The sequence below is a fragment of the Amblyraja radiata genome, chromosome 1 (genome assembly GCF_010909765.2).
Source record: "Amblyraja radiata isolate CabotCenter1 chromosome 1, sAmbRad1.1.pri, whole genome shotgun sequence".
Lineage (NCBI taxonomy): Eukaryota > Metazoa > Chordata > Chondrichthyes > Rajiformes > Rajidae > Amblyraja > Amblyraja radiata.
This window is the reverse complement of record NC_045956.1, coordinates 52,005,491-52,293,848: the sequence shown is the minus strand read 5'-3', so window position 1 is coordinate 52,293,848 and position 288,358 is coordinate 52,005,491. Positions and strand designations below refer to the sequence as shown.

The following is a 288,358-nucleotide window of genomic DNA, read 5'->3' as shown; positions in this document are numbered from 1 at the left end:
GCTGATCATCCAACTCAGTATCCTGTACCTGCCTTCTCTCCATACCCCCTGATCCCTTTAGCCACAAGGGCCACATCTAACTCCCTCTTAATTATAGCCAATGAACTGGCCTCAACTACCTTCTGTGGCAGAGAATTCCAGAGATTCACCACTCTCTGTGTGAAAAATTTTTTTCTCATCTCGCTCCTAAAGGATTTCCCCTCGATCCTCAAACTGTGACCCCTTGTCCTGGACTTCCCCAACATCGGGAACAATCTTCCTGTATCTAGCCTGTCCAACCCCTTAAGAATTTTGTAAGTTTCTATAAGATCCCCCCTCAATCTCCTAAATTCTAGCGAGTACAAGCCGAGTCTATCCAGTCTTTCTTCATATGAAAGTCCTAACATCCCAGGAATCAGTCTGGTGAACCTTAAGGACCAGGTGGGTTTCCTCCGGGTGCTCTGGTTTCCTCCCACATCCCGAAGAGGTGCGGGTTTGTAGGTTAATTGGTCTCTCTAAATTGCCCCTAATGTGTAGGGAGTGGATGAGAAAGTGGGATAACATATAATTAGTGTAGTTGGTGTGGGCTTGGTGGGCCAAAGGGCACGTTTCCATACTCTATCTCTAAACTAAACTAAACCATGGGACTCCAAGAGTCAACTGTATCACCCTCATAGGCCATTACCAAATAATGTAACCCCCCATTGTTTCTTCCAGTTTGTGGTATGTTTTAGTATATTTCACATTCAGGCTATTGTTAACCTGACATTGTATATTATCAGTCACCTTTTATCACCAACTTTTGGGCAACTTTTCACACGGTGGGTATATGGAATGAGTTGTCAGGGGAAGTAGTTGAGAGAAAGGTACAATAACACCATTTAAAAGACAATTGGACAGGCACATGGAAAAGAAAGGTTTAGGAGGATATGGGCCAAATGTGGGCAGGTGGGACTAGTATAGATGGGGCATCTTGGTCAGCATGGACGAGTTGGGCCAAATGTCTTGATTCCGTGTTGTATGACTCTGACGCTATGAAACTTATCTAAAATAAAAACAGAAAGTGCTGAAAATATTCAGCGTCTGTGGGAAGAGAAACAGAGTTAAAGGTTAAGGTCAAAGACGTTTAGTCAGAAAAGCAAAATAGAGCAAAATTATGTTTCATAGTTTATTTTTAAATATTGACTTTAATGATGCCATTCATTGGCCACGATCAAATTTGGTTGAAATCTCCAATAGTTATGTTAAAAACTGAGATCTGAGCATCCACATGTCCTATGTTTAAGAAAGAACTGCAGATGCTGGAAAATCGAAGGTAGATAAAAATGCTGGAGAAACTCAGCGGGTGAGGCAGCATCAATAGAGCGAAGGAATGGGTGACGTTTCGGGTCGAGACCCTTCTTAAGACTGATATGGGGGTGGGGTGGGGCGGGAAGAAGAAAGGAAGAGGTGGAGACAGTGGGCTGTGGGGGAGCTGGAAAGGGGATGGGAAGGAGGGAGAAAGCAAGGACTACCTGGAATTGGAGAAGTCAATGTTCATACCACTGGGGTGTAAACTATCCAAGCAAAATATGAGGTGCTGCTCCTCCAATTTGCGGTGGGCCTCACACTGGCCATGGAGGAGGCCCAGGACAGAAAGGTCGGATGCAGAATGGGAGGGGGAGTTGAAGTGCTGAGCCACCGGGAGATCAGGTCAGTTAATGCGAACTGAGCGGAGGTGTTGGGCAAAGCGATCGCCAAGCCTGCACTTGGTCTCACGGATGAAGAGCAGTTGACACCTAGAACAGTGGATGCAATAGATGAGGTTGGAGGAGGTGCAGGTGAACCTCTGCCTCACTCGGAAAGACTGCTTGGGTCCTTTGATGGAGTCGAGGGGGAAGGTAAAGCGACAAGTGTAGCATTTCCTGCGGTTGCAAGGGAAAGTACCAGGGGAGGGGGTGGTTTGGGTGGGAAGGGACAAATTGACCAGGGAATTACGGAGGGAGCGGTCTCTGCAGAAAGCCGAAAGGGGAGGAGATGGGAAGATGTGGCCAGTGGTGGGATCCCGTTGGAGGTGACGAAAATGTCGGAGGATTATCTGTTATATGTGATGGCTGGTAGGGTGGAAGGTGATGACACGGGGGTATCTGTCCTTGTTATGAGTGGGGGGATGGGGAGTGAGAGCAGAGCTACGGGATATAGAGGAGACCCTAGTGAGAGCCTCATCTATAGTCGAAGAGGTGAATCCCCGTTCCCTAAACATTGAGGACATCTCCGATGCCCTGGTTTGGAACACCTCATCCTGGGTGCAGATGTGGCGTAGACGGAGGAATTGGGAGTAGAGGATAGAGTCCTTACAGGAAGCAGGGTGGGAAGAAGTGTAGTCCAGGGTAGATCAGTCGGAAGAAGGGTCTCGACCCGAAACGTCACCCTTTCCTTCGCTCCATAGATGCTGCCTCACCCGCTGAGTTTCTCCAGCATTTTTATCTACCATCCACATGGCCTAAAGATCTTTGAAACATGAATTGCTTTAAGGAGCATGAATAATACAAAGGATAATCAGTGCCTTAATTTGGCTCCTCTGTCCTTGCTGTACTTTAGACTTTGCTTTAGACTTCAGAGATACAGCGTGGAAACAGGCTCTTCAGCCCACCGAGTTCACACTAACCATCGATCACCCCATACATTAGCAGTATCCTACCCACTGGGGGAAATTTACAGAAGCCAATTAACCTACAAACCTGTACATCTTTGGGATGTGGGAGGAAATCGGAGCGCCGGGAAAAACCCACACGGCCACAGGGAAAACGTGCTAACTCCGTACAGACAACACTAATACTCAGGATCTCTGGTCTCTGGTGCTGTAAGGCAGCAACTTTGCCATTGTGACTACGTGACGCCCTCAAGCCAAACTTTAAGCCAATAAACACTACTCTTAATGTGCAAACCTAGCACTATGTGTAACCAGGCCATTAAGTAATGAGCCACATAGTCACTCAGTGGAGTGAGGAGAACTGGGAAAATGCAAAGAAAATCTGAACTTGGGTTGTCAGGAGTTACAGGATGCTGGAATCCTGAGCAGAAAACAAACTACTGAAAGCAACATCTTGACCAAGGAAGTGGACAAAGTTACGGATCGAAACCCTGCATCAGAAAAGCTGTAAAATTGAAGAAAGTTGCAGAGATAATATTGAGGATTTCAAAATGATGGCAATTATAATTTATGCCGTTCAATCATTAGTAATCATAATTCGCAGTGGACTACTAAAAAATACTGTTACTGTATGGGTCATACATGGATAGGATAGGTTTAGATGGATATGGACCAAACACATGCAGGTGGGATGAGTGTAGATGGGACACCTTGGTCAACAAGATAATGCCTGACCCATTGAGTTAATTTGCAGAATTTGAATTCCTCCAATAAAATCAGCATCTATTGTCCATCTTTTGGGAAGATGGCAGTGAATTTGCTTCTTGAATGGTTGGATTTTATATTGAGGATACTCCCATAATGTTGTTAGACAACGTGGTCTAGGATTTAGACTCAGTTGATGAAGGTCTCATGAAACTTAAGACAAGCTTGTTGAAGAGCTTCTTGGAGGGTGGAAACATGTAGCAATTTAAATGAAATTCTGGAGCTTAGGAATTTGACAGCTGAAGGCACGGTCACCAAGTTTCAAGTGGTTCAGAGAAATTACAGGAATATGAATGGCGAAGTTGTGAAAGATATGGAAATAGAGATGAGAATATGAAAATCCTGTGACGCTTTAGTGAAGGATTGGCAAGATTCAGGGGAAATAATGAGAACAGATGTTAATGATTATTGATGCCTTTTCTCCAGAGATTCTGCCCAAACGCCTCATGACAACGTCATGGGAAGATACTTATTAGTGACTTTTTCTTTGGCGATTAATCATCTGCCACACTTTTTCTCTGGCAGCCACGAGAAAAAGAAGAGTAGGAGAGATATTAACAAATCATTCACTGATGAAACCTTCCCTCGCCGGTAAGCTGCTGTGAGAATTAACAAGTAAAGGGCATGTCTTCTAAAGTGTTAACTCACAGCTCTGTAGCAGAATGATGCACAGATCCTAAGTCCCCACAAGAACTCCCTTCTCACTGGATCAAAGGAAATAAAATTAAGGGTCGGGCATTGCGGAGCCCGATACTAGTCTAGTAAAGATGAAGAAAGCCAATAATATAAAGGAAGACTATTACATGTTTGATGGTGGTAACTTTGTCATAAGGTCTTACAGCATGGAACCAGGTCCTTCAGATCAACTTGCCCACATGGACCAACATGTCCCGTCTGCACTAGTCTGGTCCCTCCAAACCTATCCAATCCATGTACCTGTCTAAATGTTTTTTAAACATTGTGATAGTACCTGCCTCAACTACCTCCTCCAGCAACTCATTCCATACACCCACTACGCTTTGTTTAAAAACGTTACCCCTCAGGTTCCTATTAAATCTATCCTCCCTCACCTTAAACCTATGTCCTCTGGCTCTTGATGCCCTTACTCTAGGCAAGAGACTCTGTGTTTACCCGATCTATTCCTCTTGTGATTTTGTACATTGTGCCGCATTTCAAAACATGAGGACTTCCCCGCAGCTTGTTTATAACAAAGTATTAGAGTAGCACTCAGGCCTTTACTCCCTTGTTACCATTAAACAAAAATAAAAAGGTGTATGGTCAGAACCTCCATGAAACCTTGTAGTCATAGGAAGTACGTGCAAACTCCAAAAATAAACAATAATTGCATCTAAGCTTCATGTGTTTAAAGATTGGACATAATATCTTCACATAATATCAGATTGGGAATTAGTCACAGGAAGGAGTGGGAGAGAAGGATGGAGGAGAGAAGGAGCACTCCCTACTTTGACAGCTGCAGATTGTGGGCCTGCATCAGTCACAATGATAAGATGCTGAATATATGTGCAAGGACTGAAGAGACAAGGAACGAGATGGCACTCATGCAATGGTGCACCAAAATATGTGCTTTAAACTATTGAAGATGCAGCCTTTCCCAATAGATTAATGCCCACTGCCTCAGCCAATTTGACTGCTCATTCTATTAATCCTTCCATTAATGAAATGAGTTAAACAAACATCACCAATGGTACAATCTGTTTTCAATAAAGCTAAAATCAATGTTGTTATTTGCTGAACTGGCCTATAAGTTACCTCTGAGAGATGGTAAATCCTTTTCTCAAAGGAGTCTCTGACTATACCTTTAAAAATATTCCTTTTGGAATGAATCGTCGGATGTTGAGGGGAGACCCATTAGAAATATATAGTCAAGAATAGAACCCAAAATGGAATGGATTATATTTGGAATAATAGGAGAAGATACCAATTTAAATAAAGACCAAAATGTTTTTTTTAATTATGGGTTAATAATTGGAAAGAAATTGATACTTAAATTTTGGAAAAATACAACCATACCAACTGTTAAAATGTGGATTAGGAATATGATGGACATAGCACGCCTTGAAGAAATGAGACTCCGACTAATAGATAAATATGACCAATTCTTAAGGAGTTGGTCTCCTTTCATCGACTTTTTGGAATCATGTGATGCAGCGGTACCATAAGGATTGCTGATTTCAGTTCATGACGTGGATAGATCTACATCTCCGAATACAGATTTGAAAAATTCTCTTTTAAGGGGCCTTCTCTTCTATTTCTACTTTCCACTTTTTCTTTTTTTTTCTTTTTTTTTTTTATATACACACTTCACGTTTTTCTACTCTCTACCATCTATTTTTCCACTTTTTCCCCTTTCTATTGTTTTCTTTTTCTTGTCTTGCTTACTTCCTTCTCATAATATAAAACTAGAGGTTGTACATAGAATGGATTACGGTATGACATAGTTGGCACCTAAAATTAGGTTCCACTGTACTGTACTGTATTAACTTCTAATAAAATAAACAAATTTTTTAAAAAAAAGAAAAAAAAAAAGAAATATATAAAATTATGAGAGGCATAGTTAGTGTAAACAGTCAGAACCTTTTTCCCAGGGTGAAAATATTAGGGACAAGAGGACATAACCTTAAGGTGGGAGGGGCAACGTTTAAAGGAGTTGTGGGAGGCAAGTTTTATACACAGAGGATGGTGAGTACCTGGAATGCACAGTTGGGGGTAAGGACTGTGGCAAATACAATAGAGTACAATAGAGAGGATTTTGTATAAACACATGGATGTGCAGGGGATGGAGGGATATGGAATATGAGCAGGCAGATGTGATCGGCCTGCCAAGGGCGACTGGAACTCCCGGTTGCTGACCATTGAGTGAGACTATGTGCAAACTAGAGGAACAGCACCTCATATTAGATTTGAACAGCTTACAGCCTAATGGTAATGGGCGGTGACGCCGGGAGACCACTTTTCGGAGCTTCCGCAACGGCGACCTCTCCTGCCCGAGTTGCGGGGTTAACGATGAACTGGAGCGGGGCCTTACATCGCCCGGCGAGGCTTCAAATTGCCACGGGACTTGCTAGCATCCCCCGGGGGCTCCAACATCAAGACCCGGAGCGCGGCCTTGCATCGCCCGGCGCGGCTTTAATGGCCGCGGGACTTATTTACCATCGCCCAGCCGGGGGCTTTGACTTTGACATCGGGAGGAGAATGGGGAGTGCAGGGGAGAGATAAGACTTTGCCTTCCATCACAGTGAGGAGGAGATTCGCTGTGATGGATGTTTGTGTAAATTGTGTTGTGTCTTGGTACTTCTTCTTGTTTGTATGACTGCAGAAACTAAATTTCATTTGAACTTCTGGGTTCAAAAGACAACAAATAAAATCCAATCCAATCCAATCCAATTAAATTCACCAATTTTAGGTAACCAACCTCCAATCCCACGACCTTGACCCCATTGTTCCTCCCTCCCCCCACATCCTGCAGTGCAGGCTCGAAGGGCCAAATGGCCTCCTCCTGCACCTATTTTCTATGTTTCCCTGTGCCCCACCTAGATATTCACCCACCTCCTCTCCACCTCCAATTCCAGCTAGATTGCTTCCTCTGGCTTCACAATTTGTACTGCTTCCATTCTTATCTTGTGGCAACTGTAGTTGTTTAAAGTGCTTTATAAATAAAGTTATTATTATTATTATTATTATTATTATCTCACACCTTTGGTCTTTTCATTTCGGGCCTTTGTCCAACCATCTGCCCATTAAAATAACTTCCCACTTTTATCTCCTTATTCACTCACTAAGCTTTGTCCTGCCTCTCCTTTCTTCTAGCTCTCTCTCACCACCACCCCCCTTCCCCACCACACTCAGTCATGTCCTCTCCTGAAATGTCACCTATCCATATTCCCCAGCGATGCTGCCTGACCCGTTGAGTTACTCCAGGCTTGTGTGTCGTTTTTTAATGTAAACCAGCATGTTGAGTATAGGAGCAAAGAGGTCCTTCTGCAGTTGTACAGGGCCCTAGTGAGGCCACAGTAATATTGTGTGCAGTCTTGGTCCCCTAATTTGAAGAAGGGCATTCTTGCTATTGAGGTAGTACAGCGTAGGTTCACAAGGTTAATTCCCCGGATAGCGGGACTGTCATATGCTGAGAGAATGGAGCGGCTGGGCTTGTATATTCTGGAATTTAGAAGGATAAGAGGGGATCTTATTGAAACATATAAGATTATTAAGGGTTTGGACTCGCTAGAGGCAGGAAACATGTTACCGATGTTGGGGGAGTCCAGAACCAGGGACCACAGTTTAAGAATAAGGGGTAAAGCATTTAGAACGGAGACGAGGAATCACTTTTTCTCACAGAGAGTTGTGAGTATGGAATTCTCTGCCTCAGAGGGTGGTGGAGACCAGTTCTCTGGATACTTTCAAGAGAGAGCTTGATAGGGCTTTTAAAGATAGCGGAGTCAGGGGATATGGGGAGAAGGTAGGAACAGGGTACCGATTGTGGATGATCAGCCATGATCACATTGAATGGCAGTGCTGACTCGAAGGGCCGAATGTCCTACTCCTGCGGCTATTGTCTATTGTCTATCTGTAGTTCCTTGTTTCTCTACTGTTCTATGATCTTTGTTCTGAATGGAAAATTTGTGATCAGCAGTTCCTGCAAATAACCTGGCAATCTTTCATAAAATGCAGGCAATTAATCTTAAAATTGTAATAGCAAATGATCCACACTCAAGGAAAATACGTGAACTCATTCTGATGCGAGGATTTGAGGAAGATGATCAAGCTGAGGGTGGGAACAAATCAGGGTTAATGATATTGACAGTAGATATTTATCTATATATATATAATGAATATTTTGGGGGACATTTACCTGAAAGGTCTATTATTTAAAAGGAAGACTCGATTTGTTTATTGTTATGTACATCAGTGTACAATGAAATTCCCTATTCACATGAAGTTCATAGAGTAAGCGACACTTTCTGGTGCAACGCACCGTGAAGATGGACTGGATGGAAGGAAGAGACGAGCTTATGATTGAATTGTCTCTGTTCAACACACCATGCAGGTTCAAGCGGTCAAGAGCAGAGCAGTTGTCATGCCGGGCTGAGATACATCCCATCAGGAGAGCTACTGTAGAAGTTCAAGAAGATTCTGGCAGTCACGCCAAATCCGCATGTTCATAAGTTGTAGGAACAGAATTAGGCCATTCAGCCCATCAAGTCTACTCTGCCATTCAATCATGGGTGATCTATCTTTCCCTCTCAACTTCATTCTCCTGCCTTCTCTCCATAGCCCCTGGCATCCTTACTAATCAAGAATCTGTCACTCTTTGCCTTAAAAATTTACATTGACTTGGCCTCCACAGCTGTCTGTGCCAATGAATTCCACAGATTCACCACCCTCTGACTAAAGAAACCCTTCCTCATCTCCTTTCTAAAAGTACATCCTTTTATTCTGTGGCTATGCTTTCTGGTCCTAAACTCTCCCACTAGTGGAAACATCCTCTCCACATTCACTCTAACCAGGCCTTTCACTATTCAGTAAGTTTCAATGAGTTCCCCCTCATCCTGCTGAACTCTAGTGGGCACAGGCCCAGTGCCTGTATCTTCTCAGATATCTAAAAGGAAGTAAATGTACCGAAGCACTTTCTTGACAACCATATCAGTTTGAAAGATTAGGAAAGGCTGTTAGCTCACGGAACTTGAAGCTGTCGACTATCTCTAAAGTAGCACCATTAATGAGGATTGATTGTTTACATCACTACCCACCGCCCAGTTCTTACTCCCCCCTCTCCCTTCCTCCCCCCTTTCTTAGGCCAACAATCAACTCTTTCATCTTGCTAATGTTAAGGTCTAGTTTGCTGTCTTTGACATAATGATTCAAGTTTCCCAATCTCTTTCTTCCACCGTCTCATAAGGAGGTCAGAGGCCAGTTGCAGAATGAGGCTCTAAGACCAAGATCTAGGAGTTTAGTTTAGTTTGTAGACACAGGCCATTTGGCCCACCAAGTCCACACTGACCATCGATCACCCATACACACTAGTTCTTTGTTATTCCACTTTTGCATTATCTCCCTACACACTGGAGGCAATTTTACAGAGGCCAATTAACCTACAAACCCACATGTCTTTGTGATGTGGGAGGAAACTGGAGCACCCGTAGGAAACCCACGCAGTCGCACGGAGAACATGCACACTCCACACACACAGCACCCGAGGCCAGGATCGAGACAAGCTTATTTGGTATTGTGGTGTTGTAGTCAATGAATAACAGTGTGACAGAAGTGTTCTTACTGTCAAAGTGAACTTAGACTGTATGTAGTGCAAAAGACATGGTATACCTTTGTAAACCCATTCTTCCTGTACACAAATATTAAGGGGCCTGGTCTAAATGAAGATAAATAATACACTGGAGGATCCTTCTTCCTGTAACTGATAGGATCTTTATTGTACCCTACCATCTCATGTTCAAAAATAACTAATCGTACCCAAGTGAGTATTCAAATAATGACATTTAAAAAAAAGATCCCGAGTAGTTTGGCCATTAGTCCCCAAGAATGATAGATTGACTTTGCAGAAGGTAAATTACAATTGTTTTGGAATCAGAGCAGGCCCCAAAAAAGGGTTAATGGGGACAGATTTCATGATCATAAATTTCCTGGAATTTTTAATGCTGACCTATGAGCGACTCAAGGATATTTGGAAGAACAAGGGATTCACCAGAACAGAAACAGAAAGTTATATTCTCTAGTGAGATCCAGAATGAGTATGTATTATCTTAAAAATAGGAGCTAGGCTGTTAGGAACGTTTTATCTTTTTTACCTGTCCAGTCAGATCAGTAACATTGCCGATTTAACCCCTTACGTTGGCCACTATCTTTCTGTATCAGCTTACTTTCACCTTTGGCTTCACTGTTCTCAGAGTGCAAACCCACAACAGTAAACAACATTCCTGCACCATAGCAACTGACTATAACAGCCTAGCTCTTTACCTGAATGTCGCTCCGGGACTCTGAAAGACGATATTACTTTATGAATGATCTCTTCAGTTGGTTGTCGAGGATAACTACACAGCAGGGGCTGCGGAGCGTTTTTGAAAATGTGGGGGTGGGCGAGCGATCACTGATCACCGGCCTCGTGTATGTGCGTGACAATAGACAATAGATAATAGACAATAGGCGCAGGAGTAGGCCGTTCGGCCCTTCGAGCCAGCACCGCCATTCAATGTGATCATGGCTGATCCCCAATCAGTGCCCCGTTCCTGCCTTCTCCCCATATCATCTGACTCCGCTATTGTTAAGAGCCCTATCTAGCTCTCTCTTGAAAGCATTCAGAGAACCTGCCTCTGAGGCAGAGAATTCCACAGACTCACCACTCTCTGTGAGAAAAAGTCTTTCCTCGTCTCCGTTCTAAATGGCTTACTCCTTATTCTTAAACTGTGGCCTGTGTGTGTGTGTGTGGGGGGAGGGGGGGGGGGGGGGGAGGGGGGGAGGGGGGGGGGGGGAGCGGGGGATGCCCCGTTCTCACCCAGCGTCCCGTGTGCATATTCACAGCCAACAAGTGTGTATCCAGCCTTCGCTGCCCCAGCCAAACGTCTCACCTGGCTGACAAGAGGGTCTGGTGCTGGTGTCTGGAGCTGTGGGCAGGTGTCTGGCGTCGAGAGTGTGGCATGCATCGTGGATCCCAGTCTTGGATAGAGGGGAGAGGTGGTCGGGAGCGCTCGGGGAAGGTTGAGGATCACTCCCAATCTGTAGGATAGAGTGTGTTTGCGACCGGGGCTTCGGCTCTGGGACACGGGTGGGCAGGATGCTCCATATCTGAAGGACAGCGGTCTGGGACAATGTCTGGGTCAGCGATAATGGCAAAACTGTGAGTGACTGTGAACGGGTCTCCCAATCCTCAACATGAAGCAATCACGTACAATAAACATTTAAACACCAAACAGTGGCCTCGCCAGCCCGCGGGCAATCAGTTGATCATTAATGATTGCATCATTAATGATTGCATCAATATCTTGCTTGTTGCCAATTCATAAGGCAACTCCTCAAGCGGGAATATGTCGCACCTCCCAAACCATGAGTTATCCTTGGTTTTCTCAACCGTTCTTAGATTGTCGGCGATGCAAAAGAAAAACAAACGTTTGAGTGAATGAATTGCTGACAGGGGCGGAAATCGCTTTCAAAACATGGGGGGGTCACAATGAGGCCTGACATCTATGACGTGGGTCGGCAACCTGCGGCCCACGAGCCGGATCCGGCCCGTAACCCAAAATCATCTGGCCCGCAGGCGTATATTTTTTCACTTACGGCAGGCGAGCCAACCTGGGCGCTACAGCCAGTCACGGGGCAGGCGAGTCGACATGGAAACTGCAGCTTGTCCCGGGCTGGTAGATTCTAGGAGCTGGCGGCCTCCAACTGGAATCAACCTTGAGGGCACCGGTCGCAAGGCCTGTGGACTTACCATCACGGAGCTGCCTGACTTCGGCTGCGACTCGACTTCGGAGGCTTCGGATTTGCTGCAACATGTTTCACAAAACATGGGGGGGATTGTCCCCCACCTCTCAAAACATGGGGGGACAGGTCCCCCCGTCCCTCCCAGGATTTCCACCCATGCGCTTTGTGCGAGCGGTGGCGGCTGCAGTCCGGAATGTCAGTGGATGACCACTGTAAACTAGAAGCTGCTGTTCGTTCAGCGATTAGACGGCTGCAGAGGTCAGCATCCAGCGGAACCTTTGTCTGATCAAACCCTCCCTATAATATCACCTAGATACGCATCACTCCGGCAGACACAAAATGCTGGAGCAACTCAGAGGGACAGGCAGCATCTCTGGAGAGAAGCCACCTGGTGATGTTTCAGGTCGAGGCCCTTCCTGTAAATTGAGTTATTCCAGCATTTTGTGTCTACCTTCGATTTAAACCAGCATTTGCAGTTCTTTCCTGCATATATCAGTCTGGCCCACTGCTTTAGACTACAGCCTTTTAGACTTTAGAGATGCAGCGCGGCGACAGGCCCTTCAGCCCATCGAGTCTGCGCCGACCAGCGACCAGCCCGTACAGTAGCCAAGAAAGTGGGGGGGGGGTGTCCCCCCCAGCCCCCGCAGTTCCGCGGCCCATGCATAGATAAAACTGGGGTTTTAGAGGCAGGGTGTTTGATAGCAACCATTTCATATTAAGCTCAGAGTTATTGAATCAAGGACCAGAGGACATAGGTTTAAGGTGAAGGGTCACTGAAAGTTGGCTTACAGGTACAGCAGGCAGTGAAGAAAGATAATGGAATGTTGGCCTTCATAACAAGAGGATTTCAATATAGGAGTAAAGAGGTTCTTCTGCAGTTGTATAGGGCTCTGGTGAGACCACATCTGGAGTATTGTGCACAGTTTTTGTCTCCTAATTTGAGGAAGGACATCCTTGTGTTTGAGGCAGTGCAGCGTAGGTTCACGAGATTGATCCCTGGGATGGCGAGACTGTCATATGAGGAACGATTGAAAAGATTAGGCTTGTAATTCACTGGAGTTTAGAAGGATGAGGGGGTTCTTATAGAAACATATACAATTACTAGACTAAGTGGGACCCGTTGGGTCCCAGCATCACACAGGAGGGCTGGTCATCCAACGCAATATTCCACCTCTCCACCAATTCTAATATTGGTGGCCTGTTTGGAGGGGGGGGGGGGGCGGGGGGCTTTCTGGAGCGCTAGTATGGGTGTTGTGGGCTGAAGGGACTGGTTTCCAGAGGGATAGTATGCAAATTGTGCGCCAAATGGCTTCTTAGGCTGGCGTCTCAGTCAATCAAGCCTGTTGTGCTGGCAATTCACTCACTCACGGCTGGTGGGCTGGTAGTTGACTCACGGCTAATCCTTGAAATTCTATTTCAAGCAGGGTATAAGGCCACCAAATTCAAGTGCAGTTTCTTACCACTTCTAGCAGGGTGCAAGGCCACCAAATTCAAGTGCAGTTTCATACCATTTGAAGTAGGGTGCAAAGCCACTAAAGACAGCGAGTCGTGACCTCTCCCTCCTCCATCTTGCAGAGACTGAGCCACACCCATATTTCCGGATTTTATAACCCCTCCCCCCTCCCCACCGGAAAAGGTGTGGCTTTCATGGAGTGATTGACAGGAGAGAGATTCTCGACATTTAAAACAAAAACTAATAACACTTTTATTTTTAATTGATGGGAAGAATTCTCTGCATCTGCTCAGCGAAGGGGGACTGAGTAAGATGGCCAAAAGTCACAGCCGTAAGTGGTAGCGTTTTATCTAAAATCAATATACAGTGCAAACAGGAAGTGAATTTACAGTAGAGCCTTTTAACTTCAAGCCAAAGCACCCAAGCCACCATTTGCAGTAAGTAATGCATTTTAACTTCAAGCCATTGCACCCAAGCCACCATCTGCAGTAAGTAGTGCCTTTCAAGTTCAAGCCACACCCAAGCCACCATTTGCAGTAAGTAGTGCCTTTCAACTTCAAGCCAAAGCAACCAAGCCACCATTCGCAGTAATAGTGCCTTTCAACTTCAAGCCAAAGCTCCCAAACCTCCATTTGCAGTAAGTAGTGCCTTTCAACTTCAAGTCAAAGCTCCCAAGCCACCATTTGCAGTAAGTAGTGCCTTTCAACTTCAAGCCAAAGCTCCCAAGCCTCCATTTGCAGTAAGTAGTGCCTTTCAACTTCATGCCACCATTTGCAGTAAGTGGTGTCTTTCAACTTCAAGCCACACCCAAGCCACACCCAAGCCATAATTTGCAGTAAGTGGTGTCTTTCAACTTCAAACCACACCCAAGCCACCATTAGCAGTAAGAGGTGCCTTTCAACTTCAAGCCAATGCACCCAAGCCACCATTTGCAGTAAGTAGTGCCTTTTCTACTTCAAGCCAAAGCAACCAAGCCACCATTTGCAGTAAGTAGTGCCTTTCAACTTCAAGCCAAAGCAACCAAGCCACCATTTGCAGTAAGTAGTGCCTTTCAACTTCAAGCCAATGCTCCCAAGCCACCGTTTGCAGTAAGTAGTGGCTTTCAACTTCAAACCAAAGCTCCCAAGTACCACTTGCAGTAAGTAGTGCCTTTCAACTTCATGCCACCATTTGCAATGCCTTTCAACTTAATGCCAAATCACCCAAGCTACAATTTGCAGTAAGTAGTGCCTTTCAAATTCAAGCCAAAGCACCCGAGCCACCATTTGCAGTAAGTAGTGCCTTTCAACTTCAAGCCAAAGCACCCAGGCCACACCCAAGGCACCATTTGCAGTAAGTAGTGCCTTTAAACTTCAAGCCAAAGCAACCAAGCCACCATTTGCAGTAATAGTGCCTTTTAACTTCAAGACAAAGCAACCAAGCCACCATTCGCAGTAATAGTGCCTTTCAACTTCAAGCCAAAGCTCCCAAGCCTCCATTTGCAGTAAGTAGTGCCTTTCAACTTCAAGCCAAAGCTCCCAAGCCTCCATTTGCAGTAAGTAGTGCCTTTCAACTTCATGCCACCATTTGCAGTAAATGGTGTCTTTCAACTTCAAGCCATTGCACCCAAGCCACACCCAAGCCATCATTTGCAGTAAGTAGTGCCTTTCAACTTCAAGCCACACCCAAGCCACCATTTGCAGTAAGTAGTGCCTTTCAACTTCAAGACACAGCAACCAAGCCACCATTTGCAGTAATAGTGCCTTTCAACTTCAAACCAAAGCTCCCAAGCCACCATTTGCAGTATGTAGTGCCTTTCAACGTCATGCCACCATTTGCAGTAAGTAATGCCTTTCAACTTCAAGCCATTGCATTCATGCCACCATTTGCAGTAAGTGGTGTCTTTCAACTTCAAGCCACACCCAAGCCACATCCAAGCCACCATTGTGGGCTTTCTGGAGCGCTAGTATGAACCATTTTAGAACCAATAGACTTTTTTTTTGCAAGCTTTAGAACCAATAGAGACACTTTTTTTGCAAGCTTTAGAACCAATAGACATTTTTTTGCAAGCTTTAGAACCAATAGACACTTTTTTTGCAAGCTTTAGAACCAATAGACACATTCTGCAAGCATTTTAGAACCACTAAGGGCACTTACATTTGAGTAGACATGTGTTCAGTGTTATTCACAGCTCAGAGAAACGTGACCCTCTGCCTTCCTCCATCTTGAAGAGAATGTGTGGCACATCACTTCCTGGTTTTATAGTCCCTCCCCCCTGCCGCCAGTGGGGGCAGCAGAGAGAATGGGGAATTTTGTAAAATCATTAATATCTCTGTCATTTTTAATCAACGGGAAAAATCCTCGGCACACATGTGGTGGAGGGGGGCTCTGAGTGAGGTGGCCAAAAATGACGGCCGTAGGTGGCGGAGTTTTCTCGAAAATCGCAGCACAAATGGCCAAAACCGGTCAAGAACAGACTTTTAGTAATATAGAAGATAAAAGGACTAGACAAGCTAGATGCAGGAAAAATTTTCGCAATGTTGGGCGAGTCCAGAACCAGGGGCCACAGTCTTAGAGTAAAGGGGAGGTCATTTAAGACTGAGGTGAGAAAAACCTTTTTCACCCAGAGAGTTGTGAATTTATGGAATTCCCTGCCACAGAGGGCAGTGGAGGCCAAGTCACTGGATGGATTTAAGAGAGCGTTAGATAGAGCTCTAGGGGCTAGTGGAGTCAAGGGATATGGGGAGAAGACATGCACGGGTTATTGATAGGGGACGATCAGCCATGATCACAATGAATGGCGGTGCTGGCTCGAAGGGCCAAATGGCCTCCTCCTGCACCAATTTTCTATGTTTCTATGAAAATATTTAATAAGAATCTGAGAGGTAATTTTTTTACACAAAGGGTGGTGGGTGTATGGAACAAGCTGCCAGAGGAGGTAGTTGAGGAATATTTAAGAAACAATTAGACAGATACATGGATAGTACAGGTTTGGAGGGATATGGACCAAACGCGGGCAGGTGGGACTAGAGTAGCTGGGACATGTTGGCCGCTGTGGGAAAGTTGGGCATAATGGCCTGTGTCCACACGGTATCACTCTATGGCTCTATGACTCTATTAAGAACCAGAACATCGTGAGACTGTGCAATAGCTTTTACGAACAATAGATCTGCAAAATCTAACCCCATGGATAACCATCGAACAAGTGGTGAAACCTAGTCGTGGAAATCCTTGAAACAAGGAAATGCAAATGCTGGTATAGAAGCAAACAAAGTGCTAGAGTACCTCAATGGGTCAAGCAGCATCTCTGGAGAACATGGATAGGTGACGTTTTGGATCAGGACCCTTCCGCTTGGAAGAAGGGTCCTGGCCAGAAACGTCACCTATCAGTGTTCCCAGAGATGCTGTCTAACCCGCTGAGGTACTCCAGCACTTTGTGTCTTTCTTTGGTGTAAAATCCTTTCCTCAAAACGGCAGCCAACATCATCAAAGACCCACACCATCCTGGCCACACACTCATCTCACCACTGCCACTGGGAAGAAGGTACAGGAGCCTGAGAACTGTAACATCCAGGTTCAGGAACAGCTTATTCCCTACAGCCATCAGGCTATTAAACACTACAACCTCATAAGCTCTGAACTACAATAGACTTTTATTATTATTATTATTGCACTGTTATTGTTTGTTCTTTTTTTTCTGAGTTTTTGTTATATTATCTATTATGATTACATATTCTATTGTGCTGCAGCAAGTTGGAATTTCATTGTTCTAACCGGGACATATGACAATAAAACACCCTTGACTCTTGACTTGCTTGAGCTGTTCGGTAAATATCCCTTCTCATCCAATCACACTTTATTAAGGTGGCACAGCTGGTAGAGCTGCTGCCTCACAGCACCAGAGACCCAGGTTTGATCCTGACCTTGGGTGCTGTCGATGTGGAGGTTGCACATTCTTCCTGCGACCACGTGGATCTTCTCTGCGTGCTCCGGTTTACTCCCACATCCCAAAGACGTGCGGGTTAATTGGTCTCTGTAAAATTGCCCCTTGTGTGCAGGGAGTGCAAGAGAAAGTGGGATAATATATAACTAGTGTGATCCGGTGATCGATGGTCGGTGTGGACTCAGTGTGCCAAAGGTCCTGTTTCCATGGTGTGTCTCAAAACTTAACTAAACTACAATGCTGAATGTTGATACTGGCTGTTAAGGACTTCCAATGCACCCATGAAGCTTCCAGTACACAAAAGGAAATAAACATGACAAAGACTCATCTAAATCTGCTAATCGCTGTGTGAGGGTAGTCCCCTTTCCTAGCGCAGCTATCAGCCGTCATTTCAAGGAAATCCTTGTTGTCTAACATCAAAGATGCTATTGAGTTGGCTAAGCACCCAATCCCGTATACGCATTCTCATGGACACAGCCCAGAAATCCAAATATGCACTGGTAATTAGCACTGAAAGCCATATTCCTTGAACAAAATATATTTATGTTGAGATATCATAAATAAACTTGTAAAAACAAACATTATTTTAATATCCATTTTAATTTGAAGTATTTATCCGAGGGAATAACAAGCCATGTACATTGAATTGGGTTTTAATGGTGAGAGAGGTTGTTGAACTGTAATTGTGACTTGGGATTTCATTAATAGCTCACTAATACCTTTTGTAGCTAATTTAAATATGTAGAACAGATAAAATCAGATTCGTTTATTGTCATATATTCCAGGATGCAATCAAATTCCTTGTTGGTATGAAGCTCATAGAGTACACAATGTACACGATAATTACAGATACAATAATAAGTACAGAGACAAAAGCTAAACAGCAGAATGGCGGAAAGATTATAGTGTAAGCTGAAGTAGTGCAAAAAAACATCCTAAAGTGCAATAACAGAACAACTGAATGAGGTGGAGCTGAGAGCCAGACTATGTGGTAGTAACTCAGGGAAGGGAGTGTGAAAGAGATGGCATATTATGAGGGGGTTAATGAGAATAGGGAGAATAAAATGGATTGTTTAGTGCAGTTGGGTTGATAGTCAGTGTGGACTTGTTGGGCCGAAGGGACTGTTTCTGTGATTTATGACTCGGAATCTGAACTAATCCGATTTTTTCCCTCTTGTATCACCATCAACTCTTCTGCCACCCACCTACATTTAGGCTAATTAACAGTAACTGATTAACCACACGTCTTTGGGACGTGGTAGGAAAACAGAGCATGTGGGGAGAGTCACAGGGAGAAAGTAAAAACTCCATGCTGGTCAGGATAAGACCTGGGTCGTTGGAACAGTGAGGCATTTGTTGTGCCACTGTGAATATAAGCCAAGCTTCCACCTGGTTGATCGCCATTTTAACACCTCTTCCCATTCCCATGCTGACCTTTCTGTCCTGGGCCTCTTCCTTTGCCAGAGTGAGGCTGCACGCAAAATGCAGAAACAGCATCTCATATTGCACTTGGGTAGCTTACAACCCAACAGCGTGAACATTGAATTCACCTAATTTAGGTGACAACAACCCCCCTCCCCTCTCCCTGCTGTCCCACACCCCACCTTTCTTTACGTCCTGGCTCACTCCCCTGTGCTTCACCTGGACCCACACCTATTTTTCCCCTCCGCCTTGCCTTCCACCTCCATTCCTTCCCCTAGCTCCACAATTTGCAATTCCTCAAAGACCTTCTGTCTTTTCATTTCTGGCCTTTGTCCAACCATCAGCTAATCAAAAACCTACCTTCCCTGTATCAACCTCTTACCTGCCAGGCTTTGTCCTGCCCCTCCTTCTCTCCAGCTGTACCCCCAACGCCACCCCCACCCCCCCCCCATCAATCAGTCTGTAAATAGGTCCCAATTCAAAATGGCACATATCCATGTTCTCCAGACATGTTGCCTGACCTGCTGAGTTACTCCAGCACTTTGTGTGCTTTTTTTTAAACCAGCTTTTCCAGTTCTTTGTTTCGACAAGCTTCCACATGATATTTTCCTTGGAAATTTGGCACTCTTTTTCTTGTCTTAAAAAAACATCATCTTATGCAAAAGAGTCAGATAATTGAATGATCCTGAATATATTCTCAGTGATATTTGAGTAATTTCTTGCCTGAGGTGCTGTATTATGATACATACTTGGGCAATACTCTTCTGCAGACTAAAGCAAATCTCAGCTTTCCCATTTTGTTTTTATTGATCAGAAGGTGGGGAGAATGTTGGATGCTCTTTAAGAACTTGGAAGCAGAGTTTTTGGATACGGAGTAATATTCATATTTAAAGTTGGGCTACATTATGCTTAAAGCAACAAAATAGCTTCCCGTCACTGACAGCCACACCTGGCTTCCATTGGAAGTGATCAGAAGCCTGGGGTGGATCTATCCCAACCATCTATGTACATTTCAGGGAAATCCTGCATTTTGCCAGTTGAAGTCATGTGGATTCCAAGCAGTCAAACATGACATAACTTGAGCAGTGGGATCGGTCACTGCTCCAAATTCAAAAGGCCATCTGGACTACATTTACACTTTACACCGACCAGTCTCACTCCCTCTTATCCCATCTCCCATTAGTCACAAGGTACAGAAGTTTGAAAGTGGACACCTCCAGAGTCAGCGCCAGTTTCTTCCCAGCAGTTATCAGGCAATGAATGATCCTCTCATCAGCGTGAGTGCTGTCCTGACCTACTTTCTATTTCATTGTAGACCCTCAAACTATCTTTTAATTGGACTTTATTGGACTTTATCTTGCATTGAATGATATACCCTTTGTAAATAAGCAAACTGTACAATCTGGAGTTCAAGATCATCTTTAATCAGTACCCATAGTATGGCGGTACAGCAGGTTGTTAGTTCATCGTTACCGCTTCCAAGAGTGGCCAGTGTAGGAAGTGGGTGTTAGCATGAATCATACAGTGAGGTGGGGTTAGTGATGCTATTTCTACTATGATTGGTTCACATGCAATAACCAATCTACATCCTTCCCCGTAAAGAGCGAATATAGTTAAACACACATGCAGTTAGAATTCAAACATACTCGCCATATCTGTCAGGCGGTCTACTAATACGGCCTGAACGTGTACGGACAAACCCCTCTCACTCTTCGCCAAAAAAGTAAGAGGGAGGCGGTGAACCTGGAAGTGAGAAAGCAGCAGGGGACACTCGTGGTGACCGACAGGGGGAGCATGCGGGTGAGGTAGTGTTGTTGTTAGTCATAGCCACCGGTCGTGGTGGAGTAAGGGACATGCTGGAACTAGTGGTGCACGGCATCAGACGGCTGGGACAGTAGAGGTGGAGCGAAAGGATCGGCAGGTGGGGGACGTGGTTCCTTCACAGCCAGCGGATACCAACATAGTAACGGGCTCGTACACCCTTCATCTTGTATCTCTACTTGTAATCAAGTGTAGTCTTCTCATTGTAGGCTATGGCCCTCACCCCCTCATCTTCACCATGGATGTCCGGTCACTCTACACCTCCATCCCCCACCAGGATGGCCTCGGAGCCCTCCGGTTCTTCCTCGACCAGAGGAGCAACCTATACCCAGCCACTGACACTCTCCTCCGCTTAGCGGAGTTGGTCCTCACCCTCAACAACTTTACATTTGACTCCTCCCATTTCCTCCAAACACAAGGCGTAGCTATGGGCACACGCATGGGCCCCAGCTACGCCTGCCTCTTCGTCGGGTACGTTGAACAATCCTTGTTCGAGACGTACCAGGGCCCCATCCCCGACCTCTACCTCCGTTACATTGACGACTGCTTTGGGGCCACCTCCTGCACCTACACACAACTGACTGACTTCATCCACTTCACCACCAACTTCAATCCGGCACTGCAATACACCTGGACGATTTCCGACACTTCCCTACCATTCTTTGACCTCACCATCTCCATCGCAGGGGACAGACTCCTGACCGACATACATTACAAACCCACTGGCTCACATGGCTATCTGGACTACACATCTTCCCACCCTGCCCCCTGTAAAGACTCCATCCCCTACTCCCAATTCCTCCACCTATGCCGTATCTGTTCCCAGGATGAGACATTCCATACCAGGGCATCGGAAATGTCCTCGTTCTTCAGGGAACGGGGATTCCCCTCCGCCACCATAGATGAGGCTCACACCAGGGTCTCATCCATACCCCGTAACACTGCTCTCTCTCCCCATCCCCGCACTCGCAACAAGGGCAGAGTCCCTCTGGTCCTCACCTTTCACCCCACCAGCCGGCAAATACAACACATAATCCTCCGCCATTTCCGCCACCTCCAACGTGACCCCACCACTCGCCACATCTTCCCATCTCCACCCATGTCTGCCTTCCGCAAAGACCGCTCCCTCCGCAACTCCCTCGTCAATTCTTCCCTTCCCTCCCGCACCACCCCCTCCCCGGGCACTTTCCGTTGCAACCGCAAGAAATGCAACACCTGTCCCTTCACCTCCCCCCTCGACTCCATTCAAGGACCCAAGCAGTCGTTCCAGGTGCGACAAAGGTTCACCTGTATCTCCTCCAACCTCATCTACTGCATCCGCTGCTCTAGATGTCAGCTGATTTACATCGGCGAGACTAAGCGGAGGTTGGGTGATCGTTTCGCCGAACACCTCCGCTCAGTCCGCAATAACCTACCTGAACTCCCGGTGGCTCAGCACTTCAACTCCCCCTCACATTCCCAATCCGACCTCTCTGTCCTGGGTCTCCTCCATTGCCAGAGTGAGCAACAGCGGAAATTAGAGGAACAGCACCTCATATTCCGTCTGGGGACCTTGCGTCCGGATGGCATTAACATTGAATTCTCCCAATTTTGCTAGCCCTTGCTGTCTCCTCCCCTTCCTTAACACTCTAGCTTTACCTCGGTACTGTACCTCGGTACTTATGACAATAATAAACTAAACTAAACCTTTATAAGGCCAATTTAGAGGGTGTGGAATCACAGAACGCGGACCCTAAATTATAAGATTTGAGTGGAACTATTGTTTTATTTAATGCTTAACTAAATGCTGTGTATGAAGTACCAAATTTTGAAAGAATGGTAGAAAATAAGAGTAGCAAAGGTTAGTTTTCTTCAGTTCAGTTGAGAGATACAGCATGGAAACAGACACTTTGGCACATCGAGTCCACACCGACCATTGATCACCCTCTCACACGAGTTCTATATAATCCCGCTTTCTCGTCCAGTCCCTACATACTAGGGGCAATTTACAGAGGCTAATTAACCTACAACCCCGCACCCGTCTTTGGGATAGGGGAGGAAACTGGAGCACTCGGAGGAAGCCCACAAAGTCACAGCGAGAGCGTGCAGACTCCACACAATCAGCAGTCGGAGTCAGGATCAAACGCGAGTCTCTGGCGCTGTGAGGGAGCAGTTTTACCAGCCGTGCCACAGTGTATCCATGCAGGAGATGAACCACGGTTGGTCATTTGGCTCCATTCAGTATAATAGATGATCTGATCTTGGCGTCAGCTCTAATTTCGTGCCTGGCCCTTGAATCATCCATAGTCCAAAGATGTCTCAACGTCTATCCATGTCATGGAATACATCACAGGAACAATTAAACATGTTATTTTCCTTGGAAATTAATGATAACAACTGATGCTCACATAACACCACAGCATCCTAAACTGTTACTATTGTGAAACATAACTTGACCTAGGGCTGCATGTCTACAACGTTAGGTTTTCAAGGAGCATAAGAAAATAGGTAGAGAGGCTCAGGGAGACAAATCAAAAGCTCAGAGTCCTACAGTTGAAGGAACCTTTGCTACTGCTGGAATGATTAAAATTGGAGATAATCCAGAGTCACAGTCTTACAGTTAGTGATATTGCTGCCCTATAGCCCCAGCTGCTCAAGTTCAATACTGACCCCCTGGTGCTGTCTGTGTGGAGTTTGCAAGATCGCCTTGTAACTGTGTGGATTTCTTCCCAAATTCTAAGGTCAGGCAGCTACTGCCTTGTTGTACATGAATTTTGAACCTAGCTAAAGATAGACACACAATGCTAGTGTAACTCAGTGGGTCAGGCAGCATCTCTGGTGAAAATAGATCGGTAACATTTCGGGTTGGGACCCTTCTGCAGATGTTGCCTTGTTGTACATGAAATTTGAACCTAGATAAAGATAGACGCACAATGCTGGTGTAGCTCTGAGGGTCAGGCAGCTTCCCTGGAGAAAATGGAAAGGTAACATTTCAATCAGTCTGAAGAAGCATCCTGACCCAAAACGTCACCTCTCCGTTTTCTCCAGAGATGCTGCCTGACCTGTTGAGTTACTCCAGCATTGTGTGTCTATCTTTGGTAAAAACCAGCATCTGCAGTTCCTTTTTATTACATTGAACCTAGCTAAGTTTGGCACCACAGTAGCATTGCTGGAAGAGCTCCTGTATCACAACACCAGATTCCCAGGGGCCAGTCCTGGCCGCTGTTTGTGTGGAGTTCACCTGTAATCACATGGCTTTTAACAGGGCACATTATATTCTTCCCTCAACACAAAGATCTGTTGGTTGATAAGTTAATTGGTGAACGGTATACTTTTAGTTTTAGAGATATAAGCATGGAAAAAGGCTCTATGGTCGACTGAGTCCATACTGATAATCGATCACCCATTCACACTCGTTCTAACTTATCCCACTTCCGTATCCACCTCCTACACACTACAGGCAATTTACAAAGACCAATTAACCTACAAACCCGCATGTCTTTGGGATGCGGGAGGAAACTGGAGTTCCCAGAGGAAACCCGTATGGTCACAGGGAGAACGTGCAAACTCCACACAGACAGCACCTGATGTCAGGATCGAACCCAGGTCTCCATTGCTGTAGGCTGTGGCTCTACCAACTTCATCACTGTACTCCCCTCTATAATCTGGAAGGAGTAAATGAAAACGTGGGAGATTAAAATCTAATAGAGTAACATCAGTGTATGTGCGTGGTTGATGTTTGATATGGACTAAGGGATCAGGGAACCTGCTTGGGAGCTGTATCTCTCCTTGTACCCAGAACCAATGGGTTTGCAGGTTGATTGGCCACAGCAAACTGTCCTTCATGTGTAGGTGAGTGGTGGAATCTGACAAAAGTTGATGGGAATATGTGAAAAGTAGAAAATGAGATGAGTGTAGGATTGATGTAAATGAATGCAGCATGCATGACTCCATTTCTCTGTGACTCTGACTCAAGTGATCAGACCTGGACCATAAATCTTGGTGGTCCTGCGGTTGGAGGAGATCACAGCGAAAGGAATTGGCGAGCTCTTAAAGGGGTGGGGTTGAAGTTACATTCCAATCTGGATTGAATGAGTTTGTTAATTTTCTTAGAAACAAATGGAAGACTGCTTAAATGAATAAACCTGCAGAACAAGCAAAAATGATGCTTTAATTAGGGAATTAGGTTTAGCAGAAACTGCCTGGATTACAGGGTGTGAGCTATAAGGGCGGCACAGTAGCGCAGCTGTAGGGTTGGTGCCTTTCAGTGCCAGAGACCAGCGTTCGTTCCTGACCTCAGGTACTGTCTGTATGGAGGGTGCACATTCTTCCTGTGACCGTGTGGGTTTTTTTTTAGTGTTCCAGTTTCTGCCCACATTCCAAAGACGTGCAGGTTGGTAGGTTAATTTGCTTCTGCAAAAAGAAATGTCACTAATGTGTAGGATAGAACTAGTGTACAGGTGATCTCTGGTCAGCACATCCTTGATGGGCCAAACAGCCTGTTTCCACACTGTATCTCTAAGCTAAACTAAATCAAACTAAATAGAGTTTGGCCAAACTTGGATTGCTTTCTCTGGAATTTTGAAGGTTGAGGGGAAATCTTCTTCCTAGGATAGAAATAATAATAATATATGGGGGGCACAGCTTTAAAGTGGGGGAACAAAGTCTAAAGGAGATATCTGGGTATATTTTTTATACAGAGAGTGATGGATGCCTGGAAAATGGTGTCAGGAGTAGTGATGGAGGCAGATGCAAGAGTGGCTTTTAAGTGGCTTTTAGATAGTTACAAGGATATACAAGGAATGGCGGGATATGGATGACGTACAGGCAGGGCCGGATTTACCTATAAACTGGACAAGCTTAAGCTTGGGGCCTCGAGATCTAGGGGGGCCTCGCAGAGCCGGATTCACCACTAGGCTTCATAGGTTGAAGTCTAGGGCCTCGAAATCTAGGGGGCCTCCGGCCAAGGCAGGACACCTACCGTTCAACTCTGGGCGGGCCCTCTCTCTATCTCTCTCTCTCCATCTCCCCCCGCTATCCGTGTACGGGCCGCCGGGCTCCGCTCGCTCCTCATCCGCCGGCACGGCAGGCCGCCCTGCACATGCGCACAACCACGGCCAGCACATCATCGGCCGCCCTGCGCATGCGCACTGCAACGGCAACTGGTGGGCGCTGGGCACTTTCTCCCTCGCTTTGAATTGTGGGAGATTTGGCCGCCATGGCTGTCCGGTCGCTGCTTGAAAACCAACGCGGAGGGGGCCTCACAAGTGGAACAGCTTAGGGCCTCTCTTCTTCTAAATCCGGCCCTGTGTACAGGCAGAGGACATTAGTTTCATTTGGCATCATGTTTGGCACGGACATTGTGGGCCGAAGGGCCGTTTCCTATGCTGTACTGTTCGATGTTTTATGTTCTAATCCTTTGATGTCTGTGTGGTAAAAAGCAATACCAAATATTTCTGGTTTTAGGCACCTTTCTGCCTTGATCCTATTGTTGATATTTAAAGTTTGAAATGTACTCATATCTGGTGAGATCTGATCTTAAGGGCACATTTTTCTCCTGAATAGGGGTTTATTGAAAACACGCTTTAAAGAAAACAAGCATGACTAATATCACAGATGGGAGATGTAATGTTGCCTCACAGCATCTCTTGTGCTTTTGTCCATAACATCAGAAGGGAGAATCATTGTGGGAGGCATTTTGCGACCTGCCAGTACGATAAGGCAAAGTGTATACTGTATCTCTGTATTGGAATCACCACTGGGTAACTTATGAAGTATAATCTTAGCAGATTTACAAATGTAAAATCAATTGAATTGTGTGAGAAATCAGTGTGGAATGTTTGTCCGAAAGGGCTGGAGTTGAGCATGGTAGAATACCTGTTCTATAACTGGACTAGAAAACAAGACTAATGGTACATGATCAAATCCACTGTGACACTTGTAGAATTTAAGTCCAGTTAATTAAATAAAGATGGAAGAAAAAGCTAGAATCAGTGCTGAAGACTATTAAACTACGAAGTTGTCCTAAAAATCAATTTATTTCAATAAAAAAGGACACAAAGTTCTGGAGGAACCCAGCGGATCAGGCAGCATCTCTAGAGAACATGGATAGGTGAAGTTTTGGATTGGGACCCTTCTTCAGATTGAAGAAGGATCCTGACCCAAAATATCACCTATCCATGTTCCTCATATATGCTGCCTGATCCGCTGGGTTCTTCCAGAACTTTTTGTCCTTTTGGGCAAACCAGCATCTGCAGTTCTCTGTAGCTACATTTATTTCAAAAATCTCCTTCAGGGAAAGACATTGGTTGCCTTTATCTGGTGTGGTTTGCATGTGACCCACCCCCAAAGCCCACTATAACACATGTCGGAAGGAATTGTAGATGCTGGTTTATACCAAAGATAGACACAAAATGCTGGAGTAACTCAGCGTGCCAAGCAGCATCTCTGGAGAAAAGGAATATGTGACATTTCAAATCTGGAAAAGGATTCCGACCTGAAATGTCACCTATTCCTTTTCTCAACAGATGCAGCATGACCCGTTGAGTTATTCCAATAGTTTGTGTTTACCCACTGTAACACAGTTGGCTTTTAACTGATCTCAGTACAATAGCTAGATCAGAAGAGTGAATGATTATCGGAAACAGTTGGAAAAAAAAAGAAACAAGAAATAAAGGTGCAGTGTGATCTGGCGAACATCCTTGCATGGTGTTCTGCTTGCTGCATAGTGGTGCAGCAGTAGAGTTGCTGCCTTACAACCAGAGATCCGACTTCAATCCTGACTACGGGTGCTGTCTGTACGGTGTTTGTACCTTCTCCCCGTGACCGTGTGGGTTTTATCCAGGTACTCTAATTCCTCCCACACTCCAAAGACGTACAGGTTTGTAGGTTAATTGGCTTTGGTAAAAATTGTAAATTGTCCCTAGTGTGTAGGATAGTGCTAGTGTATTGCTGGTTGGTGCGGACTTAGTGGGCCGAAGGGTCTGTTTCTGCACTGTAAACTAAACTAAAAAAGCTATGAAACCTTTCATATTGCCTTGTCCCGCTCCTCCTCCTGCCCCCATTCTCTTCACAACCCCCCCCTCTCCCTCCACACACTCACCCCCTCCCCCACTATGGTGACACCAGTTCCTTTTCAATACCTTACACAAAATGTTTTAGTTCCTGATTCTTTTCTTTTCTGCAGAGTTTTGTTTTATGAGTGACCTGAGCCTTCTTTGATAAGCAGCAGAATGAGTGGCAGGGAGTTGCTACACCTGGCGAAATGCTGCTGGTTTCATGGGACGTGAGGACAATAGCAATAGTCTCCCCCTCCCCACACCCAAGGAGTCGATCTTTATCAAGGTGGGGAAAGATAGCCTCGAGTTACATTCATGGTGTCGTGAATATTAAAACCACCCACACATGCTTGGAGAATGCCTCCAACTCATCAACATGAGTTTCGAAGAAAGGGAATAGTTACCTGTGAGGTGCTTGTCCTAACATGCTTGCTGCATCCTGTACAAACGGCTCAATGTTATAATCCACGTTGGTACCATCTCTTCTCTTAAAGAGACAGTCCAATCAACGAATTAACCCTCAATACTTTGTAATAATTGATTGACTGATTTAAAAATATACAGCATGGAAACAGGCCCTTTGACACACTGAGCCAATGCCAACCATCGATCACCCGTTCACACTAGGTCCCTGTTATCCCACTTTAGCATCCACACTAGGGGAAATTCACAGAGGCCAATTGCCTTGCAAACTTGCACATAATTTGGGGATGCGGGAGGTAACCGGAGCACACGGAGGAACTCATGCGGTCACAGGGAGAACGTTCAAACTCCACACAGACAGCACCCGAGGTCAGGGTCAAACCCAGGTCTCTGGCGCATTGAGGCAGCAACTCTACCACCTGCACCAATGTGCCATCCTAATCTTTCCAGGAATAATTTGAAATAAAATCTTGCCAAAACAATCGTAAATGTAACTGCCTTCATGTTTGGCACGGACAATGTGGGCTGAAGGGCGTGCACCTTAGCTGCACTGTTCTGTGTTCTACATTCCATTTCACATTTTCACACGGCAGTGTCATTTAAGTGAAGCCACTGTTAGGCAGTATGTTGAACCTCAAGTCCATGCTACTGTGCCATTGCCATCAGTGCTTTCAACCACACTAAGATAAATCCACATGTGCCCAAAACATACAGTAAGCGACAAGAAAGCGACAAGGAAACATATTTGGCTGTTGAAAATAACCTTTGCCCTATTAGACCTTTCAAGATTTATTTTATTGCCTAAAATTAATTTTCAAGGCAGCCATGATGAAATTTTAATTCATATCTTTAGATCAATGGTGCAGGTATCTTTATGCTGGTCTAGTAATATGACTGCTATGCTACTGTACCCTTGTAAACCCATTACGAGCCAGAGAATACCTTGGGAGAGGCAGAAAATCATTAAAGCTCCTCTTACCTAAGACAAAGGTTATTCTTTTAGTCATTATCACAGGATTATTTATCTATTGAACAGCAACGTACCTCTTTTTGCTTTGCGTATTTTCTCCCGATGCCCATAGATTTGGCCAAGAATCAATAATTTTATCAGAGATAGTACCTTTCTCTCCTTTAAGAGGAATGATGATACCGAACAAGGGCAGCACGGTGGCGCAGCGGTAGAGTTGCTGCCTTACTGCGCTTGCAGCGCCAGAGACCTGGGATCGATCCTGACAGCGGGTGCTGCCTGTACGGAGTTTGTACGTTCTCCCTGTGACCCCGTGGGTTTTCTCCGAGATCTTCGGTTTCCTCCCACACACCAAAAACTTACTGGTACGTAGGTTAATTGGCTTGGTGTACTTGTGAAAATTGTCCCGAGCGTTTATGTGCGGGGATCGCTGGTCGGTGCTGACTCGGTGGGCTGAAAGGTCTGTATCCGCACTGTATCTCTAAACTAAACTAAACTTCAGTCTGAAGAAGAGTTTCGACCCGAAACGTTACCTATTTCCTTCGCTCCGTAGATGCTGCCTCACCCGCTGAGTTTCTCCAGCGTTTTTATCTACCTTAAACGAAATTATGTGTAGGAATGAACTGCAGATGTTGGTTTATTCCAAAGATTGACATAAAGTGCTGGAGTATCTCAGCAGATCAGAGAGCATCTCTGGAGAGAAAGGATGGACATTTGGACAGGCACAGGATAGAATAGGTTTAGAAGGATATGGGCTAAACGCAGGCAGGTGGGACTAGCCTGGGGTGGGCATGTTGGTCAGTGTGGGCAAATTGGGCCGAAAAGCTTGTTTCCACACTGTATGAGTCTAGTACATACAATGAGCAGAGTATAGCTTGTAATAATGGTCTACAGGCAACTGTTATTCCAAATTGCCTTTTGATTTTGCCTTCCTGTATTTGTTAACCCAATTCTGTTCCCCTTCCAAGGGAGCAGAAAGAACAACAACCCAAATCTCATGCTCTCCAACCTCATAATATCATTAAAATTCCTTTCATGAGGACAGGACCTATTTTTATGGTCATCACATTACAATTTCCAACCACTCAATTCCTTCTATTCTTCATTGACATGGCAAAGTCTACCTTAAGAGCAAGTTGTAGAACAATATATTGGATAAATGGAAAATGTTAATTTTTGTTTTCTGACAAGATGCCTACAATGCAGGAGAAATACTTTTAGTGTGGCTGATGTTATCTGGGTGGGAAAATGCTTCATCTCAGTATCTCAAGGCTTGAAAGCCCATATCACTTCTCTCAATGCAGACAGATAGTTATCAGCGAAGGGTAAATACAGATATTTCATCAAAACATTGGAAGCCTGCTTAGAAACCGGTCAATACAGCACATGAAACAAGAGCTACCCAACAAGTGAAACAGCACTTCATAAAACATAGCAGTCCCAATGACTATTCTGATTGAGAAGTCACGTTTATAGGCTTGAGTGTTTATGATAAACAGTTTTACAGTCAGTTTTACACACATATTGTAGCGGCGCCTGCTAGTGCACGCAGATATCGAACCCGGCGTTCAGAAGCCGCGGTCACGTGACTCGGGAGGGGCTGTTGTTTTCGCGCTGTTTTTCCCCTGCGCGTGTCAGTTCAGTGCTGACCACCGATGTGGCCAGACGTGTCTGTTAAACCTGTATGCTGCAACTTGAACTTTCGAATAAAGTTACGTTGAAAAACCCAGGAGTCGTTTATCAGACCGCCAAAATATCATATTTCCCGATTATTTAATTTAGTGCTAATTATTAAATGATCATGAATTTCTGAATATAGTGATTATTAGTATACCACTTTTGGTTAGAATTCTCAAACGAGCCATCAAATTAGGTAGAGGTTCTTCAAGCCAGCCCCACCATTTAACAAGATGACGCCTAATCATGGCTGACCTGGTTATAACCTCAGCTTGTATATTGAGCCTCCATATGCCTCTATCATAAATATACTCAAAATATACTGCTTCTGCTGTCCTTTAAGGAAAATGTTCCAAAAAACTTACAACCTTCTGAGAGAAAACTTTAAGCCATCTCCATCCCCTCATTTTGAAACAGTTATTCCTAGTCTACATTCTTCCACAACAGGAAACATTCCCTCCACATCCACCTAGTTCAGTCCCCTCAGGATCATACGTTCCAATTAAGTCCCCCTCATTCTAAACATCAATGGATACAAGCCGAGCCTGTCCAATCGTTCCTCATCAGACAATCTATCCATCCTGGTAAGACATGAATTACTTCTTTGTTGTTCACCACCTGTCATGTTCCACAACTGGGAAGGTAAAGATATGTTCCTTTTAAAACTTTATTGATGCGGTGATTAATTTTCCTCTTTATCTTTCTCTCCTTGCCCTCAAAAGACCAGAGAGGGAGTACAGCAAATGCTTACCAGATTGATGCCTAGGTAGAGGGATGGCCCACCTTTAGATGAATGAAGTGCAACCTCTTTGCTCAGAGGAATATAATTCATTTAAAGGCCTGACTCCTAGAGTATATCGAAGGCTGGGATGATAAATCTTTGGACAGTAAGGGAATTAAGGTTGTGGGAATTGGCCCAGAGAGTGGAGTTGAGTCAAATGAACAGATCAACTGTGATCATATTTAGTGGTGGAGCAGGACTGTGTGAACTTCTGACCCTCTTTTAGTTGTGCCGCACACAGATTCTTATCACTTTTTTCCGCTCTCACCTTAATATACAGACTGTCCTCAATAAACATCTTCATTGACTACCTGGTCTTCATTTCTTTCTCCATGAGGGAAAGTGGATACACCATGGATCATTTACAGTCTCCAATTAATCCACTAAAACAGAAGATTTTTGGATATGCGAGGAAACCAATGGTGCCACAGGTAGAATGTGAAAACTCCACACTCCGAGGTCAGGATTAAACCTGGCTCTCGGAAAACTCCAAGATCAGGATTAAATTTAGGTGCTGGTGCTGTGTGCACTGAAATAATGGACCAAAGTTGTAGTTAGATTTTACTATTGATGGACAATTCTGGGACAATGTACAGGGTTAGGTATCACATTATGCAAAAAAACCCCAATATGGAAATAACAATATGAGTGGCACAGCGGTGGAGATCCTGACCTGGGTGCTGTCTGGGTGGAGTTTATATGTTCTCTGTGTGACTGCGTGGGTTTTCTTCGGGTGCTCCGGTTTCCTCCCACATTACAAATGTCTGCAGGTTTGCAGGTTAATTGGCTTTTGTAAATTAACCCTAGTGTGCAAGGATGCAAAAGTAGGATAACATATAACCAGTGTAGAGGTGATCACTGGTCAACGTGGACACAGAGCTGAAGCGCCTGTTTCTGCACTGTATCTCCAGACCAAACTAAACTAAATATGTAATATGCCAATTTTATACCAGAGATAAGATTTTAACTATAAGCAATAACTTGAAGAATGAGTATTGTTTACATTGGAACAGAAAAGGCTGAATTGTAGGGGATGTGAAGAGTTTTGGCAGAATGTGTAGGTTAAGATTATTTCCTGATTAATGTCAAATGATCGTTGTAAAAAACAACCTATAAAATGTTTTCCTCGATGAAATTCATATGCTGGTTTTCTCACGAAGTTAGGCTTAACCTTTTGCTCTGGCAGAGTGAAAGATGGCCAAGATGTTGTTGAGAGATTCCAGGGCAGAAGTTTGGATTGCTTCCTTCAATTTTTAAATTGGTCCTGTCTGATTTTTGGGAACAGAATACATGTTATTGATTTAAAGGAAGATGAGAGTTCTGTTGCACTGTCTCCCAATGCATTGAAGACACAATACACATTTCTGATGGTTAAAATAAAATTGAACTCATCATTGTTGCAATAGTGCATGGCATTAAGTCAGGTCAAGTCATATGCACACGTATAGTGAGTTGCAAATATAATGAAAAACTTGCAGCAGTATCACATGCACACAGACTCAGACAACACACAAAACACAAATTGTGCATTATCCTGATTCTCTACACAGTGGGTGACTTGATTGTAATCATGACTGGATAGCATGCCACTGAATGCTTTTCACTGTACCTCGGTACACGTGACAATAAACTAAACTAAACTTAACAAAATTAAACATAAGTCATACATAAATAATACATAAATTATATGTACATTTTACAAGAGAGTGAGAATAAGTAGGCTGTGCAAAAACAAGACATTAGTGCAAATTTAATTCTAAACAAGTTCATGATAATGTTCTTTTGCTGAAATAAGATTAGGGTTGTGCAGGTCGGTTCAAGAACCTGTTGATTGTAGGAAAGTAACTGTTCCTGAACCTGTTGGTGTGGGACTTCAGGCTTCTGTATGTCCTATCAGATGGTGGAAATGGGAAAAGAGCTCATAGACACTGCCTCTTGAGGCAGCGCCTCAAGTAGATTCTGCTAATGGTGGGAATGGTTGAGTCCACCACTCTCTGTAGTCTCTTGCGTTAATGTACGTTGGGTCACAGTAAAAAAAAAACGTTGCTGCGCTTTGGGATAAGATGTTTAGAGGGGAATTATCTGGACAACACGTTAAAAATGTATCCAAGCAAATGATAACAGATTACAGAATGCTAAGGAGTTGGAGACATTGATTAGCTTCCCTTTTTATGTGACAGGCACCTTGCATGATCTCATCTTGCACTATTGAAAATGTTCAACCAGAATGGAAAGCACAATGGAAAAAATAGTTCAGGATGAGGATCAATAGACATAACAATCTGAAGGTATAAGATGCAGGTTAGTAACTGACATGGTAGGTTGAGGAATATTATAATTGTATAGGTGCAAGTATCATTTTCATGGGTTGTTCACGTGTTCTCTAGATGTCACCCAGATAAATGTGGATTTCCCAGTAATCCACATGATTCACGAATGTAACGTTAATTGCATGATTTGCAAGTTGTTTCTCAACAATTGATCTTTTGGACTTTGTGAGCAGTTTGATCTAATGCTGCCATACTCCACCCCACCACTGTGCCCTCTACCACAACACCTCTCCAGTATTAATGTGCTTTTGGAAGTAAAGGTACATTACTGGCAGAGAAATCATTCCATTCAACCTTTTCTCCACTATTATAGAATCTACTGGTATCGCCCACCAAGGCGGCGCAATAGCACAGCTGGGGGAACAGCAGCCCCACAGCGCCAGAGACCCAGGTTCAATCCTGACCTCGGGTGCTGTCTATGTGGAGTTAGCATGTTCTTCCCAAGATGCAGTGAGTTTCCTCCGGGTGCTCTGGTTTCCTCCCACATCCCAAAGATGTGGGTTTTTAGGTTAATTGACCTCTGTAAATTGCCCCTAGTGTGTAGGAAGAGAAAGTGGGATAATATAGACCTAAAGTAAATGGATGATCGATCACCAGCATGGACATGGTGGGCCGAAGGGCCTGTTTCATGCTTTATCTTGAATCTAAACTAAACTGAAATTTCCATAATTGGAGGAACAATGTGCCTGATGTCAACAGCACTCCCCAGCCAGACTCAGTCCTTTATTGCCAATGGTTGATTCTAGGCTGCCACATTATCCAGAAGCCAAACTGATGTTGAAAGCAAATGCTGGTGCTATGAATCATTGAGTAGATAGTCATCCCCCTTCCCATGGATGCCCTCCAGTGGAAAGGGGCGCTAGATGTAGGACAGGTGGGTTAGTAGAGGTAAACACCGAACCCCTTTGTGTTCCCTTGCGCCATGATTCATAGTTTGGGGGTTTCACTGTATGAATCGAGATTGATTTTGGCCAATGTCATCAGTTTATATCATTCAGTATCTGCTTCCTACACATTTGTCAACATAATTCACCATCAAAAAAACATCTGCAAAGACGGTACAACTAAGGTTCAACAAGGGGTAACCATTATGTTAAGCTTTTGAGGACATTTTATGTTGGATGATCTAACTGAGGTTTTTTAAATGTTGAAGGGATTAATATTCATCAGAGTTAACTCAGTGAGGAGGCTTAGGAAATCCTTGCTTATTACAGCTTACTTATTCACCTTTTGAGAATGAAACATTAAAGGGGGAATTCTTCACAGAAACTAGTTTTGAAAGTAGAAATAGTTTGCATCATGACTCACTGGGAACAGAAAAATAAATTAAAGTAATTGATGACTGTTTTAAACAAAAAGGCCCACGATTGTGATCTTTTTGTCAGTACGCAGGTTCAGAGAAATTATCCTGACTGTCCCAATGAAAGAATGTATATTTGTTTAAAAATAGAGATTGGCAAAGGAAGCTAAGTTTTAATGTAGCTGTGACATACTCAGTCACCACTGACATACTTGAAATGTAACCCTTTGATAAGAAACGTTTCTCTGGAAATGAATTCATTACTTGGAAGCGGTTCCCTAACCAGAGGAGGTAGTTGATGCAGGTACTATCGCAACGTTTAAGAAACATTTGGGCAGGTACATAAATAGGACGGGTTTAGAGGGATATGTGCCAAACGCAGATAGATGGGACTTGGGGTCGATGGGACATGTTGGGCAAGTTGGGCCGAGGGGCCTGTTTCCACACTGTAAGATTTTATGACTCTATGATGTTAAATTAACATTGAGTGGCATCATAAGAACATTTTGCAATAAATTGAAGCAAAACGTTTTGGCCCTGTGTAACTTATTTATATAGTTAGAGGGTTCTGAACTCTGGCACACTGCCTGTAAGACAATCTGTTGGAAGGAATTCACCGATGCAGTACAGAAACAGTCTGGGACTTGAGTTTGAAGTTATAAGGACCCAAACTTAACTTTTCACCAAAGGTTAAAAGCAGATCTTAAAAAGTCAAAGAAGACTGTACAATCGCTGTTTGATCTACTTATGAATGGGTTCAAAAAGGAGGGAAACCGCCCCCAACGTATTTGGCCTAGCTCTCTACAAGTTGCCACTTGAAGCAGTATCTACCAGGGTAATGGAATGTAATCTCAGGGAGGCCTCATTTTCAACCCATTATGCTTTTACTCTCCCCATCCATCACAATATCCTTTGCATTTGCTCAAAGATACCGATGTTTGAAGTCACAATTTTCGCAACACCTGCTGGCAAACTGTATCTCCAATAACCAAGTGTGTGTCACTGTCTAATGTTTAGACCTTTAGAGATACGGTGTGAAAACAGGCCCTTTGGCCCATCGAGTCCGTGCGAATCAGTAATCATCCCGTACACTAGCACTACCCTACACACGAGGGACAATTTACAATTTCCAGAAGCCAATTAACCTACAAACGTACACACCTTTGGAGCGTGGGAGGAAACTGTAGCACCCAGAGAAAACCCACACGGTCAATGGGAGGATGTATTAACTCTGTACAGACGGCACCTGTAGTCAGGATCAAACCCAGGTTTTTGGCGCTGTAAACAGCAACTCTCTGCTGCGCTACCGTGTTCTTTGGCATTGAAGGTCGATACATCATTTGATTCTGGGGAAGATGAGAGTTAATGTTCATAGTTCATGGAGGCACCTGACTGAAGTCAGAAACTGAATTCCTTGAGTATTAACTTAAATCCAAACCCATGGTCATCATGAATTACAAGAGTCATAGCCTCTAACACTTAATCAAACATGGGGGAGTCCCTACACTGCGTGTCTCCAAGTTAGTGCACACCTCATTGATATCAAAGGATTTAAGCTGGCTTGCTCCCTGCTTGCTACATGGTGGACAATAGGTCAGAAAATTGTCATGGAAGCTTGGCATGGCTGCAGTGAAAATCAAATACTTGAAGAGATTTCTGTGGTGCTGAGGGCACGATTTTCATTCTTTGTACAGGGATTATAAAACCGCCAAGTCTAAGTACAATGCACACTAACTGTGGTTGTAAATGAGCAGCATTGGCAACAATTGGAAGAGTTGAATGTGACCACAACATTTGTATGGGTTCCTGAAGTCTCGCTGATCCAGCAACACCAATTTTTTCAAAACCACCCATCACTGGCTCGGAGGTTATTTTGACAAGTATCTCCCCAGAGTTTCTTCCCCGCTTTAAATAAAGAGCGGACAGTCTCAACAAAGGGCTGGGTTATCTCTTTTAATGACTGAAATCTGTTCCCCATTGAATCCCGTTTGTATCATGTCTGTATTGCAGTCTTGTCCTTTATGCATCTATACCCACAAGCAGACTAACGTCAGCACATCCAAATAAAATTCCATCATCAAAGTTATTTTACATCATGGTTACCTTAGTAAAGGTCTTTAAAATGCAACGTTCCAACAATCTCGTTGAATTTTCTATATAATCAGCTTCCACGAACATGGATTATCCTTCAAATAGTCAACATCTTGACATTAGAAGTCAGCTTAAAGCACATTTTCATTTTGTGTAAACCATTGAGGGCAATACTTCTTCAGTGTAGGGCTGCCAGTTTTCAATGGAACTTTATTGTCACATTCTTTATTTGCCTACAGTTCAGTGACAATCCTTACATTGACTCCATTTAAACCTCACGCTGCCTCAGCAAGGCCAGCAGCATAATCAAGGACGAGTCAAACCCTGGCCGCTCTCTCTTCTCCCCTCTCCCATCGGGCAAAAGGTATAGAAGTGTGAAAACGCACACTTCCAGATTCAGGGACAGTTTCTTCCCAGCTGTTATCAGAAAAATAAACCATCCTACCGTAACCAGAGAGCAGTGCTGAAGTACTATCTATCTCATCGGGGACCCTCAGACTATCTTTGATGGGACTTTACTGGCTTTACCTTGCACTAAACGTTATTCCCTTATCATGTATCTGTACACTGTGAATGGCTCGATTGTATTCATTAATGTCTTCCCGCTGGCTGGTTAGCACACAACAAAAGCATTTCACTGGACCTTGGTAGACGTGACAATAAACTAATCTGACTGAACTGAATTCTACTATACATTTGGCACATTCAATAGTCTTTTATTGTCATATGTTCTAAAACGGAACAATGAAATAGTAAGATTAAACGAGAACTTACCAGTTTGAAGTTTGATCTGTATTTTATGAGGAGTTACGATGAGGGATTACGTGAAGAACCCCGCCAGGACGCATGCGTGTCATTCTTCAAAGCAGCGGTGTGAAATCACAGATAACTGTAATGACTAAACATAGTAAGATTAGAGAAGAGATACCAGTTAAGTATATGATCAGGGTGGGAGCGGAGGGCACGTTATCCCTCATCATAACTCCTCATAAAATACGGATCAAACTTCAAACTGGTAAGTTCTCGTTTAATCTTACTATTTTACTTCGGAGTCACGTGAGTGACTACGTGAAGATTTTAAAGCTCTGTGATTTCATGCCGTGGAAATGAGTCCATGCATCACGTTTGCCTTGACTGTGGGAGGAATTGTGTTAACATAATTTGGACATGAATTCGACATTGAAATCATAAAATTTGTTAACACAAATTTATAACCCCTTTTTATGGGTTTAAATTAATTTACAGAACTTAAAATTGTTTCTGCAAACGTTCCAGGTTTCATTACTGGTTTATTATAAAATAATTGGAATGTTTTTTCCCCCAGACCATCCTGCTGCCTTGAGGATTTGGTCCATTGGTACATCCAACTGTATTGCTGCCGATGTAGCTGCAGCCCTGGTGGAAAGAGATTTTAAAATATTAGTATCCACCCCAGCCTGTGTTAGCACCTGTTTCAGCCATCTTGAGATGGTCTGGACCGTCACTCTTGGTGTGGTTGCTAGTGGCTGACCAAAATGTGCCTTTTCATTGCCTCTTAGGATATTTGTTTTCTCCATGTATAACGACAGATGTCTTACTATACACAGATGGTCATCTGTTGGGTATGACCTAATTGTATATTGAGGCCTGCTGATCCTTTTCTGTTCTGCTTACTAACTCATAAATATGAAACGTAATATTTTCTGTTGAGGAAGTCATGTTATCCAGTCTAGTTTTTGCAGTGACTGTATCCTCTGTGCCGTGACCAATACCATTAGCATGACTGTTTTAATGTCAGTCTGTGTAGGGACAGAACTGTCGCTGGAGACCAATTCCTGAGCATCTTCAGGATTATTCTTACATCCTATATTTGGGAATATCTGGTTCTTGGGGATAGTATTAAAAATTCCCCTCATACGTTTTGTACCAGTGGGTGAGTCCCAACAGTGTAATGCTCTGTCCCCTGCCATAGGTAAGTCGATAGGGCACTTCTGGCGCAGTTGATGGCACTGTAACTGAGCCCCTCATCATAGTGGAGGCCTGCCAGATATTCCAGAACAGACGGGATGTTCATGTCTCTGATACCATGTTTGATACCACTGGGAACCATGGTTGTGTAGGCCAATCGGGTACTACCAATACCAGATGCAGAGTCTTGTTGTATTTCCTTAATACCCGACTGATGAGGCAGGAAAAGGAGGGAATGCGTAAATAAACAATTCCCCTCCCCCCCCCCCCCCCCCCCCCCAATGCAGCAAAAATGCATCTGTCGCCGCTGCCCCAGGGTCTGGTTCCCATGAAACATAATTTGATAACTGGTGGTTAAGTCTGGATGCGAATAAATCGATATCTGGTGTTCCATATTTGCTGTGATATCAGCAAATACTATTTTATTCAACATCCATTTGGTGTTTTCATTAAAATTGCGTGACCTGGTGTCTGCCACTGAATTTAGTCTTCCTGGTAGGTAAGTAGCTGATATCCAAATATGTCTCTGGATACACCATTGCCAAATTGTATAGCCAAATAGTCACAGGATGTCGATTTGTTTCCACCCTGTGCTACCATGGTGGTATTGGTATTGGTGGCTCCCCACCCAAGTGCACTGGCATCAGTTTGTAGTACCATGGAAGGGTTACTGACCATGATTGGATTGGAACAAAGCCAGATGTTATCTATCCACCATTTTAGTTCCATTTTAGCTTGATTGGTAGTTTCACAGATCTGTCAAAGTGACCTGCATAATTTAGAGTGCTTGTATTTTGCTCTCTGTAAGTTTTGGTAATGTAGAGGTCCAAATTGTGTGGCTGGAAAGGTAGTCATCATTATGCCAATTACTTTTGCTACCAATCTGATGGATGGTTTGCTGATGTCAGTGAGGTTATTGCAAGCCTCTATTAAATCTCTAGCCTTTGCCTTAGGCAGAGTCACCGACATGTGAACTGAGTCAATGGTGAAACCCCAGATAGTCCATATTAGTGGACGGCGTTAGTTTAGATTTAACTGGATGAAAAATGAATCCCAGTTTCCCAAATAACTTTTTTTGTGGCTGTTACAGTTTGTTTAGCCAATTCCAAAGTTTTGCCCACAATGAGTATGTCATCTAAATATGCCATGACCATGTGTGTACGTTTCCGTATAAACGCTAGGGCTGGTTTCAAAGTTTTTGTGAAACTGCCTGGGGCTGATGATAACCCATTTGGCAGTGCTTTATACTGTCAGAGTTGTCCCATCCAGTTGAATTTTAAGTAACATCTGTGGTCACCTCGTACAGGCACTGAATAGTAAGGATCTTTTAAATCGATGCTGGCCATTGAAGTAACCTTTGGAAATTAATTGTTAAGCAGTAACAAAGGTATCTATTTTGTCAGATCTATGATGATGCGATAACCATCATCTTTTTTGTTTTTGATAAATATATTGGACACGAATTCTAATGGTTCGTGTTGAGTTTTCTCAATTACACCTTTTATGTAAAGCCGCTTCAGTTCAGCTTGCGCTTTTGATTTTCCTTTATCAGAAGGCACGAACATTCGGTTCAGTATATGTTGAACTGGAGGGCTGTACTTGTGTATAAACTCTATTGTATATCCCTGGGTACTGCTTTAGATGTAAGTATCGGTTGTTATCATGCTCCATGCATTCAGAAAAGAGTGTAATCTCCACCCAATCTCCGTGCTTTTTGTATATTGTAGGGAACCAGACCCACCTACCTCCATAGTTACCAGTGGCAGGTTTACTTTTTGTAGGTTCTTCGCTGCTGTTGTCGCGCTGGGTCTGGATTTTCGGTTTGGTTGGCATTGGAGGTCCCCGCATCTTCCAAGAAGGCCGGCCTGGGCCATGGCCTAAAAAGACTAATGTTTTGGGTACCGGACCTTCGAGCTTTCACCAGTTCTGCTGGTGGGTGCGTGGGGGTGCTGTCATTGGCCGTAGTGGGTTCCAGTAGGTTCTCTTGTTCCTGCACCCCTTGCACACTTGTCTTTCCTTCTGCGGACCCCTCTTCCAGGTCAGCCCAGAACTGACCCGCAGTGCTCCCCTCTGATGAGGTAGAATCACTGTGCAGCCCTTCAAGAGGTACTGCTGTGGGTTTATCATACGGCCCACAGTGACCCGACTCCATCTCCCGGAGTCTGTCACGTTGGAGCAAAGCTCCATACACCGCTCCATCCGGCTCCAGCGCTCTCGGGCGCTGGCCGCCCGCGGTTGTTCAAAGTCGGACTCCTCTGAGTCCACGACCTTGTTTGTTTTGTGTCTAGCCTTTCCGCCCGGCCGCTTGGATCTGGCCGGTGCGGAGGCGACATCGGGCACAGCTGATCCCACTATCGGTGATCCGAGTGCCGCTGGCTGCTGCTGGCTGCCCGCTGCACCACGGTCATCCTTCTCCAGCTTTGTCCTTACTACCCTTCCGTGGAGTGGATATGGCCGGTGTGGAGGCGACATCGAGCACAGCTGATCCCATCTAGCCCACCAGCTTTGTCGCAGCCCGTTGGTTTCTCCACCTGCAATCAGCATGGTAAAAACACAAAAAAGACCGCAGCGCTTACCTGCAGGTCCAGGTTAAAATTGTCGCTACGGGTGAACGTCGTTCCACCCCGTCTACTGCCGTTATTGACTTGTCCAAAAGTCAACGGCCCCATTTAAATAGTCTCCCGCCTGGCCGTGGTGTTCTGGCCGGCGCGGGACCAAAAGTCGGCACAGCTGATCCCTTACGGGGCTTGTGCCTTCAGCTCTCCATACTGGCTGCAATTTTGGGCTCCAGGTCTTCCCCGGTTAGGTCTGGCTGGAAGAATTGGTTCACCATATCCAGCATGCCTTCTTTCACCCCAAGGCTACTGGGGGTATGTGGTTCTGTGACCCATTCAGAGTCTACCCAGAACAGATCCTCCGTGTTCTCCTCTGACGAGGAGGAGACACTATGCAGCCCTGCAAGGGGTACCGCTGTGGGGCTTATTGGGTTCCCACTGTGGCTAGCCTCCCTCTCCCGGAGTCTGCCACTTTGGAGGATCTCCTGGAGCAACCGCTCTAACCGGCCCCCGTGCTCACGGGCACTGGCCGCTCGCGGCTGCTCCTCGTCATGCAGTCGGTCAAACCGGCTCCAGTGCTCTCGGGCACTAGCCGCTCCCGGCTGCTCGTACTGCCCCGTCCGCTCGAACCGGCCCCGGTGCTCACGGGCACTGGCCGCTCGCGGCTCCTCAAAGTCCGACTCATCTGAGTCCGGCATTCGTGAGGTCTTTCTCTTCGCTTTCCCGCCCGGCCGAAAAGTGGATTTTGCCGTAGCGGGAGCGAAGTCGGGCACAGCTGACTCCAATTCAGAAGATTCCCGTGCCGTCGGCTGCTGCTGTTTCTGCTGGCTGTCCGCAACTCCGCGGTTCTCCCCCTCCAGCTTCTTCGCAGCCTTTCTCCTCGTTACTCTGTACATCTTGGGGAGGAGCCATCTTGGTGAACGGCTGCTAGCCAGCAGCCGTCTGTTTTAAATTCGTTTTTTTTATAGTTTTTAGTGAGTCCTGTTTTTTTTGTTTGTAGGGGATATGGTCTTTTTAATGTGGGGGGGTAGGTGTAACTATATTTTTCGGTCCCTACCTGGTTGGTGTGGCAGCCTTTTCTCCGGGCTGCCCGTCGACCCGTCCTCGTGGCCTACCAGCGGGCTTGGAGCGCCGTTTCCTGGCGGGGACCACCCAGCACCTCGGCCTCGGCGGTCCCCTGCCGCTGCTCTCTCTTCACACTGTGTTTTTGATTTTCTGTTTTTGGATTGAATTCTGTTTTTAATTTGTGTCTCTGTGATGTCTTTATTACTTGTTATATTCCGATTATATGTTATTCCGATTACTATGTAAGGTGTCCTTGAGACGTCTGAAAGGTGCCCATTAAATAAAATTTATTATTATTATTATTATTATCTTTCACCTAAAAATAAGTCGAAAAACGCAGAGTCCCTTACCTGCTGTTGTCGGCTTTTGAAATACTGCCGCTTGAGGGAGACATCCTCTCCCGTGCTGACTCGTTGCATAGCGTGAGGCGATAATGACACGCATGCATCCTGGCGGGGTTCTTCACGTAGTCACTCACGTGACTCCGAAGTAAAATTCTTATTTGCAGCAGTACCACAAAAATGTTTTTTTTTTAATCTGTAAAACCAAAATAAACTACATATAAAAGTTCAGTATATACATATATTAAAAAATACAAACAAATAAACAAACACCATTGATGCAAAATCAAAAAGATTGCCCCCAAGTCTATATAATTTGGAGCTTATTTTGAGGTTGTAGCCAGATGGTTGCAGGGAAGAAGCTGGATGTTACAGTTTTCAGGCTCCTATACCTTCTACCCAATGGAATACTAAGTATAAGAGTGCAAGATAGTAGACCACACTGTCAGTACACAAGAGTCGCCACGTGTTCAGCACCATTCTGTACCGTTCAAGTCTGAAATGTAATAAAATGTTAAAGAGTTTTAACTTGGCCATAAAGGCCCGTTGTCTAGGTGACCGCACTGGGTTGGAGTTACAGAGGTTAGTTAGCCAAGAGCATCGCGCCATAGGTGACTCAACTTCAGTGGAGAGGTGCAAAACAAGAGGAAGAGAATAATAATGATGGGGATTTTCCAAAGTTAGAGGGGACAGATTAATGTTGAGGTTTATTATTGTCATGCGTACCGTGATATAGTGAAAGGTTTTTGTTTGTCAAATCAAATTTGATAGGCCTGTACATGAATAATCAAATCACACATGTGTACAACAGGTAGAGCAAAGAGAAAACTATGATAGTGCGGAATATACTGGAATTTCTCAGCATTGTAGTTCCAGAGAAAGAGTCCAATGTCTGCAATGTGGTCAATTGGAAAATTGGAACTGTACCCTAACTCATGGAAGGACTGTTCAGAAGTCTGATAACAGAAGGAGAGAAGCTGTTCCTGAGTCTGGTGATACCCATTTTCAAGTCTCAATATCAATAGACAATAGACAATAGATGCAGGAGTAGGCCATTCGGCCCTTCAAGTCAGCAACGCCATGCAATGTGATCATGGCTGATCATCCCCAATCAGTACCCCGTTCATGCCTTCTCCCCATATCCCCTGACTCTGCTATCTAGCTCTCTCTTGAAAGTATCCGGAGAACCGGACTCCACCGCCCTCTGAGGCAGAGAATTCCACAGACTCAGAACTCTCTGTGATAAAAAGTGTTTCCGCGTGTCCGTTCTAAATGGCTTACCCCTTATTCTTAAACAGTGGCCCCTGCTTCTGGACTCCACCAACATCGGGAACATGTTTCCTGCCTCTAGCGTGTCCAAACCCTTAATAACCCTTAATGATTTGAGTTTAGATTAATGTCACGTGTTCTGAGGTACAGTCAAAAGCTTTTGTTGCATGCTAACCAGTTAGTGGAAAGACAATACATGATTACAATCAAGCCAACCACAGTGTACAGATATAGGGAATAACTTGAATAACATTTAGTGCAAGATAAAGTCCAGTAAAGTCCGATCAAGAAAGGAAGAGAGATGGAAGAATGGCTGGATGGGTCCAAGGGCCTGTTTCTGTGCTAAATGACTCTATGACTCTGTAACCATTACAGGCACATGGTTGTAAGCTCATCAAGACTGTGAACTGTATCTTTGATGGCTATTAAACATTTCAGAAGGGAAGGCAAATAGGAAAAGGAGGTGGGCTAGTTCTATTGAAACAGGATGAGTTCACTGCAGTGGTGAGAAACAATGTTGGCTCAGAGCTCAGAATGTACTATCAGTCTGGACAGACATAAAGAGAATGGCTGAATGTAATGTAAATATAAGGCAGAGGAATTAATGGGAAATAGAGAAATGTAAGGCTTTCCAATAATTATTTTGGATCAGTTGGACATTCCTATAATAATAGAAGATAATCAAGGGCTATGAGAAGGAATATCAAATGATCTCTATCACAATAGAAAAAAAACTAGGCAAACCAACGGTAAAGACTGGGAGATCTTCTGGACCTGATGAGTTTAAAGGATGTGGCTGTAGAGAAACATAGAAAACATAGAAAATAGGTGCAGGAGTAGGCCATTCGGCCCTTCGAGCCTGCACCGCCATTCGATATGATCATGGCTGATCATCCAACTCAGTATCCCATCCCTGCCTTCTCTCCATACCCCCTGATCCCTTTAGCCACAAGGGCCACATCTAACTCCCTCTTAAATATAACCAATGAACTGGCCTCAACTACCTTCTGTGGCAGAGAATTCCACAGATTCACCACTCTCTGTGTAAAAAATGATTTTCTCATCTCGGTCCTAAAAGACTTCCCTCTTATCCTTAAACTGTGACCCCTAGTTCTAGGGGTCACAGATAGTAGATATATTGGCTACAATCGTGCCAAATTCATCAGGTTCTGAGGAGTCTAGTGAATTTTTGGAATTTTGGATAAGTTTAATAGTTTTTGGAAAACTGGAAATGTTACATCCAATATTCAAGGAAGAATGGAGAGAGAGGACAAGAAACTATCGGGCTGTTAGCCTGAATCTGTCATTGGAAATGGTGGCATCCATTGTTAAATAGGTAAATGGAGGGCAGTTTCAAAATATCATAAAATGTTATTTTATAAAAACAAGCAGTCAAAATAGTTTATGTAAAGGAAATTATGCTGATAAATTTTCTGGAGTTATTATTGTCACATGTACTGAGCTACAGTGAAAAGCTTATGTGTGTATGCTATTCAACAACATCAAATCATACTATACATGAGTACAATCAAGCCATACACAAGTACAACAGGTAGTGCAAAGAGAAACATACCAGAGTACAGAATATAGGTTTACTCCATAGCTATCTCCGTGAAATAGCTTAGATGGGGGGGGGGGGGGGGCATTCAGTAGTCTAATAACAATGGGGAAAAGCTGCTCCTGAATCTGGTTGAAGGTGCCTTCAAGCATTTGTATCTTCTGCCAGACAGGAGAAGGGCAAAAGGGGTCCTTACACAGCCTTGCTTTTCCGACGCAATGTAAAGTGTTGATGATGAATGTAACAAACTTGGTTAAAGAAGAACTAATGAATGTCATGAAATTGAATTTCTAGAAGTGGTTCAATCAGATACCACATAAAATGTTACAGGAGCACATGGTGTAGTTGTAATATATTGGATGAGGATTGGATGAGGATGGTGATTGCTAAAAATGGAGAAACAGAATTGAATGAACTGAGCCATTTTTGGATTAGCAAATAGTAACAGGTTGTGTGCCATAGGGATCTGTATCAGGGTCCTAGTTTGTTACCAATCCATGAAGGGACCAAATGATGATCAGGAATGGGTAGGAATGAGCAGGATTGGGAACACAAAATGCAGCAAAAGTGTGAAGTTAGCAAAGTTGACAGGAAGAATTAGAAGCAAATTCTTTTTTTAAAGTGGAGTGAGACTACAACATTTTAGCACAAAGAGATCTGGAAGTCCTAGTTACTGAAGCTCAAAAACATTAGCTCGTTGGTGCAGCAAATAATTCAAAAGGCTAATTGGAATGCTGCCTTTTATTGCAAGGGCTTTGCAATATAAAGCTTTTTTAAAATTTATTTTATTTTATTATTTATTTCGAACAGAATAAAAGAATAAAAAGCAAGTGTGAAACAGCATACAAATTTTGATGCAACTTTTAGGAGTGCCAGACAACTACAGCACTGTACATAGTTTTAATCTCTAGAGTTAAGAAGGACATGCTTGCATTGGAAGCAATGGAGAGATTAGGTCCAAGGATAAAGAGGTTAATCCTCAAAGAAGCATTAAGTAGCTTGGTTAAAAGAATGAGAAGTGACATTATTGAACCATGTCAGATTCTGAAGGAGAAATCAAAAGCACACTCCCTTTCTTAGAAATGGGAAGAAGAGAAAAGAAGTGAAATGTTGCAGAGATGGTTGTGGGATGGGAAGGTGGAGGGGTGGGCAGGGATGTGCAGAACAAAGATAATATTTCCAAGAGGGTAGGTAAGGTCTATTGGATTATTGCCGGCCATCAGATGGTGATTACACTTCTTTGCCTGGCTTAACTTAAAAAAGGTATCCTTCCCTAAAAATGATATAGGAATGTTGGAGTCAGAACAATTCACCAGGCTATCCTGGGATGAGAGGTTTTGCCCACCAAGAATAACTAATAGTTTGAACTAGCATTGAGTAGAATTTAAAAGAACAAAGGGTGTTCTTATTCAACCTTTTTCCCAGGATGAAAAAATCAAATACTAGAGGGCGTAGCTTTAAGGTAAAAGGGGCAAAGTTCAAAGGAGCTGTGCAGGGCAAGTTTTTTTCACAGAGGGTGATGAGTGCCTGGTACACGCTGCCAGGGGTGATGGTTGAGTCAGATTCAATAGTGACATTTAAGAGACTTTTGGATAGGCACATGAATGTGCAGGGAATGGAGGGATATGGATTATGTGCAGGCACAAAAGAGTTGATCTCGGCATCATGTTCAGCACAGGCATTGTAGGCCGAGGGACATGTTCTTGTGCTGTACTCTATGTTCTATGTTCTATGGAGATGGATAAATATTTGATAGATTGAAGAATGGGGATATACCAAAGAAGCGGAGTTGTGGCCAGCCTAGATCAGCCATGATCATATTAAATAGTGCGGCTGACTTGAATAGCTTAATGGCCAACTCCTGATCCTATGTTGTCTTGTGTTCTTGTATACTAATGGCGAGAGAAAAACGGAGCCAATATCATAGATTGATGACTTACAGCCGCAATGACCATGACCAGGAGATGAGGAGGTGTTTCTTTAGTGAGAGGGTGGTGAATCTATGGAATTAATTGCCACAGTTGGCTGTGGAGGTATTTTTAAGGTGGAGATTCACAGATTATTCATTAGTAAGGGTGTCAAGGATTATGGTGAGAAGACAGGAGAATAGAGTAGAGAGGGATAGATCAGCCATAATTGAATGACGGGGTAGACTCGATTGGGCCGAATGGCCTTATGCTGTTCCTGTGAACTTATGAACTTATGACCAGTTCTGACACATAAAGAGAAGGTGAGTTATCATAAGTTGTAGAATTCAGTTCCCAAGGCAGAAGATGAAGTTTCCTTCCTCAAGCTTGCTCCAAGCCTTATTGTGGCAATGAGGGAGGCCACAGACTGAGAGGTCGAAGTGGGAGTGGATGGGGAATTAAAGTAGTGAGCAACAGGAAACCCAAGATTGCTCCTGCACATCTGAGGGGTCTTACAGAGTGGATGTTGAGAGGATGAGTTCTCCAGCAGAGGCACCCAGAAAATAGTGGGCATAATTTCAGAATAAGGCGGTCCCCATTTTCAAAATGGAGATGCAGAGAAATTGCTTCAGTCAGAGAATCATGAATCGTTGGACTTCTCCATCCCAGAATATATTTGTAGAGGAGGAATCATAGAGACATAGGGTTACATATTACATCGGTCTACATTTCATCGGTAATTAGAATCCAATAGGAAAATCATTGAGTATAGATAAGGTAGAGATTGACAGACGTTTAATTCACAAGAGAATCAAGGGGAATAGGGAGAGTGGGACTGGGGTTTTGAGACCAAGGTTGAATCAGTCATGAGATTACAATATGGTGGAGGGACCCCCTGACCTCATTTTGTTCCTGTTCCTCATACCCTTGTGTTCCTGTACACCATAGTCATACAGCATGGAAACAGGCCATTCGGCCCAACTTGCCCACACCAACCAACATGCCCCATCTACACTAATCCCACCTGCCTGCATTTGGCCCATATCCCCCAAAATCTATCCTATCCATGTGCCTGTCCAAATGCTTTTTCAATTGCTATGATAGTAATTTTTGATATAATTACCCATTTCTTAAAGAGACAATATAACTTTAATAACTGAACCTGGAGTTCTACTAATATAAAAATGGCCCCTTTAATCATAAGTACTGGAGTAACTCAGCGGGTCAGGCAGCATCCCTGGAGAACATGGATAGGTGACATTTTGGGTCAGTACTCTTCTTCAGACAAATAATCAATTTACAGATAGTCATTGATAGAGAGATACAGCATGAAAACCAGCATTTTGCCCTTTGAGTCCACACAGACTATCAGCCACCCATTTTACCCTTCTACATTAATCCACTATTGTTCTCCCCACATTCTCTTCAACTCCCATACACACTGGAGTTAATTCACAGTGGCCACTTTTAACTTTGACGTGGACTCGCTGGGCCGAAGGGCCGGTTTCTATGCTGTACCTCTAAACTAAACTAAACTAAACTAAACTAAACCAGCTATTTAATAGCAGAAACAATGAACTACAAATGCTGATTTGCAAAACAAAGACACAAAGTGCTGTAGTGATTTAGAGGGTCAGGCAGCATCTATAGATAACACACAGATGTTGTTTCTGTTTGGTTCTGACCCTTCGATGTAAGGAGATCGTTTGCCACCTATCCATGTTCTGCGGAGATGCTGCCTGGCCCGCTGAGTTACTCCAGCACTTTTTTATCTTATTTTCAACTATTGATTAGGCCATATTTCACCAAATATTTATTCTTATAGATGAAATAATGCCGAGGCCTTAATAATGGCGCATGTTTAACGTCACTTATTTATGGTTAAAGGGGGCATATTTCCAGTTTATAATATACCAAGAATCTTATGCACTTTCAATTACACTTTCAATGGAGGTCCTATAGCGCCAAACAGTGGCATGAAGCTGAAATTACAGCATGAAATAGGGATGGACAAAAAGCATAAAGTACAAGCCCTGAATTTTAACTCAAACTAGACAACTATTCGTGCAAATATTTCAGGATAAATTCATTCCCTGTAATAAAATGAAGAAATAAAAAGTACAGCTACTTTTGCATCTTTGCCTAAAGTTTTATTTTACTGTCCAATCATATAAACGTATGATGATATTATGATTTTCGATCTGTTAGTTTTATTTCATTCAGTAAGCTACTTTCTCGTATTATTATTATTATCCATTATTGAGATACAATTAAACTGCAGGAAGTTTTTTATAATCTTAAATTTAAGTTTCTCATAGCAATGAAGCAAAAGGAAACTCAAGAGGAGCATAAAATCTGGCATGAACTGACTGCATATCCAATATAATCTGTAATAATGATTTCTTATGCTGTATATCCAATATAACCCATAGAAATTCTTTATTGCCTGCCTTACCTTTAGATTTTGTGGTGCTAAACATCTAATTTAATAAAATGTGAAACGGTGAATGGCTTGCTACCAGGGATATTCCCATCAGCCGCAAGTGTGGTCTGCAAAATCCTCCATTCACTACTGGAAGCCAACTAGTTGATGGATTAGCCCACCCAATAGCACCACCAAGTTTAAGGAACTGCCATGTTGGAAACATTATGGGCCCATCTTCACCCTCTGTTATTATTGATCTTTCTATCAGTGCCTGAAAGATAATTGTCATCCATCTCATAAAATATTATTGGATATTCAATGCCATGTTGGTATTATTTTATACTGGTATTATTTTATAATGCCAACTTGTTGAGTGTTCAGAGCAGACCTTGGTAATGTTCAACCAACCAATGCTGTTTGAAAAGCACCAAGAGTGCTCGGTCTGTGCTACATTAACATGTGAGACCTAGTCTGATGGGCTGAATGTACTTTCTATTCTATTTCTTAAAAACTGAGGTTAGTATGGAGAGCAGCATAATAACTTCATTCAATTCCATTCAAGAAAGTTCATACGGATAACTTTGTTTTGAATTGAATTGAATCCTTTATTTGTCATTCAGACCTGACATTCGGTCTGAACGAAATGTTGTTGGGGATAGTAAAGAGAAAGATTCAATAAGAACTTCAGGGACAACTTTTTCACACAGAGGGTGTGGGCATATAGAATGAGCTGCCAGAGGAGATTGTTGATGCAGGTATTATGACAACATGTAAAATACATTTGGACAGGTACATGGGCAGGAACGGTTTAGAGGCATATGGGCGAAAAATGGGTGTGGGACTAGTTCCAACATCTTGGTTGGCATGGGCAAGTAGGATGAATGGCTCGTTTCCATGCTTTATGACTCTATATTGTTCGTAGAGTCATAGAGTCACAGGGTGATACAGTGTGGAAACAGGCCCTTCGGCCCAACTTGCCCACACCGGCCAACATGTCCCAGCGACACTAGTCCCACCTGTCTGTGTTTGGCCCATATCCTTCCAAACCTGTCTAACTTTTTCTTAAATGTCAGGATAGTCCCTGTCTCAATTACCTCCTCTGACAGCTTGTTCCATACACCCACCACCATTTGTGTGAAAAAAGATGCCCCTCGGATTCCTCTTAAATCTTTCTGCCTTCACCTTAAATCTTTGTCCTCTGGTCCTCAGTTCACATACTCTGGGCAAGAGACTCTGTGCATCTACCTGATCTATTCCTCTCATGATTTTATGCACCTCTATAAGATCACCCCTTGTTGTTGTTTGTGTTGAGCAACAAAATGGGATGGGTTGATGCTGATATCAAGCAGTAAATCTGGTAAAGTATACTATTGTTCCAGCACTGCCAGGTATGGTAGTGGAGGCAGAAAGGGTAGGGGCATTTGAGAGGCTTTTAGATAGGCATGTAGATATGTGCCTGTATGGATAAGCACAGAGGTATGTATTACGTGCCGAAAGAGGAGATTAATTTAATTTGGCATCATGTTTGGCACAAACATTGTGGTCTGAAGGGCCTATTCTGTGCCGTAGTGTTCTATAGTGTATGTTTTATTCTTCACCGGTAACAGCCTTTCCTTTGATGAGAGACACTAAGTGCTGGAGTGACTAGCAGGTTAGGCAGTATAGCCGGAAAAAAAATGGGTGATGTTTCGGGTCTGGACCCCTCTTCAGACTCAGTTCTTCCTTCGATGAGCACAGAATTTCCCTCTTAAAAACAAAGAGTAATACTGCAGCTCACAAATGCATTCAAACCATGCTAAAATGCTGACAAATGCAGAGAGTAAGCAGTCTATTAGAACATCTGGATCTGGAGTTATATTCAATCCGTTCTGATTATTTTAATCCCATTGTTGCCATGCTGATGCTCACTGGTTTGCATGTTAGCCCGCTCTGTTGAATGCTACAAACCATCATTGTCAGCTTCCACTCCATGTAAAAGGGTGGTATGTAACTTGCTAAATTCTGAACAAAATGCACATAGCCTTTATTTAGCACTAACCTTAGTGTATATACGTGTAACTGCATCTGAATGTACAAATGAGGAGCAGCTAATCTATCTCCAGTTACTTCTTAACTATTTTTTGAGTACCTTCCTCCAACCAGCCCCTCAAACCTGCTCTGCCATTCTGTAGAATCACAGCCCATCTGATTGTAACCTCAATTCAGAATTCCTGCCATCCTGGTATCCTTTCACCCCCTAGCTTGTCACAAAACGTTTGACTTTAGCCTTAAAAATATTCAAATACTTTGTTTCCACTGCCATCCTTTGAAGAAGGAAGTACCAAAGGCTCCTAACTGTCAGAGTGAAAAAAAATACTATGTCTCTGAAGAAGCAGTCTGAAGAAGGGTCTCGATCCAAAATGTCACCTATCCTTGTCCTCCAGAGATGCTGCCTGACCCGCTGAGGTACTTCGGCACTGTGTTCTTTTGTGTAATAACCAGCATCTGCAGCTTTTAATCTCGACATATTTGCATCACTATCTGTTATGCTGCTGTTTAAGTTGGAATTTCATTGTTCTATTTCGGTTCATATGACAATAAAATATTCTTGACTCAAATGAAATAGGCAAGCTTAATTTTTAAACAGTGACCTCTTAGATTTAGATTCTCCCTCAAGAAGAAATAACCTCTCAGGCTTTTATATTTCAATCAATCCTCCTCGGGTCCATCTAAATGCCAAAGCATGATGTATCTAAACTCTCCTCACAAAACAATCCGCCCATGCTATGTTTCTGAAGAGTAAACCTCCTTTGAACTGCTTCCAGTGCATTTACATCCTTCCTCAAATTAAGAGACCAGTTCTGTACACATTATTCCAGATGTGGTCTCACCAATGCCCTACATACCTGATGCAGAACCTTCCTTATTTTGTTTTCCATTCACCTTTGCAATAAACAATGTAACATTAAGTTAGCTTTCCTAATTAGTTGCTGAATCTGCCAGCTACCGTTTTTGAATCATATACCAGGACACCCAGATTCCTCTTCATCTTAGAGCTCTCCAATTCCTCACGATGTAGAGAATATCTTTCTTTCTGACTTTTACCACCAAAATGCATGATTGGCATTTTGCCACATTTTGAAGATTATCACTCATTTAGTCCATCATTGGGCAATGGGCGGGTGCTATAGACCTGCACGGGAAGGTAGACGCTCCCGCCCCCACGAGTCTCGTGCAGATGGGGCTCATCAGCCTGGGAAGGCAGTCCATCTAGGAGAGGGAAAACTCTGATTTAAAACCTCCACTGCATTGTGGCCATATCCAGTCATGGAAAAGGCTCCAGGAGTAAACCTCAAGAAAATCCAGTCGGAGCCCCTAAGGCAGTAAGTTCTTCGTTGTCTACAACCTCGCTCTGGCAGCTCCTGCGACGGCGCTGGTGCCAAACTGTAATGGCCCTGCTGTTCCTTTGGATCAATCAGCGACGTGGAGAGGGGGGACGTGCTGCATGGGCAACAGCCTGTCCTCCATATGACATCGCCCAGGCTTGCATCCGACCAGGATACATCACCCATGGTCGGTCATGACAGAAAGGGGCCTACTACTAGTCCATCTATGTCCCTTTGAGCCTCATATCCTCTTCATAACATACTTTCCCAGCGGTCTTCGATAAATTTAGCAACCATATATTGGGTGTCTTCACTCAAATCCTTTACGTAAATGGTAAAATGTGGAGGTCCCTCACCATTCCCAAACACGCTACATATTGCCAACATAAAGAAGAACCATTCCTGTCCACTATTCTTCTAGCCAAGTCAACATTACCTCCTACTTAGGGAATTTGTACTTTGCTGAATAGCCTTTGATGTGGCACCTTATCAAACGCCTTCTGGAAAATGAGGTAAAGTATGCTCATCATGTTCAATTATGTTACAGGAAGAAGGGAAATAAGAAAACTGCTAGACATAGCAATAATTTCAGTACAATGAGTTAAATTATGACATTGGAAGGAAAAGGGCCCTAGTGAATTGTCCAAAACATTCCCCACCATCCAAATGTGGTTAATTGAGAATCCAGATGTGGCTTAATTGCATTTCTAACTCAGAATAATATACAGCATTTTGGGCACATGATCTCAGTTGAATCAGAATAATATACAGCATTGTTGGGCACATGATCTCAGTTGAATCCATGGAAAATATTTTAAACTGCCGTGAAGGAACATACATTCTCAATCTGCATATCAGTTGTGCAACCAAACAAACTACACTCCAAGGATGACTCCAGATTGGGAGTTTGGAAGGGTATACTGGCTTCTGTATTAATGAGATCTGCCTGGTTCCTCCCTTAATTCCCGTGTTAGTGTTTTGCTAAGACGCAACAACTTCCTATTCACTTGCTTACATCGCCTGCCCTTAGGAGATACTTGTAACAGATTCCTTACGGATCTTGCTCATCCTTTAGGTCAATGGGGGATGGTGAAAGAATGGACAATGGGGAATGGAAATTTTATTTGCATGTATATCTTTAAAATGGAAAAGGTAGGTGACTAAAGCATATCAAACTAAGGAATTCTGAAAAGGTCTCGACCCGAAACATCGGCCATTCCTTCTCTCCAGAGATGCTGCCTGTCCTGCTGAGTTACTCCAGCTTTTTTGTGTCTACCTTCAGTTTAAACCAGCATCTGCAGTTACTTCTTACACATAAGGAGTATGTTAATAGTGCTCCCCTAGCTTTAGCATTGGGATGTGGGAGGAAACTGGAGCACCTAGAGGAAACTCACACGGTAATTCATACCTAACACAGTAGGGGCAATTTCACAGAGGCCAATTTTACTTGCAAACCTGCATGTCTTTGAGATATGGGAGGAAATTACTCGGAGGAAGCCCATGCAGTAACAGGGTGAATAAGCAAGCGCTACACAGGCAGCACCGAAGGTCAGGATTAAACCGTGGTCTCCGACGCTGATAGGTAGCTGCAGTACCAAATGAAACAGGGATTGTGGTGATATAGAGAATTAGAAAGGCAGGTGGGGCTAATTGGCTGGAATTTAATTCAGAGAAAGGTGAGGTGTTGCATTTTGGGAACTAACAGAGGCAGGAACTGCGGGGACTGTTGTAGAGCAGAGGGATTTAGGAGTGCAGGTACATAGTTTATCAAGAGTGGTACCACAGGTAGATAGAGTGGTCAAAATGGCTTTTGGCACTTTGGCCTTCATCAATCAGAGTATAGAGTATAGAAGTTGGGAGGTTGGGTCACGTTGCAGTTATAGGTCGGTGAGTCTGCATTTAGAGTATTGTGTTCAGTTCTGTGCACCATGTTACAGGAAAGATGTTATCCATCTGTAAAGGGTGCAGAGAAGATTTATGAGGATGCTGTCAGGACTCGAGGGCCTGAGCTACAGGGTGAGGTTGAACAGGTTAGGACTCTTTGGAGCGCAGGAGAATGAGGAGGTGTACAAAATCATGAGAAGAATAGATCAGGTCAACGCGCAGAGTCTCTTTCCCAGAGTAGGGGTAGGTTTAAGGTGAGGGGAAAAGATTTAATAGGAACCTGAGGGGTAAATTTTTCACACAGAGGGTGGTCTTCTTCTTCTTATCGAGTCCACACACAAGATTAGAAGTTATTCAGCCAGAGCTGAACACACTTCTCGGCATCTGCACAATGGTGTCTGTCTTGCACTTCTTGTGCGTCTTGTGCATGGTGGTGGAAAGATTGGTTGAAACAGGGCCGCGACGTGAACGCTCTTTCCTTGACCCCACAGAGGGTGGTGGGAGTATGGGACAAGCTGCCATAGGAGGTAGATGAGGCAGGTGCTAACACAATGTTTAAGAAACAATTTGACAGGTACATGGATAGCACAGGTTCAGAGGGATATGGGCCAAACGTAGGCAGGTGGGACTAATGTAGATGAGACATGTTGGTCGGTGGAGGCAAATTGGTCCGAAGGACCTGTTTCCACGCTGTGTGATTCTATGACTAAGGAGCAGCCACTGGAAGGACCAAGCATGCTGGAAATAATTACCCGGTGTTGCTTATTGGGGAGGATGTGGGGGAGAAATGCAGATTTGCTTCCTAAATGGACCTAAGAGGAGCGTGGAAAAGATATTTGATAGCGTGATCTGCCTGGACTCGGAAAGGAGTGGGAAGGAGAGTTTATCAAAAGTCGCTCATTTTCCTGTTTTACTACGTGTATCTCATGCTATCTTTACAAGCAAAACAAAACAAAACAAAATAAGCAACAGCTGGAATATGGGCCCCATGTAAGATAAATTGAAGGCACAACACCCCCTCCCTGGAATAGAAATAAGAACCCCCCCCCCTCTCTCAAACCAACCAAATATGTGTAGTTGAACACAAACACTGGCGCAAGTGTCAGTCCTACCGAGGCTTTACTCTAAGGGAGGGGCAATACGTGTGGGCCGTTTAAACAGCAAGACTTGGGAGGGGAAAAAAAACTTCAGTCATTCTGCTGCCGGCTGCAGAGCAAGTTACAGAGGCGGTCCGGCATCGGGACCAAGGAGCAGGAGACTGCGGGAAGAGGACTGGGAGATTCGGGACCTGGTTATAGTCGAACAGCCCAGGACAACACAGCACGATCTCCAAAGCCGCGTCCCTCACCCACCCTCACCTTCGCGAGGATTTTATTCCGACTCCGATATCACTTTTAAAGAAACGCAGAACTCGCGCAAGTAACAACAGCAAAAAGAAAAACAACAAAATAACCAGAAGAGATATGTCCGATGTGAAACCGAAGCAGAGAGGTAAAGGAAAAGGCAGAGGGGGAAAGAACAGAAACGGACCGAGACGCAAGAAAGATGATTTGCCAGGTAAAAAGTTTAATTCAGTTTTAAATTTTTTAAAAAACTTTGGGGAAAGTTTTCCCGTGGAGCTAAATTCCGAGCTGTCATTGAGAAAACGCCAGCGCTAGCGATTTCTGTAAGTGTGGGACCCTCTCCCACCGATCCTTCATCCTAAGTGTTTCTCCAGGAGAATGATTATTTCATGTTTTGCCCGGGACTATTCCACCACAGCATGCCTGCTCCTCACCCTGGAGTCCGGACTGCAATCGACTTTTTTCCTCTTTCGATTTATTTATTTTTTTCTCTTTTAAATCTGATCGTTTCATTCTGCCGGGAGAGAGGGGAAGAGAGGTGGCCGGGCTTGAACTCTTGCCGGTAGGTGACGAGATGCACCTGGGTCCAATGTCGGTGCAGCCCCCCCTGTGGAGTGGAGATTGAGTCGCTTATACCTGGAAATGTGCCTCTTCTCTGTGCGCTGACAGCGCCGCTGGACGCCCCGTGGGCTCCCTCTGCTGGTCACCTCGTCCTGTCCTGTCCTGTACTGTACTGTACTGTACTGTACTAACCTGGCACTGGCAGCTCTCCCACCTCCGCCACCTTACACCTGGCTCCGGCCCTCTGCTAGGTGCGGGCATTCGCTTTTGCTTGCCTTCCGTGCACTTCCCAAGGAGAAGCAGCAACTAAATCACTTTAACCTGGGGGTTTCTTTTGTCAGACACCGAGACCAGCGCTGTACCAGGTAAACGATGTCTTAACCAAAGCGTTAAGGGAGTTTGGGGAACGAGCGAGCGCAGGCAGAGAGGTTGTAATAGTGGAGCCATAGAGTTATGCAGCGTGGAATCAGGCCCTTCGGCCCAAATTGCCCACACCGACCAATATGTCCCATCTGCACTAGTCCCACCTGCCTGCGTTTGGCCCACATCCCTCTAAACCTGTCCTATCCATGTACCTGTCCAATTGTTTCATAAACGTTGTGATTGTACCTGCCTCAACTACCTCCTCTGGCAGCTCGTTCCATACACCCACCACCCTTTTTGTGAAAAAGTTGCTCCTCAGATTCCTGTTAAATTTCCCCCCCCCCCCTCACCTTAAACCTATGTCCTCTGGTTCTCGATTCCTCTACTCTCGGCAAAAGACTCTGGATTTACACAATCTATTCCTCTCATGATATTGTACACCTCTGTAAGATTACACCAGATCCTTCTACGCTCCAAGAAATAGAGTCCCAGCCTCTTCAAACTCTCCCTAGAGCTCAGACCCTCGAGTCTGGCCATTGTCAATCTGTGCTCTCCAAATTCTGCTGCGAGTGTACAGATTTCAACAATAAAAAGATGCGGACATCAAGGTACAGAGAGCTGGAGGGGAGAACAAAGAGGTAAATGGGACTCAGAAGATTAGTGTGCCAGACAGGCGGTCAGCTAGATAGGACTATTGGTGTCCCCTTTTTTACTTTCCAGTTCACTGACCTATTTAAAGAAGAGTTTAAGAAGTGTTGGAACCCTGTTCTGAACAGACTGGACTTCCTGACTAGAGCTTTCAAAGAGGGAAAGAGCTCAATAGCTACTTGATGCAGAACTACTGATGGGAGAAAGACAAGGATGGGGAAAGTATGGTAGAGTGGCACATTTCAAGAGCCAGCATGCGCCCAACAGATTCAGATTCAGATTCAGATTCAATTTTAATTGTCATTGTCAGTGTACAATACAGAGACAACGAAATGCATTTAGCATCTCCCTGGAAGAGCGACATAGCAAATGATTTGAATAAATAATAATAAGTGTCCGGGGGGGGGGGGGGGGGGGGGGTGATTGGCAGTCACCGAGGTACGTTGTTGAGTAGACCAACAATCTGAATGGTCTCGTTTCATGATTCCTATTAGTTATGAATAGATTGATAGTCGTACAGCGCACAGCAACATCCTTCAGCCCAACTTGTTCATGCCGACCATGATGCCTATCTGTTAATGTCATTTAGTTTAGTTTACGTCACGTGTACCGAGGTGTGATGAAAAGCTTTTAGTGTTGCGTTGCAAAGAGACTATACATGATTACAATCAAGTCACCCACAGTGTACATATACAGTATAAAGGGAATAACGTTTAGTGCAAGGTAAAGTCCAACTAAAGATAGTATGTGGGTCTCCAATAAGGTAGAAGATTTATGGAGTGAAGGTCTGAAGAAGGGTTTCAACCCGAAATAGTTGCCTATTTCCTTCGCTCCATCGATGCTGCTTCACCCGTTGAGTTTCTCCAGCATTTTAGTCTACCTTTGATTTTCCTGCATCTGCAGTTCCTTCTTAAACAAGGTAGAAGATTTCACAAAATTGCTGGGGAAACTCAGCGGGTGCAGCAGCATCTATGGAGCGAAGGAAATAGGCGACGTTTCGGGCCGAAACCCTTCTTCAGACCTTTTTGAACACAAGGTAGAAGATTTGCCTGCTTTAGAACATTATCCCGCTACTTTCCTTTCCAAGTATCTGTCCAGTTGAGTTACAAAGTAATGGTAGCTTTTGAAGTGGACTTAGAAAGAATATTAGTGTGTGTGAGTTGAAGAATTCAGTGGATGGCTTTGTTTCAACTTTTACTCATCCTGCCACACTTAAGATGTGAATCTGTAAGGCTCACAGGATGGGTTTAATATCTTATCATGGCTGACTTTTCCTTGTTAGAGGGAGGGGCTGAAATTATTACCAATGTTTAAAAAAACTGCTGAAAAGTATCCCAATTCCTGGCAACTGGTTTAGCAGTCACATTATGGGCTAATGTGGAGTTGCTCTTCCCCAGTTTCATGATAATAATCCACGAGCTGTGTTTAATACTGCCCGGGGTACAGACTGTAATGACATTATGGTCAAGTTAATCTTTTCAGTCTCTCCTACTGCAAATTACCCCTGGCAGGACACTGGTATCAGTTTAAGGCTTTTGCTTGTGGCCATTGTTCAAATTAACAAATTAGCAGTTCAGAATTTATACATTGCTTTCTAAAACCCTTTGGCATAATGTCGACTACTGATTTGGACACAGCAGGGATGTAACAATGGCTACATGAAACTAATCGGATAGCTGTTGGTTGCGGGATACATATTGCCCAGGTTCACTAAGAAGAGGTCCCCTGTCTCTCTTTAAATAGTGTGACAAGATATTTTTGATTCAACCAAAAGTTTCAAAATTAAATCTGTTATTTTAATACAAAAGCATGACAGAACATAGATATATCAGAATAGAAACGTGTGATAGATAACAGGCAAGCAATAAGGAGGCCAACCCATTATTGGAAGAACTTCATCATTCCACACCATGTAACGAGCTATTTCTAATTAATAGCACAAATGATATACAGTGGAAGGAATCTCAGACTGTTAAATTCACATACAACTGCTCCATGCAGTTAATTTAGATCTGCAGATTATGTTTACTTTAAATACTTGACATCTGCATAAAAGTTTTAGCCTTATGAATGTGGAACTCATGTGTAAAAGCTGTTAATTCACAAAATCACAGATGAGAATATCAACCCTTGAAATTGAGCATAATTTCAAACAAATTTTCTTTTGTGCAAGAGCAGCATTATAGATAAAAGCTGTCATTAAATTTGAAGAGGTTATTTGGTATAATGTCTCAATGAGGAAACAAAATAATTTTCTGACGGTGGTTTCCATATTTTAAATGATAAAATAACTTGGAGATGGTTCAAAGTGATTTGCTGTGTCGGTGTCCGTGGTCTGTTGTTTAAAGGTGTTCTTTCAATTAAAATGACTTGCCTGTTTTTATTGGTTGAGATTGTTCTGCAGAGTCAATCATTCCGCGCCAAAATCATTCTGAATGAACAGGGTTCACAAACTCGTCAAATACAGTTAATTAAGTTGAAAGAGTTTGTAACCATTCAACGTACTGTAAAAGAAAACTGTCCAATGTAAATGCATTCTGTTAAACTGATACAAACTGTAGTAAAACACAAGCTTCTGGAGTAACTCAGCTGTGGAGTAACTCAACATCTAAGGTGGGAATGGTAGACAATGTTTCTTGTCGGGACAAGAATTATTCATTATTAATCAAACTAGATGACCATAGTGATATCTGTTGCATTTTTTTTATTGATATTAAATGGTTTCATTTTTCAGCCATTATCTTTTCAATCATTTGCCTTTCCAAACAGTAGCTTTATTTTAATTCTGTGATTGGGAATGAGTCAGAATGAGAGTTTGGGGGTTATTGTGCTTTGAAGAGTGCAAAAGACTGGAAACAAAACATTGGACGGTAAAAACTTGACTACGTTGCTTCATAAAGAGTTGCCACGGACAAGATGAGCCAAAACGCCATCTCTCTGTTGAACAATTCTGTTACTCAATGAGCTACAAGGAACTTCCTGCTGTCTTAGAATTCTAAACCCTTATTGTCACTGGGTCAGGATAAAGAAAATGTTTAATTTCTTTTGCCATTTCTGTCGTTAAATAGTTATAACTAATAATAAAACCATTAACCTCCCTAAGTAACTTGTTGTTCTACAAAAATTGGTTGTTTGGGGGTTTGCTTCCATCATGATGTTAAAGTGGCACAAAAATAATAAGGCTATGCTGAACACGTGTGAGATTTGGGGCAACTACAGGAATCCAACAAATATGTGCGATTCTGTACAGAACACTTGGAACAAGCTGGTAGAGCTGTTCCTTCACAGCTCCAGAGGCCTGGGTTCAATCCTGACCACCAGTGCTGTCAGTGTGGGGTATGCACAGTTCCCCAAGGATGTTTTAGTTTCTTCATGATCCCAAAGACGTGATGGTTGCAGAGTTAATTGGCCACCACAGGGTTCCCCTAGAGTATAGTTAAGTAGAAAGGGGCTATTTTGATGGGGATGAAGGGAAGATAGATTGAAGGCGAAACTAGTGAGGATGATCAATGAGTCAGCATAGACTGAATGGGCCAAATGGCCTCATGTTTGGAAAAAAATATGGAAATATGAAATGTGGGAGGAAAAATAGAATCTATCACTCTACTCCTCCACTTTGAAGCCCTCTTTGGTTGGTTCTCAGACTTAGTTAATTAAAAACAATTCATTTTCAGATATGATCCTGCAAGCTTTGATCTAGTCTACAGATGGATTTTTAGTTTAGTTTAGTTTATTGTCACGTGTGCTGTGGTACAGTCAAAAGCTTTAGTTGCATGTTAACCAGTCAGCCGAAAGATAATACATGACTCCAATCGAACCATCCACAATGTGCAGAAACATGATAAAGGGAATAACATTTAGTGCAAGATAAGGACTGATTAAAGTAAATCCAAGGGTCTCTATTGAGGTAGATAATAGCTCAGGACCACTCCCTAGTTGTTGATATCATGGTTCAGTTACCTGATAACAGCTGGGAAGAAACTGTCCCTGATTCTGCGGGGGTGTGATTTCACACTTCTGTACACCTTGCCTGATGCGAAAGGGGAGACGAGGGAGTGACTGGGGCAAGACTCGTCCTGATACTGGTGGCCTTGCCGAGGCAGCATGAAGTGTAAACTGAGTCAATGGAAGGGAGGTTGGTTTGTGCGATGGTTTGGGCTGCGTCCACAATTCTCTGCAATTTGTTGCGGTCTTGTGGCCTGAGCACTGGTCTTGGGGAGGGTGCAGAGTGTGTTGCTGGGGTATGATTTGAACCAGGGAAATCTCTCCCCATTTGTGCATGCGTTTGTCACTTTATGTAATTTGTAATGATTGGGGTAGGCGAGTCTGGAAGTTGGCAATAAGGCCATGGGTGAATGTGAATATTAGGTGAAAGCAAATCTTCCCTAAGGCAGGGAGCAACATGAAATCTGTCAGTGTGAAAGAACCTTGTGGTTTCTAATGGTATTAATTCTAATAGCTGCTGAAGTGCCTGTAACTGGAATCCACACCAGGTTTTGATGCCTCTAACCTGAAACGATGCCGCCCAGCCATTATATTCCACAGTTATGCAACAGCAGAGTCGACAATGGCAATGATGATGTGTTAATCGTTTATCCACTATGCAATTACATCTGGATTAATTGCTGCAAATTCCTTCCGCACAGAACACTAAGAGATTTCCTGCCACACTGTAGTTTGGCCCGATTGCTCAATAGGCTGTTGCTAGCAACAGCACTCTGCCTGTGCACTGGTAAAGGTGTTCTCATCGGCCTGTCTGAAGCCTAATATGATCTGATCCTTTGCTGGTTAAGTAAGTTGCAGACTTGACCACTGTGGTATTATTGCAGGGACTTGTGTCTCATTGTATAATAAGGCCATTAATAGTCAGGATAAATGATTCCTTGAACAAAACAGCGTCTAATGGGAGTGGCACAGTGGCGCAGCAGTAGAGTTGCTGCCTATTACAGTACCAGCGACCCGGGTTCGATCCTGACCACGGCTGCTGTCTGTACGGAGTTTGCACGTTCTCCCTGTGACTATGTGAATTTCCTCCAGATGCTCCGGTCTCCTCCCACATTCCAAAGACGTACACGTTTGTAGGTTAATTGGCTTCGGTAAAAAAAATGGGGAAATTGTCCCTAGTGCGTAGGATAGTGCTAGTGTACGCGTGACCGCTGGTTGGCGCGCACTTGGTGGGCTGAAGGGCCTGTTTCCATGCTGTATGTCTAAAGTAAAGTTTAAAAGAGCCTTCCATCCAGAACATGAAAATCTCTTGTCTAATTGAGGCTTCCCTATTTCTCAGAGCTTCTAATACTGGGATTCTGTCTTTGAACCTTTCTGCTCTGTTCCTAGATGTCACAGTGATGCAGCACTTCGCATTAATAGAGAGAGTGCCCCATTGCATGGTCTGTTAGCACCAATGCAGCACCAGTAAGGTGCAAAACTAACCACAGCCACAGAAAAATTAGAAGAATATATGACATGTGTTTGGTCCCAATTTCCTGACTTAAAAAAAAAAATCACTTTACGCACCTTGTTACTCTTGGTTCTGTTGTGCTGAAGCAAAGTAAGAATTTCATTGTCCTATCAGGGACACATGACAATAAACTCACTTGAACTTGGTTTTTGTATTCTCCTCCAGCTCTATAATCCTCTGAGATCTCTACATTCCTGGCCCCTTTCCGAATCTTGACCTCATCTCTCTCTGTCACGTGAACCTGGGGCTACAAAGCTATGAAGGTCTTGCTTGAATTCCCTTCTTAGACCACCAACTATCAGTATCCCACTTTAATGCACAAATGAAACTGCCTGTCCAGATAAATATTGTCAAGATGCTTGGAACATTTATTGCATTGAAATGCTTCATTGTGGCATCAGCTGATAGACAAACCACTTATGGTCGAACCCTCGTCAGTGGTTACGAGGGCTGTCACGTGACGTCATGGGTTAAGGGGAGTGTCCTGCTACATAAGCATATCTCACCTTGAGATCACCCGAGTCAACAGGTAGCTGAGCTCGAGACAATACCCTCGCTCAGCTGCAGCAGCAATGACAATTATGTTAGTGGAACAAACTTGCATGTAACACCTGAATAAAGCAACTGTTTATTCACCACATTTGGTGCCGCTACAACATACTGTTTGAATGTTGTTTATTTTTGGTATTGGTTTATTATTGTCACCTGTACTGAGATATATTGAAGAACCATGTGCTATCAGCTAAATCATGGGTACATCAGGTAGTGCAAAAGGGAAAAGAAACGGAGTGCAAAAAATAGTAATACAGCTAGAGAGGAAGGCCAGTTTTTTTTTTAAAGTGCAAGGGCTGCAATAAGGTAGATTGGAAGATCAGGAATTTATTTTAAGCATGTGAAAGATCTGTTCAAAAGCCTAACAGCTGTTCTTGTATCTGGTGTTACATGCTTTCTTGGCCGCTGTGTCAGTGTGGTTGGATCAGGACAAATTCTTGGTGATATTTTCGGCTCAGAACCTGAAGCTCTAACTCTGAGTTGACCACGAGGTGTTGCTTTCCTACAGTATATTTTATTTATAAGTTGTTTTATTTATAAAGGATAAAGAGCAGCACAGTGGCATAGTGGTAAAGCTGCTGCCTTACAGCGCCAGGGACCCGGGTTCAATCCTGACTATGGGTGCTGTCCGTGCAGAGTTTGTACGTTTTCCCCGTGACTGCGTGGGCTTTCTCTGGGTGTTCCGGTTTCCTTCCACACTCCAAGGACAGACAGATTTGTATCTTAATTGGCTTGGGTAAAATTGTAAACTGTTCCTAGTGTGTAGGATAGTGTTAGTGTACAAGGTGATCGCTGGTTAGCACGGACTCAGTGGGCCGAAGGGCCTGTATCCCCGCTGCAATTTTATATGTAAAGTAAAGAATGGCACACCATCATTCACTCTAACCATTCCTATTCTCTGCTGCTGGTGCAAAGTGCTTGCAGTTTATATCATCTACAAAATGTCTGTTTCTGCACTGCATCTCGAAAGTTTAAAGTCTAAAAGGCTATTATTTTAAAAATCACCAATGTTTTCTGTTGATCCATTTCATTCACTTCTTGAGTTGCAGTCTGAAACAGAACTGACATGCTCCCCCTTGGTCTATGACATAGACCATCCAATAATCCCTCTTCAATGTGTTGGTTGGAATATCACCACAACATCACAGGACACGCTATGATCATTTTGGAATCAAACGTTTCTTTGATCGGCCAGCGAATTAAGAAAATATTTAATGGCTCGAGAATTTGCTAGTTGTTCTCCTCTGGAAAGACACCAAATGCTGGAATAACACAGCTGGGTTAGAGGGAACATGGATCCATGTTCTCCAGAGATGCTGCCTGACACTTTGAGTCACTCCAGCATTTTGTCTTTCATTGGTACATCTTGTTTCTACATAGTTCTCCTCTGGATCTGAACGAGCTCAGAGGTGAAACCATTTTCATCTAGGAGTACTGCTGTAATTGAAATATCTACAAGCGGTCCTTGTTGTCTGAATTTATACAATTTCTGACTGTTCCTAGTGGATTTAGATCCAGCATGCATCTCTAATTTGGAGTTTATTGATATTAAATCAACAGTTTAATGGGAAGAAAGACAGACAGGTGGGCAGAGGGGATCTCATTGAAACATATAAGATTGTTAAGGGCTTGGACACACTAGAGGCAGGAAACATGTTCCCGATGTTGGGGGAGTCCAGAACCAGGGGCCACAGTTTAAGAATAAGGAGTAAGCCATTTAGAATGGAGACGAGGAAACACTTTTTCTCACAGAGAGTGGTGAGTCTGTGGAATTATCTGCCTCAGAGGGCGGTGGAGACCGGTTCTCTGGATGCTTTCAAGAGAGAGCTAGATAGGGCTCTTAAAAATAGCGGAGTCAGGGGATATGGGGAGAAGACAGGAACGGGGTACTGATTGGGGATGATCAGCTATGATCACATTGAATGGCAGTGCTGGCTCGAAGGGCTGAATGGCCTGCTCCTGCACCTATTGTCTATTGAAGCCTTAAGGATTATTGTGGTATACATTTGAATTATATACTTGCAAGGGTATTTATTTAATGTCTGTGCTGGAGTTTATAGATTGTGTAGTAGACTTGAAAGCCAACTGTGATAGAGAAATATGTGCTGCAGATTTGCCATTATTGACTAAAATTCAAAAAAAAATTGTTTCACAGAACTAAATTATTTCACAGTGTGCTCTTTGCAATTCAAACCCACGGTGCTTTGTAATTTGCCGAGCAAGGCTTTTGTAAAGAAATGCATGGGGGTCAGCGTGGATTGAACATATTGTTGATACATTTGCTATCCGGCATGTTTTTCAACAAGATTAACAACAATTTGTCAATGCTTAAACTCCAGCAGCTACGGCAACCACTTTAGTTTAGTTTGGAGATACAGTGTAGAAATTGGGCCTTATACCCACCGAGTCTGCGCTGACTAATGATCACTTTCACACTAGTTCTATCCTACACACAAGGGGAAATTTACTGAAGCCAATTAACCTACAAACTGGCACCTCTTTGGAATATGGTAGGAAACCAGAGCACCCAGAGAAAACCCACGTGGTCAAGGAGAATGTACAAACTCCATACAGACAGCACCTATAGTAAGAATTGAACCCAGGTCCCTGGTGCTGTAAGACAGCAACTCTACTGCTGGGCCACCCGTGCTGAAGTGCAAAGTTAAAGCCCTGTCCCACTGTACGAGTTAATTCAAGTGCTCTCCCGAGTTTAAAAAAAATAATCAAACTCGTGGTAAGCACGCAGAATGAATGTAGCTGGTACGTCGGAGCTCGGGACGTCTCTTAGCAGCTAGTAACGCTAACGGCAGGTACTCGGGAAACGTGGTAAGCTCAGGAAGACTGGTGAAGATTTTTCAACATGTTGAAAAATGTCCACGAGAGCCCCGAGTACCGACGAGCGTCCGTTACCATAAATCTCCGAGTTCGAATTAGGGCAAACTTGGGAGAACTCTTTGAATGAACTCGTACAGTGGGACAGGTCTCTGCGTCCTGCAGCCAAAATTAAGATTCAGCATTAAAAAAAACAAACAATTTGAGCTTTTTGTCGGTAATTTTATACCTAAAGTTATTCATTGGCTTCTTTCACTCTGAAGTTTGTGTAGAGCTACATTGAAGTACTGCACAGAACCAGGTTTTTCAATTCAGCTAAGCTAATGTTTACATTCCTCACGAGAATCCTCCCATTACCTTTGACTCGTCTTGATCCTTTGGTATCATTTTCTATTCTGAGCTCTCTCAAGCACTTGTTTCATTTTCAAAATCACTTTCCTATTTCCCCGAAACACTTCCTGTAATAATGGGTTTACATTCCACCCAGTTTCTCCTCCTGATGACACTCACAAGATACAATTCCAGATATCGGAAAGATAGACGCAAAGTGCTTGAGTAACTCAGCGGGTCAGGCAACATCTCTGGACAAAAGGAAGAGGTGACGTTTTGGGTTGAGACCCTTCTTCAAAGTGAGAGTTGGGGAATGGGAAACTGATTGGGCATGAATAGGTACAGGATACGACCCTCCCCACCCAGATATTGGGAACATATTGCAGTACTTTAATTAAGAGACTATGCCCATCAACTGTCTAGATGTTAAACGAGAAGTACTTCATAACCAAAATTGATGTTGACCGAATGTATAATCCATTTAATGGAAATCAGTGCCTGGGGTTGAAGTTATCTTGGCTACACAAGCACAAACATTTGCCTAGATCAGATCGGGAACTGGAAGCAATTTGTGTGTAAAGGTTTACTCTGCAAGATAGATGAAAGAGTCGGGAATTGCATCTCTGGAAGGATGCAGAATTCCTGGGTTGCAAGGCTGGGATATGGGGTGGCTGTGGAGTCGTACAGCATGGAAACAGGCCCTCTGGTGCAGATAGGAGCTGCAGATCTTTAGATGAACGCAGGTTTGCAGAGGGTAGAATAATGGAGCTCAGGGTGGAATGCATTGGAATGGTTAAGGTGAGTCTGAAGAAGGTCCAAAATGTCACCTATTCCTTTTTTCCAGAGATGCTGCCTGACTCGCTGAGTTAGTTCAGCATTTTGTGTCTATCAAAGGTGTGGAGGAGGCTTTCTGCAGATGATAAGGTGAGGCGGTGCAGTCAGTTGACATTACAGAGGAGATAAGGGATCAAAGTCAAGGATGCAGTTTATGCCAGTACTGAGATAAGGGTGCAGACTAAATGTGTTCAACATATCCGATATATGAGGGTCTTAATGATGGACAAGGTATGAATGTCGGAAGATTAGCTCGGGGTCAAATGGTCAGCAAAGTAACAGTGTCTGGTTAGTGAGGAAAGTGTCTGGCAGCAGTGTGTGGAACGTAGTGATTCTGTTCAATGAAATACCGTAAGACTATCCAGAATAGATTGGCTTCCTGTCTTTTTAATCCATGTCACCAGTTCAGTTCTATCCTCCTCTTATTGCAAGGGCTTAATTACTCTGACCAGAATATTCCAGCTTCTCTGTAAAAAGAATGATGGTGAAACAAATACCATTTATTGACTTCCACTGCATGACAGAAACAGAGTAAGCTCTACAAATAAACTAAAGCTTGTAACCTTCCTGCTGAACAATTGTGTGACCTGCTCCATTAGTGCCGTTAGTTATTCAATGAATTGCCTCCAGCCTGATGAGAAGAAATTGAAGAGCTGGGTTTGTTTCCTTTCAGGTGAAGGAGGATGGGGGCGGGTGGGAGGGGGGGGAGGTGAGGTTCTAATTGATGTAGACAAAATTATGAGGGCTCAAACTACTTAGATAGCAGGAAACGCATGGTAGAAGGGTTCAACAGGTAGGAGACATAAGTTTAGGGCAAGGGATGCAAGAGGTATCTGAGGAAGAATTTTCTTTACCAGGGTGTGATTTTATTCTGGAACACTGCCTCAGTGGGCAATGAAGGCAGGTACGCTATGGGTCGAAGGGCCTGTTCCTGTGCTGTTTTAGGTTCTATAATACTCCCTCAACATTTCAAAGTATATAGACAGGGAATTTAACTTAAAGGCATAATGGGCAAATGCATGTAAATTGGATTAGAATAAATGGCTGGCTGTTTGTGGGCACAGATGTGGTGATCCTGTTTAAGTGCTCAATGACTCTTGTGACCCGTGCATCCAGCCGTTGAGCCATTGCGTTTGGTCTTGGCAGACCACGTGTAGCGGGGAATGGGTGGGTGGTGAGGCTGGAGAGTAGTTCGAGAGCTCCCTCTTCTGAGGAACTGCCCGTGTGTGTGGACTTTTACCCTCAGCTGCCCAATGAAAGAAACTGAAGCGGCTCAGTCGCTGGGTTATACAGACAGTCCCCGGAGACGATGCGACTCAGTCCTGCTGGGCTACTCTACTGGAGAGGTAGTGCTTTCAGGTGCTGCATTTGAAGAAAATTCAGCTCTTCAAACAAACAGAAATGAAAAACCACAGGTTACAGAATCAACTCTTCCATTTATGTTTGTGTCCAAATGTTCTGTTCTTTGCAGAGCCAATTGCACAGCTCAACGGGCCTTCTAAAATAGCGACACATGAGGGAAGGGGAACTTTATCTTGCTAACCTAGTTATTTGACAACTCCTTTTGTAATTGTGCCATTACTGAATCTGTACACTCGCATCGCCCAGGAGGATTTAAATGGTAATTACACAGGGGAGCACAGAGATTCAATAGATATTTATCAGTCTGAAGACATGAGGGGAATTGATAGGGTAAAGGCACAGTCTTTTACAAAGGGTAGGTTAACCAAGAATCAGAGGACATGGGTGTAAGGTGAGAGGGGAGAGATTTAATAGGAATCTGAGGGACAACTTTTTCAGTCAGATGATGGTGGGAATATGGAATGAGCTGCCTATGTAGGTAGTTGAGGCACGTACTATAGCAACAGTTAAAACGTACATGGATAGGAAAGATTTAGAAGGATTTGGACCAAATGTGGGAAAATGGGGTTATCTTCGATGGGGTATCCCATTCAGCATGGAAGAGTTAGGCCGATGAGCCTGTTGCCTTGCTCTGTCTCTATGACTATCCTGATAGTCAACAAGCAATAACTGTGATGATTGAGAATGAGACCTGAAATCGCACAGTGTCCGGGTATTTTATTTGTCGTGGGTAGTGATTGGAGGCAGCAGTAATGAATTATGTTTCTGGCTGTGCCTTTTCGAGCAGATGGGCAGCATAGTGGCGCAGTGGTGGAGTTACTACCTTAGAGCACCAGGGACCCGGGTTCAATCCTGACTACGGGTGCCGTCAGTACAGAGTTAGTACATTCTCCCCCATGCCCACATGGGTTTTCCCCGGGTGTTCTGGTTTCCACCTACACTACAAAGACGTGCAGGTCTGTAGGTTAATTGGCTTTGGTAAAGATTGTAAATTCTCCCTGGTGTGTAGAATAGCACTAGTGTATGGTGATCGCTGGTCGGTGCAATAACATAAAAGTAGTGTGACTCGGTGAGCCGAAATCTCTGTTTCCACACTGTATCTTTAAACTAAACTAAAGGTGAAGTGCACATGAAAGAGGATGCTTCTTTGCAACAAACCGTGAACCAGCAAAGTGTGTGAATGAAACGCGTCATGGAGTGATATGCACCCAAGCTGAACGCATGCAGTCAGAACCAACCAGAGTTGTTTTTTGTACCTTGTTATATTTTACTTATCATGCTTTCCAATTTTTTTTAAAAATCTGCCTTGAATATAAAACCACATTCCTCTCCAGAAAACACATAGTTTTGCCTGTGAGGCTTTATAGGTCAAATTTGTGCTATTGCTTGAAACACTGGTTAATGCAATTTTATGAAATACCATCCTTCGCACATGTTCTGGCATGGTCATCTGCAACACGTTGTAAATATTTCCTCTGTTATTTGTCCCCATGAAAAACCATCGTGTCAATTTTTATTACAAGCTACCAGGGCAAGCTTCTCAAACTGCATTATATCCTCCCAACTGTGGCAGCGCTGTTGTGCCTTAGATCTGCATTTCTGGGCATGTGGGCCGAGGGTGTAGATAATTTCCTAATTCCAAATCTGCATCCAAATTTCTTCTCTCTAACAGTAAACCTCGAAGGTATAACAACACACAAGTGGTTCTTTACCTAAGGCACAATATTGGCTGGTAGATGGGGTTGTAATCTGAGTTTTCAATGTTTAGTTGTAGCTTAGTTTATTATTGACACGTGCCTCCCTTTTCACGTATAGTGAAAAGATTTTTTTGTTGTGAGCTATCGAGTCAGCGAAAAGACTATACATGATTACAATCAAGCCAGCCACAGTGTGCAGATAAAGAGTATTACATTTAGCGCAAGATAAAGACCAAGATAAGATAAAGTCCAAGATGAAGATAGTCCAAGGGTCTCCAATAAGGTAGATGGGAGGACAGGACTGCTCTCTAGTTGGTGAGAGGATGATTCAGTTGCTTGATAACAGCTGGGAAGAAACTGTCCGTGAATCTGGAGGTATGCGTTTTCACACTTCTGTACTTCTTGCCTGATAGGAGAGGAAGGAGTGATTGGGGTGAGACCCGCCCTTGATTATGCTGCTGGCCTTGCCGGGGTAGCGTGAAGTCAAGATGGTCAATGGAAGGGAGGCTGGTTTGTGTGATGGTCTGGGCTGTGTCCACAACCCTCAGCAATGTAGCGTGGTGGCGTAAACCCAACACTTCAGCTCGCCTTGTTCTCCATCTTCAGGTTTGCTGCGTACCTGAGGCATATGACTTTTCAACAATAAAAGACTGGGTCTTGATATTGGCATCCTCATGATGTTTCTGGCCTAATTTATGGTTATTTTTTTTAATTTAGGACATGGAGGCTAAGAAGAAAACAACATTTAAGCAATTATAAGCTATTTGGCCTCTAACTTGAACCATTCAACAATGCCTCAAAGTCACTTGATAGAATAAAGCCCTGATTCCTTGATTCCTTCATTGGCTTATGTTTATTTTCAAACTCTTATTAATCTCTGATTTAAACATACAAATGGTGGAGCTGCTGCCTCATAGCGGCAGAAACCCAGGTTTGGTCCTGAGTGCTGATGCTATCTGTGACTTTACACGTTGTCGCTGTGGCTGTGTGAGTTTCCTCGCACATCCCAATGACATTCAATGTAGTAGGTTAATTGGCCTTGATATATTGCCCCTAGGAAGTCGATGAGAAACTGGGATAACAAAACTAATGTGAACGGGGTGATCTTTCAATCAACCAAGACCCAGTTCACAGTGGCAATTTCCAATGATTTCTATGTGAAGAAATATCTTCTCGCCTCAGTCTGAATGGCTGACCTTTAATTACGAGACTTGCCAGTCACAGAAATGATCATCACCGCATCAATCTTATCAACCTCAAGAATTTTCACCACTAAAAACTGCAATTGCGGTAAACGTGAAATAGCAACAAAAATTGCAAGAAATTCATTGCAGTTCAGGCATGATTTTGGAGAGGGAAATAGAGAACTGTAAGAATGCAATGAAACACTCTCTCATATTTCTAAATTCATTGAGTCACACATCACAGAAACGGGCCCATCGGTCCACCATGGTGCCCTTTTAGCTCATTTAATCTAATTTGACTTGCCCGCTGAAGTTTTTGCCCAATCTGCTGGATATCCCATACCTTTCCACATAACCTCTTCCATTCAATATCATAATTGTGTCATGTAGAGAAAAATATGCGTAGAGAATGCTCTGACATCAGTCACATTTATACATTTTTTTAACATTGTATTATGGTGGACCAGGAAAGTGGTCCATACTTTCAGCAGTTGTATGACCTAAAGCTATTCTCTGTGCCTGGAATGTGTTGCCTGGGGAAGTGGTAGAAACGGATAACGATAGTGTTGTTAAGAGGCATTTAAATCAACAAATGAAAAGGAAGGAAATAGAGCAATACGGACCACAAATAGGGACTGGCTGTCTTTAATAAGTTGCTATATTAATGCTTTTTTAAATGAAGTCAGACTTATTGATGCAGGACCCTTTTCATTTTGGAATATGATCATATTAATTATCTAAAATCTGGTAGATACAAGTTTACATAGAAACATAGACAATAGGTGCAGGAGTAGGCCATTCGGCCCTTCGAGCCTGCACCGCCATTCAATATGATCATGGCTGATCATCCAACTCAGTATCCTGTATTCCTTCTCTCCATACCCCCTGATCCCTTTAGCCACAAGGGCCACATCTAACTCCCTCTTAAGTATAGTTAATGAACAGGCCTCAACTACCTTCTGTGGCAGAGAGTTCCAGAGATTCACCACTCTCTGTGTGAAAAGTTTAGTTTGGAGATACAGCACGAAACAAGCCCTTCAGCCCAGCGATCCCCGTACACTGTCGTACACACTAGGGACGATTTACAATCCTTTTCACAGCTAATTAACCTGCAAACCTGTACGTCTTTGGAGTGTGGGAGGAAACCGGAGCACCCGGGGAAAACCCACGGGCTCATGGGGAGAACGCACAAACTCCGTACAGGATCCGACTACCACCATGTCACCCAACTTAAAATAATATAAATCTGCTCCCATCCCCAGTACTTTAGTGAGGAATTTCTATCCATTAAGGTGTAGGATTCCTGCCTCGAATTAATGCTGTACCAGCACTGACTGAGGGGCAGCAGGGATAACTTCAGACTTAGAATAGAATAGTGTAGTAAGCATAATCCATGGAGCAAGACTAAAGAAGGGTCCGAAGAAGGGTTCCGACCCAAAATTTCACCTATCCTTTTTCTCCAGAGATACTGCCTGGCCCGTTGAGTTACTCAAGCACTTTGTGTCTACCTTCATTATAAACCAGCATCTGAAGTTCCTTCCTACACTTAAATTAACTGCCCCTCCCGACTTCAGTGTTAGGCACTGATGAAAGTTAAGAGGAGATCCTCCCTCATTGTTTAGTGCAGCATAAACAGGTTCTTTTACAATCTAAACTCGACAAAAGTTAAGTTAAAATTAAGTCCCGAAAGTGACAGGGAGTTACATGCAAACATCCTTTCCTGAAAGTGTACATCTATCTCCTTGTATCTCCTATTGAATTGCATGTTCTGGTGTAGGAGTAACAGTATGCTTATCATTACAGTGAATGACCAACAGAGGAGGGAATTGCCTTTACACTGAACATCAATCTATTTGTAACTTCACCCTTCTCTTAAGTCCATTTCAAAGTTTTGTGGATGAATCGATAACCGCAGATTCAGAATGCAATATTTTATTAAATTGCAGCACTCCAAATTCCTGCGCTGGCTTTTGGAAGCACCTTTACAGAGGCAATGTTGCTCCAGCATTTGTGTGTAAAATGTGGAAAAAATCGATGAGATTCACTGTTGAGGAAAAAGCTGTCCAATTGTGGATTCACAAGGCCCATTGTGAATTGTACCCCCTGGGTGCTCGGGAAGGGTGCATTACAAATTTTGCAATGTAATAACTTAAAAATAGATCACTTTCAATTTCCACCTCCTGGAAGCATTCATACTTTGGGTGTGCCTAGTGCAATATTTGTACACTGGTGATCCCTTGGTCTGATTCTATTGCCTTATGTTTAATTCATGGGAGATGCCCTGCTTCTGCACAGGAAGAAGGGAGAGGGAAAGGCGGGGGTATGACATAAGATTGGAGAATTCACTGTTCATATTGTTGAGTTGTAAGCAACCCAAGTGGAATGAAGCTATCCTAGCTTCTGCTGTTCTTTTGTGTGAGATGACTAATTTCAAGCACTTCCCTACAGTAGCCTCTACATTTACTCTGTCAGACAATCTCAATACAAACCGCTCGCCAACACAAATTGGTGTTGGTATTGGTTTATTATTGTCACGTGTACTAGGATACAGTGAAAAACGTTGTTTTTGCTTGCTGCCCTGGCAGGTTATACTGTCCATGAGTACATTCAAACCACACACACAAGTACCACATGCCTCTTTGCACCAAATTGCGAGCCAGCAAAGTGTGTGAAATAAGCACGTCCGCGCGGTATCCCGAAAGTAAAGAACTAAATATCCTTTCAGGCAGCTTCAGGAAGAGGCTGTTCCTGAAGCTGCCGGTACCTATTTGGAAGCATTTGAATCTTATTGCCCGACGGAAAAGGGGAGAAGATGTGACACTCTTGAATTTAGCCTCCGCCTTGACAGAGATGACTCAATTTTTTGACCCTCTTGTGTTACGACTTGAGTTTTCCTGATGTAGCACAGAGTGATCTAATATATCAGCCACATCTGGCTAATGAGGAATCCAGATGTGATGCTTTGTATTTGTGATGTGTCAGTGAAGTAAGGAGTGAAAGGCAACTGGGGAGAGATTTGTCTTGGGGTTGTTGCTGTGGGACACCTGGCTGCTGGTTTCCCAAAGCCTTCATTTCAGTTTGCAAGTCCAATCAAATCATCAATTCTTTGTGCTCTGCTTGACTAGTTCCATTTGCCCTTTTCTCTCTCCAGACCCTAATGTAGGTGAACATTGTGAGGTTGTGCCCAGGGTAAATTATTTGATAACTTCATATATTTAAAAAAAAACATGCTACAGGACCTGTGGCTGCGGTCTCGACACATGCAGAAAATGTAATCTCATAGAGTCATACAGTATGGAAACAGGCCCTTTGGCCCAACATGCCCACAACGACCAACATGTCCCATCTACACTAGTCCCACCTGCCTGCGGTGGCCCATATCACTCTAAAACTATCCTATCCATGTACCTCTGTCATTGCTTCTTAAACATTGTGATAGTCCCTGCCTCAATTACCTCCTCCGACAGCTTGTTCGGACAGCACACACCACCCTTTATATGAAAAAGCTACCCCTCAGATTCCTATAAAATCATTCCCCCCTCACCTTAAACCTATTCCCTCTGGTTCTTGATTCCCCTACTCTGGGCAAGAAACTCTGTGCGTCTGCATAGTTAGTTTGTCATGTATCAAGGTACAGTGAAAAGCTTTTTTAAAGTGGGCGATCCAGTCAGCGGAAAGACTATACATTGTTACAATCAGGCTGAAGGTGGCAGGATAAAGGAAATAATGTTTAGTGCAAGGCAATGTCCGATTAAAGATAGCCCGAGGGGCCCTGAGGAGGTAGATGGGAAATCAGTACTGCTCTCTAGTTAGTTAGTTAGATCCTGATAACAGCTGGGAAGAAACTATCGCTGAATCTGCACCATTTTCATAATTATGTCTTTGAACACATCTTCCAGGGTCTGTGGACTTAACTAACTTCATCCCCACCCACAGAATATCTTGTAGCTCTATGAGAACCATGGAAAATTGGATGCCTAGCGCTGGATATCATCACCTCCATCACCAATATAAAATGAGCACCTTCGTAGATTGACCACTTCCTACCTAAAATGTCAATTAGGGTCTTAGTTAAAGCTAGCAACCACAGTTTCCACATTTAACTAGATAATTGCCATAATCAGATAGGCTTCTTGGACACTGGGCAGTCAACACCTTCAACAATGGGACCAAACCACATTTGTTTTAAATGGGCTTGTGGTCCTACCAACCCCACTTGGAGAACATTGCTCTTTTAATCGCAAAGGCAGCACGTTTCGATCCAGAGACTCACAATGACATCGGGCTCTCTCTGTTGACTCCACAATTGCAGCACTTGCCCCAAATGGATTCTCACAGAGGCTCCGATGATCGATCAGGCTGGTGACTTCAATTTTGCCATCAAAGCAGTCAGGCATTTTTTTCCAACAAAAGAACTGCAATTGAGAAGAGACGAGGTGTAATTGTCTTTCAAAACCGCAAAGGGTCCAAAGACTCCAGTGCTTCGATTCCCTAGGTTGATGTGGGCTGCTCACTGAGTTGGAACAAGTTGACAAGCTCTCCTGTCTTGAGGTGTGACAAACCTGAATGAAAAGTGTCCCTGGGGACATACTGTAACATCAAATATTGTGCTTATCACAGTAGTCATAATGAAGGATGGAATAACTAATGCACGTTCGCTTTTGATTACAGATGTATTTTGCCTCCTTGACACTGCTCAGCTATCAGCTCGACTTTGCTAAGTGTCAGTCGATTCCAGAGCTTGCTGCTGTCAGGTCTTCCTACATCTCAGCAACCTGTGATCCAGAGAGAAACCATTACACCACTTCGACACGTATTAATGATTTGATCTGCATGTCTTCAATGAAACAAAACAATAAAATATATACACTCGCACACAAGGAACTGCGGATGAGTCCTTAAAGGACCATTTTTTAGGATATAGGATGTTCTTTTAGGAAGGAGATGAGGAGAAATTTCTTTAGTCAGAGGGTGATGAATCTGGAATTCTTTGCCACAGAAAGCTGTGGAGGCTGTCAGTGGATATATTTAAGGCAACGATAGATAGATTTTTGATTAGTACGGGTGTCAGAGGTTATGGGAAGAATGCAGGAGAATGGGGTTAGGAGGGAGGGGTTGATCAGCCATGATTGAATGGTGGAGTAGACATGATGGGCCGAAAAGCCTAATTCTACTCCTATCACTTATGACCTTATGATAAGTCCTAAGAGCAGAATTAGGCCATTCAGCCCATTGAGTCGACAGATGCTCCCCGATTTATGATGCTTTGACTTATTCAATCGGCAAACGCTCTGCAACGTCAGCGAGCCGTACATCACTGCCGGTCAAGTGATCGCATTGTATTGTATGCATTTTCGACTTGCGATATTTTAGATTTACGATGGGTTTATCGGAACGTAACTCCATCGTAGGTCGAGGAGCAGCTGTACTCTGCAATTCAATCATGGCTGATCTATCTTTCCCTCCCAGTCCCATTCTCCTGCCTTCTCCCCATAACCCATGACACCCTTGATAATCAAGAATCTGTCAAATTCCACCTTAAAAATACCTTAAAGATCTGGGGAGAGGGAGGGGCAAATGGAACGAGTCATGCAGATAGCGCAGATTTGATGAGCTGGTTGGACTTGCAAACTGAAATGAGTGCTTGGGTAAAACAGTGGCCAGTGACCTTAAACAATTTGTCAATCTCCACCTTAAAGATTCTGGAATCTTGCGTTGAACACAATATGCAGGAGTAACTCTGTGGTTCAGGCAATATCTCTGGAGGACCTGGACAGGCGATGTTTTGGGTAAGTCTAAAGAAGAGTCCCGTCCCGAAATATTGCCTGTTCATGTACTCCAGAGGTGCTGTCTGACTTGCTGAGTTACTCCTGTGATATATTTCTCTATCCCTTCCAGGTCTGAACTCCTTCAGACAGGGGAGAGCTCCACAATACACTCAACCTTTTGAGTGGCATTTGGCAGTGTGAGACATATGCCTTGTTTAAGTGAGATGACCTTGTGAGAGGTCTAGAGTGGTATCTCACATGGGTGCAAAATTGAAGTTATCAAAATCGCCGACCTTCATCCCATTAGCTTGGACATAACTCTGAGTTTTCCTGCCTAAGATAGAAGATAGTGCATCTCCCGGCCGGTTCCTAACTTGGTGCGTTTTGTTCTCAAGCCTAGCGCCATCTGGATTCAATCAGCATTTGTCATTATCAACAAAAACTAGCTCATCATTTATTTAAGGTTTAGAGACATTCTGACAATGTCAGGAGGACTGTTTATTGATCTCCACTGAGATGCATCAACTCATTGGCACTTATTTCTTTTTCCACATTATCTTTCTGTGACTCCCCCCTCCAGTTTCTTCCTGATGGACAGCTTTTGTCTCCCTACTGGAGCACAGTTATCAGGATGCACTTCTTCTGAGTTCCAGCATTGGTTGTCAACCTGCCGTTCAAAAGTGCATGTTTTGGAAAAGTGGAACCAATGCAAAGGCCTGTTCTCAGTTATTAGTCTTCAGCCTTTTATACCCATCAGGCAAACAATTCCCTTTCCCGTTCTTCTTCGTAAGTCCACTCCACTCCTTAAAATGCCAAAAGGGAAAATGAGGTGCTTCGTTGTAATAAGTTGTTTGATGTGAGGTGCTCCGTGGATCTGATGACTTCAGTCACATTTTGGATCATCAAGAGCCTTAAAGTAGCCGGTCACATTCTCCCTTACTGAGGGATTTTTTTTCAGTTTGTTTCCACCACCAGGGAAGAGAAGAAGAAACTAAAGTATCATTGACCATTTGAAAAGTGTCATCAAACTGTGTAATTTCGACAAATAGCTGCGACTGCAACACGGTGACGCAGCGGTAGAGTTGCTGCCTTACAGCGCCAGAGACCAGGGTTCGATCCTGACTATGGGTGCTGTATGTACGGTATTTGTATGTTCTCTTCATGACCACACGAGTTTTCCCCGGGTGATCCGGTTTCCTCCCATACTCAAAGACGTACAGGTTTGTAGGTTAATTGGCTTCTGTAAAAATTGTAAATTGTCCTTAGTGTGTAGGATAGTGCTAGTATACAGGGAATGCTGGTCTGCACAGACTCGGTGGGCAACAGGGCCTGTTTCTGCGCTGTATCTCAAAACTAAAAATAAACCAAAAAATTACTATGGCTGGTTTAAAAGAAGTTTCAATAAATGAATGGTTTTCATTTTAAGTGATATATTAGATTGGTGGCCTTGGGGTATCTCAAGTCATTGAGCCTGCACCCTGCAGTCCAAGTCTATTCAGCAGGTCAAGTGGCCCTTGAGAAATGCATCTAAATTAAGTCTTCCAATTGGGGAAACAAAACAGGAACACGCAGCATCTCTTGGACAGGTTGGTATCTGGCACAGGTCATAGGGCACAAAGCACAGCTGTTAAAATTAACAAAAACTTTGTTCATCATCACCAGAGAAAGGACAAGTGAAAAGAGTTAAGCAATCTAGTATCAACATGCACACAGTAGGACATTATTTAAAAAAATCATTTTGCAGGATGCAGATAGTGCTGGCAAACGTCAGCTTGTATTATCCTTTCTTAATGCAATTTCAGAGTCAAATACCTGCTGCCAGTCAGTAGTCACATGTAGGAATAAAAAGGAACTGCAGATGCTGGTTTATACCAAAGTTAGACACAAAATGCTGAAGTAACTCAGTGGCTCAGGCAGCATCTCTGGAGAAGTGGGATGGGTGACGATTCAGTTTGGGACTCTTCTTCATTCGCACTTAGGCCTAACTGGGTGACAATGTGAGAATGTTTTCCTCTGAAGAACATTGATAAATCAGATAGATTTTTACCGAAGCCCAGTAGTGTCATGGTGGTCATTGCTCAGACAAGCTGTTAGCAATTCCAGATAATTGACTGACTTTAAGCTCCAAAACTGGCATGGAGTGATTTCTGCAGTCAGGATCTCTGGCATCTAGGCTACTGGTCAAGGACCTTGTCTGCTAGAGTCATACAACATGGAAACAGGCTCTTTGCCCAATTTTACCCTGGAGCAGTGTTCTCCTTATGAATAGCCTGAAGCTATTGCCCCCTTCCACGTGCCTAAATATTATGCTGAGGGACCATTATTTCGATCAGCTCTCCCTACCTCTGTGTGATCCCAGCTTTTCTACAGACCCCTGTTTTCTGTCTTTAATATTTCTTCCCCGCAGTGCAATATTTTCCATTAACGGAGTGCGTGCAACCAGTGATGGAATGGGACCGGGACTGGTCCAGCAATAAATAGGCTGCTGCTCACATTTAGTTTAGTTTATTGTTACATGTACCGAGGTACAGAGAAGAGCTTTTGTTGCGTGCTAACCAGACACCAGAAAGACAATATATGCATTACGATCTAGCTAACCACAGGTACGGTGCGTGGTAAACAGAATAACGTATAGTGCAAGATAAAGTCAGATTGAAGATACTCCGAGGGTCTTCAATGAGGTAGATAGTAGCTCAGGACCATTCTCGAGTTGTTGATAGAATGATTCAGTGGTCTGATAACAGCTGGGAAGAAACTGTCCCTGAATCTGGAGGTGTGCATTTTCACATTTCTATATCTCCTGCCTGATTGGAGAGGGGGGGGGATGAGGGAGTGACCGTGTTGAAACTCATCCTTGATTATGCTGATGCCTTTGTCGAGGTAGCGTGAGGTGTAGATGGAGTTAATGGAAGGGAGCGACATACTGACCGACATACACTACAAACCAACTGACTCACATGGCTATCTGGACTACACGTCTTCCCACCCTGCCCCCTGTAAAGACTCCATCCCCTACTCCCAATTCCTCCGCCTACGCCGCATCTGTTCCCAGGATGAGATGTTCCACACCAGGGCATCGGAAATGTCCTCGTTCTTCAGGGAACGGGGATTCCCCTCCGCCACCATAGATGAGGCTCACACCAGGGTCTCATCCATACCCCGCAACACTGCTCTCTCTCCTCATCCCCGCACTCGCAACAAGGGCAGAGTCCCCCTAGTCCTCTCCTTTCACCCCACCAGCCGGCAAATACAACACATAATCCTCCGCCATTTCCGCCACCTCCAACGTGACCCCACCACTCGCCACATCTCCCCATCTCCCCCCATGTCTGCCTTCTGCAAAGACCGCTCCCTCCGCAACTCCCTTGTCAATTCTTCCCTTCCCTCCCGTACCACCCCCGCCCCGGGCACTTTCCGTTGCAACCGCAAGAAATGCAACACCTGTCCCTTCACCTCCCCCCTCGACTCCATTCAAGGACCCAAGCAGTCGTTCCAGGTGCGACAAAGGTTCACCTGTATCTCCTCCAACCTCATCTACTGCATCCGCTGCTCTAGATGTCAGCTGATTTACATCGGCGAGACTAAGCGGAGGTTGGGCGATCGTTTCGCCGAACACCTCCGCTCAGTCCGCAATAACCTACCTGAACTCCCGGTGGCTCAGCACTTCAACTCCCCCTCCCATTCCCAATCCGACCTCTCTGTCCTGGGTCTCCTCCATTGCCAGAGTGAGCAACACCGGAAATTGGAGGAACAGCACCTCATATTCCGCCTGGGTTGCTTGCGTCCGGATGGCATGAACGTTGAATTCTCCCAATTTTGCTAGCCTTTGCTGTCTCCTCCCCTTCCTTAACCCTCGAGCTGTCTCCTCCCATCCCCCCGCCCTCAGGCTCCTCATCCTCCCTTTTTCCTTCCTTCTCCCCCCCCCACCCCCCATTAGTCTGAAGAAGGTTTCGGCCTGAAACGTCGCCTATTTCCTTCGCTCCATAGATGCTGCTGCACCCGCTGAGTTTCTCCAGCATTTTTGTGTACCTTTAATGGAAGGGAGGTTGGTTTGTGTGATGGTCTGGGCTGTTTCCATGTTGCATCTCTGAACTAATTCAAACTAAACTAAATACATGCACAGCATTGTACTGCAGCTTTTTTTTTAACGTCTGGCTTTCACAATCGACTACCAATAAATGAAAGAGATGACGTGTCTCTTGAAGTATAAGGTAGCATATCTGCACGTTTGCTTGCAGCCACTTTGCACCAACTGACAGCCGTGGCTGCACACAAATCATTCCCAGTTTACCTTGTCTTGGAAACGATGTACTGAAGGGGTCAAAACACAGTTTGATTATAAGCAGAAGTGCCTCACTGAGTGTTAATCTCTGTCGACTTTCCTTTATATTTTTGTTTGGTGACAGTTTGCAGCTATAATCAATGACCCCGGTCCATAGCCGAGAGCCAAGCACTTGTCTGAGTCTCGTAGACAAGGTCAGCAGACTTCCTCATGGAGAATGAATGGGCGGAAAACGTGGCCCGCTGCACACAATTGCAAATAGTTCCCCAAATTATTTACCTTGGCAAAACCGGTCATTCATCCCTGTTACACTGAGAGGCTTATCTGTGGTTCAAAATGGTATCCGGCCACGTGTCTGAATGTCCACTGTTTCTCTTGGCCCTGAGAGGAAGGTCTGGAGATGACCGGCAGTTGGTTTATTGAGAGGCAAAATGAAGACAATTTCAATTGTCTTCAGTTTGCAAATACCCTGCTCTCATGCCATCCAGCATCAGCAAGCACTGCACTAATAATATTGACAACTGGGCAATTGCTCTTTTATGACCAAAGTGGATTATTCATCCACTCACAGAATGTGGATGTCACCGGCAGAACCAGTGTAAATTGTCCATCCTAAATTGCCCATGAACTGACAATTGTGTCAATCAGATTAAGAATGAGTCAAGAGTGTTTTATTGTCATATGTCCCAAACAGAACAATGAAATGCTTACTTGCAGCAACACACCAGTATATGTAAACATAGTACTCTGTAAATAATATATTAAATGAAAAACTATATACATATATAATATACACTCACACACACATGACATACATACACATATATGTATGTACATATACACATATAGATATAGATATATATGTATGTGTGTGTATATATTTTATAAACATGTACACATAAAACAAACAAACAATAATAGTGTAAAGAGACAACACGTCTATGTAGTTCTAGCTTATTTGGAGGTTGTAGTGTTTAAATTTTTTTTTTAATTTCAAAATAGACTTTATTCAAATAATAAATATATACAATACATGAACCGTGCGAAAGAATTCATCCGACATTTTCTGAGGCTATACAAATTGTTCAATACAGTCTATACATTTCTCAAATCTGTTCCCCACCCGTACCACTCCTGTGGCCCCCTGGCGTGGGATACCTTCCCTTATTTTGAGAGGTGTCTCCACCATACTGTGCCCCCCATGTCCCGCAGCGGAAGGACCCTAGACTGTGGTCCTCCCCCACAGAGCCTTGGTGTTGGCTGCACCGAGCTTCAGTGCGTCCCTCAGCACGTACTCCTGCAGTCTGCAGCGGGCCAGTCGGCAACATTCCCTGACGGACATCTCGCTCCGCTGAGTGGTGAACAACGCTCAGGGAAGACCAAAGAACATCTTTCACCACGTTGATGACCTTCCAGCAGCACTCGATGTCAGTCTCTGAATGTGTCCCTGGGAACAGTCCCTAAATCACAGAGTCCTCTGTGACGGAGCTGTTCGGGATAAAGCGTTCCAGGGACCCTTGCATACTTTTTGCAAATCCACACTCTGCAAAGAGGTGGGCAACCGGCTCCTCTCCATAGCAGCCGTCCCGAGGGCAGCGGGCGCTGGCAGTGAGGTTCCGACGGTGCAGGAAGGATCTGACTGGGAGGGCTCCCCTCACCGCCAGCCAAGCCAGGTCTTGGTGCTTGTTGGTGAGTTCTGGCGATGAGGCATTTTGCCAGACAAGCTGGGCAGCCTGCTCTGGGAAACACGCCACCGGATCCATCGAGTCCTTTCCCTGCAGTGCCTGCAGGACATTCCGTGCTGACCACTGCCCAATGGACATGTGGTCAAAGGTGTTGGTCCGCCTTTTGGCTGTAGGGAAGAAGCTGTTCTTGAACTTGGATGTTACAGTTTTCAAACCCCATTGTTATGACCCTGGAGCCACAAGTGCGGCACACTAAGTGATGTTGGCACAATTTCTTTCTCTGGGGCACTTCTGAACAGAATACTTTTACAACCTGATGGCTAGTTTCACTATCACATTCATTGATACCAGCTTTTCATTCTAAATGCATTTAATCACGTAGATAAATTCCCCAGCTGTCGAGGAGGGTGTGGTGTGAGGCAACATGTAATTGCGTTCATGGTGTAATAGTGCAGGGTTTTAGACACAAATCCTGAGTCTTTATCACCGTGTTACAAAAGCCTGAGTAACTCACTATCTGGCTGTTGAAAGATCAATTATATATTTTTTAGTGTTTGTTTTCTTGACCTTATCAAAGAGATGTCCTTGTTGAGGAGCAGAAACCCTTTCAAGGGTGTTTTACTCAGTTGTGTAAATGCACTTTACCCCTTAACAATGCTTATTAACAATGGACAAAATACCTGATGGGTTTCTGATCAAACTCTCAGCATCTTTGCCATCATGGCCTCCCATTTTCCTATCCTGGGAAATACATATTGTTGACAGAGAGAGATACAAGACATTGCAGATTTTGCAATCTTGAGCAAAAAACAAAGTGATGGAGGAACTCGGCGGGTCAGGTAACGTCTGTGGAAGGGAATGGACAGGCAACATTTTTGGTCGGGATCCTTCCTCACACTGAAACAGGTGTGATTATTATTGTACTATTTAGTTTAATGGCTTGGTGGTTATGCGTCCACTTTGATATTGTGTATGTACTTGACAGTATTGGGACTTAAGCGCCAATGAGTTGCAAGGTACACTAATGCCACTGAGTATGGCATTTCTCTGGGATGCTTGCTAAGTTTTCCATCTTTTTGCCCACTATTTTCAGTGAAATTCCCTTAATGTAAGGAGCTGTGTGTATGCATTGACTTTACAGTGAAATAATTTGCACTTCTTGTACCCTCGGGTCACTCCACAACCCGTTAATTACTTCCGTGGTGCAGTGGTTGCTGTAGGGAGAGCTGGCAGCCAATGAATGCACCATACGATCCCACCAAAGCAAGATGGTTAGGTGGCAAGACTTTTACTGGTCTCAAAAGATGATGTTGACCAGAGTTTTTTAAGCTGCTCCATATGGAACTTTGAGCTCAAGGCACAGAGCCGGCCACAATTGTATTCGATGCTACAGCAGATTAAAGGGCTTGCAGAAGTTACTTCAACTAAATAGTGGACCACTTAACCTCCACCAGAGCAGATGGATGGGATCACCTAACATTGCATTAACATTACATTGCTTCCACCTATGCATCATTCCTCTAGTGCTCCTTTGAAATCCTGTCCTGGATTTTCAAGTCTTGGCACAATCTTTAAGCTCATGATCTAACTCTGAGCTGAGAGTGTTGCCTTGAATCTGTAATACATGGTACTTTAATGCAGGCAGTTCTGCAATAGCGCAAAAACGTTGTGCTCCAAAGGAACCTCACATAATAAATCACGATATAAAACCAATTGTGGCAATGGGAAAAGGGAGTTTTAGGGCCAGATATTACTTTTCCTACAGGATTTTCAAAAATAAAAGTGTTTTAATAGCGATGAGTTACTGGAAGCTAATACTACCAGGCTGTATGGTCCATTATTTAATGGAGCATCATTGCACAAGTGTCAATAGAAGCGATCACCTGTCAATTTCAATGGCCGCATGCAGTGAAACTGACAGACTGTGTTCTTAAGAAACAATGGTGTCTGATTACTCTGAGGAGGTTACAAGGAAAGAGGTTTTTCTTCCAACACTGATTTTTTTTTCTCTTTCTCTGCCTGTCAATTTCCAAAATAACTTTTAAGTGGTTCTCTAGTTCCCTATAGAAATCGCATTATAACCAATTCAGCCCATGCAATACAGTGTTCCTTAATTTAGTGACAATGTCCCATCCAATTCGCACGTGGAAACACATTATAGCAGAACTATTCGTACAATAGTTTACTTTTTTTTCATCTTCAATCGCTAATGAAAGAGGCTTCATTTACTGCAAAGATTGATTATCTCACACTAAACGTTATTCCCTTAATCCTGTATCTGTACACTGTGGGTGGATTGATGTTAATCCTGTATAGTCTTTCTGCTGACTGGATAGTGCACAACAAAAAGCTTTTCACTGTACCTCTGTACACATGACAGTAAACAAAACTAAACTAAACCCCCTAGAGCTGGAACTTAAATCTCTGCAGACTGGATGTCAGAGTTGATGTACTTCCACTGCCCACTGCCCTACATTACCTTGATGGCAACCTCACGTTTACACCAAGGATTCTGAACTCCACAATGAGTGAAAATGTGCTTCATTATGCATGGTGCAATTATTTCAATCATCTTTTAATTTCCATTTATAATTCTAACGCGTAGAAAGTGAATGTTAATGTGGCACTTGGCAACTAACAAATGACTGTAATTTCTTATATGACCCTTTGTCCAAGCACGGCTGTCTGAATAATCTTTGTTAATTTTGTGGTACAGTTTGCATGCTGATGTAACCCCTGATTTCAAAAGGGTTCCTGCTCTCATGTTAACTTTGCACATCTGATGCATCTTCAGCAGCTGAGAAGGTGGGGTGAGATAGATAGGTCAGGGATAATATTGTTGATAGCATTGGACCAAATGGATTGATCGGTGCTGTGAAGATAGGAGATATATATACGTCCAGAATCATGCATATTGCCTTCATCCCAACTCGCAACCAAGATTATCCATCATAGTCTATCATCTACTGGTTCCATAATGCAATATGTTTGAAGGTATAGAAGATAGTGGACAATATGTGTGTGTGTATGCATACACGCACAGGCACATCTTCACCTGAAAGCTATGTCCATCAAGTCCTTGACAATTCCACCCTGGGGAAAAAAAGTTCTGACTGTCTATCCCAAAGTCAGACTATTCCTGCTCCAGGGGAAAAAAATACAAACACTGTCATAATAGATGCAAGGAACTGCTGATGCTGGTTTACAAACTAAGATACAAAGTACTGGAGTAATTTAGCAGATAAGGCAGCACCTCTGGAAAACGGAATGGTGACATTTCGGTTTGGGACCCTTCTTTAGATTGAGTGTGGTGCGGGGTGGGGTTAGAAAGCTGGAAGAGAGGAGGGTTGAAGCAAAACATGGTGAGTGATAGGTGTATACAGGTGACGTTTGTTTTTGATAGGCAGACGGTTGGACAAAGGCCAATGATGAAAAGCCGAAAGGTGCGAGATAAGGATATTAGAGGTATGAATTGTGCAGCCAGAGAAAGGAATATAGGTAGGATTAGTCACATTTCAATATTTCATTCAAAGGATTGCATGTCTGAGAATACAACAGTCTCTACTGTACTGGAGTGTTTTCCAGAAATATGTGTTTAATTTGGGTTGTGGAATATTTCTTGAAGACTGCCTCAGCAAAAAATGGAAAAAGAAGGGAATTGGTTCAATGTTCTGGACAAAATAATGCACAAGTACAAGAAAGATGGAAAAGCCGAGGGAGAGAGTCAATAAGAGGACTGGTATCAGAACATTTTAAGAAGTAGAAACTAGGTAGATATCCCTATTTGGAATGATTAGGCAGAGGAGCAAAGCAAAATCTTTTGCTTTCCCAAAAATACGTATGGACACGTATATTTATAAAGTTTAAGAACTTAAAAGTACCCAAGGCACTTCAAAGGAATATTATCTTAGAATTTGATACCATTTAATTTATCAGTGGTGGTGGACAAAGTTGGGTCAAGGAAGTAGATTTTAAAATGTGTCAAAATAGGGAATAGGTGGAATGTTTTTTTTTGAGAGAATTCCAGAGTTTGGTGGCTTGGCTTGGCAATAAATACATGGCTGCCAATACTAATGCAATTAAAAGTGGGTATTATTAGGAAGCAAGGACTGAAGGAATGCCAAGATTGCAGATGGTTATTGGGCTAGATGATGCTTTGGAGATGGAACCATCAGAGGGAAGGGAGATATAACTAAAATGGACACTCAAATTGAAATAGACTCTAATGCCTTGGAGAGAAAACCAGAAAGAGCATTTGGGATTATGTCTTGATGTTCACAAAGCACTTTCTGTATCCTCTGATTTAATTCACCCTGATGGTACTGCTGGACTCGAGCCATTTTGAACACATTCCAAGATGTCTAATCTTTTTAAAGAAAAAATCTGAAAATGTGTTATTTGAACATTTTTGGAAGAATTGCATTTAAATGAGCTGTATCCTTCAGTGCCGTTTGTTTGACCCACTCATTAATGAAGTAATGAGGAGTGTTCAGGATATTATTGCACAGATGTTCCAGGAGCTCGTGGCAGCTGTGACAATTATGAGGATGATGCATATAATTGGCTTCCAGGTGTCTTTATAACCAAAATAATTAATGGAAGTTGTGCTTTGCCTCTTGGAAGCTTCTAAACATTGACTTCATAGAATCTCAGACAAATGTGATTTGCTGCAATCTTCTTCCAAAATGCTTTTATTTTGGTCTTTTCATGGCGGTGCTCCAAAAACATTGTGTCTATTCACATTGTCTTTTATTCATTATTAATGTTCAAATTTAAAAAGATCTATGTCAAAAATGCATAGGATGCAAAGGGCAAATAGAACACAAACTGACCAGCCACCACCCTGTACACCAATACCATCCTACTACATGCTAGGGCCAATTTACAATTTACCGAAGCCAATTAACCTACAAAACTGTATGTCTATGGAATGTGGGAGGAAACGGGATCACCCGGGGAAAACCCCACAGCTCACAGGGAGAAGGTACAGACAGCACTCGCAGTCAGGATCGAACCGGGTCAATGAATCCAGGTTAATTGCAGTTGCAATGCTGCAACTCTACCGCTGCACCATTGTGCATTACTGTCTGCCTGTAAATCTAGCACCGTATTTTCTGAACTCCGTATATTTCCCTTTTTCTCCATCCATTGTACTTGCATTTGATCTGGTTGTATTTATGTATAGTATTATCTCATTAGATTGGATAGCATGCAAAAATAAATCTTATCACTGTACTTCAGTACATGTGACAGTTATAAACCTAAAGCTAATAAATGAAAGCTTGTCTAAATAGGGGTGGTCACCCCATTAAGAGGAGCAGAGCCAGCTAGCTGTGCTATTTATGGTTGGCATAAAACTAAGGAGCTAGATAGAAAGTGCCTTTGTTTTGCAACCACTGATTGTCTCCAGACTTGATGGTGAGTCCAGGGCTGGATCCCAGCATATTATGGAGCAATGTAGTTTTTCCAATTGTGTCGTCATTAATGAGAATCCAGGTGTTTGACAGTTCCTGCCTTGCATAATGTCACATGAAGTGCCGATAAAAGGAACCGCCACCAATGTGTCTCTATAAATGTGTTATCTTGAAGCATCTTAAAAGCAATGCAAACCCTCGTCTCTCCGTTCCTTTGATCTTTTCATATTCTATACATGCATTCCACGCCTGTCTTGACATTTGGACTTTAGTGAGAGTGAAGTTGTTTTGAACAGGAGCGAAAATGCGTGTCGACAAATTAGACCTCTGATGAAATCGGTGTAAAGGAAGATAAGATGGGGTATAAAACATGCAGGCAATTCACTGGGTGCATTCAAACCCTGGGTTCCAGGGCAAATTGAAACCCGCATGGTTGATGCTGAGATTCCCTAATCAATGGATATGAATAAACTTTCTTCAAACAACAGGAAATTCAGATACTGGAATTTAGTTTAGAGATACAGCATGGAAACAGGCCCTTTGGCCCACTGAGTCGGTGCAGACCAGCGGTCCATGCAAACTAACATTGTCCTACACACACTAGGGATAATTTACAATCTTACTGAAGCCAATTAACCTACAAACCTGTGCCCGGAGAAAACCCACGCAGGTCACGGGGAAAACATACAAACTCTGTACAGATAGCACCCGTAGCCAGGACCAAACCGGGGCCTCGGTTGCTGTAAGGCAGCAGCTCTACCGCTGTGCCACCGTGCTGCCCCAAATCTGGGTAATCTGGAGCAAAATTCTAACTGCTGGAGGAAGTGATGCTGAGTCTCAACCCAGAAATCAACATCCCTCTACCTCCACAGATACTGCCTGGCCCACAGAGTTCCTCCAGCAGTTTGGTTTTTTGCTTCCTATAATCTGGTTTGTCTATTGATGTCAAGTGAAAAGACACAGCTAGAGGGAATATCCATGAGGTAGGCAGCCTTAACCATTGGTTGTGTAAGTCTTCAATCAGTCGAATATCATGTCTGTGAAAATTGAGACCCTTGTTTCATGTTAGCTGTGATTTAATTGTTTTAATCTTTTTGAGACTGCTGGCTAAGTGGTAATCTTCTTTTCTTCTGCAGCTTCAGCTCCAAAGATAAAGCCACTGAAGAGTGATGTGGTGGTGAACGAGGGGAAGAAGCTCCAATTGAGATGTGAAGCAATTTCAGGATATTCTCAGCTCACCTTCAAATGGTACAAGGATGGGAAAGAGCTGATTGTCAATAAAAAGTCCAAAGAAATCAGGATTAAAAAAAAGAAAAGGTATGAATTTGTAATGTTCCAGGGATTCCTGTCAGTATACAAGGCATTTCGACAGACTTGGCTTTTTTTGACTGGTTACTTTGAACACTCTTCTCAGAATCTAAATTCTCCGTGCTACTCTTTATCTCCCGTTGATGCAGAGGTGTGGAGATTATGATCCAAAGTAATAACCTGCAAGATAACAGTATACATGTCACAGTGACAAACTGAACTCCGTGAACATGCTTGCTAGAAATGCCACACGGTATAATAGTTACTGGAGTAGTATCATGTGACATTAACCACTCACTGATCTAGGGATATGAGTTTTAGCCCCATTGTAATAGCTGAGCAACTTAAATTAAATTTTTTTAAAAAGCATTAAAGCCAAAGCTAGAAAGGTAGTTCTGGAAACAGTAACAATGAAACTAGTGGATTGTTGGAAAACCAATCTGCCTCAGTAACCCTAACCGAAATAGAGACACAAAGTGCTGGAGTAACTCATCAGGTCAGGCAGCATCTCTGAAGAACATGGATAGGTGACGTTTCGGGTTGGGACCCTTCTTCAGACTGATTGTAATGGGGAAGTTGAGAGAGAAGAGGGGTAGGACAAAGCGTTCAGGAAGCAGTGAGCAATAGTCTCACAGAACTCCTGCCAGAGGAGAACTTCTTTAAAGTAGTCATACCTTGAAGATATTTTGCAGTGGAGCAGACAAAATTTAGAAACGAGGAACTGCAGTTTATTTTTACAAATTTGGGATTGATTAAGGCTCTTAAAGCTTTGAATGGTTACTTTGAATAATAGCATGCTCTTCTGAATTAATAATAATTTTACAAAAAAAACCCGCTCTAGTTGCAAATATCCACTGTATAACACCATGACCAAGAACCCAACAATGAGAACAATAACTACCTATATTTTTCTAGCACCCAGATGACAGTGACAAATACAAAGGTATTTCACAGGAATGCAATCGGCCAAAGTTTCGCGTATAGGCTACTCGGGCAGTCAACAAGATGCTTGGATAGACTTTAGAGCAATTTTAAATAGAGTGATCCATGCTCATCCATCATCTTAGTCCTTTCTATTAATTTTATTTCAACAGTGGCGATTTAAAATCCAGCCTTATTGTACTCCCAGGTTCACATGCTGCTGCTGGGGCTAGATGCATAAATGCAACGTTTATCAACCTTCCCCAGAGCATTGCTTTTCCTCTGAACCAAAGAATAACTTGCTCCATGTACTTTCTTCATGATCATTAAAACAACCCATTTAAGTGGAAAATAAAACTCTGGATGTGTTTTGCAGGCTTTATTGTTGACTAAGTGAGGGACTGCCTGTCCCACATTCTTTGGCCCACCAAGTACGCGCCGACCAGAGGCCCCGACACACTAACACTATCCCACACACACTAGGGACAATTAACAATTTTACCAAAGCCAATGAGCCTACAAACCTGTACGTCTTTGGAGTGTGGGGGCAAACTGGAGCACCCGGAGAAAGGTCACAGGGGGAACATACAAACTCTGTACAGACAGCGCCCGTTGTCAGGATCAAACTCTGCTCTCTGGCGCTGTAAGGCCAGACCAAATAAGAATGGTACAAGAACATTAAGTGCTTTTTTTCCCCCCCAGTAGTTTTGTGGGTTGTAATTACTTTAGATTAGTTTATTTTTAATTTGAGATCACTAAATGACATTAAATTCCACATGCGGATTTGAACTTGAGCCTTTGTGTTACAAATCTGGTAATGTGAACTTTGTACCACCACTCTGCATATCAGTAGAAAGAAGGCAGTTAGTTTCATCTTGACTGAGTCCAGTTTAGGTTAGAGATACAGCTCAGAAACACTCCCTTCGGCCCACCGTGTCTGCACCGACCAGTGAACCCGCACACTAATGTTATCCTGCACACAGTAGGGACAATTTACAATTTTACCAAGCCAATTAGCCTACAAACCAGTATGCCTCTGGAACGTGGGTGCAAAAATGGAGCTCCCGAAGAAAACCCACACTGGTCACGGGGAGAGTGTACATACTGCGTACACCCCCCCCCCCCTGTGGGTATGAAGAGACTGGGATTCAACTACAAGGGACATTGGAGTTGCTTGGCTTCCAGTTGGCAATGGAAGGATTAATACTGGGTTAATACTGATGAGTGGCCAACAGTTCTTAACCTCAATTATATCTTTATCACCTGGCAAACCGATTCTATTGCAAATCACTCCTTTTAGCAATCCTATGGAAATGATTGGTCAGGGGGACATTTTAAGGGATATCATATATGAAGCCAGGGAGGCAGAGAGATTTGAAGAAGGAATTCCTGGACTTGGGTTGTAGGTTGGCTGTCAATGATGAGATGGGGTTGCATAATCTGTCAGTTCGTGTAGTGTTGAGGTGGTGAAAAGGTTTAAAGAATGGGTGGCATAGTGGCGCAGCGTTGGAGTTGCCGCCGTACACGCCAGAGATCCAGGTTGGATCCTGACTACGGGTGCTGTCTGTATGCAGTTTGTATGTCCTCCCTGTGACCATGTGGATGCTCTTTGGCTGTTCCGCTTTCCTCCTACACTCTAAAGACCTACAGGTTTGTAGGTTAATTGGCTTTGGTAAAATTGTAAATTGTCCATAGTATGTCAGATAGTGTTAATGTACGGGGTGATCTCTAGTCAACGCGGACTCGTTCGGCCAAAAGGCCTGTTTCCGTGCCGCATCTCTAAAGTCTAAAATCAGGAAAATAACCAAGGGTGTAGAGGGATGGGTCGTGTTTTTACGAACATGACGGACGAGTATGTGTAGATGAACAAAAGTACAGATCATTCAGAGGTTCATTTAACGTTGCGAACCCCAAGGTTATGCCAATGTCTTTGGCTGAATGAGGGCTAATTCATGGGTGGTCATCAGAGCAAACTTTCTTGGATAATGTATTGTTGTAGTGCTATTATCCTTGCAGCTTTTAAGTGGTTTATGACGAAGCTGAAAGGATATTAATTTGCAAAGAAGACTAGCAACACTGATTGGCTATTTTGTTTCCTTAAGTTGAATTACAGGAATATTGACTATCTTTATAAAAAGTCATTAATATTAGTGTGCATTCTTTAAAGAAGAATTTTTCTGGCTATTGATTTTGGAATTGCTTGTTTGAGCAGTGAATGCTGACATCATCACTGCAGGGGGCATCTGGGGGCAGTAGCTACAGTATTAGGCATTGCTAAACTTGATGAGATGCGAAGCTGAATTATTCTACACGATGCTGTCAATGAACAAATCGAAGGTCAATGATCTTTTTATATTGTTCCAATTTTCCTTTATATAATTTGGTGTTTTAACTCAACTTAAGGCACCATCTGACAAATCACCTACCCACCCACCTCTTGCCCTTCCTATGGAAGTGTCAGCAGTTTCCGCATTGGCTGCATTGGCCACATCAGAATCCACAAAACCAGAGGATAAGCAAGTCATGCTCAGTCCTGAGGGAATGACTCTGAACAAAGTGTTAAGAATGATAATCTCGAATTAGCCACACACTCTGTCACGGCTCAACACTGACCAAGGATTAAACTTTGTCTAATCATGCGGTTGATTCTTAATATGTGAACCATGATTCAATCAAACAGTGAGGTAAATAGAATTGGCATCCATAGATGATTTCAAAAGGGTAATATTTCTGCATGCTAAAAATAAGAGCTTTAATCAAAGTTTTTCAAAGTGTTTCCCAAAGAGATTTATGCACAGTAGGTTTGAGGTATTCTCACTTCTATTGTGCAGAAAGTGAACACTCAACCTGCAAACAAATCCTAACACACATTAATGTGATAACGGCCAAAATATAATTTATGTTGAGGGATAGATTTTTGTCTGGGCAGCAAGAAGGTTCTGCGCTCTGGGCTGTTCAAGATTTTTTTTTAAATAAAAACATTACGTTAATTTCAACAAAAACATTAACCTCTTTGCCAGTTTTGGAAAGAGAAAAGGAATGAAGAATGTCAGGACTGTGGAACAGAGCATTCCCTGCCCTTGGCACATTGTGTCATCATTAAGCAACTACTGTTTGCTTAGATATGGAACTCGCTCCATGCCAACAAGATTCTTCAACCTCAGTGCTGAAGAAAATCCTTATTATACATATGTAGCAACTTTTCACTTCATGACAACGGCTGTTAAAGAACAGGGCCTGGAGTAATTAAACTTTTCCTTACTGGTGGATTTCTTCACTCTGGAGCACATGAGCTTAACTTCAGCATTGTTCAAAGTGCAGTGTGATTTTTTTTTTTTCCATAAGCTAGGGTAATGTCCAAATCACCTCTACCCCATTGGAAACATTGGACTTTGTCAATGGAATTGATGTGCTACAATTCTAAGAACTAGGTTCTGCCACTTTGTATCTGCCCATTTGCTTCACCAATGTACTTGAGTTTGACTTGATTGTGTTGAGGAATTATATTATTATATAGTCCATTGTAGATATATAGTATTACTGGATGAGAATGCTCAAGTCATGATTAGTAAGTTTGCAGATGACACTAAAGTGAATGATCTCATAGAGAGAGAATATGGTTATCAAAAATTACAGCAGGATGGTGTCAACTGGGCAAGTGGGCTGAGGAATGGCAAATAGAGTTTAATGCAGATAAGTGTGAGGTGTGTAACAAGGAACTGCAGATGTTGGTTTACTCTGAAGACAGACACAAAATGCTGGAGTAACTCATCGGGACATGCAGCAGCTCTGGAGAGAAGGAATGGGTGATGTTTTGGGTCGAGGCCCTTTTTCAGACTGAAAGTCACAGGAAAGGGAAACGAGAGATATTGACGATGATGTAGAGCGATAGAGAACAATGATTGAAAGATTCACAAAGTGACGATGATAAAAGAAACGGGCCATTGTCAGCAGTTTGCTGGGTGAGAACCAGAAGCTGGTGTGACTTGGGTGGGGGATGGATGGAGAGAGAGGGAATGCAGGAATTACTTGAAGTAGAGAAATCAATATTCATACCACTGTGTCAGGTGTTGCATTTTATGAAATCAAGGACCTTCGCAGTCAATGGCAGTGCCCTGGAGAGCAGTGAAGAGCAGAGGGATCTAGGAGTACAGGTCCCTGAAAGTGATGTCACGGGTTGATGGGGTGGTCAAGAAGGCCTTTGGTAAATTGCCCTTCATTAGTCAGGGTATGGAGTATAGAAGGTTGAATGCAATGTTACAGTTGTATATGGCACTGGTGACTGCATTTTGGTCACCTTGCTATAGGAAAGATATTGTTAAGCTGGAAAGACTCCAAATAAGATAAATGAGGATGCTGACAGGATTTGAGGGGCAGAGTTATAGGGGGAGGTTTGACAAGCTAGGACTTTATTGATTTAAGCACAGGAGACCGAGGGGTGATTTTATAGAGGTGTATAAAATCATGTTCTTTTATCTGTGTGGCAGAATCAAGAACCAAGGGACCTAGGTTTAAGGTGAGAGGAGAAAGATTTAATAGGAACCCGAGGGGCAACTGCTTCACACAGAGGGTGGTGAGTATATGGAATGAGATGCCAGAGGAGGTAGTTAAGGCAGGTTCTACAACAACTTTTAGAACAACCTGGACAAGTTCATAGATAGGAAAAGTTTGGAAGGATATGGGGATATACAGACAAATGGGACTATCTTAGATGCGGATCTTGGTCGGCATAGGCTTGTAATTCCTATGACTCCAACAGATCTGATTAGATAGCATGCAAAGCACTGTACCCTGGTGCACGTGCCAATCTTAAACCTAAACCTAAAATATCAGTTCCCTCTGTCGGAGTTCACCTCTGCTGCAGGTGCCCCTCTGCTGCATTGGACTTGCCTTCACCTCTGCTGCATTGGACTTGCCTTCACCTCTGCTGCATTGGCATTACTTTCACCTCTGCTGCAAGAGCCTGGTGTCAGTCTCTGCTGCAGAGGACCACGTTCACCTCCCTGTGGCCTGGACATCGACTGCCATTTATTGCAAGGGCCTCCGTTCCTCTTTAGTTCAGGGGCAGCATTAAGCTGTATATTCAGAATCCTCATTCATGTCTTCACTCTAGTATCATTCGTTCAATTCCCTACCACTGGGAGTTCCAGGCACCTCTCCTCCCGGGCATCTTGGTGCGAGGACATCTATTTAAACCCGACAGCTGCACATTAGCTTTTTTATTTTCTTCGCATTTGCTCTGCAGCAAAGTGAAAGTGTGTTTTACTGTGTTTACAGGAAGGTGTCTGAACTTGTGATAAGGAAAGCGAAGCCATCCCACGCCGGAAGCTACACCTGCACAGCTATCAATAAGCAAGGTGAAGACTCCTCAATCAGCAACGTCGCTGTTACTCCTGGTAAGTGTGATTTCATTGATCCCTCATTGATGGATGTGGGGCTGTCCCCGTTCAAAGTCACCAAGCTAACGAGGTACTAAACGGTGATACCTTAGGCAGGTGAATGTATGCTGTTTGTTAACTCTGTATTGGCCCCGCACACTGCTGTTTCCTGTGATAGCGGGAGCTTTTTGCCATTTTAAAGAGTAGATGTGCAATAAGTGAAAGAATTTAAAGGATAGTTCAAGGAATTCAGCTGGCACAGTGCCTAAGTGTGATGAAAGGGCTTGTTCAGTAGTAACCAATTTCTGCTGAAATTGTATATTTGAATTTCTGTAAAGAACAATGAAAGATTATCAAATAAATTAGATTTTTATGCCTAACTACATAATATATGAGACATAGAAGCCAAGTTACTTTACATTTTGCCTAATGGTAAAAAAAAATTATTTGCAACTCAAGGCAAATTGAAATGATGGATTTTTTTAAACTCTCCAATCCTTGTGACATCATGAGAAAGAATGTGACCAAGGCCTCTTAAAGTGATACTTCGAAGTTAACTATCATTGAGTATCCAGGCAAAAAGAGTTAGAGAGTAGTCTTTAAGCCCAACCATCATGTGCGTCTAAATAAGGTTCTGGAGAGGAAATGATGTTGCTGGGTAGTTAATCAACAGCCCATTAACTCTGTGTCTGGTTTTATATTGGTGAAAGACAATCAGACGGGATATTGTACTTGCTGCAAGTTTGCTGTCATCTGCTCTGTGTTTCCACCAAAGTCCAGCTTTGCCAGAAACCGGTCATTGGAAGTGTCTCTGTCCACATTTGTAATGGTAGCTGGTTATGTAAACCTGTGTTAATGATCCTTTTCCCCTAACCTTATCATGCCTCTAGTGAGTTGAGAGTGAAGTTACATGATGACATACATACGCAGGAAGCTTTCATTATAAGGGGCGGCACAGTGGCTCAACGGTAGAGTTGCTGCCTTGCAGTGCCAGAGACCCGGGTTCCATCCTGACTACGGGTGCTGTCTGTGCGTAGTTTTGTACGTTCTCCCTGTAACCACGTGGGTTTTCTCCAGGTGCTCTGGTTATTCCCACACTGCAAAGACGTACTGGTTTGTAGGTTAATTGGTTTTGGTAAGTTGTAAAATTGCCCCTAGTGTGTGTAAGGATAGTGTAAGGGATGCTCACTGGTCGGTGCGGACTGAGTAGGCCAAAAGGCCTGTCTCTAAAAAAGACTGTATTACTAAAGTATAAATAGAAGGTCAAGAGCAAATGTATAAATAAGATGTCCAATGTTAAAACAGGGAGTATATCAAGGGTCTCGACCTGAAACGTCACCTTCCTTCTCTCCAGAGATGCTGCCTGTCCCACTGAATTACAATAGACAGTTGACAATAGGTACAGGAGTAGGCCATTCGGCCCTTCGAGCCAGCACCGCAATTCAACGTGATAATGCTGATCATCCCCAATCAGTACCCTGTTCCTGCCTTCTCCCCATATCCCCTGACTCCGCTATCCCCATACTCCAGCTTTTTGTGTCTATCTTCGGTTTAAACCAGCATCTGCAGTTACTTTTTATACAGTATATCATCACTCTCCTGGATCAATTGTCCTGTTCCCTTTTTACCCTTTGTAATAAAAAAATAAAAACTATACTTGATGAAAGAATGGAAAACAATTGAAGATCAATTAGTGCAGACCAAAAGGGAGAAATGTGTTCTTGGTCACTATGGCATGATACATTAGCCAACACATCTTTATGGAAGCAAACATGCAGAAACAATTTGCTGACAAGCAAATTACTTTATCTCTCTAAATGCCTTTGTACAGTATGGTGCGTTTTTGCCAACAAGTGGACTCTGTGCCTACTTTATTTATTTAAAGTTGTGTTGCTAACTTTACTGTGGAAGATAGTCTTAGTACTAATGCTGTTTTGTGCAGGATAATAATTTTCTTCTTGATGCCCCCTTCTTGTTTTCCCCTCTCAGCAATGATAATGAAAATATGCTGTACAATTGTGAAAATCTTGTGAAAGTCAATGACCAGAAGATCTACACAATAAAGCAATGCGAAAGCAAATTTCATCCTTTGCTTTTTAAAATACCCATGTTAAAGGTGTCATGATTGGGTTTTGAGACTGCCTCAGCTTCCATCAAAGGCAGAGTAATCTGTACAGAACCGACTCTGATTTGTTCCCAATAGTGATCAATGAGCATTCATTTGAAGCCTGTCATTGGTGAAGTACATCTGGGACCAGCTCTTGTACTTCAGGGCATCAACCAAACCTGTCAGTGGAAATCCTATCTGTGGCTGGATTCTGGGATTACTTCAGTCTTTATGCTCTTTAGGCATTGAATTATTACAGTGCACAAGCTTTAAATGCAAACCCACAGAGTGATTTAGAATCATCTTCAATCCTGAATCTTCAATTGAATTTATGGAAAAGAGTGCTTTAAGAAAATTGGTAGGACTTTGAACATCATGTCAGGAATTTGCCTGATGCTGTATTTAAGTTCACAGACATAAGATATAGGAGCAGAATTAGGCCATTCGGCCCATTGACTGCTCCGCCATTCGATCATGGTGGGTCTATTTATACCCCTCAACCCCATTATCCTACCTTATCTACTTTAACGTCCTTACTAATCAAGAGCCTATCAATCTCCACTTTAAAAGCACCCAATGACTTGGCCACTGCCGTCTGTGGCAATGAATTCCACAGATTCACTACCCTCTTGCTAAAGAAATTCCTCCTTATCTCCGTTTTAAAGGTACGTTCTTTTATTCTGAGGCTGTGCCATCTGGTCCTAGACTCTCCCACTACTGGGGACATTCTCTCCACATCTCCTCTATCCAGGCCTTTCATTATTTGTTAGTTCAATGAGATCGCCCCTCATCCTAACTTCTGCGAATATAGGCCCAGAGCCACCAAACACTCATTTGTTAGGACTTCCAGTGATCAGGAGTAAATACTATATTTACTACTCATACATGAAAATCATTTATTCAACATAAAGATTCAATAACATTTACTAAGGCTGGCAACAGGTGCTTGGCTTGTGTTAGCAGTCTGAAAATGGATCTGAAAGTGTTTTGAATTTCGCAGCATTAAGTTAATTTTGGACAAGGTTATTGTATCAGTTTTGTTTGCGTGTTAAAAGCCTTCTATAAATCTGATGTTTTCTACGAATGAAGCATCACTTACATTCCAGGGCAGCTCAAACACAGACAGTGTGCAGGAAGGAACTGCAGATGCTGGTTTACACCAAAGATAGACGCATAATGCTAGAGTAACTCAGCGGCTCAGACAACATCTCCAGAGAAAAGGAATAGGTGACGTTTCGGTTTGAAACCCTTCTTCAGACTGAGTCATGGGAAAGGGAAACGAGAGATATAGACGGTGATATAGAGAGATATAAAATGAATGAATGAAAGAAATGCAAGAAAGTTATGATGGTAAAGGAAACAGGCCATTGTGAGCTATGAGCTAGGTGAAAAAGAGTATTGACAATGAGACCCAACAAGACGAATTTGAAGCTAGTATGACTTGGGTAGGTGATGGATGGAGAGAGGGGGGTGGGGGGGTTGCAAGGGTTACTTGAAGTTAGATAAATCAAGATTGATACTTCTGGGTTATAAGCTGACCAAGCAAAATGTGAGGTGCTGTTCCTCCAATTTGCATTTGGCCTCACTATGACAATGGAGGAGGCCCAGTACAGAAAGGTCAGCATGGGAATGGCACTTGGGTTGGGCTGAACCTTTCCTCATACCTTGCATTGTTTACGTGGATTTTTCAGTCCCATTCCTTTCACGATTGAAATAGTAGATGTGGAATTAATATTGCTGAAGCGAGCATGAAGGTCACTAATACCACAGAAAACTTGTTGGAGCCCATTCTGAGGCGCTATGCTTGATAATGCATCTTGTGTAGTTCAATGGCTTGCGTCCAACCGTTAGACACGGGCGAAGTCATGCATGCACAAACTCCAAAGCTTTGTGCAGTTTATCTCACCAACTAAGATGTTTAATTGGGAGAGATATGTTCTCCATTTAAGGTAAATAATTTGTCTGTTTTTTAAAAGGAAAGGTGCACTTATCGGCACATTTGCTGTACTTTAATGCAGGATATTGTTCCTATAAATTTGGTTTTGATGACATTTTTGTTGGCAAGAGAAGTTCCCTGCCTGAAATGTGAAGCACAGTAACATCTCTGCAGTAACTGGACACCCCTACCTGTTATTTGCCCAGGCACAGAAGTTGTGTTGAAGCAAGTCTGAGTTATTGAGAAAGAAGAAGCCAATTTGTTTCATCATTACAGAAATCTGTGACCTGCTCTTAATTTGGCCGACAACCACCCGATCATTTATTAACACCAAATTTTGTATTCACAAGTTGCATAGCGAAATGGCTCTTTTTAATTTTTCTTCTCCCATCTGGTTTATTTGAATTTATAAAGCAACCAGTTGCATCCTAAATCGTTCAAGAGAAATGGATCGGGTAAACGCAGAGTCTCTTGCCAAGTGTAGGCAAATCGAGAAGCAGAGGACATAGGTTTAAGATGAGGGGGAAAGATTCAATAGGAACCTGAGGGTTAACTTTTTTTTACACAAAGGGTGGTGAATGAATGGAATGAGCAGCTGGAGGATGTAGTTGGGGCAGGTACTATTGCAACATTTAAGAAACATTTGGACAGGTACATGGATAGTATAGGTTTCGAGAGATATGGGCCAAGGCAGTGCAGGCGGGGCTAATGTAAATGGGACATGTTGGTCGATGTGGGCAAGTTGGGCTGATGGGCCTGTTTCCATGCTGTATGACCTATGAGAATGGGTTTGTGGAATTATTTTGGATTAGTGATTGACCTTCAGTTGCTGAAAAACCTACTCTCAGCAGTCTGTGTTCTTGGTCGGGCCAAAGGTAGCAATGCTCCCATTAAATGGGATATTCAGCTGGGATTCCAAACTGCTGTGCAAGAAATTGCATTGGAAGTGAATGTGTCTGATGTGTTTGTTGCTGTGAGCAGAGAGATTGCCCTGTATCCTCTGTCCATTTCAACAATAGACATTGCCCAGTCACGGAAGAACTTGGTACCTACGTCTACCTACACTCGATGACAACCCCTTTCAGTAAGAGAGGTAGCATTGTTGGTACAAGTTTGGGGGATTTTCATATAAGAAACCTACAAGATAATCAATAGATGAACCTTTCTCATGATGAAACCGAATCCATGCTTCTGAGCATTAGACCATTGAAGCTTTAGAGGCTTAGGGTCCCCCTATTTGAATGCTGGAGTCCCAATCATCTCCCTTTCACACTTCTCCTAATATCCAACACTCTCGGCATTCATTTTGAGTCCGTTGCTCAGCAGCTATAGAAGGAAGGTGGCAATGCAAACTGGTGCGGAGGTGGCGACTTCCCAGAGAAGGATCTACTATCATCTGGTACAATCACTCTACTCTTTTAAATATTTTTTTACTTGAGTTTGACTGACTTGTATTTGTGTATAGTATTATCTGATCTACTTGGATGCCATGCAAAACTAAGCTTTTCACTGTACCTCGATACGTGTGACAACAATAAACCCAAAGATTTCCTCATTGTAAAGCAACTCAAATATTTCCATGAGAACGGAACCAGCCATTTAAAAAATAGCTTAAATTAAGGAGGTACATTACTCTCCTACTGTGAAACATTTATTGGTCTTCTTTACTTTGCTGCACTTCTCTAATAAATTCATTTACTCGGTTATTTTCATTTTCATGCTCAGTTGCTTTGCTGACTATCATATATAATGCTCTGTGGCATGGTGGCCCAGCAGTAGAGTTGCTGCCTTGCAGCGCCGGAGACCCGGGTTCGATTATGTGTGATGCCTGTACAGAGTTTGTGCGTTCTCCCCGTGACCTGCATGGGTTTTCTCCAAGATCTTCGGTTTCCTCCCACACTCCAAAGACGTACAAGTATGTAGGTAATTTGGCTTGGTAAATGTAAATATTGTCCCTAGTGTGTGTAGGATTGTGTTAATATGCGGGAATTGCTGGTCGGCATGGACCTGGTGGGCCGAAGGGCCTGTTTCCGCACTGTATCTCTAAACTAAACTAAACTAATAGTGTGGAGTGGACCTCTTTGGAAGGCTATGCCCTAAAGGATCTTCTGGTGTCTGTGCAATTGCTGACACTAATTTTAACTCTGATAGATAAATGCCACAGGTATTGCAAGAAAAACAATCCATCAGTTCCTTCTAATATTGCTCAAGTTTAAGAGTTTCTAAATATTCTCCGAAGCTCTATAAGATTTTAGATTGGGTCTTATTAATCAATCAACATGAAGATAATTCTTTCTTGCCTGCCTGAAAAACATGTGGTCGCTCCCCGCCTTATGCAATATGCAACTTGCGTAAACTCACACATACGTAAACAATTCAAGTTCACACCTGTCTTTCCTTATCACTAAATGATTGTATGACGTGGGGTGGGATATATTACTATATATCTGGTCATCTGATTTCTCCTGATTGTTTTTTTTTGGGGGGTTTTTAATTGAATGTAGTAAAAAAGCCTAATCAGAAGTCAACAAAATAAATCTCTTAAGAAATCACTATCATATTTTACTCAATTTATGAGCACTGAAACCCAACCCTGGTGCTTCACACTCACTGCTGCCTCCTGGACAGGCTATGCCCGTGACACTTGCCCACTGATCCGGGTTACCATGGACATGAGTTCAAAGGAGGCAGGGAGATGGGAATTGTAGAGAACACAGGTGAAAGGGTGAGGAAGGGGGTGGATATAGAGAGGAGGAAGGCTTTTATATAGGTCTACTACCGACTTACCGGCACCCTTGGTTTCAGAGGCTTGCGGCTTGGTTTTGCTGGGCCTCGGGGATGGAGGGAGGGAGGGAGGGAGGTCTGAGATACCGGCCCATAAAGTCGGCTATGGGTTAATTGGCAAATTGGTGGAGTAAGTGACAAAGGAAACAAAGGGTATTAGATTAGGAGAAAAGAGAAAATAAATGAAAAGCCAGATGAAGGGCTATGGGTGGAAAGGGGGGTGGGGGAAAGGTGTTTGGAAGTGGGGGGGGGGGGGTAAATGGGAAGTGAGTGACTTGGGGATTAGAGGTGTATACAAAAGAAGGTAAAGGAGCATACAGCACAGAAACAGGCCCTTCGGCCCAACTTGTCCATGTCGAACAATATTGGCACATATCCATCTAAGCCTTTCCAACCCCTGTCTTTTAAATGCTGTTAAAGTATCTGCCTCAATTACCTCTTCTAGCAGCTCATTCCATATACCCACCCTCTGAGTGAAAAAGTTGCCCAATCCGGTTCCTATTAAATCTTGTCTCTCACCTTAAACCTATGACCTTATTTTTTTTAATTCCCCCACCGTGGGTAAAAGACTGCATTCACCCTAATTGTTCATAGAAACATAGAGAATTGGTGCACGAGGAGGCCATTCGGCCCTTCGAGCCAGCAGCGCCATTCATTGTGATCATGGCTGATCATCCACAATCAGTAACCCGTGCCTGCCTTCTCCCCATACCGCTTGATTCGGCTACCCCCAAGAGCTCTAACTCTCTTTTAAATGCATCCAGTGAATTGGCCTCCACTGCCTTCTGTGGCAGAGAATTCCACAAATTCACAACTCTCTGGGTGAAAACATTTTTTTTGTCCTCATCTCAGTTTTAAATGGCCTCCCCTTTATTCTTAGACTGTGGCCCCTGGTTCTGGATTCCCCCAACATTGGGAACAATTTTCCTGCATCTAACTTGTCCAGTCCTTTTATAATTTTATATGATTCTATAAGATATCCTCTCATCCTAAATTCCAGTGAATACAAGCCCAGTCTTTCCAATCTTTCCTCATATGACAGTCCCCCCCATCCTGGGGATTAACCTTGTGAACCTATGCTGCACTCCCTCAATAGCAAGGATGTCCTTCCTCAAATTAGGAGACCAAAACTGCACACAATACTCCAGATGTGGTCTCATCAGGGCCCGATACAACTGCAGAAGGACCTCTTTACTCCGATATTGAAATCCTCTTGTTATGAAGGCCAACATGCCATTAGCTTTCTTCACTGCCTGCTGTACCTGCATATTTACTTTCAGTGACTGGTGAACAAGGACAGCCAAGTCTTGGTGCACTTCCCTTTTTACAAATCTGACACCATTGAGATAATAATCTGCCTCCTTGTTCTTGCCATCAAAGTGGATAACCTCACATTTATCTACATTATACTGCATCTGCACCCACTCACTCAACCTGTCCAAGTCACCCTGCAACCTCCTAGCATCCTTTTTGCAGTTCACACTGCCACCCAGCTTTGTGTCATCTGCAAATTTGCTAGTGTTACTTTTAATGCCATCATCTAAATCATTAATATATACTGTAAATAGTTGCGGCCCCAGCACCGAGCCTTGCGGCACTCCACTCGCCACTGCCTGCCATTCTGACAGGGACCCATTTATTCCTACTCTTTGTTTCCTGTCTGCCAACCAATTCTCTATCCATGTCAATACCCAATCCCCATACCATGTGCTTTAATTTTGCCCACTAATCTCCTGTGGGATCTCATCAAAGGCTTTTTGAAAGTCCACTGGCTCTCCTTCATCCATTTTACTTGTCACATCCTCAAAAAATTCCACAATATTAGTCAAGCAGGATTTCCCCTTCATATATCTATGCTGACTTGAACCAATCCTTTTACTGCTATCCGAATGCACCATTGTTACTTCTTTAATAATTGACTCCAGCCCTTCCCCAAAACCGATGTCAGGCTAACTGGTCTATAATTTCCCGTTTTCTCTCTCGCTCCTTTTTTGGAAAGTGGGATAACATTAGCTACCCTCCAATCCACAGGAACTGATCCTGAATCTATAGAACATTGGAAAATTGTCACCATGCGTCCACGATTTCTAGAGCCACCCCCTTGAGTACCGTGGGATTCCCCCTATGAGTTTGCACACCTTAATAAGATCAGCCCTTGACTTCCGGCGCTCTAAGGAATAACGTCCAGGGATGATTAGGGGGTGGGAGTTCTGTGTCACTTCTCCTTAATAGAGTGAGTATGCCTACTGTGTGCGACATTGCATGTTGGCACATTATTACACTGCTCTGTGCCTCCTATGTTGAGAAATGTCACAAATAAATTTCCTATTTCGACTGGGAAATGCCAGTGAACAGAAGCATTGAACCACTGCATCAAATAACGGGTTGTGAGTGAAACTCATTTACTGTGTTTGAGACCATTACTCGATTTAGCCACATGAAATGGATGGCATTAAGATCTCTATTTTGTTGTGCTTTAGCGGTGGGGTAGAAATGTGGAGTAATGGAAATCTGGCCGTCGGGTACAAGGTAGGAATTACCCTGGAGCCAAAATATTTGTTAAGAACCCGATGAACTTTCTCCTTCATTTCTCATTGATATCCCTTGAATATGTGTTGCTTTGTATGACGCATGGCACTCTGTCACTAAATGGCTCCTGTCACATCAAGTCAAGTAAATTGAACGAAGCATGCATTCAGATGGATTGAGAGCATGTGTTCAGAGCCACACCAAATACTGTTGAGCTAAATCTGCAATAGAAGTCCACTTTAGTTTTGTTTAGAAATACAGCCTTTCAGTCCGTACCAACCAGCGATCACCCCGTACACTAACACTATCCTACACTAGGGACAATTTACAATTTTTTACTGAAGCCAATTAACCTACACACGTGTATGACATTAGTATGTGGGAAGAAACCGGAGCACCTAGGGAAAACCCATGCAGTCACGGAGAGAACATACAAACTCCATACAGACAGCACCCGTAGTCAGGATCAAATCTGGGTCTCTGGCACTGTAAGGCATCAACTCTATTGTTGCATCATCACGCCGCCCCCTTAGGATAGTTTGAGAGAATGTCCTTGTGTTTAAAGTACATAGCGGCTCCGAGAACCATCCCAAGCAGATTCAAAGCCTTTAAAGTCCATTGACTGACATTGTGCAGTTTGTGTGTATTCTACATATGCCCCAACTATCTACATGGTAATAAACCCCCGAACTATAGAAATCCTTCAAAAAGCAAATCCTGCTTTCTTGGGCCATTCCCACCTCTGCCGCCTGCTCCATCCTTGCATCAATACAATCAAGTCAAACTCAAGTCCAATAGATGGAGCAACAGGGAAGATACAGAGTGCAGAATATAATTCTCAGGATTGTAGTGCTCCAGTTCCATAGACAAAGCCCAATTTCCGCAAAGTGGTAGAGGTGAAATTGGGCAATACTCTAGCTTATGAAAGGACCGCCCAGAAACCTAATGTGTTTTGCCCAAGGACAGATTTTCTCTCCATCTGTTTGCCCTTTGCGAGCATTAAAAAATGTGTTTGATCTTGGACTTTCCCTGTTCTCATGAAAGGGCGTTGATGTAAATTGCTAGCCCTGTTTCTCCCTCTACAAATGCTGCCTAACCTGTTGAACTTCTCCAGCATTTTCTCTGGTATTTCCCGTTTTCCTTTCAGAGTGCCTGTAGGTTTTCTTTATAATATGTTAAATGTAATGTGTGTGTGTGTGTGTGTGTGGAGCCAATGGAGGAGTTTCCCCAACTGTCTTGATAAGGTTACAGCATAAGAAGATCCTAGTTACAGTATATGCTCTACAGGGAAACAATCAACATAATTTGAGCTTTTTTTATCAAGACACAAAAATATTTGCAAAAGCCTATGTTTATACATATTACATTGTTATAAATATGTATTAAATAATTACTAGCACTTATACATTGTCTTCTATGGCCGTAGAACATCCCTTAGAGCTTTAAACAAATTATTTACTTTTAAATAATTTCCTGTCACAATGTAGAAAATGAAGCAGTCTGTTCACACATGTCAAAACTCTTGCAAAGAGCAATCTTCTAATGAGCAGATAATATTTTTTAGTGGTGTTGCTTGAATGATAAATACTGACCAAAACTCCAGGCAGAATTCCCTTGCCATTCCTGTTACAAAATATTTGCTTTCACTTTGAGAGGGCAGACAATTGTCTCGCTTCTCCTCCAAGCAACTGCATCTCTGACAGTGGAGCGCTCGCCCGATATGAATCTCGGTCTAGGTTATGCAGTCAAGTACCTGCAGTGGTTACTTGAACTCGCAACCCTTTGCCTCAGTAGTTGAGTGGGCTCCCTCTAAACGCTCATTGTTATTGCTGCCATGAGGCTCATTCAAAACCAAGAAATAAGTGGAAGCAAGTACACTGATGCTGGAAATGCATATTTCTGTGTCCCTTTATGATTGTTTTCAGGAACACACACAGTTTGGGTCGCAAGGCTCGCTATTCGATGCGCATGGCCAATAGCCAAATCAAACAAGTAAAATACTCTGATTACATAAAATATTTCCATCAATATATGGAATAGTTTCCCTTGTCGATGACTAGAACATATTTCCAATGCATACATGGATAGATATTGCTGATGAAGATGACAGAATAATATTCCAAGTGTGGAGCAGAAGGATCTAGCAATGCAGATACATAGTTCCTTGGAAGTGGCACTGCAGGTAGGGTGGTCAAGAAGGCTTTCGGTACATTGGCCTTCATCAGGCAGGGTATTGAGTATATAAGTTAGGATGTTATAGTTGTACAAGACATTGGTGAGGTCAATTTTGGAGTATTGTGTTCAGTTCTGGTCACCCTGCTATAGGAAGGATGCTGTTAAGCTGGAAGGAGTGCAGTGAAGATCATTAATTCATTTTCTTTCCTCATTTCAAGGTCTTGCGGATGATGTTTCACCTGAGATATTTACAAGCTTGGAACTAACCTATAACTATTCTCTCTTACTAAGCCCTGTAAACAGGATTAACTAATGCCCTACTCGAAATAGCGACTGCTTCAATGTTGATGGAGGATTGATTTTTCTAACATGCACTTGTAGCTCTAATTAGGGTGAGGGGAAGGATAAAAATGACAGACTTGTATTTGTACAATGCCTTTCATGATCTTTATATCCCCAAAGAGCCAGTGAAGTATTTTGAAGTCTAGTCATTGAAGTAATGTCGGAAACACAGCAGACAAAGTTTAAGTCTCAGAAGGCAATTTGTACACAGTGCGATTCCACAAAAATCAAATGGTTAAAAAAAAAATGGATTTAGAAAATTTGTTTCGGGTGTTGGTACATTGACCGGGACACTGGGGGCTACTTCAAAATACATCATGGATCCTTGCATTTCAACCTTAAGAGAGCAGATGGGTCTTTGGTTTGATGTCCCATCAGAAAGAGGGATATCTCTGAGAGTGCAGCAGCCATGCAGCATGCATTGGAGTGTCAGATTCAATGATAGAGCCTGGCCTGAATCATCTCCCCGAGGCCCTAACGCCTCACTCAGTCCTGCCTGCAACCAATTACAGAGCAGCAGATGGTCAGACGCAGGTGTTTAGACTGTGGACTTCCAGATACAGGGATGAAGGATGAAAATGGCAGGAAGTCTGAGAAGCGCAGAGGGAGGGAAGGCCAAGGTTGTGTTATTTCAGAGGTTCGCCGTTCCCTTTCAATTTACAATTTCTTCTTGAACTTCCTTTTGAAACCGATCCAAAAAAAACATCATTTGGAGTGAATACTCTCAGTTATTCTTTGCCTGGGCGCATCTGACAACTTGTGACCTGAAGTCGATTAATGAGGCTCCCACTGTATGTATTAGCATCACAATTAATTATCCATTTAAAGTATTTTTCGTTGCTAGCATCTTCCAGTCTAAACAATGAAGAGAAAGAGCCTGTTATTTTAGAAGCAGAAACTTCGGATCCTGTAACCATTAACTAGGAAGGAGAGACACTGAGGGATGTGTTCACTTAAGGGGAATTCCAAAACGATGCCCTATAGATTTTAAAATATCTCCTAAAATAGCTCTATTTAATATGAAGTTCAGGGGAAATATCTTTCGACGGAGGTCGGTGAAAACATTGTTCTAATGTGTAGGAAGGTATGTGGATATGCGTGGTGAAGTCCGGCAACATATTTAGAACATAGAATCGTACAGCACAGAACCGGGCCCTACAATATATGTGCCGAACATGATAGTGAAACATGATTTCTACGTACTTTAGCACATTCTTTTCAAAATTATTATATATTTATACTTACAATGGGGTATTAGTTAGTTGAAAACGATCAAAACCTATTGTGTAGGATGGGATGGCAGGTGCTGGTTTATCGCAAAGATAGGCACGAAACGCTGGAGTAACTCAGCAGGTCAGGTACCTATTCTGGAGAAAAAGAATAGATAACATTTCGGGTAGGGACCCATCTTCAGACTGAAAGTAGAGGTGGGGAGAAGGGGAACAGTACCTTGCATTATGCTTGGACAGCTTACAACCCAGTATGAACATTGATTTCTCTAATTTCAAGTACATAACTCCTGCATTCCTTCCCCTCCCCTCTCACTCCTCCCCCCTGCCCCACCCTAGTCAAACTACCAGTTCCACTGGCTGCATCCTTGTATCCCACTTGTTATCACACCTTCCCAAGCCAACAATGGGCCGTGAAGGGTTCCATACTAAACCAAGTTATTTTGACCCTTTCGACCTTGCAATTCCAGTGGGTTACATGACATTGTTAGAATGAGAAGGCCGCAACCCTGTTTTTTTGTTTTTTTTCCTGTGTTTCAAGAACAGTAGTTGCACAGTGGTGCAGCTGGTAGAGTTACTGCTTCACAGCACCAGAGACCTGGGTTCAATCCTGGATACTGTCTATGTGGAGGTTGTACGTTCCCCCTATGACCACGTGGGTTTCCTTCGGGTGCTCTGGTTTCCTCTCCCATCCAAAAGACATGTGGGTTTGTAGGTTAATTGTCATCTGTAAATTGCCACGAGTGTGTGGGGGATGAGAAAGTGGAATAACATAGAACGAATATGAACAGGTGATTGATGGTTGGCATGCACTTGATGGGCCAAAGGGCCTGTTTCCATGCTGTATCTTGTAATCAATCAATCAATCAATCAATCAATCAAAATATGAAGAGATTTTTTTATTGTGTATTGAAGGCATTATCTTGACTTTAGACTTTAGAGATACAGCGTGGAAACAGGCCCTTCGGCCCACCGAGTCGTCACTGACCAGCCATCACCCCATATACTAGCACTCTCCTGGAATGGACAATTTATAATAATAATAATAATACATTTGATTTATGGGCGCCTTTCAAGAGTCTCAAGGACACCTTACAAAAATTTAGCAGGTAGAGGAAAAACATGTAAGGGGAATGAAATAAATAGTAGAGACATGACTAGTACACAAAGTAAAGACAGAATTCAATTCAAAACACAATACGAGGCAATTAATGCACAGACGAAAAGGGAGGGGGACGTGGGGCTAAGGATAGGCAGAGGTGAAGAGATGGGTCTTGAGGCGGGACTGGAAGATGGTGAGGGACACGGAATTGCGGATCAGTTGGGGAGGGAGTTCCAGAGCCTGGGAGCTGCCCTGGAGAAGGCTCTGTCCCCAAAACTGCGGAGGTTGGACTTGTCCGTCTTATAGACGTCAATTAATCTACAAATCTGTATGTCTTCGGAGTGTGGGAGGAAAAAGGAACACCCGGAGAAAACCCATGTGGTCACAGGGAGTGCATGCAAACTCCGTACAGACAGCACTCATAGTCAGAATCGAACCTGGATCTCGGTCACTGTAAGGTAGCAACTGTACTGCTGCACCACTGTGTCCCACTAAATCTTGGATTGATAGAATTTTAGTTCCATTTGTCCCCTCAGCCTTTCTTGCCCTATCCCTACATTTTCTTAAGAGAAACAAAATCCATATTATCACCACAAAATAGAGAGAAGTGAGAACATATGAGACTGTTTGATGTTAGTCAGTGTGGCGTGGAGATGACTATCTGAGAGAATTCTGAAGCCTCTGATCAAATGAAGCAAAGATGGTTTCTCAGGAAACATTTGGAGTATTGTGAGCCATTTTGGGTTCCACATGTGAGAAAGTATGTGCTGGCGCTGGAAAGGATCCAGAGGAGGTTTACGAGAATGATCCTAGGAATGATTGGGTTAGCATATGATGAGCGTTTGCTGGCAATGGGCCTGTACTCGCTGGAGTTTGGAAGGATGAGGGAAGAATGGATGCGGAGAGGATGTATTTTTGCAGTAGCGGGAGAGTCTAGGATCGGAGGTCATTACCTCAGAGTAAAAGGATGTACCTTTAGGAGGGAGATAAGGAAGAATTTCTTTAGGCAGAGGGTGGTGAATCTGTGGAATTCATTGCCACAGAAGTCAGCCACAGGATAGTTTTAAGGCAGAGAATGATGGATTCTTGATTAGTACAGGTGTCGGGGGTTATGGGGAGAAGGCAGGAGAATGGGGCTGAGAGGGAAAGATAGATCACCCATGATTGAATGACGGACTAGACATGGTGGGCCGAATGGCCTAATTTCACCCCTATTACCTGTGAACTACAGTATGATTTTCGTACTCTAGTTTTTAAAAGAGTTTAATGTCACTCTGTCTCAAATTGAGAAATCTTGATGGAATTATCACGAGACAAGAGTGTTTAGTTTTCATATTACCGACAACATCGCAATGACATTCTAATGCCCCGTCCCACTTAGGAAACCTGAACGGAAACCTCTGGAGACTTTGCGCCCCACCCAAGGTTTCCGTGCGGTTCCTGGAGGTTGCAGGTGGTTGCCGGAGGTTGCAGGTAGTGGAAGCAGGTAGGGAGACTGACAAAAACCTCCGGGAACCGCACGGAAACCTTGGGTGGGGCGCAAAGTCTCCAGAGGTTTCTGTTCAGGTTTCCTAAGTGGGACAGGGGCATAACTTGCAGCAGCATATCAGGCCTGTAAACACAATATTCATAGAATTATCAGATAATTGGCCGTGCCCTTAAATCCTTTCGGAGAAAAACTATCCTTGAATTATGAGCTGTGCAGTCAGGGTGTCATTTATTGCCCATAACGTGAAGATGGTTTCTTATTTTTCCACTTCATTCAGATGGGTAACGATAGCAGATGTTCTTCCCTGAAGGTTATTATTGCACCAGATATGTTTTCATGACAATCTCGTTGTTTTGTGGTTGCCGTTAGTTCTCTTCGCAACATATCAGATTTAATTTATTAGGATATACATCATTTGGCCCATCACATTCATGCTGACCAGTGGGCACCCATCCTTCTTAATTCCATCTTCCAGCACTTGGCCTGTAGTCTTCTAAGCCTAGATGATTTAAGTGCTCACCTAAAGACTTCTTAAATGCTGTCAGCGACTTTGTATTCTCCACCCTCTTCAACAGTGCATTGCAGATATTCAGCTCTCTAGGTGGAAAAGTTCCTCCTCAGATGCCTTCTAAAGGCCTTACAGTGCCAGAGACCCGAGCCATATTGTGAGGGTGAGGCCACCTCGACCATTAGCGGTCAACTGTTCTTGCACATGAGAGGTAACATTTTTACACAAAGGGTGATAGGTGTCTGGAACAAGTTGCCAGAGGAGATAGTTGAGGCATGTGCTATCACAACGTTTAAGAAACATTTAGACAGGTATATGGAAAGGACAGGTTTAGAGGGGTATGGGTCAAACGCAGGCAGCTGAGACTATGGTAGATGGGACATGTCGGTCGGAGTGTGCAAGTTGGGCTGAAGGGCCTGTTTCCACACTGTATTTCTCAATATCTCAATGACATGGTCCTGTAGCTTGTGATACTGCCGTAGTCTCAACCATACATCCCAGTGCCAAACAAGAGGTGGCTGGAGGCAATGAACTGTCAGAACGCAGCAAAGCAGCAGAAGGCCCCCTAAATTTGAGGTGAATTTCAATTGCAGCTAATTTACTCCGACTACATTCATGTCTGTCTCCAAGGCCTTAGGCTTTATTGTTAATAAATCTTATTGCTGCAGAGCTGTGCCGGCAGGATTAAAAGCTAATTTCCTAATGGACTGACAAACTTTCTTCAGCCAATAACTTGATCTTGAGCTGCTTCCCTAAGCAACAATGCAAAATGTTATAGATTTTCATCAATATAAATAATATATACAGCTCCGTTAAACCATACATTTAAGGAGTGATTTATGCCATAGCCATTCAATTTAAAAACATCTGTTAAGGGTAATTGTCTGTGATTAGGATCTTGCTTCATCATTTATTTAGCATTGGGAGGCTTCATGCAGCAAGAGCCCCTTTGTTTGGGGCCATGTTTTGCCAAAGGGAATGGATAGAACATTATGGAACCAGAGCAAAGTTAGGCTTCCGGTATTCTCCTACCTGCTCCTATTCTTTGAGATCAGTGCGTAATGACATAATTCCCAGTAGATTTCTGGAAATAATTCTTGGCCGATATATGGAGTTGAGAGATAGATCGACAATGTTGTGACTGAGGAGTGGAAGAGACTCAAGGTGTTTAATAGCTCCTCCCCCATGCTTCTATTCCTTGATCTGATGAGTAAATACACTAACTTTGGGTAGCGTTACGCTTTCCCATGTGGAAATTCTTTTATAATTAGTATATTGTGATATTGGCTGCAATGTACGGGGTTTTGGAAAATTGGTTCTACGCAAACAGTGGTGGAGGTGGCGGAGCTGCTGCCTCACAACACGAGAAGTCTGTGTGGAGTTTGCACGTTCTCCCTGTGACCGTGTGGGTTTCCTGTGGGTGCTCCAATTTCCTCTCGCATCCCCAAAGATTTAGGTTAATTGGACGCTCTAAATTGCTCCTAGTGTGTCGAGTGTGGATGGGAAAATGGGATAACTCCCCACTTGTGTGAATGAGTTAATTGATGGTTGGCGTGGACTCAGTGGGCCAAGGGGCCTGTTTCCATGCTGAATCAATTGATCAATTGATCCATTCATCCATCCATCCATCCATCCATCAATCGATTAATCGATAACAACAAAGTGTGTTCTTAATTATATATGTGTGTGAAAGAACTGCAGATGCTGGTTTAAATCGAAGGTAGACACAAAATGCTGGAGTAACTCAGCGGGACATGCAGCATCTCTGGAGAGAAGGAATGGGTGACGTTTCGGGTTGAGACCTTTCTTCAGACTGATGTCAGGGGAGTGGACGGGACAGAGATAGAATGTAGTCAGAGACAGGTGGGAGAACTGGGAAGGGGGAGGGGATGGAGAGAGAGAGGGAAAGCAAGGGCTATTTGAAGTTCGAGAATACCGCTGGGGTCGATGTTTATACCGCTGGGATGTAAGCTACCCAAGGGAAATATGAGGTGCTGTTCCTCCAATTTGTGCTGGGCCTCACTCGGACAATGGAGGAGGCCCAGGACAGAAAGGTCAGATTAGGAATGGGAGGGACAGTTAAAGTGCTGAGCAACTGGGAGATCAGGTAGGTTAAGGTGGACTGAGCAGAGGTGTTCAGCTAAATGATCCCCGAGTCTGCGCTTGGTCTCGCCGATGTACAGAAGTTGACACCTGGATCAGCGGATATAGTAGATGAGGTTGGAGGAGGTGCAAGTGATCCTCTGCCTCACCTGAAAAGACTGTTGGGGCCCTTGGATGGAGTAGAGGGGGGAGGTAAAGGGACAGGTGTTGCATCTCCTGCGGTTGCAGGGGAAAGTACCTGAGGAGGAGGTGGTTTGCGTGGGAAGGGACGGGTTGACCAGGGAGTTGCGGAGGGAGCGGGCTCTGCGGAAAGCAGAAAGTGGTGGAGATGTGAAGATGTGGCCAGTAGTGGGATCCGGTTAGAGATGGCGAAAGTGTTGGAGGATTATATGCTGTATACAACGGCTGATGGGGTGGAAGGTGAGGACAAGGGGGACTCTGTCCTTGTTGCGAATGGGGGAAGAAGGAGCAAGAGCGAAGCTGCGGGATATCGAGGAGACCCTAGTGTGAGCCTCTTCTATAATGGAAGAGGGGAACAGAACCCCGTTTCCCAAAGAATGAGGACATCTCTGATGATCTATTATGGAAAACCTCATCTTGGGCGCAGATGCGGCGAAGACGGAGGAATTGGGAGTGGGGAATTACAGGAAACAGGGTGGGAAGAAGTGTAGTCTAGATAGCTATAGGGGTCAGTGGGTTTGTAGTAGATGTCGGTCAATAGTCTGTCTCCTGTGATGGAGACGTGAGATCCAGAAAGGGTAGGGAGATGTCGGAGATGGTCCAAGTAAATTTAAGTGCAGGATGGAAATTAGTCATGAAGTTGATGAAGTCAGTGAGTTCTGCATGGTGCAGGAGGTAGCACATGATGCAGTCATCAATGTGGCAGAGGTAGAGTTCGGGGTTAGGGCCAGTGTATGCCTGGAGCAGGGAATGTTCAATGTACCCTACAAAGAGGCAGGCATAGCCAGGGCCCATGAAAGTGCCCATAGCTGCTCCTTGGATTTGGAGGAAGTGGGAGGAGTCAAAGGAGAAGTTGTTGAGGGTAAGGACCAGCTCTGCTAGGCATTGAAGCATATTGGTGGACAGAAATTGACTGGTTCTGTGGTCGAGGAAGAAACAGAGGGCTTTAAGACTGGTGGGGGATGGAGATGTAGAGTGACTGGACATCCATGGTAAAGATGAGGGAGTGGGGGCCTGGAAAACGGAAGTCATTGAAGAGACAAAGAGCATGTGAGGTGTCTTGGACATAGTAGGGAGGGATTGGACCAGAGGGGATAGGATGGAGTCGTGTTATGTAGAAGTTAATTCAGTGGGACATGTGCAAGCAGAAACAATGGGTCTGCCAGGATAGTTCTGTTTATGGATTTTGGAGAGAAGATAAAATCAGGCAGTGTAAGGCTGGGGAACGATAAGATTGGAGGCTTTAGATGGCAGAGAGCCGGAAGTAATAAAGTCAGAAATGGTGTGTGATAGTAAGGTCTGGTGCTGTGTGTGGGATCATAGTCCAAGGATAAGTAGGAGGAGGTGTCTGAGAGTTGTCGCCTGGCCTCAGCCCCGAAGAGGTCAGTTTGCCAGACCACCACGGCTCCTGTCTTGTCGGCGAGTTTGATTATCAAGTCTTAATTACATAGTTATCTCCACTACAAAATATGCATTGATTGATTGATTGATTCAGCATGGAAACAGGATCGATCAATCAATCGATCAAAGCATATTTTGTTCGCGGAGATAACTGTAATTTAGGACACACTTTGTAGTTATTTCCTCCAGTCAAGGATGAATCTCTCCCCCATCACCGCACCCCAAATGACCATCACAAATGGCGTTTGAGGCACGATCCTCGTTCCAATGGTAAATTGTTTGGTTAGATGTTTCTCACAGTATAAAGATGTGGACCAGATGGCTGCCATTTGCCGTTTGCAAAAGTCTGCTCCCTCTGCAGTGAGTAATGTGAGATGGCATAAAACCAGAACGTTAGTGTTAATCTATAGCAAAATTGGTGCAAAAAGAGGACTGCATAAAGAACTTCATCTTCATGTTTTCCACTTAACCAGGATAAAAAATCAATTGTTCATTTCTAAAAGGTCTATATGATTGGTTGGAGATGCTGTGTTCAGTTTGCCCAACCTATCTCGGGTAGCCATAAGAATTGCTCTCCTGTTTATTGACCACCTGAGGAACTGAAGGCATTGTCCCAGACACTTGCTTAGGTGGCAATTGAACCTTCACTCAAATATGCTTTTGATAGCATTGTTCACTGACAAAATTTGACTGCTCTAAGCAACATGTCCGACTCTTTATTTGCCTCTTCCTTCCTTACCCACACTCCCTTGCATCTTAATCCATTAATTAATTGACCCATAAATTAATGAAAATTAGTTAAGCCATGATCATTATGCAACTTATTTGATTCCGAAACAAACCTGGGCTCATATGAAGTCCCAATAAAGCCTCTACACATGTTAAAAATGGAATGAGGCAAGGGCTTGCACTATCATTGGAGAATACACTGCACTTTGCACGAACATTCCCACCAATATATGAATGAACAGGATTTTTATATTGAGAAGTACGTAATAAATAGGAGCAGTGGTGAGTCACACTGGCCATACCTATTGTACATTAGCATTGCTCCTGATCCCCTACTGTCTCCTTGTTCACCATCTCCATCGATTCCATTCGCAACTATTAAACTCAGCCATGAGTATTCTCAATAGCTGGGCATCCACAACCCTCCAAGTAAAGACATTTTGTCTCATCTCAATTCTCAATGGGCACTCTCCAAGTTGAAACAAGGAGCTGCAAATGCTGGTTTAACAAGGAAAGACACAAAAAGAGCCAATTTGGACTTTGGAAATGCCGCCAAAGCCTGGTGCCTCTTGCATGCGGTGTCAGTAGTCTATTTCTGTACACTTGCTAATCAGGGCTTGTGCTCAGGTGTTGTAATACCTTGTTGAACTGTATGGAAAAAAAAGAATGTCACTTTGCATTTGTACATGTGACAATAAAGCACCATTGACCAATTTGTGTCATTCCATATCATGAGACTGTGCCTCTGGTCATACATTCTCTGTAGGTACACCCAGTGCTTCAGTGCCAGTTAATTCCCTTTGAAGTGGCCCTACCGTTGTTGCACACAGCAAGATCCCATCAACAACACTGAGATGAATGGTCTAGATTGGCTGAAGGTTAGACTGTTCAATCATTCCCAACTTTCACTACACATGCTGGGATATATTACACCATTCACAGTAGGTCTCCCTCTGACTGTGCAGCATTCCTTCAGTTGCGAACTTTGGCATATGCTCAAGACTTGGCTATGCTTTGGAGCTTATGACCTCCTGACTGTGCAAAACCGGGGGATTACAATTTTGGAATAAATATGGAGCAAATATTTAGCTTTTTTTTTTGTCTGGGAGAATTGTTATTCAGATCAGCAGTAGCTTGGGTGGCAGGATGGTGCAGCGATAGATTTGCTGCCTGACAGTGGTTCGATCCTGACTACAGGTGTTGTCAGTACGTAGTTTGTACATTCTCCCTGTGACCGTGTGCGTTTTCTCCGGGCACTCCGGTTTTCTCCCACACTCCAAAGAGGTGAATTTGTCTTTGGTAAAACTTGTAGTGTGTATAGGGTAGCGCTGGTGTACAGGAATTGTTGGTTGGCATGGATTCGGTGGGCTGAAGGGCTGTGTCTTTACCCACACCTGTCTGAAGAAAGGTCTCGACCCGAAACGTCACCTATTCCTTCTCCCCAGAGATGCTGCCTGTCCCGCTGAGTTACTCCAGCATTTTGTGTCTATCTTCGGCTGTATCTCTAAACTGAACTAAAACAGTAGCAGTGGTTTTACATTCCATTTTTTTTGCACTTTAAATATTGCAGTCCCATCAGAAATACTAGTCATCATTTCACCTTGGCACGCATGTTTAGGAAAAATTCACCTCATTCGACGCAGGCTTTTAAACCATTTTCTTTCAAAGGTTTTGGCCGATGACTGATGTGCAAGCTGCGTTGTAATGAGTGTGATGGCACACCTGGGAGCTTCTGTCTCACCAGCTATTCTGAAGGGGCTGAATCAGCCTTTCAATATACAGATCACTGCACGCTCTGGGACTGGCACTTGCCGAGCCAGCTGCTTCGAGGCAGCCGCCAATAACCCAGTCGCCCGGTGACGGTCAAACAGGTCAGCCCCGGTGCTATAAGTCAGGACACATAGGGCACTCGTGCATGGTTAGCTTTGCCAATTGCTTTTGGACGTATCCCCAGAAGTACGTTGTCTTCTCCCCAACTGCCCCGTCCACCATCGCTCCACCGATGCATCCATGCCCACTTCATTAGAAATTGCCTTACCTCGCCAGATGGAAAGCAAATGGGCTCAGAATTAATTGGCTGCTTCTTGTCTCTCTGCTTCTGAAAATTGCTTCCACTGTTTTTATAACCCACAAAAGTTCACAGACTATTTCCTTTAATGGCGTCATAATATTTCTCCGAACTTTAATTCATAGAATCTCCAAGATTACCCAGTAGGGTTGGCAGTTGGATAGATACCAGTCTCTTGATGCCATTCCGTGGAAAGCCGTACGAGAATTGAAGCAGCGGATCTCAAACCCCTCCCTGAGATAAGCGCTGGGGGAGAGCGGGGGGCAGCACGGTCGATTTGTCAGGCAGGGTTTAAATGACAAACTCCCTCATTCAGCGCAATGACAAGTACTGTAGTAGAACACAAAGTGCTGGAGTGACTCAGTCCACCGGAGATGTTGTCTGACCCGCTGAGTTACTCCAGTACTTTGTGTTCTATGCAAGATTCTAGCAGGTGCAGTTCCTTGTTTTGACAAGTACTATAGGAATTAATTAAAAGGATAAATCTTGTTCAGATTGTGGAAAAAAAAACGACTTGCAATTTATGTCACCTATCTTGTTATTTTCAGGACATTGCAGGGAGTTTCACAACCAAAGAAATGTAGTCACAGTGATGTAGGAAACATAGTATGTCAGGCAGGCAACCAATTCTCTCAATTAAATGCAAGAATTAACTCAACATGGATAATACAATTGATGAACGTTACTGATTTTAAAGAAAGTCTTCTATTTACAATGATTGCCCACTGACTTCAGAATATCTTAAAATGATTTTATGACAAATCAAGTAATTGTTACTAGTCTAGGCACTACACATAATGTACAACTGATGCAGCTGTAGAGTTGCTGCCTCACAGCACCAGAGACCTTGGTTCAATCCTGACCTAGGGTGCAGTCTGTGTGGAATTTGCATGTTCTCCCTGTGACCACATGGGTTTCCTCCAGCTCCGGTTTCCACCCACATCCCATAGACGTGTGGGTTGATAGTTTAATTGGTCACTGTAAATTCCCCTTAATGTATTAATGAGTGGTAGAATCTAGGGAGAATTGATAACAGTAAAGTTGGATTAGATTAGTGTCCTTCTTAGGCCCCTTCGGTCATGTCTGACCATGGATGTCTCCAGGGTGCTATTCCCTATATGGAGGATGCCTGTGTGTGATTTTGTTTAACGTGGGGAGACTGGTGCACAGACAGCCACTCCACGGTCCTTGACAGATCTGGGTCAGGATCCAGTGGCATGGAGTCCAAGACGACCGGAGACCCTTTTCTGCTGCAGCCTTCATCCGCCTTCCCAGCCGTTGTGACGCTCCACTAAGGTCAGCCATCGTGCTCTACCTGTTTCACCGTTGAGGTCTTGGTTGGATTGCTCTTTGTCAGAGACCTCCCCCTCGACCTTACCGCCATGGGTGGCCCTACCAGGAGCATAGCTCCAGACGGCATCGCTCTCAGGATCTCGGGTCCACACAAGCTTCTCCAGCACGACAAGGTGACAATCCACGGAGAAGTGTAGTGTGGGATTAGTGTTGGATTAGAGTAAATGGGTGGTTGATGGTCAGCATGGACTCGGTGGACCAAATAACCTGTTTCTGTGTTGTATTTCTCTAACAAACTCGCTTTGGTTCCAAGTGTGAAATTAATTTGGGAAGATCTTAGATGATTGATAGTTTTCTAACCATCTCCCATGTTGCGGCATAATGGGAAGAATCATTGTCTCTACTACCTCTGCGCAAAAACCTGTTGCATCAACACTAGCAGCGTTCATGGGCAGGGAAGGAGTTGTAAAAGATCTCACTTTCTCTTTCCGTTCAGAAGGAGCTGGCACCGACCTTCCATCGAATTCACTGCCACATCAAATGGAAAGGTCACACCTGCAAAGGCACCAGCAGATAGATACACATTGCTGGAATAACTCAGCGGGTCAGGCAGCATCTCTGGAGGATGTTGGCAGGACCCAGGGTCTGAGCTATAGGGAGAGGTTGAGCAGGCTAGGACTTTATTCCTTGGAGCGCAGGAGGATGAGGATGATCTTATAGAGGTGTGCAAAATCATGAGAGGAATAGATTGGGTAGATGTGCAGAGTCTCCTTCCCAGAGCAGGGGAATCGAGAACCAGAGGACATTGGTTTAAGATAAAGGGGGAATGATTTAACAGGAACCTGAGCAGTAATCTTTTTACACAAAGGGTGATGGAGTGAGCTGCCAGAGGAGGATGTTGAGGCAAGTACATTTATACAGGTACATGGATGGGACAGGTTTGGAGGGATATGGGCAAAACACAGGCAGGTGGTACTAGTGTAGATGGGACGTGTTGGTCGGTGTGGGCAAGTTGAGCCAAAGGGCCTGTTTCCACAGTATATGACTAAAACTTTTTCTACCACAGATTTTCATCCCTTTGCTGAATTTTGTGTGACCAATTGAATGAGAGGCATCAAAAGTCGCATGGTATAGGAGAAATGTTTATATAGGAGGCTGATTGGGTCAGCTAGACCTATGGATGCAGTGAGGTTTCATTATGTGGAACCTGTCACCCCCCTGCCTGAGATGGACAGACAATCTGGGACCATAGTCTCAGACAGACAAAGGCAAAGAGACTGATAGAGAGGGGGGCAGTGACAGCTTAAAAATACAGACAGAGACTGATAGGCAAAAACAGGACAACTCCTCTTGACTTTTGTTTTTTGTTTTTCTCCATGGTGTACAAAGATGGGGATTGTTACCACCCACTCAGACTCTGACAAGCAAACGGCAATGTAGCACCCTGAACTGTAGCCTGATAGCTGTACACAGACACCACCCACTCAAACCATGATCTCTTCGAATAAGCCGCTCCCAAATAGGTATCTCATAGTTCCCAGGGATCACATTCAGACTCGAACATCCAGCCCACGGGTATGTTTGTCAACCTGGCTACAACTCATCATTATGGGGAATCCTCAAAGAGAACGTGTGCGCTTGTACAGGTGTTGCCAACATAGTGTGGGCTGTGACTAGAAGAGCTCTTCAAAACAATATTTGTACTTGTCACCCCGGAGAGTAACATCCTACAGAATAAGATAATTTGTGGGTGCCTGGATCTAATTATGATACACTTTCTGCAGTATGTTTAAGGCCCATTCTTTGGAAAGTTAACCAAAATGTCACATACGTGACCAGTTGTCATCACAAGGTGATACATTAAAATATTCTTGTAAGAGATTAATCTTATTCATTGCTATTTTCCTACCTACAGAACCATAATGCATGTCTGCTAAAGATATGAACATTCTGTAGCTTCTTAAAATTCACACAGTTTGTATAAAGCCTCCGTGTGGTGCCACACACGTGACCAGTCATATTTTACCGCTGACCCCAAACAAACATCGACAGCATAACATATAAACATTTCACTTGATAAACTGAAAAAAATATGAACCATATATACAGTACAAAACAATATACCTGTAATGCTTTCAGAATTAGAAGAGATGTATTCCACAATTTTTCATCTTTTTTTGTCACACACGTAACTAAGAATGCTGGTGGGGGGGGGGGGGGACCTTAAGCCATCTTCGAGAAAAAGCATGTACAAGAATATATATTGGGCTAGCTTGTTTGGTTTAGTATAGGGTTCCCTCGTACGAACAGGCCCGTCTGCCCAACCAGTCCGCGCTGACCAGTTATCACCTGCACACTCGTTCTATCCGACACATTAGGGATAATTCACACAGCAAACCTGCAAACCTGCACGTCTTTGACCTGTGGGAGGTAACTGGGGCACCAGGCCTCCACCTACCTGTGCTTGCTGCAGATTGTGCGGCACCACCAGGCTCTGCACCAGGAGTAAGTACCACAGCAAGGGGGAGAGCTCGCCCCAACAAGTGGCACAGCAGGTCGGATTTAAGCTACCCCAGCAATCCGGGGGCAAAGGCTGGGAGGAGTGAGGAGCACTGAGAAGGTGCCAGCAAGCTGCCTTATTCCGTGTGGTCCCGGTTTCTGGAGCACCCTGTTCCCCAGAAGTGTGGCTGACTGTCGAAATAGATGTATGACAGTGGAGATAGGCACGGAGTACTGGAGTGACTCGGCGGGTCAGGCAGCATCTCTGGATAAAAGGAATAGGTCGACACCCGAAACGTCACCTGTTCCTTTTCTCCAAAGATGCTGCCTGGCCCGCTTAGTTGCTCCAGTATTTTGTGTCTACGTTGTAAACCAGCGTACACAGTTGCTTTCCACACACTGTAAGGCAGTGGGCACTTGTAGTTTCTTGGGCACAGTTTCTGAATGATTTACAATGTAATTAAAGTAAAGCTTTTAAACCCCCCCCCTCCACCCAAAAAAAGAAGAAGGAAATCCATGTGGTCATAGAGAGAAGGTACTAACTCTGTACAGATGGCACATGTGGTCAGGATCGAACCCTGGTCTCTCGCACTGTAAGGCAGCAACTCTACCACTGTGCCACTGTGCCGAAGCGATAGAGTTGCTGAAATTATAAAATCTAATTTTTTGGACAGTTGGGATTTGCGATATTGCAAATATTTATTGCCCTCTGTTGCCCTGGGCTGCCAATGTGAACCACAACCAGCAACCAAATGGCCTAAAGACCTTTCAGAACCCAAACGTATTGGCGCGTGTCGGAGTTATGTACAGATGCGCAGGGGCAACGATGGCAAGAGTTCTTCCCAAATGGGTATTCAGTGAACCATGTGGTTGTACCAGCTTTTTAGTTTATTAAAACTGAATTGATATTTTCAAATTTCCATGCAAAGATTTTATCTCGTGTTCTCTGGATTATCAGTGCAGACTTTTCCGTACAGGCTGGTATATATCAGGCTACATAGAAAAGGGCAGCTGTGCTTTGTACATGGTGATTTACCTTGGCCAAAAGAATGTAAGTGAATTGCTACAACTGGCCTTCAGTGAGAGTCTATGGGATTACATTCCAACCAGGAAATCCAATATTTTTTCTTTAAGTGCTTCGATGTTTTGTTTTAAATCCCTTAACCCCCCCTCGTCTCCAGGGGACTATTTTTGTTCATTTCTCTTGTTGAAGAATTATGGGCAGCTACAGTAGTGTAGCTGGTAGAGCTGCTGCCTCACAGAGCCAGAGACACAGGTTAGTTCCTGATTTGACCCAGGTATGATCCTGGTTCGACCCAGGTACCTTGGGTACTGTCTGCATGGAGGTTGCACGTTCTTCCTGCGATCCGGTGGGATGCGTCCGGGTGCTCCGGTTCCCTCGGGCGTCTCAAAGACGTGCGTGTCTCTAGGTTAATTAGCCTCTGTAAAATTGACCCCTAGTGTGTCGGGAATGGATGAAAAAGTGGGATAACATAGAACTAGTGTGGGTACACAAAAATGCTGGAGAAACTCAACGGGTGCAGCAGCATCTATGGAGCGAAGGAAATAGGCAACGTTTCGGGCCGAAACCCTTCTTCAGACTAGTCTCCAGCATTTTCGTGTACCTTCAATGTTCCAGCATCTTCAGTTCCTTCTTAAACATAGAACTAGTGTGAACGGGTGATCGATGGCTGGCTGGAACTTTGTGGGCTATAGGGCCTTTTTCTGTGCTGTATCTCTAACCTAATCCAGATAGATGCAGGGAATAGGGGGACATGGATCATATACAGGCAGATGTGATCAGTTTAACCAGGCGTCCTGTCCAAGGGCCAACGGCCCCATTCCTGTACTGTTCTGTGTTCTATAACGAAGCAAACTCAGTGTTACTCTGACGCACCTGGCACGAGAGTCACTCTGCTTTGGCCTACTTTTACGGCGCTGCTTTCAGTGCACAGCTGGTTGCACGGGGCGCGAAACATGATTTATTTTATTAATTTAGCGTGGTGAGCAGCGAGTCGGGGTATCCATGTGGTAAATTGCTGCACTATTTATAGACTCAGCCCACTGTACATTCAGCTCCATCTTCTACAGCTAACTGTCCTTGATGGTGGCGGCTACACTTATCGTTGCCGTTGGATGGTTTGCCAAGGGAACTCTATTAATAATAGACGACCAGAGTGTCTTATTGTACACTACTGACAGTCCCTAAGTGCTCATTTTTATAACATGTCCTGTGCCCTAAATGCTTTCATTTTCTCGCTCTCTCTTGTCTTGTCTCTCCCTCTGTCTCTATCTATTTGCCATTCTATCTGACTGCCTGTTTTTTTAATTTGTCTGTCTTAATTTTTGCAAATCGCTCTCCTATGTCCCTCTCTTTTCCTCTCTCTCTCTCTCTCTCACTCTCTTGTTTTTTCTTTGCCTGTCTGTCTCAGGAACTTATTGTCTGTCCCTGATGTCTTGTCTGAAGGCATCTCTCTCTCTCTCTCTCGCTCACTATTTCAATTGTCTCGCTCTTAGCTTTTGTCCATCTTGCTACCACCTTTCCTGAATCAGTTTGAGATTCTATATCTCCCCCCTTTCTTTCCTCCCCCCCCCTCTCTCTCTATCTCTCCCATCTCTCCCTCTCTCTCCCATATCCCCATCTTTTCCCTCTCTCCCTCACCCTCTCTCCCTTTCCATCTCTTCTCCCCTCTCTCTTCCTTCCACTCTCTCCCTCTCCCTCTCCCATCTCCTATCCCTTTCTCTGACCCTCTGTTTGCCTGTCAAATTGTCATGCTCTCCATATCGCTATTTTCTTCAGAAGTAACGCATCAATATCCATCACATTCATATTTCCTGCAGGATTTGCCATTCTTGGTTCCAGTTCTAGTCTGCTCTTTATATGCTGTAAACTGGGCTATCACTAGAAGATTACTTAGCAAACAGAGGCAGGGATGTAGTCCCAGGAACAGTGAAGCAAATTAAGAGTGCTTCCTTCCTAGCTGCCAATCGTTCATGCATGGGTCACCTTGCTAGACAGCAGCTCACTTAAATCTGACCCGTTACTGCAAGAAATAAAATAAAATAGTGAAGGCTGGGCAGGCTGTCAGTTGTGAAATATCTGAGCTCGTGTCTATCTACCTGTTTGCTGGTTTTAAACCAAGCTCATCCCCCTCTTTACCGTGGGAGATGAAACTCGATGTTGGGATGAAATCCGATCTCCGGGAGCGTGCAAGTGAAATTACCGGAGGAAACCCCATCCCCCTGGGATGCAGGCAGCGTCTGCCAGTTTCACCAGCCCTGCCTCTGCCCCATCGCATCCAGCTCCTGTGCATTAGCATAATCAATTGCTGACTCGTCTATATGGAGCAGAGGGATGGGGCCTGAGACATTTGCTGCTGCCTGCTGCCTCCTCCTGATTTTGATGGCTCATTCCTCCTAATTGGATCAACTAGGAAGTTGCATGCAGTCGGTGCAGTTCTGAATGGTGCGTGTGCGTGAGTGTGTGTGTGTGTTCTGATTTTGGGAAGACCTACCCTGTACAGTGTGTGATTGTGTGTGTGTGTATGTGATTGTGTGCGCGTATATGTGTGTGTTTTCTGATTTTGGGAAGCCCTACCCTGCAGTGTACGAGTGTGTGTGTGTGGGTATCAGTGTGAGTGTGTGTAAAGTGGGAGGAGGAGGAAGCTGAGTTTGGCCTCTCCCTCTATCTCTACCCCTCCTTCTCTGCCTCCCACTCTCTGTAACTAATGACCTCGCTTCCACTGTGCACAGAAGACAGGCACCTGCTGCTTCTTAATGACTCCAGCTTCTCTCTGTAGCGAGTGCTGCAGCCACACTGAGTCACAGCAGCATCCTGCTTCAGCCTCTGCTGCCAGCTCGTGTGGTGCGCGTCTCCTCAAGGTACGTGGAGCCATCCCTCCCACCGACTCCGCAGGTGAGAGAATAGAGGGAGCACCGAAGGACGTCTGACTGAGAAGAAAGGCCACTCCCTACATCCGGCTGCTGAGCTGCTTGCCGAACCCGGGAATGACTGAGCGTTTTTGTGGCGGGACTCCCTAACTCCACCGGAGAGGGTCTGAAGCAGTGAAGAGCTACCGCGTTGCCTCTCGTCTTCTCCACCGAGCAAACGGTGCTGTCGTTGCCGTCTGTCTGATGGCTCGTCTCCCTGCTCCTCCCTGCCCTCGTCCACTTGTTATTTGAAAGGTTTTTGCCGGAGAACAGGCTAATGCAGTAGAGCCATGGCTGAGGAATTGGGCTCGAGCTCCCCCGAATCCTCCACCCCTCCTTGTCCGACCCCATCCGGCACGACAGAGGGGAGTTCCACAGCCAGCCAGGTGGATGGGAATGGTGCGCTGGGGCTGAGTGGTCTCATTGCTACCTGCTGCATCTGTATGGAGGTAGAGCGTGTGCGAACTTGCTTAAACTCCGAGAAGATCTGCATCGTCCCCATCTTGGCCTGCCTGGTGAGCCTGTGCCTTTGCATTGCTGGCCTCAAGTGGGTTTTCGTGGACAAGATATTTGAGTACGAACCTCTGACGCACCTTGATCCCAAGCGCATAGGCCAGGGTCCTGTCATCTCTGCTGACCAAGCAACAGTGGCAGAATGGCCTCCGTCAGCCACCTTCACAACCACCATTCTGATATCCGACTTGGTCCAGACACAGAACGCTACTGATGACCCTCTGACGCCCACCTCAACGCCCTTTCCCAGCCCTTCCTCTCATCCCCCAACCTCCACTCCTTCCTTCCTATCCTCCATCATCGTCCAGTCTTTCTCCCCAGAAACTGTGGTCACCAGAAGTCGTGAGGTGACAGAATCGACAACTGTCTTACTTCCCCAAATGACCGACACAAACCTTGTTATTCCACCAGCGTATAGTAAGTAACTTACTATTTTTCATTGTTGTCATTCCTGGAAGGAAATCCCTGCTGCTTTTCACAATGTTGTACTTTGATGTTTAAAAAAAAAAACCTGACATGCAAACTTAATATTTAGTTTTAAAAGGGGAAAAAAAATCAATTTACAAAGCGTGATTTTTCTTTTGCAAATCTCTTCAGCCGGTATACAATTCAGTGTGATTATCGACAGCGTAATTGTAACCCTTTCAATTCAGTTCTGCATGTTTAGAAAGTAACAGATCTGTTGATCTTTACTTTGCATCACCAAGCATTTGCAAATGTGGTCCTCCTAAAAAAAAAAAAAGCTGAGAAGAGGAAATAAATATCCCTCCCTAAACTAATGTCAATCAGAACTATCGCTGCAGGAAAATATCTTAAATCACTGTTTCCCTTCTCCCACCCCACCCCACCTCCCCCACCCCACCACTTTCCCCATTCACAGTGCTTTGTGCTTAATGACATTACAGGATAGAAACCGAGCCAGTGTTGGTGTGTTTTATAATCCCGTGAGTCCTCGTTAGCAGTTCCTTTTATTTACCATGGTTGTAACGGGAATCCTCTTCTGGTCCTCTGGGCTGATTGATGAAAACTGTGACATTTTAAAAGAAAATATTCTGTTAACTCATATTCTGGCTCTTCTGTGAATGGGATCCATTACATTTGAAATTAGACCCTGCTTTTTCACTTCACATGATAAGAAAATTAATCTGATTCTCTGTGGTGAGTGAATAATCAGGAAGCTTTGTATATATTTGTCTAATAACCATTGTTTCCCCTTTTTAATTTGTGCATGTGTGTGTCTGAGTGTATGTGGGTATGCTTGGGTGCGAATGTATGTGGGTCTGCATGTGTGTGTGTCTGCAAGTGTATGTGTGTCTGTGTGTGTGCGAGTATGTGTGTGTCTGCACGAGTGAGAGTGTGTGCGTGTGTCTGTGTGTGAGTGTGCACTCGCGTGCTTTATTATTTCCTGCTTGGTTCTGAGATGAATTTGAAGGTCGTTCACTGCTTTGGGCTAATTAATTCTTGTCTATTGCAGAGACTTAGGGAAAGACAATCTTGTTAATGTGCCTTGTAGGTTACTCACTTGTACAATGACTTTGCAAGATTTTTTTCCCCCTGCAAGTACTTGGCTGCATGCCATGCCTTTAATGTTCAATATTCCTACTAGTTTAACTGCAATGGTGATAGTCTGCGAAACCATTATCCACAATCCTGAGACTCTGCATGCACACACCTCTGCTGGGAATCTCTGAGATTGATCAACACTGAGCAACCCTGATTGAAATATTCTTGGGCCATTAAATTACACAAGGTTGTGATGCTGTTCATTCTCAAAATCAATACAGGACAATTGGTATTATAAAGAGAATGAGAAATCAAGGACATTGTAAAGGCAGCCAGGCAGTAGCCTAGCCAATGGTTAGAGGTACATGGAAGAGCTGCATTGTACCTGGTTCTCATGTTCAGGCATAGAGTTTGCACACTGATAAATCACTCGAGCATCCATTTGGCTTATTGATATCCGTTTAGAAATGTTTTTATTAAAGTATTCAGTATAATGATTCAGCTGTTAGGGGGCTGTTTGGTGCCCAGTGAAGTACTGGATTGGCCTGTGGTGGCCTTGGTGAATGGGCTCTTTCCTCAGTCTAGAAGAAATTGAAGTTTTGGCAGAGCTGTGACTCACACAGTTTTTAATCCTCCAGTATTTCCCCAGAGTGAAGCGAAAAAGAAAGATGTGTCTGTATGTTACACCCAGAGGCAAGCCGTCAATATTCTCCATTTGATAAGTTATTGGAGCAGAATTAGGCCATTCGGCCCATTAAGCCTATTCCACAATTTAATCATGGCTGATCTATCTATCCTTCTCAACCCCATTCTCCTGTCTTCCCCTCATAACCCCTGACACCCTTAATCATCAAGAATCCTCTCCACCTCCACTCTATCCCGGACTTTCATTATTTATGTAGGACATTGGAATATTATGCACCCCTATCTGAAGAGAGTTATGGTTGCAATAGAGCAAATGCAAGGGACATTCACCAGACTGATTCTTGGGCTGCAGTGATTGTCTTGTGGGGCAGGATTGGGGAGACTGTGACCATACTCTACACGAGGTCATCTTGCTCAAACAGGCCAACGTCTCATGGAGCTTGACAGCCTAGGTGCAGGGATGTTGTTCCCCAGGCTGAGGCATCTAGAGCCAGGGTCACAGAGTTTAAATAATGGGTAATCTGCTCGGGGTAGAAAGGAGAAGACAAATCCTCACCCTAAGGATAATGGATGGTTGGAATTCTTTACCCAAGTGGGATATCAATGCTTAGTCACTGAGTATTCAGTAGTTCTTGTGGCATCTTAAGGTGATCAAGAGATCATGGGGTTTGTAGGAAGTTGATGCCAATGATCTGTCATGATCTTATTGTATGACGGAGAATCAAGAAGGGCTGATTGGTGTTGTCCTCCTTTTATTACCTATATTCCTATGAAACAGTTGACTTTAGGATGCCTTTCATGGCTGCCATCTGACAAAAATCAATGTCACGTCACGTAAGGAGACATTGGTGCAGATTCTTTTACTTTATGTGTTCATTGTGTATTTTAATTAATTTGTAAATGAATCTCCCATCCCCAATTGCCTCAGAAATGAAGAGGCGGTGAAGTTTCAACCACATTGCAACAGTCAAGTGCTTAATTGTCGTATGTACCAACAACAGAACAATGAAATTCTTAATCGCAATAGAATAACAGATCTGTAAATACTTTTGTTCCCTTGCAAACAGCTCACCTCTAACAAGTCACAGTTCCATTCCTTCCACACCAGTAGATAGACGTTTCACTTGCTCCCTCTTTCCCCTTCATCCTCAATCTCTCTTTCCTTGTCCATATTGCTTCCTGAAACAAGGAATGCCAATGATCCGAGAGTGGTGGAAATGTGGAAACTCTCAACCAGCTGGAAAAGGGGAGGTGAGATGCACGGATACATTTAAAGGGGGTTCCGGATAAACATACAAAGGAGTAAGGAGGATGTTGCTATTACTCGAGGGCCTGAGCTATAGGGAGAGGTTGAACAGGCTAGGACTCTATTCCCTGGATAGACACAAAAAGTTGGAGTAGCTCAGCGGGACAGGCAGCATTTCTGGAGAGACGGAATGGTGACGTTTCGAGTCGTGACCCTTGTTTAGAAGAAGGAACAGGCTCTTCAGCCCACAATGTCTGCGCCCTATATAATACTACTTCAAGCTAATTTCCTCTGCCATATCCCTCCATTTCCTGAATGTCCACGTGCCTATCTAAAAGCCTCTTAAAAGTCCCTATGGTGTCAGTCTCCACCACCACCCCTGACAGCACGTTCAAGGCACCCACAACTCTCTGTGTAAAAATAAAAGCTTGTCTCCTTAAAAAATTGCCGCTCTCATCTTAAAGAAGCTTTGTATCTATATCCATTGAATTCCCAGGAGTCTGGTGAATCAAATGATTTCCTTCAGTGACATGGTAATACCTGGATATAAACACCAGCAGGGTTTTGTTGGCAAATAACACCAGGCAGAGTAAAGAGAGTCATTAACTTGTTTGGCACAGGCAGCATCTCTGGAGAAAAGGAATAGGTGAAGTTTTGGGTCAGAACACCTCTTCAGACTGAAAGATAGAGATTTGGGGTGGGGGAGGGGGGGAGGGGACTGGAGTTGAGAAAAGGCTAGAACAAAGAAAATAAACTGAAAAAAAACAGTGGAAAATCCCAATCCAGGTTTGATATGGCCTTTTCTCGCCTCCAGTTCAACCCCTACCCCAACCTCTATCTTTCACTCTGAAGAAGGGTTCCAGCCAGAAACATTACCTGTTCCTTTTTTCCAGAGATGCTGCCCAATCGGTTGAGTAACTCCGGCAATTTGTGTGTATCTTCGTCATGAACTTGTTTATAGACACAAGAAGATGGAGTAACTCAGCGGGTCAGACAGCATCTCTGGACAAAAGGAATAGGTCTCGTTACGTGTACCAGCCCAGCCGCTCCATTCTCTCAGCATATGACAGTCCCGCCATCCCAGGAATTAACCTTGAAAACCTTCACTGCACTCCCTCAATAGCAAGAATGTCTTTGCTTGTGTGCTTGTGTTGTAATTGGGGTATATTGGTTGACTTCAGTATCCAAAGGCAAACAACGTTAAAAGCCAACCATTGTTGATGCTCACTATCCAATGACCCCAGTTGGAAACTGAGAATGAATGAGTTTGAAAGGAAACGTGGGTGTGATAGCTTTCACTGGAATTAGCCTATCGGCACAGATTATCTATGTATATTTATCAGTTACCAGAGGCCTTGTATTGTTCAAAAGCTTATTTGAATTTTTCCTGCATACCTACATTGAATTTATGAAAATTCCTACTTTGTTTAATAGAATAGAATAGAATAGAATCTTTAATTGCCACGCAACCAGGGTTGGTGGTATTTGGGTTCGGTACATGATGGTACACTGCTTTTGTTACATACCACTAATAACACAGATCACCGTAATAAAGTGCATCCATACCACATCACAAATCACAAATCTCACCAAAGTATTAGACAATAGACAATAGATGCAGGAGTTGGCCATTCGGCACTTCGAGCCAGCACCGCCATTCAATACGATCATGGCTGATCCCCAATCAGTACCCCGTTCCTGCCTTCTCCCCATAACCCCTGACTCCGCTATTTTTAAGAGCCATATCTAGCTCTCTCTTGAAAGCATCCAGAGAACCTGCCTCCACCCCCTCTGAGGCAGATAATTCCACAGACTCACCACTCCCTGTGAGTAAAAGTGTTTCCTCATCTCATAGAAACATAGAAACATAGAAATTAGGTGCAGGAGTAGGCCATTCGGCCCTTCGAGCCTGCACCGCCATTCAATATGATCATGGCTGATCATCCAACTCAGTATCCCGTACCTGCCTTCTCTCCATACCCTCTGATCCCCTTAGCCACAAGGGCCACATTCTCCATTCTAAATGGCTTACTCCTTATTCTTAAACTACGGCCCCTGGTTCTGGACTCCCCCAACATCGGAAACATGTTTCCTGCCTCTAGCGTGTCCAAACCCTTAACAATCTTATATGTTTCAATGAGATACCCTCTCATCCTTCTAAACTCCAGAGTGTACAAGCCCAGCTGCTCCATTCTCTCAGCATATGACAGTCCCGCCATCCCGGGAATTAACCTTGTAAACCTACGCTGCACTCCCTCAATAGCAAGAATGTCCTTCCTCAAATTAGGGGACCAAAACTGCACACAATACTCCAGGTGTGGTCTCACTAGGACTCTGAACAACTGCAGAAGGACCTCTTTGCTCTTATATTTGATTCCTCTTGTTATAAAGGCCAACATGCCATTCGCTTTCTTCACTGCTTGCATGCTTACTTTCATAGACTGATGTACAAGGACCCCCAGATCCCGTTGTACTCCCCCTTTTCCCAACGATGCCATTTAGATAGTAATCTGCCTTTCTGTTTTTGCTACCAAAGTGGATAACCTCACATTTATCCGCATTAAACTTCATCTGCCATGCATCTGCCCACTCCCTCAACCTGTCCAAGTCACCCTGCACTCTCATAGCATCCTCCTCACAGTTCACACTGCCACCCCGCTTTGTATCATCTGCAAATTTGCTAATGTTACTTTGAATCCCTTCATCCAAATCATTGGTGCATATTGTAAATAGCTGTGGTCCCAGTACCGAGCCTTGCGGTACCCCACTAGTCACTGCCTGCCATTCTGAAAGGGACCCGTTAATCCCTACTCTTTGTTTCCTCTCTTCCAAGCACTTCTCTATCCATGTCAGCACTCTACCCCCAATACTATGTGCCCTAATTTTGCCCACTAATCTCCTATGTGGGACCTTATCAAATGCTTTCTGAAAGTCCAGGTACTAATGATCTAATTTAAAATTAGGGTGGCACGGTGGTGCAGCGGTAGAGTTGCTGCCTTACAGCGCCAGAGACCCCGGTTTCATCCTGACTATGGGTGCTGTTTGTACGTAGTTTGTGCGTTCTCCCCGTGACCGCATGGGTTTTCCCCGGGTGCTCCGGTTTCCTCCCACACTCCAAGGACGCTCAGGTTTGTAGATTAATTGGCTTCTGTAAATTGTCCCTAGTGTGTAGGATGGAACAAGTGTATGAGTGATCGCTGGTTGGTGTGGGCTCGGTAGGCCAAAAGGGCCTGTTTCCAAGTTGTATCTCTGAACTAAACTAAACTAAACTATGGGATGGGAAATGCACCATGATTAGACAACCCTGTATGCTGTCAGGCCAGAAGCAAGCAATTTGGACCACATTGATGTTTTATCTTCATGTGATTACTTTGATATCAAATTTATTCTCATATTTCATCGCCATCCTTTCTTTATTCACATCATTCACGTTCAGGCAAATCGTGAATGCTTTTCTGCTTCCAGCATTAACTCCGAGTGATCTCAATTGCTTCACCAATGTGTTATGTAAGAAGACTCTTTGCTACTTCTTTCACACTTGAACTTGCAGACAGTGGGCACAGGAAACATCCTGAGCTTTGAGGTAATATTATATTACATTCCCTAAACATATCTATCGCTCGGCTTATACAAGTCACATCATGCCAAGGCCCTTTCTATGCTGTGTCATTACTGGCACCAATTGAATCTAAAACAGATTGTGCAGATTTGGCAATGTTGACTTGACGCTGTCCTTCCTACATTGGTGACACAAGGAACTGCAGATGCTGGAATCTTGACCAACACAGAAAGTATCGGAGCACCTCGACATGTCAAGCAGCATCTCGGGATGTTGAGTCTGAAGAAGGGTCCTGACTCAAATTGTCGCCTGTCCATTCCTTCCACAGATGCTGCCTGACCTACTGAGTTCCTCCAACACTTTGTTTTGCTTACTGGTTATGTGGTCTCACACATAAAAAGAACCTTCACATTCTTGCGAATACAGGAGGCCCTAGTTGCTCGGAGTACAAAGGTTTTAATGGAGAGAATGTTTGTCACAAAATTCATCGTATTTTCTTCTGCGGAACTGGAAGTAGATGTTGATACAAGGTGATTTTCATCTATCATATATCTTATGGCGTAGATGGAAATCATTCAACCACTGATTTTATCCAAACTCCAGCAACATTATCATTAATCACATTTCTCTGAATCCCATTCTCTCACATATCGACTCCACCCTGATTCTACTACCAGCTACCTGCTTGAAGGGTAATACAGTATCTGATTAATTCCTGACTGCACACATTTGGCATGTGCGAAGATAGTGAAGCACTCTAAAGAGATTGATGTGGTCACAGGGTCACATTGGTGCACTCACAAAGAAAGGCCATCAAGGCCTCTAGATATTTAAAAGATTGAGGAGGTTCGGTTTGTCGAAGAACATGCTCTTGAACTTCTACAGGTGTACGTTAGAGAGCATATTGACTGGTTGCATCATGTCCTGGTTTTGGAAACTCGAACGACCAGGGATGGAGATTACAAAAGGTGGTGAACATTGCCGAGTCCATCATGGGTACTGATCTCCCCACCATCGAAGGGATCTATAGGAGGTGCTGTCTAAACAAAACAGCCAGCATCATCAGAGATGCACACCACCCTGTCCACACTCTCATTTCACTCCTGCCATCGAGAAGGTGGTACAGGGGCCCGAAAACAGTAAAGTCCAGGTTCAGGAACAGCTTTTTCCCAACAGCCATCAAACTCTTGAGCGCTACAAACTCCAACTAAACTCTGAAATTATGAACTGCCTTCATTGCACTAGGGACTTGGAGTTTGTTTTTGTTTTTGCACTATATTGTTTTTTTGTTCTTTTTCATTGAACTTTTAAATTTTTTATGGTGTCTACTGAGTACTATGTTTATCAGTTTAGTTTATTGTCACGTGTATCAAAGTACAGTGAAAAGCGTTAGTTGCGTGCTAACCAGTCAGCGGAAAGACAATACATAATTGCAATCGCGCCATCCACAGGATAAAGGGTGTAACGTTTAGTACAAGGTAAAGATAGCCTGAGGGTCTCCAATGAGGTGGATGGTAGCTCAGGACTGCTCTCTTGTTGTTGGTAGGATGGTTCAGTTGCCAAATGTGACCACAAATGGCCCATTGCTTCCTTAAATAAATGATGCTTCTTCAATTGTGAAGACTGCGCTATTTGCCGCAGAAAATCATCCTTTCTCTCCAGCCTGCAGATGAGATCCAGCACTGTTCCCAGATGCAGTTGTGGATGAGTCATCCGCTCACCGGTGGTAATCTCAGAAATTGCTTCATAATGATGACAAATTGATTTTTCTGCTGCGCCACATCGCAAGTACGTGTGAGCACTAATGGACGGCCAGGAATGTGGTCAATAAATATGATGGCCATCTGGCAGAACCCAAGGAGCAAAGCCTCACCCATTGACAGCAAGCAAACAAACTAACTCTCTTAAAGCACTTCTCTTCACATAATAAGAAATCTGGTGATGCTCAGAGAGAGTCATAGAGTAATATAGGATGGAAACAGGTCCTTCGGCCCAATGTTCCCATCCCAACCAACATGCCTAATCTATACGAGTGTACTGTGTTTGGCTTGTATCCTTCTACACCTGTCCTATCCATGTACATGTCCAAATGTTTTTTAAACATTGTGATAGTACCTGTCTCAACCACCTCCGCTGGCAGCTCGTTCCATGTACCGACCATCCTTTGTGTAAATAAAAAGCTGCCCCTCAGTTTCCTATTGGATCTTTCCCCCCCTTACCGTAAACCTATATCCCCTGGTGCTCGATTCCCCTACTCTGGGTAAAAGACTTAGCGCATTTACCCTATCTATTCCACACATGATCTTATACGCCTTAAGCACAGGTTATGAAGCAAGATTTGACAGATTACTAAAAGGTGGTCAGAAAGATGAGGTTTGAGGGAATCTTTAAGGAGAGAAGTGGTGGTGAGGTAGAGGAGTTTTACAAAGCAAATCGAGACCTCAGGGCCAGGTATCTGAAGATACGGAGAGCAATGGTGGAGTGACTGCAAGAGGACTTGTGTAAGAGGCCAAAGCAGGATCCTGGAAGAGTTTAGGGCTGAAAGGAATATCAGAATTTGGTTGAGGAAATGCTGTAGAGAAACTGAAAGCAAGGATCACAATTGTCTTTGGTCACTTAATACAATGCGGTTCCTGACTAACCACTGTCTGAACTAGGCAAGCCAGGATACAGAGAGCTTACTATTTTTTTCATTAACTGGTCTCAAGACTAGCATGTATGGTCCATTTCTAATTGCTACATTGACATACAGGTTTGTAAGTTAATTGGCTTGGTATAAGTATAAATTGTTCCTGGTGTGTGTGGTGCGGACTCGGTGGGCCGAAGGGCCTGTTTCCGCACTGTATCTCTAAAACTAAAAAGCTACAGAACTAAAGAGGCAGTGAAGATGTTGATGGGCCTAGAATCAGACATAGGCCACACTGGGTAAGGTAGCAGGTTTTCTTCCCTGCCAAACATAAGGTTGAGAGCTATGAACTGTTGATAGGTCACGGGTTACTCCAGGGGAGAAAGTCTGATGGCTATCAATGATCAAACATGGAACCTTTAGTCTTGAGTTCAGAGATATAACACGGAAACAGGCCCTTAGACCACCGAGTTCACGCTGACCAGTAATCATCCCGTACGCTAGGACTATCCTACAGTGTAGGGACAACTTACACTTTTTCTGAAGCTAATTAACCTACAAACCTGTACGTTTTTGGAGTGTGGGAGGAAACAGGAGCAGCCGGGGAAAACCCACGCGGTCTCGGGGAGAACGTGCAGACAACACCCGTAGTCAAAATCGAACCCGAGTCTAAGGCAGCAACTCTACCATTGCGCCACTGTGCTTCCCCTTGAGCACCTCTTGTGCTATCTTGAATCTGGACTGATTCTCAAACTCTCTCCAAATGTCACCCCATCAACTGAACATCCACATGGTAAATCCACATGGCAGCACAATTGCGCAGCGGTAGTTGCTGCCTTACAGCTCCAGAGACACGGGTTTGATCCTGACTACGGGTGCTGTCTGTACGGAGATTGTACGTTCTCCCCATGACCTGTGGGGGTTTTCTCCGAGATCTTTGGTTTCCTCCCACACTCCAAAGACGTACAGGTTTGTAGGTTAATTGGCTTGGTATAAATGTAAAATGTAAAATTGTTCCTAGTGTGTGCAGTGTGCGAGGATCGCTGGTCGATGTGGGCCGAAGGGCCTATTTCTGCGCGGTTTCTCTAAACTAAACTCAGCTAAACTATCAACTATTCACACCTAATTCCAGAGAATAATTTCACCAAGGGTTTCCATACATCCACAACAATACCAGACTCCTCAGTGCCACAGGGCAAGGGTAAATACCAGTTGCTAAGGTTGCCGTTTGCTTTGTTTCTTAGGGAAGTGTCAATTATGAAATTGCTAAGCTTGATACATCTTTAATAAAACTGTTAAAACAAAAAAAAAGCGATGTAGTTGCAATAGAAGCCCACATGTTGTTTACACTCGAAACAGCTCCTCATTTACACATTTTAAACCATCAACAGATTTTGGATTTTTTTTTTACTTTGCCTGCGAAAACAAACCCCAAATATAGAAAAGATTTAACGAAGAAAAGAATCGCTGAAATGTGATTTAAAACTAAGCAAGTAAAACCTTTGCAATAGTGAGATGCAAAACGTTCTTTCTTTCTAAAGCTGGGTACAGTAGTTTGAATAGAGTAAGGCCTGCAGTGTACTTTCAGCATCACCTGGGCTGAGATCTGAACGTGTACGTGTATATATGCCTGTTCTATGTATGAATATGTGCCTGTTTCACTGCATTTGCATTTGTGCCAATGAATATACATTTATTTTTACATGAGTTAATGTAAACCCAAATGTTAAATGAGTGCAAACATATGTGTTTCCATGCATATGTCTTCATACTCATAATTGAGTGCCTGTATGTGTGCAAATATGAACATATTTGTACCAGCAATAGACTACTCCACCTCTCAGGCCTACTCTGCTATTTAGTAAAATCATGGCTACTCTGATTGCAGCTTGATCTTCCCATTCCCATCTACCTGTGCTAACCTTCCCATTCCCATCTACCTGTGTTAACTATTTATCAAGTACTTCCCATCTACAGCAGCCTTAAAATATTCAAATAAAGGCACATGGGCATGAATGTGTCGTGTGTTCATCAGCATGCATTAGTGTGTGTGCATGTGTTTCTGTATAGATGCATTAAGTGTACGCATGAAGTAGCTTTATAGGACAATGGTTAGGCTGCATTTGGAGTATTGCGTGCAGTTCTGATTGCCCCATTACAGGAAGGGTGTGGGGGCTTTGGAAAGGGTGCAGAGGTTTACCAGAAAAATGCCTGGATAAGAGGGTATTAGCTACAGGGAGAGGTTGCACAAACTTGGATTATTTCCTTTGGAACTGAACATTGAGGAGAGGCCTAATTGAAGCATTTAAAATTATGAGAGACATAGATAGAGTAGACAACCAGATCCGTTTTCCCTAGGATGAATCAAATATTAAAGGATATAGCTTTATGGTGAGATGGGATATGTGTGTGCGTCTGTGTGTGTATAAAAAAAATATATACATATATAGATATATCCCATCTCACCACAAAGCCATATCCTCTAGTATTATATATATAGTTTCTTCCTCTCATCATGCATTCTCCAATAGTGACATTGCACTTTACACCTATGTAATTACATGCGTACAAACATGCACAGATGCACCCCTCTGACCACACACACAGCACCTCCATTCAGGTGTAACTCGTGCAAGGGAACCAGTATGTATAAAGCAGTAGGTACTTACCCAACCGCCCCTCCCTCCCCTTCCCCATTTATCCCCTGCCCCCTCTGACCCACCTGGACTCACACTTAATTCTCCCCTACCCCTTCCCTTACACCTACATTCCTTCTTCTAGCTTCGCAATTCACAACTTCTCAATTATTTTGTCTCGGACCTTCTGTCTTTTCATCTCTGACCTTTATCCAACAATCTGCCTTTCAACCCCCCTTTTCACCTGTATCAACCTATTACCTGCTCGACTTTGTCCGGCTCCTCCTCTCTTCCTGTTTTATTTACAATCAGTCTGAAGAAGGGTCTCAAGCTGAAATGTCACCTATCCATGTTCTGCTGCCCTCGCACTTAGTGTCTTCTTTTGTAAACCAACATCTGCAGTTTCTTGCTCTACAAGCACCAGATATTGTCTGCTACCCACAAGCGGTGAAAACACTCTTCCCGAAACAGTACAAGGGAAACCGGAACTAACTGCCATGCATTCAAAGGAGTATTAAATGGTTTAGCTTGCAGCTGCTGTTATCTCATTGAGTATAATGTGGTTTATGAACCTGATTTTGTTAAGACTAATTTGCGGTCACCTCCCACTCCTCCATCTCCCTCTATCCTGCTTCTAATCGATATTTGATTTTCACCGACGAGCTTGGTGCTCTTGGGAAGGCCAGAGGACTCGAAACGATTTGTAATGTGGAAGGCCCGGAAATAAGCAAGCTTAATGCCAGACTGCCCGAGGGAATTGATTCACTCGCTGTCAGGCAAAGAGAGTGGTGAGCAGGAAGAGTGGAGTGAGGGACCAGCAAAAGAAAACGTATTTAAAAACGCAGCTGAAATCTATGACAGGAGGTTATTCAAATGTTAAAGGCAAATTAGACTGAAGTTTCACCTTGCCTTCAGCTGAATCAATGCTGAGTTGTCTGCAGAAGTAATAATGGTAATTGAGCAGCCAGCTCTGGGCATTTCTGTCTAGCACTATCAGCTATGCAGACACAAGGACTCTTGCAGAGAACACAAGGAGCTAGCGTAGCTCAGCTAGTCAGGCAGTATCTCTGGAGGACATGGATAGATAATGTTTCAGGCCAGGACCCTTCTTCAATTATCTTGCTTGTTATTTCTTTCTCTCCCATCCCCTTTTCTCCTCCTCTTCTTCCATTACCTCCTTTCCTCAGCTTCTTTAACTTAGTCCTTCATGCTCTACCTTCCCCCTCACCCTCCTCCATAGAGCCTGTTTCCATGCTGTATCTCTCAACTATGCTAAACTAAATCTCTATCCTTGTGAGAAGAGGCCATTGTCCGGATGGTAGGGATCCTTGCTGATAGCTGCTGCTTTCCGAGACGTGGCATTCTCTTTGCCAGCGGCCTGCAGGAGTACACTTACATATATCCATTCAGAGCCATTTCCTCCTCTTCCTCGCCCTCTCTCTGCTACCTTGTCTACCTCGCCCCCACTGCCTGCCATCCCTCCGACTCCATCACCCACCAGTATGGTCACAAATTCACGTTTGCTTTCTGGGGCGTAATGCGCACTCTCCGAGTTTGACCTTGACAAATCGTGCAAGTTTTGAGCAATATAAATATTTAATGCATTCAGCATTGCCCTGAAAGACATTCCTATGACTCTGGAGTGATGCAGTGCTCCCTTTAATACAAGCAGATTGCCTTCCCTTTCAGCTTCTTGAAATTAATCAGTGGAGTGATTATTGGCTGCCTGCCTCCCATTGAGATTTATGAAGCTTGATGCTGGCAGTGAAATAGAGCTGTCTGCCCAGCATCTGGGAACTAACCCAGTTTAGGACGACTAATAGCCTCAGCTCCGGACAAATTCAGAAATGTGCTTCAGATTCCTCTGTGTCGTTGATCCTCCAGGAATATGCTGGTGCTGCATTGCTCGCTGCTCTTTGAGCGGCTGAGATGGAGCTACAGAGCTCGTTCCTGCATGTCTAGCAGATGAAACAAGACACTGTCTTTGCTCAATGCAAACTCAAGAGTCAAAAGGGTCAAGAATTTTTAATTGCCACGCGTAACGAAAATGTAACAATGAAATTCTGTCTTGTAGCAGCCGAATAGGGAAAGGCCTGGATAAAGTGGATGCGGAGAGGATGTTTCCACTAGTGGGAGTGTCTAGGACCAGAGACCACTCCCTTAGAATAAAAGGATGTACCTTTAGAAAGGAGATGAGGAATTTATTTAGTCAGAGGGTTGCGAATCTGTGAAAACCATCGCTACAGACGGCTGTGGAGGCCAAGTCATTGGGCATTTTTAAGGTGCAGATTGACAGAGTCTTGATTAGTGCGGGTGTCAGCAATTATGAGGAGAAGACAGGAGAATGGGGTTGAGAGTGAAAGATAGATCAGCCAAGATTGAAGGGCTTATAGGGTGGAGATGTGACATGCACCCTGCTTACAGACATGCTGTTAGAAGTGCAATTATTTGACAATTCACAGCTACTACCTGTATACCTTTTCATTTTGCATTATACTGATGTTCACTTGAGGTAGTCAAGGCCACGGTGAAAATACATAGATATTCAAGGTCTAGGAGGCATAGTGAAGTCTAGGAGTCATAGTGGTGCAGCTGATAGAGCCAGAGACCCAAGTTCCTTCCTAACTTTGGGTACCCTTTGAGTGGATTTTCCCATTCTCCCTGCGACTGCACGGGTTTCCATTTCCCCCCCACATCCTAAAGACACGTGGGTTAGAAGATTGACTGCACCCTGTAAATTGCCGCTAGCATGTAGGCGAATAGTAAAATCTGGGGGAGCTGATGAGAATGCGAGGAGAATACAAAATATTAGGGTAAAAGGTGGGATTTATGGTCGGTATGGACTTGATGGGCTGAATGGCCTGTTCCTGTACCGTATCTTCCTAAACCTCATCAAAATTGTTGAATATTAATGCATGCTCAAGTTCACTCTGCTTCCAATGTTGTTATGTTCTTAACTTTTCTAAATTTTGATCCCCTCCCATTATCAGCATGGTTGGGAATACAGTCCCAATCATTCACCAAATCCGATAAGGGGGCAGGCAGAGTATTTTGTCAGTCATAGTCATATAGTGCGGAAACAAGCCTTTCGGCCCAACTTGTCCACACCGACCAACATGTCCCATCTGCACATGTCTGATCCCTCTAAACCTGTCCTATCTATCAACCTGTCTACATGTTTCTTAAATGTTGTCACAGGATCTGCCGCAACTACATCCTCTGGCAGCTCATTCCTTACACCCACCACCCTTTGTGTGAGAAGTTACTTCTCAGGTTCCTATTTAATCTTTCCACCCTCAATTCTCTATCCCCTTACTCTGGGCAAGAGACTCCGTGTGTCCACCCAATCTATTCCTCTCGTGATTTTGTGCACCTCCATAAGATCACCCCTCATCCTCCAAGGAATAGAGTCCTCGCCTGCTCAACCTATAGCTCAGGGCCTCGAGTCCTGGCAACATCCTCATAAATCTTCTCTGCACCCTTTCCAGCTTGACAACATCTTTCCTATAACATGGTGCCCAGAACTGAACATAATACTCTAAATGTGGCCTCCTCATCAATTGTACAATTGCAACATGAACTCATGACCAACATGACGCACATGATTTCTATGGGCACTGTTCTTTACTGGGCACATGGGAGAGTGAACTGTCCGAACGTGCAGAGATCAGCAGGTGTTGAGCAAACAGTCCCCTTCTTCAAACAGTGACATCTGTGAGAGCATTCGAGATTTTGGTAGAGCAACGTTCTAAAATTAGCATCATCACCAATGTGGGATTCCCCTGTGTCCTCTATCAATAAATTCAAGGTTTTAAACTGGAGCTTGAACCCATGACCTCTGAATCAGAAAGTTGCTACCAGCGAATCACAGCTTATAGAGACTTTTGTATAAAACCGACCCATAATATTAAGACGTTTCTAAACTAATATGTTTCCCTCAAATCACAGTCCAAATTATATACTGCAGTCCCAGAAAGTGTCCTTTGTTGAAGTGAATTGGCTAGTTTTATTTCTGCCTTTAATCATATCCACAAAGCAGGTTAAAGTGAGATGCTGGGATTTCAGTTGGTTAATTAATGTTGTTTCTCAAGAGGACTTTGAAGGCAGCTGATTCACATCAATTACTGAAGACAAGAGGGTTGGAGGTGGAGACTAATTGAAACTTGGCCCAAACTAATATGGCATTTCATTAAAATGCTACATCTCGCACACTAGAGTAATCAAGTGTGACATTCTCCATGTTAATAAACTGACAAAAAGGTCGACTGCCACAAAGCTGATGCTTCAGATCTCACAATTAAGTGGTGCTGAGGGATTAACTTGCCTAAACATCGTAAATATTTCCCTCATAATAAATACATTTAAAAAAGATATCAAACCAATTTTGGGGAGATTTCACTTTTGGAAACAGTTCTCCATAAATAAGCGTGCAGAAGGGTCTCGACCCGAAACGTCACCTATTCCTTTACTCCAGAAACACTGACTTACTCCAGCTTCTTGTGTCTATCTTCAGTGTAAACCAGCATCTGCAGTTCCTTCCAACACTCCTTAAATGCTAGCCTGCAATCGTACTAGGTAATTGATGTAAATTTGCTGCTTTTCAAAGTCCTCTCCTCAGACTGCCTTGGTGAATCAATTGAAATGCTGCCATCTCTTCCCAAGTGTGGATGAATGTAAGATATCCCCTAGCCCACCCCTTCCAAAAACATGAATGTTTGCACTGCTTCCAGTCTACTTAACTCCTGACTGAAGGTGAATAATCAAACATAGGAAAAACTCTGAGAATTCTCCATAAATCCTTGAGGGTAAATTCAATGCCTAAGTTATTACTAAATATATTAAATGCTGCCTGTTCATGTTCTCCAGAGATATTGCCTAGCCAGCTGAGTTACTCCAGCACTTTGTGTTCCATCCCACCTAAATTATTTAATTTAGTAAGGAAACATCTGCCCCTGATATGAAATTTCTATTTCTTTTTAGTATAGTTTAGTTAAAAGATACAGCGCGGAAACAGGCCCTTCGGCCCACTGACTCCGCACCGACCAGTGATCCCTGCACATTAACACTATCCTACACACACTAGGAACAATTTATACATACACCAAGCCAATTAACCTACAAACGTGTACGTCTTTGGAGTATGGTAGGAAACCGAAGATCTCAGCGAAAACCCACGCGGTCACAGGGAGAATGTACAAACTCAGTACAGACAGCACCCGTAGTCGGGATCGAACCCGTGTCTCCAGTGCTGCAAGTGCTGTAAGGCAACAACTCTACCACGGCGCCACTGCACCACCTGATTTGGCAGCGGTCACATCCTTTTAATGATTTTCCAACATTTAAAACATCACGACACGCATCTCTTGTCTTCCAAAATTGAAAGCCTAGTATAAAAAGCCAGTTTGAAGAAAGGCCGCATCCAGTTCGTCCAGGGATGCTGCCTGACACGCTGAGTTAGTCCAGCATTTTGTGTCTTTCCATGAAAGGTAAAGACACTAGTAAAGTAGATTTGCCCTGTTTTTACTCTCTTCCAGTTCACCCTCCCCCTCCCCACCTCACCATCACAATCAGTCTGAAGTAGAGACCAACCCAAAACTTCATCTTTCCATGTTGTCCACAGATGCTGCCTGACACGCTGAGTTGCTCCAGCACTTTATTTCTATCTTTGGAATAAACCAGCATCTGCAGTTCCTTTTCAATTCAATGATTCGATGATACTTTAATGTCACACATACTTAGGTACAGTGAAATTCTTTGTTTCGTATGCAACCCGGTAAAATCATACAGCAGACCTCACCGAGGCTGTGCACAAAGAGTCGCCATGTTGCTGGTCCCGACAAAGTCACATAAAGTGCATCATACGGTCCTTTTTATTTCTCGCAGTGGCAAACCAGGCCTCACCCTGCACGTGGTCGCAGGTGGCCCCCACCGGGTTCCCCCTTCGATCTCTGCGCCCCCCCCCCGCCAATAATGTACGTGTGTCTACACACATAGGGTACAATAGACACACATACGGTAGTGATACAATGTGTAGCTATGGTAGTCTATATGTACAGTTGTATCTGTGCAAGTCTTGACTGGCTGGTTTCGTACTGTTGCTAGTTTTTAAGAACCCATGTGTACATCTCCTGTGGTCAATGCTTAGTATTTCAGAAAGTTTGAGATTTCTGCTTTTCCTCCCTTTAGTCCCTTAAGTAGAGAGTTGCTGTGTGACCTGACTACCCTTCCTAACTTCCTTGTTGTTTTATTCATCAGCATCAATTGCAATGAGACGAGGCGGAGAACTGAGCTTCTGTTTTGCAGGACAGTCGAGTTAGAAATACGAAGAAAGAAAGTGTTCAGTTATCAAGCAAGGGAGAAGTTTTTATTGGGCAGATCTGACAATGCATAATCTAGCAGTCTGGTTAGATTTTGGGCTGAGTGCTAGAACAAACCATACAATGTGATGTTGTTCACCCTCAACATCTCTCAGCTCGTTCCTTCTGGCTGTGAGAATGAGCTGTGTGAGAGACAACTGTAGCACTGGTATATTTTCCAAAAATTTGCATTAGTGAGTACAGTCTATTAACATTCTAATATGTGGCAGAAACATAGAAACAAAGAAAATAGGTGCAGGAGCAGGCCATTTGGCCCTTCGAGCCTGCACCGCCATTCATTGTGATCATGGCTGATCATCCACAATCAGTAACCCATGCCTGCCTTCTCCCTATATCCCTTGATTCCGCTTGCCCCTAGAGCTCTATCTAACTCAAAAGGTTGCCTCTGGTTGTAATTCTCTATCACTGCTTTCTTTTGTCCTTTATCGCCATGAGGAAAAAGCTAAAGGAATTGAAGCTATATCAACAAGAGAAATAAGGCGGGAACTTCCATTGAACTCTGCTACATCTAGGACCAGCTGAACACATTGATGTTGTCCACGTTAGACTGAAGTGTGAAGAGGCAAACTCTGTATAGACCTCTTCTGCTGGAAAGGACAGGGAAGTTGTTACCAATTACCCATTCTGTTGGGTCAAAGGTCATTAGCTGGGTTTTCAGTGAAACCAACTCTACCAGAAAGCCATCTACCAGCAAGATCCCAACCATCCTGAATGTATGACCAGATAGGTTTTCTGGTTGAATGCTTGGGGCTTTGATGAAGAGATGGGTGTTTATGAATGATAAACTGTGCAGAAAAAAAGTCTCTCAATTGTTCCCAGGAGACAATTAGTAATTGAAGGTTGTGTCATCTTTCATGCTTTTTCTATATCACAGACTTTAAGAGTCAAACAGCACAGAAACGGGCCCTTCAGCCCACCAAGTCTATCTGGCCATCAATTACCCAACTATACAGCAGTATGAATATTGACTTCTCTCACTTCAAGTAACTCTTGCTTTCCCACGCTCTCCATCCCTCCCCTATCCTAGTTATTTGACTGTCCTGATTAATTTTTACTTTGTATACCTCGTTGTCTGCTTCCCCGAGCAAACAATGATCTATTCTACATTTTCCTGGAGCTTCGTCTCCTTTGATCTCTCATTTTCACACCATTCCCTTCCATATCTCTCGTTTCCCTCTCCCCTGACTCTCAGTCTGGAGAAGGGTCTCGACCCGAAACGTTACCCATTCCATCTATCCAGAGATGCTGCCTGTCCTGCTGAGTTACTCCAGTATTTTGTGTCTATCTTCTTATACTGATTACACAGTTCATGGCGTTCTTTGTCTTGGCAATTCAAACACCCATCCAGATATTTCTTAAATGTGGTGAGAGTCTGCCTCCACCATCCTCAGCGTGAAAAAAACCATTCTCATTTCACTCTAAACATCCAACCCCATACGTGAAACCTTTGCCCTCTAGTAGATGCCTCTACTATGGGGGGGGGGGGAAATATATTTCTATCGACACCATTTGTGTTCCTTATCATAATTCTCATGTTTCTGAACCTTTTAAAACATTGGACGGGTGCATGGACTGGATAGGTTTGGAGGGAAATGAGTCAAATGCAGGCAGGTGGGACTGGTGTAGATGGGGTATGTTGGTCGGCATGGGCAAGTTGGGCCAAAGGGTCTGTTTCCATGCTGTATAATTTTATGACTCTATTAATTTGTGTACCCCCCCCCCTTCAGCCTCCTCTGTTCTTAGATTTTGTTTTTAAATGAAAACTCTTCAGCTTGACTTGCTTGTAGATTTGAATTGAATTCCCCAAAGAGCCCTGACCTCCCCCAAGCTCTTGATTATTTTGTGGCTGCCTTCTCCCTTCTCCTGCCCCAGCTCTCGGCACCCATAATGAACCTTTGCATGAGATTTGCAAATAGCTCAGAAATGACTCATGGTTGGAATGTTAAAGATGGTCCCATCCAGTTATTTATCAATAGTTGCTAAGTAATAATAAACCAAATTGGAAAGACTGAGGTCACCTACTCTGGTTATTGGTTAAACAGGATTTCCTGATACTTAGTAATGATCAGACACTCAGCTTAACTGGACATTTGATCAGGGACTAGTGTTTAAGTTATTTTATTCATTCACGTGGCACAGTGGCACAGCGGTAGACTTGCTGCCTTAGCGCCAGAGACCCGGGTTTGATCCTGACTACGGGTGCTGTCTGTACGAAGTTTGTACGTTATCCCCGTGACCTGCATGGGTTTTCTGCAGGAACTCAGGTTTCCTCCCACACTCCAAAGACGCTCCGTTTGTAGGCTAATTGGCTTCGGTAAATTTGTAAACTGTCCCGATTGAGTGTAAGATAGTGTTAATGTGCGGGGAGCGCTGGTCGGCATGGACTCCATGGGCCGAAGGGTCTGTACCCGTGCTGTATCTCTAAACTAAACTAAACTAAGTGTCTCGACACAAAACGTCACCCATTCCTTCTCTCCAGAGATGCTACCTGCCCCCGCTGAGTTACTCCATCTTTTTGCATCTATCTTCGTCTTAAACTAAACACAGGAGAGGATCAGCTGTTTTTTGCTGTGCTTCAAACTGAAAAATCGTGTCCAATGGCCATCAGTTTCTTGACCCTTGTTTTCTGAGAACTGTTCCCTGGACACTAGGCACAGTGGGCGAGACCATGTGTCATCTTCTAAAAAATATATTTAATTATATACACAGAAAACACAATCCAGATGTCTTTCTCAAACTTCAGCTCAAAACATTCTCATCCAACATGTCAATACCACTCACGTTTCCTTCTCAAACAATGAAAGGTTTCTACACCCGGTGTACGCCCCCAGTGGCCAGTGGACCTTAGACTGTGCGTCTTCCTTACAGGCTCTTTGCGGTGACTGCACTGAGATTCAGTGCGTTCCACAGCATGTACTCCTGCACCTTCCGAACATGGGTCCCTTTAAGGGCAACACAGTGGTGTAACTGATAGAGCTCCTTCCTCACAGCATCAGAGATCTGGGCTCGATCTTGACATCAGATGCTCTCTGTGTGGAGTTTGCATGTTCTCCCTGTAACTGCATGGGTTTCCTCTGGTTTCCTCTGGCTCCGGTTTCCTCCCCCATTCCAAAGATATGTAATTTGTAGGTTAATTGGCATCCGTAAAAATGCCCCTAATGTTAAAAGATATTCAACATTTAAAAGACATTTGGCTAGGAAACGCTAAGAGAGAAATGGGCCAAGCATAGGCATGTGGGACTTGTGAAGATGAAGCATTTTAGTTGGCATGGGCAAGTTGGGCCAAAGTGCCTGTTTCCATGCTGTATAACTCCCTGAGTGTATGAGAAAGTGTGGTAACATAGAGCTTGTGTGAATGGGTGATCGATGGTTGGTGTGGACTCGGTTAGTCCTGGTTCCATGCTGTATCTCTAAGCTAAAGAGGTCCCTGAGGCTGTCCTGAGAGGGTGGAAGGATTCTGATGAAAGCAGAGGTTAATAAACGCCTTCAAGGTGAGGGTAGAAGGATTGTCCCTGGTCTCCCGTGAAACCAGGTAAAGCCGGGCCCCTGGCCTGCACTCAGTTTGTTTGCACCAGGGTATTTCCTGCACCCTGGGGCAAACTGAGGCATTGCAGGTGACTGCCCAATTATGGATTTCCCGAGCACCTCACTCCCCCTATCCCACCCAGCACCCTGGCCCTCCTGTTTATTTTGGGGTCAGACCTGCTGAAGCTCCGTCTGGACCACCTGGAGCTGGGAGATCACAGGTACCCTCCAGCTGGGCAAATACAAAGCACTCTGGATGCAGAGTTGCTGGTGGTAGGTCAGTGTGCCACTCCAAAATCACAACCCTACTGACATAAGTTTCCACAATAATGCTTCTCAAAGCAGGCCGTGTTCCGCTGTGCCAAGGCTTGATGAATGATGTGCATGGAGATGACTGTCACCATTTAGTAGCTCCACCACCATGAAATGAAAAAGGACACAAAGTGCTGGACGTAACCTAGCGGGTCAGGCAAGATCCCTGGAGAACATGAATAGGTGACGTTTCAGATGAAGACTCTTCTTCAGTCTGATTTTGGGGAGGGGGGGGGGTGGATAGAAACCTGGAGGAGAGGAGTGGCGGGACTAAACATGGCAGGTAATAGATGGACACAGGCAAGGGGGTATTTGATGGGCAGATGGTTGGGCAAAGGCTAGAGATGACAAAACAAAAGGAGTTAGTCAAAAGAATTGAAGAGTTGCAAATTGTGAAGCTAGAGGAAAGAATGAAGGGGGGGGTGGAGAAATAGATGTAAGTCCAGGTGGGACACAGGGGAGTGGGGGAGGGGGGGGGGGAGAGAAAGTGGAGGGGATGAAAGGGGTATTTATTGGTTACTTAAAATTGGAGAATTCAATGTTCATACAGTAGGGATGTCAGCTACTCAAGCTATTAAATAAAAGCTGCACATAGAGACCATAGCTTGGGCCCAAACTGTTAAATCACCCCCTTGTCAATCAACGGCGAGCAAGTTCTATGCTTTCCATCAATGTCCATTGACTGCCTTTGGACCTTAAAGATACGACACAGAAACAGGCCCTTCGGCCCACCGAATCCACACTAACAACAATCACCCCATATGCTAACCTACACACTGGGGACCATTTTACAACCTATCAAGGCCAATTAACCTACAAACCCGTACCACTTGTGGGAGGTAACCCAGAAAAAACCCAAGCGTTCACAGGGAAAACGTACAAACTCTATATGGACAGCTCCCGTAGTCAGGGTAAAGCCAGATCTCTGGCGCTGTAAGGCAGCAACTCTACCATTGCGCCCTCACAATGCCGATAAACTTTATACAAAATTAGCAATTGCACTGTTTCTCAAACATGTATTGTGTCCTTGAACGGGAAAAGAACTTAGCAGCACCAGAAAAAATATGCTTGGAGAAATGTTGGAAATTGTTATGACTGAGGGAACAGCTGCAGAGAGATATCGTCAGGGGATTCTCAGAGATTGCTTTGGCCAACTGTATAACAGGGAGTGAAGGAGAAAGACTTTGCAATGTTTAGTTTGAGTTTGAGACTCTCTTCGGGGAAACTAAAAGGCATCCCACAATAGAGATGTGGAATAACCATTTTTATTGGAAACTGCCTGTTAAAACGTCAAACTCATGGGCATCTGAACTAGCACCATCTTATTGAAGCAAGTGGGTTTTTTTGACTGGAGATTGCTTCAGTGCCATTGCTGCTGAGTTAATTTTCTGGACTTGGTACACAATGATTACAGCAGATCTGAACGTGTGGCAAATTGAGCCTTTTAGTCCGTAAAGTCACGGTCCATTGAGGACCATGTGTAAATGGAGTGCTTTACTGCATGCTGAAGCTATCTGCATTCAGATAGGATTGGCAGAAGGCTTGGAAATTGGTGCTGTGTGTTCAGTCACCACTTTGTAATATTCCAACTGATGAGTTAATATAATCCCTGTAACAAAGCATCGCAGTTCCGAGGAAAATCCGTGGGTACTTTTACCACGCCACATAATGTGCATGGGTATGGAAATAATTACCTCATATCTCGGCAGTGGATAAATTTATAAACCAAGAGAAATGCTGGCTAATTCAAAACACAATAAGTATTTCCAATGGTGTGTAGAAAATTCTCCAAGTGTTGTGAAATCGCCTCCCACCATGCGTGGCTAAACCGAGCTAATGTCCGGAGAGGCCAAAGGATATTTTAATTAGTTTTGGGCCTTGAATAAAGAGAAAAGGAACATTTTTGTTTGTATCGACATATCTGGACAAAAACTTCCCAGAGCTGCTGCTGCTGCTTTATAATTAAAGGGATGGAGACAGTATTTAAACTTCTTTTCACTATCATCCATCCATCTCGAGGGCAGGTGACCCGTTCTTGAGCAATTTTGCAAGATGTGAACACCCTTATTGGGATAATGAGTAACGAGTGGAAACATCCTCTCCACATGCAACTCTATCTCAACCTTCCATTATTTGGTAGGTTTCAATGAGTTTCCCCCTCATCCTGGTTGTGCAGAACATGATGCCAAGTAAATTAATCTCATCTGCCTGCACATGATCCATATCCCTCTATTTCCTCTATATCCATGTGCCTATCCATGTTCATAAGTTATAGGAGCAGAATTTAGCCATTCGGCCCATCTAGTCTACTCTGCCATTCTATCATGGGTGATCTATCTTTCCATCTCAACCCCATTCTCTTGCATTTTCCCCATAACCCCAGACACACTTACTAGCCTTAAAAATACCCAATGACTTGGCCTCCACAGCCATCTGTGGCAATGAATTCCACAGATTCACCACCATCCGACTGAAGAAATTCCTCCTCATCTCCTTTATAATGGTACGTACTTTTATTCTGAGAATAAAAGCCATTTAAGAGTTATTATCATACCTATCACCACTGCCGTCCCTGGCAGTGTGTTACAAACACCCACCAAAAAAAAGTTTCCTTGCACAGCTCCCCTACACTTTCCCCCCCTCATTTTAAAACTAAGTTGCAGAGAGATAACTAAATTTGGATAGCATGTTGTGTTGGAATGGAATCATGGTGCTGAGGTGCTGTGTCGCAATGACGAAGCATTGCAAAACCGCCTCCGAAATTCACTCCCTTGATGTCAGCGCGATAAATTGCAGAGGCTGAGTACAACACACTAACACACTCAGATGGGCACCACTGATTGGGAATGATGACTGAGTCGGGCGTGGGACTGGAAGCGATGTGCAAGAGCAAATCTGTCTGTACAAAGTCACAGAACTCCTACATCTTGGCGAGGCAAGCTGGGAGAGGGGACGGCACAGTGATACAGCTGACAGAGCTGCTGCTGCTTAGCACCCTGAGACTCTGGGTCAAACCTGACTTTGGGTGCCGTCTGTGCCGAGTTTGCACCTTCTCCCTGTGACTGCACGGATGCAACACTTTCCACCCACGTTCCATAAATGAGGATGGATAGGCTAGTTGACCACTATAGGTTAATTGTCTCCTATGTGGATAGTAGAATCTGGGAGTAGTTGAATGGAATAGAACAGTACAGTACACGAACAGGCCCTTCCAAACACGATACCAAGACTCTTATCTGCCTGCACATAATCCATATGCCTCCATTCCTTGCATATCAATATGTCTATCCAAAAGTCCCTTAAATGCCACTATCATATCTGCCTCCTCCACCACAGATACTCTGGACACTCACCACCCTCTGTGTAAAAAAAAAAAAACATGCCTTGCACATCTCCTTTAAACTTTTTCTTTCTCACCTTAAAGCCCTTTAGTATCTGATTTGCTTTATCCTGGGGGGGGAAAGGTTCTGACTACCTCATGAGTTGATATACTTCAATCAGGTCTTCCTGCAACCTTCGGCATTCCAGAGAAAACAATTGAAGTCTGGAATGTTGGAAAAATAAAGTGAGATTCATGCGAAATTAGTGTAAACAGGTGCTTGCTAGTCAATATGGACTCGGTGGGCCAAAGAGGCTGTTTGTATGTTGCATAACTCTGCGTGCTGCCTGGAGAATAAGCTGCCAGTATCTAAGTTAAGGCTCTAACAAAGCAATGCTTCACAAGAAGATAGCAAGACCATACTAAACTAAACTAAAAGTAAGTAGGGCACCATGGTGGTGCAGCGATGGAGTTGCTGCCTTACATCGCCAGGGACCCGGGTTCGATCCTGACTACAGGTGTTGTCTGTACATAATTTGTACTTTCTCCCGGTGACGTGTGGATTTTCCTCAGGTTCTCCGGTTTCCTCCCACACTCCAAAGATGTACAGCTTTGTAGGTAAATTGTCCCTAGTGTGTAGGATAGTGCTAGTGTACGGCGATCACTGGTCTGCACGGTCTTGGTGGGCCGAAGAGTAAGCTAGCTGACACCCAAGTGTGGCCCAGAGTGTCATTTGCCTATAACTGATCTTCCTCAAGCCTCAACTCCTCCTCTTTGTTAGATGCCCATGAGCCCTTAACTACCCAAGCTTCCAAAATCCATCTATTCAAGCCGCTGGCCACCCATATCTCCAAATCCACCTTTGAAATGGTGAAACTCTCATTATAACTGAAGTTATCATTCCCAATCATTACTCCCTGCAGTTTTATAAAACAACACAAAGTCTTTCAAAGCGCCTCTCCCTTGTTGTGCATCAGTGATTCCTGGGCATTCTTCTCAGGTTTACAGAATCAGTCCAAAATCCGTGGTTTACATTACATTTGCCACAAGTGGCAAGAAAGAATGATTTTTTTCTTTAAATGGGAATATGAAGATAAAGAAAACTGATCATCTTTTTTTTCCCCCAACTAAAATCTGCGGTTCAATTTCAGAACTCTTCCGAAATGCCATAAGATTAGTGATGGTCTTAATCCTTACTCCAGGTAATGTTTTGAAAGCGCAACTAAGTGACTAACAGTGACCTTTGAGGCATCTGTGTTCTTCAGGAGGGTTTTGGGGTGGCTTTGCCTCCTTCTTACCAGCATCTGCATATTACATCTCCATGCTTTAATAAGCACGCTGAGTATTGATGAATGTGTGTGAGCTTTATCGCATATGAGCCATTCCCAGTAAAATACCGCTGTAAGTGCTTTGGGCGGGAGGATTCACAATAAACTGGCCCTGGAACTGTCAGACTGCTGCATGCAGTTAAATTTACGAAGAGCTGGACTCCAGCCAGGGACTTAATGGATCGTGAGAGTTTTTTTCAGTCAGGCTCTTAGGAAAGTCAATAAGTGAGACAGCATAAAATTTACCTTTCACTTGGAAAATTCTTGCAGCATTACCTTTAAGTGCTGCTTTTTCATATGTGCATCTGAACAGAGAGATTTTGCAAAGAGAAAGAGTATTGTGTTGATCTGTTTATTTTTACCATTTCAATTTGTTTATTGAACAAAGCCATAAAAAGCAGCAAGACATTTCTGTGTATTCCTGGCAGAATAATATCAGTGCTGAGCAGTATTGATAGGTTAAAGCCAGTGCAAAGTAAGTGCTGGTAGATTAAAGATCAGTGCGATGCAGTTTAAGGATGAATAGTGTGCAATGTTGGTAAGTCTAAAGTCAGCACAATGCAGGGCTGGTGCTTTAAAGATCACTGCTGCAAAATGTTGATAACTTTAATCAGTGCTGCGTAGTATTGGTAGATTAAAGACGAGTAATGTTGGCGGATTAAAGCCAACGCTATGCGGCATTGGAGGATTTTGATCATGCAGTGTTGATAATTTTTAGTCAATGCTGTACAGTTTTGCAGGTTAAATTCATGTGTGAAATATTAAGACCATAGAATAGAATTAAACTACTTGGCCCATCGAATCTGCTCTGCCATTCAGTTATGGCCGATCTATTTTTCCTCTCAACCCCATTCTCCTGCCTTCTCCCTGTAACCACTGATGCCCTTGCTAATCAAGAACCTATCAATCGCCACTTTAAAAATACCCAATGGAATATCGGTAGACTGAAGATAACTGCTATATAATATTGTCGGACCAAACAGTGCCGTGCAGTGTTTGTAGATTAACATGAATGCAGTGCAAGGCAGACGAAAGATCAGTACAGAACAGTGCAAACCTGTAGATTAAATTCACGGTGTGCAGATTGGTGGATACATTGAATGCAGTGCAGTGTTAGTAGATTAATGTAACTGCTGTGCAAACCTGTAGATTAAATTCACGTTGTGCAATATTGGAGTAATAATCTATGCAGTTCAGGGTTAGTAAATTAGAGTTAATGCTGTGCAGTGTTGGTCAATTAAAGTCAATGCTTTTCAATATTGGAAGATTTTCATCATATCTTTGCAATGTTGGTAGATTAATTGCATGTTCTGCTATATTGGTAAATTAAAGATCAGTGCTGTGTAGTGTAGGTAGACTAAAGATCAATGCTTTGTAGAATTGCTAGATTAAAGATCACTGTTTACGTCAGAGATACAGCGCAGAAACAGGACTTTCGGTCCACCGAGTCCACACCAACCAGCGATCACCCCGTACACTAGCACTATCATACACACTAGGGACAATTTACAATTATACCAAAGCCAATTAACCTGCAAACTTGTATGTCTTTGGAGTGCGGGAGGAAACCCAAGCACCCAGGGAAAACCCACGTTGGGTCACAGGGAGAACGTACAAAATTCATACAGGCAGTACCCGTAGTCAGGATCGAACCCGGGTCTCTGGCACTGTCAGGCAGCAATTCTACCGCTGTGCCATTGTTGTACATTGTTGGTAGATTAAAGATCACAGCTGTACAGTGACATTACATTAAGGCCATTAGTGTGAAGTGTAGTTAGATTAAAGTCAGTGCTGCACAGTGTTGGTGGTTAAGTTGCATGCAGTGGACCTTGTGTGTTGATTACACTCGATGCCGCACTGTCAATCATTCTAATGCAATGCAAGGCTGGTAAAGGTCAGTGTTCTACAGTTGGTGCTGTCCACTGATGGAATAAAGTCAATTCAATGTGGTATTTGTAGATTAATGTCAGTGCTGTAACGTGCAGAAAAATAAAATTAATGAGGTGCTGCTATGTTCTGTTAGTCGATTAAAGTTATTCTGCAAATAATTAATTCTGAACTACCAGAACTGCGTACCACTGAATTTAATCTCCTTTACAGTGGTAAAGTTGCTGTATTACAGCGTCAGAGACCCGGGTTTGATCCTGACTCCAGGTGCTATAGGAAGTTTGTACATTATCCCTGTGACCGTGTGGGTTTTCTCCTGGTGCTCCGATTTCCTCCCTTATTCCAAAGATGTACAGGTCTGTAGGTGAATTGGCTTCTGTAAATTGTCCCTTGTGTGTAGGATAGAACTAGTGTACAGGGTGATTGTTGGTCGGCGCGGACTCAGGGGACTGAAAGGCCTGTTTCCGCATTGTGTCTCTAAATTGAACTAAACTATAAATGCACAGCCTTATATTTTATTTTTCCATCGCTGCATCGCAGTAAGTGTAATCAACCAACATAGACAGCAGTATAATATTGGTTATTTAAATTAAATTATTTTCAATTTTCGTAGATTCAAGTCAAATCTGTTCAAGTATGCTAGATTAAAGTTGGTTCTGAGCCTTGGGGATAAGTTAAAGTTAGTTGTGCAATGTTAGAGTCAATGCTGTGGAATGTTGTTCAGTGGACTGAAGTTATATGTCAGTGCCATACAATGGGGTAGATTACTGTCCATGCTAGTCTGTGATAAGGGAGTAGAATGAATACTGTGCAGTGTGGTTATATTGAAGTCTGTACTCTGGCTGGTTGGTTGTTTAATACCTTGCAATATTGTTGGATTATGGTCAATGCTGTGCTGAGTTCGCTCCGACCAGCAATCACCCTGAACACTGGCACTTTGCTACACACTAAGGGCAATTTTTACAATTTTTATCAAAACCAATTAACCTACAAACCTAGAGGTCTTTGGAGTGTGGGAGGAAAACTGGTGCACCCGGAGAAAACCCACGCGGTTACAGAGAACGTACAAACTCCGTACAGACAGCACCTGTAGTCAGGATCGAACCTGGGTCTGTAAGGCAGCATCTTTACCACTGCCCCACCGTGTAATGGACTAAATGTCCTACTTCTACGTCATCATAACTAAGTGAATTATTAAAGTTTAAACCTGAGATTGATGGATTGTGTTAGTCAAAATGTTAACTGATGAAAGTACCAGGCAGATGTGTGTAGCTTGCAGAACACTTGTGATCACAATCAATAGCATAAGAACCTCAAAGGCTGGCTGGTCTAGATTTGGTCCAAACCTATGTCAATCCGAAAGTTCCTGTGCAATCTGCGAGAATGACAGCCCTTACATGAAGAAATTTATCCTCTTTCCCCCTTCATTCACTTTGCCACTCAATTCAAGTTATGTTCCACTTGCCAGAGGGACCAGTGTCTCTGCATTAATCCTTCACACACTGAATCACGCTGTTTGACATGCTCTTACATTTTCTGTGAACGGGTAATCCGTGCTTTGTTCTCGCAGAGAGCTCAATGGGAGTATTGGGCTGCTGAACAACATCTGCTACTCCTCGTTTCTTCAGTCCTACAATGGGACTAATGATGCGCAGCCTCATGTTGGCTCCAAGGTTCTTGGCTACACTGGAGTAAGACTTAAATGGTCGAGGGAAACCTGACCACACAGTGTGATTGTAATTACACCCTCAACATTGAACCAAGAGTCCTATTCTATCCCGCAAGCAATCACCACTCAAAGTTGTTGTGCTACACGGAGGATAGTTTCATTCATTGATCATGCAAAGGACCCGGTGGGCCTTGGTGACGGAAGACCCGGTGGGCTGCCCGAGGCCACATGCGGCGGCAGGCCTGGCCAGGCCAGGTTCGCCACCACGAAGAAGCCCCTGAGAGTCGAGGAGGAGGGACTGACGCGAGGAGTGGGCCGGTAGGAGAGGGACCGGGTTATTGCCTCCAGCGCCTTCAAAGTTGGCTGCAGGAGGCGTCTCCGGGTCACAGAGGTGATCAGGCGAGGAGAGAGACTTTGGTTCGCGGGCCAAGCCAGTCGAGGGCGACGGAGGAGGCGAGTCATGCATGTGTGAGCTATGCAAAAATAATTTCACTGTGCAGTGCATACATGACAGTAAAGAACCAGTGAACCAGGACCTGGCGTGGAATACTTTGTAACTTTGTCAGCATCCTTTATGTGGCGACTCTTTGCATACCTTGGGAATGCAAATTAAAGAATATCATTGTGACTTGTCACATGTGACAATAAAGTATCATTCATCATTCATTCATTCATTCATTCATTCATTCATTCATTCACAGCCAATTGCTAGTATACTGAGAGAACAAAATATTAGTCGGGGAACACGGGCATCACTCGTGTCTTGCCTCTACAATGTTGTTGCCACCAGAAATAGAAGTCCAAAAGTGTTCACAAATCAGGCACCAATAACTACCATGGACCATCATATCGTGACAGGGAATATGTAGAGCAACCCGCAAGTTACTTTAAGCAGAGTCCCATGAGGTTTTCATTTCAGTTAGTAATATTGAAAGTGATGTAGGTCTGTATTGATTGAATGAGTTTGGACACATCTCTCATTGGTAAACATAATAGCGGCTGTCATTGGGGGAAGGGATCGGAATAACCCACAATGAAGATGTTTAGGGCAAATTTAACAAAGCCCAATGGTCACCAATTCTCAGTCTCAAGATTAACAAGCTTCACCTGGACAATGTTCAGTAGTGCCGTGCTTTTGATGAGATTCTTGCTCATCCTTTATGTAACCTCTCTGTTTTAACAGCAGCACTGTCTTAAATTAGTTGGCAGATGCCCTGTGCATTCATAGGGTCATGAGGGAGTTATGAACCTAAACATGAAGCAAGTTCAGCACACATTTTTCACCTCCCCTTCTTCCCCTAGTTTTCACATCTAGAATAGTTATTTCCATATCTCGTAACAGTTTAATTACATTTGCTTAAAACATTTCCTTCAGGCGACACAAGTGGCGCAGCAGTAGAGTTGCTGTCTTAGAGTGGCAGAGACCCGGGTTTGATCCTGACTATGGGTAGTGTCTGTACGGAGTTTGTACGTTCTCCCTGTGATCACGTGGGTTTTCTCCGGGTGCTCCGGTTGCTCCCACACTCCAAAGACGTACAGGTATGTAGGTTAATTAGTTTCTGTAAAAATTGTAAATTGTCCTGAGTGTGTAGGATGGTGCTGGCGTATGGGGTGATCACTGGTTGGTGTGGACTCGGTGCGCTGAAGGGCCTGTTTCTGCGCTGTACCTCTAAGGTCTAACAGGATGTGAGTTTAGAAGTTGAGCTTCAAGGGACTTTGGCAAGTTTTGCAGCAGTGAATTCTGTAACTGGTGAACAGCACGATTGTTTGAGACAGAGTTGTTTAGCATGGTAGAGCAGAGTGCCAGTCCATGTGGTCCTGCATGACAGCAAGCACTTGTGTTCCTGTCCACATCCAGGCTTTGAAATCCGGTCCTGAGCCTTGTAGATAGTGAAAAGGTGTTGACTAGTCAGTAAGTGAGCCATTTAGCAAGAATCCACAGCCTTTGCACAGCCCTTGTAGGCACAGAACATAAGAACAACGTGCTGGACTAACTCAGCTGACCAATCAGCATCTCTGGAGAAAAGAATAGGTGATGTTTTGGGTCAGAACCGTTCTGCAGACTGGCCACAGTATTTATGCAGCTGATCCTGTTCAGTTTCCAGTTACTAGTGAACCCCATGATGTTGATAGTGGACAATGTGATGACGAGGATGCTGTTGGTTATCAAGGAGAGAATAGTGGTCTTGACCCAAGAAATAATCTATCTCCATTCTCCAGATATGCTGCCTGATCTGCTGAGTTAGTCCAGCAATTTGTGTCCTTTTGTGTAAACCAGCGTCTGCTCTTCCTTGTTCCTACATCAAGGAGATGTGGTTGGATCTGTTGTGTTGGAAATGGTCAATGCCTGGCACTTTTGTGGCACAAGTGTTGTGTCACCCACCAGCCCATGAATAGTTGTCATCTCGGTCTTGTTACATGCAGCTGTGGGTTGCTTCGATATTAAGGACTTGTGAGGAGACATGAGCATTGTCTAGGCAGCAGCAGAACCCTTTAGCATGATGCAGAGAGTGGGTAAAGCAAGGCAGCTGTGCTCAGCCGTAATCCATTCTACAAGAGTACAGTGGAATCCGCCTAGGCATTTTGTGTGCAGAGGATTAGGTGAAAATAATCAATGCAATATTGTGTGTGTGATAAGTTACACTGATAATGTGGCAGAACAGAGTTTTACTGCAGTTTAAAAACTAGAGTTTGTGTTAATAAAAAAACAGGTTTCAGCAAATTAAGTGCACACTTTATTTGTACTTAAATTTATACTGCTCCAGCCGTATAGACAATAGACGATAGGTGCAGGAGTAGGCCATTTGGCCCTTCGAGCCAGCTATTCAATGTGATCATGGCTGATCAGAAATGCTTACTTCATGAATGGAGGCTGAATACAAATGAATCAAAAACCTTCCCACCTGTATCCACCTATCACTAGCCAGGCTTTGTCCTGCCAATCCACATTGTCAATATCTCAGAATAGGCAGGAGACACAAGAAAATGCAGATACATGAATCTTGAGCAAAAAACAAAGTGCCGGAGTAACTCAGCGGGTCAGGCAGCATCTGGTGAGGTAATGAACAATCAACGTTTTGGGTCAGGATGATTCTTCAGACTAAGGTAAAGTCCCAATACAAAACATCACCTGTCCATTCCCTCCACAGATGCTGCCTGACCCAAGTTCCTCAGCACGTTTGCTTTGTTTCCTCAAAGATTGAATAGTTGGCTGTTTAGAAATGAGCTGAAGAGAAGTTTTCTTTCTCAGAAGATGTGACTCTTTGGAATTATCTGCCCAATGGTCAATGATGCTTTTATAATCACATGTACAAACGCGCAGTGATATTCTGTTTTCACATACAGACCTGTGCAGCATTGCCATACCTAAGCACATCCTCGATTAGCAAGTGTCCCATGGGCAGTGGAGGCTGCCCCTGTGAATATATCCAAGACTGAGGTTGATAGACTTTCATATCGTATGGCACAATATCAAATATGATCTTGTTAAATAGCAGACAGGCATGAGTGGCCAAATGGCTTGCTCCGACTAATTATTACCTCAGGTTAAATATAGAACCTCTTGACCAAATAACCGCATGACTAAAGGAGCTGTCCCACTTGGGCGACCTAATTAGCGGGTTTAGAAGAGTTTAGGAGAGTTTAAAAAAATGGCATGTTGAAGACTTCTTTCGACTATGTAGAAGACCTCCTTCGACCTCCTTCGACTATGTTGAAGACCAGCTTCAACTAGCTACGACTAACTTCGGGAAAATCGGACACCGAATAGTGGAGAGTGAAGACTACCTCCTTCGACCTCCCTTCGACTATGATGAAGACTATCTACAACTACCTTCGACTACTCACGATTACCTACGACTAACATGCCCTCCTACTACGACTAAACCTACGAGTAAAAAAATTATCGATTTTTTCCATGGCGACCTTTTTTTACTCGCGGGCATTTTTCAACATGTTGAAAAATACGCCACGACCTAGCTGAGGCCTCGAGTACACGGGGACCACGCGAGCATGAAGGAGAGTTACAAAGACCTCCTACGACCTCGTGTCGAACATGCTGCTAGTATGAGTCATGGGCAAACTCGCCAGAACTCGCGGATTAGGTCGCCCAAGTGGGACAGCCCCTTAAGTCAATAATTTACTTTTTAAAAAGAGGTCAGAAATAAAGATTTTGTGGGAACCAAAAGTTCTGACAGGGGTTATATAGATTTATTTTAAAGTGATTGCAACTGAGATTTGACTTGGAATATTTCTGTTTATTTAAAATCTTCTGAACAAGTAAAGCTGAGAGATGAGCTGTCAATGTATCTTTACCATGTGTGCCTGGAGGTTGTATCCTTGTAAATCTGAATGGATCATAATAGCTTGGCCAACACCTGCAGGTCAGAGATCAATGACTATAAGCACCCCTCCCTCCCCCCAGCCCTCTGTTACTGCGGCAAGAACAGGGCAAGAGATTAGACCCTGCCACAGAATGATGGATTGGCCTTACCTTCTACCCTCATTGTCTTCCAGGATTTTGGCCATCATAACAAGGTGTTTACTAACAATATGTGGAGAGGAAGTGACAGGAATGTGCAAGTTTGCCTTGAAAGGGACGGAAGGCTCTTGGTGAAGAGAAGGAAGCTTCAGTATTATTGACAATGCAATGATTTGCTTGTAAACCTGGCAACAGAGTCACAGTATGGATGAAAGTCAATATGTCATCACTTTGCTGATGAGGGGAAGTCATTCAGGAAGAGAAGTCATTGGTATACCAAATATCCTGTCATCCTTTCATGATTTAATGGCTGATTGTTGACCACTTTTTGTTCTTTTCTGTAGGAATTAATTTGATCCCATTGTTAGTTTGCAGAAAGTAAAAATTTCTAATTAAACATAGACATAGAGCAATACAGCACAAAAACTGGCCCTTTGGCCCACTTTGCAATGCTGACCAACATGCCCCATTCACTATTCCCATCTGCCTGCTTTTGGCCCATTGCCCTCTAAACCTATTCTATTCATGTACCTATCCAAATGTTTTATAAATGTTGTGATTTGCCTCAACTACCTCCTCCAACAGCTCATTCCATACACCTACCACCCTTTGATTAGAAAAGTTATTCCTCAGGTTCTTATTAAGTCACCCCCCCTTCACCTTAAACCTATGTAGTCTGGTTGTTGATTCCCCTACATTGGGTAAAATACTCTCTGCATTTACCCAATCTATTCCTCTCATGATCTTGTACACTATAAGATCACCCTTTATCCTCCTGCACTTCAAGGAATAAAGTACTTGTCTGCTCAACCTCTCCCTGGAGCTCAGGCCTCGAGTCCCGGCAACATCCTCATAACTTCCTCACATTTACAGATGGAGCAGCTATTTGAAAAGTAGCCTTCCTCAATAACTAACATCAACGAGTGGCTTAATCAGACACATAGCAGCAAGTATTAGTTATCAGTATTGGCTGAGAGCATTGTTCTCAACACTAATGGGCGGCTGATGCACGCAAACTCATGTGTACGAAGGAACTGTAGATGCTGGTTTACACTGAAGATAGACACGAAATGCTAGAGTAACGCAATGGGACAAGCAGCATCTCTGGAGAGAACGAATGGGTGATGATTTGGGTAGACCCTTCTTCAGCCTGTGAGTGAGGCCAAATGCAAATTGGACAAACAGCACTTCATATTTTGCTTGGGCAGCTACAACTCAGTAATATGAGCATTGATTTTGCTAACCCCAAGTAACCCGTCTCTCCGTCTCTCCCCCACCCTAATCATCTTACTATCAATTACAATCACCATCATCCGAGTATCTACTCACTATCACCTTCTCCACAGCCAACAATGGAGCATTGTGAGCTCCACCTTTCCTTGGTCATCTAGCTTGCTTTGATTTGTTCTCTTCATACTTTTCGTTCATTTGTTCTTTGTACCTTTCAATGCCACTAGTTTCTTCTTCCCTGACTCTTGGTCTGAAGAAGGGTCTCAACCCGACACGGCCACTATTCCTTTTCTCCAGAGTTGCTGCCTGACCCACTGAGTTACTCCAGCATTTTCAGTCTATCTCCTTTACAGCCTGGTTACTGATTACATTTCATACAGTACCTTGTCCCCTTGACCTCAGTATCAGCTGGCTCTGGACCAGCCTCAAATCAGCGCAGTAAGGATTTTTTGAGCTACTTTCATCTTTCCAGTAATTGTATCAAATGCAGACATCGGCAGAATTTTTTATATTTGTGTGCGGTAGCTAACCCCACAGCAATTCACGGGTCTCATCGATTTCACTGCAATCTATTGCCAAAGGCAGTTTAATGAATCCTCACGTTATAAATTGACTGCAAAGGAATGTGATCCTGATATTGAACAGGATGTCACCGAACCTGGTACCTTCCTTTAGCAGAAGAGAACCAGTGCAGTGGATGGATATTAAAATAAATCAGAAAATCAATTAAGCAAATGAGAAAAGAAGGGCGTTTGCTCCTCAAGCACTTGCTCAATGGTACTGCTGCTTCTGCAGAGCAGCCATTTTTATCTTTACCCTATTTAAGCGGTGTGTTTCAGTAACAATGCATGGTTTACCATTAACTAAGGGAGCTGTTAGGTGACACGGTGTAATTGCGAAAGAAAGTCTCATCTATCATTCCTTCATGCTGATTTCGTCAGATTCCCTGGGGACTTTTGTAATATCTTTATTCATGCCTTGCAACTCAGTTTTAATTTCAAAACATTTCAAATATTGGTCATTTGTTAAATGTGCACACCGTCCCATAGCCCCATCAGCACATTGAAATGCATGGCCATCCGAAGGGGGGTTGCGATGGGTGCCGTTGCACACCCCTTTTTTTCCCCAGAGTAAAAAAAATCCAGAGAAAAAAAAATTGGGGCGCAATTTTTAAAAAATTTGATACCCCCAACAAGTAACGACTAGTTATCCAGGATGTGTAAGCAAGGGGACGTAAGTGTCGAGAAAATATCTCTTAACACAAGTCAACTATCTCAGAACGGGGAATGTGTATAAACTTCCAGTAAACTATCAGTGGAGATGGAATTAATCAAGGAGCTCAAGGAGGTACCCGTTGTGCCCTCTGTACCCGTTGATCTAGTGTAAAACTGGATTGGTGGGGGGGGGTGGCATATCTTATAGATTTGGCTATTGAGGGGGGGGGGGGGGGGGAGTTTTTGTGCAATATATATTTTGCATTTTACTGAATGTTGTTGGTTATATCAGCCCATGAAATGGACGGTGATGATCACGGAATCGGTTTTGTACACATTGCAAGATGCTAAAGGAACTCTAATGGATTTGCAGTCTTTTTTGTTGGGTTGTGAGTCTGTGGAATTTTCTGCCTCAGAGGGCGGTAAAGGCCGGTTCTCTGGATACTTTCAAGAGAGAGCTAGATAGGGCTCTTAAAGATAGAGGCGTCAAGGGATATGGGGAGAAGGCAGGAATGGGGTACTGATTGGGGATGATCAGCCATGATCGCATTGAATGGCGGTGCTTGCTTGAAGGGCCGAATGGCCTACTCCTGCACCTATTGTCTATTGTCTATTGTCTATTGGGCTGTTTGTTCCCCGATCCATTGCCACTCCACCTCCCCACTTAGCTGTTTATTTTCAAGTGTAAGTGGTGCTGTCTGAAGAAGGGTCTCCACCCGAAATGTCACCTATTCCTTCTCTCCAGAGATGCTGTCTGACCCGCCGAGTTACTCCAGCAATTTGTGTCTATCTTCTGCAGAATACCGTCCTCTCCAAACGCCGATACAATTCTGACCTCAAAGGTTATCCCAGAGCTACTGTGACCCAAGGACGAGATCAAATTATATTAAACTCAGTGTGTGGAAAGGAACCGCAGATGTTTACATACCGAAGATAGAAGCAAAGTAACTCGGCGGGTCAGGCTGCATCTCTGGAGAAAAAGGATGGGTGACGTTTCGGTCTGAAGAAGAGTCCCGACCTGAAACGACGCCCATCCGTTATCTCCAGCGATGCTACCTGATCTGCCGATTTACTCTCGCACTTTGTGTCCATCTTTTACATCAAACTAAAGTTGTCTTGCACAACTTACCCCCCCTCCCCCACCCCGCCATGCAATTATATTGAAATATAACTTCGCTGTGCTTCCCTGAATGACTCGGGCTGTAATATTCTCTTGGGTTTAGACTCTCTGTTACCTGCTGCGAAAGGCAAGAAGAGTGTTTAATTGTATATGCACCAAAAAACGCTACAATGAAATAATTACTTACCGCAGCATAACAAGTCTGCAAGCACAGTATTCATAGATAACACAATATCTTTTCATATAACCATTATCTATTCATAGATAACACAATAAACAAAAAAACAGTAATACGTTAAAAAACATTGTTTGGAGTGGCGCAGCAGTAAAGTTGCTGCCTCGCAGCACCAAAGGCCCGGGTTCGATCCTGACTATGGCTGCTGTCTGTGTGGAGTTTGTATGTTGTCCCTGGGACCACGTGGATTTTCTCCAGGTGCTCCGGTTTCCTCCCACACTGCAAAGATTTCTAGTTGTAAAATTATCCCCAGTGTGTAGGATAGTGCTAGTGCACGGTGTGATCGCTGGTTGGTGTGGGCTGAAGGGCCTGTTGGCGCGCTGTATCTCTAAAGTCTACAAAGCCCCAAAGTCCTTAGTGTAACCAAGACGGTTCTTAGTTTAGTTAGTGTTTGTAGTGTAGATGGCTATTGGGTAGGAGCTGAAGAAGGGTCTTGACCCGAAACGGGGAGAGAGGCAGGGGGAGAGGAGGGGTGGGAGAGAGGAGGAGAGGGGAGAGGAGGAGGGGGGGAGAGGAGGAGCAGCGGGGGGGAGCAGCGGGGAGCGAGCAGTGGGGAGCGGCATCACCCGCAGCACGAGCAACACGACGCATACCCATTGTGATGTCATCATCAAAAGAGTCGATTTTATTTCAAAGTTTTGTCAGAGTCTTGAACATTTTCATTAATAACTCGAGAAGTAAAGCATGAACTTTTCAGGTAAGGCATTTTCAGACTCCACGGAAAATATCTCCACGGAATATGTAAAACATTTTACCATAACTGTCGTATTTTCGAGAAGATGTGATCACACACACACACACACACACACACACACACACACACACACACACACACACACACACACACACACACACACACACACACACACACACACACACACACCAAATCAGAGTTTTAAAGGATAGAGATGGTATAATATATTTTTATATGTTATTGAATCAAAATCAAGAATTATCAATTCACAATTCAGCAGTACTGATTTTCACTATTCCATACTGATATTTGAGAATACATGAGGTTGCATGCAAAATACTGATTTTCAAACATCCTCTACTGTGTACTGTGTTCTATTGCATTTTTGTGAGGAAAACCGATTTCCCCAACAAAATACTGATTTTCAGTCATCAAAATATGGAGATGCTCGGTGAAACTTGGCAGCTCTGCCATTATTCACAATCACATTTTGTTTGAGAATTCAAAATGTGATTTGTGATCTTGTTTATGAGTCAACATGGTACTCAAATTTGTTATAATAGTATGACAGTACCATAGATTATATAGTATATAGGTTATATATAGTATATAGTATGTAGGTTAGTTTGAAAGCGATCATAGTAAAGCGATTATGTAAATGCACCATTTAGTTTGACTTCAATTTTCATGATGGAAATTGAAGTCGAACTAAATGTTGTATTCACATCACTATTCCATGTTGAAATTGATGTGATGTGAAGTTGTTAGGTCAGGAGGACCATTAAAGGTGCACTGCCCACACTAACGCAGTCTAACAGTAACAGGCAATCAAATCAACACACACAACATTTTCTAAAAATTTTTTTTCTTTACTGCAAAAACTTACAGTATTTATTTGCAGTTTTTGCATGCTCCTTTATAATATTTTACATAACATTTTACAACAGTACAACGTGATTATTAAAACTTTAATTCTTGATTTAAAAAAATGTATAAAACAATGATCCCAATCATCCCATTCCACCCACTCATTACTTGACTCAACCAAAATTATTTCTGAAATATTGATCATAAATTTGGTGCAGAAATGCTCCAAAATAAGGCTCAGAATGCACCAGAGAGCATCTAAAACCCCAGGACTTCCTGGGCCCTTAAGCGGGCCCTGGACCCTGGCCGTGAGGGACTTCGCGACTTTCACATAAAATTGTTGTAATCCTGTCATGCCACCCCCCTTGTTGAAAAGGTTCGTAATGGGCCTGAAATGCCTTGTAGTATAAGGACTGCTGAATGTGACTTGCTAGCGGCAGCTAGCCTGGTGATTTAGAGGGAGTGCAAGGCTTTAATGGCAGTTATTTGGAATAGTGTCAGGTTGGGTAATTACAGCAGGAACGTCTGGACCTGAGACTACTGTACCCTTTGCATGCACTCAGTGCAAAGTGGGTACAAAGTGTTTTTTTGTAATGTTTCAATAACAATGTTGTATACCAGCCGTGCTGAATTGACTGGAAGTTCCACCTTGCAAACCAGAAATACTTGATGTTTAGTTTAGAGATGCAGTGTGGAAACAGGCCCTTCAGCCTGCTGAGCTACGTCCAACGGCACAGCGGTAGAGTTGCAGCTTTACAGCGCCAGAGACCCGGTTTCGATCATGATTGTGGATGCTGCCTATACAGAGTTTGTACATTCTCCCCGTGACCTGCTCCGGTTTTCTCCATGTGTTCCGGTTTCCTTCAAAGACGTACCGGTTTGTAGGCTAATTGGCATCATAAAATTGAAAATAGTACCTAATGTGTGTAGGATAGTGTTAATTTGCGGGGATTGCTGGTCGGCGTGGACTTGGTGGGCCGAAGTGCCTGTTTCAGCACTGTATCTTTAAACTAAACTAAACTATCGACCACCCATCCACACTACTTCTCTGTTATCCCACTTTCGCATCCTATACATTAGGGGCAATTTATAGAAGCCAGTTAACCTACAAACCTGCATGTCTTTGGGATGTGGGAGGAAACCCGAGCACCCGTAGGAAACCCACGCGGTCAAAGGGAGACCATATAAACTCTGCACAGACGGGATCCGTAGTCAGAATCGAACCCAGGTTTCTGCTGCTGCAGGGCGACAGCTCTACTGCAGTGCCACTGTGCTGCCCTCTTTTCCACACCCCTAGATACATGTAGTATCCATAAGAAACTTCCTTGTGTCTTTACCTTTGAAGAGAAGTTCTCTGCTGAAGTTCCCATCTGGCACTAATTCCACTGCTGTTCCTTATTCCATTGAGGTGAGATAAAAGCCAGGTTATTTATTTTGACATTAGGGGATCACACAACTAATTAGACATGTTGATTGCGGACAATCTTTTTTTTCAGATATTGCCGCTTTGTGTAAGAGTTACCCAGTACAGATTTACAGCATGTGTGTGGATCGAAGACAAATAGGGATAATGTTCAAGGTCACATCACAAATAAAGATCCAGCTTATCTCCAACCCACAAACACGCGGTACGATGCAAAGACTTTTGGTATTGGTTGCTGATCTTGTTCAAGGTCACAGCACATGATCAGCTGATTTAGTTTAAGGTCACATCACATGATCAGCTGATCTTGCAAAATTTGTTTTTAATTCACTCCCAACTACTCAATTTCCCTCTCTTTCCCAGTTTGGACAATTATAGTTATTTCAGTAAAATAAGCTTATATTAATTAATGGGCTTACTGTATCTTCAGACACTGGACTTATATCTGTCTGTAGGTAAATAAAGGGCCTGTCCCACAAGCATGCGACTCCATGCGGCAAGCGTGACCAAACCAGAAGCGGGGGTCGCGCGGAGGTCGAGCGAGTGACATGAAGTTCGAGCGAAGTCCGCCGGAAGTTCGCGCGTGACGTACGGCGTCGAGACGGTGCGTACGGCAACGAGGCGGCTGCGGGCCAGCAGGCCGTTGCCGTGCGGAATTTTTGAACACGGTCAGTTTTTCGGAGCTCCGTGCGTTGTCGGGACCGGCCCCGCGAGGCCGTACGGCTCATGCGACCACATTAGGTCGCGCTTGCTGCATGGAGTCGCATGTTCGTGGGACAGGCCCTTAAGAGTAATGTAAAAGCATGCCTTTGGTCTTGCACTGTGAAACAGCTATTTAATTGGTCCCACCCACATGTCAACTGTAAAAATCCAATTCTCTTGAATTTGATTTAAACTATACTTTTCCTCATCCCCCGTCCTGCCATCCCCTGTCTTTGTTGCCAATAGTTTTGAATCAGTCTCCTCTTGCTTCTGATCCAGAAAATAGTAGAAATGGTTTCTCTCAATCTTTACATTTGTACGAGGAGACCATGGCTCAGTGGTAGAGTTGCTGCCTTACAGCGCCAGAGACCCGGGTTTGATCCTGACCACGGGTGCTGTCTTTACGGGATTTGTACGTTCTCCCCGTGACCGTGTGGTTTTTCTCCGGGTGCTCTTGCCTTGCCGAGGCAGTATGAGGTATAAATGGAGTCAATGGAAGGGAGGTTGGTTTGTGTGATGGTCTGGGCTGCAATTCTCTGCAATGTCTTGCGGTCTTGGATGGAGTTGTTCCCAAATCATGCTGTGATGTATCCCAATAATATGCTTTCTACAGTGCATCTGTGGAAAAACCTATCGCTTTGTTCTTGTGTCAGTTTTATATTGATGATCCACACATCACTGATTTACAACATTCACTCGATCAAAGCCCTTTGTAGTTATAAATTCCTTGGTTAAGTATAGACTGACTCAGCATTCCCCTACTACATAGTGGCCTGTACTATGCAACCTGATATGACACAGTATCAGATCGCTAACTGTAACCTATGCCCTGCATATTCCATCATTCTATTTCCCCTTATGCTACTTATTGTATCATTCATGCTGCACCATTCTCACACAATCATCAGCTCTAAACAATGCCCCCTACTCGAGAACCAGAGGGCATAGGTTGGAAACGAAAACCAGATAACATAGGTTTAAAGTGAGGGGGGAAAGATTTTATAGGAATCTGAGCGGTAACGTTTTCACACAAAGGGTGGTGGGTATATAGAACGTGGTGCTGGAGGACGTAGTTGAGGCAGGGACTATCGCAACATTTTAGAAGCAATTAAATAGGTACATGGATAGGACAGGTTTAGAGGGATATGGGCCAAACACAGGCAAGTGGGACTAGTGAAGATGGAACATGTTGGCCAGTGTGGACAAGTTGGGGTGAAGGACCTGTTTCCACGCTGTATGACTCTATGACTCACTCCACCACCATCTTACTTTATGCCCTTTATCATGTCTACAGTATTGCACTGGATATAGACACAAAATATTGAAGTAACTCAGCGGGTCAGACAGCATCTCTGGAGAAAAGGAATAGGTGACGTTTCATGTCGAGATACTTTTTCAGACTGAGAGGCAGGGGACAAGGAAACTAGAGGCATGAAGAGGTACAGAACTGATCAGAGTCGGCACCCTTGGCCAAAGATCCCACAATGGTCCATTTGTTGGCTGTGGAGGAGGTGATAACGGGGGGATATGAACAGTAAAACTAGCAGGGCGACAAGGGTGGGGGCGAGAGGGAGAGAGAGCAAATGCAAGGTTTACTTGAAATTAGAGAAATTAATATTCATACCGCTGGCTTGTAAGCTGCCCAAGCTAAATTTGACGTGCTGTTCTTCCAATTTTCGTGTGATTGCAGCTGGATGTTGTGCATTATATTCATTATACCTCACCTTCATACCTGCTATAACAATGTAACACTGTAAATAGTGGCCTAAATGCATTTAATTAAATGCACATTTCATTCAAGGAATGCTCAGGTAATCTAACACTTATTCTTTCTTTTATTCGGGCAAGATTAGCATTTTTTGCCATCCCTGACCATTCTCGAAAGGGTGTTGGCAGTCCTTCTAACAAAGACCAAATCAATGGGCGGCACTGTGGCACAGCTGGTAGAGCCGCTACCTCTCAACGCCAGAGACCCGGGTTCGATCCTCACCTCAGGTGCTCTGTAGAGCACCCAAGGTGTGTAGAGTTTGCACATTCTCCAACGTAATGACTCAGGTTTTCTCCGGGTGCGGGTTTGTAGGTTAATTGGCCTCTGTAAATGGCCCCTAGTGTGTTGGCAGTGGATGCAAAAGTGGGACAGCATACAATTAGTGTAAATGGTTGATCAAAGGTCGGCATGGATTCGATGGGCTGAAGGACCTGTTTCCATGCTGCATTTGCCAATCAAAGGCTTCAATCAATTGCCTTGCAAGGACTCAATGCAGTGATTTTCTTATAGTTGAGAGACTGAAAGGCTTGTCAAACCACTGCACAGTTTGAATTCAACCATATTGCTGCAGGTTTGAAGTGCGATGTAGGCCAGACTAAGTAAACTTGGCAGAATTACTTCTGTAAACACCAAGTGGGTTATTACAAAAGTCCAGAACTTTCATTGTCATCACCACTGTGATCTGATCTAAAAATTGTGTGTTAATACATTTTGGTAGGACCTGTAAGGCTAGGATAGATATAATGAATGAAAGGACTCTAGGAGGTACTGAGGAACAGAGAGATCTTGATGTACCAGACCAAAGGTGCTTGCAGGTAAAAGCACAGTTGATAAACTGCTTAAGATGGAGTGTGTTGGTTACAAAGTGATACTCAGTGGGTTATTTGTTTTCCATGCATTGGAGAAAGTTGAGGAGTTTGCCAATTGCGGTGTACAAAATGATAAATTAGAATTAGAATTAGATCCTTTATTTGTCATTCAGACCTGACGGTCTGAACGAAATGTTGTTACCTGCAGCCATACATACAATAATAAACAACAGAACAGACAGTAAACACAAATTAACATCCACCACAGTGAGTCCACCAAGCACCTCCTCACTGTGATGGAGGCAACAATCTTAGGGCTGCTGTCTCTTCCCTCCTCTTAAAGCACATAGATATGGTAGATAATGAGCACCTTTCCTTCCCAGCAGAAGTGTCTATCGATCAATGTAAGGTGTAGGAGATTGGAGGGGATCTGAGGATCAATATTTTCACCCAAAGGGTTCTGAAATCTGGAATGCACTTCCTGAGAGGATGGTGGGGATCAGTACTGTCATAACATTTAAGTATTTAAATGGCACATTAAATAACATGGTATCAATAGGATAGGATGGCACAATGGTGCAGCGGTAGAGTTGATGCCTTACAGTGCCAGATACCCGGGTTCGATACTGACTACGGATGCTGTCTATACGGTGTTTGACCATTCTCCCTGTAACCGGGTGGGTTTTCTCAAGGTGCATCAGTTTCCTCCCACACTCCAAAGATGTACATGCTTGTAGATTAATTGGCTTTGGTTACATTGTAAATTGACCCTCATGTGTAGGGTAGTGCTAGTGTATGGGGGAATTGCTGTTTGACACAGACTCTGTGGGTCAAAGGGCCTGTTTCTTTGCTTCATCTCTAAAATCTAAAGTATATAAGGCTATAAACCAAGTCCTGGTAAAATTAGGTTAGTGTGGATAAGGACTTGATAGCCGGCATGAACATAAGCATTGAGCGGCCTGTTTACAGACTATGAATCTGTGACTGAATTTGCTACAGGCAAACAGCACTCTACTAAACTCACCTAAACATAAGTGATATTACATGAAAACACATTATGCAGAGAATACAAACCTATATATATATATATATATATATATATATATATATATATATATATATATATATATATATATATATATATATATATATATATATTCTATATATATTCTATATATATTCCTTGATTCTTTTATTATTTTTTTATTCCTTGATTTTTTATACATATATAGTCTTATTCCTTGATTTATATATATATATATATTACACACACACACACACACACACACACACATATATATATATATATATATATATATATAATCAAGGAATAAGACCAGTTAGGAGAGACAGTAAATAACTCGGTAATGAGAGCAGCAGTCATGTACTTCTGACAAGTCATGTTCTTTGAAACCTCTGTATAAACAGTAGAAAACGAGGGATGCCAATGGCTAAATATTCATTCTCAGCGGGTGATGTGAGAGATGTTTTAATGGTGTCAGCATATTATACTCTGCCTGTGAAATTCATGCTTTGACTTTAGTCGAAGCAGAATGCAGGGTGCTGACATAGAAACATAGAAGTATAGAACCATAATAAGCTGCTCCACATTGAATATGATCAAACGCATGCTTCTTCCTCCACACCATATTCCCATGATGCCTCATGTCTCTTGTGGCTTTCTTCCAGGTGCTCATTATCTTCCCACATCCCAAAGACATGCACGTTTGTACATTGATTGTCCTCTGTAAACTGCCCCTTGGTGTGTGGCGAGTGGATGAGAAAGTGGGACAAAATAGAGCTAGTGAGAACAGGTCGGCATGGACTTGATGGGCCGAAGGGCATGTTTCCAGGCTGTATCTCTAAACTAAACCTATCTTAAATAATTTAAACAGTACGAACCACCACTGTCTTTTGTGGTAGAGAAGTCTGCATGTTCACCCTCCTCTGGATGAAGACATTTCTCCTCATCTCAGCCCTAAATGTCTTCATCTATTTCCTGACATTGTGACCCCTTAGTTCTATATCCCACTGCCTTGAGAGAAATCTCCCTGCATCCAGACTGTCATGCTCTGTTACAACTTTATTTATGTCTCAATGCGTTACTACTATCATCAGTCTGAAGAAAAGTTCCGATCCACCTCCCTCCACAGATGTCTCCTGACCTGCTGAGTTCCTCACCATTTTGTTTTTGCTGCACAACCATGTAGTGTGTACAGTGTATCAACTCTGAACTGTTCTCCAGGCAGCTTCACCTCTCATCTACATGCTTGGATAGGCATTTGTTCACCTTTGCTAGTATGTCGATGTAGCTCGATGTCACGTCTTGGATGATATGTTGAAGCGCGTCGGAGCATTTTATTCGCCAAAAAATAGAATTTGGTTGCAGTTTCCCGCCTCGTCGTTCTGAGTGTTGGAGATATCTTCTGCGAGAATCTGTGCAGTTCAAAGCTCCTGGAAACACCCTTCCAGATGGCGAACAGCCTTGTTTTCACTGGACACCCACAAGGTGGGAAAGATTCCAATGAGCTCATCGACCGACACCTTTTTAGTAGACTTCTCAGTTCCCAGCGGGAAGCTTGATGAGCAATTTTTAAATAGATCATCAACTCCACAGACATGTTGTGGAGTAAACACTGCTTTCAGAAACACTTTAATCACAAATGAATCGATTAAAAAAATTTTAAAAAAAGTAAAAAATAAACTTTTTTTCTTTCTCTTCCTCCCATCACTTTGCTAATAGTGTAGCTGAATTCCTAGCCTGGCCTTCATCAGCTATAAATAAAGAACATGGATAGGTGACAGCTATAAACTGGCCTTCATCAGCTATAATAAAGAACAAAGATTATTACAAAAACTCAGTAATTCATGCAGCATCTAGAATATGGAACAGTACAGCACAGGAAAGGATTCTTTGGCCTACGATGATTGTGCTTAACTTGATACCAAGTTAAACTGATCGTATCAACCTCTACATGATCCATATCCCTCTATTCACTGCAGTTAACACGTGCATGCCTTTCTAAAAGCCTCTTAAATGCCACTATCATATCTGCCTCCACCACCACCCTAGGCAATGCATTCTAGCCCCTACTAGGTTCTGTGTAAAAAATCCTCCATTAAACTTTGTCCCTCTCACCTCTGAAGAAGGGTTTCGGCCAGAAACGTTGCCTATTTCCTTCGCTCCATAGATGCTGCTGCACCCGCTGAGTTTCTTCAGCATTTTTGTGTACCTTTGTAGCTACGCTCTCTAGTTTTGGACATTTCTGGGGACTTGGGAAAAACATTCTGACTGTTTACCCTATCCATGCCTCTCATAATTTTATATACTTCTATCAAGTCTCCTCTCAACCTAGTACAGTCCTGAGAAAACAATCCAAGTTTATCCAATGTCTTCCTGTAGCTGAAACCCTCTAATCCAGGCAGCATTCTTGCAAACCTCCTCTGCACCTTCTCCAAAGCCTCCACATCTTTCCTTTAATGGGGTGACCAGAGCTGCTTGCAACACTCCAAATGCAGCGTAACCAAAGTCCTATAGAGCTGCATCTGTGGAAAAAGAAGTAGTCCTGAGATCCTTCATCAGAATTGAGAAAGAGAAGAACATGGTAGTCAAAGTATCATGGAAGATGATGGGCTACGATAGATGGAACAAACAGAATTTGCCCGATAGGGTGAAATAATGTGCCAGTTAAGATTAAACTTCTTTGTCTTTATCGTGTGTTGCTAATGTAATATAGTCCCTGTAATATATATTCTGACTTTCTAAATAAGATTATAAAGAACTAAAAGGATGACAGACAAAATTGCTGGTTCTCATTCAATTAAAATGAAAAATAGTTATACAGCACAAAAATAGACCCTTCAGCCCAATTCGTCCATGCAAACCAAGATGCCCCATTTAAGCTAGTCCCATTCGCCTCTGGCCCATATCCCTGTAATCCTTTCTTACGCATATACCTTTCCATGTCTTTTAAATCCATACAAACAGCATCCGTAGTCAGGATCGAACCCGGGTCTCTGGTGCTGCAAGGCAGCAACTCTACTGCTGTGCCACTTCACAGATTGGAGACAGAAATTTTCCATCCCCTCCACTAACTGTGTAAATATTAATGCAGCAGAAAAAAGCATTAATTCAAAGCAAAATTAATCTACTAGCCCCATCCGTATCACTATTTGTTCCTGAAAGTCTGAGGAAGAATTTGAAACATTCACATGTATAACAAGTGTAATCTCATGGGGTGCTTATTAAGCACCATGGTGGTACGATGGCCCAGCTGTAGAGTTGCTGCCTTACATTGCCAGAGACCCGGGTTTGATCCTGACTACCGGTACTGTCTGTATGGAGTTTGTACGTTCTCCTCTTGACCGTTGGATTTTCTCTGGGTGCTCTAGTTTCCTCTCACACTTCAAAGACGTACAGGTTGGTAGGTTAATTGGCTTCGGTAAAAATTGTAAATTGTCCCAAGTATGTAGGATGATGTTAGTGTACGGGAATCGCTGGTCGGCACAGACTCGGTGGACCGAAGTGCCTGTTTCCACGCTGTATCGCAAAACTAAACTGAACTAAACCTCTCTCAATTCTCACTTGCAGAGGAAATGTATGAAAGTCATAAATTGGGTCACGAAACATTGGTTATTTTTGGTATGTTAATGGTCATGCCAGATGCCTGGTAGTTTCTGTTAAGAGCATTCTTTGTCCTATACTTCGACATGATTCTCTTTGTATTCTGTGGAACAGCAGACTAAATCTGTTGAGGCAACAAGACTTATTATTTTCCCTTCCGCTATTTTGAAATTCATTCCGCCTTGGGTGAAACAAAGCGTGCACAAAGCGCATCATAGGCTGAGTGTGCAGACTTGCCCTCAGTACCTCCTGTTCTCTTGTTTACTGGCACCTTTTACTGCAAAGCCTGAAGTCTGTCAGCCACTCGAGTCTTCCGTAAATCCTAGTGGGAGTTTTGCTTTAGGGCAGGAGGAAGCAAAAGGGCCGGGAAAATCCCCAACTGCAGTGAGAGCTGCAGTTGATTCTTGAGTGGAATGTGTTGCCAAAGGCAATGGCACTTGCCCAAGGACCAGCACACCAACCTCTGTTCACACAAGTCCATCTGTGTTTAATCTGTTGGAAAGTGCCACTCTTGTAACAAGTGGGCCAGCTCAGGTCGGAACAGGTCAGTAGGCACACTGCAAATGTTGCACAATAGAGCTTGCTTGAAATGAGCCAAGCTAAATCCCCAGAGGATTTAGCTTCAAACAAGAGGAATTAGCTTCAATAGGCTCTCAACAATGGCCAACTTCGAATGGAAATTGTTGCTAAACCTCTTATAACAGTTGAATACCACAGATCCCAATCAGAAAGCGGTCCTGAGCTACCATTTATCTCACCGGACACCCTCAGACAATCTTTAATCAGACTTTACTGGACTATCTTGCACTAAACGTTATTCCCTTTATCCTGTATCTGTACACTGTGGACGGCTTGATTGTAATAATATATAGTCTTTTCACTGACCGGTAAGCACACAACAAAAAAGCTTTTCACTGTACCTCGGTACATGTGACAATAATAATAATCTAACTCTATAACTAAATCTAGTGCAAGATTTAATGGGTATATTTAGTGCCTATTCCTGGTAAGAGATTTTTATTAACACTGTAAATAAACAAACTAATTTAATGGATGCATTTCTGAATGAATCTGAACACATTTTAAATAAAATTAGGTATTCATAATGAAGGTAAAGGACAGAGGAACATTACTTTCTTAACAAAAACACTTTTTAAGTTGGTTCAGTTTTTTTCCCCAGATATAATTTTCAGAAATGTTCCATGTCTTTCATTTTACATATTCCAAACACCTCCAGAAAACATAAAAAGTCTAATTAATTGTCTTATCTGCTGCCCATTGTCTTATTTTAGAATGTTTATATGTACATAAATAGAAGAAAACAAAGATTCCGTCTCTGGGTATCAGACTTGAAGAAGGATGGTTAGATTTTGAGAAAGATGATGCATCTGAATGGGCATCTTCAGCTTAGTGTTAATACTGAAGATATTAGGATTATTTTCTGAAGATTAAGATGCAATTTATTAAGTTCAAAATTTAGAAATCTTTCACCGTGGGAAGAAAGTTGTTGCCATTGGACAAAGTCACAGATTTAAGATAATTGGAAAAAGAACCAAAGAAGAAAGGTCCCATCCAGAAACGTCACCTATCCATGTTCTCTTGAGCTGCTGAGCTACTCCAGTACTTTGTGTCTTCTTTCCCAAAGAAGAGATAAAGAGCATTATTTTCAATTAAAAGATTAAAGGTGATGATTTTACAGGGCTGTTATGCTGTTGCAAGTAAGAATGTTATTGTTCCATTTATGTTAGATATATGAGACGCCTCGCTCTTGGTGAGGAAAGTTTGTGGTGGCAAATACATGAGTAATTTTCTAAAGGGATATGGATGTATATATTTATAATAGGAATAAAAGGTTAATGGATGTTTGGACAGCGGTAGAGTTGCTGCCTAACGGCGCCAGAGATCCAGGTTTGATCCTGACTGTACAGCGTTTGTATGTTCTCCCTGTGACTGCGTTGGTTTTCTCCGGATTCTCCAGGTGCTCCGGTTTCCTGCCACACTCCAAAGATGTGCAGGTTTGTAGGTTAATTGGCTTTGGTAACATTATAGATTGTCCTTAGTGTGTAGGATAGTGTTAGTGTAAGGGGTGATCATTGGTTGGCACGGCCTCAGTGAACCCAAGGGCCTGTTTCCACACTGTATCTCTAAAGTCAAAAGGCAATTTGAAAAGAGCACAGAACTGAACCTAATAAGGGAACTATTTCAATCAGCTAGCACAGATTTAATGGGTAGAATGGCCTCTGGGAAGTTGTATTCTAGGACTATTATGAGATCTGCAAGAATCTCAGCTACATCCAGCGATTGGTCAGTGAAGCTTCTTTCAGTATAAATGTAAGTCTGGATGAAGGGGGAGAGCATGGGAGCAAAGCTGACCAGTGCGCACACACAACACGGGGCGGCACGGTGGCGCAGTGGTAGAGTTGCTGCCTTACAGTGCCATAGACCCAGGGTTCGATCCTGACTATGGTTGCTGTCTGTACAGTGTTTGTATGTTTTCCCTGTTTTGCAAGTTGTCCCTTGTGTAAAGGATAGTGCTGGTGTATAGGGTCATTGATCGGCGCAGACACGGTGGGCTGAAGGGGTTATTTCTGCGCTAAACTAAACTCTGGCGGCCTGTGAGGCATTGCTGCCAGTGTCACTGACTGGCAGAGCCATCACAGCGTCTGAATGTTTGTGACAGGTTACCACACACACACACACACACGCACACACACAAACACACACACACACACACACACACACACGCACACACACAAACACACACACACATCTTGGGATCTATCAAAAAATTACTTTAAAATTATAACTTTATTTAAAAGTTAAAAAAATAAATAAAACCAGAAACAATGGGTGCAAATTGTATGGAGTTTGTATGTTCTCCCTGTGACCATGTGAGTTTTCTCCAGGTGCTCTAGTTTCCTCCCATATTCCAAAGACGTACAGGTTTGTAGGTTAATTGGCTTCTGTAAATTGCCCCTAATGTGTAGGGTAGAAAAGTGGGATAACATAGAACTGTACGGGTGAGCAATGGTCGATGTTGTCACAAAGTCACAAAGCCCTGGAGAACATGGATCGGTGGCATTTCGGGTTGGGACCCTTCTTCAGATGCAACCCGAAACATCGCCCATCCATGTTCTCCAGATGACCTGCTGAGTTACTACAGCACTTTGTGTGTTTTTTTTATTGTAAACTAGCATCTGCAGTTCCTTGTTTCTAAATTCAGAGTAGGCTCCACTTCATTTTCTTTTCCCAAGCAACTAGTTTCTCCCATTTATTTAAAGGGATAAGGGAAATACAACCAAGTATTGACTCAGTAGGCAGAGATCTCAACCTGAGAGTTGGGAAGTCTGGGAGGCTCCCATTGAACTCGTTGAGGAATGCACGGGGACATCATGGCATCCGGAGGGGGGGGGGGGGGGGGGGGGGGGGGATACTAGATCCACATCAGCACTGGAGACCTGGACCTCAGCAGAGACAAGTTGCAGGTCCCAGCATGTGTCCCATCATCCGATTTGAAAATCCAGCTGAATAAAAGATTTGACTCGTTGTATAATTACATATCATTAGCTTCTCATACACATGGCAAGTCATAGAGTCATACAGTGTGGAAGCCGGCCCCTTGGGCCCCACATGCCCACGCTGACCAACATGTCTCATCTATACTAGTCCCACCTACCCCAGTCTATCCCATATCCCTCTAAACCTATTCTATCCACGTACCTGTCTAAATGTTTAAAGCCATTGTGCATTGAAACAGGCCCTTCGGCCCTGCTTGCCCACACCAACCAACATGTCCCATCTGTCTGCATTTGATCCATATCCCTCTAAACCTGTCCTATCCATGTACCTGTCTAAACGTTTCTTAAACATTGCAATAGTCCCTGCCTCAACTACCTCCTCAGGCAGCTCGTTCCATACACCCACCACCATTTCTATAAAAATATTTTGATGTTCCTAAAATAAGATCTATAATTCAACTGAATGTCTGCTATTATGTTGCGTTTCTGGCATCATTTACTCATTAGTCTTAACTATTACCAACGGCAGCCTCAGTTGTAAATTCAGTTGACCCCAATTTAATGGCAATCGAAGCGGAGAGGGGTAAATTAATCTTGTGATACAATTTAAAATGAGAACAGAATCCTCCTTATTTAGTACTTGTTCACACTTCAAAAGCAATGTTCCTCAAACCAATTTGGGACATTCATGTTTTAATATACCTCATCATCATTGTAACATGGGACATTATTACCTAGGGACCACTTAGAACCATATTTCAGCATGCACAAGCCGAATGATTGAGAGGTTTTGCTGCATCAGCACTTTATTCGTTGTGCTGCGTAAGTATATTTCTTAAATCTATAGCTGATATTGTTACGTGATTTGTAATATGCAATGCAATCATGGAGTAATCTCTTTAGGGACAAAGGCATTTAATAGGTCTGCCTACTAATTTAAATATATATATCGGGCTCTGGGGAGTGTAGTAGAGCAGAGGGGACGATCAGCCATGATCACAATGAATGGCGGTGCTGGCTCGAAGGGCCGAATGGCCTCCTCCTGCACCTATTTTCTATGTTTCTAGAGGGATCTAGGAGTACAGGTATATAGTTCGTAGAAAGTGGCACCACAGGTAGTCAGGATGGTCAAACAGGCTTTTGACACATTCGCCTGCATCAGTCGGAGTATTAGGACTAGAAGATGGGAGGTCATGTTTCAGTTATACAGGACGTTGGTGAGGCTGCATTTAGAGTTTTGTGTTCGGGTCTGAGCACCATGTAATAGGAAATAATTTGTCAAGCTGGAAAGGGTACAGAGAAGGTTTACGAGGATGTTGCCAGGACTCAAGGGAGAGGTAAAGTAGGCTAAGACTCTACTCCTTGGAGCACAGGTGGATGAGGGGTGATCTTATAGAGGTGTACAAAATTACGAAATAAGTAAATCGGGTAGATGCTCAGAGTAGAGGGTATTAAAAACCAGGAGCAATTGGTTTAAGATGAAGGGGGAAAGATATAATAGGAACCTTAAAGGTAACTTTTTCACACTGGGTATATGGAATGAGCTGCTGAAGGAGGTAGTTGAGGAAAGTAGTATTGTAACGTTTAAGAAACATTTGGACAGGTTCATTAATAAGACAGGTTTAGAGGGATAGGGGCCAAACACAGGCAGGTGGGACTATTATAGATGGGACATGTTGGTCAGTGTGGGCAAGTTGGGCCGAAGGGCCTGTTTCCACACTGTATAAACTATGTCTCAATATAGCCGCAAGCCCTAATGCACAGAATTTAATCTCAACTGGAGACTGGCAAAGGTTATCACAAGTGATTGAAACAGATGGATACAGGTCTCGTTGGCATCGGTGACATGCAGTGCAGGTCTGCCCTAGGAAAGAACGCTCACTCTTGCAGTCCATCTGCTCCATCAGTGCAAACAGAATTTGTAATTCCCATCTTGGAGGTGATCAGCAATTGGGAAACTAATTTCCTGCAGCATTTCACAGCATCTGGGATGAAAGCTGAAGGAGTTTTTGAAATTGGATGTTCAATTTGGCAAGGGCGCTGAATCCCTGGCACTGTGCTGATGATCGCATGTTGGTGGTCCCACTGTGCCCCACCGCATTCCCAGAAGCAGCTCAGCCACTGGTTGGTTCTGCCAGCTTGGCCACATAACTTATACTTGGTTTAGATCACACCAAGAATCCAGTTTGTCATTAAAGAAATGCTTTGACTTTGAGCAAGAAGGATGATATTGGTCTCGGAGGAGGCAACAGGCAATAGAAAATAAACAATAGGTGCAGGAGTAGGCCATTCGGCCCTTCAGGCCAGCAGAGCCATTCACTGTGATCATGGCTGATCATCCACAATCAGTACCCCGTTCCTGCCTTCTCCCCATATCCCCTGACTCTGCCATCTTTAAGAACTCTATCTAACTGGATGAAAGCATCCAAGAATTAGCCTCCGCTACCTTCTGAGGCAGAGAATTCCACAGATTCACAACTCTCTGGGTGAAAATTTTTTTCCTCGTCTCCGTTCCAAAAGGGCCTACTCCTTATTCTTAAACTGTGGCCCCTGTTTCTGGATTCCCCCAACATCGGGGACATGTTTCCTGCCTCTACTGAGTCCAATCCCTTAATAATCTTATATGTTTCAACAAGATTCCCTCTCATCCTTCTAAATTCCAGAGTAAACAAGCCCAGCCACTCCATTCTATCAACATATCACAGTCCCGCCATCCCGGGAATTAACCTTGTGAACCTACGCTGCACTCCCTCAATTGCAAGAATGTCCTTCCTCAAAATTGGAGACCAAAACTCCAGGTGTGGTCTCATTAGAGCCCTGCTCCTATACTCAACTCCTCTTGTTATGAAGGCCAACATGCCATTAACAAAGCACAGGTTCATCTGTTAGACACCAGAGAAGACACAAAAAACGCAGATGCTGATACATTGAGCAAAACACAAAATGCTGGAGAAACTCATCGGGGTAGGTAGGAGGGAAGGAAGTTTCTGAGGAGGGAATGGAAGTTTCAGTTGTGACCCTTCAGAATGGGTTTAAATTTTACAAACAGGTTTGGATTGTTTTTCTTTGAGTTAAGGAGGAAGAGATAGTGATGTAATCTTAATTTTTTTAATTTATAAAGGATTTGATAGGGTCGAAATGGAGATGTTATCTCCTGAGAGAATCAAGAATGAACTCTCAGAACTAGACAAAACCATCCAGGAGAATTATAGGATATTACAGCATGGAAACAGGCCCTTTGGCACAACTTGCCCCATCTACACTAGTCCCACCTGCCTGCGTTTGGCCCACATCCTTTGAAACAATAGACAATAGACAATAGGTGCAGGAGTAGGCCATTTGGCCCTTCGAGCCAGCACCACCATTCAATGTGATCATGGCTGATCATCCCAAATCAGTACCCCGTTCCTGCCTTCTCCTCATATCCCCTATCCTATCCATGTAAAAAACTGTCCAAATGTTTCTTAAATGTTGCGATAGTACCTCCTCTGGCAGCTCTTTCCAGATACCTGCCAACCTTTGTGTGAAATGGGGAAATACTTTTCTCTGTGAAGGCCGGTGATACGTGCAAGGGAATTCTTTCCCTTAAAAGGCCCCCCATTTGCTGTGACAAGGGAAGCTCTCAAGACTTGTGGTCAATTGATTTATATTGGCAATAAAGGCATATGGAGTTCGGGTAGAAGAGGCTGCGATGATGGGATCTGGAGCAACAAACCATCTGCTGGAGGAACTCAGTGGTTGAGCAGCATCTGTGGAGGGAAAGGAATAGTTGACATTTCAGTTCAAAGCCCTGGATAAAAGCTCATAAGGATTTTGGTGACTCCTCACCTGTATCCACTTACCCCTTGCTTAAGAAAAAACTGCAGATGCTGGTAAAATCGAATTTAAGAAAGAACTGCAGATGCTGGTAAAATCGAATTTAAGAAAGTCTGAAGAAGGGTCTTGTCCCGAAACGTCGCCAATTCCTTCTCTCCATAGATGCTGCCTCACCCGCTGAATTTCTCCAGCATTTTGTGTCCACTTACCCCTTGCAAGCCCTGTGCCACCCCTCCCTGGTTGACTTAGCTTATCCACAGTCTAATACCAAGTTTATCCCCATATTCCTTCCTACTTCTGATCAGCAATTTATCAATCTAATCATTCGCCCTCCACATTGTACATCCTAATAAAGGGTAGCAAATTGGCGCATCAGTTCCTCCCGTGTCCTGTGTGGGTTTTCTCCAAGATCTTTGGTTTCTTCCCACACTTCAAAGAAGAACAGGTTTGTAGGTTAATTGGCTTGGTATAAATGTAAATTGTCCATTTACCAAGCACCACTGGTCAGCATGGACTGGGTGGGCTGAAGGGTCTGTTTCCACACCGTATCTCTATCTCAATCTTTATCTTTGTGAAAGAGAATTCCGAACTCTCTTTTCCCTTTTGAGCACAGAAATGTTTCACAGTTTATGAAAGTTATGCATGTAATGTTTTTTTGTATGCTCTCTCGTCCAATAATCCTTAATCATCAGAAATAGTTTCCATCTCCACTCATATGGATCAAATGCAGGCAAATAGGGCACGCTAAGATGTATCCAGATTTTATCCCTGGATTTAGGGTGAGAGGGGAAAGATTTAAAAGGAATGTGAGGAGCAGCTTTTTCGCACAGAGTGTGGAGGGGACATGGAATGAGCTGCCAGAAGGAGTAGTCCAGGCAGGTCCTATAACTACATTTAAAAACATTTGTACTGGTACATGGATAGGAAAGCTTTAGAGGGATATTGGCCAAACCCGGGCAGGTGGGACAACTGTAGATGGGGCATGTTGATCAGCATGGGCAAATTGGGCCGAAGGGCCTGTTTCCATGCTGTATAACACAATAACTTTATTCTACTCTTCATTTGCAATTGGCACCTTTAAAGAAGGCAAGTCTTTTTCAAAATCTTAGGGACTGCAAACCTCATTTGTCTGATCAATATTTGTGTCATGCTCTCCAAGGTCACTACAGGGTGATTCTACAGTAAGTGTCTACTTTGGTGTCCCGCTACTGATGCTGTATATAAGGAAAATCTATAATTCTATCCCATTTCTCCTTTTTCTATATTGTTAAAAATGTGTTGGTGGTTTATTTGAGGAAGATACTCTATAATTTGAAAGACTGCAACAAAAATTTGATTTGATTATACTATATGTTGCAATGTTGTTCATCATAAAAATATGACGGATGTGACTGAATGCAATGGGCAACCTGGAAAAAGAAGAGGAAAAAATAAATTAAATTCTCTAAAAGATTGCACCAAACATATATTTCCCATAGTAGAGATGTTCGTCTATGTGAAACAACATTTAAAGTTTTATTTTCGGGTTTCCAGAAACTTAAAAGTAGACACTTACTGAAGAATCACCCTACAACGGCATATAATTGAGTCAGTAACGGGAAGTGGTACTTGGAGGCACAATGTAAACATGCCTTTCCTAACTTCCGTCCAGAATACAGTACCCTTTCAAACCATATCAGACTTTACTGACTTTATCTTGCACTAAACGTTACTCCCTATATCATGCATCTATACGCTATGAATGGCTTGATTGTCATCATGTGTTGTCTTTCCACTGACTGGCTAGTAAGCAACAAAAGCTTTTCACTGAACCTCAGTACACGTGACAATCAACTAAACTCAACTGTGAAGGACCATCTTGGACTGTAGGCCTCAAAACTGCAAATTCACTTAGTTCACCAAACTCAAATAAATTGAACAAGCAATGGTGCTTTTTATAGCAGCTATGCTCTTTGAAAAGTCGTCCACAGCTTGTGGAGCTGAATGACCTTCGGCAACCCTGAGTGAAATGAGTAAAAGGGCAAAGGGCCATTTAATTTTGCAACCAGCCTGCTTTTTTTTTAGTGGAGCATCTGGCGATATTGATAATGGCCATGGAGCGAGCAGACCTTCTGTGTACACATCACTGTATCCTATATTTAGCAAACAGTCTATTAAAACCAGCCTGAAGGCCTACACGAGCTCACTTAATCACAAATCAAACTTTTACACCCAAAGGCCCAAAGCTGCCAAGAAATCCTGGGCATCGGAATCAAGACAGTCGGTTAATGTGTGCGATTTCCCATTGCAATACCACCAGTCATCCATTTTAAATAGCCGAAATATTGTTGTATATTAAATAATATGAATCCCTAGAAAATTATCGAGGGCTTCCAACTCAGGTTAAATTATGAAGACACTTGGGACTCCAGGTGCTGGAATATTGAAAGAAATACAAAGTGCTAGAGGGACTCAGCGGGTCAGTCACCATCTCTGGAGAGAATGGACAAGTGACATTTTAGGTTGAGACCTTTCTCCAGTTCTTATCTTGGAAGAGATTGGCTAGGCTGTGATTATTTTCTTTGTAACAGGAGAGGGTGAGGTCTGATTTCACTGGGTGCAGTAAATCTTGAGACCGAGTGAACAAGAAGGAGCCATTTCCCTCAATGATCAATAATTAACAGGATTGTTCAAGTCAATGGCTTGACGGTTTACAAGGGAGTTGATAGAAATAAATTTCACCCAAAAGAGTGGTGGGAGTCACAGCCTCAAATGATGGGTTAGGCAGAAACCTCTGCTACATCTGAAAATTCAATGATAAGCTTGGTTGACCTTCAAGGTTACAGATCAGAGAATCAAACAGTCATACAGCCCTTCAGAGTATAGAAGTGAGATCGACCAATTGACCAAAGGGAGCCAGCACAATAACCTGGCTCTTGGTATCAGTAAAACCAAGAACTGATTGTGGACTTTGGAAGTGGAAGGATGAGGACCCACAATCCTGTTTATATCAACGGGACGATAGTGGAGAGTCAAAAGCTTCAAATTCCTGGGCGTGCATATTTCCGAAGATCTTTCCTGGACCCAGCACACTGATGCAATTATAAATAAAGCACATCAACGCCTCTACTTTCTGAGAAGATTAGGGAAATTCGGTACGTCAAAGAGGATTCTCTTTAACTTCTACAGGTGCACAGTAGAGAGCATATTTACTGGTTGTATCATGGCCTGGTTCGGCAACTTGAACGTCTAGGAGTGGAAAATACTGCCAAAAAAGTTGTGAACATTGCCCAGTCCATCACTGGCTCTGATCTCCCCACCATCGAAGAGATTTATCGGAGTCGCTGTCTCATAAAAGCCGCCAGCATCATTAGAGACCAACACAATCCTGGCCACACACTCATTTCATCATTGCCATCGGGAAGAAGGTATAGGAGCCTGAAAACTGTAATGTCCAGGTTCAGGAACAGTTCCTTCCCTACAGCCATCAGGGTATTAAACACTACAACCTCAAATAAGCTCTGAACTACCATAGACTATTATTATCAATTATTATTGCACTACTATTATTTGTTTTTTTGTGTGTGTGTGTGTATATATATATGTGTGTATGTGTGTATATATACTGAACTATATATACTGAACTTTTTTTTCTCTCGTTTATCATACTGTTTACAGTGTAACATGTTTACATATTCTGTTGTGCTGCAGCAAGTAAGAATGTCATTGTTCTATCTGGGACACATGACAATAAAACACTCTTGGCTCTTGACCCTTAACTTGCCCACGCCGACCATCATGCCCCATCTACATTAATCCCACCTGCCTGTGTTCGGCCCATATCCCTCTAAGCCTGTCCTATCCATGTACCTAACCAAATGTTCCAAGAGCTGGGATTTGATGTGAGTCTAAGTAGCTTCTTTTATGCACACCATAATACATGATCAGATGAATAACCTCGATCAGTGCACTAGATTTGCACTAGATTTCTATAATCAATGCAATTCTCAAACACTCCTTACTGCAGTGAATACCACATTCTTTCTGCTATCTTTTCAATATTTAGTCCCACTTGTACATTATTTAGAAAATAAATTATTTGCACTGCTGAAATATGTCTATATCAATATGACTGATTCTGGGTCACATTCTACATTTAATAATTCACTAATTAATGACAATCCTCTCTGCGTTGGGAAATGTCTCCGACTGCAGTGAGTTTTTATAATGTATGTTCTCTCTGCACCATTATTTGGGGAAATTAAAATATAAATATTCATCACAGTTAAAGGACGAAAACATGTTAATGGCTTATGCAGAGTCGTGATCAAAACTGATTAAAAAGCCAAAGTGGCCGAGAAGTTGACCAGTGAAGTGAACTCTGAGGAGGATCTTAAAGCAATAGATGAAGATATAGAGGGATAAGGAGAGCATTTCAAAACATGGGAGGGGAGTCAGCATTGAAAGTGATGTTGCCGCTGAAATAAAGGTTTTGTGCACAAAATACCTCTTAGAACCTCGGGACATTGAAAAGCACTTCACAGACGGTAAAGGACATTCCAATTGTAGAATCCTTCAGTTCATGTTAACCCTTGCAGACAGATCCACAGTGCTGTGTGGGTTTACACTGTTGAAACCATCCTGGAGCAAGAATCTGCACTCCCACCGCACACTCTCAGACTTGTACATCTAATATCAGGAAGGGAATACTAAAGTGACTCTCTCTGTTCATTTCTGCTGCTCATTGTTTCTTATATGCTTTTACTCACTGCTTACCTACATCCATCCTGCTCTTTTTCTCTCTCACTATTTCATTGCAAACTCTTCAAATACAGAAAATAACAAGCTGGACCTGTATCGGTACAATGCACCCCCCCCCCCCAATAGCAGAGTTAACAAATGTAATGCATATTTCATGGGAGTAAGGGTTGATAAGGATTACAGTGGGAAAGTTGTGCCCCTTAACGCTATTTTCCTCATACCCTAGTAATTCAAAATATGTAATAGTAAAATATGTTTGATATCAGAACTAGTTTGCGGTAACAGTAATAGAACTGGAGCTGTTTATTACAGATTTTAAAAAATCTTCATAATGCTAAATGTAGGCATTTCCCAATTTACATAATCGGCAACATACATAGACTCGCACTTATGTAAAGGGACTGACAGCATGTTGAAAAAATTTCCGCAAGTAAAAATTGGTCGGCATGGTTCTTTTGAACTCGTAGTGCAGTGGAGTGGGGTCGCTATGTAGTTACAGGCAGTCGAGGGCAGCCATAGGCAATCCCCTTCGCTGACCGGGCATTTTAATTGGCTCATTGGAGTTTTCAGGTCCCCCCCCCCCCCTCCGCGTTCTCTAAAGGACATACCGTACACTGTGCAGCCGTCTGTTACTTTCCTGGTAATCGCGGGTGTGAATTTCAGACAGCACTCCCCCGCTTTCCCTGGCCCCCGCTATTGCGGTGGGGGGGGTGTGTGTGTAAGGTCGCATCAGTGGGACAGGCCCTTAAGGAATTCACACATGCTCACGGGTCTCCACATTAGAGTTGCCACACTCAAAGCTCCCCCCTTGGTCTCCGTGTCAGAGCTCCCCCCTTGGTCTCCGTGTCAGAGCTCCCCCCTTGATCTCCATCTCGGAGCCCCCACGTGGTGTCCACGTTGGGGCTCCCCCCATGTAGTCCCTGCCTCGGAGCTCCATACTGGTCTCCATGCCGAAAAGTAGATTTGCCCATGAATCGTAGCGTTTCCGTTTCTGATTTGTGTAACATCTGACTTACACAAGTGTCCAGGGGACATAACCCATACGCAAGTCAGGGAGCATCTGTGCTCCAAAGCGGCATTATTTGAAGGTCCAGATCCATCCTTTCTACGTTTATTGGTAGAGTGTTACAATGCTCATGTTAACTGGCTGGTTGTACCAGGAAGATCAGTGGCCAGAGATACCAGAAGAAATCCTGCAAGAACAGATGAAGTCGCAACTCCATCAGATCAGAAATGACTGCAGAAAAGAAGGTGAAATTCATCGACCAAATTAGTGGCAACAAAACTCTTTTGTGCCTTTCCTCACAGCTTCTCAGAGGTGGCACAGTCCTCCCAGCTGAGCAGATGAGCCTGCACACTATTTCCTTTGAACACTGCATCCTTTGGCAAAGGGCATTCATGGCAAGAGTTGCCAACCAGATGGCTGAAGAGAATGTGCTCTCAATGAATGCCCAAACCTTTTTATGAGAGTCTCTGGGCACAGAATTCTCTAGCGGCCTACGCAAGATCCACTAAATCCCCCCCAGAATGACTCCGCCTTCCCCTTTCAAGAGCGAGCGTATAAATGTTCCCCAGCAACGCTCCCCAGTTTTTGGATCAGGGCTGGTTGTTTTGTGGTATTGTGGTGAGACCCTTCAAGGTCTGCATCCGGAGTTTGGAAGTGTGAGAAAACTAACATCAGAAATGCATGCGGTAGCACCCAATATTCCTGAAACCGAGTTGCATTACAAGAGGAATACAACAGGACTGATTTCAAATGTGCAGCAGGCAATTGGAGCTTTTCAAAATGGCTTTAGTCGAGTCGCTAATACCATGTTAACACCGGAAAACTGGGACTGAAGAATTTCTCAGTTGTAAAGTTGATTTTTAAAGGATTTGGACAGCATTGAAAGACCGTGGGATTACCTCATGGCAGGAGGAGGACTTGATGTGTTCTCTTTAATCGAACTAAACATATGGACAATGATTTTGCTTTGAATCTTACATTATTTGAATGCACAAAAGAGAACAGCGTGGAAGGCCAGACCTCGCTCTGGTAGCCGTTATGTTTTCAGTCATATTGCCCAGAGAGTGGCAAATGTTGGCTGCGGATATCGTTGTGCATTGGCAGCCAGCTGTTGAGTAATTTAACCATTGCCCCCGAGTGGCTGTCTCTAATTAAAAAGGGGCACTTGCTCTTTCTCCACTGGCGAGGTTGGCTATGTGTTTAGAAGTTTGTCTGACTGACTGAACACAGAGGCCGCGCCTGTAGCAAATGATGTATACTGGCTTTACAGACCCGCGCCTCTCATGCAGTCCCACATCCACTGTGATGAAACCATGCTGTTTAGGCTCAGGTTTACATAAATATATAGATACATAGATACATAGAAAATAGGTGCAGGAGTAGGCCATTCGGCCCTTCGAGCCTGCACCGCCATTCAATGTGATCATGGCTGATCATCCAACTCAGTATCCCGTACCTGCCTTCTCTCCATACCCCCTGATCCCTTTAGCCACAAGGGCCACATCTAACTCCCTCTTAAATATAGCCAATGAACTGGCCTCGACTACCCTCTGTGGCAGAGAGTTCCAGAGATTCACCACTCTCTGTGTGAAAAATGTTTTTCTCATCTTGGTCTTAAAGGATTTCCCCCTTATCCTTAAGCTGTGACCCCTTGTCCTGGACTTCCCCAACATCGGGAACAATCTTCCTGCACCTAGCCTGTCCAAACCCTTAAGAATTTTGTAAGTTTCTATAAGAGCCCCCCTCAATCTCGTAAATTCTAGCGAGTATACATTTGGTTACATTGTCACGTGTACCAAAGTACAGTGAGAAGCTCATTTTTACATGCTATCCAAACGGATCAGATAATAAATACAATCAAGTCAAACATAAGTAAAAGAGATTTAAAATAGTAGAGTGATTGTACCAAATGATAGATCCTTCTCTGGGAAGTGTATGTAAAGTGTCTCTGGTGCCATCTTGCTACTCTCCTTCACGTGATTTGGATGCCAATTGCTGATTGCGAGTGGTGTGAACAAGTGCTAGTCATGAGTGTTCACAAGCCTAATGTATAGATGGTAATCTGGGGCGGAAAGAATAGTTCTCTCTTGCCACCTCATTCACATCTGCATCCTAGAAAACATAGAAAACATAGAGAATAGGTGCAGGAGGACGCCATTCAGCCCTTCGAGCCAGCACCGCCATTCATTGTGATCATGGCTGATCGTCCCCAATCAATAAACCGAGCCTGCCTTCTCCTCATATCCCTTGATTCCACCAGCCCCTAGAGCTCTATCTAACTCTCCAGTGATTTGGCCTCCACTGTCCTCTGTGGCAGGGAATTCCACAAATTCACAACTCTCTGGGTGAAAAAGTTTTTTCTCTCCTCAGTCCTAAATGGCCTCCCCTTTATTCTAAGACTGTGACCCCTGGTTCTGGACTCATTTTCCCTGCATCTAGCTTGTCCAGTCCTTTTATAATTTTATATGTTTCTATAAGAACCCCCTCATCCTTCTAAACTCCAGTGAATATAAGCCTAGTCTTTTCAATCTTTCCTCATATGACAGTCCTGCCATCCCATGGTTCAATCTCGTGAACCTACGCTGCACTGCCTCAATCACAAGGATGTCCTTCCTCAAATTGGGAGACCTGGATTTAGGATCCTGTGCTTTGATCTCTGGAAAGTTAATGTGGGCTGATTTATTATTCCTTTTTTGAATTTCAATCACTGATTCGAAGGGCCGAATGGCCTCCTCCTGCACCTATTTTCTATGTTTCTATGATTCCATGCAAATATTATTTCCTGTCAAGGTATAATTTCACATGGAGTGTTGGTGTTTGATCCAAGAATTTCAATCACTTCAGGAGCCATTTTCTGCAGAACAAAATGTGCATTTGTGAAATTAAAAACGTCTTGTCTATCGGTTAAGCTGTATCTTAAAACATCCAAGACATTGGTGAAGCCACATTTGTAGTACAGTATTGTGTTCAGTTTTGATCACCCTGTTATAAGAAATGTGTAGTGAAGCTGGAAAGGATGCAGAGAAGATTTACAATGATGTTGTCAGGACTCAATAACTCAGGTTGAGCAGGCTAGGACTTTATTTCTTGGAGCATTGGAGAATGAGGGGTGATCTTGGAGAGGTGTGTAAGATCATGAGGGGAATAGATAGAGTAAATGCACAGAGTCTTTGACCCAGGGTAGGAGAATCAATAACCAGAGGATACAGGTTTAACATGGACATAGCTTTAACAGGAACCTGGGGGGCAAGACTTTCACGTAGAGGGTGGTGAGTAGATAAAATGAGCTGGCAGAAGATGGGGCAGATATTATAACAACATTTAAAATACATTTGGACAAGTACATGGCTAGGAACGGTGTAGAGGGATATGAGCCAAATGCAGGCAGGTGGGACTAGTGTAGAAGGGGCAAATTGGGCCAAAGTTTCCAAGCAGTATGACTGTGACTTACCTTCCTCAGCAGGCATGAAAACATGCCTTTTGAAGGTAGTAGTTAGTAGTAGTTAGATTAACACATGTGGAGGAAAGAGCTGCCTTGTATTTACATTTATATTTACATATGTCATTTTACTGTCAGATGGGGATCAGTGGTTAGCATTTCAGTTTTTGGCAAGAGTTCAAGACCTTCTCCAGAGGCCCAGCTCACTATCGTGGAGGGTGCTGTCACTGTAGTATTGAGGGGTTATTGTGTTATCAGGAATATCTTCTGACCTCCCAAGCAGCTTGATTTAAAAAAAGCCATATCGCAATCCCAAAACTGGCAAACTCTAACTGGCAAACTCTCCATAGACAGCAAGCACCCGAGGTCAGGATCGAACCTGGGTATCTGCGAGGCGTCAGCTCTACCAGCAGCACCACTGTGCCGCCCCGGTTCTTAAGCCAAATAACATTCATCAGCCAATATCATTGAAACGGATCGTCAGATGACTGCCACCGAGTTCTTGGTGGGAACTTGCTGGGTGTAAGTTGCCTCTATTTCTTTCAATATATTTCAAGATGTTTTGCTGATTACAGTGCAAAAAAGTACTTACTTTGTTGCATGACCTCACTACCATACTAGCCACACACAATCCTAAATAGGAAGTACATCCCTATTCGTTCTTTGTTGCTGGGTCCAAATCGCGGCACTCGCACTTTCTCCACTGAAGAGGTTGGTCTTGTGTTTAGAAGTTAGTCTGCCTGACTAAGCAGAGGCTGAGGAAGCACCTTCTCCAGAAGGACTGCAGTGATTGCAGAAAATGGCTCATTGCCACCTTCACAAGGGCATTTAACGATGGCCAATGAATAATTGCTTTAGCAACAATACTCGCATTCTGAAAAATTAAATAAAAATTCAGAGTTCATGCAGAGGCCTATATAAATCAATGATGTGTTTCTTTATTTAGAAGCAGGAATACGTTCAGTGATTTTATGCTGTTTGATTTACACATGTTAGGTTTGACAGGAGTCATAGGATCATACCGCATGAAAACAGGCCATTTGGCCCAACTGGTCCATGCCGACCAAGATGCCCCATCTCAGCTTGTCCCATTTGCCTGCATTTGGTCCCCAGCCCTCTAAACATTTCCTATCTATGTATTGGTTCAAGTGTCTTTTAAATGCTTTTATAGTATCTGCCTCCTCGGGCAGCTTGTTCCATATACCCACCTGATATCCATATATTCCATATATCCACTCTGAAAATTTTGCCCCTCAGAATACTATTAAATCTTGTTTACATCTCAGCTTTATGTCCTCCGGTCTTGATTCCTCTACACTGAGTAAAAGACTCTGTGCAGTCACCCTATCTATTCTCCTCATGATTTTATACACCATAATAAGATCACCCCAGTGTCCTGAACTCTAAGGAATAAAGTCCTAGCCTGCCCAACCTCCCTCCCTTACCAGAGGTAGTTGGTAAGCTATTCACAAATCATTCACAATTTAATATCACCTCCCACATCTGCAAAGAGAAGGATATGCTGGATAGGAAGGGTTTTGAGGGATATGGGCCAAATGCGGGCAAATAATAATAATAATAATAAATTTTATTTGTTGGGCGCCTTTCAGACATCTCAAGGACACCTTACATAGATTAACAGGAATATAAACATATAATCAGAGTAAAATAAATAATAAAGACAGCACAGAGACACAAACTAAAAACAGAATTCAGTCCAAAAACAGAAAATCAAAAACACAATGTGAAGAGAGAGCAGCGGCAGCCAAAGCGCGCCAGCGTCCACTCTCCCTTCACGGCAGCCATCTTGGACAAAGACTAACAGGATTACGTAGAGACAGAAAATCATCGCCCCACAATGGATACCACTGTGGGGGAAGGCACAATGTCAGGTCCCCAACCCCAAGTTCACCCCAAAGTCAGGCCTGCCACCGCAGTTGCCTCTACGGAGGCCCGATGTTCCTGGCCGTTCTCACCGGGTGGTCTTGCCCCGTCGTCGGGAGAGTCCTCTCATACGACTAACCCCTTATGCCAACTTAGTCAGCATGAACAGGATGAGCTGAAAGGCTTGTTTCCATATTGTTAAGCTCTATGACACAATTCTAGGGGACCTCTGAGTAGCTGGTAACCTCTTGTGCTAACTCTGCCTTTTGCTCTGGGTATAAGCTAATTCACATAACGTTCCCCTATGGCCACTTCTGAACATAAATACAATGGCACCTCACTTATATAAAATGACAACATTCCCTGGTAGAGCATGTGATCAGTTAAATAGATGCTCTGGGTTTTGCAACAAGGAAGCTGGACCCAAAATAAAATTGGAACAAATGTTACGATAAGCTCGATTTAAACCCATATCATATAATGCACTCCCAAAGTTTTGAAACTTCTGGAAGATGGGAATTTTATTCACAAATTAACATAACCTCCCACATCTGTGAAGGATATGTTTGAGGGATATGGGCCAAATGCAGGCAATTAGGACTCACCCAATATGCTAACTTGGTCAGCATGAACAAGATGAGCTGAAGGGCTTGTTTCCATGCTGTTAAGCTCTATGACACAATTCTAGGGGAGCTCAGAGATATTGTACCTTGAACCATCTTCCCAAATACGTTTGTGGTGACTACAAAGTGGTCTCCCTCCTATCTGCCAGAAGGAACATTAATACCATGGACTTCCTGAAGTGTCTCCTCCTTGTGACCAAAGAACTGCTCCCTGGATCGTAGAGCAGCCATCATCCAATTCGAGCACAATAGTCATGACCTGCTTTCCACATCAACTCCAAGAAAGGCAAGGAGCCACATCAATGACTATGTCCTTCAAAAACCCTTTGATTTCATTAATTGAGAGGGGATGTGGAGTATCCTCTCAAGACTTGACTGCCCCCAGAAATTTACCTCCAGATCACGTTGGCTGCATGACACCATGCAGGACCGTGACCTTGGTTCACTCTGGACCCAACCTTAATCAGACCGCGACCAACAAAGCTGCAGATTCTTCCCAGTACTACTCCTGAGTTCCAACCAGCTTCCTGCTCTTCAACCTACACCAGAGGCATGTCAAATGTTTGCAGTCAAATGTTTTCTTGTGAGTAACCAGTGTGAGCTTAAGTGAAGATGCCAGGATTTAAGTGTGCTACGCCCTCTCCCAGTGGTCAGCTGGTTCAGGCAGCGCCACTGAATGCCTGAAAAGCGCTAGTTTTCTTCAACCCGTCCCAAATAACGCTCTGCGTGACTGGGCAACAAATGTTCAGAAGGAAAAGAAATAGACACAAAGTGTAGAGAGTAAGTCAGCGGGTCAGGCAGCGACGTTCAGGAGGTCGGGTGCCCTCCCATCATTCGTCCCTCAGCAAAAGCCAGCAAACAGGCTAATGTGCAAGATAAAGCTGTGTGCATGAAAAACATTATATTGTGCGTGGTTTTCCTCAGTGCTAGGCGAAATGAACATAGAAAACCACACCAACCCTCATCGAAGGCCAAAGCTTACGATCTGAAAATCAGTTCCAGGGAACAATCACTTTTAGTGCAGGAACTCCAGCTGAGAGACAAGGGAGGTCAATAATAATAATAATTGCCAACCCCTCACAGGTGTCTGTGGCCCTGTGGGTTTCTGCATCTTCCAGCTGCCTGTGCTCCCAGTTCCAGGCAGCTGCAGATCTTTAGGTGATTGATTGAGTAACAGTTCACTGGAGAGGTGGGAAGGTGTGAATGGCGATTTGTTTAGTTAAAGCTGGGTCTGACTTGTGTGTGTGTGTCAGTCACACAGTTGTCTCCTTCAAGGCTGACTGTAGTAATCTCCGTCCATTTTTAAGGATGTTTTTCAATGTGATTGTTATAACCACCACAGAGTCTCACTTCTGAAGGCCTTCCTTGCAAGCTCAATTTGTATTTATTGACCGAGTTTCTACAAATTTAGAACTGGAAATGAACAGTTCAGATGACCAGCTTTTTTACATCCCTCTGGTGCTGCCCACAGTCCCTAATGCCCAACTCCAGCATCTTTGTGTTTAGTTTATTGTCACGTGTACTGAGGTGCAGTGAAGAGCTTTTTGTTGTTGTGTGCTATCCAGTCAGCAAAAAGACTATACGTGATTACAACCAAGCTGTCCACAGTGTACAGATACATGATAAAGGGAATAATGTTAATTCCAGTAAAGTCCGATTAAAGATAGTCTGAGCGTCTCCAATGATGTAGATGGTAGCTCAGGACAGCTCTCTAGTTGGTGATAGGAAGGTTCAGTTGCCTGATAACAGCTGTTTGAAACATCTGGATTTGTTACCTACACTTAGCATGTGTTTTGAATAGTTTCCCATCAAGTCCATGCCTCGTGTTGCTGGATTTGCCAAGTCGCATCCCTTGAGTGCACACCAGGACACATCAATTACTGGTGGAAGACATTGAGCTCAGTGAAAGACTCTCTGTTCCACCCAAAACCCTCGGGACGTTTCTGCAGCTGAGTGGTGCCTACTAATAAGTCCAAGACTATGAGCTGCAGAGCACACTCATGCAAGGTATGCCGAGCTCCACCCCACCGAGGCTTCCTTGGCACACACCGCTAAAGATGGAGCCATGTGGTAATTTTATTAATAATTGAAAATCATTAATATATTGTGCAAAAAAAAACAAAATGCTGGGGTATCTCCATGGGTCAGGCAGCATCTGTGGGGGGAGTTACTCCAGTACTCAATATTTTGTTGAAGATTCCAGCATTTACAATCTCTTGTCTCCATCCCTAATGTGCTGAATGAGTTGACACCAAATGTACCTGAACTGAGTTTGCTATGTAAATATTTTACAGGAAATAGAGTATTTGTATTAATTTTAAAATACTACTGCAGCATGCAAAACTAATTAACTCAGTTTAGTTTGTTGTCACCTGTACCGAGGTACAGCTAAAGGCACTTTTGTTGGGTGCTATCCAATCAGCAGAAAGACTATAAATAATTATGACCAACCCTTCCACAGAGTACAGATACAGGATAAAGGGAGTACGAAGTACTGCTGTTGGAGTTTGTGTAAGAAGGAACTGTTGGTTTCAACCAAGGATAGACACAGAAGCTAATGTAACTCAGCGGGACAGGCAGCATTTCTGGAGAGAAAGAATGGATGGCGTTTTGGGCCGAGACCCTTCCTCAGACTGGTTAGGGATAAGGGAAACAAAATATATAGATGGTGATGTGGAGAGATAAAGAACAATGAACGTCACTGTCTACATCTCTTGTATGCCTTATCCCTAACCAGTCTGAAGAAGGGTCTCGACCCGAAACGTCACCCATTCCTTCTCTCCAGAGATGCTGCCTGTCCCGCTGAGTTACTCCAGCATTTTGTGTCTATCTGCTGTTGGAGTAGATGTTGAAAAGAGTGGAGTGATTGTAATGAATGATTGCAGATCCATTTCTAGGACCAATACGCAGAGTCGCCTTGCTTTGGTGTCATCTTGGGTGCATCTAATGCTGAATAAATGTTATCAGCCCCTCAGCTGGAATATCTGAGGGAAATTCTTGCTTTGCTAGTTGACGTTGCAGGGTGCAAAACCTTAGGGTGCATTTGATAAATGCATAAAATAATAGTATATCACTGGGAGAGTACAATGTGCATTAACATTATGTTGTATATGTAGCCTATGTGGCGAGGAACAGGGTTTCTATTCTCTGGGTTTTGAGTAATACAGTATATTGCCACGATCTTGGCAGTATTGCAGCCCAGACTTAAGAGTTTAGTTTATTGTCACATGTACTGAGGTACATTGAAAAGCTTTTGTTGTGTGCTAATCAGCTTCCCCACCATCTGTATCTGACTTGACCTGGTTCAAAGTTTATACATGTATAACGGGTTTCATTTGCAGAACCAGCCTGAGCTGAGTCTGCTAGATGTAAGAGACAGGGGACAAGATGTCACTTTGTGTGTCAGAGTCTCAGGAGAGAAAGAAGGTATTAAGTTCCCCCACCCTGACTGTCAGGTTATGGAGCATATGCGCCACACTCCCCCCACCACACTCACCACTGCAGCAGAGGGCAGACATGGTGCTAGTTAGGGATGCTTAGAGATGACTTCTGTTCTGCTGCGTGGGGCTCTGAGAGAGTGGGGAAGCAGTGAGTGATGTAATAAAAATGAACTTCAGATGCTGGTTTATACCAAAGATAGATACAAAATATTGTAGTAACTCAACGGGTCAGGCTGCATCTCTGGAGAAAATGGATAGGTGACATTTCAAGTCGGGACCCTTCTTCAATCTCAACCCGAATCTTCACCGATCCATTTTAATCAGAGACTCAGCCTGATCCGCAGAGGGAGAGAGAGAGAGAGAGAGATGATCCTACTATAAATATTCACATTTATTGCAATCTTTGGAGAATCAACCAATAAAGGACCATGACACAACCATAACGTTCAGAATCTTTAAAGAAACTGGCAATGAAACCTAGTGCAAAGTGAGGTTAAATGAAGCAGAGTGATTTCCAAACTTTCCTTCAATCAACTATTTGATAAATCATGTTGTTTGTATTTTGGTTTCAATCTTGAAAGCCCGAGGTAGAGAACAGGTATAGCCTTTACTGATTCATTTCAGTTGTGAGCGAGTGAACCTGATAGGATTTTGTTGGGTTGGTGCCCAGCATATTAAGTTGATTTTGGGCATCTGAGGGCTGCTGTTAAAGGAGCCAAAATATGGCAACCACACCTTCATCTTTATTTCATTTGGGTGCCCTCCTGCAAAGACAATGAAGGCAAAATGCTCAACAATCAATGCGTAAATCAATAGAGTATCAGTTTCTGGGAATGTATTATCTTCGTGGTTATGCTGCAGAATTAGCCAGCTGGATGTCTAAACTGAAGAATCAGGTTAATATGAGAAGTAGCTATAAACAAGGACTTCATTCTTAGAGAACCCAAATTAGTTCCATATTGTCCCTCAGGGAAGAGTTTCTGCCCCTCTTTCCCAGTCCAGTCCGTAAGTGACTCCACCGAAAGACAGTAAATGCTGGAGTAACTCAGCAGGTCAGACAGCATCTCTGGACGTTGGACAGGTGATCTTTTGGGTCAGGCCCTTCTTGGCTCAATGGCCTAAGTCTGCTCCTGGAACTTATGAACTTACAGAATGAAACCTAAAATCAGCGTGTCTTTTCCAACCTACTTTTTCAAATTTGATCCTGGCTTTACCAGCCTCTCTCACCCACCTTTGCAACCCTTTCTTTCATTCACTCTCTCCTTTGCTCTCTCCTTTCTCTGCAACTTTGAAGTTGTTTTACCTCTGACATCCCCCAGTTCTGATAAAAGGTCATCAATGAGAATGGGACTAATTTTGTAGCAATTACAGAAATCTGGCAGGGATTTCCCCCCCTCTGCACTCTGTGCTTTGATTTTGTGTTTCGAGAGATACAGTGCGGAAACAGGCCCTTCGGCCCACCGAGTCTGCGCCGACTAGCGATCCCCGTACGCTCGCACTATCCTACACACTAGTGACAATTTATAATCTTTTACCAAAGCCAATTAACCTACAAACCTTTACGTCTTTGGAGTGTAGGAGAATACCGGAGCGCCCGGAGAAAGCCCACACGGTCACGGGGTGAACGTGCAAACTCCATACAGACAGCACCCATAGTCAGGATCGAACCCGGGTCTCTGGCGCTGCAAGGCAGCAACTCTACCGCTGCACCACCGTGCCGCCCAGTGCTGTAGGATTTCTATTTTTCTCCTAGAAGGCAGCAATCTCCTTTCAGTCACTGGGTTTCTTTTGACAGTGATGCAAAATGCATAATAGAAATAGCTAATCATTTCCTTTGGGCCCTGCAGGGAAGCCCATGATGTGGCAATATATAGTGTGAAAATTGTTCCAAAAGCATTCAAACTAATGAAGGTTTTATTACACTGGTGGGAGCAAGGGAATTCTTGTCTCTATTTTATTCCTTCTTTTCATTGCATTCTCAGCCTGCAATTGAACACTTATCTTTGCTCCGTGGGTAATGAGCAAGTGAATCAATTTTACAATATGAAGCTCTCTGGGTAGAGTTACTCAGAGCAGAACATGTAGTGTTAATTAAGAAGCTTATTCATACAATGTGCCTGGGTATTTTGCTGTCTAGTTCACTTGGACTTTTATTTCACTCATTCAGACTGATTTTTTCAATGCTTGATGCAGGGAAACAGTAATAAGATGATTCTGCAGAGCCATCAGTTTTACTCACAGCCTCCCTTGCTTCCTGCTTTCTCCTACTTATTCCTGTCACAATCCTGTTCACAGATTGAGAAATTGATCAGCACAAGCCTAAACGTGAACAGAGAGTCTTGCCTGAATGGATCTAAATATTAGCTGGAATAGTTTAGTTCAGTTTTGAGGTACAGCGTGGAAACAGGCCCTTCGGCCCAACGAGTCCGTGCCGACCAGCGATCCACATACACTCTCGTAGTCAGGATGGAACTCGGGTCTCTGACCAGCTCTACCAGCTGAGCCAGTATGATAGCACTAGTGCAAATGCGTGCTTGATGGTCGGTCCAGACCCGATGGGCTGAAGGGTCTTGTTTCATGCTCTATTACATTATAGAAACATAGAAAATAGGTGCAGGAGTAGGCCATTCAGCCCTTCGAGCCTGCACCGCCATTCAATATGATCATGGCTGATCATCCAACTTAGTATCCTGTACCTGCCTTCTCTCCATACCCCCTGATCCCTTTAGCCACAAGGGCCACATCTAACTCCCTCTTAAAAATAGCCAATGAACTGGCCTCAACTACCTTCTGTGGCAGAGAGTTCCAGAGATTCACCACTCTTATAATGCACTGTCTCTATAAGGGAGGGGATTTACAGGGATGTTCCCCAAACTGAAGAATTTTAGGAATGAGGAAATGTACGCCTTGGCAAGGATTGTTTTCTTTGTAACAGAGAAGGCTGAGACAAGGTTGAACATTAAGGTTGGAAGTTAAGGCCTGTGTCAGGTATAATGTACGGATCATTTCCCTTACAGGAAGGTCGATAACTAAGAGCCACTGATTTAAGAAACTTGAGGGAATAATAAGTGGGGAACTGAAAGGAATTTTTTTAAAGGCACGGTATCACTCCAATGCAGCATGGAGAGGGGTCAGTTGGCCCATTGAATCCATGCCAGCCATTAAGCACCCATTTACGCTGAACTCATTTGATTCTCCCCACATTCCCATCTGATTCCCTCCTACGCACAAAGGGAAAATTACAATGACCAATTAAACTGCCAACCCACGCTTCTTTGGGATGTGGGAGGAAACCAGAGCACCCAGAAGAATCCTGCAGGGAGAACATGCAAACTCCACCCAGACAGCACCAGAGGTCAGGATCAAATCTGGGTCACTTCAGCTCTATCATCTGCACCATGGACCACCCGCATCCAGAGGTTACTGGAGATCCTGGCCTGAAGTGAGGAGGGAATAGCTTCATTTCAAATAGTTGTTCAAGAGAGGTGAGCGCTTGCAGTGTCACAACATATAAATAGTTTGCCCAAATGGTGAGAGGAGATGGTGGGCTGGAGTGCTATTTTTCAGCAAACAGATAGTCTGAGCAGCCTACATGATTTATTTCATGTTTGGGAGTGTGAAGATTTAGGAATATTCAATTTTATGGATGGGATATAGGCTTCTTTACACTTCAATTGTATTTCACGTTAAATGAGCCAATTCATAAGCAGGGATTCCTCTGATTTGACCAGACTGGTTAAATATCAATTTGTCTTGTCTGCTAATTCTCTCTATGAAGCACTGACGGTGTGATTGCTGGCTGTTCATTTCTTCAGAGTGGAAAGTCATATGTTCATAAGTTATGGGAGCAGAATTGTCCCTAGAGTGTGTAGGATAGTGTTAGCGTGGGGGATCGCTGGTCAGTGCAGACTAGGTGGGCCGTAGGGACAGTTTCCGCGCTGTATGTCTAAACTAAGCTAAACTAAACTAAACTAAACCTAGTCTATTTAAGTACTTTACACCACAGCGGTATGAACATTGACTTCACTAACTACAAATAGCCCTTGCTTTCTCTCTCCATCCCCTTCCCAGTTCTCCCACTAGTCTCACTGTCTCCACCTACATTCTATCTTTGTCCCTCCCCGACATCAGTCTGAAGAAGGGTCTTGATCCGAAACGTCGCCCATTCCTTCTCTCCAGAGATGTTGCCTCACCCGCTGAGTTACTCCAGCATTTTGTGTCTACCTCCAAGTACATGACCAAATGTTTTTTAAACGTTGTGGTAGTATATGTCTCAACTACCGTCTCTGGCAGCTCATTCCATATACCTGTCACCCTTTATGTAAAAAAAGTTTCACCGAGGTTCCTGTTAAATCTTTCCCTCTTCATCTTAAAACAATGTCCTCCTGTTCTCGATTGCCCTACTCTGGGTAAAAGGCTCTGTGCATTTACCCTACTTATTCCTCCCATGATCTTATATACACCCCTATAAGATAGCTCTTCATCCTCCGGAGGTCCAAGGAATAAAGCCTTAGCCTGTTAAACCTCTCCACATTTCCACATTAGGCTCTTTGACATTTCCACTTTGGGGAAAGAAAGGTTCACCAGACTGATTCCTGGGATGTCAGGACTTTCATATGAAGAAAGACTGGATAGACTCGGCTTGTACTCGCTAGAATTTAGAAGATTGAGGGGAGATCTTATAGAAACTTGCAAAATTCTTAAGGGGTTGGACAGGCTAGATGCAGGAAGATTGTTCCCGATGTTGGGGAAGTCCAGAACAAGGGGTCACAGTTCAAGGATAAGGGGGAAATCTTTTAGGACCGAGATGAGGAAAATATTTTTCACACAGAGAGTGGTGAATCTCTGGAATTCTCTGCCACAGAAGGTAGTTGAGGCCAGTTCATTGGCTATATTTAAGAGGGAGTTAGATGTGGCCCTTGTGGCTAAAGGGATCAGGGGGTATGGAGAGAAGGCAGGTACAGGATACTGAGTTGGATGATCAGCCATGATCATATCGAATGGTGGTGCAGGCTCGAAGGGCCGAATGGCCTACTCCTGTACCTATTTTCTATGGTTCTGACGGTCTACCCTATCTATGCTGATAATTTAATTGCACCACCAATACCCTAGTGACAGCTCCTCACCATAAGGTGAATGTGTGGAATTCATTACCACAGAGGGGTGGCATGGTGGTGCCGTGGTAGAGTTGCTGCCTTACAGTGTCAGAGACCAGGGTTCGATCCTGACTATGGTTGCTGTCCGTATGGAGTTTGTACGTTCTCCCCATATCCTGCATCTCCACTTTCCTCCCACACTCCAAAGACGTACAGCTTTGTAGGCTAAATTAATTGATGGCTTCGGTAAATTGTCCCCAGTGTGTGTAGGAAAGTGTTAGTGTGCGGGGATCGCTGGTCGGCAAGGACCAGCGATCCCCGCACGCCAAAGGCCTATTTCCATGTTGTATCTACAAACTAAACTAAACATAAAAACTTAAAAACGAAACTAAAGACGGCTGAGGAGGCTGAGTCAATGGATATTTTTAGGGCAGAGACTGACAGCTTCTTGATTTGTAAGGGTGTCAGGGGTTATGGGGTGAAGGCAGGAGAATGGGGTTGAGAGGGAAAGATAGATCAGCCATGATTGAATGGTGTAGTGGACTCGGCGGGCCGAATGTTCTAATTCTGCTCCCATCAGCTATGAACCACTGCCGCCTCCCTCACCACCAAGTCCCCCTGACACAGTTCGCTACGAAACCTTGGTTTCGCACACTTTCCTTCTCCCCCCCCTCCCCCCTGCACCTCCATCTCATCTTACTGCAGGAGGATAACTGCAGTGTCACGATGGGCCTTGTTGCCTTTACTGGATGTGTTTTTCATTCCCCGTCTATCGATTACCATTTTACTTTACTCCAAAAACAGCACAGGAAAGTCGATGTCAGCTCATCTGAGTCGTAATATAATAGTGCTGTCAGAAATCTGGAAGCAAAGTCGTTCTCAAGATCATTTGTGGTTTGTCAGGAGTGGATGGAGGGAGAGGGGGGGGAGATGGGCGGGCAGTGGTGGGGAGGTGAGCAAGGTTGTCGGTAGAGGAAGTAGCTCTGACCTCCCTCACTCTGCCGATGCTCTGTCAGTGGTGTGTCTGGCCCACTGAGATATATTATCCGGCAGCTCAGCACATTATTCCACTTACCTAAATGGGGATCTTTCCATCGAGTCGAGCTGCAGCACTTTTAAACGGCAAGGTTTCCAGCCAGACACTGCACTTTGCTTCTTAATCTCCCTCAACAGGAAGTAACACTGAGCACCATCTCTGGGTAATTCAACCACAGATGATCTGTGTGAGGATGACTCGACAGGGCGGGAAGTAAAGCCACTGCCTCACAGCTCGGGAGACCCTGGTTCGATTCTGGCCTCGGGTGCTGCCCCGCACGGCATTCCCCAGGTTATCCCCCAAACCAGGAAGTAGCACAAGGAAGTGCAGATGCTGGTTTACACAAAAGGACACAAAATGCTGGAGTAACTCAGCGGGTCGGGCAGCATCTCTGGATATCTGAAGAAGGGTCCCAACCCGAAGCATCAATTGCTCATGTGGGTTGGGGTTTATCAGTATAAGCATTCCCTGGGTGCAGATGTTAGGCTGGGTTAAGGTGGAGGGGGGGGGGGGGAGGGGGGAGACTGGGAGAGTGAGAGTGAATAGTTTACAAGACAATATGTAAGGAGAGTGGGATTGATGGGATTACACTGAGAGCCAGAATACGCTTCATGTCGAATGGTTTCCTTCTACACCATGAGAGAAACGTCCCTCAATATTAAACAAGTAAAGGGGACTTTTCTTTCAGCGCGAAGGCCACAGAAATTTGTTTTGTTTACGTGTAGGAAAGAACTGCAGGTGCTGGTTTAAATCAAAGATAGACCCAAAATGCTGGAGTAACTCAGCGGGACAGGCAGCATCTCTGGAGAGAAGGAATGGGTGATGTTTTGGGTCGAGTCTGAAGAAGGTTCTCGGCCCGAAACGTCACCCATTCCTTCTCTCCAGAGATGCTGCCTGTCCCGCTGAGTTACTCCAGCATTTTGTGTCTACCTTTAGTTTAGTTGAGTTCAGTTTATTGTCACGTGTACTGAGGTACAGTGAAAACCTTTTGTGCGTGCTAACCAGTCAGTGGAATGACAATACATGATTACAATCGAGCCGTCCACAGTGTACAGATACATGATAAAGGGAATAACGTGAATAACGTTTAGTGAGCATTGTTATAGGAAGAAATGTGGTTGTAGGTGTAGAGATTTAAAGGAGTGGAATGATTGCAAATCCATTTCTATGACTAGCACACGAAGAGTCACCTGGGTTGGGTGCCAAGTTGGTGTCACGGACGGAATGATCGTGAACAATAACAACATTTAAAAGATATTTGGACAGATACGTGGATAAGGAAAATTAAGAGGGATACGAGACATACGTGGGGAAATTGTACCGACCTAGATGGGGCGTTTTGGTTGGCATGAACGGGTTGGGCCAATGGGCCTGTTTCTGTGCTGCATTACTATGACTCTTTCATTTTGATGGAATGAGAACCAGCAATTTTGCCTGTCATCCTTCTTGTTCCTTTTCATCTTATTTAGAAAGTCAGATTGTAGATCACACGGACTATATAACATTAGCAACACATTATAATAACAAAGAGGTTTAATCTTAATTGCTACTGTCATTCATGCTAGCCCTCTGGTTACCAATCCCGGTTTGACAGAAGACTGCAGTGTGCAGGTGTCTGAGAGGGAACAGGGGAGAGCAAACAGGGATGCTTGTTTTCCACTGATGCAGCGAGCCCTCCAATGCATCTGCTCGGTGACTGAGTATTTATCATAGGAGAACACGCTGCCAGGGATGGTGGTGATTGTGCCATTTAAGAGGCTTTTCGATAGGTACACGATACGCAGGAATTGGCAGGATATGGATCACATGCTGGCAGAAGGGATTACATTAACTTTGCATCATGTTCAGCATAGAAATTATAGGCTGAAGGACTTAGTTCTTTTAGGCTTTAGAGATACAGTGTGGAAACAGACCCTTCGGCCCATTGAGTCCGCGCCGACTAGCACTTTCCTACACAATAGGGGCAATTTGCAGTTTTACTGAAGCCAATTAACCAACAAACCTGCACGGAGGGATGAGAGGAATGAAATGTGTCTCTGGCCATCAGCACTAAGTGTGGAACTTAAAAGTCTGAAGAAGGGTCTCGACCCGAAACTTTGCCTACTTCATTCACTCCATAGATGCTGCCTCACCCGCTGAGTTTCTCCAGCATTTTTGTCTAACTTAAAAGAGAGTAAAAGGCCTGTCCTACTTACGCGTCCTTGGCTCGCAAATTACGCGATCTCGTGGTCGCTTGAGGCGCATTGAATGGCTACACGGGACCAGTCCCACTTAGAAGCGCGGAGGGGTATGTAGTTGTGCACGACATCGCGCAGGGCTCCGAAATTTTTGCAGTGAACAAAATCTTTGCGCGCCAACAGCCTGTCGCGGAACTGACGGCCAAAGCGGGCCAGACCCAAGACCCTGGCGTGACGCAACATCTCACCTTCAACAGCAGCAGAAGCAGGCAAACGATTGCTGAGCTCGGCCTGGGGCTCACGACCGTTGCGGTCCGGATCCGCCCCCACTTCTACTCCCAGAGCGGGGCCAAGAAAATTGAAGATAGACACAAAATGCTGGAATAACTCAGCGGGACCGGCAGCATCTCTGGAGAGAAGCAATGGGTGACGTTTCGGGTCAAGACCCTCCTTTTCAGATTGAAGAAGAATCTCGACATGAAGCGTCACCCATTCCTTCTCTCCAGAGATGCTGCCGGTCCAGCTGAGTTACTCCAGCTTTGTGCCCATCTTCAAATGACGTCACGCGCTCCAGATGGCTGTGCGTACGCATGTAATCGCGCCCGACCTTCGCTCGACCGTCTCGGCTCAACGCGACGACGAGGTCGTGTAATTTGCATGCCAAGGACACGTAAGTGGGACAGGCCCTTAACTGTTATAATATAATTCTGTAGTCACACCTCTCTCTTGCTTCACAAACATCTCAGGCGTGGAGGTGTGGACAAGATTTAACTATTTGTATTTTTATACCCTCGTTATGCATGGCTTCTCGCTGTTAACTGACCACTCAAATTGCTACCGTTTCCAATTTGATTTGTATAGATTTGGTGCGGACTGGCTCCAACCCCGCTTCAGACCGATGTAGAACAGCAGACAATCCATAAATATTGATGATGATGATGATGATGATAATACTTTATTGTCAATTTGTACCTAGCTCGGTGCAGTGAAATTCTTTGTTTTTGCATTCAAAGTACAAAGAGTCGCCACAAAAGCAAATATTACATTTGAACAGGGGCGAAGGATTCCTTTTTGAACCAAGTGGTGGATTTTGAGAGGGATCTGGTTTCCTGCTTTTGGTCAATGCTCCACTGTGGCTAACATGTGAATCAACTGTTGCCTCAGAGAACAGGCAGTGGGAGATAGATTAATGTTTCTGCCATTGGCAGTGCCTTTTGTCTGCTGTAATCAATAGACAATAGACAATAGGTGCAGGAGTAGGCCATTTGGCCCTTCGAGCCAGCACCGCCATTCAATGTGATTATGGCTGATCATCTCCAATCAGTACCCCGTTTCTGCCTTCTCCCCATATCCCCTGACTCCGCTATTTTTAAGAGCCCTATCTAGCTCTCTCTTGAAAGCATCCAGAGAACCGGCCTCCACCGCCCTCTGAGGCAGAGAATTCCACACTCACCACTCTCTGTGAGAAAAAGTGTTTCCTCGTCTCCGTTCTAAATGGCTTACTCATTATTCTTAAACTGTGGCTTCTGGTTCTGGACTCCCGCAACATCGGGAACATGTTTCCTGCCTTTAGCGTTCCAAGCTGAAGCTAACATTGTGCCCAGACTGTGGACAAGCTTTGTTAGAACTCTCTAGACAACAAAGCATCTTGGAAAAAAAAAAAGCACAAAGTGCTGGAGTAACTCAGCAGGTCAGGTAGCATTTCTGCAGAACATGGATAAATGACGTTTCGGGTTGGGACTCTTCTTCCTGCCTGAGTGTCTGAAACCTTAGGTTTTCAATCTGAAAAAGGGTCCCTACCTGAATCGTCACCTGTCCATGTTTTCCAGAAATGTAGTCTGATCTGTTGGGTTACTCCAAAACTTTGTGACATTTTGTTTGCCCAGAATAATTTTTCATTCTCAAATCAAGTCGAGAGTGTTTTATTGTCATTTGTCCCAAAATGGAGGTGAGGAAAGGCCAGAAAAAGTCAGGGCCTGCAACAAATGAACTCGGGAAGGGTGGAGTCCATAATGGCCCATTGGGCAAGATGTGCTAACAAGGGGGATAAAATGATGCGAACAGTGGAACTGGTAGGACAAGGCTGGGAGAGGGGAGGAGAGGAGAGGGGGGAAGAGGAGAGGTACGGAAAGGAAAGCAGGAGTTACTTGAGATTGGAGAAATCATCGTTCATATCGCTGGGTTGTAAGATGTCTAAGCGAAATATGAGGTGCTGTTCCTTCAATTTGCGTGTGGCCTCACTCTGACAATGGAGGAGGCCCAGGACAGCAAGGTCAATGGGAATGGGAAGGGAAATCAAAATGTTTGGTAACCGGGAGATCGCGTAGGCCAAGGCGGACTGAACCTTGCAATGAATAGAGAAATAAAAATTCAGCACCTGGAATAACCGTGCATAAATAATAACTACAGCCTCAGCCACGGCTGCATTAATCTGGGAAATGTTGCTGTCAGCAGGCACTGAGAAAACAAATCCTATCTAACTCGTCTTTAAAGCAATTGCCTGGCAAAATATGCGTTTTGCAATGTCTTTGCACATGCAACATATGTGGCTCTGTGAGGGTCGGTTTCCTGTTGGTACACATGCAGATTATAATCGGAATTGATTTCCAAGATTTTTAATCGACCCAATGATTTTACACACAAGGGAAAAAATAAACTGCGCCCCCACTGAGCAACTAGCACGGTGTCGGGTGAACGTGGATCGGTCGGGTGGACACAACGCTCATGTTGCCCAGCCTCTCTCTCTCTCTCTCGCTGTAGGATTTATTGGTATTACCTTCATAATCCTGTTGTTCGCGGCTCAATGGAGCTGATGCCTCATTTGTGTAATAGGCTCTAATGACTTCCTTGTAAATGTGTCGCCCTTGTAAGAAGGATCTGTGCCTTCAGTTCCCCGGTGTGCCGTTTCATCCCTCACAGTCATTGATATATATATGTGTGTGTGTGTGTGTGTGTGTGTGTGTGTGTGTGTGTGTGTGTGTGTGTGTGTGTGTGTGTGTGTGTGTGTGTGTGTGTGTGTGTGTGTGTGTGTGTGTGTGTGTGTGTGTGTGTGTGTGTGTTTTTGTGTGTGTGTGTGTGTGTGTTTTTGTGTGTGTGTGTGTGTGTGTGTGTGTGTGTGTGTGTGTGTGTGTGTGTGTGTGTGCGCGCAACGCCACAGACCTTGCTTGGCCCACACTTTCAAGAACCTTTTAAAAATTCGCCTGGAATTAAATCAGTGAAGTAAAATAAAGGCGCACAGTTTAAAAAAAAAATAATTGTATAAATTTAATGAACCTGAACTCCCAATTAAACCCCGCCATCTGTTCACCCAGCACAGATCTTTTTTTTCCTCTTGGATGCGAACAGTAGCACTTACAAAACACAAATCTGGCTTATTGCTTCAAAGTTTGCTTTATGGCTGACTTTCACTCGTGCATCAGAGGGTAGATATAACCTCCGGGTCTCTGCGCTGGGCGACTGTTTAATGTTACCTCCAGCTAGACCAACCTAATCATTCATTGTAGTGTTGGAAAATATACCCCCCCCCCCCCCTCTCTGCGGCAGGGGATTGCTACAAAAGATCCCTCTCTCTCTCTCTCTCTCTCTCCCTCTCTCTCTCTTTCTCTCTATAGTTTCTGATGGATGAATGTCACACCGAATGTCCTTCACACTTTTTTGTAAAGCGTTTTGTGTAGTTGCGCCAATGATCTTGCGTGGCAGGAGCCAGGAGGTAGCACGGTTTACAGAGATGATGTTTGCAAGATCAGATCAGCTCGGCTGCTTGCTTGCTTGCTTGCTGGTCTTTTGAACTGACCTCCCAACATTGGTTGAGTTAGCAGAAAAGGGGAAACCCCTCGGAGCTCAGTACGAGAAAGAAAAAGACCAGAGTTGTCCTTGGTGCTGAAATATCCAACTGAATAAAGAGGTCATTGTGTTAAAGTGAGGGGCATTTCACAATTAGTGATCTGCTCAGTCGCTGCTGGGAATGAGACAGGCATGTTTGTAAAAGTTTAAAGCAGATTGCGGACATAATTTGGTGATTAACCCTAAGAGTGCTGGCAGGACCAGAGAGAAGGATCCCTGCGTCAACGGACCAGTATTATCCGAGCAGCAAATATAACATGGAATAGTACAACATAGGAACTCGCCTTTTAGCCCATGATGTCTCTGCCAAATACGATGTCATTAAACTAATCTCCTCTGACTGTACATGACCCATACCCCTCCTACCCCTGCCTATCCATGTACCTATCTAAAAGCCTCTTAATTGCCTCCACCACCGTACCATCTACTAGGCAGTATAGCTGCTGTCTCACAGCGCCAGAGACCCGGGTTCGATCCTGACTATGGGTGCTGTCTGTACGGAATTTGTAAGTTCTGCCTGTGACTGGATGGGTTTTCTCCGGGTGCTCTGGATTCCTTCCACACTACAAAGACGTTTGCAGGTTTGCATGTTAATTGGCTTTGGTAAAATTGTAAATTGTCCCTAGTGTATGTAGGATAGTATTAGCGTACGGGGTGATCGCTGGTCAGCTTAGACTTGGGCTGAAGGGCCTATTTCCACACCGTATTTCTAAAGTCTAAATCTGGCATTGCAATCCAGGTACCCACCATTCTTACTGTAAAAAAAAACCACTTGGCTCGCACATCTCCTTTAAACTTACCCCTTCTCACTTTCAACCTATGCTTTCTAGTCTTTGACATTTCCACCCTGGGTAAAAAAAATTAATTGGCCTCCAATTAATTAGTCTTTTCCTTTTCCCTCAAAGTCCTCCGCCTTGTTTCTAGCGGTCAGATTTAAATTATGTTAACCCATAAATTTAACTGCATAATAATAACTTTATTTATAAAGCACTTTAAACAACTGCAGTTGCCACAACATTATGCTGTTTAGTTCAACATTATGCAAAGATTAATTTTATCTGGAGGGAAATGTGATAACACCCAAATGCTTCCTGGAGTGATTAACCCTTGTGTGCCTGATGTGATCTCTTCATCAGTTGCATGGGATGACACTGTGGAATGGAACATCATGGAGGGAAATTGGAGCAAATGGAACTGTTTCGGAACAATTAAGTGTCAACACTGCAGTGTGGGATGATACTCCATATAATCCAACTCTTTTGTTTGGAGGGTAATTGGCTTCTGTAAATTGCCCCTCTCGTGTATAATGCGAAACTGCAATAACATAGAACTAGTACACGGGTGATTGTTGGTCGGTGTGGACTCAATGGGCTGAGGGGCCTGTTTCTACGCTGTATCTCTAAACTAAACTAAACTAAACTCGGGCAGCCTATGAGGCATTGCTGCCAGGGTCAATGACTGGTAGAGCTGCCACAGCAGTTGAATATTTGTGACCACAGATTGCTGCTACTCATATGCCATGATCTGTTGACTGGTGCAAGGTGTTAAACTGCATCTCAGTCCCCACTGGCAGAATGAAGCTGTTTATTGTGCAGGTACGGCCATGTGCACTTCATGAGTTTGTCACTTTGAATAGATTTAAATAGCTTCAAACAACCACCTATTGAATGGAAGGTTACTTCATGTTATGTAGGATGGTGTCTGTGGTTTACACCTGGATTTGTCAATAATCTTGTGCAATCCTCCAGAGGAAACAGAACGAGTAAAGAATCAAGATGTTGATGAGGGCAACATAATTCCATAAAGTAATTTTGCTTGAGCCTATTTAATTCCAAAATATGCATTAGTTTAACTTCAGACAGTGATAAACTCATGGAAGCTGAATATAAAAATCAATGTGATTGGGGACATGAAACATGTTCATTTTCATTTTAGAGTTGCAACATGCAAACAGGCCCTTATGCCCACTGAGTTCATGCCGACCATCGATAATCCACTCAAACTAGTTCTATATTATCCACTTTCTCATCAACTCCCTACACCCTGAGGGTCATTGACAGAGGCCAATTAACCTACAAATCTACATTTCTTTCGGATGTGGGAGGAAACCGGAGCACCTGGAGAAAACCCACGCAGTCGCCAGGAGAACGTGCAAACTTCACACAAACAGCACCCAAGGTTGGGATTTAACTTGGGTCTCTTGCGCTGTGAGATGGCAGCTCTACCGACTGCGCACGGTACTGAATTCCATTATTAATTCAATTTCCCTCTTGTAGCACGATTCAGTACAAGAGCAACCTGGTGCAATAAACAGCTGACGGTGAGATACCGGCAACATTTTAATCGAGCTTTGAGACCTCAAAGGTGAAGCTTATGGAACGTCAGCAATTTCAGCTTCTGGCTTTGCCAGCCACTTGCTACTCTGACTGATGGACACAGCTCTCCTCTTCTTAGTGCATCAGTGCTGACTCCACCACTTGTGCCGAAGCAGTTTGGCTTGGCACAGACTCGCTCTGCTGAATTAATATTCCTGCAGCTCTTTGGACCAGCTCCCAATGTCCTCTTGTCTTGAATTATGTGGTGATTCTGCCAAGTCTTTCTATGCCATATATAATGGGATAATGACAAGATACTGGAAGGAAATAGTCACATAAGGCGCAACAGTATTCAAGACAGTATTGACCTTCCCTGTATTGTGATAGAGCATTCAAAACCAAGATTTAATATATGAATTGATTATAAACTCATTGAGTTATCCAGGAGTCTGAAAGGGATTTGCAATGTACGTGCTGAGAGACTGTTTCCTTAGATTGGAAATCCTAGAACTGGAGACACAATTTCAGGATGGGTGGAGGTTATGAATTTTGGATGAAGATGTAAAAAATGTACTAAGTCAGGATTGTACATTTTGTTATTCTCAAATGGAGGATATCGATACTGAAGCACTGAGGGCACTGGGGGGCAGCACGGTGGAGCAGTGGTAGAGTTGCTGCCTTACAGCACCAGTGGCCCGGGTTTAACCTGGACTATGGGTGCTGTCTGTATGGAGTTTGTACGTTCTGCCCCAGACCATGTGGGTTTTCTCCAGTGCTCCAGTTTCCTCCCACACTCCAAAGACGTACATGTTTGTACACTAATCGGCTTTGGTTGTAAATTGTTCCAAGTGTGTAGGATAGTACTTGTGTATGGGGATTGCTGGTTGGCGCAGACAAAGTGGGCCGAAGGGACTATTTCCGCACTGTATCTCGAAACTAAACTAAACTAAAAAAATACTCAAGGTTCAAAGTGGTGGCTTTTCATACAACATGAGCATTGCAGGATAGGAGAATGAGGCACGGGATTTAGTTCAGAGGCAGAGCGAGTTTAAGGGGCATTGTGACTCCTTCCTGCTTCCATTTCCTGCAGGTATTCAGCACCTGGGATAATCCGGATAAGCAAAACCATGGAGCAGAGCATGATTAGGATGAGGAAAGGCATTAATCCGTCTCCAATGCTCAATTCATTCAGGGCCAAGCTGTTCCCTGATCTCACACCTTCGCCACCTCCAACGGGATCCCACTACTGGCCACATCTTCCCATCTCCACATCTTTCTGCTTTCCGCAGAGACCTTTCCCTCTGCAACTCCCTGGTCAACTCGTCCCGTCCCACCCAAACAAGGTACTTTCCCCTGCAACTGCAAGAGATGCAACACCAGTCCCTTTACCTGCCCCCTCGACTCCATCCAAGGACCCCAACATTCCTTCCAGGTGAGGCAGAGGTTCACTAGCACTTCTTCGACCTCATCTAATGTATCCGCTGTTCCAGGTGTCAACTCCTGTACATCGGCGAGACCAAGCGCAGACTCGCCGATCGTTTCGCTGAACACCTCCGCTCAGTTCACCTTAACCTACCTAATCTCCCAGTTGCTCAGCACTGTAACTCCACCTCCCATTCCCAATCTGACTTTTCTGTCCTGAGCCTCCTCCATTGTCAGAGTGAGGCCAAGCGTAAATTGGATAACAGCACCTCATATTTCGCTTGGGCAGCTTACATCCCAGCGGTATGAACATTGACTTCTCTAACTTCAATTAGCCCTTGCTTTCCCTCTCCCTCCATCCCCTCCCCCTTCCCAGTTCTCCCACCAATCTTATTGACTCCGACTATATTCTATCTCTGTCCTGCCCACTCCCCTGACATCAGTCTGAAGAAGGGTCTCGATTCGAAACGTCACCCATTCCTTCTCTCCAGAGATGCTGCCTGTCCCGCTGAGTTACTCCAGCATTTGTGTCTACCCTGATCTCACAATTTTGCCTTTGGTCTATGCTCCTTGATACCTTCATGCAATTGTACAACATAAAAGGCCATTCGGACGGTCATACCAATGATGGCTCTTTGAAAAGTCCATCCAGAACTGTCCACTGCCCTAGTTACTCCCCATAATCTGATAAATGTATTCATAAAATGTGTTGTAGATATTGTTTGCAAACCTACAGTTTAATGTCATTATTGCTTTCAGAAAGTGGTACGTGGCTGCTTTCCTGAGCCTCTGCAGGCCACACGATTTGGGTGCTTTTCATGGTGCTGTCAGATATAGAGTGGCAGGAATGGTGATGTTATACTAAATCAAGGTGGTGTGCGGCTTAAAGGGAGACCTGCAATTCGTGCTTTTCTCATCCCTTGTTGTCTTTAATCTGCTTAATGGTAATGGTGGTGAATCTGTGGAATTCTTTGCCACAGAAGGCTGTGGAGGCAAAGTCAGTGGATATATTTAAGGTGGAGATAAATAGATTCTTGATTAGTACGGGTGTCAGAGGTTATGGAGAGAAGGCAGGAGAATGGAGGGAGAGATAGATAAGCCATGATTGAATTACAGAGTAGACTTAATGGACCGAATGGCCTAAATCTACTCTTCTCACTTACGATCTTATGATTTTATGAAGTCATGGATTTTGGAGCTTTTGTTGAAACCATCCAATGAGTAATTGCGGTGATTTTGTTTTTCGATTATTCACACTAAATTAGGGTTCGGATGAGTGATAATGTGGTGAGTGAACGGGGTGCGAACCAAGCTGGCTCCTTGTTTCTGGATTGTCCCTGGCCTCTTGAGTGTTATTTAAACTGCACTCATCCAGGCCCTGGGCCTGTACTTGTTGGAGTTGATGAGGGGGGAGCTCATTGAAACATACCAAATAGTGAAAAGCCTGGATAGAGTGGATGGGAGAGGATGTTTACATTAGTGAGAGAGTCTAGGACCAGAGGCCATAGCCTCAGAAAAGAAGGACGTACTTTAGAAAGGAGATGAGGAATTTCTTTAGTTAAGGGTGGTGAACCTGTGGAATTAATTGCCACAGAAGGCTGTGGAGGCCGTCAATGGATATTTTTAAGGTGGAGATTGACAGATTCTTCATTAGTAAGGGTATCAGGGGTTATGGAGAGAAGGCAGGAGAATGGGGTTGAGAGGGAAAGATAGATCAGCCATGATTGAATGGCGGAGTAGACTTGATGGGCCGAATGGCCTAATTCTGCTCCTATGATTTATGAATTTATGAAATAGAGATTATTCCATCATATTCATTGTTTAAAGCTCTGGGAAGACTGGAGTTGAGTTACTTTCTGCTGGGTATCCACCTTCTCTACTGCTGTTGTAGATGTGTCAAGTGATGTTCTGGTCAAGGGTGAACTCAGGGTAGAAATGGTAAGGTCCATGGTAAATGTAACACAGCACATAAATTGGAGGTGCTTATAGTCTCCTTTGTTGGATGATAGTGCTGCCTTGCACTTCCTTTCTGGTCAGATGAGTTTTGCAACAATGGACACTAAGAATAGTATTAACGTTGCATGATGCACCATAAGCATGTGTTTATTATTTGCAGCATAATTAGGGTTCTGTTGCGGGATGTAATTCAACATAGATTTGCACCCATGTGTTTGGTGGTGTCAGTTTTCAAAGAGCTTTGCTTCCACTGTAGAATACGGCCGTATTGGTTATTAATGGAATTATAGCTTGGTTTTAGTTCCAAGCTGATCAGGATGTACAACATACATGGTACAATAACTGTCTTCACCCAATGGCCCCAGCTATGGGGTACTATGGTTTATAGTGAAATTTGGAAGGTTAAGTGTCTAGGAAGGTTATTGCCTCCTTTCCAAACCCTTCCTTCTTCCTGGCACGCCTCTTTTTTAAGGACAGAAACATGCTGACGTGTTTAAGGATCAATTACGCGTAGTCTGATCTTGTGCAGGCTGCTGTTAAGTTGACGGAGCCTTTGGTCTGCGTTCCATTGTGTACGCCATGAACTGAGGTTACAGTAAAATTCCCTCATTTGAGATGACTCGAGGATTCCAGATAAGTACGTTGAGCTAACAAGAAGCCAAAAAGCTGGTGTTGTGCGGCTAAAAGTGTCCTTGTGCCAATAGACTGCAACTGCGGCGTGCAAATATGAAGTGGCTTTGGGAAGGAATTGGTCAGCTTTTTAATGAGCGTGCTGCTTTTTTCTAGTGCAAAATGGAGCAATTTGTGTTTTACCTTCTCTCGCACGAGTCGACAGGGTCCCATTTTTGGTATGATAGCTGGATTCAGTACAATAAGGTTTTACGTGAGGTGATTTTCACTCTTTAAGTCCATGTTCCTTCAGCAGCTTAGGAAGGAGGAGTGTTTTGATGCAGCGTATGTGTTTCGTGCTTGAGATTTACTAGAAGGCAAAAAAGTGTTTTTTTTAATTTTTGCCTGAGCCAAGCTCTGCCGCATCGCACTGGTATTGGCGCTGGGGTCACTGAGAGCTGACGCCTCACCTGCCAGGCTGGTCCAACGCAAGATAATTGGCAGTGCAGTGACGTGGGCAAAGTATATTTAAACCGAAGGGAAAAAAAGGCAGAAGACTTGGTGTTGTTTTAGGAAGCACAGGAGCAGCTTCTGGCTGGAGCTGACTGCAGCAAAGTTAGGGGAAAGTCTCCCATTGGCGAGCACAAGATATCTTCATTTCTCGAAGCTTTTAAAAAAAAATTAAAAAATGCGCACCTTCCCAGGTAAGGCGGGTGTAGTGAGATGTGGTGGGCTCCTTAATGTTAACTGAACAAATGTAACAAGTTCAATATCACTGAAATAATGAAGTTGTTGTATCGTTGCGGATGAGCTCTGATGTTGAGGAATCTGGCACCTCACTACTGAAGGGAGATGAATCATATATTTTCCCTGAGCAGTTAAAGACTTAGTCGTGAGTAACTAACTACTGGCGTGCAAGAAAATAAATAATAAAAACCTTATGCGTATCGCCTGAGAATTGACTTTGTGCTTCCAGAAGTAAGTTGAACGATTTATTCCTTATGGCATGTGTTACATTGTGGATTTTAATATCTTGTAAGTGAATGTTTCCTAAAATGGAATTACAATGGCGACATCCACTATTAACTATGAAAGTGAAAGTAATAAAATTAGAGTGTCTTACAATGGTGCAGCACAGATGTAGTTTGAAGCCATGGTAAGCTTTAAATAAAATCATGGGGCCAATTCTTTGGAGGACTTCATATTATCAATGACTTTCTAATGATTATTATCCAGATTGTTAACTTATGCTTTGGTCTGTGCGTGTGCGTGTACGTGTGCGTGTTTTCCTTTTGCGGTCCAGTGGTGCAGCTTGTACGGCTGCTGCTTCACAGCTCTATTGACCCGGGTTCAATCGAGGGGGCTGTCTGTGTGGAGTTTGCACATGTATTTCCTCCAGGTGCTCCGGTTTCCTCCTAAATCCTCAAAATGTGCACGTTAGTAGGTTAATTGGCTGCAGTATATTGCCCCTGGTATGCGTAGAGTGGATGAGAAAATGGGATAATATAGAGTGTGTGAATGGGTGATCGATGGTTGGCATGGACTCAATGGGCCAAATGGTTTGTTTCCATGCTGTTTCTGTTTCCCTCTCCCTCTCCCTCTCCCTCTCCCTCTCGCCCCCTCTCTCTCCCTCTCTCACTCTCCCTCTCCCTCTCCCTCTCCCTCTCCCTCTCTCTGTCTCTCTCCTCTCTCTCTCCCTCCCTCTTTCCCCTCTCTCTCTCTCTCCCTCTCCCTCTCCCTCTCCCTCTCCCTCTCCCTCTCCCTCTCCCTCTCCCTCTCCCCCTCTCCCTCTCTCCCTCTCTCCCTCTCCCTCTCTCCCTCTCCCTCTCTCCCTCTCCCTCTCTCCCTCTCTCCCTCTCCCTCTCTCCCTCTCCCTCTCTCTCTCCCTCTCCCTCTCTCCCTCTCCCTCTCTCCCTCTCCCTCTCCCTCTCTCCCTCTCTCCCTCTCCCCCCCCCTGTGGCTTATGAGAATATTCTGGACCTGGAGCTGAAGCAATGCTTCCAGCAGAGGATTCTACTCAATTAGAAAAATTAAATTGAGTTTCTATCCCTGAAGCAAAATGATCACAGAGTATTGGGAAGAAACAGTGGGGAGGGTCAAGAATTAGTTTTTTAGCTGATTAAAATTGGCAATCTATTTTCTGAGACCATCTGATTCGAATGTATTAGCAAGCTTGAGGATATTTCACTTACCGGCAGATGAGATTGCCCCTCCTTTGTTCTTATGCTGATAGTTAAAAGTAATTACTTTAAAATAAATAGATATGAAAACCTTCCCTGTGATCACAACCAAAAGCAACATACTGTCGATATTGGTAATCTCAAAATAAAAGCAGACAATGTTGTGAATACTCAGCAGGTCAGGCAGTAGTTGAGGAATAAGAAGCAGAATTAATATTTCTGCTCAACGATCTTTCATCACATCTGGATTAAGCGAGAGATTTAAAAGCTTTAAGAATCAGAGAAAGTGAGGTGGAAAAGAGGGAACATGAGGAAATTTGCATCTTTGCATCTTTTGATAAGAAGACAAAATGCAGATAGTGAAGATCAGGCAAATAGGAAATAGCAGCGCAGAGGGAAAGCAAGGAGGGAAGAGACAATGACTTTGGGACTTTAAACTGTGTTGAGTGTTTGTTATTTATTCTATGTTATGACTGCAGGCTAAACCATATATTTTTTTTTTTTTGTCTTTTGTTTTTACCTTGTTTGGGATGTGTTTACCTTGTGTGGGACTAAAGATGGAAATTAGCTACTGGCTACAATCTTGCATATTACATGCAAATGTTTATTAATATGCACTGTCCCTAATAAAATCAATTCAAATTCAATTCAAATCAAGAAACACTGGGAAATTCCTGCAGATTGATCAGGAAAGACAAGAGATGCACCTTGAGTCTGGATGGGTCCGGACACAAAATGTTGCCTATCCATGTCCTCCAGAGATTCTGCCTGACTCGCTGAGTTACTCCAGAAGTTACGTCTTTTGTTTTGTAAACCAGCATCTGCAATTCCTGTATCAACATATAAAATATCTGTGTGATATTGATTGATCTGGTTCATTTTGTTGTTCACAAGCACCCACTTAGCTAATTAGAAGGGGCTCCAATTTGGGTCTATGATAAGCTGAGCACCAGTTACCAAAGTTCTCATGCAAATTGTACATAGAACATACCTTTGAAAGTAAAATATGTAAATCTCATCAAATAACAAAGAATTATCTTGATTTTTGCATGAAAATGTTTGCCGGATTTTCAGTCAGATCCTCACTATGACATTGGCAGTCACTATCCTCAGCAGTGACTGCCAATGTCATTCCATGGCTTCATTTTGTATGAGATATCCTATGATAAAACTGCTTCAGTTATCCAAGTACTTTTGGGGGTCCGTTTTGTGTCTTGTATCCTTGTGGCTGTGGGTACCTTTTGTGACTACCATTTGGCGTGTGGAACCTCATGGAGTGGCTATTGCAGAAATCAATGCATCTAATTGGGCAACATTTATGTGTTATTAATTGAAATGGATAATGAATTGTATGAACTGAGTACAACATGCTCCACTATAGAATGATAAGTCATTCTGTGCTGCATCTCCCAATGCACCAATTTGATTCTCCCATTTGATGTTTGGACAGTAAGATTATTTGATTATGTCAGAGCACGGCACATTTGCTAACATCTCTGTGCAAGCTCGCATTTTTACCCTGTGTTTACTTTTAGTTTAGAGATACAGCGTGGAAACAGGTTCTTCAGCCCAATGAGTTGAAGAACATTTTCTTGACTAGTACAGGTGTCAGAGGTTATGAGGAGAAAGCAGAGAATGGGGTTAGGAGGGAGAGATAGATCAGCCATGATTGAATGACGGAGTACACTTGATGGGCCAAATGGATAACTAGTTCTGTTATCCAAGTTTTGCATCCAACATACCAGGGGCGTTTTATAGAAGTCAATAAACCTACAAACCAGCATGTTTTTGGATGCATTTTTCTTGCTACACGTGACAATAACAAACTAAGATTCAGCAATTGAGATGTGTGCTGTCCGTACAATCTTTAATCTTGGTTGTTTTCCCATTTGCAGCTACCACATCTCCCACGCCTTGGTCGGGCCACGCAAGGCCATGCAACGAAAGCAATCGCCACTACTGTGTGAATGGGGGACAGTGTTTCGTTATCGATGGTATTAATAAGCTCTCCTGCAAGTAAGTGGATCCAACCTTTTATTCATTTTCTTCTTTTCGCGAGTCCGTATTGTTGTGGCCTCTTGCGTTATTACCAGTCACGCAAGGACAGTCGCGAGCGATTGCTCTTGGGCGGTAGACTTGTAACCCCCCATACACCAACCACCAGAGTGTGAGCAGCATTGGAACTGCAGGCCCAAGGATCCATTTAGTTCACCGTCTGCCAACCCTGCGGTCAGGAAATTCAACAATTACATTGTTGTTGGCACTCATGCAATCTATCTCGATTAATTAGCCTGCACCAAATCCATGTGTGACCCGAGGGAACTCCCATGGTGATAGAAAGCTTTGGGATTAGTTTGTACAAAATTGCATGCTCCTTCAAGCATGCTCTACTTAACACTTGTAATATCTCAAATTGCTCACAGCTGCTGGGACCAGACCCTTACGGGTGACTTCCATCACCGTTTCAAGATTATAGCAATTGAAATCTTCTTCAAAAATGACCATCCAACATCTAGTTGAATCAGATAACATCAAATTAGTTTACAAAGCTGTATTGCTGCATTGACATACTGGGTTTATGTATTTTAACACATATTGTACAGCTAAATCTAATAAACTGATGTTAATTTCGCACGGTTCACTCATTCCCTTTAAAATCCTTTCAAAACAACTGACACATTTATATTCAGGATTTAAATGGCTGACTTGTCGATGAATGAATGTCCTAAGATAACCATTCTGCCCTTTGAACCACTTAATGGGAATGATTTGTACTTTCAGGGTACCTACTTTTAGCTCTCAATTGAAATGCAATGTGTCAAAATCGTAGTTTACAGGGTGAAACTTGTTTGACTGAAATTGTAACCAGTGAAACACATTCAGTATTTTTGACTGTAAGGGACATTTTCAGCCTTGTTTTATTAGTTGCTTCATTCTCCCACTTAAAACACACTGCTTATTTAATAGAACATTGGGTGCCTCCTTTACTGTGGTAGAGAGCAAGGCTCTGTTCTTTGTCACACACACACTCATTGCACACACACTCGTACGCGCACACACTCGTACGCACACACACTCGTACGCACACACACTCATAAGCGCACACACACTCACAGGCACACACACTCATAGGCACACACATTCATACGCATACACATACGCACAAACACATTTGTACGCACGCCTACTCGTACGCACACACATTCATATGTGCACACACTCATACGTGGACACACTCATTGGCACCGATACTCACAGGCACACACACTCACTGGCACACACTCATAGACACACACATACGCATACACACATATGCATACACATACACAATCATGTGAATATATATACACATGCACATGCACACCCTTATACATACATGGGGATTTATCAGCCTTCAGTCACATCAGTCTACCCAACACCATTTCCTGACTAATGTGAATTTCCTTCAGTTCCTACGTCACCCTAGGTCCTCTGTCCCCTAGTACATCTGGGAGATTGTTTGTGTCTTCCTTAGTAAAGACAGAACCAAAGTACCTGTTCAACTCATCTGCCTTTTCCTTGTTCCCCATAATAAATTCACCTGTTTCTATCTTCAAGGGACCCATATCTTGTCAAGAGTAGGAGAATTGAGAACAAAAGGACATAGGTTTAAGGTTAGGGGGGAAAGATTTAATAGGAACATGAGGAGTAACATTTTTATACAAAGGGTGGTGAGTGTATGGAACGAGCTGTCAGATTAGTTGAGGCAGGTACTATGGCAACATTTAAGAAACATTTAGCCAGGTACATGGATAGGATGGGTTTAGAGGGATATGGGCCAAAGAGGTGGGACTAGTTGGTTGGTGTGGGCAAGTTGGGCAGAAGGGACTGCGGAATGACTCTATGCCATTTCTCCTTCCATTTTCCCTTGGCATCCTTCAATCACCCATCAGTCTAAGACTACCCTGCACACTTTCAATAACCACCAATCTTCAAATCATCTGCAAATGTATTAGTCATGCCTCCTACACTCACATCTTGACCATTCCAATTCATCTTATTGACTGTACCATAGCTACACTGCTTCTGTAGAATACCTCCTTTATGTTATCATCAACAGTATCCAGCAGTTTGACTTGATTCAAAGATTAACATTGGATAATGATAAGTGGTTGGTTTAGTGGAATGCTTAGGTGAGAAGTCGATTTAGTCAATTTCCAATTGTCATTTGCAAAGGAGGCTACACAATAAGTTAACTTTAACCATTTTGCTTAACTCACAATCCACCCTCACACTTCTGCCTTGAAAAGTGCAAAAGGAGTGCTTACATTTCATTTCTATGGAGCTAAATATAGCTAAATATTAGGATCATATCTCACTGATATGAAAAGAATGACAACATTCACTGCATTTTCATTGGGGTGTTCAAGTCCCAGAGCTTCGTTAGATTATGCCAACATACAGACACACATGTATACATTCTCACACACTCACACTCATTCTCACACATACTCTCACACACATACGCTAGCAAACACATACCAACACACTCACGAACATGCACACACTAACACGTGCACACACATGCACGCACGCATACACTAACAAACACACACTGACACACATGGCCATCCACTGACACACACGCGCACACACACACACAGAGTGAAAATAAAAGAGCTTCCAGTAGCTGGCTGTATTGAAGGTTCTTTCCACATTGGGTTTAGCTTTCTTGAGGAAAACATTAAAGTGTTGCAGAGACTCAGCAGTCAGGCAGCTTCTGTGGAGGGAATGGACAGGCAATGTTTCAGGTCGGGACCCTTCTCAGACTGATTTGAGTAGGGGGAGAAAAAGCCACAAAACGGCGAAGACAAGTGCTGAGGAAAGCGGCCACACTTTTTATTTCTGATCCCTGCCTGCACTGCTCATTCTGGTATTCACCTCACACAGGTCTGTGACAATTAGAAATCAAAGGTTTATCACATGATACAAGTCAGAAATTGTAAGAAAAATGTGGAATAGCACCAAGACTATTTGAAAGTGAAACTCCACGCTGTGTGTAGCCCAAATGCAAATGAGGGCAGACAAAGTACTGGAGACGGTGATGGTGCTGCACTAGAAACTCAGCGAGTCAGCAAGAAAATGATAAATCCCATATTTTTTCCCCAGAGATGCTGCCTGACCCGCTGAGTTACTCCAGCAATTTGTGCCTATCTTCGGTATAAAGAAGCATTTGCAGTTCTTTCCCACACAGTAAACAAGGGCAAATGTGTGTTAGAATTAAGCTGCAGCCAGAGCTGATTATGTACCACAGGAGGAGCAATACAATTATTATTCAGTCCAATTTTAGTGTAACATTTGAAACATAAATCGCAAAAATATATTTTATTAAATCTCATATTTAAAAAACAGATTTTTCAATAAATTTACATCCCCTGGTTAGTGCACTGTAAATTGTAGAACAGCAGTTAGCCTCCATGGCTGTTATAAGCATTTGGAGTAAAATCGGATACAGATGTACTGCTTGGCTTAAAGCTCAGTTGAAGTAATATTCACAGGCACGTCCAGCAATCAATTTGAATGTTCCCATGTAATAACTAATGTTGCATTGACACAGAATAGCAACTGGTCATAGTAACGGTAATGACAATTATATTTACATATAATGATTTTCGACTCACCGATGGACATACTAGTCTGAAAATGCCCAATCTCGTCTGATCTTTGAAGCTAAACAGGCTCAGGCCTGGATTGTACATTGATGGGAGACCGCCTGCATTCCCTCACTCTCATTTCTCTCTTGGGTGGCACGGTGGCGCAGCAGTAGAGTTGCTGCCGTACAGCGTTAGAGACCCGGGTTACATGCTGACTACAGGTGCTGCCTGCATGGAGTTTGTACGTTCTCCCTATGACCGTATGGGTTTCTCCCGGGCGCTCCAGTTTCCTCCCACACTCCAAAGACGTACAAGTTTGTAAGTTAATTTGGTTTCGGTAAAAATTGTAAGTTGTCCCTAGTCTGTAGGGTATGGGGATCGCTGGTCGGCACGGACTCGGTGGGCCAAAGCGTCTGTTTCTGCGATATGTATCTCTAAACTAAACTAAACTAAACTAAATTCCTCTCCACCCTGGTTTAAGTGAGCTGGTTGGTACTGGAAAGAGAGCATTGGGGTTTATATATTCACAAGCCTCAAAATAAGGTATGCTTTATGGCATTCAAGTCGAAATATTGTCTGTCCATTCCCCCCCCCCCAGTTGCTGCCTTACCCGCTGAGTTCCTCCAACACAATGCGTTTTGCTCAAGAAATCTGAACTGAATGTAAACACACCCTCCGATACAGATAGAGTACTGGGAAGTTGCAGTCCTATCATTGCATTAAGCAGAGGAAACATAAAACAAAAATATTTTAAAATCTAATCACATAAGGTTACCAGTGGTGCAGTGAAATGGGTATTTCAGTCACGCTAACACATGTTATAATGAAGTTGGAACACTATAAATACACAAGTCCATCGCCAAGAAATATTGTGCTTCGAGAATGATTCCTTCTGGATCAGTAGGACAATTTTCCAGATTCAGTCAGCTGCAGTCAGTTTTGCTTTCAAAAGTAATTTTATTCCAAAGATAAAAAGACAGAAATGATCTCGATGAGTTCTGTGCTTTTTGAAAGAGGCTTAGCAGTAAATTGTGGGGCTGAAAGCGTGGAGGGAGAAAAACACACTTGGAAGGAACCCAATTTTCCCGACACATCACATTTACCAGAAAACAAATTGTGTTCACTGGCCAGGATTACTGTCGATGCGAAAATTGCACCTTGTGAGCCTTTACCTATTTAATCATCTTGCTGATTGGCAGAGTTAGATATTAATGTTCCCCGCGTTACTTACATTCAATATTCCTCAATATTTAAAATTTGTAATGACAGCTCACTGATGCTAGGCTTTCCTGCCATTAAGAGTCTGGACCTAGCTACGCTGTTGGCTTCTTTTTGTTTTATGGGATGTTTTGATATGGTCGATTGGTAGCAGATGCCATTTTGATTTAACAGCTTGCAAGACGCATCCAAGCAAATATTTATTAAGTAACAAATTGGCTGTAAAGTTTGTGGTGACAGATAGAACTTGAACCACTGGTTCCTTGGGTATAAATAATAGCTGGGGCATTATGGAATGGCCTTTCATTAACTTTCCCAAGTACACTCTGCAATTCTTTGCCATAAAAATTTTAATTGATTTCAGAATGTTAGAGCAGTGACTGCTGAATTATAGATAAAACTTAAAACAATAAATCAGGCCATCTGCATTCTACACACTTTTATTCAATCTGGGCCATTTATGTCCATAAGCTTTTGTGAAGGATTGGAAATTGAACGTTCCTGATAAACTATGAAGTTCTAACTGAGTTTGTAAACAGCGTTGACACCCGAATGGCGATGTTATTGTGCTCACTGTTGAAAATGAACTTCATGAAAACTGCCGTTATTGTCAAAGTAGATAATATAATTAACCATTGGATTCTGGCTGCCAAACTGACTGATTTCACCAAGAAACTCTCCCTGATGTTGGTTTGTCTGTTAATGCCACTGGTTGTGTTCTTTTTAACCGTGCGCATAAAGCTGCCAAGTGGACTTGTTCTGTTTGTTTATGTCCCATTTCTACCCTCCAGGTGCGAAAGTGGATTCACTGGAGAGAGATGTGCAGAGACTTTACCCATGAGGGTCTTTATACCTGAACGTATGTGAAGATATAATCATGTCTGGGTCTTTCTTCTCTCCCTTACAGCTCAAAAAAAAAAAATCCTTGGTGTTGTCACTGATCTAAAAGAAAGATATGTTACAAAATATGGCATTTTATAATTTGGATGACTTCTGAAAATGTAACCAAGCACAACACAACCTGTACTGTCTGCTCTCTACATGATGTTTTATGCACAGTGCCTTTTACTTTGAGAAGCAGTGCAGTAGAGATTCATGTGCTTGGCAATCCCTGGGTTGAATTTACAGCCATTGAGATCCTCACCTCACCCCCGCTGCCACCATTTTTTAATGATTTAAGAAAGGCATCGAACAATTCACAGAATGGTGGACTTTCTTTGGTAAGGAAGTAAAAGTTGAACGATATATCCTGAATTCACAAGAGATCACTATGAAACATATCCAAATGAAACTAAAACTGAGAATTATTTCTAAATTGTCCAAACTACAACTCCAGCATTTGGAAGTATTAATCAGATGCAGAAATCTTCAGAACCAATGAACCTTTTTACAGTTTAATATTCACCAGTGTAAAACTAATTGGCCCTCTTGTTTAACTTTGATTTGGTTCTGATATACATTTCCAAGAACAGTTGAGAAATGGATTTTCATGGCTTGTAAATGCACCCGTGGAATAAAATAAGTTTTTTGATGTTTTGTAGTAACGATTATTGAATTTACTGGGGATGATAATTTTAGATCAAACAATGACCACACCAAGGTGATGAGGCCTTGTGCCATTAATGGCTCTATCCTGATAATTACTTATCTATTCTTTCCTCTCTTTTTCTCTTATTTTGTTTGTCTCGTCAGGTGTCCAAATGAGTTTACTGGTGATCGCTGTCAAAACTACGTAATGGCCAGTTTCTACAGTACGTCCACTTCTGTCTTTCCCTGTTTTGAAGCATGCTTAGTCACACTGTTGATTCTTGCTATTGGTGTTGCCGCTAATGCTGTTATTGTCATGGTGTTGCTGTTGCTGTTGTTGTTGCTGTTGCTGCTGCTACTGCTGCTGCTGCTGCTGCTATTTCCCCTTAATCACAAATTTTCATCTTCACTCTGATGGTTTCCCTTCCACGGGGAGAGAGGAAAAGGCGCAGGCTGAAGGATTCGAATGTTTGTGACTCCTTCATGAAGAAGAGTTCTATCAGATTTTCCTGACCTCTTATTTGGAGAGAAGGGATTGGGAAGGTGGTGGAGTAGGGGAGTGTAGTGTAAGGAGAGGTTTACTAAATACTCATGGGCTCATATCAAAGGGTAAAGGACCATAGCAACAGATGATATGTGGGGAATTGAACACCACAGTAAAGACAGAGACAGAAATGGCTGTGGATACAATGGGTGTTAAGAAGTGATGGCATGCTAAATGACAATGTCTTTCTCTGTACCATCGGCACAGCAGCTTAGCTACGGATTTGTGACTCCCCATTTAAAACACACAATGATGACTGATAGACGAGTGAAAGAACATTTTCTATGACATTATAAATTAACTCAGGACCTCTTGTTCAGAGCCAGCTCAATCAATACAAGCCAAACATGCGTTTGAGTAAAATATAGTTTCTACCCAGCTGAGGAACGGCAGGGATCAAAGAGAGGAATGTGGCATTGGCGGCAGTGTGCTTTGTCACCATGGCTTTCTGTAAAGGGCTGGAGTCTGACACAGGCAAGCTACAATGAAGAGATGAAACAAGGGGTTTGGAAGAGAAGGCAAGGATGGGATTCCTTCAACTTAATTGTTAGAACTTCAAATCATTATAGTTAGTCAGACAAAAGTTAGTCAGGATATGACTTTAATATGGGAGAGTGATGGAAATGGCAAGGGTAGGGTTAACTCTTTAGCTACATTTGATGGTAAACACGTGTAAACAACCAGTCCCATGAAGTGATAAACAACACTGATACATGGTTAATTATTAGCCATCACCAGGAAATGGCCATAAAAGTTCTCAGGTTTTTGCTCAAGCCCAGCTGATTTGCTTGCCTCCCTCAGGCATGGAGCCTGGTATCAGTGTGGACTCGGTGGGCCGACGGGTCTGTTTCCATGCTGTATCTTTCAATCAATTAATCAAACTAAAATTTGAATTGGGTGGGTCGCCTTTAGAGGAAATGTTGGGCAGACTAGACTTGTATCGGCTGGAGTTTAGAAGAGAAGGGGTGACTTTGAATGCAGAAGCAGGAATAGACCCACGAGTCGTCGGTAAGATCATGGTTGATGTGATAATGTCCTCAAGTCTGGATTCCATTCCATCTGTAACAACCTTTCACCCCCATGTTTATCGAGAATCTACACATTGTCAGCCTTAAAAATATTTGCACTTGGTAGCTCCATGGTCACCATTGCTGAGGCAACTTCTGATTTATTCAATTAACCAAGATTTTGTGTCCCATTTGCAAGTTGTGATTTGAACTGATGTTTCTACATCAGATGTCATTAGTCCAGACCTCCAAGTTATTATGCAGTCATATATAACCACTACACCAACACAACACTAGTGATTATTGTGGCAAGGTGTGGTCCTTTAAGGAGATGATATCTGTGGAGCTCATGGTAGTGTGACCCAAAACTGGCCATGGCTGACTCTTGGGTATCCTGTGAAAAAGGCTATCAGTCTGTTCATTCAAGGAGAATTTAGGCTGAGCATTAAATCCTGACCTTGCCCCTGGTGCCCACATACTGCAATTGAAAGAAAAACTCATGGCTGAGGAGCAAAACTGTAGTGTGAATTGGCTGCCTGATAAAGGAAAAATGGGTAGACACCTCCCGAGGTCACCTATTTCATGTCACTGCTGAGAAAATGTACTATTGCAACGTTGGAGAAACATTTAGACAGTTACATGGATAAGATTGCATTGGAGGGATGTGGGCCAGATGCAGGCAGGTTGGACTACTGTTGGGTCGGTATGGGCAAGTTGGGCCAAAGGGCCTGTTTTGACACTCTATAACTCTATGACTCTAAGAAAAGTACAGAAAGAATCCAGAAAAATCAGAACAATTTAGCAGTCAATGTATTTTATGTTGTTGGGAGTTCGTATGGAAGTAGAGTTTTAGAGAGTCATAGAGTTGGGCAGCATAGAAACAAGCCCTTTGTCCTAACTCATCTATGCCAACCAAGATGCCTTCCCGAGCTCATTCCATTTACCTGTCTGCAGTCCATATCTTTCTAAACATTTTCTATCCATGAATCTGTCCAAATATGTCTTAACCATTGTCATTTAGTTTAGAGATACAGCATGGAAACACCATTCTGCCCACCACCAGCAATCACCTGTAAACTAGTTATATGTTATCCCAGTTTTGCATCCTACATGCAAGGGGAAATTTACAGATGCCAATTAACCTACATACCTTTGGAGAGTGGGAGGAAACCAGCGCACCCGAAAAAAAAACGGTCACAGGGAGAAGGTAGAAACTCCTTACTGACAGCACCCATGGTCAGGATTGAACCAAGGTCTCTGATGCTGTAAGGCAGCAACTCAGCCGCTGAGCCGCCCTGTAATTGTTCCTGACTTTACCACTTCCTCTGATCATATGCCCCTCACCATCTGTGTGAAAAACCTGCCCTTTGAATCGTTTCCTTGTCACCTTGGGAATCCAGACATCAAAGGGACTTGCCAGTCTTGGCTCAGAAATGTCCTACTGGGGGTGTATGTGAAGATTGTCACCAAGAGAGGCTGGGACTTGTACACTGACTGACTATAGCTTCAGCATACACCGTTCACTTTAAACACAGTTGCATCCAGGTTTCCCAATGGAGAAATCTAACTCTTTTTGGATTAATAAGGCACAGATCTACAGCACTGTTCTAACAGTAGCAGACTTGGCTGCTTATTTAAGAACTGGAAAAAACAAGCAAGGCAGGAGAATAGGCAGTGTTTTGGCAGTTTAAAGAAAAACAGGCTGCCTTATGGCATTATTTATTGCGACGATACTGTATTGTTTAGATTAGCAGAATGAACAGATTGTGGAGTAATGGGCAGAGGATCCCTTATCAGGACGTAAATGGATCCCACTGATCCAGACTGATGACTCCTTGTCTGAATTGAACTTGCCACCTGGGATTGGAAAAGAATGTCATTTATTTAAAGTGATTTTTATTTTGCCGATCAGCTATCTGAAATGCTGTGGAATCATTTAGCCTCCCAATGCTCATGCAGATTTGAACAATAGAGTCAGCCTGGTCCTGAGGAAGGAAACAGATAGTGAAGGAAAAGTTTCAGGGGGATAATGTCGGTGGGTTTGTCCTCACTGTGCAAATGCTACAGGAGAACAGAGGGCAGTAGGGAATGGTGCGGAGAAGGGGCAATAATGATTTAATGGTGCTTTTATTGCCACCCGTGCAAACGCACAGTGAAATTATTTTCTTATAAACAGTCCAGTAGAGTATTGCCATACCTAAGCACATCCCCGATTAGCAAAGTGTGCAGAGATAGTCTACTGATGCCACATGCAAGAGGCGCCATACCTTGTCACCATTTTTAAAGTCCAGTCTGCTCTCTAGTTATTATGGGCGGTGCCTGTTCCAGGCAAGCCCCAGGCTACTGTAGGGCCACCAGCCGTCACCTTCCTCTGACGTGTGGATTGACCAGCAAACCGACGTCTTCACCTCACCCGTCCACCTTTGTTCCCAGCAAGCCAAACAGAAATCAGAAGGGTTTCGGCCCGAAATGTTGCCTATTTCCTTCACTCCATAGATGCTGCTGCACCCACTGAGTTTCTCCAGCATTTTTGTGTACCTTCGATTTTCCAGCATCTGCAGTTCCTTCTTAAACACAGAAATCAGTAACCCATTGGCAGTGGGAGGAGAGAATATAAGAACAGAATTGAGAGAAGAGGGGAAGAGATAGAGAGTGAATGTGGAAACGAGGTGTCGAGGGTTAGAGAATATGAGAAATAAAGCAGGGTAAAGAAACAATTTTTAGAAACCAAACTATATCCATCTGATCAGAACATGAAGTGAGTTAGCTCTGAAGAATTCACTCCAGACATAACCTTTAATCCTTCTTAGAAGGTCAGATGCCTTCATCCTTATGAGAATCATTTGGGAAGGTCATTTCAGCCTAACTCCCAACTGTTTAACATCCTCCACTATCTCTTAAGCTAGTTTATAATTTGATGGATAAGGAGATAAAGGCTTGGGCACGCTAGAGGCAGGAAACATGTTCCCGATGTTGGGGGAGTTCAGAACCAGGGGCCACAGTTTAAGAATAAGGAGTAAGCCATTTAGAACGGAGATGAGGAAACACTTTTTCTCACAGAGAGTGGTGAGTCTGTGGAATTCTCTGCCTCAGAGGGCGGTGGAGGCAGGTTCTCTGGATGCTTTCAAGAGAGCTCTAGATAGGGCTCTTAAAAATAGCGGAGTCAGGGGATATGGGGAGAAGGCAGGAACGGGGGTACTGATTGGGGATGATCAGCCATGATCACATTGAATGGCGGTGCTGGCTCGAAGGGCCGAATGGCCTACTCCTGCACCTATTGTCTATTGTTTAGGTTTATTATTGTCACATGTACCAAGGTGCAGTGAAAAGCTTTGTTTTGCATGCTATCCAAACAGATCTGATTAGATGTTCCATGCAGAGATGCAATCAATTCAAATACAGTTCTCAGCATTGTAGCACATCAGTTCCTTAGACAAAGTCCAATGCGCTGATTGGGGCAGAAGTGAATCGAACAGTACCCTCGCTTATGAAAAACTGATAACGGAGGGGAAGAAGCTATTCCTGAGTCTGGTGGTGTGTGCTTTCAACCTTCTGTGCCTTCTACCAGATGGGAACAGGGAGAAGAAGGAATGACCAGGGTAGGACAAGTCTTTGATTATGTTGACTGCTTTTCCAAGGCAGTGTGAAGTGTAGATGGAGTCAATGATGAGAGGTCTGTGTCAGAGACAGAGAGGTTTCTAAGATTAATGCCAAATTATTCCATCAAAGTGAACCCAAATTGCTGGGCAACAAAAAGGTCCTTAGTTCTCTCTTATACCCTTGAGTTGTCAAGGGTGTCAACTATTTTTGGTTTGCTCAAGAGATGTAGGCATTATTGGTGAGGCTGGAATTTATTGTGTATTGTTAGTTGTCCTGAGAGGGTGAAGGCACGCATCCGCCTGAAACCCTCCGCCAGTCTCTGTGGAGATTGCGCCCATACGTATGATGGGTCGGGAGTCCCCGTGTTAAAAATGCGAAGTAGAGCAGACCGACTGGTATCTGAATAATGTCTGAGGAAGCATTAAAGGATGCAGATAGTGCCACTGAGGAAACAACTGCTCAGACATGTCTCCTTCTGATAGCACCAAACTGCAGCTCCAACCTTCCTGTCGCGCTCATGGACAAAATACTATGTTGCTCTGACACAACCTTAGGCAGCATCCATTCCACAGAGTGCACGAAGAATGTGTTATTTAAAAAAACAAAGGGAAGAGGATATGATAACAGCCCACGAGTATCAGCCAAATGCTACTGATAAATCCTGAATTGCACATTCCAGAGCTCAGATTCTGTATTTATTTATTTTACTAAACAAATCTTTTTTAACAGATAAAGTCGAGGGCCATTTGTTTTAGATAGACATTAGCGGGAATTGATTCAGAGCTATAGATGACCATCAAATGCGCTGTTAGATAACGTTGAAGTTTGTTCATTAGCACTTCATTCCTTAAATGCCTAACTTGTTGTTATTCAAAATTATGACGTCTGCACCAATATTAGGAAGTGCTTATGCCAACCTCGCACATTGTAATGACGCCCTCCCAACACTGGAGGCAGTGGAACACCTCCCCCAATGGGAGATTGTCATTACAAGGTTCAAAACCTGCTGAAAATCCAAAATACAAATCCAATACTCAACAGATTAGGCAGAATCGATAGGAAGAGAAACAGACTTAACATTTCAGGTTGAGCACCTTTCAAAAGGCAGCAAATACTGGGCAGCAGTAGGGCTGCAGTCTTGTAGTGCCAGAGACACGGGCTTAATCCTGACTACGTCTGCTGTCTATACAAAGTTTGTATGTTTTCCCTGTGACCGCGTGGGTTTTCTCCAGATTCTCCGATTTCCTCTCACACTCTAAAGACGTACACATTTGTAGGTTGATTGGCTTCAGTAAAAATGTAAATTGTCCCTGGTGTGTAGGATAGTGCTTGTGTATGGGGTGATCCCTGGGCGGCGCGGACTCGGTGGGTCGAAAGGCCTGTTTCCGCACTGTACTTTTAAAACTAAAACAAAACATAATCAACCTGAAAGTTTAACCGTTACTCTCACCATAGATGCTGGTTGGACTGCTCAGTATTTGCTGCATTTTCTCTTTGCTTGTCATTATGAGGGAAAGAGATTAGATGAACATTTCCCACTGTAAATGTGGATGTCACAATTTTGAAAGTAAAATGAAAATAAGGACAGAGTTATTGTAACCTTTCCAACTGTTGCCCTACATACAGCTCCCTTTTAGCTGAAGGCTCAAATGGACTGAATTTCAATACTGGCTCCACTACCCCAACCATTTGCTTGGTTATTAACATTAATGATGATTGCAGTGCAAGATCACGCAAAGAGGTCTTTGGTTTCTACTGCTAATGGCTCTGAAATCTGTTCCCCGGTTAACTGAATATCCAAATAGTCAGGAATACTCCGCTGGTCAAACTCATGTCCGAGACAGAGAATTAAATACTTGTTTGTTTTTAACTTCCAAAGAAAACTGAACCCAAACTGTTTGCTCTCAAATACTAGGCATCATTACTCCTATGTCATGCTCCTCCCTCTGATAGAAAGCCAACCTCACAGTTTATAGAGTTGAAAATATTTTAAGTGGTAGCCTGACAGTAACCAGACAACTTTTAATAGCTAGAGTCAGATCTTTAAAGTAACTGTCTATATCCTTTAAGTTAGTTGAATGATGGAGCTTGGTGGGGTGCAATGGGAGGTTTAGATGCCCATGGGATTGTGAAGCATGTTGAATCTATGTTCCAGTTTTGTGAGCATGCATCGTTAATATTGTGGCTCTTGTTCCCAATGTTTTGTAAAATTGCTATATGTTTTCCTCATTTTCTCTCTTAATGATTGTAATTCCACCTAATATTGTATATGTGTAAATCGGCATTATGATTGGAGCAGCATGCACACTTGAGCATGTTTGCTATTTTAACTCTTGCTTTTTTTCTCTCTTCCAACAAAACTAATGTTTGTATTTAGCAGTGCTCATGCAAAACGTTCTTCAGTTTCCTCAGGGCCCCGCTGAGGAAACTGAAGTTAAATCTATCAAATTTATCGCTGGCAGTAGAAATTAGATGAACATTACAAATTCACTATTTGATTTGTGAAATTGGGCCAGCGTGTTATTTGCTTTTAAAGGAAATTACTTCCAAATTTTTACATTTAAAATAATTGTGGACTAACGCAATGTTGACTTACACAATGCCTTTTTGAAGTGATGTGAAGTTAAATAGTCGGAAATGATTTAAGTTAAATAGTATTTCAAATGAGCTCCACATTAGCTAATGGTATAACCATAGAAAGAAAGACACTAAGTAAGGAAATAAGTAAAATTAGGAAATTTAAATATGATTAATGGGATAACCTTATTGCAGCTACATTAAGATGTCAGATAATTGAAATAAGTATTTTGTCATATGTGAAGATATTCAACTTACACAAATACTTGGAAATTATAGGATAGATTTGACTTGAGACAATCTCCATCTTTCAAACTGGGACAGAATGTCCCCTTTGGTTTAAAGCAATAGCATTTGACGTATCTCCGGTAGTGAAATGTCATGTTGCCCCCAACTTTATGCACAGGGTCACAATTCTCATTCATTTAAAATGTCCCTGTTATTGAGAACTAGGGCATAAATTATATATTTTTGAAAATAAATGTTCACTGTGAACAAAGTCAGACTGGCCAATTATGTTGTCCAAACTTATACATCACCAAAGCATTGCTTTACCTCACAAAATGACAATTAAGTCTTAATAAAAGATTGATTTCCATCTGAATACACCAATCAATGTTCTTGCAATATTACCAACATGTCTCTTTTTGTTTTGCTTGAGTAATTGAATTATTCAATTCAATTATTCCATTCAATTAATTCCATTCAATTCAATGCAAACCAACTATTTTATAGGTGTGTTATTTATTGTTGAGAAGAGTATGCATTTTGCAGAGCACTAAAGCAGCTTATGTCAGCACTGTTTTCTCTGGAATGTGACCTCTCGTCATTGTCTCTGGTGTGCAAACACAGGCTAACCATGTTATTTGTGTGATTTTTTTCCCGCCTAGTATGTTGAACTGCTCTTCTCTGAAACTGTTTCTCCCTTGTTCTTTCCTTTTTTTTTCAACTTTCTGCATTGGCAGAGCATCTTGGAATTGAATTTATGGGTATGGACATATCATTGCTTTTAATCTGCAGACTAGAACATGCCACGTATTTTCCTCCCTCCGATCCCTAACCCAGTCTCTCTTCCCTTTCCCACCCCACCCACCGTGCTCCTGTTACTTTTGGAAGGGATGATCCAGCCATAACTGCCAGCCTGCCATGGTCCCACACTTTTTGTGGCTAGCACGTAGATAATGTGTGACAAGGAATCTGACCGCGTGTCTCAGTCAAGCTGCATGCTGAGATGTGGATGTGTCATCAGTAGTAGGGCCTTGCTATCCATTTCAAGGCTGATCCACCATCCACATAATTCCATTGCTCCATCTGAGTTTGGTTTCCATCATCTATTTAGTGTCATGACTTTTTTAACTTTTTGTTTTAAGAAGGATCTAATCAAACTAAATCACTGCATAATAACATAAAAAAAGAAACATCTGCTATTAAAATAGTTCACCGTCTAATAAGTGTACACAATTGGTAGCATGCTAACACAGGACAAATGATCTAATACAAAACACAAAGTGCTGGAGGATCTCAGAGGGTCGGGTGGCATCAGTGGAGGAAAATGGGCAGATGACGTCTCAGGTCAGGCACCCAAGATGCTCCATCTAAACTAATCCCACCTGCCCGCATTCAGCCCATATCCCTCTAAACCTTTCCTATTCATTTACCTGTCCAAATGTCTTTCAAATGTTTAAAGTCATTTAAAATGTATATTATATTCGAAATATGAAACTCGGTCCTCATTCTAACACAGTTTCACAATACCAGTTCTCAATGGAGTCATAGAAACATAGAAACATAGAAAATAGGTGCAGGAGTAGGCCATTCGGCCCTTCGAGCCTGCACTGCCATTCAATATGATCATGGCTGATCATCCAACTCAGTATCCCATCCCTGCCTTTTCTCCATACCCCCTGATCCCTTTAGCCACAAGGACCACATCTAATTCCCTCTTAAATATAGCCAATGAACTGGCCTCAACTACCTTCTGTGGCAGTCAAACAAGACGTCCACACTTGTCAGATAAAAAGTTGATTGCAAATTCCCTTTTCCCACTTAGGGTGAAGGCTTCCTGTATCTTGTTAATGCTTTACAGTCTAGCCAGGATTTCTAAACTCTTAGTGGGGAAAAAAAATGAATAAACAAACTAAAAGCCTCAAGATTGAAACTTATGACCTGACAGTGAGAGGAGAATGTTCCAAACAATAATGTAAATTGAAATTGCTTCCATTTACAGGAGGCAATTAGTATTTTTGCCAAAAGGAAATGATATTTGTGGCTGAATTCTTTGAAAATTGAAAAGCATCTTTACTAGCAAAATGCTTGAGATAGAGGGTGTTGTGTTCGACTATCTCTCTATTGTTGGCAGATGACTGCTGCTCTGGAGAATATAAAAGAGCTCTCCTCGACCCCCCCCCCCCCCCCCCCCCCCCCCTCCTCCTCCTCCTTTTCCCATCCCACTTGCCCTGTTTAATTTAACAATAATTTAAGAGTTTATTGCCTGCTCAAGCTAATGGCCACTTATTTGGGCCAATTTTAAATTACTTTAAAAATAAAACCATCTTGCAATTAAACATTCTTTTGCCATTGATCACTGTATAGACCCAGATCTTAATGTCCTGTGAATTAATTACCCTCGTCAGGGTATGGATAGGGATAGCCCTTGCATATAATGGCAATCTTCCTCTGTATTCTATTTGACTGTCAGGGGAGGAACACTGTGTTCTCAGCTGAGCCGGCCTTGAACGTCAGTAGTTGATTACTGTAGATGTACAGGGCAAGGCCATCAACACATATCCTTCCAACAACTCCCAAACATCTGCAGCCACAGACAATGGAGAATGAACGATACTTCCCTCTATGTCTGGAACTCATCAGACCTCAGTAAATTGAACAAGATATTGTCTTTTATATTAAGAGATTTTAAACACAAATTTAGGCCCTCCAAGTCACAAAGAATAGGCAGAACTAAATCAATTCTCGTCGATAGGTTTGTGTGTTACTAGGACAGGTGGAAAATTGGCCTGGGATTGTTGGGAACTTAGCAAATTTTTCTGAAAACATTAGAATTTGAAAGGATGACACAAAATGCTAGAGTAACTCAGCGGATGTCTCTGGAGAAAATAGTCGATTGACTTTTCGGGTCGGAACCCTTCTTCAGACTGAAAAAGTGTCCTGACCCGAAACGTCATCTATCCATGTTCTCCAGAGACACTGCCTGACCTGCGGAGTTAAGGGCCTGTCCCACTTTCACGACCTAATTCACGACCTTTTTTACTCGTGGACATTTTTCATCAGGTTAGAAAAAACGCCCCGACCTACTGGATGCCACGAGTACCTACGACTAGCATCACGGCCTACCTACGACCTACCTACGACCTACCTACGACCTCGTGACGACCATGCTGCGAGTATGAGTCAAGGGCAAACTCGGCAAAGGTCGTGTAAGTGGGACAGGCCATTTACTCCAGCATTTTGTGTCTTTCCTTCGTATAAACCAGTGTCTGCAGTTCCTTGTTATTCAAGTATGAAAGGAAATGTTCACTCAAAGACATGGAATCGGCAGATATTCCGATTGCTTCTACCTGGGAGTTATAAGCGACGAGATTGGTAAAATTATAAAAATTAATAACATCATTAAGGAGGTAGTAGGAAAATGCACAGCACTTAGAACAGTGCTATATATATATATATATATATATAAATATATATTTTTTCCCACGTTTAAGTAACATGATCTGATATGTATATATATATATCAGATCATGTTACTTACACGTGAAAACATTTCATCAAAACCAATCTCTTATAATCCACAACCAGTCCCATGTCTGGTTGCTAGTAGAAGAAGTAGATAAATAAATTGTTAAAGTAAGCTGCCTAACCCATAGAAACACGGGAATAGGAGGGGAATACTTGGCCCCTGAGCTTCCCAACATTCAACTTCACTACCACCATTCAACGTCAAGCTTCGCTTCATCCATATGCCATTTCCACAAATCATCCCAAACCTCTAGTTATCAATAATCCATCAATCTTAAATTCCAAATTAATAATTGACCTGGTAATGTTTACCATTTGCAAGTGACCATTACAAATTCTATCATTCTCTGTATGTCGAAGTGTTTCCTGCCCTTACTCCAAAATGTAGACCATAACCTTAGTTATGATTCCCACTTCCTCAACTAACAGAAAGAGATTGTCTCTATTTAGTTCCTCCTAATATTAATCAACCTCAATCAAATCAGCCCTTAAACAAATGAGTGCCACTCGATGTAATCTCAGGTCACAGTTAGCATTCTGGTCCAGTCCAGGAAGCATTCTGGTAAATTTACACTAAACTCAACTGAATTCAAATGTAATCATTCTCATTTTTATCTTTGTTATATTTTCTATCATTTCAAAAGTAAGTCGTGATTAATTATAGTGCTGGTTCAGTCAGTCGGTGGTTATGTTTGTGGGACATCCCTTCGCACTTTACTTCAATCACTTTCTTTTCAAGGTATTTCTCTATTTTATTTTCCTCTCCCAAGCATGCAATGCGAGGCCCACAGTTGGCTTTCTAACCTGAAACTACTGTTTATGAATTAAAACCTCTACTATTCTGCAATCCTTTTCCTTTTCCTTTTAAAAAAAAAAAAATCGCTCGCTGCTTTGGCGAGTCTAGGATTCCTAGATTATTCCATTTGAATTGATGTTTGGTCTTGTATGGACTTGGTGTTGATCCATCTGTTGTGATTGTCCCATGTTGTTATTGTAAATAGTAGGATGGCCATTGGCCAGCTAGACAGGAAAGAGGCATAAAGCATGTTAATAATGTAAGCACACTCACGGCCAGCTGTCGAGATAATATTTTCCTTTGTATTCTTAAAAATCGGGCAGAATTTGAAGTTTTTGCACTGTGCTTGAACTCTCTAATTTTCTCCGCAGTTACACGATTTGGATTTTATTAATGGTTCTTTGATGATTCACAGGCCAATATCATGTATTTGACATTTTTTATTACATTAATATATATCTCTTGTCAAAACAAGTGATAAATACAGAATATTTTTGACACATCCCAGATTTTAATGTTATAAACTTAAGGAATTAAGTGGGGTCTTTTGTGCAAAGGGCACTTTTGTCTTGCATAAAAGCCCATAACGTGCTGTCATCAGTGTCCAATTTAACCCACAGTGTCCAAAGCTTGAGCATTGACCGGTGCATCTGATTTGATAAGAGTTAGCCTCCTAATTTCTCACAGCGTGGTATAGCTGTCACGTATGTTACTCTGTGGCTTTCAGGTCAAAACAGGGAAGATAGGAGCAGGAGCAGTCCATTTATTCCCGCTAGCCTGTTTTACTATTCAATACAATTGTGGCAGATCCTCTCACAATAGCATATTCCCACTCCCTCCCCATTGCCCACAATCCATCTTCCAAAATTATGCTGATCTCCTTCTTAAATGTACTTGGTCAGTTCATGGGTTCTAGGAGCAGAATTAGGCCACTCGCCCCATCAAGTCTACTCTACCATTCAATCATGGCTGATCTATCTTTCCCTCTCAATCCCATTCTCCTGCCTTCTCCTCATGACCCCTGACACCCGTGCTAATCAAGAATCTATCGATCTCCACCGTAAATATATCCATTGAATTGGCCTCCATAGCCGTCTATGGCAATAAATTCCACAGATTAACCACCCTTGACTAAAAGTGGTTAATTGCTTCTCGTTTCCTTTCTAAAGGTACGTCCTTTTATTCTGAGGCTATGGCCTCTGGTCCTAGAATCTCCCACTAGCGGAAACATCCTCTCCACATTCACTCTATCCAGGCCTTTCACTATTCGGTAAGTTTCAGTGAGGTACCCCCTCATCCTCCTAAACTCCAGCAAGTACAGGCCCAGTGCCTTCAAATGCTCATCTAATGTTAACCCACACATTCCTGGCCTCCACAGCCTTCTGCAATAGTGAATTCAACAGATTCACCACCCCCTGAATAAAGACATTTCTCCTCGTCTTTTTCCCCCTCAAACATCTTGCCCTGTAACCTGACACAGTGACCCCTACTTCTAGACCTTCCAGCAGCATCCCCACATGCAAACAGTCTTGCCCTGTCAGAGTTTTGTAAATTTTAATTAGACCTCCTCCAAATCTTCTAACCTCTAGTGAATGTCAAAACTTAGTGAACCAAATCTCTCCTCATGCAGCTGTCCAGCACATCCCAAGAATCAGTGCGGTGCAAGAAAAACTTACAATTTTTGTCTGATTTTCTAGAAAATGGTTCATTCTCGATTTAAAAAAAAAAAAGCATTGTAAAAAAAAAAATCCTTTATTTTGAACATATTGATGAAAATATCCCAAGCCCTGTCAGCTGGCCTCTGTTCTGAAATGTACCTTGAAGGTGCTTTACTCAGTGATATTTCTCTGCCAGTGACCTCGGCTCAAGTTAAAGGTTGGGTTGCACATGAACGCATCCCAATCAATAAGGTTGAAAATGATTTGCAACTTTCCTCTTGCCTGATCCATGGCTTCAAGGAGGAGTTGAGATGTGGAAATAAACATGCCCAGAATTAAATATTTTCAAGCACTTATGTATTCCTCAAAAACATAGCCTATTGAATAGACCGCAAATATCTCTTGCACATGACTATACTGCAGAAAATATCAATGAGTAAGCACCCAACAATATTTTGACTTTAGTGTTATGTAGAATTGAGAAGCGTTTTTGTTAAATGTACTGCAAGACTTTGAAAAGGCAATTTTTGGCTTATATAATATTTCCAGTTTCCTTTTTGTCCTTTGCTTATGTAGAAGAGTTGAATCAATTGAAAAAAATGTTATGGCTTAATTGGGAAAGCCAATATGGTGTCTGCAAGAAATGTATGGAGAAATATTTATCTGAATACATATATGGAAGCGCTCATTTTAAAGTATGGACCGATCTCAAAATAGCAATGGCATCTGATGATTTGCACTTGGTCACTGATGCCTACAGACATCCTTGCAGACACCACAGCTACAATTAAAAATCATGTTAGATACAGTTCTCTGTCAGTACCATGCTTCTGCTGAGGCAGAACTGAAGCGGGACATTACTGCAAAGAAACTTAAGATAAAAGACTAAAGTTTTGCATAAGCCAGGACTTGCCTTTCACCGAAAAAGAAGTACAGTATTTCCATTTTGAACCAAAAGCGCAAAGCGGGTGGAAAATGGAAACTGTATGTGCACTTTATCCTCATCAATAGAACAACGTGATTGCATTTACCTAACATTATGAGTCACGTGGCAAGTGTCAGATTGTGACATCCTGCTTTCTGCTTTTCTCTTCAGAGGCTGAGGAGCTGTACCAAAAGCGAGTACTGACGATCACAGGAATCTGTATTGCTGTCCTGGTGGTCGGCATCATGTGTGTGGTGGCGTACTGCAAAACAAAGTAATTCACAGCTTCATTTGTTATGAAAAAGCCCAATCAATGGGCTTTATTTTATTGTCTTTTATTTCCATTACCCAGACATATTCGCTTTGTGTTTGAAAGTCAGCTTTCTTTGAAAGGAAAATCACCCTTTTGCACAAAGCAATATTTAAGAAATGTAAAGCAGTTGGAATCTGCAACAGGTTGGCACAGCTGGTAGAGATGTTGCCTAATAAGCGCCAGAGACCCAGGTTCGATCCTAACAATGGGTATTGTATGTACTGAGTTTGTATGTTCATGGGTTTTTTTCCAGGTTTCCTCCAACATTCCAAAGAGGTGCAGGTCTGTAGGTTAATTGGCTTCTGTAAATTTCCAATAGCGTGTAGGAAGCCGAAATGAAATAACATTGAACTAGTCTACGGGTGATCATTGATTGGCATGGACTCAGTGGACCGAAGGGCCTGTTTCCACGCTGTATCTCTACTACTCTCTGTTTCCACGCTGCTAAACAGGACTATTTAGCAGCCATTTATTATGGGCCCTCTTTGATAAACTCGAGGAATGAAATATAAGGCATAATTGAAAATGGGAGTGTAAATAATGGCGTTGGTTTGTACAAAGAGCCAAGTATGAACACATCACAACTGATGCATGAAGATTTCGTTTTGCTGCTGAAAAGGATCTGAATGAAATGTCTTCAGGATGTCTCAACACAGTTTTTCCTGGGCAGATGGCCAGAGTTCAGAACTGCCCATAATCTTGCATAAATCATTTCTGAAAAGATGTAAAGATGGACCGTGGGGCAAATGCTGAAAGAAAAATGAATACTGCTGGACTTTATTGAGTTTGGGTTTGTTGTGAAAGTTGAGGGAGTTCTCCATTGAAGTTAAATTCTTCTGTGATCTGCTGTTAGACATTGTGTAAATATGCTTTGCAACCCAACTTTGACAACCTTCATCCAGAAGGCCGTACAGCTAAACAACTTAAGGGGGAAGACATTTGGCTTTGATTGCTGGTGTTAAACAAAGACAATCACATCAGTGGTCACTAGTATTCTGACCCTACAATAAATACCATTAACTATTAAACCCTGACGTATAGTGTGCACCAATAGACCAGCATAGGTAAAATTCATCCTATTTTTGTTTGTTTTAAAGGAAAACAGTAAAACTATAGTTCAATGACTTTAGACTTAACTTTAGACTTTAGAGATACAGTGTGGAAACGAGCTGTTCAGCCCATTGAGTTGACACCGACCAGTGATCACCCCATACACTAGCACCATCCTACACACGAGCGACAATTTACAATTTACAGATGCCAATTAACCTACAAACCTGAACGTCTTTCGAGTGGGGGTGGAAAACAGGGCATTGGTAGTAAATCTACATGGTCACAGGGAGAATGTACAAATCCCAAGCAGACAGCACCCATAGTCAGAATCGAACCCAGGTCTCTGGCCCTGTAAGGCAGCAACTCTGCCACTGTGCTGCCTGCTTTCAGTTTAGGAGGCAAACGCTTTTATAAAAAAAAGGATTCCCAGAAGTTTGGGAGTTGGGATTATTTTCAATACATCTGGCTCTTTCCTCACCCACTATGTCCCCCAATCCCCAAAAGTGCTCTGTAGAGGTAATGGGAATATAATTGAGCATTGGCATGGTCTCAAAATGGGATCACCCATCTGCTGAAAACCAATCAAAGAAAATCAGACGTTTAATAACTATTAGACAAAGTGCTGGAGTACTGCAGTGATGAAATGCCACCAGTCCATGTTGTTCAGAAATACCGCCTGACCCGTTGAATTACTCCAGCACTTTGTGTCTTTTACAAAAAAAACAGCATCTGCAGTTCCTTATTTCAATTCATAATAATTCATTCTTGCTATCTGGTTCATCTGGCACCACTACCCTAAAGAGTTTGACCAGCAATGTGTCATTCAGAATAAGAAGAATACTCGAAATGTACTCTGTTTACAATTAATTAAAATTAATTCTTAAAAGTAGTGATGGTCTCCTTAATACTTTGTCCTAACCCAGCTGAGTGCATTCCCAATCTCAGCTGCATCACCTTGAAGTCGAGACCATATAATATCCCTGAGGAAAGGAATAAAGGTTAGAGGTTCCCTTGATATCCATCTCACCAGATTTCTACAGGTGTTGCCCACCCATTTTCTTAGCTGTCTTGTGTGTGGTCCAGTTTAGTTCAGAGATCAGCACAGAAACAGGCCCTTCGGCCCACTGAGTCCACTCTGACCAACGATGATCACCCCTGCACTAGTTCAATTTTATCCCAGTTTCAAATCCTACACACTAGGGGTAATTTACAGAAGACAATTCACCTGCAAGCCTGCACGTCTTTGGGATGTGGGAGGAAACCGGAGAAAACCCACACGATCACTGAGAGAACGTGCTGACTCCATACAAACAACACCTGTAGTCAGGATCTAACCCAGGTCTCTGGCACTGTAAGGCAGCAACTCTACCATTGCTCCACTGTGCCGCCCTATCTATCGAGTGATAGAAGAATAAACTTTGAGTACACTCTGTCCATAAAATCGGGATCAATTTTCAACTTTTACTATGCTTTATTTACTGCTAACAGTTATGCATTATGTGAAATGATCTGCGTAGAGAGGGAAAGGATTTGGCCAACTGGGTAGATTTACTCATAGGCTGAGTCAGATGATGAGAGAACCAAAGCCACAGGACATATAGATAAAGTCCCAGAAAGTTATCGCTGTTCTGTAGCACTACACATGTGTAACAGCTGACATATTATGCTCTGCCCCCAAAATTCAGTTCTATTGACTTTACTACGACAGAGTTATTTAGGGCTACTGATCAAGAATCAATTGCCAATGAATTTTAGTTAATAATAAGTCCCAAAAGGAATTCAGGAAAAACCTCCCACATCCACACGTTAGATAAAATGTGCAATTCACTACCCGATGAAGAGGCTGAGGTGAATTGTGTGGATAAATTTCATAAAGAAAAAGAGTTATCAAAATAGGCAAGATAGGCAGCTTAAATCCTGCCACAGTTTATTTGGGTTTAAGGTCCTATCATAGAGTTACAGCATGGAAACAAGTCCTTCGGCCCAGCTTGCCCACACAGGCCAACATGTCCCATCTGCACTAGTCCCACCTGCTTGCATTTGGCCCCGATCCCTCTAAACCTGTCCTATCCATGTACCTGTCTAAATGTTTCTTAAACGTTGCAATAGTAGACAATAGGTGCAGGAGTAGGCCATTCAGCCCTTCAAGCCAGCACCGCCATTCAATGTGATCATGGCTGATCATCCCCAATCAGTACCCCATTCCTGCCTTCTCCCCATATCCCCTGACTCCACTATTTTTAAGAGCCTTATCTAGCTCTCTCTTGACAGCATCCAGAGAACCTGCCTCCACCGCCCTCCACACTCACCACCATCTGTGAGAAAAAGTGTTTCCTCGTCTCCGTTCTAAATGGCTTACTCCTTATTCTTAAACTGTGGCCCCTGGTTCTGGACTCCCCCAACATCGGGAACATGTTTCCTGCCTCTAGCGTGTCCAAACCCTTAACAATCTTATAAGTTTCAATGAGATTCCCTCTCATCCTTCTAAACTCCAGAGTGTACAAGCCCAGCAGCTTCATTCTCTCAGCATATGACAGTCCCGCCATCCCGGGAATTAACCTTGTAAACCTACGCTGCACTACCTCAACTACCTCCACCGGCAGCTCATTCTGCACACCCAATATCCTTTGTGTGAAAAGGTTGCCCCTCAGGTACGTATTAAATCTATCCCCCTCACCTATGTCCTCTGGTTCTTAATTCCCCTACTCTGGGCACGAGACTCTGTGTGCCCACCCGATCTATTCCTCTCATGATTTTGTACATCTCTATCAGATCACCACTCATCCTCCTGCGTTCCAAGGAATAGAGTCCTAGTCTGTTCAACCTCCCCCTATCGCTCTGGTTCTCGAGTCCTGGCAACATCCTTGTAAATCTTCTCTCAAGTATTTCGACACACAATTTTTAGGTTGAAGTTGCTTTAGAACCTCTCGTTTACAAATGTATCACACAACTGTGCCATGCAGGAATGGCTGCAAACTCAACACGGTTTCCATCAGTACAACCTTTCATTCAGTTAGTTCTTCTCTGTGTTTATTTTTAGAAGCATTTGGTTTGGACAGGATGCAGAGGAAGGATTAAATAAGACTAACATATGAGCCATACGTAAAGGGTTGGCCATTCAGTTTGAATGTTACACTGGTGCTGAAGGAAAGAAGTGCTGATAATTCATCCCTGGAATTTTCAACTACTTTTAATGTAAAGAAAATGTCTAAAATCATGTTTATTCTTTTTGTCCCTGATTGCATTGTCTGTGCTGTCATTTACAGAAAACAGAGGAAAAAGTTGCACGATCGGCTAAGACAGAGTCTCCGCTCTGAGAGAAACAACATGGTAAACCTTGTAAATGGACCTCATCACGCAAACCCCCCAGCGGAAAATGTGCAGTTGGCAAATGTAAGTTCAGCTGGCATCAATATCCATTAAAAGCATTCACTGCATTGTGCTCCGTGCCTGTCAGCTACAGCCCAGGCTTCTGAGCATTCACCCAGTGTCACCAGTTCTTTGGTTCATTTGTACAGAAATGCCTGAGATATAAATGATTTTCTAATAGAATTGCAACCCGCACTGTAGAACTGTCAAACATATTTTAAGCCGAAGGCAATGTACAACATCCACACATTCAAAGAAAGTAAAATTCTTTGACATGCAATAAAATAAAGTGTTTTAATCTCCCTCCCATGGAGCATTTCAACCACGGAAATTGAATGCAAAGGAAATAACTGCTGAGTCCAGAGGCTCTGCATGTATCACAGTTGTGTGATACATTCGACCCTCCGCATCTGTTGTAGCCCTTCGGGGACCTGTTGTACTCTTAAGTTAAACAGCTACTAGTGGCACCACCACAATAAATACAGGCCATCAGTGTAATGGGTTGTCCTGCATATTTAGCACTTGAGATTTTGCAGAGAATGCTGAGGGCCAAGGACTATCAGCATTTGGATAGACAAAAACTGATCAGGAATAGGTTTGTTTGTTTATTATTGTCACATGTACCGAGATACAGTGCAAAGCTTTAGTTTGCGTGCTATCCTGTCTAAAAAAAAAAGCTATAATGAATACAATCAAGATGTCCACAGTGCAAAGATAAAGGATAAGGGGTACAACATTTAGTGCAATTGAATTCGGATAAAGTCGCATTAAAGAAAGATCAAAGGTCTCCTATGAGGTTGATGGGAGGTTAGGACTGCACTCTAGCTAATGGAGGACTGTTCATTTGCTTGATAGTCAGTATGGATTGATGTGTGGGCGATTGTATCTCACAAATCTTAAGGGTGATTTGAAGAGGTATCCAAGAGGATTGATGAAGGCAAGTTGGAGTCTAAGCAAGGCACGATCCTGCATGGTAGGTTAGACTGGAAGGTTAGACTGTTTGGGATCCAGGAAGTACTTGCTAATTAGATACATAATTGGCTTGATGGTAGAAAGCAGAGGGTGAGGGTGGATAGTTTGGTTTCACATTGCAAGCATGTGACTAGTGATCTGCCTCAGGAATCGGTGCTGGGCCCATTGCTGTTTGTCATTTATTTAAATGATTTGGATGAAAATGTACAAAAGGCATGGTTATCAAGTTTATCGAGGGCCTGAGTGATATTGAGAGGTTGAGCAGGCTCAGGCATAGTTATAATGAACAGAGATACGATGAATAACAGTATTTTTCCGGGGAAGGTGAATGAAAAGCTAGAGGGTATAGGCTTAAGATGAGAAGGTAGTGATTTAAAAGGGACAAAAGGGGCAACTTCTTCACACAGTGGGTGGTGCATTTATGAAACGAGCTTCCAGAGGAAGTGGTTGAGGCAGATACAATGACATTTAAAAGACATTTGGACAGGCACATGGATTAGAAAGGTTTAGAGGGATATGGGCCTAATGCGTGCAATTGGGACTATTTAAGATGAGCATCTTAGTCTGGATGAGTTGAGCTGAAAAGACTGTTTCCATACTATATTACTTAGTCTATAATTCTATGCTGTCAAAGATACCAGGCAATGTAGGATTACTAATGTGTTAGTGTGTCATTGAACATAATATATAATTAATAGTATTGAGTTGGAGTGGTTAGTTTTTTGGATTAGTGGCATTATGTTTGTGTGTAGTGCAAACAACATAGAATTAATAGAATTGTGTTAGTGCATACAATATGGATTTAATGGCATTGTATTTGACACAATGTTAGAGGCATTGTGTTAATGTGTGGGTTTATGTACCACAGGATTAATAGTAACGTGCTAATATGGCAGTACATAATAGAATTAACAGTATTGTGTTAGTGTATCAATAGATATAATATGTAGCATCAACAGCATAACGCTGCCAGTACTGTCAATTATGTTAGTATAATGCATTGTAAAGTTAATTTTTAAGTAGAAACAATCTTGGATTAACAGTTTTTTATTTGCGAACATATTATTAGTGTCAGTATAATTGATACTGAGCTAGATGAGGAGATAAGAGGGGATGATAGGTTAATTGGCCACATTAAATTGTCCCAAGTTTGTAGTTGAGCTGTAGAATCTGGTGGAGAAAAATAAAAAGATGATTTATCAGCGCGGACTTAGTGAGCCAAAGGGTATGTTTCTGTGCATGTATCTCGGTGACTGTTTGTATGTATGTTTCTGTGCATGTATCTCTGTGACTGTTTGTATGTATGTTTCTGTGCATGTATCTCTGTGACTGTTTGTATGTATGTTTCTGTGCATGTATCTCTGTGACTGTTTGTATGTATGTTTCTGTGCATGTATCTCTGTGACTCAGATGTTAGGACAAGTGACCAGAGGACATCCTTCTAATATGAAAAGGTTAAAGACATTGTGTTCCTTTTGAATTTTACAATATAGTGCTAGCACTTTTAAGATGCAAAATGACATAGCCAGACATCTACCTCTGTGCCTTCTCAGTATGATGTACAATGTGTGAACTTGTCCTACTGTAGCCAAAGATTAAAGACATGCAGCTCCTGTGTGTGAAGATCCAAGATTTTAAAAGCCTAGAAGGCTAAAACGAGAGGAGGAGAGGCAGAGAGGTTTAAAGAGGAGAATCCTGAGCTTAGGGCCTTTGTTTGGTTTAGTTTAGGTTAGGTTAGAGATACAGCGAAGAAACAGGCCCTTCGGCCCACCAAGTTCGCGCAGACCAGCAATCCCTGCGCACTAACACTATTCTACACACACCAGGAACAATTTACAATTTTACCGAAGCCAATTAACCTACAAAGCTGTCCGCCTTTGGAATGTGGGAGGAAACCAAAGCAACCGGAAAAAAACCCATGCAGGTCACGGGGAGAAAGTACAAACTCTGCACAGACAGCACATATAGTCAGGATCGAACCTGGGTCTCTGGCGCTGTAAGGCAACATCTCTACCGCTGCCTCACCATGCTGCCCCAATTTGCAAGTATTGTCAGCATTTCTGGTTGCCCTAGTACAGAAAAGATGTGGAGGCTGTGTAACCATTGTGGATCAATGAAACTCAGGGGATGGCCAAGAGGAGTCAGGCTGGTGCTCCCATATCATCTAAGAGGCATCTGGGTGAGAACATGAATTGACAAGGCATGATGGTCCCTGGACCAAGTTCAGGTTAATGGACTTTGTATATATAGTGCTCACTGACCCAAAAGCAGATACCTTGTGATAGGTCTGAAGTAAGGATGGGAATATTAGGTCAACAAATTGAGAGCATGTTTGGGGAAGTGGGATGGAATAAGTAAGTGGGACATGACAGTTGGGGTTGAGCAATATATTATTGGATGGCATGCTGTTTACTGAGAGTACAATGGAGCATGTTGGCATGGACTGCATTGGAATAGTGACACTGACAGAAACCAATGGTTTTAAAGGTTTTGGCAACAAATGCGCTGAGGCAGAGGGAGAATTGGGCAATGTTATCGGGATGGAAGTACAGCATTTTATGAATGGGTCAGTAGAAAATAATGGGATCATGTCTAAGAACATCATGTTCCTTTCAATTGTTACAATATCGTGCTAACACTTGGAAAATGCGAAATGGCATTGACAATCATGTGCCACTGTGCCATGTCAGTATGATGTACAGTGCGTAACATTGTCCCATTGTAGCTAAAGATTAACAACATGCTGCTCCTTTGTGTGAAGATACAATGCAGGAGAAACAGTGTTTGTCAGTTAAGCATGTAAAAATATAAACCTAACAGAGTTGAGAGGGTAGCAGTGGTAGAGTTGCTGCCTTACCGTGCCAGAGACCCGGGTTCAATTCCGACAATGGGTGCTGTCTGTACGGAATTTGTACATTCTCCCTGTGAACGCACGGGTTTCCTCCCAAGCTCCAAAGACATACAGGTTTGTAGGTTAAATGGGTTCTGTGAATTGTAAATTTTCCCTAGTGTGTAGGATAATGTTAGTGTATGGGGTGATTGCTTGTCGATGCGGAATCGGTGGGCCGAAGGGCCTGTTTCCACGCTGTATTTCTAAAATCTAATGTCCAAAGAATTGTGTATTTACCTTTTGATGTTGTACAATATTAATGGCGTGGCATTAGTTTGTCTAAAAATGGCAGTGTCTTTGCTTTGATAAATGCAGAATTATCATGATCAGTTTGTTAGTAGATGCAATTTATGACAAAATGTGGTGTCAATCTCAACTGATGCCAACTGCAGCATGGTGGTACCTGTACTTTCACAGAGTGAGAAAGCATTGTATCAGGATACATCACTGACTGGTTTGGGAGTAGGTCCATCCAAGATGAAGAAACTGCAGAGAGTTGTGGGCATGATCTAGACCATCACTCAAACCACCTTCCCTTCCATTGACTCCATCCATACTTCTTGCAGCCTTGTCAAGGCCCCCAGCATAACCAAGGACCAGTCTCACGCCAGACCCTCTTCTCTCCTCTTCCATCAGGCAAGAGGTACAGAACACATACCACCAGGTTCAGGGACAATTTCTTCCCAGCTGTATTCAGGCAACTGAACCATCCTCTCGCCAGCTAGAGCTCAGTCCTGACCTCCCATCTACCAATGGAGACCTTTGGACTATCTTTAATCAGACTTTATCCAATTTTATGTACACTGTGGACGGCTTGATTATAATCATGTACTGTATAGTATTTTCTTTGACTGGATAGCACTCAACAAAAAGCTTTTCACTGTACCTCGGTACACGTGACAATAATAAAATGACTAAACTAGTTCCCAGTGATAGTCCATTGTCAACCAAATGTATTGGCAGCTGTTATTTGTTATGCTGCTGCAAATAAAAATGTCAGTGACAATTAAACACTCTTGATTCTCATAGAACATAACACATAGAGCAGTACAGCACAGGAACAGGCCCTTTGGCCTACAATGCCTGTGCTGAACATGATGCCAAGATAAACTAATTGCATCTGCCTGCACATGATCCATTTCCCTCCATTGCTTCTATATCCATGTGCCTACCTAAAGACCTCCTAAGTGCCACAATAACATCAGTTTCCACAACCACTGCTGGCAGCACGTTCCAGACACCCACCAACTTACCCCGCACTTCTCATTTAAACTTTGCCTCTCTCACCGTAAAGCTATGTCCTCTACCCTTTGACCTTTCCTCCCTGGGGAAAAAGGTTCTGACTGTCCATCCTATCTATGCCTTTCATCATTTTATATACTTTCATCGGGTCTCCCATCAACCTCCGGCATTCTAGAGAAAACAATTCAATTTAGTCCAATCTCTTCTTGTAGCTAATACCCCTTAGCATCTTTTAATTAAAGATTAGACGAAAGTTAATTTCTTTAACTTTCCTCTAAACCCTCACCACAAATCAATGTCTCCTACATATTGCATGGTTTGCCAAGGCATATACTATACATCCTTCTTATTCAGGCTCTCACTATTTGATATACCTTGATTAAATCCCCCCTCCCCCCCCCCCCCCAGTAGGAAACTGAGAAAGATTGTAACATTGATTTAACCAATCTTTCATCAAAAATAAACCTTTCCATCCTAGGTAGATTTCCTTCTAACCCTCTCTAGTGTCTTCTGATCCTTCCTGTAATGTGACCAGAGCCGTAAGCAGCTGAAGTACACTCATTTGGCACAAGTTACCTGATTCACAATGATAAATTCAGGCTCCATCTTGCTGCCAAATACATCTCAGGATGTTACTCAGCATGGAAATACAAACACACTCTTGCTTGTGATTATTTTGCAAAATTATAGCAGGTTATAAAATTGGCATTAAAAGACAAATCTGCTTGACACTGGATTTGTTCTCTAAAATGATGTGCAATTCCGTGATATTTATTGAAAATAAATCAGGGGTTTTAACAAGAAAATGTGATGTTGCATAGAATAGAAAATGCTGTAGTAAAACCTAGCAGGTCATGCAGTATTTCTAGAGGACATGGATAGGCGACGTTTCTGGTCAGGACCCTTCTTCAGACTCCGATGTAGCATATATTTCCTCACCACAGTCACCCCTCCATATGACATATATAGTGAGGGATAACTTTAACACCTACGTTTTGATTCTCAGGTTACAGATGATCTACCTAATTTTGTTTTAGAGGTACAATAATATCTGAAATGCAGTATAATGCAGCCCATTGCAGTATTGTATTTCAACTCATAGCTTTCGAGTGCCCAGTTTTCATTTACACCTGGAACATTTTAATACTCAGTGAATGCCAAAGGTTTATCATCTTACCTAGATCACAAGTGCATCGTGATAGTGAAAAGGAGTATTTTGAAAAGTGAACAAGAGTTCTAGAGTTTGTCTGCTCATCAGTGGACTCCTGTTGCTAACAATTACTGAGGCTCTGCTCTGTTACCATCAAAATCAATCTATTGTAATTATTAGGCAGAGAGGAGGTAGATCCTACATGAGTTGCGATTTCCATGAAGATAAGCAAGTGGCGAAAGTGGCACCAGGATGGGCACCTTGTTATGGTTTTGAGCTTCCAGTGATCTAACCTTGTGCTATCTTTTTGCAGCAATATATATTGAAAAACCCTGGATCTACTGAACACGTCATTGAGCGGGAAACGGAGACCTCGTTCTCAACAAGTCACTACACATCGACAGCCCATCACTCTACCACGGTCACTCACACACCCAGCCATAGGTAAAGAAACCTGGACTAAACCGCCTTCTTTAATCACTGAGCAGTGATTGTTTGTAGGATAGTGCTAGTGATCTGCAAGGAAACATGCACCATTCAAAGGGAATGCTAAATAGATGGGATCGAGCACTGGAAGTCCACATTCCAGCCAGATTGTCAGCCAGACAGGCAGCATCTCCAACTGAAGCCTCTCTGGTGACAACACCAATGGTGGGCACACTTGACCAGCACTCACAATGCACCAGCTCCCCCATAAATGTGTGAGCATGGAAATGTCACCACTTGGAGTATCCACCAACCAACACCTCGACTCTCTCCAGAACACAAAGTGCTGGAGTAATTCAGGGGGGTCTGGCAGCAGCCATGGAGGGAATGAATAGATGATGCTTCAGATCGGGTCCCTTCTTCAGTCTAAAGAGGGATCCCTACCTGAAACTTCATCTATCCATTCTGTCCACAGATGCTGCCAGACCTGTTGAGATACTCCAGCACTTTGTGTTTTGCTCAAGGTACCAGCATCTGCAATTCCTTGTGTCTCCACCTCCACTCTCTGCCAAGCTGAATGCCAAAATCCTTTTAAGGGCCAGTTAGGAATATGGGTCCCTAACTGCACAAGCACCAAATGCTGGTACCTACCATACATGTGATATCTTGCTTGTAGTGTGCTTTTCTTGTTCAATTTCTAGAGAGGTAGAGTCAGAAGCAATGAAGGTTTGCTAAACTCACGTAACATCTTGGTTAGGGAATTCTCCATATATTAATACAGATATAGAAGATGCAAAACAAAAATTGCAACTGTGTTTGCAACAGCAGCAAGAGCTTCGAACAGTCGGGAAAGAATGAACAGATTGAGATTCCTTTGTTTAGGAAAAGAAATGTGTGGATTGATGTCCTTCTTTAAAACTATGAATAGATTCAGCAAGTTAGTTATAGAGATGGGGAGTTCAATTTGGGGGTTAAAATGTATAAATGTCACAAACAGAACAACAGAAAATTCAGGGGAAGCATCTTTAAAACTAGTGAATGGTAAGCATGTGGAATTTGATGTTGGTTGGAATGACTGAGGCAAATTACTATAGACTCATTTGAATGGGAAACTTGAAAACCATTAAAGGAGAAAGGAACAGAATTACCTAAAAGCATAGTAGTTTTCAGATGCTGGAGGTCTAAAATTAAAAGTGGAGATCCTGGGAAAACTCAGCTGATCTAGCAGTATCTATGATGAGAAAAAACAGAGATAATCGTTTCAGAGTAGTGACCTTCTGAATAAGGTCATTGACCTGAAACATTAACTCTCTCTCTCTGCAGAGTTAATGTAGAGAGTAATGTAATGGAAATCACACCTCCTCTCCGCCTGATGGAAATTCTCTGTTGCGCATTTTCAATCTTTTCTATTCTTATAAAGGAAGTAAGCACTGATATGATTAGAGTACATACAGTACATTACATTGAGTACAGTGCATAGAGTACAGAGCATTTCAGTGTACCTCTGTACATGTGACAATAAAGTATCAATGAATCCAGTAGAATCATTGTTCACCCAGTTACAAACTTACCAACTTCAACCAGATGGCCTGACCGAATTTCTGTGCTCTAGTTTTGTTTTTCTATCTAATCAATGATTCAACGATACTTCCTTGTCACATGTACCTAGGTACAGTGAATTTCTTTGCTTTGCATACAATCCAGTAAAAATCATACTATAGATAAACACAAAAGTAGATAACTACAAAAAGTGCAACAATTGTAGTGTAAGGATAGTAAGTTCCACCAAGGCAGTGCACAAAGAATAAAATAACGTACCTTTAGAAAGGAGTTGAGGAGGAATTTCTTTAGCCAGAGGGTGGTGAATTCATTGCCACATGTGGCTGTGGAGGCCAAGTCAATGGATATTTTAAAGGCAGGATTCTTGCAAATTCTTGATTAGTAAGGGTGTCAGGGGTTATGTGGAGGAGAATGGGGTTGAGAGAGAAAGATAGATCAGCCATGATTGAATGGCAGAATAGAATTGATGGACTGAATTGTCTAATTCTGCTCCTATAATTTATCAGCGTATGAACAAAGAATAACCACGATTCACGAGCTATCGTGGGCCCTTCAAGTTTCAAACTTCTAATAATGAGAGCCATAGAAAAAAACGTGAATTTCCATGGTCAACATATTTAAATCTCTATGGGAAGTTACAAATTTGTATTGCCTTGGATGTCTCATTTCTTTCAGTTTTATAAATTAAGTTGAAAACTCTTGTCTTTTTTTCACTCCCCTTCCTGTCAACTTTTAAATGGAACCTATAAACCAGATTGCTCTAACATTTCCAGATGTGAGCATTGGGCAAGAGTCAATGGCATTGTTTCCTCTGATTAAATTTTCATTTTTATCGCGGCTGTATCAACAGTGTTGTCACGCAACCCTTCCCACCATGCAAGAATGCACCAGGACTGAATCTTTCAGATAGGGCTAAAATGTGGTCCTTTGACACCCCATCATAATAACACTCCCCAGCCACCTCCAGTGATAAATCCTCACAAGAAAAGCCTCAGGGTGTCAAATTGGTTATCATCGGCGCTACAACTGCAGTTTGGAGATGGATCGCAACAGCAAATAAGCTGCCTGCAGCCAGGACTGAGAGAGTTTTGTCTGATATAGAGTGGGTGTGGAGAGGATGTTTCCACTAGTGGGAGAGTCTAGGACCAGAGGGCACACCCTCAAAATAAAGGGACATACCTTTAGATTGGAGATGAGGAGGAATTTCTTTAGCCGGAGGGTGGTCAATCTGTGGAATTCACTGCCACAAGGCAGCTGTGGAGGCCAAGTCATTTGGTGTTTTTAAAGTGGAGATTGATAGGTTTTTGATTAGTAAGGGCATCAAAGGTTACTGGGAGAAAGCAGGAGATGGGTTGAGAGGGGAAAAAAGTTCAGCCATGATCGAATGGTGGTGAATACTTGGTAGGCCGAATGGCTTAATTCTGCCCCAATGTCTTATGATCTTAAGATGTGGCAATTGCATTTATTAGATTGAATGGGATGTGAGGAAGACCAGGCAGAAAATAATCCAGATGATTTAATCTCAAGATATTGAAAATGCTATTTAAGATTTAAGTAAGCACTTGACCCACCAGTTGGCACTCCCATTATTACATGTCTGTGTTATATTACTGGTCCTACATTTTTGGTCAATGCACTGTTAGGGTGCGCCTGCTTCTATTTCAAAGGTTATGATTTCAAGTCCAACCACACAGATGAGAGCACAAAAACTTGGCAGTACAGGGAGAGTGCCTCACTGTCACAGGCTCCATTCTTTGGATTGGTTGTTGAACCACGTCACCTGCTCTCTGATCACTGTTAGAAAATCCGAACGGCTCTATTCGAAGAAAAGCAGGTCCCGCAAAAGATGGACACAAAGTGCTGGAGTAACTAAGGATCAGGCAGCATTTCTGGGAAATAAGGAAGGGTGATGTTTTGGATCGGGACCCTTCGTTAGACTGAAAGTAGGGAGTGGAGTGGGTGGGGGGAGGCAGGGACGGTGAATAATTGGAGGCGAGAAAAGACTGGGACCAATGAAGGCCGGCAATACACAGGGCATAGAGAAACTATGTGGACAACTGTGGAACTGATAAAACAACTCTGGAGTAGGTAGGGGGCAAGGAGGGAGGGGAGAGGAGTATGATATGATGCTGGTCTTTACCTCAGTGTTAGTTATGGGGTCCGTTACAAGTTTTTTTTGGGCAACGTAAATGCAATTTCTTTTGTAACTTTCCACATTTTAGCTATGATCATCTAAGTCCACAGGGATCACCATAACAGATAGCACGTCCAGTTATCAGCAGGAAATAATTACTGCAGTGTCCATGATTTAGTTTTGGGGTAGTTTAGAGATATAGATTGGAATCCACACTGACCAACGATTACCCATACATTAGTTCTCCCCTATACACTAGGGATAATTTGGTCTCTGGCGCTGTACGGCAGCAACTCTGCCGCTTCGCCACTGTGCAGCCCAATCTCCTTTGATCCTAATCTGCTCACTCGCAAAGAAGTGGTAGACAATAAAACATAGAACAGTACAACGCAGGAACAGGCCCTTCGGCTGTCAATGTCTGTCCCGAGCATGGTGCCTAGATCAACTCTTATCAACCTGCATATACTCCATAATCCCACCATTCCCTGCATATCCAATAATTTGTTAAAATCAAACCATCCCAATGTTCTTGCACCGGTGCAGGTTGCAGGAGCTCTCTCCCTCTGAGATCTTTGCAGTGGGAAGACTGGATAAGAGACCTGAAGTTGTTTCTCTTTGTGTTGCCTGCAGTTGGAGTACGGGTCAGACGGAAAGCATCACGTCCAACAGTCATTCCGTGCTTGTGACGTCGTCGGTGGAAACCAGCAGGCAGACAAGCCCAGCCAAACACAGAGGTCGCCTCAATGGGGTGGCCAGTCGGCGGGAGATGTTTATCTGCGTGAGGAATTCCAGGGATACTCCGGACTCTCTCCGAGATTCACCGCACAGTGAAAGGTAGATCCTTCGGGCGTTTGTATATGCTGAATGCACCGTGGGCGTAGAGGCTGAGGGCAGAGGTTAGCTTTAGTTTCAGGCCTACAGGTCATCAGGCCACTACTGATCCCTGATGTGGATCCTGTACCAGATGGAGGGTAAAGTTGGTCATTGGGAAGAACAGTCACGGTGGGCACTTACCCTGATCATATTTCCTATAACATAGAAGGATGCTATTCAGCCCTTCGAGTCTGTGATAGCTCACTGCAAAATCCTACTTCATTTATTTTTGTTTTAGTTTAGAGATACAGTGTGGAAACGGGCCCTTTGGCTCTCTGAGTCCGCGCTGACCAATGATCACCCATACACTAGTTCTACCCTACACACTAGGAGTGATTTACAGAAGCCAATTAACCTACAGACCCATACTTCTTCGGGATATGGGAGGAAACCAGAGTGTCTGGTGGAAACCACACCGCCACAGGAAGAATGTACAGACAGCACCCGTAGTCAGGATCGAACCCGGGTCTCTGGCGCTGTAAGGCAGCAACATTACCGTTGCTCCACTGTGATGCCTCTGATACAGTGGGAGGTTTTCCAGTAACCATAGGGACACGGGGTATATGTCCAACTGCAGGGACTAAAAGATTAGCACTGATGGTAAGGGCGGGGAGCTGGGCTGCAGAGGCAGGTCTGACTGTAATTTTAGAGACTGAACCTCAACTATAATCATGTACGGAGACTGTAAGAACTGAAAGTTCAGCTGTAACGATAGGGACAACTCGGTCTATCCTGCAGGGATAGGCACACCTCTGACGGTAGAAATAAATGGAGCGGATCTGAAAGGCATGGGAGGGAATGTTCAGCTTTAAGTGCAGGTCATTTTGAGGAGCAACTGAAGACACCGAACTATAGGAGCGGCTCTGATTGCAGCGTCAGTCTGACTGTAACCAAAGTTCCTGAATGAGCATCTCTGACTATAGCATCAGTCATAGATATAGAGACATAGAAAATAGATGCAGGAGTAGGCCATTCGGTCCTTCGAGCCAGCACTGCCATTCAACATTATCATGACTGATCTTCCATAATCAGTACCCTGATTTTCCCCCATATCCCTCGATTCCTTTAGCCCTAAGAGATAAATCTAACTCTCTCTTGAAAACATCCAGTGAATTGGCCTCCACTGCCTTCTATAGTAGAGAATTCCACAGATTCACAACTCTCTGGGTGAAAAAGTTTGTCCTTATCTCAGTCCTAAATGGCCTACCCTTTATCCTTAAACTGTTACTCCTGGTTCTGGACTTCCCCAACATGGGGAACATTTTTCCTGCATCTACCCTGTCAAATTCCTTAAGAATGTTATATGTTTCTATAAGGTACCCACTCATCCCTCTAAATTGCAGTGAATACAAGCCCAGTCGATCCATTCTTTCACTTTATGTCAATCCCACCACCCCGGGAATTAACCTGTAATGCCTGACTGTAATTTGAGGGACCAAGGGGGCAGGTCTGTCTGTAGGTTCAGTCTGAGTGTAATTGGAGGGAAATAGGTGAACATCTCTGACTGTAGGTTCAGTCTGATGATAGCTGGAGGGACAGAGAGAGCAGTTCACAGAGTCAGAGAGTGAGACAGTTTGGTAACACGCCCTTCGGCCTAACGTCCGACATCGGCCAACATGTCCCAGCAACACTAGTCCCACCTGCCTGCATTTGGCCCATATTCCTCCAAACCCATCCTATCCATGTACCTGTCTAGCTGTTTCTTAAACATAGTCCCTGCCTCAACTACCTCCTCTGGCAGCTTGTTCTGTAATCCACCACCCTTGTGTGACAAAGTTACCCCTCAGATTCCTATTAAATCTTTTCTCCTTCACCTTAAACCAATGCCCTCTGGTCCTCGAATGTCCTACTCTGGGCAAGAGACTCTGTGCATCGATCTATTCCTCTCATCATTTGAGACACCTCATCCTCCTGCGCTCCAAGGAATAGAGTCCAAGCCTATTCAACCTCTCCCTATAGTTCAGACTCTCTAGTCCTGCCAACATCCTCTTAAATCTTCTATGTACCCTGTCCAGCTTGACAAGATCTTTCATATTACAAGGTATATGGTATTCCCACAACTGAACACAATACTCTAAATACGGCCTCGCTAACTCCTTATACAATTGCAACATGACCTCCCAACTTCTATACTCAATACTCTGACTGATGAAGGCCAATGTGCCAGAGGCCATCTTGACCACCCTATCTACCTACGACCCCACCTTCAAGGAACCATGCACCTGAACTCCTTGATCCCTCTGCTCTACAACACTCCCCAGAGGCCTACCATTCACTGTGTAGGTCCTGCCCATGTTTGACTTCCCAAAATGCAACACCTGACATTTCTCTGTATTAAATTGTAGGGTCAGTCTGACTGTATTTGAAGGGACAGAGGGCACAAACAAGACTTTAGGGAGTGAATAGGAAGGAACTGAAGATAGACACAAAGTGCTGGAGTAACTCAGCGGTTCAGGCAGCATCTCTGGAGAAAAGGACTAGGTGACGTTTTGTGTCGATACCCGAAAGCTAGCTGTCAGATGAAATTTGAGTGTAATTACAGGGACAGGAACACTTGTGAATGTAGGGGCAGAGAACTCGGCTGAGTGCAGGGTGAGGATCAGAGGGGTCTATCAATGATGGCCCAGGCCATTCTGCGCACCTTCATTGGTGCTGTCTTATTGTTACAGGTTTGTCTCCGCCATGACCACCCCGGCCAGGATGTCGCCCATAGATTTCCGAACTCCCACATCTCCACAGTCGCCGGGATCGGAGCTGTCGCCGCCGGCCTCCAGCCTGACGATATCCATGCCCTCGGTGCCCATCAGCCCCTCGATCGAGGAGGAGAGGCCCCTGCTCCTGGTGACGCCGCCCCGGCAGCGCGACAAGAGGCAGGGCGCCTACCGGCAGTACCGCGGCGGGGCCAGGGACAACACCAGCCTGTCCGCCAGCCCCCACAGGGCAGCAGAGGATGAGGAGTACGAGACCACGCAGGAGTACGAGCTGGCGCTCGAGCCACCCAAGAAAGGGGCCAGCGGCAGGAGGGGGAAAAGAACAAAGCTTAATGGCCAAATATCTCACAAAACGGAAAACGGGAGCAATCCTAACTTGGACCGCAATAGCTCTGACAGCGAAACTGAAGATGAGAGGATAGGTGAAGAGACGCCATTTCTGACCATACAGAGCCCCGTGGAGATCAGTGGAGAATCAGCCCCTGCATACCGATTGGCTGAGAACAGGACTAACTCTACCAATAGGTACGCGGCCCAAGAAGAGTTGCAAGTCAGGCTGACCAATGTAATGGCTAATCAGGACCCAATTGCTGTCTAAAACCACATTGATGCACCAGTAAAACTTTATTTTATATAATGAAGTACTCAAGATACTTTACTTTAAATTAAAACATTTTATTTTATTTTAGCAGAAGAACCTTGCAGCTGGTAGAAAGTCTACAAGTTTTTATAGATTAAAATATATATATGTAAAAAAAAAAGTTAGCATTCACAATACTAATGTGCCATATGTAGCGTTTTTACAGTATTTCAACACAGAAAGATATCAATGGTGCCTTTATGTTACTTTATGCTGAGAACAATAATGCATCAGTTTCAAGCGACTTCTCCAAATCTTTGTGAAGATGAGGGATTTAATTCGAGATGTCCAATGTATTATTTCTGGGCAATGGAGCTTGGGGTGTCCACGGCCTTCAAAGTGAGATATAACAAATTGATTGTTAGCAAAGGCAAAAAGAAAACAAAAATTTAAAAAAACACACACAGGAGGGAGTGAAGGAGAAGTTTGACTTGAGTTTTGATCTGCATGTTCAGTAGTATTTCACAGCTGTGATTTCTGAAGGGACCTAACAGTTTATAAAATGGAACAAACTTTCCTACAAAGGGGAAGCTGATCCAGAGACCTAGAGGGGAAAGCCAGAATCTTTGAGCACTCCCGCTGGGGATTTTTCACATGAGGAAATCTGTTGCAAGCAACTCACCACTTTGCATCCAGCTGTCTTTGAAGGTAAAGATTTTGCAAAAAGCAGAGATTTTATTTGTGTGCGGAGGCTGGGGGGGGGGGGGGGGGGGGGGAATAACCGTGATTCATGGTTAGACAAAATTAGCTCCACAAAGCTACTTACTTTGCCTGAGAGCAGGCAGTTTACTCGCCATTTTTTCCTGGTCCACACAGCGTTCTGCAAAGCAGCCTTTTTGAGAAATCACCACAGTATTTCCCTCCCCACCTTACAATCAGACACCTGTATCTCTCTCAGCAGAATCGGTATGCTTCACTTAGAGGAGTCTGGGATTGACTCTGAGGTGCACAGTAATTGGAGTTGCTTTTTTTGATGGCAAAAAACTATCAGGAGTGAGTCATCCAGAGTGAACAGTGTCTTCTATTCCACCATTTGATAATCACAAGGACAAGGATTCTGGCTACTGGCTGGTATTCTGCAAGTTACTGATTCTGTTGTTCCCCATTGTAGAATTCTGTGATGCTACCTGATCATTTAGAACCATGTGTTATTCATTCTTCTTGTCATCATCTGAGAACCATCAGCTGTAACAAAAACAGACCTCTGCGTCACTCAGTTTTTCCCTCCCATGAACTGACACAGCGGCACAGCGTTAATCCTTTGACGTAACACCGATTGGCACAGCAGATGATTACTCGTAGAAGTTCAAAATACAAACATTGAACCTGCATCTAGCAAAAGGACAAAGTTTCTGATATCTTCCTGTGTTTGTGAAACAGACGCATTTAAAACCTCTTTCAAATAAACTTTTTTTTCTGTTTAACTGTGTACTTCATTATCACTCCGGTCAATGTAGCTGCAATGGTTTCAGTTTCTTCTTTGCAATAAAGAAAGCCGGATGCCTCCTGAATTTTCAATCCATAACTCTCTGATTTTTAAGGCTTTGCAAACTTAACTATTTAAAAGTCCAGTGAAAGCCCAGAAGGGTGTTGTGTTGTCAAACCAGTTCTTTGAACTCGTTGAAGTTCTGAATTATTCAAAACGGCAATAGAATGTTTATAATCAGCATGGGTTCATTCTTTCATTAAGACAGCGATGTGCCAGAAACATCAAGTGTGTCATCTACTTGTCGGCTCACGTTTTCATTTCCGATATTGTTGCGTCTTTTTTGATTCACCGAGTGCATGCTAATTATACAGAAGCAGGGTTGTGTGATGTTAACCCACTTGTGATGTCAGTGGCATGTCTGTGGCTTTGTAATGAAAAAAGGGGTAGTACTATTTGACAGCTATTCAAAGCATCTGGCTAAACGAGACATGTCGCACATTCCTTATTACAGTTTCAAAATAAATTGTTAATGCATCCAAGATGATGCACCTTTCGAAATTTGCAAAGATGAAATATTTGGTGCATTTTCCCCTAAGCAGTGGGATAGGAGCTCTCTGTTTGATAATCAGAAAGTGGCTTAGCTTTGGGCATTCAATAAGTTAACTTCCCAATTTGTTCCAAAGTTCAAACCAGACAAACTCAGATGCCCAGCAATTGCAGTCAATCAGCACCCACATCATCTGACAAGTAACTCTCTTCAGTGAAAAGTAAATGGCTTAATTTTGTTTAACACCAAACCCATCCTTCACCTTGGTCAAAATGAGCTTTACTCAAGATCCTTGACAAGCTGGGGTTTCCAGTGTGACACACAAAATGAAGACAGTCGGGGTATACTCAAGCGTTTTTTTTCCCTTTAGTTTGGGCTTGGAGAAGTTGTGTTGTAAAAATTAGATGGGAATTTGTTGAGGTGCTTTAAAGTAAATGTGCCTGCTCCTTTCAACCTGCAATCTTCAAAGCACCATTGAGATATAAGCGATCATGCTAATGTTAACTCTTAGGGCATACAACACGCATGCTGTACATCCTAATCTGCCAAGTGCACAAGCATGTGATGCCACAATTGTCCTTTCTAAATGTGCATGAGATGTAAACAAAGTATATACATTTTTTGGTTGAATCAAATGCCATTTACACCTTTTGACTGTGCCCCCACAGTTTTCAACAGTATTCTGACACTTTTTCACAAGTCATTAAACACATTATTCATATTATCAGCTGGTATTATTTAGAGGCGCATGCTTCCCACGTAGTTATATGTTCAGATAGGACACCGGGAGGTGGAACATTGTTGAAACGTTGGCTAGACTGCTTTAAACAGGTGACATTTAAAGAAAGGCATTGTTTGAACACGTCAGACAAAAGGCTCCTTTGCAAAAATCACTCAAACTGTCTCGGAACTAAAAATAGAAAAATAAAAAGTAAAAGATGGGACGAGAGGAGAGATGGGGGAGAAAGAGAAATGGACGAAGATCAAACTGAAAGGAACACATTCTGAAGCTGGTTGATGTCTTATTGACTGGTCATTTCCTTACGAAAGCTAAGCCCATTACGATTAGAGAGTAAGATGAGGCTTCGTATTTGGACCTGAGGATGCTTGATGCTTGCAACTATTTGTCTGTAATTTATGGTACTCCCCTATTTTTTATTTCAATTGTTTTATTTCTGTATGTATGCAAGGGGGGGAGAGAGAGGTAATTCTATATATGGATTTTCCTTTAGTAGTGGCAGTCTTTATTTGTCCTGTACCTGTTATAAATAATGAGCGTTCCTGTGAAAAGTCTCCAATGTCACTCTGTGAATATCATTGCAGTAGATTTATTATTTATATCACAACTTTCTGGCATTCAATGAATTTTGTTTCTTTTTTTGTAAATTAACCTCTAAAAAAATATATATGTTCTATGTTTCGCGTTTTTTTCTAGATTTTTTTTGTTTTTAAAAAAAAATTAAAAACATATTAAAAAAAAGGTAATTTATTGTCAAGTATAAACGCTATCTATATCTTTCTTGTGAAGAAAATATAATCCGCATCTAATTGTTAGATGCTGCAAATCCAGTATGTGCAAATTGCAAAACATCATGATGCATTTTTACTTTTGATTTTAATATGGCTTTCCAAGGCAAACCCCTGCGAGCTTACTTCAACTGAAAGCTATACTTGCAACTGGGGGAGCAGTAATGGGAATGTACTTAACAAAAATTCAAATATTCCATATGATTTTCATTTGTGAAATTACATTTTTTTAAGAAGAAAAAACATTAAACCATTTCATATTAGACATAGGCATGTTGTGTTTCTTTATCCAACTCGATTTGCTCTTGGCCTTCCAACACTGAGTGATGAAGACTGCTTCCCATAGGAAAAGGCACCGTTATAAGTCAGAGAAAGGGAGGTCGGGGGGATGGTGAAAACACGACAAAGGTGAGGGTTAGGTTCAGAGGGGGTGGGGGGGCAGAAGGGCAAAGATGGGTGAAGTCTGAAGAAGGGTTCCGACTCAAAATGTCACCTATTATTTTTCTCCAGAGATGCTGCTTGACCCGCAGAGTATTTACCAGCATTTTGTGTCTATCATCAGTATAAACCAGTATCTGCAGTTCCTTCCTACACAACAGTGGAAAATACTTTCTTATTTGCAAACTAAACGGCCTGTCCCACTGTAAGAGGTAATTCAAGAGCTCTCCCGAGTTAAAAAATAAATCAAACTCGTTGTAAGTACGTAGAATGTAGCTAGCGGCTACGTTGGAGCTCGTGGATGTCTCGTAGCGGCTCGATATGCTAACGGCAGGTACTCGGGAAACGCGGTAACTCGTGAAGTTTTTTCAGCACTGAGTACCTACGGCTATTACCGTAATTCTCCGAGTTCGAATCAGGGGAAACTCGGGAGAACTCTTGAATTACCTCGTACAGTGGGACAGGCCCTTTACAGTCACACAGCATGGAAACCTACTCGTCTATGCCGACCAAGATACCCAAGGCCTGTCCCATTTGCATGTGTTTAATACATATCCCGCTAAACCTCTCCAGTCCAAATGTCTTTTGAATGTTGTTATTGTACCTGCCTCAGCTACCTCTAGCATCTCGTTGAGTATACCCGCCACCTTCTGTGTGAAAAAGTTGCCACTCAGATGTTTATTAAATCTTTCCTTTCTCACCTTATTTTTATTTTCTTTCATAAAATTAGAGGGCATACATTTAAGATGAAAAACTTGGGAGAATTAAATACCCAAATTCTTTGATTCCCTTATTAATCGATCAGCAGGATGGAGGAGGCAATAGCAGATACTGAGTGGAAGCAAATCCACCGTTTGTCTCCACAACTTGCAACAGTGTTCATTACCACAAATTATGATTTGGTTGTAAAAAAGAAGGCGTAAGGGCCTGTCCCACAAGCATGTGACTCCACGCAGCAAGCGCAACCTAAAGGGCCTGTCCCACCAGCATGCGCCTGCATACGGCAAGCGCAACCTAACGTGGTCACTTGAGCCGTACGGCCTTGTGGGGCCGGTCCCACTTCGATCGCCGGAGCCGTATGGAGTTGTGCGGAGCTGGTCCCGACATCGCACGGGGCTCCGAAAAACTGACCGGGTTCAAAAATTCCGCGCGGCAACGGCCTGCCGGCCCGCAGCCACCTCGACGCCATACGCACTGCCTCGACGCCGTACACCCGTCGGACTTCGCTGGAACTTCACGTCACTCACTCACTCGACCTCCATGCGTACGGCGTCGAGGTGACTGCAGGTCCATGGAGTCGCATGCTCATGGGACAGGCCCTTAACTCTATGCCACCAATTGGCTATTGTAGCTCAATTCGAACGGTACCCTAAGGTAGACACAAAATGCTGGAGTAACTCAACGGGTCAGGTAGCATCTCTGAAGAAGAAGAAAAGGAATAGATAAGGGTTCAGGTCAAAAACCTTCTCCCCTTTCCGATTCAGACCGGTCTGACCCGAAACGTCACCTATTCCTTCTAGACAGAGATGCTGCCTGTTCCAAGGAGTTACTCTAGCATTTTGTGTCTATCCACTTTATTATTTAAAACTTTCTTTCACTTTATAATCTATTGCTGGCAGTCATGCAAGCAGAAACAAGATAAATTATCTTGTATCATAAAATATACTATGGTGTGTCTCAGGTGTGTTACTAAGTAACATATTCACACCAAGCTATCTATATATGGAGTTCTTTAGGCTTCAAAGACTCATCGCGGAAATATGCCCTTCAGCCCACCGAGTCTGCACCGGCCAGCAACCAACCCCGTACACGAGCACTATCCTACACACACGGGACAATTTACAATTTTACTGAAGTCAATTAACCTACAAACATCTTTGGATTGTAGGAGGAAACCGGAGCACCTAGAGAAAAACCCACATGGTCATGGCGAATGTACAAACTCCGTACAGGCATCACCCGTAGTCAGGATCGAACCTGGGTCTCTTGCACTGTAAGGCAGCAACTCTAACCCTGTGCCACTGTGCCACCCCTTAGAGTAGATTACAAAAACTATGTTAAATAGGTAGGTTTTAAGTATTTTTTAATTTGAGGTAATGAGAACTATGGAAGAGGAAATATTTAGGCTAGCACAGTGTTGCAGCAGATAAATCTGCTGTCTCTCAGCTCCAGTGATCTGGGTTCAACCCTGACCTCAGTTACTGTTCGTGTGGAATTCTTACATTCTCTCTGTGGATGCCCTCCAGGTTTCCAGTCACATCCCAATCCATGCTGGTAAGTTACCTGGCTGCTGTGAGTTGTCCTCAGTGTGAGTGGGTGGCAGGAGGTTCAGGACGGTGTAGATAGGACGTGAGAAGGAATAGGTTACTGGGAAGAAAGTTGGGGAGTGGCATTGATAAGAATGCTCAGAGAGCCAGCATGGCCTTGACAGATGAATGGCCACCTGTATCATGGATATTGAAGGAATTGCAGAACTTTAGATCATAGCGGCTGTCGATACAGTGTCAATGGTACAGGAACTAAGTCTAGGGATATTCAGGAGCTTGGAGTTGGAAGGGTGGAGATACTTGAGGGTTGTAGAGCAGATGAGGATTACAGAGGGGGGAGTGGATGAGGACATTGATATTTGGAGACCATGTTTCAGGAATGATTAAGTAACAATGTTAGCTAACACTAGATCGGGTAGGTATGTAGGTAGAACAATGTTGGTAGTTCATTATAGAAACATAGAAACATAGAAAATAGGTGCAGAAGTAGGCCATTCGGCCCTTCGAGCCTGCACCGCCATTCAATATGATCATGGCTGATCATTCTACTCAGTATCCTGTACCTGCTTTCTCTCCATACCCCCTGATCCCTTTAGCCACATGGGCCACATCTAACTCCCTCATAAATATAGACAATGAACTGGCCTCAACTCCATTCTGTGGCAGATAATTCCAGAGATTCACCACTCTGTGTGAAAAATGTTTTTCTCCTCTCAGTCATAAACGATTTCCCCTTTATCCTTAAACTGTGACCCCTTGTTCTGGACTTCCCCAACATCGGGAACAATCTTCCTGCATCTAGCCTGTCCAACCCCTTAAGAATTTTGTAAGTTTCTATAAGATCCCCCCTCAATCTTCTAAATTCTAGCGAGTACAAGCCGAGTCTATGCAGTCTTTCTTCATATGAAAGTCCTGACATCCCAGGAATCAGTCTGGTGAACCTTCTCTGTACTTCCTCTATGGCAAGAATGTCCTTCCTCAGATTAGGAGACCAAAACTGTACGCAATATTCCAGGTGTGGTCTCACTAAGACCCTGTACAACTGCAGTAGAACCTCCCTGCTCCTATACTCAAATCCTTTTGCTATGAATGCTAACATACCATTCGCTTTCTTCACTGCCTGCTGCACCTGCATGCCTACTTTTAATGACTGGTGTACCATGACACCCAGGTCTCGTTGCATCTCCCCTTTTCCTAATCGACCACCATTCAGGTAATAGTCTACTTTCCTGTTTTTGCCACCAACGTGGATAACCTCACATTTATCCACATTATACTGCATCTGCCATGCATTTGCCCACTCACCCAGCCTATCCAAGTCATCTTGCAGCCTCCTAGCATCCTCCTCACCTATGGTGAAGGGAGCGGAGGGAACTCCTCAGGAACAAGGACATCTCAGATGCCATAATGGGTGGGCGGAGAGGAGAAGAAGAATAGGAACTCACAGCTAAAGAGAGGTGGAGTCAGCAATTTGTCTTGTGCAAATGTCATGCAGAAAGTATGTTTCAATGAAGTTCTGCGAGCACAAAGCTGGCAGAATTATCCCAAGTCCTTAATATGACTTCTGGTCAGTTGATACAAATATTGGGTTAATTTGGATGAACTGGCAGTGAATTTGTACCTGATATAAACTGTACTGAGACCAGCCAAACTGTTTTCCTTTGGAAGCTAAAGTCAACATACATCTGTTCCAAGAAGTGACCCATTCTGCCACCGTCTTACTGTACCACGGATGCTAGTTAACAAATTCTTATTTACTGCTTCTAACTGTACTTTTTAGAAGAGCAGAAGAAATCACCTTTACTCACTCAGCATTGCAGAATCATGATGATTTACAGCACAGAAAAGGTTACTCAAATCACTGATATATTTATATGTATAGCATTGCACATTGAAACAAGAACCAACAAAGCATAAATATGATGAATGGATAAGTTAGTTGCCAAACAAGGAAAATTAGATATTATTTCTTATCTAGTAGCTAGTAAACGTGAAATGACTGTCAACAAAATTAATTACATTTACTAAAACCGTTGGGTGGTACAGTGGCACGACTGTAGAGCTGCTGCCTTATAGTGCCAGAGACCCAGGTTCAATCCTGACTACGGGTTCTGGCCATGTGGAGTTTGCATGTTCTCCCTGCGACCACGTGGGTTTACTCCGGGTGCTCTGGTTTCCTCCCACATTCCAAAGACGGGCAGGTTTGCAGGTTAATTGACTTCTGTAAATTGTCCCTAGTGTGTAGGATGGGAAACTGGGATAACATAGAACTAGCATATGGGTAATTGAATGTCGGTATGGACCCGTTAGGCTGAAGGGCCTGATTCCACGCTGTATCTTTGAACGTACCTCGTTCAGTTGCAGAATTACACTCATCTTGCCACCAGGGACAATCCTAATAATTGGGCAAAAAATAAGTTTGCACCATTAGTTCCAGAGGCTGACCTCATCAGAAACTTGAAGAAATCAGTTTTATGAGATATTTGGACAGGCACATGGATAGGATAGGTTTAGAGGGTTTTATGGGTCAAGCGCAAGCAAGTGGGACTAGTGTAGATGGGACGGCGTGGGCTAGCTGGACGTAGGGCCTGTTTCCACGCTATATGACTCTAGGACTCTAAATACGTGCAATTGACTCCAGATAAACATACACTACCTGGAGGGTGGCCTGTGGGTGACTATTAATCACATGGCCATTGCATAATTTACTCATTTTCAATGAATCAGCAGGTTATATCCACCGCTGCTTGCCCCCTATCCTCAGTGGCTTGCTTGGCCATTTCAATAGGCCTGTTAGAGGCAACCACAATGGTGGCTCTCAAGTGACCCAGATGGCTTTGTCTGACATTCCAGAGGTTTCATGGTTACAATAAACGATACAAACTTTCCAATTCTGTGTATGTACAATTATGCAATATTCTTTCAACTGCTAGGAACAAAGAACTGCTGATGCTGGTTTACACCAAAGATAGACACAAAGTGCTGGAGTAACTCAGCGTGTCAGCCCGTATCTCTGGAGAAAAAGGATGGGTGACATTTTAGGTCTTCAGCCTCCAGCCTTAAGTCAAAAGCTGAGTCAAGAAAAATAGGATGTTTTCAAGTTAGCAAGCTTGTAACATAGGAGCTATATCATCCTATCACCTGCCCCTCCTGCATTTCATTATTAATTTAAATTATTAAGCTCTCAACCCCCCCTCCCCCTTCACCCCTGCAGTCAATCAGTCTGAAGAAAGGTCTCGACCCAAAATGTCACCCATCCTTTTTCTCCAGCGATGCTGCCTGACCCACTGAATTACTCCAGCATTTTATATCTATCGTTTAACTGGTTTTGTGAAGAAACACTTTACAACAGCACCTTCGGAATTAAAGGGACACCAAGCAATTGATCAAAGCCTGGCAAAAAAACACACTGCTGCAGGGATTGACTACCTGTTTCACTATCTGTTGAAATGCAAACAAAACTAGCATCAATTGTTTAAAGTGGGTTATCTTTGTCCAGAAAATCAATGGAAACATAAATACTGTGGTTGCAAGAGATGCTGGGTATACAGTGGCAAGTGACTCATCTCCTTCCAACCCAAAGCCTTTCCCTTGCTCCTAATGCCCCTGTCCCACTTAGGAAACCTGAATGGAAACCTCTGGAGACTTTGCGCTCCACCCAAGGTTTCCGTGCGGTTCCCGGAGGTTTTTGTCAGTCTCCCTACCTGCTTCCACTACCTGCAACCTCCAGCAACCAACTGCAACCTCCGGGAACCGCACAGAAACCTTGGGTGGGGCGCAAAGTCTCCAGAGGTTTCCGTTCAGGTTTCCTAAGTGGGACAGGGGCATTACAGAGCACGTCAGGAGTATGATAGCATATTCACCCTTGCCCAGAAGATTGCAGCTCCAATAATGCCCCAACAATGCTCAGGCATCTTGCTTCCAACCAGGACAAAGCAACCCACTGAATTGGCACCACATCAACCACCACAAAACACTCATTCTATCCACCACCAGCATCCAGTGGCTGCAGTATGTAACATTTATAAAATGGAGTTTTTCATCTAGATGGATGCAAAATTACAAGGATGCGGCCAGGATTCGGAGGCATGAGTCAACATGAGAGCTTGGGCAAGTTATGATCATATTCCTTGGACCACAGAAGGCTATGGGGTGATCTTGTAGGGATGAATAAAATCTTGAACGGAATTGATAGGGTGAATGCACAGAGTCTTTTACCCAAGGCAGTGGAACCAAAGAACTAAAGAAGAGAGGGGAAAGATCTAATAGGAACCTGATGGGCAACTTTTTCAGAGGGTGGTGGGTTTATGGAACGAGCTGCCACAGGATGTGGTTGAGGCAGGTAATATAACAACTTTAAAAATACCTTTGGACAGATACATAGAAAGGAAAGGTTAAGAGGGTATGGACCAGACACGGGCAAATGGCTTAGATGGGCATCGTGGTCTGCATGGGCGAGTTGGACTGAAGGGCTGTGTCCATGCTGTAAGAATCTATGACTCTGAGTGGACTTCCTAAATCTGCCATGTCTATCACCAAGAAGGAAATAAAACGGCGCATGGTGACTCCACCCATAGCTCCCCCTCCATGTCATACACGATCCTGTCTTGGAAACACATTGACAATGTTTCCTTGTGACTAGATCCAAATCCTGCGGCTCTCAGCCCAAGGAGCACCTTCACCAGAGGAGCCTCAACAGTTGAATGAAGCTCACCACTACTTGCTTAAGTCCCCTCATTGTGCAGGAAGGAACTGCAGATGCTGGTTTATACTGAGGATAGACACGGAAATGTGGAGTAACTCAGCCGGTCAGGCAGCATCTCTGGAGGAAAGGAATAGGTGAAGTGTCAGGTCAGAACCCTTCTTCAGAAATGCTGCCTGATGTGTTGGGTTACTCCGGCATTTTGTGTCCATCTACCTGCCCTCACTGATGGACAAGAAGAGCTAACTATTCTCCCCATGGCAGGCTGAATTAGTGATGGGCAATACATATTGGCTTTACTAATGACATCCAGAACGTAAAATATGAACAATCAAAAATTAATGTTCTTATGCAACTGTAAAATTGCACCACGTTGTATGGAGCACGTGCTACATCCGCACCAGTTGTAATTGCTGTTCTGTTTTTTCCTCGTGGCCCTGCAAATTCTTCCATTTCAATTATGTCAGATTCAGATTCAATCTTTATTGTCATTGTGCAGTGTACAGTACAGAGACAAGGAAATGCAGTTGGCATCTCACCCAGAAGAGCGGACATAGAATAATGAGCAATAATTATATATACGTACATACAGGAGAAGTAGTGCAATTTTTCTGGGGGAAGGAGTGTCCGGGGGGGGAGTGGGTAACTGGCAATCACCAAGGTGCAGAGTTAAGTAGTGTAACAGCCGCAGGGAGGAAGCTGTTCCTGAACCTGCTGGTCCGGCAACGGAGAGACCTGTAGCGCCTCCCGGATGGGAGGAGGGTAAACAGGATGTGGCTGGGGTGATAGCTGTCCTTGACGATGCTGCGCGCCCTTCGCAGACATCGCTTGCTTTGGACAGACTCAATGGAGGGGAGCGAGGAACCGGTGATGCATTGGGCAATTTTCACCACCCTCTGCAGTGCTTTCCGGTCGGAGGCAGAGCAGTTGCCATACCATACTGTGATACAGTTGGTAAGGATGCTCTCGATGGTGCAGCAACCCTTTCATGAGGATTTATCCAAATCTTCATGAAAGTTAACGCTGAATTTAGTCCAACCATCTACTAAGATATCTACTATTGCTCCGCCACTATGATTAAATCTTGCCCCTCTCACCTTAAGCCTATGTCCTCTTGTTTTGAGTCCCCTACCCTACGTATAAGACTGTGTGCATTCACCCCATTTATTCCCCTTCATGATCTTATACACCAATAGAAGATCACCCCTCATCCTCCTGCACTCCAAGGAATAAAGTCCTAGCCTGCCCAACCTCTCCCGACAGCTCAGGCCTTCCAGTCCTGGCAACATCCAATAATGCCTCTTCAACTTCTCCTTTAGTTCCTTTGCTTCTTACCTGAATCCTAGGCCTCTGTTGTCGAGCATTAGCCGACATTCTATTTACTCAATCAAAACTTTCATTATTTTCAGCATAATCATAATTAGTTTAATTTGATTCATTATCCTTAATATAATCCTCACTGGCTTTCACTACCCTCTTGCTCAACTTCCCTTTTAGTATTGATGAGTCATCTAATCTGATTCTGAATACTTTGCATGTGATATCTTTTATTGAACTTATTATTTGTTTGTTATGTTATCCATGAATACTGTGTTGACAGACCTGTTATGCTGCTGCAAGTAAGAATGTAATAGTTCTGTTTTCAGCACATATGACAATTAAATACTCTTGACTCTTGACAATGCAGTAATGTAACTTTATCTCATATGGTCTTGATTCTATCTCATTCGGTTATTCCGTTATTGCACTAATGTATCTTTTTAACACCTCTTCATTGTATTACAACCTTTGCACCATTACGCTGCATTGCATTAATTGATGTATTTAGTGTCTTATCAATCATTGCCATGTACACAGTGTACTTTATGAGCTTTATGTGAAGAAGGAATCTCATTGCACCGTGATGTAAATACAATAAACAAATCTGAATCTGAATCAGAGTCCCATTTACAGGTGGCACAGTGGCGTCAGAGCTGCCTCATAGCGTCAGAGACCCGGGTTCGATCCTGACCTCAGGTGCTGTCTGTGTGGTGTTTGCACGTTCTCCCCGTGACCGCGTGGGGTTTCCACTATCTGCCCCAGTTTCCTCCCCCATCCCAAACACGTGGTTAGTTGGCCTTGTAAATCGGCTCTCATTGGGAGTGGATGCGAATTGGGAGTGGATGCGAAAGTGGATAACACAGGACTAGCGAGAACGGGTGATCAATGGTTGGGGTACACTTAGTGGGCTGAAGGGGCTGTTTCCATGCTGTACCTTTCAATCAATCCATTTTGTTGTCTGTTAGGTAGGCTTGTGAGAAGAAGAATGATATCAATATCAGACCCTTCTCTTTAAACATTCTGTACTGAAGAATGATAAAAGACAACAGCCAACCCCAGATACTCAGAAGGGCTGGCAGTAAATTAGCATTGATTCTCCATAGGAAATCACCACCACTCCCCACCAGCCTGTCTCCTCCACACTGATCACCACCATTCACTCAGGCAAGAGTATGAAGTGAGTTTGCAGTCAAACGTTAGTGGGGAGGAGTAGAATCCTGGTGTATTATTCAGTTCTATGGAGTATCACTCACTATCATTTGCCCTCTGACCTTAATATAAAGACTGTTCTTTGACTTCTCGATTTGAACCCATTTGACACCAGTTAATGGTTAATGATTAATGGGAGCAGCCATTTTTAGGGAAGTTTTGTTAAGACACCAGTTTATCCCTAATGCATTTAAATCAGTTCTGATAGATGTGGACTAATGAGGCTGATCGGGGAAATGGGATTTCCCAATTCCCACCAGGACTTCTAGGTTAATGGACAACAGCCAGAATGAAATTTTCTTTCTAACAGTTTCTAACAGGAAGGCTGGATGAAAGGCCATGACAGCGTTGAAAGGGGGAGAGGGCATTAGATAGGCCAGGGTGCATAGGTTAGATAGCACCCTGCCTGGCTTTCAAAAGACTAAAGGAAGGAGAAACCACATGTAGTAAAGTCTCCTGCAGTTTTGGGATTCAGTCTGGCAAAGCATGAAGGACTAGATGCAGATAGTTTCAGCTTTAATACACAGAGAGGGAGAGTAAGCAACAGGAGAACAATAATGATTAATAGTGGAGTCAGGGCGATCACAAAGGGAATAACCATTTGCTCCAACAATGCTGAATTTTAACTTGCTCAATAAAACGGGAGGAAAGCAAAAGTAAATTAACAGTTATAAACATATGGCAGCATAGTAGCTACGTTTTTAAACGTATCCAGAGATCTGAACTATTAGCTGAGAGGCATGTATCTGAATCCCACATCGTCATCTGAAGATTCTAAGTTCAAATAATTAAATAAATCTAAAATAAAATGCTTGCAACAGCACGGTGATAATGAAACTCCCAAATTGTCATCAAAAATACATTTGGTGCATGAATGTCCTTCAGGGAAGGAATCAGCTCTCCTTGCACAGAGCACACCCACAGACCCACCAATATGGTTGAATCTTAACCATCTTCTCAATGCAATTATGGGCGCACAATGAATCGTGCCTTGCCAGCATTATCCATACCATGTGAGCAATTAAATGGAAAAAAAAAATAACGTGGTTAGTCAGTTACAACCTGCTGGGAAGAATGATTGCTCAGTTTAGCTCCAATGCACACTGATGAGATTAAGGTGAAGTCTTTCTTTACCCCAATCTGTTTTCATATACGACCTTTCCACATGTTATATTATGGAAACCCCCGAGCCCAGCGAAAAACCTAATTCAACACAGCAGCAGCAACAAAACAAAAACTGGTTGCACTACATCCAGATCAGCCTCCACTTGGCTTGTTTGAACCTTTCACAAATGCAAGTAAGCCTCTTGCTCATGAAAGGCTCCAGAGCAACGATGAAAATGTTCTCTGGGCTGCACATTCATCAGTCATTTGAGGTAGTAAAACTGCAAAGTTACATTTCTAGGCATAATTTTGATTTTAATTTGGAGACTTTGAATTAGGAGGAGGGGAGCCCATTCAGAGCATACAGGTAGTCAGAACTTTCATTGCCCCTGAAATGGTGGTTGTCCATCTTCCCTATTCAACAGTTACAATTAATATGCACAGTGTCTGTAGACACTTCTGCATTGTTGTTCAATAAGAGATAAAGAGTTAAAGGGTTAAAGGATAAGTGAATAGACATCTGGTGCAGGAGCATGGAGGGGTGATCTTATAAAGGTTTATAAGATCATGAAGGGAATAGGTAAGGTTTATGCACAGCTTATTTTGCCCAGAGTAGGGAAATTAAGAACCAGAGGTTTAGGACATAGGTTTAAGAAGATAGGGAAAACATTTAATCGGGGCAACTTTTTCACGTGGAGGGTGGTTGGTTTATGGAAGCAGCTGCCAGAGGAGGTCATTGAGGCAGGTACTATAGAAACATTAACAAAAAACTCATTTGGATGCTTACGTGGATAGGAAAGGCTTAGAAGGATATGGGCCAAACACAAGCAGGTGGGATTAGTGTAGATAGGGAATCTTGGTCGGCATGATTCCAGTTGGGCTGAAGAGCTTGTTTCCATGCTAACTATGACTTAAACAAAAATCCTTTATTGAAGTCAGTCAGTGTGTTAAAGTTACTGCATATACAAGTGTAAATCCTACACAGGCAGCCAAAGAAGCATTTACATTTGCATTTTAAAATTTGCACAGGGTGAATAAAGAGACCAGAATCATTTAAATATTTATATGGGTGGGAAGAATTTGGATCCTCAAAAATCAAAAAAGCAAACACAGGATACAGAAGGTGTCGATTTGGCTGGAACATACAAATTATTTTAACTTATTGGGCAAACTAAGCCTCCACCGCTTATATACAAGTTTATTTCATACCTTAACCATTTCTGATGGGTTTCTAGATTTAAACCTTACAACTGCTTTTTAATGCATTAAGTGTGTTCCCAATTAAATTACCTGCTTAATTTTCCTATTTCACATTCCTTGAGGGCAGTGGTTTACAATGTAGGGTTCAAAAGATTTGGGCAACTTGTAGGAATTTGGATTCTCAAAATCAAAAATGAAACAATGGATACATTGCTGGTACTAAGCTGGCTGAACCAAACAGTGGGCAGCACAGTGGCACAATGGTAGAGTTGCTGCCTAATGTCCCTGTCCCATTTAGGAAAGCTGAACGGAAACCTCTGGAGACTTTGCGCCTCACCCAAGGTTTCCGTGCGGTTCCCGGAGGTTTTTGTCAGTCTCCCTACCTGCTTCCACTACCTGCAACCTCCGGCAACCACCTGCAACCTCCGGGAACCGCACGGAAACCTTGGGTGGGGCGCAAAGTCTCCAGAAGTTTCCGTTCAGGTTTCCTAAGTGGGACAGGGGCATTACAGCACCAGAGACCCGAGTTAGATCCTGAAGGGCCTGTCCCACGAGCATGCGACTCCATGTGGCAAGCACGACCTAAAGGGCCAGTCCCACCAGCATGCGCCTGCATGCGGCAAGCGCGACCTAACGTGGTCACTTGAGCCGTACGGCCTCGCGGGGCCGGTCCCACTTTAATCGCCGGAGCCGTATGGAGTTGTGCGGAGCTGGTCCCGACATTGCGTGGGGCTCTGAAAAATTGACCGGGTGCAAAAATTCCGCGCGGCAACGGCCTGCCGGCACGCAGCCGCCTCAATGCCGTACGCACCGCCTCGACGCCGTACGCCCGTTGGACTTCGCTCGAACTTCACATCACTCACTCGACCTCCGTGCGTATGCTCGTGGGACAGGCCCTTGACTATGAATGCTGTCTGTACAGAGTTTTCATGTTCTCGATGGGTAAAAGACTAATTTACCGGACCTATTCCTCTCATGATCTTATACATCTCTATAAGATCACCCGTCATTCTTCTGCACATAAAGTCCTAGTCTGCTCAACTTCTCCTTATAGCTCAGGCCCTTGAGTCCTGGCAGCATCCTCGTAAATCTTTTCTGCACCTTTTCCAGCTTAACAGCATTAGCCCTTTAACAGGGTGATTAAAACTGAACACAGTACTCTAAATGTGGCCTCACCAATGTCTTGTACAACTGTAACATGATCTCACAACTTCTGGATTCAATAATCTGACTGGTGAAGGCTAATATGCCCAAACCCTCTTGACTACCCGATGTATTTGTGATGCCACTTTCAAGGCACTATGTACCTGCACTCCTAGATCTTAGGAAGGAGCACTAGAGTGAGAGAGATCTGGAGAACTCAAAGGAATGTTGGTCTGCATACTGATGAATTCTATGTCCTGCTTTCACCCATGTTATACTAATCCTGCCCAACAGTGAAATATATATATGAAATATAATTTTCTCAAGATATTGCCTTTTGGGTTTAATTAAAGTGTTTTGATTACATGTACAATTACCAAGAACCCAATGGCATAGGCTTAAGGTGAGAGGGGAGAGATTTAATTGGAACCAGATGGACAAGTTTTTCACACAGAGCGTGGTGGGTGTATGCAGCGAGCTGCCAGAGGAGGTAATTGAAGCAGGTATTATAACAACAAATATATTTGGACTGGTACATGGATATGAAAGGTTATGGACCATGGGCAGGTGGGACTAGTGCAGATGCAGCATCTTGGTTGGCATGGGCAAATGTGGGCCGAAATAGCGTGATCGATGGTCAGCATGGGCTCGAATGACCGAAGGACCTGTTTCCATGCTGTATCGCTAAAATAAACCAAACAAATACTATCAGATCATTTATATTGGCTTCCAAGGACTGTCATGAAAGGATGTTCCTGTTTTACACCTGGGTAGTAAAAAGAGGCCGACTCAATGGCCTGTTGTACAACCCATTGGATTCTCCTTCCATTCATTACACATCGAAGTAAATTCATGCTGGGTGATAATAATACAATGGAAATGCAAAACAAAAGCAAATGACAATATTTTAGATCACATTGAGAAGTTAAAAACTAACGTATGAACTAATGGGCTGGGAGAATGGAAGGGAGCCTAGCAGTGAGCATTCAACAATACAATACAATACAATACAATACAATACGATTTATTTGTCACATTGCACATAGAGTGCGAGTGAAATGAATATGTCAGCAGCGGTACAATGATAAAGAACACACACAAAAGCACAATAAAAATTTAACATAAACATCCAGCACAGCATTCATCACTGTGGTGGAAGGCACACAATTTGGCCAGTCCTCCTCCATTTTCCCCCGTGGTCAGGACCTCAACCCTCCGCAGCCGTTGCTGCGGGCGTCCAGATGGTAAAAGGACAAGGTACAAGTCCAGGTAAGTCCAGGATCGGCTCTTCCCCACCGGAGACCGCGGCTTTAAGTTGGTGTAGGCCGCAGGCCGGCGGTCGAGATTTAAAGTTTAAAGTTCCCGCCGCGCCGCAGCCAGAAGCATCGCAGACCGCAGGGCCGGCGGTCGAAGCTCCCCTCCAGGGGTGATGGTAAGTCGCCACCGCGCCCGCGGTAGAAGTTGGCCGCGGGCCGGCCGATGGAGCTTCTTCTTCCCCCGGGTCCCCCACGAGGGATCCCGGGCTGTAGACGCCGCGCCAGCTGGAGCTGTGTAGACCGCGCGCGGCTTCAGGCCGCCGGCTGCCCCGGGCCAGCGAAACGGAGCGCTCCCCTCCAGCGAGCCCCAGCGATGGCTCACCCGCCCCACGCCGAGAGTCCACACTGCGCCCGCCGCTGAAGCCCCGGGCGCGTCTCCGGGAAAGGCCGCGCCGATCCTTGCTGTTAGGCCACGGGGGAGGCGACCTGGAAAAAGTCGCCTCTCCATGGAGGAGGCGGCCAAAACGGTTTCCCCCTCACCCCCCCACACCACCCCCCACACAAAACACACAAATAAACATTAAAAACATACTTTAAAACATACTAAAAAAAATTTAAAAAGTTGAAAAAACTAACGCGCTGCTGACAGGGCTGCTATTTCATTGGCCACGGACCAAATGGAACCCCTGACTCCCCACAAAACCCGCCCCCGATTTACTCACAGGGTTTGTTCCACCTGCTCTTTCTGCAGGCTACACCATCGGTGAGTGTCTACATAATCCAGAATGAGTCTTACCGGCATGGCCAGAAACATAGGGCAGCACAGAGGTGCAGATGATAGAGCCGTTTGCTCACAATGAGCGGAGACCCAGGTTTGAGCCTGACCTCGGGTGCTGTCTGTCTGGAGTTTGCATGTTCTCCCAGTGGATTTCCTCCGGGTGTTAGGATTTGTCAGTTAAATAGCCTTATAAATTGCCCCTTGTGTGCAGGAAGTGAATATGAAAGTGGAATAGCAAAGAACTAGTGTGAATGAGTGATCAATGGTGGGTGTGGACTCAGTGGGCTGAGATAGCATTCTAAACTAAAATAGAGAACTGCCCAATGGCAGCACCACAGCTGATATGAAATTACAGTTTAGTTTAGTTATGTGTACTGAGGTACAGTGAAAAGCTTTTGTTGTGTGCTAATCGGGCAACGTAATGACTCTGCATGATTATAATTGAGCCATCCACAAGGTAGAGATACATGATAAAGGGAATAACGTTTTGTGCAAGATAAAGTCCAGTAAAGTCGGATTAAAGATAGTCCAAGGGACTCCAACGAGGTAAATTATAGCTCGGGGCCAGTCTCTAGTTGTTGGTAGGATGGTTCAGTTGCCTGATAACAGCTGGGAAGAAACTGTCCCTGAATCTGGAGGTATGCGTTTTTACACTTCTGTACCTCTTACGTGATGTGAGAAGAGGGAGTGACCGGGGTAAGACTCATTCTGGATTATGCAGACACTCACCGATGGTGTAGCCCGCAGAAAGAGCAGGTGGAACAAACCCTGTGAGTAAATCGGGGGCAGATTTTGTGGGGAGTCAGGGGTTCCATTTGGTCCGTGGCCAATGAAATAGGATGCTCAAAGCACTTCAAGTAATTCTTAACTTATGCCACAAAAAGATGGACCATCAATAACATTAAACATCATTGAACTCAACACTATTTTGGCAGCCAATTCTGGCCCGTTATTGATCTTCTCAGTTAATGCTAAAGTAACTTTTATAGAATCACTTGCCAATTAAAATAAATAGCATGAAATTGACTATATCCAATTAATTTGGAGTAAGTCGCAGTAAGTGCCAATGAGTGAATCAGTATATGAGGATGCAGCAAAGATTTCAGCTTAGGTTTTAAAAGACTAAAATTCATTGACCATCCATTTAATTTGTAGGACATTAATACATCACAGTCCTGCTTCTTACAGACAGTGAGGCACAAGTGGTGCTCACACTTCATTATGAGGACAATTAGGATGATTAGGACTCCAATATCTCACAGGGTCTTCCAGAGGAAACTGAAAAAGCAAAGGTGCATTTTTATTGCTCATTGATCTAAAGAATCCTGCTGCCTAAACTTGAGGGGCTAAGCTTTAGGGAGAGGTTGGGCAGACTATGACTTTATTCCTTAGAGCGCTGGAGGATAAGGGGTGATCTTGTAGAGGTGTATGAAATCACGAGGGGAACAGATTGGTCTTTTACCCAGGCTAGGGAAATCAAAAACAAGAGGACATAAGAGAGAGGGGCAAGATTTAATCACAGCGGCAGAGCTGATGCCTCATGGGTTCGATCCTGACTATGGGTGCTGTCTGTGTGGAGTTTGTGTGTTCTCCCTGTGACCACATGGGTTTCCTCCAGTTTCCTCCCACATTTCAAAGACATGTAGGTTTTTAGATTAATTGGCTTCTGTAAATTGCCCCTGGTGTGTAGAATGCAAAAATGGGAAAACATAGAACTAGTGTGCAGGTGATTGATGGTCAGAGTAGAGTCAGTGGGCCAGTGCCTGTTTCCACGCTGCATCTCTGTAAACTTTAAATTCTAAACTTAATACGACCCTAAGGGGCACTCAGAGGGTGGTGGGTAAATGGCTCAGAGGGTGGTGGGTAAATCAGCTGCAAGAGGGGGTGGTTGAGGCAGGTACTATATCAGCATTGAAAAGACACTTAGACAGGCACATGGATAGGAAATGGGTAGAGGGATATGGGCCAAACAATGGGCAAATGGGACCAATGTAGATGGGGCTTCATGGGCCGATGATGTCTGTTCCGCACTGTATGACTCAAGGGCCTGTCCCACCAGCATGCGATTGCATGCGTCTAGCGTGACCAAACGTGGTGACTTGAGGCGTACGGCCTCGCGGGGCCGGTCCCACTTCCAACTGCGGAGCCGTCTGGAGTTGTGCGGGGCTGGTCCCGAAATCATACTCACCAATCAGCTGGTCAGGAGGCGGGCCGACTGAATTTGAATGTCGCACGGCGTTGGGCGGTTACATTATCACGCAATGGCACACCGGGCGGTGACGTTATCGCGCAATGCCACGCGCTAGGCGTACACCATCAAGACGCTGCGTACACCATCAAGACGCTGCGTACGGCGTCGAGACGCTGAGTACGCCCGTCGAGGCGCTGCGTACGGCCTCAATGCGGCTGCGGGCCGATAGGCCGTTGCCGCACGGAATTTTTGGACAGTGTCAGTTTTTCGGAGCCCCGCGCAATGTCGGGACTAGCCCCGCACAACTCCATACGGCTCCGGCGATCGAAGTGGGACCGGCCCCGCGAGGCCGTGCGGCTCAAGCGACCGTGTTAGGTCGCGCTCGCCTCATGCTGTCGCATGCTGGTGGGACAGGCCCTTATGACTTATCCTTACATGAGGAGTAAATTAAATATACACCACAAAGCACATGTTAAATTACTTAATTCAAACACAGAGGAAATAAAATATGATTAATAGGGATAACACAACAAAAAGTAAAGTTAAAAGAAGCCAATCATAATATTTTATTTCTAGAAAGATGCAACATTAATAACATTTGAGATTCTGGTTTGCAAAAGTTTTCATTTTTGTGGAGGGGATTTATTTGTAATCAAAATGTATAACTTGCACATGAGTTGGTAAACCCTGTCTCTTTTTAATATGTTAAAAGAGAATCTCGTGGGTAAACTCCACACTTCATGTGGTCCTATAGAGGTGTACAAGGTCATGAGGAATAGTCTTTTGCCCAGAGTAGGGGAATTGAGAACCAGAGGACGTATGTTTAAGATGAGGGGGGAAAGATTTAATAGGTGCCTGAGGGGCATCATTTTCACTCAGAGGGTGGTGGGTATATGGAACGAGCTGCCAGAGGTGGTAGTTGAGGCAGGTACCATCACAACCTTTTAGAAACATTTGGACAGGTACATGGATAGGGTGTCAAGTGCGGGCAAGTGGGACTAGTGTATATGGAACATGTTGGTCGACGTGGGCATGTTGGGCTGAAGGACCTGTTTCCACACTGTATGACTCTAACTCTATGATGACTATGTGTTTGAATGTTGAGTATTTGGCCAGATATCGGTGTCTCAAAGTTTGTGAAGGAGTTTGAGTTTAGTTTATTGTCACGTGTACAGAGGTACAGTGAAAAGCTTTTGTTGTGTGCTAACCAGTCAGTGGAAAGACAATACATGGTTACAATCGATCCATCCACAGTGTACAGATACATGATAAAGGGAATAACGTGAATAACGTTTAGTACAAGAAAAGGTTCAGTAAAGTTTGATTATAGATAGTTCAAAGGTCTCCAATTAGGTAGTTGGTAGCTCAGGACTGCTCTCAAATTGTTGGTAGGATGGTTTGGTTGCCTGATAACAGTTGGGAAGAGCAGATTAACAACTCTTTGAATCCCACTTCCATTGAAAAAGTATACTTGCTGGATGGTGCTGGCCAATTTAGACCTGATTATTCCAATGGCTGAATCAGAACCATTCATTCAATGCAGACACTATGGAAATATCAACAACAACAACATATTCTGTAGCATACCCAATGTAACAAATGACCCACTCACTCCTAAGAAGCATCGCCCATTAAATGTTTATTCTTAAAGCCATTATTAGAGAAACAGTAATTTTGATCATCTATCTTGATCAACGGAGAATGCTTTAAGGGCAATTTTCAGGAAAGATGTGGTGGAGAAATGAGTATTCTAGGGTTTAAAGACTGATCAATTTAAAGGATGAACAATGCTACATTTCAATATTTTCTTCCAAAATTGAAGTTATTTTGGCCAATCAAGTCAATACCGGCTCATCCAACAATCCTATTACCACACTAATTTATCCTGTAACCTACTCTCCCAACTACCCTGTGACTCTTCCACTCACCTACAGATTCGGGGTCGTCTACTGTGCCAAATTAACCTACAAAACGACACGCCTTTGGGATGGGGAAGGAAACTGGACAACTCAGGGAAGCCCACATGGTCAATGAAACAGCACCGGCGGCCAGGATTGAACCCAGGCTGCTGGAGCTGTGAGGCAGCAGCTCCAGGAGTTGTGTCACTGTGCCACCCAAGAACAGACTGCCAGCGGGAAAACAATTACATTTTAGGATGATCAAAAGTCTGCAACCAGGGTACAGGAGGAGGAGCCATCTTGGTGAACGGCTGCTAGCCAGCAGCCGTCCGTTTTAAATCCGTTTTTTTTATAGTTTTTAGTGAGTCCTGTTTTTTGTTTGTAGGGGATATGGTCTTTTTAATGTGGGGGGTAGGTGTAAACTTAATTTCTAGGTCCCTACCTGGTCGGTGTGGCAGCCTTTTCTCCGGGCTGCCCGTTGACCCGTCCTCGTGGCCTACCTGCGGGCTTGGAGCGCCGTTTCCTGGCGGGAACCGCCCAGCACCTCGGCCTCGGCGGCGGCACAGCATTGGAGCGCTGGAGCGGAGCGGGCGATCCCTTGCCTGGGTCGCCGCGCTGGAGCGACGCGCTGGAGCTCTGGCGAGCTGGACCGCCGAGAGCTACAACTCCGTGCTGCGGGTCTGCGGAGCGGAGAGACGGCGTGCGGAGAGGCGGCGCCAACTTTTTAATCGGGAGCCTGGGAGCTCCAAACCGGCGCGGCCTTGTCGCCTTCGGCAGCCGCGGGCTCCAACCAGGAAGCGGCCGTTCCAGGTGGCCCAGCCGCCGAGAGGATTCTCCCGACGCCGGGGCAAGACCACCCGGTGAGAACGGCCAGGGACATCGGGCCTCCGTACAGGCAATTGCGGTGGCCTCAATAGGCCTGACTTTGGGGTGAACATGGGGTGGGGACTAGACATTGTGCCTTCCTCCACAGTGCTATCCACTGTGGGGGGATGATTTTTTGTCTAATTGTAGTCTTGTAGGTCTGTGTCCAAGATGGCTGCCGTGAAGAGAGAGTGGACGCTGGCGCGCTTTGGCTGCCGCTGCTCCCTCTTCACACTGTGTTTTTGATTTTCTGTTTTTGGATTGAATCCTGTTTTTAATTTGTGTCTCTGTGATGTCTTTATTACTTGTTATATTCCGATTATATGTTATTCCGATATACTATGTAAGGTGTCCTTGAGATGTTTGAAAGGCGCCCATTAAATAAAATTTATTATTATTATTATTACAACAAAGTCAATAAAAGCAAATTTCAGGCATGGAGTTCAATCAGAGTGCTTGCATTACGATGTGTTTAGAGTTTAGAGTCGCAGCGTGGAAACATGCCCTTCAGCCCACCGCATCCACGTCGACCAACAATCCCCACACACTAGTTCTATGTCCAACACATTAGGGGCAATTTACAGAAGCCAATTAGCCTACCAACCTGCACGTTTGGAATGTGGGGGGGAAACCCGGAGAAATCTCACGCGGTCATGGGGAGAAGGTGCAAAGTCCACACAGACAGCACCTGTTGTCAGGATCACACGCAGGTATCTGGCACTGTGAGGCAGCAACTCTACAACTGCGCCACTGTACCACTCCTCGTCTACACAACAGAACAAATCTGTACTGCAATGTTTCTGTCAAGCAAA

At 43.5% G+C, this 288,358-nt stretch overlaps 1 protein-coding gene across 4 annotated transcripts; it reads left to right on the top strand.

Annotated features, from left to right (window-relative positions):
- The first annotated feature begins 56,545 nt into the window (after positions 1-56,545).
- Positions 56,546-267,441, top strand: nrg1 (neuregulin 1). Of its 4 annotated transcripts, XM_033022003.1 has the most exons (11): positions 56,546-56,924; positions 90,817-90,997; positions 97,187-97,305; positions 222,998-223,118; positions 229,646-229,704; positions 238,174-238,197; positions 244,512-244,614; positions 248,973-249,099; positions 255,643-255,773; positions 260,080-260,283; positions 262,992-267,441. In XM_033022003.1, the coding sequence occupies exons 1-11, from the start codon at positions 56,831-56,833 to the stop codon at positions 263,629-263,631; spliced, it is 1,803 nt and encodes a 600-aa protein (XP_032877894.1). In that variant the 5' UTR covers positions 56,546-56,830; the 3' UTR covers positions 263,632-267,441. The 4 variants fall into 4 exon arrangements, with proteins under 4 accessions (XP_032877894.1, XP_032877870.1, XP_032877888.1 ...); XM_033021979.1 differs by lacking the exons at positions 56,546-56,924; positions 90,817-90,997; positions 97,187-97,305 and adding an exon at positions 127,462-128,621; XM_033021997.1 differs by lacking the exons at positions 56,546-56,924; positions 90,817-90,997; positions 97,187-97,305; positions 238,174-238,197 and adding an exon at positions 127,462-128,621.
- The last annotated feature ends 20,917 nt before the right edge of the window (positions 267,442-288,358 follow it).

What these genes read in the sequence shown, in the direction of transcription:
- nrg1 (XM_033021979.1), top strand. Translation starts at nt 127,982, where the DNA reads ATGGCTGAGGAATTGGGCTCGAGCTCCCCCGAATCCTCCACCCCTCCT. An exon ending in CGTAATGGCCAGTTTCTACA is followed by an intron (nt 229,705 to 238,173) that starts GTACGTCCACTT and finishes CTGCATTGGCAG; the next exon opens with AGCATCTTGGAATTGAATTT. An exon ending in GATTCACCGCACAGTGAAAG is followed by an intron (nt 260,284 to 262,991) that starts GTAGATCCTTCG and finishes TTATTGTTACAG; the next exon opens with GTTTGTCTCCGCCATGACCA.